The sequence below is a fragment of the Oncorhynchus gorbuscha genome, linkage group LG21, assembly GCF_021184085.1.
Source record: "Oncorhynchus gorbuscha isolate QuinsamMale2020 ecotype Even-year linkage group LG21, OgorEven_v1.0, whole genome shotgun sequence".
NCBI classification, from domain to species: domain Eukaryota; kingdom Metazoa; phylum Chordata; class Actinopteri; order Salmoniformes; family Salmonidae; genus Oncorhynchus; species Oncorhynchus gorbuscha.
In genome coordinates this window covers 27,312,134-27,600,491 of record NC_060193.1, presented here as the reverse complement: position 1 = coordinate 27,600,491, position 288,358 = coordinate 27,312,134, and the positions used below count along the sequence as shown (strand labels likewise).

Here is a 288,358-nt window from a genome sequence, read left to right as displayed (position 1 = left end):
TTATATGTCGAGTAAACTTGTCAAACTAACTTCATAATCAATGTTTAACATGTTATAAAGGTGTACAGCAATCGTGAGGACGAACAGAAACACAGGCACCGTTCAATCGATCTTGGAAAAAAGACAGGACTTGACCAGAGCGCGCATAAAAGTGACCTGTTTTTTCGCGTGACCGAGAGCTTTCGGCACGCTCAAACTCTCGTGAGCACGCGATTCTCACAATGAGAAGCCCCATTGAAAGCAGGGATCGCGCTGAACACGTAGGAACTGTTCCCAGAGCTGTAACTGTTTGGGAAGGGTGTTTGCGATGACGTCAAAGTTGGGCCAACTTTTATCATGACAAGAGATAGTTTGGGAGAATGCATGCCCTGACAGTTCTGCTTTACATAGAGACAAAATGTAAACGGTTTTAGAAGCTTAAGAGTGTTTTCTATTCGATAATATTTTTTATATGCATATATTAGCAACTTTTGACAAAATTTATCCTGTTTAATAAGGGCACCAAATTCCTCCAGTAGGGGCAGTAAACAGCCCTAGCACTGACAGGTTAAATTCCCTGATGTCTCTCTGGAAGGAGATCCTCGCCCTGAGCTCATCTACTTTATTATCCAGAGACTGAACATTTGCGAGTAAGCAGAGCTGCCATATCTATCTGTGCCATCTTACCTGTGTGTTGTATGGTTTGGATGTAACAGCAATGTTGAGACCAGCAGCAGACATCACAGTGTGTCATCTATAGAGGCAGAGGCTTATTCACTTCCATGCAACCACTCCCTGTGGAATTCTAATGACCACCTTACCAATAACAAGCTACATAATTGTAATTGATTAATTCATCATGTTTTAGATGAATCATACATTAATCATATGCTCATTCATGCGCAACAAATTAAGGACACAAAATACTGAATAGGTGCTCATTAAATAGGCCTATATGCCATTGCAATTAGGCCACTGTGGCATTGAAGCAAATATCCAGCTTACTGAGTTATATTCTCTGAATGTAGTTAGATTCTATTCTACTAAGATCTACTTATTATTCCATTCAACTTCATGAAACTAATGAGGATATTGAAGCTGACCAGACAAATCACACACTTTCAGGTGAAAATAATACCAGAAGGCCAAGGGAGGAGGGGAAACCGCATTAACAACAATCCCAATAGGAAGACATTGTGGTGACTGAGCACAATAGGATGGAATGACCCACAAAAGGTAAAGATGAATCACCATATGTGGAACAGTGATGGGGTAGAGGAAAACAGAGGAGTTGAGAAGAAAAGACAAGAAAGAAAGAAAGAAAGAAAGAAAGAAAGAAAGAAAGAAAGAAAGAGATATGAAGGAGAGAAGGGGTCAGGTAATAAAGTCCATGTAGCCAGCAACAGCTCCGATTCATTATATGCTTAAGGACTTTCTGAATTTCAATTGAATAATAGATCAGGCAGAGCACCTGAAACCAATCTTTCATCATTCTGCTGCACTGGAGTCACACAGCAGGGCTATGGAGGACTCTTAAGAACACAGCAGGGCTGTGGAGGCCTCTTAAGAACACAGCCCTGCTATGGATGGCTCTTAAGAACACAGCAGGGCTGTGGAGGCCTCTTAAGAACACAGCCCTGCTATGGATGGCTCTTAAGAACACAGCAGGGCTATGGAGGCCTCTTAAGAACACAGCCCTTCTATGGATTGCTCTTAAGAACACAACAGGGCTATGGAGGCCTCTTAAGAACACAGCCCTGCTATGGATGGCTCTTAAGAACACAGCAGGGCTATGGAGGCCTCTTAAGAACACAGCCCTGCTATGGATGGCTCTTATTAAGAACACAGCAGGGCTATGGAGGCCTCTTAAGAACACAGTCCTGCTATGGATGGCTCTTAAGAACACAGCAGGGCTATGGAGGCCTCTTAAGAACACAGCAGGGCTATGGAGGCCTCTTAAGAACACAGCAGGGCTATGGAGGCCTCTTAAGAACACAGCCCTGCTATGGATGGCTCTTAAGAACACAGCATGCCATTGTAATTAGGCCACTGTGGCATTGAAGCAAATATCCAGCTTACTGAGTTATATTCTCTGAATGTAGTTAGATTCTATTCTACTAAGACCTACTTATTATTCCATTCAACTTCATGAAACTAATGAGGATATTGAAGCTGACCAGACAAATCACACACTTTCAGGTGAAAATAATACCAGAAGGCCAAGGGAGGAGGGGAAACCGCATTAACAACAATCCCAATAGGAAGACATTGTGGTGACCGAGCACAATAGGATGGAATGACCCACAAAAGGTAAAGATGAATCACCATATGTGGAACAGTGATGGGGTAGAGGAAAACAGAGGAGTTGAGAAGAAAAGACAAGAAAGAAAGAAAGAAAGAGATATGAAGGAGAGAAGGGGTCAGGTAATAAAGTCCATGTAGCCAGCAACAGCTCCGATTCATTATATGCTTAAGGACTTTCTGAATTTCATTTGAATAATACATCAGGCAGAGCACCTGAAACCAATCTTTCATCATTCTGCTGCACTGGAGTCACACAGCAGGGCTATGGAGGACTCTTAAGAACACAGCAGGGCTATGGAGGCCTCTTAAGAACACAGCCCTGCTATGGATGGCTCTTAAGAACACAGAAGGGCTATGGAGGCCTCTTAAGAACACAGCAGGGCTATGGAGGCCTCTTAAGAACACAGCCCTGCTATGGATGGCTCTTAAGAACACAGAAGGGCTATGGAGGCCTCTTAAGAACACAGCCCTGCTATGGATGGCTCTTAAGAACACAGCAGGGCTATGGATGGCTCTTAAGAACACAGCCCTGCTATGGATGGCTCTTAAGAACACAGCAGGGCTATGGAGGCCTCTTAAGAACACAGCAGGGCTATGGATGGCTCTTAAGAACACAGCAGGACTATGGATGGCTCTTAAGAACACAGCAGGACTATGGATGGCTCTTAAGAACACAGCAGGACTATGGATGGCTCTTAAGAACACAGCAGGACTATGGATGGCTCTTAAGAACACAACAGGACTATGGATGGCTCTTAAGAACACAGCAGGACTATGGATGGCTCTTAAGAACACAGCAGGGCTATGGATGGCTCTTAAGAACACAGCAGGACTATGGATGGCTCTTAAGAACACAGCAGGACTATGGATGGCTCTTAAGAACACAACAGGACTATGGATGGCTCTTAAGAACACAACAGGACTATGGATGGCTCTTAAGAACACAGCAGGGCTATGGATGGCTCTTAAGAACACAGCAAGACTATGGATGGCTCTTAAGAACACAGCAGAGCTATGGAGGCCTCTTAAGAACACAGCAGAGCTATGGAGGCCTCTTAAGAACACAGCAGGGCTATGGATGGCTCTTAAGAACACAGCAGAGCTATGGAGGCCTCTTAAGAACACAGCAGGGCTATGGATGGCTCTTAAGAACTCAGCAGGACTATGGATGGCTCTTAAGAACACAGCAGGGCTATGGATGGCTCTTAAGAACACAACAGGACTATGGATGGCTCTTAAGAACACAGCAGGACTATGGATGGCTCTTAAGAACACAACAGGACTATGGATGGCTCTTAAGAACACAGCAGGACTATGGATGGCTCTTAAGAACACAGCAGAGCTATTGAGAACTTTTAAGAACACCATGTACAGTGGGGCAAAAAAGTATTTAGTCAGCCACCAATTGTGCAAGTTCTCCCACTTAAAAAGATGAGAAAGGCTTGTAATTTTCATCATAGATACACTTCAACTATGACAGACAAAATGAGAGAGAAAAAATCCAGGAAATCACATTGTAGGATTTTTTATGAATTTATTTACAAATTATGGTGGAAAATAAGTATTTGGTCACCTACAAACAAGCAAGATTTCTGGCTCTCACAGACCTGTAACTTCTTCTTTAAGGGGCTCCTCTGTCCTCCACTCGTTACCTGTATTAATGGCACCTGTTTGAACTTGTTATCAGTATACAAGACACCTGTCCACAACCTCAAACAGTCACACTCCAAAGTCCACTATGGCCAAGACCAAAGAGCTGTCAAAGGACACCAGAAACAAAATTGTAGACCTGCACCAGGCTGGGAAGACTGAATCCGCAATAGGTAAGCAGCATGGTTTGAAGAAATCAACTGTGGGAGCAATTATTAGGAAATGGAAGACATACAAGACCACTGATAATCTCCCTCAATCTGGGGCTCCACGCAAGATCTCACCCCGTGGGGTCAAAATGATCACAAGAAAGGTGAGCAAAAATCCAAGAACCACACGGGGGGACCTAGTGAATGACCTGCAAAGAGCTGGGACCAAAGTAACAAAGCCTACCATCAGTAACTCACTATGCCGCCAGGGACTCAAATCCTGCAGTGCCAGACGTGTCCCCCTGCTTAAGCCAGTACATGTCCAGGCTCGTCTTAAGTTTGCAAGAGAGCATTTGGATGATCCAAAAGAAGATTGGGAGAATGTCATATGGTCAGATGAAACCAAAATATAACTTTTTGGTAAAAACTAAACTCGTCGTGTTTGGAGGACAAAGAATGCTGAGTTGCACCCAAAGAACACCATACCTACTGTGAAGCATGGGGGTGGAAACATCATGCTTTGGGGCTGTTTTTCTGTAAAGGGACCAGGACGACTGATCCGTGTAAAGGAAAGAATGAATGGGGCCATGTATCGTGGCTGGGTATTTCAGCATGACAATGATCCCAAACACACTACCCGGGCAACGAAGGAGTGGCTTCGTAAGAAGAATTTCAAGGTCCTGGAATGGCCGAGCCAGTCTCCAGATCTCAACCCCATAGAAAATCTTTGGAGGGAGTTGAAAGTCCGTGTTGCCCAGCAACAGCCCCAAAACATCACTGCTCTAGAGGATATCTGCATGGAGGAATGGGCCAAAATACCAGCAACAGTGTGTGAAAACCTTGTGAAGACTTACAGAAAATGTTTGACCTCCGTCATTGCCATCAAAGGGTATATAACAAAGTATTGAGATAAACTTTTGTTATTGACCAAATACTTATTTTCCACCATAATTTGCAAATAAATTCATTAAAAATCCTACAATGTGATTTTCTGGATTATTTTTTCTTTATTTGTCTGTCATAGTTGAAGTGTACCTATGATGAAAATTACAGGCCTCTCTCATCTTTTTAAGTGGGAGAACTTGCACAATTGGTGGCTGACTAAATACTTTTTTGCCCCACTGTATTAAGCCTGTTGTATAACAGCTAACACTGTATACCCTGCATACTCATAATATGTTCAATTGCACCACAGGTGGCCTTGAATCAAAATGAAGCTTTAAAGGAAAACTCCACCCATTATTTGGTATTTGTTTCATTAGTCCATTCTTGATATAGTCCCATAATGTTTTGCATGTCAAAAATCAAGTTTTCAAGATATGTATCTTTCAAAACACTGAAATTTGGCGCATATGATGCAACATAAATCATACTGGCCAGATTTCTGTATTTTGAAACTTTTCCTTTAAATCTACAGAGGCAGGAGGAGCAAAAATGGAGTGGGTTTTCATCCTCCGCACTGAGGCTACAGGAGATGATATCTATGTATGCTGTCCCATCTTTGTTTATCTCTATTGTTTTATGGTGAATGTATCCTACAGAGCTTTTTCACGAGTCTGTGAGATTTGTTTCGTTCTGTGTCCTTTTCTCTTTTCTTTATCTCTCTCTTCCTCTTATCATGTGTTTAACTTTTGGGGTCAACGTTTTATACTGAACTCAAATATAAACGCAACATGTAAAGTGTTGGTCCCGTGTTTCACGAGCCGAAATAAAAAGATCCCTGAAATGTTCCATAAGCACAAAAAGCTTCTTCTTTTTTTCTCTCTCTCTCAAATGTTGTGCACACGTTATTTTACATCCCTGTTAGTGAGCATTTCTCCTTTGCCAAGATAATCCGTCCACCTGACAGCTGTTGCACTCTTTAAAAGGTACCACAGGTTTGCCAGAGCAGGTAGAGACAGAGAGGAGAGGTGCTTGCAATCCAGCAATGGACCTCGTCATGACACCTCCAATTCTATCCAGCTTCTTAACTTTGTATTTGAAGTGAAAGCTGTTTTATGAATTTAAATCTGATCTGTTGTCCAGTCTCAGTGCTTTTTTTCCCCCTTGGGTTATCTGTGTGGACGGTGTGTTTTTCGAGTCCAGAGGTAATCTGTTTTCATTGTATTTTCTGGGAGATGTCTATTTCTGCTTTGAAATAATTGACTACATTGTGTAGTTGCTTAAGGGGGTAGTCACTTAAAAGCCTCTACAGGTCGTAGTCCTCTTGTTTGCTGTGAACAACCTAAATGTTCCCATTTGTATCATGTTTTGAGTGAAACTACATCTATTGGAGTAAACTTACAGCATGAATTGAGATACTTCGTATGTACAAGTATTTGTTCCCCTAGATTAAGTTCGATACCTAACATCAAATTGTATTTGTCACTTGCGCCGAGTAACAACAGGTGTAGACCTTACCGTGAAATGCTTCCTTACAAGCCCTTAGCCAACGATGCAGTTCAAGAAATAGAGTTAAGAATATATTTACTAAATAAACAAAAGTACAAAAATGAAATAACAATAACGAGGTTATATACAGGGTGTACCGGTACAGGGTCAATGTGCCGGTGTACAGGTTAGTCGAGGTCATTTGAACATGTAGGTAGGGGTAAAGTGACTATGCATAGATAATAAACAGCGAGTAGCAGGGGTGTAATAACAAATGGAGGGGGGGGGGGGGGTAGCAGAGAGAACAGTCTATGACTTGGGTGACTGGAGTCTTTGACAATTTTTTGGGCCTTCCTCTGACACCGTCTAGTATGTAGGTCCTGGATGTCAAGAAGCTTGGCCCCAGTGTTGTACTGGGCCGTACGCACTACCGCCTGTAGAGCCTTACGGTCGGATGCCGAACAGTTGCCATACCAGGCGGTGATGCAACCGGTCAGGATGATCTCGATGGTGCAGCAGTATAACTTTTTGAGGATCTGGGGACTCATGCCACATTTTTTCAGTCTCCTGAGGGGGAAATGTGTTGTCATGCCCTCTTCACGACTGTCTTGGTGTGTTTGAACCATGATAGTTTTTTGATGATGTGGACACCAAGGAATTTGAAACTCTCGACCCGCTCCTCTACATCTCGACCCGCTCTTCCATCAATGTGAATGGGGGTGTGTTTGGCCCTCCTTTTCCTGTAGTCCACGATCAGCTCCTTTGTCTTGCTCGTGATGAGGGAGAGGTTGTTGTCCTGGCACCACACTGCCAGATCTCTGACCTCCTCCCTATAGGCCGTCTCATCGTTGTCGGTGATCAGGCCTACCACTGTTGTGTCGTCAGCCTGTTTTGCAAACTTTTCCCAAGTTGGAGAGTATATCTGTTGACAGTTTTGATAAGGTAATTGGTGTTTTGCATCGCAAAGCAGTACACAGGTAATAATCAAGTCCAATTGTGAGCTGCTACCACCCCGTCCAAATCAAAACCAAACATGGATGTCAATGTTTACGCACAATAATAATACTCTTTTATTGGGCTGCATCCCAATAGTCTTTGGATGGGGTGCATCTCAATACTCAATTGTTGCGTTGGTACTCTACCCATCTCAGTACTATTTTTGGGTTGCAGCTCAAAACTCTATTGTGATGGTTGCATCTCAAAACTCTATTGGTGTGTCGGTACGCTAACCATCTCAATACTCTATTTTGGGGCTGCATCTCAATGAGTGCTCATCGGGGTGCCTCTAAATATCCTTTAAATTGAATACACTGACACTACTAAAAATCAAGACCGTAGGCTGATAAGTTCAATCGATTTTGCACCTTTATTCAGGTCAGAGGGCGTGCAGTATGAAATTGTTCAAAAATTTGCCATTTAGGACATTGTTACAAAAGATCTGCTTCCAAGGGAATTTTGCATTTGCATGATGTGCAGAACCATAGCAAAGCTAATTAGGACAACCATCCCACTCCTTAATATGCACATATTACAGTGTAGCTTTAAAAGGAGCAGCATGTATTATTTTGTGCCCTGTGACACGTATCCAAAGTAAATGATTCCCAAGTGCCTGACACTTCTCAAAGCAAAGTGAAGGAGAAAAAATAACTGTCGCTGCTGCCATTTTGTCACAACGATGCATGTAATTGTTCTGTACACATTCTGCCAAGGCCAGCTAAAATATTTACCCTCAAACACTCCTTTAAAGTTGTTCATGCTCGCGCAACCATGTATTCAACTTATCTTATCAGCCATGTATTCAGCTTCTCTTATCAACCATGTATTCAACTTCTCTTATCAGTCATGTATTCAGCTTCTCTTGCCTCAAAATGGCATCTTTTGTCAGTTGTGGTGCTGGGTAATTGTTTGTGCGCTGGCATGCACTTCGCAGCCTCATACATAGCCATAGTATTTGTGCAATTAGTTTGGATAACAACCAAGAGGATGTCACACCTATTAGATGCCAATAACCAAAGAACAACTGCAATAACTGATCATTTGGAATCTTGTACTGAGGAAGGTCAAGATATCATGTGACAAATTGGGGGGGGGAGACTTACTCCGCAGTGGAGCTAGAACTATTGCAAAGAAAAATGGTATTGTGTTCTAAGAATAATTTAGCATTTTGTCCAATTATACATTCTGAAATAGATTCAGGCTATGGTCCCTTTGCCATGTGCCATCTTTTCAAGAAAATGTACAATACCCGTCAAAAGTTGACACACCTACTCATTCAAGGATTTTCCTTTATTTGGACTGTATTGTAGAATAATAGTGAACAGATTCAAATGATGAAATAACACAATATGAAATCATGTAGTAACCCAAAAAATGTTAAACAACCATTTGCCTTGATTGACAGCTTTGCACACTCTTGGTATTCTCTCAGCCTGCTTCATGAGGTAATCACCTGGAATGCTATTCCAACACCCCCGAAGGAGTTCACACATAGGCTGAGCACTTGATGGCTGCTTTTCCTTCACTCTGCGGTCAAACTCATCCCAAACCATCTCGATTGGGTTGAGGTCGGGTGATTGTGGAGGCCAGGTCATCTGATGCAGCACTCCATCACTCTCCTTCTTGGACAAAGAGCCCTTACACAGCCTGGATGTGTGTTTTGAAAAACAAATAATATTCCCACTAACGCAAACCAGGTGGGATGGTGTATCGCTGGAAAATGCTGTGGTACCCATGTCATGTTTTGTCATTTATTATCTTGTCTTGTCCCTGTGCTTCCCATTCTATTCGTTTCCCTCTGCTGGTCTTATTAGGTTCTTTCCCTTTTTCTATCCCTCTCTCTCCCCCTCCCTCTCTCACTCTCTCACTCTCTCGCTCTCTCTTCTCTCTATCGTTCCGTTCCTGCTCCCAGCTGTTCCTATTCCCCTAATCAATCATTTAGTCTTCCCACACCTGTTCCCGATCCTTTCCCCTGATTAGAGTCCCTATTTCTTCCTTTGTGTTCCGTTCCTGTCCTGTCGGTTCCTTGTTTAGAATTCACCGTGCTGTGTTTGTGTATCGCCCTGTCGTGTCGTGTTTTCCTCAGATGCTGCGTGGTGAGCAGGTGTCTGAGTCTGTCTGGTTCAAGTGCCTTCCCGAGGCAACCTGCTGTTCACCTGCTGTTCAAGATCGAGTCTCCAGTTTGTCCTCGTCATTTCGAGTGAAAGTTGTGTTTTTTGTTTGTATTTACTTTACTGGATTAAAGACTCTGTTTTCGCCAAGTCGCTTTTGGGTCCTCTTTCACCTGCATGACAGAAGGAACCGACCAAGGAATGGACCCAGCGACTTCAGACGCTCGTTACACTGCCGTCGAGTTCCAAGGAGCCATGCTCGGCAGACACGAGCAGGAATTGTCTGCTGCTCGCCATGCCGTGGAGAACCTGGCCGCTCAGGTTTCCGACCTCTCTGGACAGTTCCAGAGTCTACGTCTCGTGCCACCTGTTACTTCCTGGCCTGCCGAGCCTCCAGAACCTAGGGTTAATAACCCACCTTGCTACTCCGGGCAGCCCACTGAGTGCCGCTCCTTTCTCACGCAGTGTGAGATTGTGTTCTCTCTCCAACCCAACACATACTCTAGAGAGAGAGCTCGGGTTGCTTACGTCATTTCACTCCTTACTGGCCGGGCTCGAGAATGGGGCACAGCTATCTGGGAGGCAAGGGCTGATTGCTCTAACAAGTTCCAGAACTTTAAAGAGGAGATGATTCGGGTTTTTGACCGTTCAGTTTTTGGTAGGGAGGCTTCTAGGGCCCTGGCTTCCTTATGCCAAGGTGAACGGTCCATAACGGATTATTCTATTGAGTTTCGCACTCTTGCTGCCTCTAGTGAGTGGAACGAGCCGGCGCTGCTCGCTCGTTTTCTGGAGGGACTCCACGCAGTGGTTAAGGATGAGATTCTCTCCCGGGAGGTTCCTTCAGATGTGGACTCTTTGATTGCTCTCGCCATCCGCATAGAACGACGGGTAGATCTTCGTCACCGGGCTCGTGGAAGAGAGCTCGCATCAACGGTGTTTCCCTGCTCCGCATCGCAACCATCTCCCTCCTCTGGCTCAGAGTCTGAGCCCATGCAGCTGGGAGGGATTCGCATCTCGACTAAGGAGAGGGAACGGAGGATCACCAACCGCCTGTGCCTCTATTGCGGAGTTGCTGGACATTTTGTTAATTCATGTCCAGTAAAAGCCAGAGCTCATCTGTAAGCGGAGGGCTACAGGTGAGCGCAACTACTCAAGTCTCTCCATCAAGATCCTGTACTACTTTGTCGGTCCATCTACGCTGGACCGGTTCGGGTGCTACATGTAGTGCCTTGATAGACTCTGGGGCTGAGGGTTGTTTCATGGACGAAGCATGGGTTCGGAAACATGACATTCCTTTCAGAGAGTTAGAGAAGCCTACGCCCATGTTCGCCTTAGATGGTAGTCATCTTCCCAGTATCAGATTTGAGACACTACCTTTAACCCTCACAGTATCTGGTAACCACAGTGAGACTATTTCTTTTTTGATTTTTCGTTCACCGTTTACACCTGTTGTTTTGGGTCATCCCTGGCTAGTATGTCATAATCCTTCTATTAATTGGTCTAGTAATTCTATCCTATCCTGGAACGTTTCTTGTCATGTGAAGTGTTTAATGTCTGCCATCCCTCCCGTTTCTTCTGTCCCTACTTCTCAGGAGGAACCTGGCGATTTGACAGGAGTGCCGGAGGAATATCATGATCTGCGCACGGTCTTCAGTCGGTCCCGAGCCAACTCCCTTCCTCCTCACCGGTCGTATGATTGTAGTATTGATCTCCTTCCGGGGACCACTCCTCCTCGGGGTAGACTATACTCTCTGTCGGCTCCCGAACGTAAGGCTCTCGAGGATTATTTGTCTGTGTCTCTTGACGCCGGTACCATAGTGCCTTCTTCCTCTCCGGCCGGGGCGGGGTTCTTTTTGTTAAGAAGAAGGACGGTACTCTGCGCCCCTGCGTGGATTATCGAGGGCTGAATGACATAACGGTTAAGAATCGTTATCCGCTTCCCCTTATGTCATCAGCCTTCGAGATTCTGCAGGGAGCCAGGTGCTTTACTAAGTTGGACCTTCGTAACGCTTACCATCTCGTGCGCATCAGAGAGGGGGACGAGTGGAAAACGGCGTTTAACACTCCGTTAGGGCATTTTGAGTACCGGGTTCTGCCGTTTGGTCTCGCCAATGCGCCAGCTGTTTTTCAGGCATTAGTTAATGATGTTCTGAGAGACATGCTGAACATCTTTGTTTTTGTCTATCTTGACGATATCCTGATTTTTTCTCCGTCACTCGAGATTCATGTTCAGCACGTTCGACGTGTTCTACAGCGCCTTTTAGAGAATTGTCTCTACGTAAAGTCTGAGAAGTGCTCTTTTCATGTCTCCTCCGTTACTTTTCTCGGTTCCGTTATTTCCGCTGAAGGCATTCAGATGGATTCCGCTAAGGTCCAAGCTGTCAGTGATTGGCCCGTTCCAAGGTCACGTGTCGAGTTGCAGCGCTTTTAGGTTTCGCTAATTTCTATCGGCGTTTCATTCGTAATTTCGGTCAAGTTGCTGCCCCTCTCACAGCTCTTACTTCTGTCAAGACGTGTTTTAAGTGGTCCGGTTCCGCCCAGGGAGCTTTTGATCTTCTAAAAGAACGTTTTACGTCCGCTCCTATCCTCGTTACTCCTGACGTCACTAGACAATTCATTGTCGAGGTTGACGCTTCAGAGGTAGGCGTGGGAGCCATTCTATCCCAGCGCTTCCAGTCTGACGATAAGGTTCATCCTTGCGCTTATTTTTCTCATCGCCTGTCGCCATCTGAGCGCAACTATGATGTGGGTAACCGTGAACTGCTCGCCATCCGCTTAGCCCTAGGCGAATGGCGACAGTGGTTGGAGGGGGCGACCGTTCCTTTTGTCGTTTGGACAGACCATAAGAACCTTGAGTACATCCGTTCTGCCAAACGACTTAATGCCCGTCAAGCTCGTTGGGCGTTGTTTTTCGCTCGTTTCGAGTTTGTGATTTCTTACCGTCCGGGTAGCAAGAACACCAAGCCTGATGCCTTATCCCGTCTGTTTAGTTCTTCTGTGGCTTCTACTGATCCCGAGGGGATTCTTCCTTATGGGCGTGTTGTCGGGTTAACAGTCTGGGGAATTGAAAGACAGGTTAAGCAAGCACTCACGCACACTGCGTCGCCGCGCGCTTGTCCTAGTAACCTCCTTTTCGTTCCTGTTTCCACTCGTCTGGCTGTTCTTCAGTGGGCTCACTCTGCCAAGTTAGCTGGTCATCCCGGTGTTCGAGGCACTCTTGCGTCTATTCGCCAGCGCTTTGGTGGCCGACTCAGGAGCGTGACACGCGCCGTTTCGTGGCTGCTTGTTCGGACTGCGCGCAGACTAAGTCGGGTAACTCTCCTCCTGCCGGTCGTCTCAGACCGCTCCCCATTCCTTCTCGACCATGGTCTCACATCGCCCTAGACTTCATTACCGGTCTGCCTTTGTCTGCGGGGAAGACTGTGATTCTTACGGTTGTCGATAGGTTCTCTAAGGCGGCACATTTCATTCCCCTCGCTAAACTTCCTTCCGCTAAGGAGACGGCACAAATCATTATCGAGAATGTATTCAGAATTCATGGCCTCCCGTTAGACGCCGTTTCAGACAGAGGCCCGCAATTCACGTCACAGTTTTGGAGGGAGTTCTGTCGTTTGATTGGTGCGTCCGTCAGTCTCTCTTCCGGGTTTCATCCCCAGTCTAACGGTCAAGCAGAGAGGGCCAATCAGACGATTGGTCGCATACTACGCAGCCTTTCTTTCAGAAACCCTGCGTCTTGGGCAGAACAGCTCCCCTGGGCAGAATACGCTCACAATTCGCTTCCTTCGTCTGCTACCGGGTTATCTCCGTTTCAGAGTAGTCTGGGTTACCAGCCTCCTCTGTTCTCATCCCAGCTTGCCGAGTCCAGCGTTCCCTCCGCTCAAGCGTTTGTCCAACGTTGTGAGCGCACCTGGAGGAGGATGAGGTCTGCACTTTGCCGTTACAGGGCACAGACTGTGAGAGCCGCCAATAGACGCAGGATTAAGAGTCCAAGGTATTGTTGCGGCCAGAGAGTGTGGCTTTCCACTCGCAACCTTCCTCTTACGACAGCTTCTCGTAAGTTGACTCCGCGGTTCATTGGTCCGTTCCGTGTCTCCCAGGTCGTCAATCCTGTCGCTGTGCGACTGCTTCTTCCGCGACATCTTCGTCGCGTCCATCCTGTCTTCCATGTCTCCTGTGTTAAGCCCTTTCTTCGCACCCCCGTTCGTCTTCCCTCCCCCCCTCCCGTCCTTGTCGAGAGCGCACCTATTTACAAGGTACATAAGATCATGGACATGCGTTCTCGGGGACGGGGTCACCAATACTTAGTGGATTGGGAGGGTTACGGTCCTGAGGAGAGGAGTTGGGTTCCGTCTCGGGACGTGCTGGACCGTTCACTCATTGATGATTTCCTCCGTTGCCGCCAGGATTCCTCCTCGAGTGCGCCAGGAGGCGCTCGGTGAGTGGGGGGGGTACTGTCATGTTTTGTCATTTATTATCTTGTCTTGTCCCTGTGCTTCCCATTCTATTCGTTTCCCTCTGCTGGTCTTATTAGGTTCTTTCCCTTTTTCTATCCCTCTCTCTCCCCCTCCCTCTCTCACTCTCTCACTCTCTCGCTCTCTCTTCTCTCTATCGTTCCGTTCCTGCTCCCAGCTGTTCCTATTCCCCTAATCAATCATTTAGTCTTCCCACACCTGTTCCCGATCCTTTCCCCTGATTAGAGTCCCTATTTCTTCCTTTGTGTTCCGTTCCTGTCCTGTCGGTTCCTTGTTTAGAATTCACCGTGCTGTGTTTGTGTATCGCCCTGTCGTGTCGTGTTTTCCTCAGATGCTGCGTGGTGAGCAGGTGTCTGAGTCTGTCTGGTTCAAGTGCCTTCCCAAGGCAACCTGCTGTTCACCTGCTGTTCAAGATCGAGTCTCCAGTTTGTCCTCGTCATTTCGAGTGAAAGTTGTGTTTTTTGTTTGTATTTACTTTACTGGATTAAAGACTCTGTTTTCGCCAAGTCGCTTTTGGGTCCTCTTTCACCTGCATGACAACCCATGCTGGTTAAGTGTGCTTTGAATTCTAAATAAATCACCAACAGTGTCACCAGCAAACCATCCCCAAACCATCGCACCTCCTCCTCCATGCTTCGAGATGGGGACCACATATGCTGAGATCAGCCTTTCTCCTACTCTGCGTCTCACAAAGACACGGCGGTTGTAACCAAAAATCTTAAATTTGGACTCATCAGACCAAAGGACAGATTTCCACTGATCTAATGTGCATTGCTCATGTTTCCTGGCCCAAGCACATCTCTTAGTCTTATTAGTGGTTTATTTGCAGCAATTCGACCATGAAAGCCTGATTCACACAGTCTCCTCTGAACAGTTGATGTTGAGATGTGTCTGTTACTTGAACTCTGTGAAGAATGTATTTGGGCTGCAATCTGAGGTGCAGTTAATTGTCGATTACTGAGGCTGGTAACTTTATTGAACTTATCCTCTGCAGTAGAGGTAACTCTGGTTCTTCCTTTCCTGTGGCGGTCCTCATGAAAGCCAGTTTCGTCATAGCGCTTGATGGTTTTTGCGACTGCACTTGAAAGAAACTTTCAAAGTAATTTAAATTCTCCGATTTACTGACCTTCATGTCTTAAAGTAATGATGGACTGTCATTTCTCTTTGCTAATTTGAGCTGTTCTTGCCATAATATGTACTTTTACCAAATAGGGCTTCTGTATACCACCCCTACCTTGTCACAACATGACTGATTGGCTCACACGCGTTTAGAAGAAAACAAATTACGCACATTAACCTTTAACAAGGCACACCTGTTAATTGAAATGCATTCCAGGTGACTACCTCATGAAGCTGGCTGAGAGAATGCCAAGAGTGTGCACAGCTGTCATCAAGGCAAACGGTGGCTACTTTGAAGAATCTCAAATATTTTTGATTTTTGGTTAATACATAATTACATATTGTGTTATTTAATCGTTTTGATGTCTTACCTAGTATTCTACAATGTAGAAAATAGTCCAAATAAAGAAAAAGCCCTGGAATGAGTAAGTGTATCCACACGTTTGACTGGTACTATATGTGGCAAGTAAGTCATTTCACTTAGTACAATAGAATTCTACAAGGCAGGCTTTACATAACATTCTCTTGCATGTCATTTTGATGTTCTCAAACTCTCAATATGCAGTCTTGGCTTCCTTTACCCACTATGATATAAGCATTAACACCAATTTGACTATTCCACAGTGAAAGCCACATTTAGTTCAATTTGGAGTTGATCAGCAGAAAAATGCAGAGGCTCAATAATGAGTCAAACGACATTGTGTATCTTTTGTCATTGAGCCTTGATGGATTCATCAAAAGGTGCATGTGATCTAAATACATGAACAAAATTGTAAACCATGACAGTTAGAAATTGTGTAGATTAATGCAGAAAGTGCAGGCATCTTGCTGTTGTTCACAGCAGTTGCACACGGAAACACTGCCCTCTGCTGTCCATCTTCAGAACAGGTCATTTTTTACCCTCACAAAGCGCTCTCTATTCAGCCAGAATGCTGAAGGGTTACAGTTGTAAAGGTCATTTCCGACGGGAATGCAGACTACGCCAACTCGGGAACGTTGCCTTTACATTTAAATCGTGCTCCATCCACAATACAGATTAAACAGGTAGCCTAGTGGTTAGAGCGTTGGACAAGTATCCAAAAGGTTACAAGATTGAATCCCCGAGCTGACAAGGTAAAAGATAAATCTGTCCTTCTGCCCCTGAACAAGGCAGTTAACCCACTGTTCCTAGGAGATCATTGAAAACAAACAAAAAAACAGAACCTGTAGAATCTGGTTGTTTGGTGTGTGCTGCTGCACATAGAGAACAGAAGACACTTAAATTGACCTATATGGTTTTCACTTTATCCGTGTCAAAGGATCGTGTGGAATCCATACTGAATATCACTCCGTTTCACCAGGATAGAACACGAGAACAGTCAGTGTTGCTGGAGCAGCAGCTCGTCTTTATTGCCCGAGTCCACACTCATACAGAACATCAATGGACAAGAACAGCTCAAGGCCTGAACTACACACATTTTCAATGAGAACAAATCAAATCCCATGTTATTTGTTACATACACATGGTTAGCAGATGTTAGTGCGAGTGTAGCGGAATGCAATAGAACTAAAAAAGAGTTACAACTGGCGGTTACACGCACGCATACATACCCCAGTACGTGGGCACATGCCTGCGATTTTATTTACACAACAAAAATATAAATGCAACGTGCAACAACTTCAAAGATTTTTTTAGAGAGTTACAGTTCATATAAGGAATTAAGTCAATTGGGATACATTATTTAGGCCTTAATCTATGGATTTCACAGGACTGGGAATACAAATACAGTATTTAACAAACGAAAGGTAGAGGCGTGGATCAGAAACCAGTCAGTATTTGGTGGGACCAACATTTGCCTCATGCAGCACGACACATCTCCTTTGCATAGAGTTGATCAGGCTGTTGATTGTGGCCTTTGGAATGTTGTCCCACTCCTCTTCAATGGCTGTGCGAAGTTGCGGGATATTGGCGGGAACCGGGACACTCTGTCGTACACGTCGATCCAGAGCATCCCAAAAACTCAATGGGTGACATGTCTGGTGAGTATGCAGGCCATGGGAAGAACGGGGACATTTTTTAGCTTCCAGGAATTGTGTACAGATCTTTGCAACATGGGGCTGTGCATTATCATGCTGAGACATGAGGTGATGGCAGCAGATGAATGGCTGTGCATTCAAATTCCCATCAATAACAAGCAATTGTGTTCATTGTTCGTAGCTTATTCCTGCCCACACCATAACCCCACCATGGGACCCTCTGTTCACAATGTTGACATTTGCAAACCGCTGGCCCACATGAAAAAAAAAATATATATATATATATATTTTTTTTTAAATAAAAAATCACAAATGTGATCAGTGGGTCTTTACTAGTATTAGCAGACCTATATAGACTTCTGTAGCGCAGGCAGCAAAAAAATGCAGGAGCTCTGCTTTGGCAAAAAAGTAGGTTCATTTGTAAGAGTTGTTACCCTATCCCTTTCTCTGCGATTGTCATTATAATGCAATCCAGAAAGAACAAAAACCCTGTCCTAAGATATTTACATCAAAAGGTGCAAGGCTATGGACAAAGACACAAAACATCCACATCAAATTCAATATTTTTCTGGATCAAATAACAGTATTCATTTATCATCCTTACAAACCACTATGTAAATGTACATTACTGTATTGTACATAGGCTGGTCAACATGGGTTTGTACCTGTAGACCACAGGAGGTTGGCGGCACCTTAATTGGGGAGGATGAGCTTGTGGTAATCAGTGGCGACCTGCCATTCATGGCAGGTGCCTGTTATGCTGGCATTAATACCTGTCCCATATCATTGAGTTAATAAAGCCGCATACAAACATGGTCTCTTTTTTGCTTCCTTGAGTAAGGCAGCTCCAAAATATTGGTGTTTCAGCCTAGCTCAGTGCTTTCTGTGGTGGTGGGGCAGCCAGTGGAAAATTCAGAGCGTAGGGGTTGCGCCATGTTTGGCTCAGAACTCGAAAATTTAAGCCCCTTGGCTGCTGCCATAGATTTACATTAGAAGTTCCCCTCCAAGAAGACTTGGCCACAGATAAAATTACGTCAAATCACATTATATCTACCATAGCTTTGATTGGACTGATCATGTCAACATCATACTTTCAAAATCTTAGCGAGCAAGCTAGACAAGCCGTCATCCTCATGATTCATCGTGAATCAAGTCGACAATCTACTGGCAAATCCTTTTCAATCCTTGTCATATGAAGAGAAATTATAAAGAAAACGTATCAGTGCTCATCGGCCATTGGACATTGCTAAGCAATCACTAGCCTGCTATTCAGTGGAGTGAGTGTGTGGTCAAGTCTAGGTTTAAGGGTCTCTTTTCCAAGCTTTAAAGGATAAACATTCACATGTAATGGGCGAGAAAAGGTTGAATACATTGGCCATGCTGTCAATCCAGCATGACTTCTGTCACGTTCAAAACAACTGGAAACTCGGAACTAGGAAATCTCAGACTTCAGTGAGTTCAAGACAACTGGGAACTTGGAAAACTACATTTTGAACGGTCATCCAACTCGAAATTCCAAGTCGGGAAGTCGGGCCTCTTTCTAGAGTTCCAACCTGAAGATCACTGACGTCATGATTAGATCTTGGTTTTTTTCTGAGTTGCCAGTTGTCTTGAAAGCATCACAAATCCAGAGAATGCTATTGATGACAAGGTTTGATGACAAAATTTGCCCACAGGAAGGACAGCCGCACCACCTTCCTGTTCAAGTGAGCACAGCACAATAAGGTGAGTCCAAAAACATACTGTATGCTGCTGCATAAACTATTTAATGTGCCAGGAAGATATGTATACTGTAGCTAAGAAAGTAATACTAAGTGTATGTTGTGTAGTAAGATGTTAGTAGCCCATGTGCCTCACCCTAATAATTTGGTCCATTTACCCCTTATAACTTAGCCTACTGTTCTGACTTGGTGGTGCACATGTAGTCTATAGCCTGTTTTAGAGAAATGTAATCATTGAATTTTGTAAGAGCTGTCGTTGTCTGCTTACATGCCCCTTTATTTATCCTATGGTTCTGACTTGGTGTACAGGGAGAAGACTTTAAGAATGGCCCATGTTCTGAATTCTGTCGTTGTACATTTGAAAATGGCTGAACAAATAGTTATATTGACTACGTCAGTCCTAGCTTGCTCATTAATGTCTTGATCTAAATTACAGATTGACCCTTATGCAATAGTTTGTACATCACAATTGTCAGTAGAAAACACATTTTTCGACATCAGCTATGTTTCTTAAAAAGGCAAAAAATGAGGCTGAATGTAGCCTTATGTAGGTCCTAAAGGTTTGTGGGCACCGTTTGTCACTGTTATAGTGCAATTCATGTATTGTTTAATGTTGTATTGTGGCTTTTCTGGCATGCATGTGCACAATGCACAGTACAGTAATTGAGTACATTGAGACATCAAATGGTTTGTGATGATATGGCTCAGTTGGTAGAGCATGGCACTTGCAATGCTAAGGTTGTGGGTTTGATTCCCATGGGGGACCAGTATAAAAATGTATGCACTCACTCCTGTAAATTGCTCTGGAAAGAGCATCTACTAAAATGGAAAAATAATGAATAGACCAGTTTACGCATAAGTTGCATTAGCTACATATTTCAAGAAACTGGAAAACATATATTAATTTAGCAAGTATTTTTATATTTCACAAGTTTTATCAGATTAACTGTTTTGTACAGATAATTATCAGACTCAAGTTACAAATGCTGGTAAACACTAGAATACAATGAACTTACATTTTTTTTACAAAAGTAGTGCACTGGGCCTTTACTAGTCCTGTATTAGCAGACCGATACAGACGTCTACAGGGTAGGCATTTTATTCCCTTCTGCAATTCCCAGGAGTGTAAAGGGATAGAATCATCCCTGGTTCCAAAATGAAAGCCAGGGCCATCATCTGGAAATTGACAAAAATAATTTGTCAAATGTGAACTATCAAATCAGAAGGAAGAAATACTTCAGAAGGGTTTTTATCCTTCAGAAAGCTTGCATGTCCCCATCAAAGAGAAAAATCATCATTCTTAGCATTATGGCTTGATGAACAGGGTGGTGTAAAGTACTTAAGTAAAAAATACTTTAAAGTAGTAATAGTTTTTTGGGGGTATATGTACTTTACTTTACTATTTATATTTTTGACAACTAATTTGACAACTAATTCATTTTCCATGACACCCAAAAGTACTCATTATGTTTTGAGTGCTTAGCAGGACAGGAAAATAGTTGAATTCAAACACTTATCAAGAGAACATTCCTGGTCACCCCTCCTGCCTCTGATCTGGCGGTCTCACTAAACACATGCTTTGTTTGTAAATTATATCTGAGTGTTGGAGTGTGCCCCTGGCTATCCACAAATCATTTTATTTTTTAAAAACTAGAAAATTGTGCTCTTTGGTTTGCTTAAGGAATTTGAAATGATTTATACTTTTACTTTTGATACTTCCGTATATTTTAGCAATTACATTTACTTTTTATACTTAAGTATATTTAAAACCAAGTGATTTTAGACTTTTACTCAAGTGGGATTTTACTGGGTGACTTTCACTTTTACTTCAGTCATTTCCTATTAAGGTATCTTTACTTTTTCTCAAGTATGAGCAATGTAATAAAGTATTGACTTATCAAATAAGTTACGTTACGTTGGCTGACAATTTGTTAGCTACGCTATTCTTATGAACCGCATAGCATAACATTACAGCAGGATGTACCGGTGTGTTAGCTACCTACTGTAACGTTAGTTGACTACTAGTACATCAAACTTGCCAGTATATTTACTTTATGCTGTCTAACTAACTACCCAACATTTATTGACTTGATTATTCACGTCATTCATAGCTTAGCTAAGTGGTATAGTCGTTTGGGTCCGTTCGCTCTGGCTATCTACACCGATTTGATAATTCACCTCTGGTAAGACGAGGGGTGGGGGTACAGCTGGTACGCAATGTCTAATATGAAAGAAGTCTTGAGGTATTGCTCGCCTGAGGTAGAGTAAGCTGTAAGACCACACTATCTACCAAGAGAGTTCTCATCTGTATTATTCGCAACCGTCTTTTTACCACCACAAAGTGAAGCTGGCACTAAGACTGCTCTCAACCAACTCTATAAGGCCATAAGCAAAGAAGAAAATGCTCACCCAGAAGAGGCATTCCTAGTGGCTGGGGACTTTAATGCTGGCAAACTTAAATCAGTTTTACCAAATTTTTACCAGCATGTCACAAGTGCATCCAGGGGGAAATAAATCCTGACCACCTTTACTCCACACACAGAGATGCGTACAAAGCTCTCCCCCGCCCTCCATTCGGTAAATCTGACCATAATTATATCCTCCTGATTCCTGCTTACAAGCAAAAACTAAAGCAGGTAGTACCAGTGACTCGCTCAATAAGGAAGTGGTCAGATGACGTGGATGCTACACCACAGAACGGTTTTGCTAGCACAGACTGGAATATGTTCCAGGATTCATCCAATGGCATTGAGGAATACACTAGCTCAGTTGTCGGCTTCATCAATAAGTGCATCGATGACGTCGTCCCCACAATGACTGTACATACATATCCCAACCATAAGCCATGGATTACAGGCAACATCCGCATCGAGCTAAAGGATAGAGCTGCCGCTTTCAAGGAGCGGGTTACTTATAAGAAATCCCGCTATGCCCTTAGACGAACCATCAAACAAGAAAACTCTCAATACAGGATTAAGATTTAATCCTACTATACCGGCTCTGATGCTCGTCAGATGTGACAGGGCTTGAAAACTATTACGGACTACAAAGGGAAACCCAGATGCGAGCTGCCCAATGACGTGTGCCTACCAGACGAGCTAAATGCCTTTTATGCTCACTTCGATGCAAAAAACACTGAAGCATGCACGAGAGCACCAGCTGTTCTAGATGACTATAGGATAACACTCAGTAGCCGATGTGAACTAAACCTTTAAACGGGTCAACATTCACAAAGCTGCTGGGCCAGATGGATTACCAGGAAGTGTACTCAAAGCATGCGCGGACCAACTGTCAAGTGTCATCACTGATATTTTCAACCTGACCGAGTCTGTAATACCTAAATGTTTCAAGCAGACCACAATAGTCCCTGTGCCCAAGGATGTGTAGGTAACCTGCCTAAATGTTTACCACCCTGTGGCACTCACGTTGGTAGCCATGAAGTGCTTTAAAATGCTGGTCATGGCTCACATCAACAGCATCCTCCCGGACAGCCTAGACACACTCCAATTTGCATACCGCCCCAAAAGATCCACAGATGACACAATCTCAATCGCACTCCACACTGCCCTTTCTCACCTGGACAAAAAGAACACATATGTGAGATTGCTGTTCATTGACTACAGCACAGTGTTCAACACCATAGTGCCATCGAAGCTCATCAGTAAGCTAAGGACTCTGGGACTAAACACCTCCCTCTGCAACTGGATCCTGGGCTTTCTGACGGGCCGCCCCCAGGTGGTAAGAGTAGGAAACAACACGTCTGCCACGCTGATCCTAAAAAATGGGGACCCATAGGGTTGTGTACTTAGTCCCCTCCTGTATTCCCTGTCCACCCATGACTCCAACACCATCATTAAGTTTGCTGACGACACAACAGTAGGCCTGTTCACCGACAACAAGAAGTCGGACTATAGGGAGGAGGTCAGAGAACTGGCAGTGTGGTGCCAGGACAACAACCTCTCCCTCAATGTGAGCAAGACAAAGGAGCTGATCGTGGACTACAGGAAGGCGAACAGGCCCCCATTAACATCGACGGGGCTATAGTGGAACGGGTCGAGAGTTCCTTGGTGTCCCCTTTACCAACAAACTATCATGGTACCAAGACATTCGTGAAGAGGACACGACAAAACCTTTTCCCCCTCTGGAGACTGAAAAGATTTGGCATGGGTCCCCAGATCCTCAAAAGGTTCTACTGCTGCACCATCGAGAGCATCCTGACCAGTTGCATCACCAACTGCTCCACATCTGACTGTAAGGCGCTACAGAGGGTAGTGCGAACTGTCCAGTACACCGGGGCCAAGCTTCCTGCCATCCAGGACCTATACAATAGGTGGTGTCAGAGGAAGGCCCATAAAATTGTCAGAGACTCCAGTCACGCAAGTCATGGACTGTTTTCTCTGCTACCGCACGACAAGCGGTACCAGAGCGCCAAATCGAGGACCCAAAAAATCTCCTCAACAGCTTCTACCCCCAAGCCATTAGACTACTGAACAATTCATAAAAATCGCCACCGGACAACTTACATTGCCCCAAACCAACTTTGGGATGCTCTCTCCTGCCATCCAGGACCTATACAATAGGTGGTGTCAGTTATTGACTAAGAATGTCAATAGCTTCTTTATCTAATTGAGCAGCCAGATTGCAGTGGTAATGAAGCTGCCCCTGCCGCAGTGGCTAATGAATTTTGGTGTATGTTCTGTACCTCAGACTAGAGTGCACGCGATTTGTGTTGTCTTCTTCCTTGCCCAGTGTGTCATACAGCCTCGAAGGACCCGAGTACTGCTGCCCTCAGACAGCAGAGCCCATACTGACTGCCTTCCTCAGCTTGATGTAACAGGCGGCAGGTGTATGTGGCAGGTGTAATAGCGCCACGGGGTTGTGGGAACTCCATCAAGGTGCATGTCTCCATAGCAGGTAAGTATAAAATGTACTGTGTTTTCAGTGAAGTTGAGGCTTCTTTCTGTATTAGTCCCTAAGTAATTCAAACTGCTGAACCTCTTCCCTTCTTCAACAACTGAGGGTCCGCTTTCGCCACACAGTGATTTGCAATGGGAAACATTAAATGTGAAACATTGCAAATCACTGTGTGGAGAAAGCGGACCCTCAATTGTTACATTTTAAAGGGTTTTTTTTGTGTCTCGTGTGAATGGTGTGTAACTCTTTAATAGAAGCCATTGCTTATTACATGTCTATCACATGTTTATTACCAATTTGTTATTCAGATATATTCTATGTTTCCAGACGCTGTGCTGAATACTGAATATAAATAGCAAAGTAAGGAACAGATACCCCAAAGAACTTCTTAAGTAGTACTCAGAGTATTTTTACTTAGTTACTTTATACCACTGAATGTCACATATCTCAGGATATTGAGGCAGGTTCTCAACCTTCGCCTCTTCCGAGTCCGTACGGGCGATGCAGCGACTACCAATTGGAGAGTAAAAAAGGTCAAATTTGTCAGGATATGGTGCATATCCACAAAACACCAAATATGCATTGGAAATGGTCTGTATTCTCTAGAATATCGAAAATGTGCAATGTAAAGATATCCCCTGATATGGACCCTTTTCACCCAGTGCCATCCCCTCTTCCCTTCTCCAGACTGTCTCTGTAGACCTCCCATTCTTCGCTTCCCTCATCAACTGATCCCTGGTCACGTCTGAGTCCCCACTGACTTCAAGATGGCCAGAGTCACTCCCCTCCTCAAGAAACCAACACTCAACCCCTTTGACGTCAAAAACTACAGACCGGGATCGCTTCTTTCCAGCGCACTTGAGCGTGCTGTCTCTGACCAACTCTCTCGCAATCTCAGAACGATATTCTTGACCTTAACCAGTCAGGCTTCAAGACGGGTCACTCAACCGAGACTGCTGTTCTCATTTTCATCTTGAAGCTAAGACAGCCGAGTCCCTGTTGAAAACAATAAACCCTACCTCTTCAAAAAAGTGTCTTAAATAATCCCACAGCTCCCCCTCCTACCTATTTCTGTCATCCTTCAATAACTGTTTTTATAAATCAAATGCAATTTCTTTGGCTCACTAGAAGTAAAAAAGATTAATCTATTCCCGCCAGTGAAATCACGGGACACATTTTTCAACACAACATTAAACTTCTGGAGTCTATAGAAGAGATTAACCACAATGCCTTTCATATTCAAACTACGGAAGGACTTGAAAGAGAAATATAACTCTAGAAATTGCAGTTAATTTTTCGATTGAATTGAACAAAACATTTGACAAACTATGACAAATGACAGAATTCCAGCAACACACTGAGCACATCACAGGAACTGAATGGCAAATTAATGGATTATTGTGGTACCCTCTTAGGAAAATAGCTGCTAAGTAGAAGATTTAGACTACTCTTGCATGTCCCCATAGGGGAACCACATTTGGTGCTAGGTATAAACCTTTGTTCTACCTAGAATGAGAAATATACAACATTAAGATCTATCAATCGCTGTGTGTGTGTGTGTGTGTGTGTGTGTGTGTGTGTGTGTGTGTGTGTGTGTGTGTGTGTGTGTGTGTGTGTGTGTGTGTGTGTGTGTGTGTGTGTGTGTGTGTGTGTGTGTGTGTGTGTGTGTGTGTGTGTGTGTGTGTGTGTGTGTGTGTGTGTAAGGAGAAACAGAGAGCTAAAGGATCAGAGGGATCATACAGAAACAATAGATACCGGGGACTGAGACAAGGGGGATTGGGCATCTCTGTGGACCTGTCCAAAATCACTCCCGGACAGAGTCAGTCAGGCCGGATAAACACCACCCACGTTGCAGAAGCACAGCCCCCACACCCCTCAATGGAAATCAACAGACCAGTAGATTACGACCATGAGACAAGGTCGAGTATAGCCCAGGAAGATCTCCCTCACCGCACTACTCCTATGGGGCGCAAAACCAGACAGGAAGATTAAGTCAGTGACTCAACCCACCCAAGGGAGTCAAGTATAGTGAACAAAGCCTGACATGATGTGATGCAATCTCATGTGGACATCATGGAAGAGTGCGAGCAGGCCAATGATTCAGCCTCTGTAATCGGGTCAGAGGCAGAAAGTCTTGGGAGAGAGTGGAGAGCCGGCCAGGCAGAGACAGCAAGGGTGTTTCCTCTCGCCAGCGCCTTGCTGTTCACCTTCACTGAGCCACAATCATAGGACCTACAGAAGAGATGAGTCTTCAGTAAAGACTTCAAGGTTGAGACCCGAGTCTGCTTCTCTCACGTGGTTTGGCAGACCATTTCATAAAAGAGGATCTCTATAGGACAAAGCCCTGCCTCCAGCTGTTTCCTTTGAAATTATAGGGACAATAAAGAGGCCTGTGTCTCGTGACCGTAGCATACGTGTAGCATACCTACATTATGTACGGATGGACCAAATCAGAGATATAAGTGGGAGCAAGTCTATGCAATGCTTTTGTAGGTTAAGAGTAAAGTCTTGAAATGAGCCCTAGCCTAAACAGGAGTCGGTGGAGAGTGGACGTGATGTTTTCCCAGGTTTGTAGGGAAGTTTTGGATTCCAGTAGTGTGAAATAAAGGATCCGAGGAGGGAGCGAACAACAGTGGCCTTTAAAAGGTTTCATGGCATTCAGACGATGTGCACAATGAGAAGTAGCATACAGCCTGCCTGCAAAGTTCTCCAACCGTCCGCAGTCTTACTTTATACCCTAAAGGAGGGAAAACACTATATTTTGCCCTCCCCCTGCCAGCTCATCAGAATGCCTGCAAACAAATTGAGCCATAACAGTAACACCAAAATGGTGTCCCCCTTCAGAGTGAGCACACAGAACAAAATTCTGAACATATTGAAGAGGGTTGACAGAGGCTAATAGTAATCCAGGTCAGTAGTCCAGGTAAGAGGTGACAATCTGACATACTGTTCAACACAGAACCTTTAAGAATTCCCAAAACCCGGCAGTCCAACTTTGCAGAGCTGAAAGTCTTATGGTTATGTGAAACTGAGCGAGGCAGAGAGCTGGGGCCCTAACGTTGCTTCATGGGAAAGCCACAGGGTGTACAATGTGTGTCCCTCCCCTGTGAACAATACGTAGTTGGTTTAACGTGCCGAGGTCATGTGATGAAGGAGTTATTGAAATTCTAAGTCAAAAATTGAAATAATAAGGTCAGTCACATGGTCAAGGAGCTATTATATTTTAAGTTATTTCAACCAAAAGAATACAATACCAGTCAAAAGTTTGGACACACCTACTCATTCAAGGGATTTTCTTTATTTTTACGATGTTCTACTTTGTAGAAAAATAGGGAAGACATCAAAACCATGAAATAACACATATGGAATCATGTAGTAACCAAAAAAAGTGTTTAACAAATCAAAATATTTTATCTTTGAGATTCTTCACAGTAGCCACCCTTTGCCTTGATGACGGCCTTGCACACTCTTGGCATTCTCTCAACTAGCTTCATGAGGAATTATTTTCCAACAGTCTTGAAGGAGTTCACCCATATGCTGAGCAGTTGGCTGCTTTTCCTTCACTCTGCGGTCCAACTCATCCCAAACAATCTAAATAGGTTTGCGGTCAGGTGATTTTGGAGGCCAGGTCATCTGATGCAGTACTCCATCACTCTCCTTCTTGATCAAATAGCCCTTCCACAGCCTGGAGGTGTGTTTGACCTGTTGAAAAACAAATGATAGTCCCACTAAGCGCAAACCATATGTGATGGCGTATCGCCGCAGAATGCTGTGGTAGCCATGCTGGTAAATTGTGCCTTGAATACTAAATAAATCACCAACAGTGTCACCAAGAAAATATAAAAAACTCAAATCGGCCTATATCGAATCTCCCATTCCTCTCAAAAATGTTAGAAAAAGCTGTTGCACGGCAACTCATTGCCTTCCTGAAGACAAACAATGTATACAAAAGCTTCAGTCTGGTTTTAGACGCCATCATAGCACTGAGACTGAACTTGTGACGGTGGTCAATGACCTTTTAATAGTGTCAGACCGAGGCTCTGCGTCTGTCCTTGTGCTCCTAGACCTTAGTGCTGATTTCGATACCATCGATCACCACATTCTTTTGGAGAGATTGGAAACCCAAATTGGTCTACACGGACAAGTTCTGGAGTGGTTTAGATCTGTCGGAATGATATCAGTTTGTCTCTGTAGATGGTTTGTTCTCTGACAAATCAACTGTACATTTCTGTGTTCCTCAAGGCTCCATTTTAGGACCAGTATTTTTTTCGCTATATATTTTACCTCTTGGTGATGTCATTTGTAAACATAATGTTAACTTTCACTGCTATGCGGACGACACACAGCTGTACATTTCGATGAAACATGGTGAAGCCCCAAAATTGCCATCCATGGAAGCCTGTGTTTCAGACATAAGGAAGTGGATGGCGGCAAAGTTTCTACTTAAAAACACGGACAGAACAGAGATGCTAGTTCTAGGTCCCAAGAAACAAAGAGATCTTCTGTTGAATCTGACAATTAATCATGATTGTGTTGTACATTTGTCTCAAAAACTAAAACTGTGAAGGACCTCGGCGTTACTCTGGACCCTGATCTCTCTTTTGACGAACATGTCAAGACTGTTTCATGCTTTTTCCCCATCTACGTAACATTGCAAAAATCGAAAACTTTCTGTCCAAAAATGATGCAGAAAAATGAATAATTTTTTAGACTACTGCAATGCTCTACCTTCCAGCTACCCAGACAAGTTTCTAAGATTGAATTTCGGATAGAATTTCTAAGCAAACAGCTGGAGGCAGGGCTTTCTCATATAGAGCTCCATTTTCATGAATTGGTCTGTTTATCCATGTGAGAGACGCAGACTCGGTCTCGACCTTTGTCTTTATTGAAGACTCATTACTTCAGTCGGTCCCATGATTGAGTGTAGTCTGGCCCAGAGGTGTGAATGTGAACGGAAAGTCACTGGAGCAACAAACCGCCCTTGCTGTCTCTGCCTGGCCAGTTCCTCTCTCTCTACTGGGATTCTCTGCCCCAAACCCTATTACAGGGGCTGAGTCACTGGTTTACTGGTGCTCTTCCATGCCGTCCCTAGGAGGGGTGTGTCACTTGAGTGGGTTGAGTCACTGATGTGATCTTCCTGTCCGGGTTGCCCCCCTGGGTTCGTGCCATTTGGGGGATCTTTGTGGGCTATACTTGGCCTTGTCTCAGGATAGTAAGTTGGTGGTTGAAGATATCCCTCTAGTGGTGTGGGGGCTGTCCTGTCTCAGCCTCCAGTATTTATTCTGCAATAGTTTATGTGTCGGGGGCTAAGGTCAGTCTGTTATATCTGGAGTATTTCTCCTGTCTTATCTGGTTTCCTGTGTGAATTTAAGTATGTTCTCTCTAATTCTCTCTCTCTTTGTTTCTCTCGGAGGACCTGAGCCTCAGGACTACCTGGCCTGATGACTCCTTGCTGTCCCCAGTCCACCTGGTCGTGCTGCTGCTCCAGTTTCAACTGGAACCCTGACTTGTTCACCGACGTGCTACCTTGTCCCAGGCCTACTGTTTTCAACTCTCTAGAGACAGCAGGAGCGGTGTGATCCTGGACAACACCCTGTCGTTCTCAACCAACATCAAGGCGGTGGCCCGTTCCTGTAGGTTCATGCTCTACAACATCCGCAGAGTACGACCCTGCCTCACACAGGAAGCGGCGCAGGTCCTAATCCAGGCACTTGTCATCTCCCGTCTGGATTACTGCAACTCGCTGTTGGCTGGGCTCCCTGCCTGTGCCATTAAACCCCTTCAACTCATCCAGAACGCCGCAGCCCGTCTGGTGTTCAACCTTCCCAAGTTCTCTCACTCACCCCGCTCCTCCGTTCTCTCCACTGGCTTCCAGTTGAAGCTCGCATCCGCTACAAGACCATGGTGCTTGCCTACGGAGCTGTGAGGGGAACGGCACCTCAGTACCTCCAGGCTCTGATCAGGCCCTACACCCAAACAAGGGCACTGCGTTCATCCACCTCTGGCCTGCTCGCCTCCCTACCACTGAGGAAGTACAGCTCCCGCTCAGCCCAGTCAAAACTGTTCGCTGCTCTGGCCCCCAATGGTGGAACAAACTCCCTCACGACGCCAGGACAGCGGAGTCAATCACCACCTTCCGGAGACACCTGAAACCCCACCTCTTAAGGAATACCTAGGATAGGATAAGTATTCCCTCTCACCCCCCTTTAAGATTTAGATGCACTATTGTAAAGTGACTGTTCCACTGGATGTCATAAGGTGAATGCACCAATTTGTAAGTCGCTCTGGATAAGAGCGTCTGCTAAATGACTTAAATGTAAATGTGAATGTAGAGATACTCTGAATGATCGGCTATGAAAAGCCAACTGACATTTACTCCTGAGGTGCTGACCTGTTACACCCTCTACAACCACTGTGATTATTATTATTTGACCCTGCTGGTCATCTATGAACATTTGAACATCTTGGCCATGTTCTGTTATAATCTCCACCTGGTACAGCCAGAAGAGGACTGGCCACCCCTCATAGCCTGGTTCCTCTCTAGGTTTCATCCTTGATCCGGCCTTTCTAGGGAGTTTTTCCTAGCCACCATGCTTGGATTGCTTACTGTTTGGGGTTTTAGGCTGGGGTTCTGTACAGCACTTTGTGACATCAGCTGATGTAAGGGCTTTATAAAGACATTTTATTTGATCAAAGGACAGATTTCCACTTGTCTAGTGTCCATAGCTCGTGTTTCTTGGCCCAAGCAAGTCTCTTCTTCTTATTGGCATCCTTTAGTAGTGGTTTCTTTGCAGCAATGTGTCTGTTACTTGAACTCCTTGAGCATTTATGTGGGCTGCAATTTCTGTGGTGCATTTAACTCCAATTAACGTATCCTCTACAGCAGAGGTAACTCTGGGTTCTCCAGAGCCAGTTTCATCGTAGCGCTTGATTGTTTTTGTGACTTTACTTGAAGATACTTTCAAATGTCTTGAAATGTTCCAGATTGACTGACCTTCATGTCACACCCTGATCTGTTTCACCTGTCTTTGTACTTGTCTCCAACCCCCTCCATGTGTCACCCATCTTCCCCAGTGCATTTATACCTGTGTTCTCTGTTTGTCTGTTGCCAGTTCATCTTGTCAAGCCTACCAATGTGTGTGTTCCGTGCTACTGTTTTTCTCTGTTTTCAAGCCCTCCCAGTCCAGACCTTTTCTGCCGCCTGCCGCCCTGTACATTTCGGACTCTGACCTGGTTCATGAACTTCTGCCTGTCCTCAACCTGCCTATTGCATGCCCCTTGTATTTTAATAATGATGTCTTCACTATTATTCTACAATGTAGAAAAATATATAAAGGGTGTGCAACATACCTCTATGGGAGGAATAATGGACATTTGAAATGAGGATGCTAGGTTAGGTGGTTGAAGAGCTATTTAAGTTTTATATTTTCAAATATTTATGTAAAATTGTGTATGTGCTTTATGGGAAAACCAAAGGGTGTGCAATGTGTCCCTACCCTCTGAACAATGCAATTTGGTATTGGGACAGTGAACTATTGAAATAGTTCCCCCTTTTACATATATTACTAGTGACCCTAGATGGAACAATTAGGAACACCAACAATTTACACAGTATTACATTAGCTGCACCAGATACTCAATACAGTGTGTATATATACTTCAGTATATGGTGTATAGTTTCACTGCATTGAATATCTGAGCCAGCCATATAGCCCATCTTTGTATATGGTACTATTTTGTTCCAGGGCAACATGTACAGTGAGGTCCAAAAATATTTGGATGGTGACCAATGTTATTTTGTCTCTGTGCTCCAGCATTTTCTATTTGATATTATACAGTGACTGAGGTTAACGTGAAAACTGGCAGCTTTAATTTGAGGGTATTTTCATCCATATTGGATGAACCGTTGAGAAGTTACAGTGCTTTTTGTAAATAGTCCCCCCCATGTATTGGGACAAATTCACTTAAATGTGTATTAAAGTAGTCAAAAGCTTGAGTGAAAGTTAGACACACAAATGTCATGCCCCCAAGATATGATAACCTCTCACCATTACAATAACAGGAGATGTTAACATTTTGTGGGAAGGGGTATAATATTTATGCCTCTAACTTCCTCACTCATTATTCACCATTCATTCAGGATTATCCGTAATCATGGTAGCATCCACATTAATGTAGAAGTGTTGAGAAACATTCTATTATTATTCTACCATAAACAAAGTGACTAAATACATTATTTACTATTCATTTCTAATTGGCACAAAATGATCTGAAACACAAATCAAAACAAACAGCAAATGCATCCAACAAGATTGTAGAGTCACGAGCTTGATGTAATCATTACGTGCTAGGAATATGGGACCAAATATTAAAATGGTTCACCTAATATGGATGAAAGCATCCTATAATTTCAAATCCAAAAGTGGTGGAGTATAGAGCCAAAACAACAAAATTGTCACTGTCCCGATACTTTTGGAGCTCACTGTATTTCCACGAATTGTAACAACTTGTGACTTCTCTGCCTGGCCTGTCTTAGTCACAGCGTAAACAAGGTGAGGTGACGTGAGACAGGGTCCTGACAGTGAAGACAAAAACACACTCTCGGATGTGTGTGTGTGGGGAGTGAATGGGTCTGTGAACTCAGCCCCCTCATACAAGCTGTGCGCATAGGCACACACACACCTCAGTAGACACTCATTGCACACGGCTCCTCACCTCATCACTTGTCGTGAAGCTGAGAAGCATTAGTCTCCACAACTGCACTAACACAGTCACACAGTGCACTGTCACCTGTAGAACACGCTTCACCATGGATGGAACACATAGCATTCAAATAAATACCCATGCTTTCAACTGAGCACGACTTTGTGTAGGCCTAATTGCTGTGGACATTTTCACCACCTTATATGCACTGTACAGATTTATATTATCTTCTACAGATAGGTTGTAGCATTACGTAAATGTATTGTGCACCTTAATTTTCAAGAGATGTTTTGTAGCTATTCACCGTTTTAAAAACAGTCCCCTTACAAGGCAACATGTTGAATACAATTCCTTTTTAATTTGTCTGAGTTGGCTGGTCCTTATGCAGCTGGGAACAATATATCCACAAAGAAGGACTATAGCTCTCTAGAGAATCCAAGCGGGCATACCCAGCCTCGGGGTCTGAGTCAAAACTATACAGCATGTCACAGCGCGGCCAATTGTGTGTTCTACGGTTCGCACACTTAACGTTTATGAACGTCCATTACTCTCGTTTACGATACGGTTTTGTAAACCTTTGGAACTTTCATATCACATAATCATTTCAGGAATACAAAAAGACACACTGTGCCTTTCCTCACCTGACATTCACAACATGACTGGGACACCTGCTCGTCGAACATCTCATTCCAAAATGATGAGCATTTATATGGAGTCGGTCCCAAAGGCGTTCGATGGGGTTGAGATCAGGGCTCTGTGCAGGCCAGTCAAGTTATTCCACACTGATCTCAACAAACCATTTCTGTATGGACCTCACTTTGTGCACATGGGCATTGTCATGCTGAAACAGGAAAGGGCCTTCCCAAACTGTTGCCACAATGTTGGAAGCATAGAATCGTCTGGAATGTCATTGTATGCTGTAGCGTTAAGATTTCCCTTCCCTGGAACTAAGGGGCCTAACCCAAACCATGAAAACAGCCCCAGACCATTATTCCACCTCCAAACTTTACAGTTGGCACTATGCATTCATACAGGTAGCGTTCTCCTGGCATCCGTCAAACCCAAACTTGTCCGTTGGACTGCCAGATGTCGAAGCATGATTCATCACGCCAGAGAATGCATTTCCACTCACTCTGATGGCAGCGAGCTTTAAATGGAAAAGGGGATACCTCCATTGTACAACTGAATGCCTTCAACTGATATGTTTCTTCCGCATTTAACCCAAACCCTCTGAGTCAGAGAGGTGCGGGGGGGCTGCCTTAAATCGACATCCACATCTTTGGCACCCAGCCGAAGTTTGGCATTGCGCATGTTGATTTTAGGCTTGTGCGCAGCGGCTTGGCCACGGAAACCCATTTCATGAAGCTCCCGACGACCAGTTCTTGTGCTGAAGTTGCTTCCTGAGGCACGATCTTTACGCACTACAGCACTCGGCGGTCCTGTTTTGTGAGCTTGTGTTGCCTACCACTTAGAGGTTGAGCCGTTTTTGCTCTTAGACGTTTCCACTTCACAATAACAGCCCTTACAGTTGACCAGGGCAGCTCTAGCAAACTGACTTGTTGGGAAAGGTGGCATCCTATGACAGTGCCACGTTGAAAGTCACTGAATGGCTGTGTGCTCACTTTTATACACCTGTCAGCAACGGGTGTGGCTGATAAGGCCAAATCCACTCATTTAAAGGGGTGTCCACATGCTTTTGTATATATATATATATGTATCACTTCCTCGCTGCTTCACCTCATGTCAAATTAAAAGTTCTGCATGAGCGCCATATGTGGGTTAGCAAGTCATGCGCAACACACCATTGCCGTTTTACCCCTCCTCAGCTTGTGGGGGACTTATTTTGACATGAGTTGAGGCAGAAGAATAACACCTTGACAAAAGTACAAAAATAATGTATTTATTATTGTTGGCTTTTGAATCAAAAACGAAAATAACAAACCCACACACGTCAAGGTTGTTATATTTTATTTGGTCTCGTTTTCTTTGAGTTTTTCCTTGATGTATTTCACAGGTTAAACCCAATTAAAAATAGTCAAGAACAAAAAAGACAAGTACACACATTCTCTCACATACACGCCTCTGACGCACAAACAACAAAAGAGTTTTTGATTAGGCCCAGCCCAGTGCGAAATTTCACAAACACACAACACAATGAACGACAACATCCTCGCAAAGCCTAACGACAAAACAGCCTAGCTCATACGAGCAGAAACCAAATCTGGAAGTTGTATTGCAGTATGAGGCAACGCAACATTTCATCACATAGCCCACTGTTTCCAAATCCAGGGTTAAGAAACACTGACATAACATATGCTTTTGAAACAAACAAAAAATGATTCAGAAAGGAATGTTGAACAGAACACAAAGCAAATAGATAGTCTACAAAGACAGGGAGGAGGTCACAAAATGTCCACCGTTGTCAAACCTTGTTTCAGTGAAACTTGAAGACCTCATCTATGTCTAGGTAGATAGCAGTTCTATGCACAGTATGGGTGCTATCGAAGGGATCTCAGTTTGGGATCTTGTTCAATGTCAGGAGGATATATCTCTCAACTATATTTTTGATGATCTAACTATAGTATAAAAGTAGTCTTTGATTTTCTGTTACAAAGAAATACTGGGATGCCTAGAGAGATGTGTGTGATACAAAACCGTTTTTGGTTCAATTTGGAAGCAGGAATGTTAAGATTCGCCCCTGGTGAAGCACCCATACTGTTTTTATCTTAAATACTCCAGTGAAGACCTAAAGTAAAATACAAAAAAAAAAGACAAATTAAAAACCAGGTCGCCCAAAAATATATGAAGCAATCAAGCATCCTAATGTAGACTCTGTCTCTGGCCCTCTTCAAAATGTTTTCAGTCCAGTGTGTAAAAAAAGGGCCGTTATAAATATATCCTCTCATTTGTCCCCCTATATAAAACTCCATTGTAAGCTGATGGGAGCCGGTCACAGCAGGAAGGAGTGCTAAACAGTACTGTGATTCTCTGAGTGGGAGTCCCACGTGTTCTTCCACAAAGTCCCAGGGAATTGCACCGTTCTATTTTCAAATCGGCCGCTTGTTTTCTGATGAATTTGAATTCAATTCAAAACGTTATTGAAGCAGCACCTGAAATAGACCACCCACTACAAATACCCCCAAATACCTTGAATAGCAAAGTTCTTTTCTTTTCTTTTTTCTTATATAGGTTGTTCTGATAGCAACGTTTAACCTTGTCAGCATGTAATGAGGTCTATTCAAATTCAGCAAAGGGCAAGGAAAAGAGTATTCAGACACTTAATTGATCTGATTCGGTCTAATTAGTGTTGACTGGATAATGTTCCCTTTCCATCAACGTCTTAAAAATGTTGACAGTTCCATAAGAGAGAGATTCAAATTCTGTGCTCCGTATGCTTTGTGTACAGGGAACGTCTCTTTGGCACAGGGTCGATTCAAAAATAAAAGTAGTACTTCAGGTGAAACAATTAGTCGTTTAGACCTTGGAACTAAATAACCACACAGATTGGTCCATGCATCGTTTCCTCACACTTCCATGAACTAAACTGAATTCTGGGTAGCCGCTGTTTCCAAATAAAAAGCAAGGTATGGATTGCGGTCATACCTTGTCCATAGACTGGTTTCCTTACCCTGTAAGCAATGTGTCATTTTGTAATATGGGTGAACCATCCCTTTAAGTGTTATCATTTGAACAAGAGGACAACAGATGGTGACCTCGAGTGTTCAGACCGAAACGGATGAGAAATAATGTTTACGCTTAAGAGCTAGCTTCAGAACTAGGCTACACCTGGTATTGGCTTAGACTCAGACAGACACGTAGTTGGCTCCCTAGAGGCCATTGTCTCGCCACAGTTCGTAAAGGTCATTTTAATCATTTTGTTTGATGACATCATGCAGAACAAAGAGACAGGGGCAGGTGTTGCCTTTTAATGCGGTCCACGAAGAGAAATAATCCCCCCTCTGGTGATAATAGCTGGGTACAAAAGGATGGTAATGGAGTCCTTAATCAGGTTTATTTGAATGAACAGCTGATTCATTCAGTCCAGGTAAGCAGCGAGGACACTGGGTAAATGAGCTGCGCCTGACCCCAAGTCTCCATTAACCATGAAGGAGACAAGAGCCGGAAGAAATTGATGTAGTAGACACGAGGCGATTTGCTATGGGAAAGTAAAATAGCTTCAGTGATTTGGTTTAATGTTAATAACTGACACGCTTCAAAGCTCGACATAAATGGACAAAGTAAGCCTGAATGAAGCCAGTATTTGTAGTCGAGTAGTCGTAACATGGTCTATTGGGTTTACCTTCCTCTCCTCCTCTGCAAAGCTCTGTTTCATTTGGCCTGTCAGCCCGGATGGGGACATTGATTCCTGATGACGGATGAGGCAATGCCTGAAAGGGCAGTGCGTCACAAACAACTCGTCACAAGTATTTTTATTGGAACGCCGCGTGTCATCCGCATCAATCTAGGGACGGGCAGCAGAGCGACCCGACAGCGTTCTAGGAATCTAGTCTCCTGTCCAAAAACCTGTCACCACTGTGACCAGGGTTAGAAGACCATGAAGCGAAACAGAGGGGAACAGGCCAAGGACCTGAGGTTTATTTGATTCTATCCAGAGATGAGTGAATCTGAAGTTTTTGTACAACCACAAAAGGTCATTCGCAAGGTCGTCGTCTTTGAACGTCAGTTCAGCTCCTAACAGCGAGTTACTTCAAGAAAATTGTCGATTTTCAATCTCACTACAGGATCAGTGTAGTAAGAGGATCCAAAACGAAGGGTTGATTCCACTGTATCGGTTTGGCTGATGGCTTGCCAAAATCAAAACACACTCCTCAAATGGATCACTCTGACTTTTGACCTAAGATGATAAAATATAGTCAAACTGATATAATCTACACAAGATCGTCACATAAGTGTATAGTGACTCTGCCCTTAGTAGGGCAAACATACAACCTCACAACAGTTAAGAAGTTAAGTTGAGCACATTTTGGGTTCTCTGTGTACGACACTATAGCCTCTGAGGACTTTGACGCATCCAACTGACTGACAGCGTGGCATCTAAGGGAAATCAAAGTCTAAAGAATAGACCTTGAAGTACTGAGTCGGATATGAGGGCTAGGGCCTAGACTCTTGACGTGACAGACAGGCAGCAATACCGAAAACTCTTGCTACAATTGCGACCATCAGTTTCGGTTTCATCCTGTCGCTATGGGAATTGCAGGGGCCGGCTGTAACTGCGACACAAAACCCCATAATGGCGATGGGAGGATGTAGCGCCTGTCGACTTGTATGACGAGGTTATAGCGCAGGGGTCTTGTGTGGATTAGTATTGTAAGCAATAACACACCTGTCACTGCTTTAGACGACTGGGATGGGACATGGAAAAGCCAGGGGGCCAGAGCCGAGGAGCTCTGTATTCATTTTCTGTTTACTGACAGTTTCTCCGTCCCCAAATGGCACTGTATGCCCTATATAGTGCACTACTTAAGTCCAGAGACCTTATAGGCTGTGGTCCAAAGAAGTGCACTACTTCCTCGATGCACATGCACGACACGTCGGTTTAGACCCTTAAGTCAGGGAAATAAAAAGGTGTATTTTTGTGTTTTAAAGCCTTAAATCAAAGTGTCACAGGGTTACAAATACACAAAGCAACCTGTGAAAGGGACGTTTTGAAATGCCAATATGTAATACTATGATGAGTGTGAATACAATTATTGTTTGCAGATGCTCTTATAATCCAAAATATGTCACATTCTTGCCCATTTCCTTGTCCTTTGGCGATGACTACATCACTACTGAGAGTTGCACTGTCTTTATAGGCTCAGTGTCGGTTTACCTCAATGCCGATATCTGTTAACCTCAGTTGAACCACAAATGAAATGCCATAGTGCATGTCACGGCTCCTGGAGTAAATGCTCACATTCTGTTCATGATCTGATATGTAATAGTGAGGGAGACATGTGGGATGACATGCTGTAGTCTTAAACCAGATAGGCCTCTCAAACAAATCTCAGTAAGAATGACCATCTGGATTAAACGTGATAGGTCTCTAAGTAGTTATGTGCAATAAGGGGAGAGGTAGAGAGGGGAGGCACCTTATAGGTTGAGACACAGTCCAGTCAGTAGTCTGTTAGCCAATGGCACGAGTCAATAACAGACCCAATCTCTTTGGCTAAAGAGAAGAGCAGTTAGCCTGACCTGAGAACAAGTGGGATATGAATGATAGTCAAGAACAACTCCTGGCCTTGACTATGTGACCTGACCCGGAAGTAAGAACTCTGGGCCCCCGGTCAGGTCACATGACCAGGAAATTATCTGCCATCCCATTGAAGGGGCATCCTGCCATGGAATCCACTAAAATGCACAGTGCCACTTAAATCTCATTTCAGATCCTGACTCATTAAATACAAACTTTATGTTGGAGGAAAGTAATTAATTAGGCATATCTCCATATTCATTCAATTAACCCTGTCTTTATCGCAACCCTAATTAAATATTATCACCCGGTTCGTCAGCACAGTTATTAAGACTAATCGCAAATCTTGCCACGCAGGTCGATTCTCTTCCCCTAGAATGGAACAGCCAATGTATTCCAATGACATGGCTTTTGTGTGTGTGTGTGTGGGGGGGGGGGGTCTCAACTAAATTTGTTTGCGAGCTATTATACTGTAGCGTACCTCCTAACATGCCAATTAGTCACTTCCTGGATTTAATCCAATCAGATTTACCGGACAGAACCAATCCTGGTACATAATACTGGAAAAATGTGAGGGGCTAAGGTTATAGGTCATACCACTCTGCTATACTGTAGGGAGGGACATGTATAAAAATGTGGGCCGAGGCACTCGTCTCCTGATGCTTTGTCACCTGCCAACCTGCTAAACAAATCAGTCGCATTCTGGGAATGTCGTCAGAATGTTATCTGCTTCCTAGTGGAATGCCTGGGCCCTGCGTTTCTTTTGCTTTATGCAGAAAAGTTTAAAAGGAATTTATGGCGCCTCTGTAGCTATTCTTGAAGTGCTCTCTCACGTTGACCCACCTACAGTCTATTGCAAAGAGAGTCAAATGTTTGAGAGACAACTCTGCTTATAGAGGGTAAGACTTTCATCATCACGTAGCTCCCAGTCCATTGCACATTTAAGCCAAATCATCGAAAATAGGTCCTGAATTAGGTTCACCACTCAAGACAAGGATGCTTTCAGAGCTAGGGAGGATACAGAAAGATAAAGCGAGCCACTGTTTCCAGACACTTCAAAAGTAGTGAGAGAAATGAGTGGGGGAGATAGGGAGGCGTCTGATTGAGTCTGGAGATGCTCACTGATCTGACTCTCCAGAGAGAACGAGAGAGAGGGAGCAAGAGAAAAGAGAGGAGAGTAGAGAGAGAGAGGAATCCTTTGTTTGGAATAAAAGGCGTTGGTACTTGTGCACAGGGCTCCCACTCCAACAATCCATTGTCACTTGGCTAGATGGCTAGCAGGATTAGCTTCCTGGTTGGTTTCTAAGGCAACATGGAGGACAAGTCAAAACCACTCCAGGAGAAATTTTTGTTTTGAAAAGGACTCATTCCTAACACAGGATATACATAGCCTGTACTCCGTCCATTTAGGGTGCGGGGGGGGATTCCTAAAAAAAGAAGAAGAATGTCTGTAAAAACTCTTATGATAAAGTCAAGCTCCGGCCCTCCCGGGGGGGGGGGGGGGGGGTCGGATTAGGGGTTGGGGGTTTAGTTTAGAAGCGATCGTCTCGGAGTTGCGTAGGAGACTTGAAGGGCTTGAGTCCTAGAGTCTTCCTGGGTCGCGTCTTCTCTTTGGTGACATCCAGGGGCTTGACCCCGACCCCGCACGCAGCAGCCCAGCCCAGGTCAATGAGCGGTGAGTCAGCCGGGTTCAGGGGTGCCACCCGGAATGTGGGCAGGGTCGGGGACCCGTTGGTGGAGCAAGGTGCTGAGCGGGAGGTAGGAAACGGCGCAGAGAAGGGGTCAAAGGGCAACGGTGTGTCGCGCGTGATGCCTGACGATGGGTAGGCCCTCAGGGAGAACGGGTCACAGTCCGGGGAGGGGAAGGGGTCACAGTTCGTGAAGGGGTTAGTTGGCGAAGGCTGGTACCCCAGCAGGTGGCAGTCTGACCGCCGGGGCCCCTGGACAACACCATACCCCCCGCCCCCGGCTGAGATGAAGCTCCACGGGTCAATGCGGGGTCGGATGGGGGAGGGGCGCGGGCGCGGGACGACGTTGACCTCCAGGCGACGTGTTTTAGGGCTCCAGAGGCGAGGGTCAGGGAACAGGGAGAAGGGGACTGCAGAGGGCTTGTCTTCTGACTCCAGACTGTCCTGGCAAAGGGGGAGGTCTAAAACTGAGAGAGAGAGGAGAGAGAGGAGAGAGAGGAGAGAGAGGAGAGAGAGGAGAGAGAGGAGAGAGAGGAGAGAGAGGAGAGAGAGGAGAGAGAGGAGAGAGAGAGGAGAGAGAGAGAGAGAGAGAGAGAGAGAGAGAGAGAGAGAGAGAGAGAGAGAGAGAAAGATGACACAGAGATAATAAATATGTATATATCGTTTCACTAAAATGAATCAAATAAGTGTGCAGACATTTTCTTCTTAGTCTAACATTGCAGACTGACAAAAGCCCCACTTTGTTTTTCTAATTGAACCATTCTTTAACTAGGCAAGTCAGTTAACAACAAATTCTTATTTACAATGACGGCCTACCCCGACCAAACCCTGACGACGCTGGGCCAATTGTGCGCCACTCTATGGGACTCCCAAACACGGCCAGTTGTGATACAGCCTGGAATCGAACCAGGATCTGTAGTGACGCCTCCAGCTCTTGAGATGCAGGGCCTTAAAGACTGCCGAGCCACTCGGGAGCCCCGCGATGGAGAGTAGATCCTAACGGGGCATTGAAGAAGCACTGAAGCGAGACGAGCTCACGTGCAGATGATAGGGTTGAAAAGGTGTGGGTGTGGGTGTGTGTGTGTGTTCGATCTGAGACAGCTCTCTGGAGGTGCTAAGGAGTTCAGCTGACACGGAACCACAATCAAGAACTCCACTATCAGAGAACCGACCAAACATCCCTTTTCAGTCAACAAGAACAAATCCTCTGTCGTTAGCTCTCCAAGGCCGCCTCCGAAATGGCACCCTATTGACTTTGGGCCCTGGTCAAAAGTAGTGCACTATATAGGGAATAGGGTGCCATTTGGAACTTCCCCTAAAAAAAGAAAACACCCAAAAGTATAGAAACACAATCACTCAGGCATATTGAGTGGACCCATGAGATTGCAGTCAATTTGCTGCAGTCTGAGTTTTTTTCCTCCCCAGTTCCAGTAATTTCATTTCTATGCTGCCAACAACTTTACAACAACCTGTGTGTTTTCTAAGTCAATATCAGAACAAACATATTGGGGCACAGGGTAACAGATTTGCTACTAGTTTTATGCACCTTTCGACCGCCGCATGCATGTCAAGAGTTGACGAGTTGTTTGATTCTAGCTCTAAGATGAAAGTTATTAGCAGCATTACAAGCAAACGCAGGCTTGATGATCAGCTCGAGGCAGTTCCAAGACGACATCCTTAGAGAGAACACTGTTGCGACTAGATATGAAGTTAGCATATCAAAATGGCACCGCAGGGCAACGCTTTAAAACACCCCTTAGATTCGCTGTGAGAATCTATTACATTTGCAGTGCTCCTGTTCTCCACCATCGTTAAATGACTGACTGGAAAAGTAACGGTCAGAACTGAGCTGCGCTGCGCTTACGTACATGTAAGCATATGGATAAGATGTTAGCTTTTGCTCAAGTAATGATGAAATTTAAAAAATCCCCTGTCTGGAGGGGGAAGGGAAGTGGGGTGAGGGAGTTTGTGTGTGTGTGTGTGTGTGTGTGTGTGTGTGTGTGTGTGTGTGTGTGTGTGTGTGTGTGTGTGTGTGTGTGTGTGTGTGTGTGTGTGTGTGTGTGTGTGTGTGTGTGTGTGCTTGCGTCAATGTGTTGCTCGCATTGCCTGCATTTGTATTTGTGCGTGTGTGTTTACCCTCACCTAGTTGAGAGGCTGAGAGCAGGCTTTGGCTGGACCTCCTCCGCCTGTCCGCCCCGTGGCCCCAGGCGTCACAGACAGGCACCCCGTTGGTGTGGTGGGGGGAAGGGGCCCACTCCGCTGGGCTAGCCTGACCCAGGACCTGGCTCTGCTGCTGGGGACTCCGGGCATGCCTGTGGCAGACCCACTCTCCTGGGCTGGCCTGTTCCTGGGTCTGGTGATGGAGGCTCCGGGGGGCCTGGGGGCTCTGGAGGGCTTGGGCATGCCTGTGGCAGGCCCTTTCCCGGGGGTTAGGGGGTGGCGGCGTGAGGGGCAGGGGCTTCACCTCAGGGGCGTGCAGGGCGCAGGGGAAGTCAAAGAGGGGCCGGGGTAGGGGCTCCGAGCTGGAGAAGGTTATAAGGTCATCCACCACAGGGGGGTCCGAGGAGGGGACTTTGGGGGCCGTGATGTTGACCTCCTGTGGGGGGTGGTGGTGGGGGTTAGTCCGGGGGGGCACCCTGGGGGGGATGTGTGGCACGTCCAAGTGTCGTCCCAGGGCCACGGAGGCCAGGAGAGAGCCTCCTCCCAATAGGGCCCGGTGGGTGCTCCTCAGCAGGCCTCCCAGGGAGCGGTGCTCGGGCCTTGGGGAACCGGCCGGGGAACTCCCCTCCAGCCCCTCCTCACTGCCCGAGTCCCCATGAGATAGAGAAGGCCTAGGGGGCTCCTTCACTGAGGAGCCTGGGGAGATGGAGAGGGAGAGCAAGAAAAAGGTAGAGAGAGAGAGAGAGAGATGGAGAGAGAGAGGTGGAGGCAGGGAGAGAGCGTGAGAGAGATTGAGAGCGGTAAGGAAAGAGATGGTGGTAGCGAGAGGGAGAAAGCGAGCGAGGTAGGTCGGTCAGCTCATGAATACAGAATACTAATTTAGAATTTTACAATCAGCTGTGACCCACTTAGTTAGGCTAGAGGTGGTGTGTGTGCATGTGAATATGGTAGTGATGAAGAGCATACCGTTTTGGGCAGGCTGTGGCGTGGAGGGTCTGTACTCCTCAAAGTCATCCTTGGAGTCTCCGTTCTCATTGCTGTCCATATCCAGGAGTTTGGCTCTCATTGAAAGACTGGAACACACACAAGGACTTGAAAACACACTCGTTCTGCTTTAACTAATACGGTAAACAAATCCAAATCCATATATGGCCCTGTGTATGGAGGGGTGTGAGGGAGAGGTGAGAGGGTTACACTACCTGCTCTCCTGGGGGCTTAAGCGAAGGACTTTGGGGCTCTTGGGACTCTTTGGGCTCTGGGGCCTCCAGTGAGGGCCCAGCCGGTCCCCATTAGCCTGCTTGTTGTGTGGAGGGCCCTCCAGGGGCCACATAGAGCTCAGACCAAATGCCCTGTTGTTCTCACTGGGGCTCACTGGAGAGGAGAGAGAGAGAGAGAGAGAGAGAGAGAGAGAGAGAGAGAGAGAGCGTTCATAAAATAAAACACTTACATGAACACACACAATACATTTCATTTCAAGACCACCTCTGGTACAAGCGCCATGACATAGGTTGGTGACACACAACAATCAAACAGAGTGGTCTTATACAACACGTTACTTTCTCTAGCTGGGATACGTGTGTGCCACCGTGCACCAGAACAGGTGATGTGCTCCGGGCTCAAGCCAAGATTTCACATGTCACTGGAACAGTGTGGAACAGCGGAAGCAAGTACACGGGGGGAGAAACAGAGAATGGGGGGGAACAAAGAGAGCAAAAACAGAAGTAAGACTCCACCTGGTGCCGACACACTTACAGCAGACTTTCTAACCCCCTTTGGGGCTAGCGACGCTAACTCTGTGGGAGCGTTACGCTAATGTTAAACAAACACTGCATGATTCTCAACAGCTCTCGCAGCGTCGTCACACAACAACCATGCCATCCCAGAGGGGTTTTCCGACTCGGAGACGCAAAGTGCTATCAAGTTCGTGTCAGGCACGACATGTCAGAAACCTCTGCGGAGCGATGCTGTGAGAAGACGCTAAGACGCTAGCAAGATGCTAAAGCGCTAACACACTTCTACCCATACGGCCCCTGGATTCAATGAGCCATCGTCTGCTTTGACATTGCTAGCACAGATGTTCGCTAAATAAGGAAATAGATTTCAAATGACAGCCGCACTCGCAAGCCGTGAAAATTACCATTAGGCAGACACGTTACTACCGAGCCATGAACTCAACCCACTTTTTAATGCATAAATGAATCAAACAGATGGTTTTTGAAACTGCTAAACCAATCAAATAATTCATATAAATTAAATTGTGCTCTTAAACTCAACCGCAGCGGTTAGGCCTATTTTATGAGGAATTTTGGGAAAACCCCTTTCAGTCTGTTGCGACGCAGCACATTCCTGTAGACATGTGTGATCTATGGGGAGAATTCCCCCACTAAGGGGAAAACAGTCATTCGCACGTGTCTTTAGCGCCGACTCCAGAACAGTGCTCTTACTCAAATGCGACACAAGCCTCACTCGGGCCAATTCATTCTGGCTGGTATCCAATTCAGTAAAAAGGCATTGAATGTGGAACAGGACATGCATGTGAAAATGCTGACATTAAAACACATGGAGGAAGGACTCCCCTATCTGGTAGAAAGAAGACATTGCAGACATAGAACTTGAAGGCTAAAGCAAATACTCTGCTGATCCCTTATTAAAACAAAGTCTGATAATATTTGGACTGGGACAGCCATTCGAGAGAGAAGGAGAGGGACAAGGAGATAGAGACAAGGGGAGAGAGAGAGAGAGAGAGAGAGAGAGAGAGAGAGAGAGAGAGAGAGAGAGAGAGAGAGAGAGAGAGAGAGAGAGAGAGAGAGAGAGAGAGAGATAAGGAGAATGAGAGATAAGGAGAGAGAGAGAGATAAGGAGAGAGAGAGAGATAAGGAGAGAGAGAGAGATAAGGAGAGAGAGAGAGATAAGGAGAGAGAGAGAGAGAATGAGAGAGAAGGAGAGAGAGAGAGAGGAGAGAGAGATAATGAGAGAGAGGAGAGATAAGGAGAGAGAGAGAGATAAGGAGAGAGAGAGAGAGAGAGAGAGAATGAGAGAGAGAGAGAAGGAGAGAGAGGAGAGAGAGATAATGAGAGAGAGAGAAGGAGAGAGAGAGAGAAGGAGAGAGATAATGAGAGAGAGAGAGATAATGAGAGAGAGAGAGAGAGAGAGAGAGAGAGAGAGAGAGAGAGAGAGAAGGAGATAGAGAGAGAGAGAGAGAGAGAGAGAGAGAGAAGGAGAGGGACAAGGAGATAGAGACAAGGGGAGAGAGAGAGAGAGAGAGAGAGAGAGAGAGAGAGAGAGAGAGAGAGAGAGAATGAGAGATAAGGAGAGAGAGAGAGAGATAAGGAGAGAGAGAGAGATAAGGAGAGAGAGAGATAAGGAGAGAGAGAGATAAGGAGAGAGAGAGAGATAAGGAGAGAGAGAGAGATAAGGAGAGAGAGAGAGATAAGGAGAGAGAGAGAGAGAATGAGAGAGAGGAGAGAGAGATAAGGAGAGAGAGAGAGGAGAGATAAGGAGAGAGAGAGAGATAAGGAGAGAGAGAGAGAGATAAGGAGAGAGAGAGAGAAGGAGAGAGAGATAATGAGAGAGATAATGAGAGAGAGAGAAGGAGAGAGAGATAATGAGAGGAGAGAGAGATAATGAGAGAGAGAGAGATAGAATGAGAGAGAGAGAGAGATAGAATGAGAGAGAGAGAGAGATAGAATGAGAGAGAGAGAGAGAGAGAGAGAGAGAGAGAGAGAGAGAGAGAGAGAGAGAGAGAGAGAGAGAGAGAGAGAGAGAGAGAGAGAGAGAGAGAGAGAGAGAGAGAGAGAGAGAGAGAGAGAGAGAGAGAGAGAGAGAGAGAGAGAGAGAGAGAGAGAGAAGGGGAGAGAGAGAAGGGGAGAGAGAGAAGGGGAGAGAGAATGTAAAGGGCTGAGTGAAGTGAGCAAGGATGGGGTGTATGTAAACAGACAATGTCTAGTGTGCAAACTGAGAGGGTGTGTGTATGTGTGGTGAGGAGAGAGAGAGAGAGAGAGACCACGCTCACGTTGGATTGCTCGGAAGCGTGGGCCGAAGGAGGGAGAGGTGCCGGAGCCCAGATCGGGAGAGTTGCGTCTCTTCTCCAGCCCTGGAGACGCCTGCACTGTGATCTTATGGATGAAGTCTGGAAGAGAGATACACCAGATGTGAGAACAGGCCACACACACAGAAACAATCAAATCACAATCCTGGGTCCTGTTCAGTAGAGAGAAAACGTTTTGAAAACGGAGTAAACGGGGATGTAGTACCGGATCTTGTGCACAATAAGAACAGAGATGTATTTTACCGCTGTAAAGCCTTTTGCTGTGGTGTGCCCTACTGAACTTGACTCAGAATCGAACAGGCAAGGAACTAACATGTGCTTGTGTTTGGCAAAATTGTTTTTCTAGGTCCTCCTTGAAAATAATTTATGTGGTAGAGTGGGTGTCTGAATTTCTTTTTCATGTAATGCCATGAGAATACGGTCATTTGCGAGGCCAAGCTAAACGAAAACACGAGACGCCTGAAGGATGTCTGTCCTGGGTTTGCGTAGCAGGATAATGTATCTTTGTGGGTGTGGAGGTTGAAATGCAATAGAGCAAGAGAGAGAAGGGCCAGCCAGGGGTGACAGGAAGCCCAGAGGCGTGGTTGAGTTGGCCCCATGTCCCTCTCATCAACCCCCCATCAAATCACTACCCTGCTGCTGGGAAAGACCACAGCCTCCAAAACACACCTCACACAGACATATGCCACACACTCGTATGCATAAACAAGTGTGCGCACACAGACTGAACATGCATGCACAGAGTTTACCCACACACAGACAGTACTCACGCGCGCAGTAAGAGTCTGTGCGCATTTGGAAAGAGAGGGAGCGTATCTGTATGAGAAACGTTGAGTGTGCCCATATGAGGGCAGATAGCCTGTTCCTAGGCCGTCATTGAAAATAAGAATTTGTTCTTATCTGACTTAGTTAAATAAAGCTAAAATAAAATAAAATGACGCATGACGACTGCGCAGCATGAGAGAGAGTGAGTGGGTTTGCTTCTATGGTGAGTTTCTTATCCGTAGACAATGGTAGTAGTCTACAGGAGAAAGGGACCCTATAGTAGATTATGGCCTTACTAAAACGACACACTGTGTACTTCTAGTTCTACCTACTATTTTAGAACGTCCCGTTTAGTGAAAACCTATGCAGTTAGCAACACATATCAACGGGTTTTTGGACAGCTATTGTAAGTAGAGGTCGACCGATTATGATTTTTCAACGCTGATACCGATTATATAGACCAAGAAAAGCCGATACCGATTAATCGACCAATTTTTTAAGATGTCGTTTTCATTATTACAAATACAACAATACTGAATTAACACTTATTTTAACTTAATATAATACATCAATAAAATCAATTTAGCCTCAAATAAATAATGAAACATGTTCAATTTGGTTTAAATAATGCAAAAACAAAAGTGTTGGAGAAGAAAGTAAAAGTGCAACAAAAAAAAAGCTAAATTTTAAGTTCCTTGCTCAGGACATGAGAACATATGAAAGCTGGTGGTTCATTTTAACATGAGTCTTCAATATTCCCAGGTAAAAAGTTTTTGGTTTATAGGAATTATAGGACTATTTCTCTCTATACCATTTGTATTTCATATACCTTTGACTATTGGATGTTCTTATAGGCACTTTAGTATTGCCAGTGTAACAGTATAGCTTCCATCCCTCTTCTCGCTCCTCCCTGGGCTCGAACCAGGAACACATTGACAACAGCCACCCTCGAAGCAGCGTTACCCATGCAGAGCAAGGGGAACAACTACTCCAATTCTCAGAGCGAGTGATGTTTGAAACGCTATTAGCGCGCACCCCGCTAACTAGCTAGCCATTTCACATCATTACACCAGCCTAATCTCGGGAGTTGATGGGCTTGAATTCATAAACAGCAGAGCTGCTGGCAAAACGCACAAAAGTGCTGTTTGAATGAATGCTTATGAGCCTGCTGGTGCCTACCACCGCTCAGACAGACTGCTCTATCAAATCATATCTATCAAATCTATCAATCAATATGGTCCAATCCGGAAACTATCATCTCGGAAACAAAACATTTATTCTTTCAGTGAAATATGGAACCGTTCCAATTCTGGCAAATTAGTTCGCAATGAGCCGGGTGGCCCAAACTGTTGCATATACCCTGACTCTGCCTGCAATGAACGCAAGAGAAGTGACACAATTTCGCCTGGTTAATATTGCCTGCTAACCTGGATTTCTTTTAGCTAAATATGCAGGTTTAAAAATATATACTTCTGTGTGTATTGATTTTAAGAAAGGCATTGGTGTTTATGGTTAGGTACACGTTGGAGCAACGACAGTCCTTTTTTGCGAATGCGCACTGCATCGATTATATGCAACGCAGGACACGCTAGATAAACTAGTAATATCATCAACCATGTGTAGTTATAACTAGTGACTATGATTGATTAAGTTTAATGCTAGCTAGTAACTTACCTTGGCTTCTTACTGCATTCGCGTAACAGGCAGGCTCCTCGTGAGGCAGGTGGTTAGAGCGTTGGACTAGTTAACCGTAAGGTTGCAAGATTGAATCCCCGAGCTGACAAGGTAAAAATCTGTTGTTCTGCCCCTGAACAAGGCAGTTAACCCACCGTTCCTAGGCCGTCATTGAAAATAAGAATGTGTTCTTAACTGACTTGCCGAGTTAAATAAAGATTAAATAAAGGTGTTAAATTTTAAAAAATGTCAAAATCGGCGTCCAAAATTACCGATTGTTATGAAAACTTGAAATCTGCCCTAATTAATCGGTCGACCTCTAATTGTAAGATATGATGGCACAGTACGTGATACTTCCGCACACTCGGTAGTGAAGTGGTGAATTAGTGCGAGGTGAGCTGAGGTGAACGAAGTACAATGATAAGTACCGTAGCTGCTTTCTCGGCCAGGTCTCAATGGATTTCAAAATGGCAACTGATCGACTGATTCCTACTCTGCCAACCTGGCTCACAGACTATCCAACCAACTGACCAATATTTCCTATTTCAAGACACCCCCAGCAAGTTACACCCCCCCCCCCCCCCACCTTGGGGCATGCTGATCTTCTCTCCGTTCTTGCTGCCCTTCAACTTGTGCTTCTTGAAGGTTCCCTTCCTCTTCTTGACGTTGGGCTTCTCCTGGTTGTTCATGTGCAGGATGAGGAGACTGAGCTCCCTCTCGAACACATCCTGCTCCCACTGGGCCAGCTGCTGCTCCCTCTGCCTGAGGAACTCCTCGTGGGACTTCTGCTCCACCGCCGCGCGCTTCAGCTCCTCCTCGCGACAACGCAGCTCCTGGAGACGGGGGGAGATCTCAGTTGTAGTTACTGCTGTTATTGCGTTGTTAGCGTTTATAGCGAACACGTAAAACACACACAAAATACACACAATACAAGTTGTGTTTATTAACACACACGCATACATAGGGCCTTCAGAAAGTTCATACCCCTTGACATTTTGTTGCGTTACAGCCTGAATTCAAAATGGATTAAATATCATTCTCACCCATCTACACACAATAACCCATAATGACGAAGTGAAAACATGTTCTTAGAAATGATTGCAAATTTACTGAAAATTAAATACAGAAGTATCTGTATTCCCACCCGAGTAAATACTTTGTAGAAGCACCTTTGGCGGTGAGTTTGAGGGAAAGTCTCTAAGAGCGTTGCACACCTGGATTGCACAAAATTCTTCAAGCTCTGTGAAGTTGATTGTTAATCATCGCTAGACAGCCGTTTTCAAGTCATGCCGTAGATTTTCAAGCTGATTTAAGTCAAAACTGTATAACTAGGCCACTTAGGAACATTCGATGTTGTCTTGGTAAGCAACTCCAGTGTAGATTTGGCATTCTGTTTAAGGTTGCTGTCCTGTTTAAAAAGGTGAATTCCTCTCCCAGTGTCTGTTGGAAAGCAGACAACCAGGTATTCCTATAAGATTTTGCCTTTACTTATAGCAGTATTTTGTTTATTCTTATCCCCGTAAAACTCCCTCGCTCTTGCCGATGACAAGCATACCCATAACATGATGCAGCCACCCACCATGCTTGAAAATAAGACGAGTTGTACTCAGTGATGTGTTAGATTTGCATAACCCAAACATAACGCTTTGAAATTCAGGACAAAGTGTACATTTCTTTGCCAATTAGTTGGCAAAGAACAAGTGCCTTGTTGGGAACAGGATGCACGTTTTGGAATATTTGTATTCTGTACAGGCTTCTTTTCAATCTGTCATGTAGGTTAGTATTGTGAAGTAACTACATTAATGTTGATCCATCCTCAGTTCTCATATCACAACCTTTAAACTCTAAATGTTATTAAAATCACCATTGGCCTCATGGTGAAATCCTTGAGCAGTTTCCTCCCTCTCCAGCAACTGAGTTAGGAAGGAGAAGGACACCCGTATCTTTGTAGTGACTGGGTGTATTGATACACCATCTAAAGTCTAATTAATAACTTCACCATGCTCAAAAGGGATATTTTTAATTTTTTTACCCATCTACCAAAATCGGTGCCCTTCTTTGTGCGGCATTGAAAAACCTCCCTGGTCTTTGCGGTTGAATCTGTGGTTGTGGTTGAACCTTACAGATAATGTGTAGGCTACAGAGTTAAGGTTGTCATTCAAAAATCACACTAACCATTATTATTGAACACAGAATGAGTCCATGCAACTTTTTGAGATTTCTTAAGCACATATTTACTCCTGAATGTATTTAGCCTTGCAATAACAAAGGGGTTGAATACTTATTGACTCAAGACATTTGAGTTTTACCATGTTTTATTCCACGTTGACATTATGGGGTATTGTGTGTAGATCAATGACACAAAATCTCAATCGAATCCATTTTAAATTCAAGCTGTAACCAAATCTGGAAACAGTAAAGGGGTGCTTCAGTTACGTGCATCAATAACAAGCAGACTCATACTTCTCCATTTCTATTTTAAAAAACGCACACACAATAACCATACAGTCACGGTTTCCCAGCCTCACTCTAAAAGACACCCGTTTCCCCTCACCTTCTCCTTGGCCCGCAGCTCATCAAACATGTCCTGGATCTCCAGTTTCCAGTCCTCCTGTAGGGAATGAAAGGAGTCCTGAGGCATCTCCTCCACCACCTGCCTCTCCAAAGCCGTCAGCTGAACCAAGATGGAGGCAAAGTTGGGCCTGTGGTGTGGGTCCTGATCCCAGCACTCTGAAGGCAGACACATTGAGTTTAGACAAATTATAATAACATGCCAATTACGGGTACTCCACTACCAAAGCTTACATGACACTGTAAGGTCAGGACATGACACAATTCATGCACAAACAAATCTACAACTTAAAGCGCATTATGGCTGTAATTTGGCTAGGCATTGTCAAGTCCGTTTACACGACTGATGATCAAATTATTTCTTAAGTGCCTTTAACAAATCTAACAATCACCTCAAACTAACAACATCCTTGAGCAGCAGCCTCAATGTATTGCACAACCTAACCAGCATCTCGGAATGTTTTTCCTGCGCGTGACCAAATCTGACATTTTACGCAACATTCTTTTTGAAATTCAGCCTCCAGGTTTGAGGAAATGGAGAAGAGAGAATTATGGTTGCACCAAATTTTAAAAAACACACAAACACACACGCAGGCACGCACAAAGGACTCTTACCTGCCATGAGCATGGCAAAGGGTTCTGGGCAGGTGGAGGGGATGGGGAGGGTGAGTTTGTTAACAGCCACTCCGTAGGCCACAGCCAAACCATCTATGCCCCTGTAGGGAACCTCTCCTGTCAGCAACTCCCACAGAAGAACACCATAGCTGGGGAGGAGAGAGGGGGAGAGGAGGCATCAATGGAAGGTTAGGGAAGATTCTCGAACCAGTCCCTGGTCTTTCTGGTATTAAATCACATCGGATTCAATTAGTCAACTAATCATGAAGCCATTGATTGAATCAGGTGTGCCAGTGTTGGAAATAAATATGTGGAATGGAATGAGTTTGATGCTATACATACAGTACATTGATGATGCATACATAGCACACACATACAGTGCATGCAAATGATATCAACAGCTGAAGTGGAGGGATGGCAACTATGCTATACGTTATTAACATCATCATTTATGTATTTATTATATGCAATAATGACGGTCATGGAAGTGCCTTTCGCTTCTCTAAAACATGCATAAAGACAAAAATAGGGAATAAAGCAATACCTATTAGCTTACTCCAATAAAACATGATGAGGCGGGTCACATACATACATTAGAGGTCGACCAATTAAATCGGAATGTCCGATTGAATAGGGCCGATTTCAAGTTCTCATAACAATCGGAAATCGGTCATTTTGGACGCTGATTTTGCCCATTAAAAAAATCAATTTACACCTTTATTTAACTCGGCAAGTCAGTTAAGAACACATTCTTATTTTCAATGATGGCCTAGGAATGGTGGGTTAACTGCCTTGTTCAGGGGCAGAACAACAGATTTTTACCTTGTCAGCTCAGGGATTCAATCTTGCAACCTTACGGTTAACTAGTCCAACGCTCTAACCACCTGCCTCACGAGGAGCCTGCCTGTTACGCGAATGCAGTAAGAAGCCAAGGTAAGTTACTAGCTAGCATTAAACTTAATCAATCATAATCACTAGTTATAACTACACATGGTTGATGATATTACTAGTTTATCTAGCGTGTCCTGCGTTGCATATAATCGATGCAGTGCGCATTCGCAAAAAAAGGACTGTCGTTGCTCCAACGTGTACCTAACCATAAACATCAATGCCTTTCTTAAAATCAATACACAGAAGTATATATTTTTAAACCTGCATATTTATCTAAAAGAAATCCAGGTTAGCAGGCAATATTAACCAGGTGAAATTGTGTCACTTCTCTTGCGTGTGTAATGATGTGAAATGGCTAGCTAGTTAGCGGGGTGCGCGCTAATAGCGTTTCAAACATCACTCTCTTTGAGACTTGGAGTGGTTGTTCCCCTTGCTCTGAATGGATAACGCTGCGTCGAGGGTGGCTGTTGTCGTTGTGTTCCTGGTTCGAGCCCAGGGAGGAGCGAGGAGAGGGACGGAAGCTATACTGTTACACTGGCAATACTAAAGTGCCTATAAGAACATCCAATAGTCAAAGGTATATGAAATACAAATGGTATAGAGAGAAATTGGCATATAACTACAACCTAAAACTACTTGCCTGGGAATATTGAAGACTCATGTTAAAAGAAAATCACCAGCTTTCATATGTTCTCATCTTCTGAGCAAGGAACTTAAAGGTTAGCTTTCTTACATGGCACACTTTTACTTTCTTCTCCAACACTTTGTTTTTGCATTATTTAAACCAAATTGAACATGTTTCATTATTTATTGAGGCTAAATTGATGTATTATATTAAGTTAAAATAAGTGTTCATTCAGTATTGTTGTAATTGTCATTATTACAAATACATGTAAAAAAAATCGGCATCGGCTTTTTTTGGGTCCTCCAATAATCGGTATTGGCGTTGAAAAATCATAATCGGTCGACCTCTCTCTCTCTCACACACACACACACACACAACACAAAAGTGGCAAAGTACTTGAAAGTGTGGAAGATCCAAGGTCAGAGACCTGGCCAGGATACCAGCCTTTCCCTCAATGTGATCAAGACAAAAGGAGATGATCGTGGACTACAGGAAAAGGAGGACCGAGCGTGCCCCCATTCTCATCGACAGGGCTGTAGTAGAGCAGATTGAATAATAATAATAATATATGCCATTTAGCAGACGCTTTTATCCAAAGCGACTTACAGTCATGTGTGCATACATTCTACGTATGGGTGATCCCGGGAATCGAACCCACTACCCTGGCGTTACAAGCGCCATGCTCTACCAACTATTGAGAGCTTTAAGTTTGTTGGTGTCCACATCAACAAACTATCATGGTCCAAACACACCAAGATAGTCGTGAAGAGGGCACGACAACACCTATTCCCCCTCAGGAGACTGAAAATATTTGGCATGGGTCATCAGATCCTCAAAAAGTTCTACAGCTGCACCATCGAGAGCATCTTGACTGGTTGCATCACCGCCTGGTATGGCAACTGCTCGGCCTCCGACCGCAAGACACTACAGAGCGCAGTGCGAACGGCCCAGTACATCACTGGAGCCAAGCTTCCTGCCATCCAGGACCTCTATACCAGCCGGTGTCAGAGGAAGGCCCTAAAAATGGCCAAAGACTTCAGCCACCCTAGTCATAGACTGTTCTCTTTGCTACCGCACGGTAAACGGTACCGGAGCGCCAAGTCTAGGTCAAAAAAGGCTTCTTAACAGCTTCTTAACCTAAGCCATAAGACTCCTGAACAGCTAGTCAAATGGCTACCCAGACCATTTGTATTGTACCCCCCCATTTTTATGCTGCTGATTCTCTGTTTATCATCTATGCATTGTCACTTTACCTCTACCTACATGTACATATTACCTCAATTACCTGGACTAACCAGTGCCCCTGCACATTGACTCTGAACCGGTACCCCTGTATACAACCTCGCTATTATTTTATTGTTGCTCTTTAATTATTTGTTACTTTATTTTCTTCTTTTTTGAACCTTTTTTTTATTTATTTTTTTACTTCAGTTTATTAGTTAAATCTGCATCGTTGGTTAAGGGCTTGTAAGTAAGAACTTCACTGTAAGGTCCATCTTTGATTCGACGCATGTGACATAAATTTGATTTGATTCAATTTCACAGTTCCACACACACGCTCTTCCGAAAGCGCTGTAGGCTGTCTTGTAAGTGGGGAGTGTAGCCTGCAGCGTTTTAATATAGTCCTTTAATTACTCTGCCACTCCGCGGCTCTGTTTTTGCCAGCATCGGAAATCTACAGCTTTTTGAAGAAGGGCTACAGCATGTCCAGATCGCACCCTATTTCCTAAATAGTGCACTATAAAAAGGACATAGGGAGCCATTTTGGGACACAGCCACGGAGATGGATAAAGGAGAATAGAAGAGGTCAATATTGGCCCTCATTTTCATACCAGGTTTTATAACACCCTCTCATTAACATATGCAAAGTTAAACAGAAAAGGCTAGTTTGGGAATAGTGAAGTGTCTCAGGAGAGCATGAGAAAGAGATGTGTGTGTTGTGTGTACAGTGTGCTATTTTGGATACACTTCCTGTGTGTGGCACTGGTACGAAAATGCATGCTCACTAATACACATACACACAGAAAAGAGAATAAAAAATAAAAAAAACACACCCTTCACAGATAAACGGTTGTGGTCAGGTCTGCTGTGTGGCCTACCTCCCTCCCTCTCTAGCTCCATGCAGGGCGACAATAGGACAGTGTGCCTGACACGTCTCACACAAAGCACAGAGCAGGCTTTGAAGTGCTGCTGCTATCACATGGCTGTACCCCTCCTGCAACCCATCCCTATTATATCACTGTCAGAAGGTGGAGAGGGAGACAAGTTCCCACAGTCCTGGCTCATAAATAGTCTCATCATATATCTTTATTTTTAATTCAATTATTTTAGCAGGGAAGTTGGCATCTCTCAACAGGGAAGTTGGCATCTCTTGTCATCATGCACTGCTCTACCCCCCCCACACACGTGCGCACGCAAACACACACACCTACAAGCCCCCTTACCTCCAGACGTCGCTGCCCTTGGAGAAGGTGGAGGACTTGATGACCTCCGGCGCCATCCAGGCGTAAGTGCCCGCCGTGCTCATCTTGGTGGTATTGTGCCACTCCCGCGCCAGGCCAAAGTCTGTGATCTTCAGGGTTATCCCTTCCATACAATCATTCTCCATAGGCTGGGCCAGGAGGACTGGGGGAGAGAGGGAGAGAGGGAGAGCGGGAGAGAGGGAGAGAGGGGGAGAGGGAGAGAGGGGGAGGAAAGAGAGCAAGAGACGCTTTGATTGAGACATCCTCCTTTAAAAACGCTTACATTTTAGAGACGTGGCAGATGATCTGAGCCAGCGTAACATACAGTTAAGCGCGTTCAACTTAAGGTTCCAAGGGACAACAACCACCGGCGGCAGTCATGGTAAAGTAAACACTTTCAGCAATAAAGCAACTGTCAGCAGAATCAGTGCTACGAGGAAAAGACAAGCAAAACCTAAATAATATTTACACTCGTCCCGACCGTATGAAGCAAGGTGGGTGTGAAGGAAAAAAATAAAAGGATTTCTCCAACACTCTTATTAAACTATGAAATAATTATACTGCATCATTGCAAAAGGGGATTTTGAACTTTTCATAACTATGTATTAAGCCACTTCGTGACCCCCCCACACACACACACACACACACACACACACACACGCTTTTCACATCCTCTTCCCTTTATTCTTTTAGATCGGTGAGATCAGACTTAGAAGAAGAAAGGAACACTGATAAGACCTTCTATATCTATACAGTAACATCCCCGCTCTATAACAAGACAATGGGCACATATCATCCTTTCATCATAGATATCTAGAATGATACGCTCTGGAATAGAACTGAGCTAATGGAATACAGAGGCACGTTCATTTTATGTCCTGATACTCATCTTCTCGGCCCCTTGTACCTGCACGTCGTCATGTGATGGTTAGCTATGCTATGCACGGACAATACATGCTAGGCACAATCAGCCTGCATTGAGAGGCCTTGGATTAGCCTATTCCGCCTCGGCATGCAAACCTGAGGTCAGGCATCCTCCCTCCTCTCGCGTGTGAGGTGAAAAGAGGCGAAAGCTCTGGAAATACGCCTTAGAATGACACGCATGTGTTAGGACGGGTCTATGCCCTCCCCTTTGGCAGCCCAAATGGGTAACCTCAGGGTGAGAGACGGGCAGCCAACGTCCAGAGAGAAAGACAGAGTCGGAATTATGGAATCATTTTTTATATTTTTTTATGGGGAAGTAAGCCTTCTGCTATTTCCAGACACTTTCTGTTTTTTTTTCAGTGTATAAGTGCATGTTTTCTTTCTGTCTGTCGTCTCTTGCCTTCTCCCTCTCTGTATCGGGCCTCTCTTTCTCTCGCACACACACACACACACACAAACACAAACGCTATAGTCTCTGGCTCCCTCCCTCTGCACACATCCTGTGCTCTGCCTGGCAGGCCGGCCGCTGCGCCGTGTTTGACGTCACAAAGGAATGCATCACAAGAGTGTGGGGTGGGGGGGGGTATTGTGAAAAGGCTCAGCTCTCACAATGAACCTCTGGCACCATCACTTCACACTGTGCAGGCTCGGCCACACACACACACACACACACACACACACACACACACACACACACACACACACACACATGCATCTCAACAACTAGAAAGACAGAGAGAGAACAGTGGACACATGTTCACACATGGGAACACACCCACAGTGTCAATTAAACATATGTACACAGAGATACCATTGGCGTATCTAAAAGCACAGACACAGGTATGGGAGCTGTGTTCAGTGTGAACAGACGCGCCACAGATCCATGGCATGAGACTGTGGGATGAGAACCAGACAAATGCCCTCCGTCCCTTTGCATCTCTGTATTGTCTTTCTGGAGAATCAACCGTTTCTTTTTTTTTTGTCATTTATGTGCGTCAGAAAAACTTCCATGGACTTCCTGTTCTTCGCAGGATTTCCACGAAAAACCATGGTCTTAGTAGTTATCAGGCGACTAAATTAAAAACCAAACCAAACTGGATCGATCGACTTTTCATTGGCTCGTCCTCCTTGTAGCAGAAATGTAAACAACAATAAAACAAGTCTCCATTCAATCCATCCTCGTTGTCGTTTTCCTTTAGTATACAGCCCCTCGATGGGATAAATACTTACCACACTAATCTATTGTACTCTGTTCAATGAAACCTAACTAGTTTGTCAGTCAACTAGTGTTGAGCACATTTCAAAACAAGCTTACGTCCCAAATAGCAACCTATTTCTTACATAATGTACTACTTTTGACCAGAGCCCAATGGGCCATGGTCATAGGTATAGGCAATAGGGTGGCATTTGGGACACAGCCAAGCTCTGGGCAATAACCTCCATTACCTCTCGGTCTGCTCTTGTGACCTAACCTCCAGGAAGTGACGCCAATTGGACCAAAGGGCTCTGGCCCTTCCTCGAAACAAAGGATCCATTTCACCTCCGTGCTTTACGAGGCAGATTAAGCCGAATCCTATTTTTAGAAACAGGGGTTAACAGGGGTCATTTGGCTTCCGGCAACTGATTGAGACAGCTGGAAAGGAATGTGGGATATATGGGTGAGTGAATCAAAATCGGTCGCGCCGAGGAGAGAGGGTTGGTTGTTATCGACAATAAACTGACCGAGTCGAGTGTCTGCCAGGGTTGTGACCTGTGGCGGCTTGAATAACTTGCAGTAACTAAAAAGAAAAATTATCGAGACATACAGACACAGACAGCGTTTTAGCAGCATCAGAACGCTCAATATTCTTCCTCCATTTCCTGTGTTGAGGCAGAGTACATCCTCAATTAAGACACCCTTTGGCCCCTCCCAACACATGACCACACCATTCTCCCCTCAATATCACTGGCTGCTGGAACCACAAACAGTGAACTGGTATAGTATGTAACCATTGTAAAGCTCCGCCTTATCTCAGCTCACTGGTCACGATAACAACACCCACCCGTAGCACATGCTCCAGTAGGTATATCTCACTGGTCACCCGCAAAGCCAACACCTTATTTGGAAGCCTTTCCTTCCTGTTCTCTGCTGCCAGTGACTGGAACAAATTGCATTTTTAAAATGTATTATTCAAAATAAATTCAAAATAACTCGTCGCTGAAGCTGGAGACTTATGTCTCCCTCACTAACTTTAAACATCAGCTATCTGAGCAGCTAACCAATCGCTGCAGCTGTACATAGTCCATCTGTAAATAGCCCACCCAATCTACCTACCTCATCCCCATATTGTTTTTATTTACTTTTCTGCTCTTTTGCACACCAGTATCTCTACTTCCACATCATCATCTGCTCATTTATCACTCGTGTTAATCTGCTAAATTGTAATTACTTCACTATTATGGCCTATTTATTGCCTTACCTCCTCACGCCATTTGCACACAGTGTATATGGACTTTCTTTTTTCTATTGTGTTATTGACTGTACGCTTGTTTATTCCATGTGTAACTCTGTTATTGTTTGTGTCGTGTCGCACTGCTTTGCTTTATCTTGACCAGGTCGCAGTTGTAAATGAGAACTTGTTCTCAACTAGCCTACCTGGTTAAATAAATAAAAATATGTTTTAAAAAAAGGACATTCACGGCATGACATATCTCGGGTCTCACTAAACCGATGTACCAGACTAGAAGTCTAACATGCTGACCAGACACGTCGCATGCGCGAGCGACGCAAAATACATTTTTTCAGTGCGATCTGCGTCAGAAATCGGAATGACTTCTATTTTAGTCCTTGGCATCGCAATACGCGACTTGTACTGTCTGCAGGCCTATGTAAGGTTATAGTAACCGTTAACTGGTCACTGATTGGGAATAAGGTGAACAAGGACATGTGGCACTAAACCCAGAGTTGGTCCCTGCTAGCCTGCCCAGCCCCAGACAACCTCCTGACACAGACAGGGCAACCAAACAAAGACGCCTGCGACACGGCAGCTACATCCCCATGGCAACGGGACTCTGTTTAGTATTGTTTGTTGTTCAGAGAGAGAGAGAAAGAAAGAGAGTAGGTAGTCACTGAAATGACCCTAGACATGTAAACCAGCCAAGCCCATCTACAACAGAATATCTATATGGAAAGGAAGCTCAACTGTCTATTGCATATTTGTATGTGGGAAGAAAAATATTGTGTTCTCTTATTTAGGGGCACTCGGGCTATTGACATCTCAAGAGAGTGTGGATGAGACTGACACTGACATGCACTTCACGCACCACCAAGGAAGGGCTGTGGCCCCATTTCATTTCCACAGCAGCTTATGAGAGAACACACGTTTGCATTCTTCAGAGGCACGTCGATCCTAGAAGTGTAGCGAGTTGCACACAGATTGTGGGTGTTCAGCGGGCATATCTCGAAAGGGAAAGGGGTAACGGAATAAGGGCCGGGGGTATGATGAAATCCTAAATCTCTGTTGGCAGGACGCACAGATAAGAAGCTCACCTGTGTTGCCAGCTTGACTCAATTCATTAGTAGCATGACATTGACCTGTAATTCATAAGAGGTGTCCAGCTGCACCAAACTACTGTTCATCTCTTTCTCTCTCTTCTTACCACATCACTTCACTACTCTCTTTCTTTGCTTCCATATCTCCCTCGCTCTCATAACTGAATGCGCGAACCACTGCATTTAAGCACGGCAGGGTAAGTGGGAACATGGACGTCTACAGACCTCTGTAAAGTCATTAAAGAGGAAACGCGACAGTACAAGGACAAGGTGGAGTCGCAATTCAGCGGCTCGGACACGAGGCGTACGTGGCAGGGACTCCAGACAATCACGGATTAGAAAGGGAACGGTCGGCCACGTCACGGACACCGACGCCTCGCTCCGGGACAAGTTAACACCTTTGAGGAAAACACCGACTCGGGCCACTGCCGCACCACGAGGACTGTGAGCTCTCGTTCTTTGGCGCTGATGTAATATATTTAAACATGTTAACCCTACCGCAACACAAGGGTGCGTGCTCAGCCCCCTCCTGCGTGGCCACGCAAGTCTCCAATTTAAAACATCAAGTTTCCTGACGACTTAACAATGGTAGGCCTGATTACCAACAACGAGACAGCCTACAGGAGGAGGGGATGACACTGGCAAAGTGGTGCCAGGAAAATAACCTCTCCCTCAACAAAACAAGGAGCTGATCGTGGACTTCAGGAGACAGCAGAGAGCACACCCCCATCAATGGAGAGGATGAGAACCTTAGTTACTGTTACTAGCCGGAACTCTAGGCCAGAGGTTCCCAAACTTTTTCACTCAGGCACCCCCCTCTTCCAGCATTGGGAAACATCTTGTGCCCCTCCCCTGCGTGGGGGCGCGCCACATCTATTTCTATGGGCGCAAGCATGGTTCATGACACATAATGTTCACTGTTCACACTTCTTGGTAGAGAGAATTTTGTAGGTTTTAAAGCTTATTTCCTGCAATTCTACACATTCTGTCATGGGGTGCAAAGAAAATGTTGCAGTTTTAAAGCACATTTTAGAGCAATTCTATGCACGTTGCCATGTCAAATGTGTATTGATTTGATATTTGAATGACAACAAAAATTACAACAATATGGCCTAAAGAAAATGTAAAAATCAAAAACCTTCAACCCTAGTTGATCTGGACATTTCTGACAAGTTATAAAATGCTGTCTATAGAAAAGGGCAGCAGTGACTGGCATGAGAAGAGGAAAAGTGATGATGCACTACCCAATTTATTTTTACAACTTTTAAGAGTAAGTTGAAAGCTGCACAGAGTTCCCTATATGATCATGGCTGTTGGCTGATGTTATGGTCGGTGTGTGTGTGTGTGTGTGTAGGAACCATTGCTCTAACCTACACCTTAGAGACCACTGTCCTATGTACATAGTCATTAAACACGGGTCACTTTTTAATAGCGTTCACATGCTGTTATACCCATGTCATATGTATTCTAGTCAAGCCTCATCCTATAGAACTACTGCTGTACACATTTTTTCTGTCTATTCAAGCCATTATATAGATATATTTATATTCTGGACTCGGACATGGCTCATTCTGATATGTCTTAATGTTTTGGGGATTTGTGTGTATTGTTAGGTATTACTGCACTGTTTGGAAATAGAAACTGCACCTGCAATAACATCTGCAAAAATGTGTGTACGCAACCAATACAATTTTATTAGATTTCATCTCTCTCTGCCCTCCCCTCCTGTGTGTTTGGGCTGGCTCTGCTCTCTGCCCGTAGGCGAGGGAGAATTCCGACAGGGGAGGGGGCTTTCCCCACGAAGAACGGGAGCTTTGTCCCCTGAGGGACAGAGCCATAGGCTGACAGACAGTCTGGCAACCTCGAACACTGACATAGTGATAGAGGGAGATGGAGAGAGAGAGAGAAACCAAAAGAGAGAGAAGAGGGAGACAGAGAGATATGGACAAAAAGCAGCAAAACAGCAACTTGCAAGAGAACACAACTCGTGATTAACCTGAAACATATTAGAGTTGTGGTAGTAACAGAGCATTTAGTTACTTGGCATTATAAAAGACGGAAGTTCTCCTCAGACCCTAGGCCTCCTCTTAAGAAGGGCGCGTTAAGGGATTGCTCTGTCAATGGGTTCTTCATAACATACACCATGTCTAGTCATTGAGTATTTTCCTCTTGGCAGCTAAAGTGCGTAAAAGCTCAATTCACCTATACAAAACAGCAGTGGTACAACATAGCTACAAGTCTCTATCTCTCTGTCTTCACAAGAGGCAGTGAAGCTGACAACACGAACATCAGTCGTTGAAGTTTAACCTCCATTAGCTCAGCCTCCTCAAAGACGATGTAGATTTTGGACAGTCTGCTCTGACAATGGGAATACATGTCAGCAAAGGCGGAAGGCAGGCAGGAGGCAGAACATTCTAGTTCATGAGAGGGCATGTGAACAACAGGCACAACTCCAATATATATATATATATTTTTTTTTTTTTTATTTTTTTTACTCGAAGTTGCCAGGATGCCACGTGCGTCCACTTATATCAGGATATTTGTAACAACCTAAATATTACAAAACCTCTATTTGATCAAATAAGCCTCACTTGAGCAAATGAGCAATACAATGTTAATGTTGACTTAATTTGACTCTCTCGTTGACCTCCATACAGAAAAAGACTAACTTGGGCTGCTTCGTGCTTTATTCTCGCGCTGACAGATTTTGCGGCGGAGTCCGGCCTCTCTGGTATCCTAGGAAACTCAGACCCTGGGAGTCAATCCGCGGTCAACCTCAGGAGGTCGGGTCAGAGGTGGCTGGTGTATAAGTGGGCGGTTACTTCCTACTTTTTTTTTGAAAGACGGTCCCCTTTATGCAACATAGTACAATGTGATGGTCCCGTGTCGTGCATTGATCTAGCTAGTTAAACTAGCTTATCAAGGTTTGATTGACAAGAAATGTTCACTAATGTTTGCACAATCGCGCAGAAGCAGAATGGCGCTGGAACAGATCAAAATCGGTTTCAACTTACTGAGAGAGACGACAAAAATGTAGCGGTATGATAAGCATACCTCGACTCCACCGGTTGGTGCCACCTCAATTGGGGAGGACGGGCTCGTGGTTAATGGCTGGATTGGAATAAGTGGAGTGTTATCAAACGTGTTTTCAATGCGTTTGATGCCACTACGTTTGTGCCGTTCCAGCCATCTTTATGAGCCGTCCTCCCCTCAGCAGCCTCCACTGCTCGACTCTGGTACAACAGCTGCATGCACACATACAAATGCTCAGGTACAGAGAAGCATACAGGATGTACAGAGAAGCATAACAACAGGACAATTAGTCAAATCGTTCTAGCCAAATATCAACCAATGGTAAGAATTCTCCATCGGCTCACTTTAGAAAAGATGCCAAACCAAGCCAGTGAGAGAACTAGCTGGAAGCCTGGAAAAGACCTCTCCCTGATTCCCTGGGTTTTGGAACGCTCTCTCCACATCTTCTGTGGTGTGACCTTAGTGTCTCGTTTGGTCCCTCACTCCTCTCATTCACTGGAGTTGTGTTGTCCAGGCCCTCATCCTCCTGCTCTCTGTTCCACACAGCATATTATTCTGGAACTATTAGTGTGTGTGTGTGTGTGTGTGTGTGTGTGTGTGTGTGTGTGTGTGTGTGTGTGTGTGTGTGTGTGTGTGTGTGTGTGTGTGTGTGTGTGTGTGTGTGTGTGTGTGTGCGCATACTGTCCGTGCATGTGTGTGTATATCCATGCATGCGTGTATCCAAGCCAACAGTGTGTGTATGGGAATCCCGTGCCAGCTCCTACCTGCCCCCCTCCCTCCCTATGCCAATCAAACCCTGGGATCTCAGGATGCAGCTTGCCCGGCCTTTCCAAAATAAAGAGAAGGGAACACAGAGCTAGAGGGGAGGCCAGCTACCCTCACCCCTCCTGGGCCTACTGCACTCTTATCACAGTCCGCCAGACACCGTTCCAATGGGAAAGCAGCTGAGCCCTGCCCTGACAGCCTCCACAGAACCTGGCACTGCCACCCAATCACAGGTGATTCCTGTTAGGCAGCAACACACTGGTATTGAAGCGGTCAGTGAAAAGGATAAAAGGACAGGTTTGTTCCTATTGAGGCCGAGGGAGTATTTCCTTGCCACTGTCTGTCGGCTGCGTTTGCTACTGTAGATTGGGGGTTGGAACGTTGTCGTTTCATCCAACAGCGACAAACAAGAACGGCTATCAACTTTGTGTTCTACTTGATTTTTTATTACGGATTGATTGAAAATAGACGACGGGAATTGACCTACAGCAAGGTTATTTATTCAATCCATTTGTGGCTACATTTAGCATCCAACCTGTTTCTATCTCCAAGACCAGGATCTCATTCCAGTTGGAGGCTATTTCCTTCGCAAAACAGAATATAGTTTGATTTCGGTTTGAATATGCAGATGAGTTATTGATTTTTGAATTTACGAGTACCATCTCCTCTTACTCATCCCATGACCTATTTACCCAGTAAACTACAAAGTAAAGCTACCACTTAACAAAAAGTGACTAATTGGCCATAACGGTCAAGCCCCATTGGTATCTAACCATTTAATATTACAATACCTCTTGGATTTACTTTCAAAATGTCCATATCAGGGCCTGTATTCATACAGCATCTCAGAGGAGGAGTACTGATCTAGAATCAGTTTTGCTTTCCTAGATCATTGTGAATATGATGACAAGGACGGGGGGACCTGATCCTAGATCAGCACACTTTAGCCTAGTATTGCTTGTCTCTGACAATAGACTCGACTGGCAAAGCTACTCTATTGCCGCAGCAGCCCCTGCTACAGATTATGAAAGTCAACATGCCGGAGTTATAGAAATACGGGTTGCAATTCAGGAGTTTATCAAGTTCAAAATGTCTCTACATCCTGGCCTGAATACCTCACATGCCGCCACTACGGGCTAAATGTCCAAACTGCCCTCGTAATTCTCCTCTGTGAATTTGGGAATGTTGATGTGTGTGAGAACGAGTGTGTACGTAGCGAGAGACTGCCAGTGTGTGTCTGGGAGTGCAGAGCAACACAGGGGATGTTTTCAGTGTGCTGCGTTGCGGCGCTAAGAATCCTGAACAAAAACACATCCGTATACCACCAGTATATCAGATACTTATCCACTCTGGGAAGAAAAGAAACAAATACATGTTGTTCCAAGATGTACTTAAACCGTAGTTCTTCTTTAAAAACATTTTTTTTAAAGGGCCATTAAATTTAGTTTTTGACTCCACCAATGCTTAGTGTGGAATTTCCCACGTGATTTCAAACTATAAGTGTATATTTATAGTGGGTGTAAATATAATGTGCGTGAGCCAATGTGTTTATGACTGATTGTGTGTATCTGAGGGCCGTGGTGTCAATGACTGACTGATAAGGGGTCCCAAGGTATGTGTGTGTGTGTGTGCTGGTACTGGGAATGCGAGAGGAAGAGGCTCCTTCCTCTCTGCTGTACCTTCCTCTGTGTGTGCTGGTACTGGGAATGCGAGAGGAAGAGGCTCCTTCCTCTCTGCTGTACCTTCCTCTGTATTTACTGTCAACAGAAGTCCAGTTCTGGCCTCTGGCCTGCATCCAAGGCCTTCCTCTGTATTTACTTTCAACAGAAGTCCAGTTCTGGCCTCTGGCCTGCATCCAAGGCCTTCCTCTGTATTTACTTTCAACAGAAGTCCAGTTCTGGCCTCTGGCCTGCATCCAAGGCCTTCCTCTGTATTTACTTTCAACAGAAGTCCAGTTCTGGCCTCTGGCCTGCATCCAAGGCCTTCCTCTGTATTTACTTTCAACAGAAGTCCAGTTCTGGCCTCTGGCCTGCATCCAAGGCCTTCCTCTGTATTTACTTTCAACAGAAGTCCAGTTCTGGCCTCTGGCCTGCATCCAAGGCCTTCCTCTGTATTTACTTTCAACAGAAGTCCAGTTCTGGCCTCTGGCCTGCATCCAAGGCCTTCCTCTGTATTTACTTTCAACAGAAGTCCAGTTCTGGCCTCTGGCCTGCATCCAAGGCCTTCCTCTGTGTGCACCTTCTTCAATGATCCTGTTCAATCAGCATCTTCCATTCACGCAGTAAGTACAATCAGCATCTTCCATTCACGCAGTAAGTACAATCAGCATCTTCCATTCACGCAGTAAGTACAATCAGCCTCACTGATTTCTAACAAAGCTGCAGGCTTTCATCTTTTAAAATCTCTACACCTATAGAAAGTGTCTTTCACCCTTAAAATGGACACATTTACATTTTCTTTTACAACCAAATCTCTATTTTTTGATGTAAATGGCCTGTTAAAGCATCCAGACACGTTTGTGATTTCACGTTTTTGAGAAACTTACCCCAAAACAGCAAATCCCTTCCAGATCCTTGTAGTATGGGCCCCCCCCAAAAAAAAAATACATAATTTTAGAAACGGCAACGCGATCAGTATAGTGATGCAGGTCTTCAGATGTTCTACACATGAAATTGTGCGAATTCCAAAATGTATCTGCAACGTTAGATTACATTTTGTCAGACCCCCCCAGACTACACAACAGGGATGAGGAAGTGACTTTCTGTTTGGGGTATGTTTCTCAAAAACATGTGAAATCACAAAATGTGTGTGTCAGGACCAGTGGCGTGTATTCGTGGAAGCCAAGGCAAAATTTATCAAAATGTATTTTTCGTCTCTTTGTGTTTTCATCATCTGTCAATTTGCAAGTGGCTGAATCTCAGCGGAGAAATCACCCGAGCGAGGGAAACAGCGACCCTCGTCTCAGGATGTCTGGACCCGTCTGGACCAAAAGAGTATAACATGTTGCCGCCGTAGCGTTTGATTGACTGATGCCAACAAGCATTTGGCCTCCCTTGATAAAAGAACAACTATAAAATAATTAACCAATCAGCGTTGAGCTGAGCGCAACTGTGGGTTGTCCTGGTGGCCAGTTAGGATTTTGTTTCAGACCAATTAAAAATCACTTCCTAGGAAAAACGCCATTTTCAGAAAAAAAACATGTCAGATTCTGGTCTGCTTGTGTTGATGTCCTGTGGTAGCTAACTTTCTGAATCATCCCTTTCCTAAGCCATGGATAGAGATGGGGATTTGGACTTCTGGTTTTGACTTCATTCTCTGTACAGGCCAATGATTTTGATGGCGATTCTGATCCAAACATACATTTATTTGGTGTGCCACTGGCCTGAGACGATGGAAGTTCAATCTGTAGCCAAGTATGCTAAAGTTAACCTAGCTAACTTAGTGGTTCATTGTTGCCCATGCCAGGAAGTCAGGCAAGCAAACATTTTAGCTAGGCAGACAATGACAACAAAAACTAACAATGAGAGAGCCATCAACATTTTGCCAACATGAAAGAGAGGATGGCATTGGCCTTCAAACCAGTCTACAAGTAGGGTGAGTCAACATGTCTTGTCTAACTTGCGCACACACCACAAATCAGTACCATGATATTTAGCAACATTGATTGGACTAAATTGTTTTTGGTATATTTACGTTTGTATATAGTCTTGTTGATTTTATGCTGGAATACTAAATTGAAATGGTGCTGGAATACTGTAGTCTTTGTGCTGACTTGCAGTAACACTAAACTTGATTGACCATTCTAGAGCTGATATACACTATAAATACACCCAAAAGCATGTGGGCACTCCATCAAATTAGTGGATTCGGCTATTTCAGCCACACCAGCTGCTGACGGGTATAAAAATCGAGCACAGCCATGCAATCTCCATAGACAAACAGTGGCAGTAGAATGGCCTTACTGAAGAGCACAGTGACATTCAACGTGGCATCCTTACAACAAGTCAGTTTGTAAAATTTCTGCCTGCTAGAGCCGTCCCCGTCAACTGTAAGTTCTGTTATTGTGAAGTGCAAACGTCTAGGAGCAACAACGGCTTAGCCACAAAGTGGTAGGCCACACAAGCTCTTAGGACAGGATCGCAGAGTGCTGAAACTAGTAAAAATGGTCTATCCCTACTGAGTTCCAAACAGCCTCTGGAAGCAACGTCTGCACAAGAACTGTTCATTGGGAGCATCATGAAATGAGTTTCCATGGCTGAGCAGCTGCACAATGCCAAGCATCGGCTGAAGTGGTGTAAAGCTCGCGACATTGAAGCAGTGGAATTGTGTTCTCTGGAATGATGAATCACGCATCACCATCTGGCAGTCCGATGGCCGAATCTGGGTTTGGAGGATGCTACCTGCCCCAATGCATAGTGCCCACTGTAAAGTTTGGTGGAGGAGGAATAATGGTCTTTGGCTGTTTTTCATGGTTCGGGCTAGGCCCTTTAGTTCTAGTGAAGGGAAATGTTAATGCAACAGCATACTATGACATTCTAGACGATTCTGTGCTTCCAACTTTGTGGATACAGTTCGGGGAAGCCCCTTTCCTGTTTCAGCATGACAATGCCCCGTGCGCAGAGCGAGGTCCATACAGGAATGGTTTGTTGAGATCGGTGTGGAAGAACTTGACTTGCCTGCACAGAGCCCTGACCTCAACCCCATCGAACGTCTTTGGGTTGAATTGGAACAACAACTGCGAGCCAGGCCTAATCGCCCAACATCCGTGCCAAACCTCACGAATGCTCGTGGCTGACTCGAAGCAAGACCCCGCAGCAATGTTCCAGCATCTAGTGGAAAGCCTTCCCAGAAGAGTGGAGGCTGTTATAGCAGCAAAGGGGAGGGACCAACTCCGTGTTAATGCCCATGATTTTGGAATGAGATGTTGGAAGAGCAGTTGTCCACATGCACTACATGACCAAAAGCATCTGTTTGGATGCATCGTTTGCTTTGTGGACTTCACCGGACAAATGTACGTTTTTTCATCACAAAACCGGAGAGCAACGTGTAGTTGAATTTATTTCGCCGCTGTGTGATCGATGTCTTCTGTTGTCACGGCCTGATTGTATATCGCGGTTGTTATATAGCAAAACAATGCAATTATCACAACATAAGTTGTAATGTGGCTTATTTACTGACTTGGCTTCCTCAGTGATTTTACCCAACGGACCACTACTGGTCTGGACCCATCTAGAACATGTCATCTACATGAAATAGAGGTTTGGCTGGAAAAAAATTGCAACAGTCCACTAAACAATGCCTTTAATTCACTTTTAAAATCATCGTTATCATGTGGTGAACGTCTTTCTCTGAACTTGACAACCTTTCTCCTTTCACTTACTGTCTTATTGAATGTAAGGCCTCGCTGTGTGTCAGTGGCTTGTGTCCAATTTTAGAAGCTCGAACCTCATTGCATTTTCAATGGCGCCAACTTGAATAGTGTGCACCTTTCCTTGATACTTTCCTTGGTTCACCCGTACACTTTAAAAAGTGACTGGTGAAACACTGAAGGAAGATCTCTCTCTCTCTCTCTCTCTCTAAAACACAGACATCTCCTTCCCCAAAACAGCAGGATCGAGACAAGTAAAGGCAGGCCTGGGACAAAGCTCCAGAGAATTAAATGTAAAAAACATAAAGGTAGGAGGTAGAGAGGGACTGTGTTGGATTGTGCCGCTCCATATAGCCTAGAAACCCTGCATTTAAAAGGCTTTTCTTTACACAACATGGGTGTTTTCCAGTCCAGTGGGTTTCGTTGATGTCTGCTCAGTCTGAACAGTGGGGGGGCATTTCCCTCTAAAAAAAAGGACACATGAGCACTAACAATTGTTAGTTCATAGGAGCGTATCACATTTGGTGTCAAATGAAAGCTAAGAGAGTCTATATTTTGGGGAAATTAAGGTGTAGATACATTTTCCATCTTCAAAAATGTGCTCAAAGTAAAGGCTTTGATTTCTGGATAAACAGATGGAAAAAGGGTCATACAAGACATCTACCAGAAATAGTCTTAAAAAGCTATCAGAAATACATCAAAACACAATAATGTTGATGTGATGACCCTTGTAAACTAAAATCAACATTTATATTTAGTTTGAGAAATTGTTTACCTTCAGTAAGTTTAAGAAATATTGCCTTAATTCCTTTCCCAAATACCTACATAGCCTTAATATATTTTCAAATTTCTCTCCTTCATGGAGAATAATGAAAGTGTAAATAAGTAACAAGTAATGGTAGACCTACCAATAAGTTAGTGATTTTACTGATATCAAATTTGTATATGAATTGAGAGACTTAAACTCTTAATTCAGTTACAGAAATACCACAAATTAATTGGTAACCATTGGGAAATCACCATAGTCACAAACTACAGTTGGGTCACCTGCTACTGGTCTCTCTTCCACTGGCATACTGTTATGTTCAGCTCATAATGGTTTTATTTAGCTTTCTGTTGTCTGGTGGTCAAACAAAGAGTATTAAACTCCTCCCTCCCGCTCTCTCACTCTCCAGTTTAATGTCACCTCTCCCAACCTCTCACTGACACCTACCAATGAGTCCCCTCTCTTTCCATTGACTGTAACCAGCATCCTCAACCAGTGAGCACGGACCGACGCCAGAGGTCCATGGATGTTGAAAAGTAGATGAAATTTGGTCAGTCCACCCTGGCCTTGATGTTAATAACGTCCACAGACGGACCGGACCAAATCTGGACCCCGTCATAGATACTTCACAAGTTTGGATAGCAAAGCACAGTACAGTGAGTAGAGCACAGTAGGGTACAGTACACTACAGTAGTACAGTACAGAAAAGTAGAGTATCGTACAGTACATACTCTACTGTACTCTGCTGTTCTGCGCTGTGATGTCAAAACTTGTGAAACACGAGGAGAATGGCATTTTTAACCATTTCTGTTTAGTTCAGGCAAAAGACCCATGATGAAATTCTGTTACTGGGCGTAAATCCAACTCACTTACTGGAGTTCAATAATTAGACATTTCTTCAAGCTCAAGGTGCCATTGTCAGTCTCCATTATTTCTGCAGACATCTTTCAATCTTAATTCAGAGTGGATATTTAAGAGTTTTTGGAAAACGTGGTCACATAAAAACCTGAGGAAGAGTTTATTGAAATTCCGTTACCCAAAGTTTAATCTGCACAGTTCTTCTACTAAATGTGTTTTTGGGGGAAATGTTTCAAAGTAGTCCCAGTGCATAGAGTTGTATGGTTGGTTAAACTTTGAAATCAATGGTCTTTGTTTGGCAGACATATTAAAGTGAAAAAGTAATTGTCCTGGGTCATGAAGCAAGTCGGGGGTTGAGAGAGGAAAGGTGCAGTGGAACAAGTGAAAGGATTGTGCATTGTGAGAATAAATGAATATGTACTGAAAACAGTGATACTTTGGCCTAACTAGGGATAGGTGTGACCGAAAACCTTGAAATTGGGTATAAAACTACTAACGCAGACCTACCAAGGCCCATATTCTAAGAAGTGGTGCCGGTTTCTAGTCAAACTAAAAATTAAAAATAACCTTGATATTTTGCGTAAGGTAAAATGGCTGTTCAGAGGGATTATTTGAACAAACGATAAAAGAGGGGACGCTGAACAATTACAAACCCTGAACATTGCCGAGCCTCTGACACGGATTGTTGGACTTGTCAAAAGGTATAATAATGGTTTTGCCTTGGTGTGTAAATTCAGGTGGCCTTGTGTTTTGACTATCAATGTCACTTAGCCTGACAGTTCCAACAACCGTTTGTTATGGATTGAGAGTTGAATTCTCTCTTTATCACCTTCACTACATCTATTTGATGTGGTATAAGGTCCATGGTATAGGTCTACGTGGCCAGAGTCCAAAACACCTATATCACTGTTATTCCCACAAGTCCAAAGGGTGAATTGTGACGGACTTGAAATGCATCCACTAGAATTCTTGACCTTTTGCTCGCGAAGCAGCTGGTCTCGTTATCGAGAAATGCTCACTAGACTTTCACAATCAAGTTGAAACTTTAAATGAGTCACATGTACGGGATAAGTATGGTATAAATCGTCCAACGAAATGCTTACGTTCAGGTTCCTTCTCGACAATGAAACAACAATAAGAAATTATAGTATGAACCTAAAGTAAAATGGCAGTAGAATAGAATAATACATTTGAGCAAGTATAAAACAGGAAGGCACAATATGTAGTCCAATATTTGCACGTGTATTGGGGGACAAGTGTATAAATTGAGCAGTATAATAAGTCTGGTAGCAGAAGTTGTGGTGTGTGTGTGTGTGTGTGTGTGTAGCATTAGTGTGTGGTTGAAAAATTGCATTTGTCTAAAAGGTGGGATGTTTGTACTTGTAAATTGTGAGCTATTAAAGTCAATATTGTAGTGTGGGGGGGGGTTGAGCTTTGTCAAAGGCAAACTGTGTGGTGTATCTTGTGGTGATACAACATATACCCTAGCCTGCAGTGCACATGTCCTGACAATCCCCTGCCTGAGTCCTGTAGGCCAAGATCCCCAGCAAATAGGTAGCATACCAGCATTTCACTCAGAGCCAAGTGTCCAGGTGAAACTGAACTTGATAGTTTGTCATGAAGCTAAGGAAATGCCACTAATTAACCTGGATATGACCTTCTGGGTCTCACTAGGTGTTGTCTATAACAATGTTCTAACCACTGTGCATCGTGTAAAAAAAAAAAAAGGCTCTGGACATAGACGGGCCTAGTGCAGGGACTTACTGTTGTTAGACTTAAGGTCACGGTGGATGACAGGAACAATGGCCTCCGTGTGCAGGTAGAGCATGCCCCTGGCGATCTGCACCGCCCAGTTGACCAGGACGTGGGGCGGGATGCGCCGCCCGGCCAATGCTCGGCTCAGTGCGCCACCGGATGCGTACTCCATGATGAGGCACAAGTTGGGTTCCCGTAAGCAAACCCCTTTGAGGGCGATGATGTTGGGGTGAGTGAGCATGGCAAACAGCCGGGCCTCCTGACGCACGTTCTGGGCCGTCACGCTGATGTCCTCGTCCGGGTCCTGGCGAGCCGCCTTCACGGCCACCAGCCCACCTCTCCACGTACCGCGATACACCTTGCCGAAGCCGCCGACCCCAATGACCTCCTCGAGGCTCAGCTCCCTGAAATCCACAGCCTCGGGTTCGAACTCCCCCACCACGGCTGGCCCAAGCTCCCCGACCCCAGTGCCCTGCAGTTTCCCATATGAAGGTGGCTTGAAGGACACGTAGTTTGAGGGGAAGATGCCCACTTTGTTGTTGACCTTGCCCGCCCACCAGCCCTCGTCACCGGATATCTCAGAGTCCAGCGACAGGACTTCCACCAGGTCACCTTTGCGGAGGGTGAGCTCGTCTTTACCGGACGCCTCATAGTCGAATAAAGCCGTCCACACAGTATTGGTGAAGTTACCTTTTTGCGATTGATCCAAACCTTTCCAGTTCGACAGTGGGCCGCGGGTAAAAATGGTCTTCAGCGGCTCCATGGAGCCGCAATGAGCAAATGCTCAGACACTGGGTTAGATTTTCCAAAATAAAGCACAATAGAGTACTTTATTGCGCCACTCTCCCGTTCCTCTGTGTCTAGTTGGTTCATCAGGGACCCGTGAAATGCGTTCAAAGGCCTGGCCAACAGGAACACAACAGTGGTCACAGATAACAGGATAAAAAGCGCCTCTCATACGACTCGACATGGACTGCTTATGTTTCCATTGGAGCTGGCAACGATCAAACAAAGGCCATGGATGTGACCAGTTCTGCCAAAGTGTTCCAATTTGTCAAATGGCAGAATTGTCTCCATAAAGCAAGTTGATACTTAACTTGTGGTGTTTCAATGTGTGGTTTGAGCACATAGCTCACTTAATTACTCTATTATTATACCACACAGTCACATATTAACCAATGAGTATGTGCTGAGATTGGAATTTGAAATAAAGGGGAACTTATTCCATTATAACAAAACCAAGACTGTGCAGAGAACTGGATGGATCAGTCACTACAATTAGCATCAGGTGGTTGTAAAATATCCAGAACATTGGACAATAATAACCTCAACAAAAGAGCTCAACTCCATTTAGTTGTCCATTTAGAGCGGTCTGTATTTTTAGCCATTAAGTGCCGTGGCCGTCATAAGCAGGAAGCGCTGAAAAGACGAGAAGAATAGCAGGAAAGGAGCGTTCAGTCAGGCGAACCCCGTGCTTTACCGCAAATTTCAAAGCTGACCAACTCGCCCTAATCCCACAGCACGACCAACGGTATCTGGACGAAACTTCTATGCGTTCTGTCAACAAATCTCACATCCGTTTGCCCAACTGTATGCATATTTGCTGTCTCGCCCGGTGGTGATATACAATGTCTCAATTGTACAAGTCGGTATATTCCATAAGAACTTTATATCCACCGAGTTGGCAACAGGAAGAACTGCACGATCCTGCTTCTGAGTGTACTTTTTTTTTTAAGAGAATCGCACACCGGAAACAAATCATGTATTGTCCGTCGTGCGTAACGATACTTTAGTGCCAAGCTCCGACAAGCTCGCTGTTATTACCGATGTCCAAAAAGCGTCATGATAGATGCATTATTGTTATCATGTCCCCCACTTCCTTTAGCCGTCGTTCCGTTCTCGAACCACTCTACGTCTGTGCCTACAGTCAGAGAAGAGGGTGTGGTTTAGTAACTTTTTTCCCAGCAGGAAAAGAAAGCGTCAGGGGTTTAATCATTGGGCGATTTCGTGTTTCATGGTCCTGTGCACCTGGGCGGAGTCAGTAGATTTTTCACCATTCCATTGGTCCTTCAATATTATCTCCACTCACCCGGGGCACGGGGCCATGCAAAACGAACTCTCCATTAGTCCAAACAGTGCTTCCGTTCTGCAACTAAACCCAGAGTTTACTTTGGACAAATTCAGTTAGGTCACTCCCCATTTCTTTTCGTTTGCTTACATTGAAGAAATGTTTTACAACAGAATCGGCGGAATGAATACGCCCCAGGTGACAGAAACAACGCAACTCGCGTTCTGGTGGAGGCAGTAGTAATATGCGGACTAATTCCCGTTTTCTATATTTGAGGTTCACTGGAATATCTGTGTGAGAAATAAATTACACTCGTATTTGGCAAGTTAGTGGTCCAACGTGCAAATGTCGGGGCACTAACTTGGGGCAAGTTAGTGGTCCAACGTGCAAATGTTGAGATATAAATATAAGTTAATAAGGCCTTTAATAGGTTACATAGTCTCCAATACTAATGAGGTTGATTATGCATGGTGTAATATGCAAAAGTGTACATAAAACACTTTAGTGTAGCCGTTTCTCTGAAGAGGTGCATCTATTGAATAAACATAAAACATGTCACGCTATTTGGGTCTGAGACAGGCAAAACCTGAAACTTTGCCACCTAGGGCACCTTTGCCCTGTATTGCTGTGTGGAAACAGTGTGCTTCCTTCTGAGGCCTTTGATGGCTCCCCTGCCCCATGGCAGGCCTTTGTTGCTCCTCCGCCCCGAAAGTAAAGCCCCTCCCATAACCCCGGCCAAACACCCCCACCCCCTGCTATCCAGCGCTGACTCATCACTTGTGCAGGAAGAAGGCAGTTGTTTTTGTGGCCTGGTGGCCGAGCCAGCTCTGCTGTTACATTTACAATATGAAACCAAACTCAGAGAGGGGGGGGTCACAGTGCACACGGAGAACGAAAAATGAACTGCCTTTTCAGAAAGAGTATTTTCTTTGTTCAGTGTTTCTAATCGAATCAAATCTTCCCTCCATGGGAATCTCTCCCACAGAACAGACCTGTGCTGGCTTGCACTTCAATCACCTTGCCGACTCTGTTGGTAACAACTTGGCCTTGACAGGGGAAAACACACATCACATCAGCTGCGGTGACAAACATCCATTGTTAAACGTTTATACACACTTTGTAGGAGTACTAATGCATGGTCGGCCATTTCTATTCTATACCTGGAGTCTGAGACAGGAAGTATTTGGAGGAGACATGAAGGCGGCTTAGAGAAAAATGTACAGATTTTCCATATGGGAATGGGAAGTCCAGAGAATGTAGGATGGGTTTGGGTTGAACTCAAACAATGTGTTACACTCCTGTGTAGTCGTAAGGTGAAGCCTTGTGCAATGTTTCGCGTAGGTGCCAATGGAATGAAGTTCATTGCCAGTTTCAATGGACTCAACAAATAGCTGGTGGCATTGTGGCTTGTAATATCAGAGATACGCTTGGTAAAATATCTCATGATGTTTAATGTAAAAGAAAAAAAAATAGTTGGGCAGTGTTTTATTGAAATCTGAACTTTATTTCACCCATACAAAATAAAATAATGTTAAAATTTTACATACAGCGTCAAGTTCAACGGCCTACCATTAAACATTTCATATCAAGAGACACTGAAACGGGAGCCCTATCCTTCTCTGCATTTCAATGTGTACATAAAAACAATCTAAAAGAGAGAAGAAAAAAATACAATACAAAGGAGAATTTTATTCCAAGTGGGGGGGGACGATATATTTTTGAACACAAATTATAGGCGAAAAGGTGAGCGGTTTAACAACATTAAAAACAAAGTTATGGTCCAGGAGGAGCATCACAGTACATTTCAGATAAGAATAGCCAGCAGAGAAATATCTGTCTTCAAGAAGGAGATAGTTGGGGAGGGGGGGGTACAACACAACATATTTTACCTCAAAAGCAGTGACTCGTCACTCGTATTTCAAATCAACAAAAACAACCAATTGGAGTTGTAATCATTAGCATAATGACATGTGAATATGGTTGACGTAAGCTCATGGCCAAGGTCTTCAGGAGGATCAATTATCGTCATAAAAAGTTGCATTAAAAAAGGGGAAAATCCTCAACTCAAGTCACATTGAGAAGAATTCATAACCTACAGTAAAACACATCTCCTTACCCACACCCTAACAATTGGAATAGCCACGTGCAATAATGGCCAACTCCGAAAGCAAGACCAAGATCTAACCGCTCTGCCAAATTCAGAATCCCCACAGACAATCATCTCACCTCCCTTTGCTATAGGAAAGTGCTGATCCCTTTTCAAAATACGACCGACCGCTGCTCTGACTTCATCTCCAGAAGGTGTACAGTATTCTATGAGGCTACGTAGGCTGCACAGGCATTACAGTTGGATCATCTCAACTGAACCAGAGCAAACGTTGAAGAAGTGGACATGGAGCTGGAGTGATATGTCTGTTGAACACCAATGACGTATGCAGAAAACAGAGATGAGAGAATAACCAAAGTGCAAACTACAATGGGGGACTTAATCAAACCGGTACTTGGGCTGGGGGCCTTTCAGAACATCAACTGACATTTTTACTCCAAATAGAACAACCACCTGTCTTTATAAAACAACCTGGTTCATTTTTTTTTCCCTCCACAATAAAATAACAAATAATTAAACACAATATACAACCGATTACTCGTCTTCAGTGGTGCCAGCTGTCATGTCTACACACCTTACTGCCAGTTGTTGGAGGCTTTTCCTTAACAATGGGCCGCATGTGAGCATCTGCCCAGACTCACCTCTTTCTCAATGCAGCCACAGAAGAGAAGAACTTAAGAGAAAATTAAAGGTAAAAAGAGCAGGGGGGAGCTAAGAGTCATAGTCTTCATCATCATCGTCTTCATCTTTGTGCGGCATGGAGGGGGGAGGCGGGGGTGCGGTGCCCATCAGCGAGGGGTGGGGGGCAAAGGAGCCCAGAGGCATGGCCAGGCCCCCCTTGTGCGGTGCCCATGTGGAGGTACTGGGGTGGCATGGTGTCTGGGCTGTGGCACAGGGCAGAAGAGGGGGACACCTTTAGTAATAGTACCCGCACACAAAAGGGTCATGTTCAGTTAAGAAAATGTTTTGAAACTGTGTGAAATGGAAAGTTAATGCCCGAATACGACCCAGGAAAGCACATTAGCAAAGAGTACAGTTGCGTGGTGGTTAACTGTGTGTGCGCGCCTGTCCATGTCCATTACCTGTGGAATCGGGATTGTGGCTGCAGGTTTGTGCTTGACTGAGACCCGTCTTCCTCATCCTCGTCTGTCTCGCTGTCCTCGGAGTCATCCTGTTCCCATGGCAACGAAAAACTAAATAAACCTCTATCCTCACACACACACCCCCCCCCGAATTACACCTGATAACTTCAATTGGCCAACAAGCCAAACTAACTAACATTGCCCTCTATAAAACCTTACTGTTATCTAAGCTAAGCTTATGCTTTGTGGCTGCTAAATTTAAGGCCAACACCCACCTCTTGCTCTGACTCTGTGCCTGATAGCTTCTTGTCCTTGCCCTTGCAGCCAACTCCTCCGTTCTTGCGGCCTGACCCCGGCTTTCGACCTCTGGAGGAAACCAAGTACAAAGTCAAGATTGCATAATTCACACATTCAACGACACACAAAGCTTTAGTAGACCATCAGTAATATCCTATCCATGTCAACAGTTAGTATCGTTCGGGGTCCGTTACCTGCGTGCAACCTTTTCCCCTCCCTCTGAGTGGTTGTCCTCTCCCTCGCCCTGCATGTCAGGCACTGCCGCTACCAGGTCCTTCAGGAAGTCAAACTGCTGTTCCAGCTCAATGCACTGTTTTCTACCAAGACACACACACAATGTTTAAAAAGACAATACCGTCCCCATCGCTTCAAAAAAGCACCGATAGACAAGAACACTGAACATTACAATCTGTAGCCCTACTGAACTTATGACCAACACCGATAACTGAATACATGACTTACAAGTGTGACGTCGTCATTGTTTTTGCGTTCCGGGACTGGGTGACTTGACAGGCTTTCGTCAGGAGAGACTCCAGGAACAGCTCCAGAGCTCGTGCTGGTGGTTGAGTTAAGGGGAGGTAGACACTAGCCACACAGGACCAAAGTGGTTTATTTGGGCTTCAATAACTGAACAGTTAGACATTTCGCAACGACTCAAGAGTGATTGCTAGACTCTTACCAGGCACACGACCCCTCAAAAGTCAAAACAGTGAGTCATATGACTTTTCATTCAAACTGCACAACAAACAATTAACCCTATAATCTCCATATTGTCATTGGCAATAAAATACACGTTTTGAAATGCAGTTCATGTGAACTTGCAATGAAATACAGATGAAGCGTTCAGGTGAGAAGAACGGATACATATGATGACAGGAACGGCGGCAGCCACTTTGCCTATCTCTTCATCAGTCTGCATAATCTTCTTAATCCTGGCCTGTAATCAAAATGGGAAGAGGTCAGTGAGAGAGCGCATTGAAGATTACTACCATTAGAGTATCTGCATAGTTGTCAAGTTACTAATTGATCAACCAACCACACACGCTCAGCACATTGACCATATTTAGATAACAAATAAACGAGGCTATCAACAGAAATGCCCGAAATAACTTTCAACTAGGTCTATTTCCATCCGTTTGCATCTGAGGATTTAGGTACTGCGCAGAAGTGATGACCTCGATAGGTAGCTAAAGATCACACACCCGCACTGGGAGATAGTTGTTTGTTATGGTGACGATTATATAATCCATAGGCCTGTTTATTTTGATGCTGTTGCTACCTTTTGTCCTACCAAGCTAGAGACACCCATGCACCTTCTTGGCTTCTGCCCCGTCTGTTTTGGCTCATCTCACATGTGAAGTCAGGTAGGTGGTCAACAATAAAGACATCTAGCTACCTCGCTCAGCAAGATTTGACAGTAGCGGCAGCAGGTACATTATATATATATATATATATAAAAGTATGTGGACACCCCTTCTAATTAATGGATTTGGCTATTTCAGCCACCTTTCCAACAAGTCCACGTATCAAATTTCTGGCGTGCTGGAGCTGCTCCAGTCAACTGTAAGTGCGGTTATTGTGAATTGAAAACGTCTAGGAGCAACAACGGCTCAGCCGCAAAGTTTTAGGCCGCACAATCTCACAGAAAGAGCCATTGAGTGCTCTAGCGGGTAAACTTCATCACTACAGAGTTCCAAATGGCCTCTGGAAGCAACGTCAGCACAAGAAGTGTTAGTCAGGAGCTTCATGAAATGAGTTTCCATGGCCAAGCAACTGCACACAAGCCTAAGATCACCATGCGCAATGCCAAGAGTTGGCTGGTGGTGTAAAGCTCGCCGCCATTGGACTCTGAAGCAGTGGAAACACGTTCTCTGGAGTGATGAATCACGCTTCAACAGCTTGCAGTCCGACGGACAAATGTGGGTTTGGAGGACGCCAGGAGAACGTTACCTGCCCCAATGCATAGTGCTAACTGTAAAGTTTAGTAGAGGAGGAATAATGGTCTGGGGCTGTTTTTCATGGTTCGGACTACGCAGCCTTAGTTCCAGTGAAGGGATACCTTAGCGCTACAGCATACAATGACATTCTAGAAGATTCTGTGCTTCCAACTCTGTGGCAACTGTTTCAGCATGACAATGCCACCGTGCACAAAGCGAGGTCCATACAGAAATGGTTTGTTGATCGGTGTGGAAGAACTTGACTGGCCTGCAGAGCCTTGACCTCAACCCCATTGAACATCTTTTGGATGAATTGGAACGCCGACTGCGAGCCAGGCCTAATCGCCCAGCCTCACTAATCCTCGTGTCTGAATGAAAGCAAGTCCCCACAGCAATATTACAACATCTAGTGGAAAGCCTTCCAAGAAGAGCGGAGACTGTTATGGCAGAAAAGGGGGGAAGGAGGGGGGGGCAACTCCATATTAATGACCATGATTTTGGAATTAGATGTTTGACGAGCAGGTGTCCACATACCTTTGGTCATGTAGTGTATCATGACATTCCTAGGCAGACTGGTTTGTTGACAACTTATGCTAGTATCTGGCAAGCATTTACAACGCTAGCCACATCCTCCAATTTTCCCGATCATGTCTCACTTATTCTGAATGATACAACCCCCTAGCAGGCCTAGCTAACAGGCTAACTAATACTTGTTTAGGTCAATAACTAAATCTCGTCTATCAGTTAGTACAGCTGGAAAACTTAATAACAACAATGAACAAACTAAGCTAGCAATGCCTTTTTTAATAGCCACCCTCTCAAGTGGCTGGCTGGCTAGCTTAGGTAGCTAACGTTACCATTAGTTAGATAGCTAGAGTTGTAGATACGTATTGTTAACTGCAAAGTTATCCAGCTAACTAGCTTTATCTTCTTGTCTGCTAACTAGCTAGCAGCATACCTAGAACAAATCATATTAATGGGTGCACTGTTGCACTAAAGTTAGCAAGCTAGCTAGCATTCCACAGATTTAGATCATCAAGTTAGTTAGCTAATTAGCTATCAGCTTAGCAAGCAACGCTTAACTACTTACCGGGGGGAATCTCGCATTGTATTTCTTCTTTTTGCTGGGCATTATTTTATGAACTGTTTAACTTAAAACAATCTTCGATATTTTGTTATTATATGACCCTCCAACCCGCACCCAAATGGGTAGGTAGCTAGCTAGCTAGCCTAGCGCGTAGCCTTCTCGAGATGTTCCGCAGGGTCTCACGTTCCGTCGGATTCTTCTAGCCTGCACTCTGGTCAAATAGACAGCACTCGAGTGTGAAATAACAAACAAACACAGATTGTTGCATTATCAAAGTACTGTCGCGTTGAGATCAAATCCAACATTGCAGGCTCAACGTGACAAACAGTTAAAAGCCCATCACCCAACTTTTACTTTGCTCGTTTCCTACTAGATAACGTTAGCCAAGCTACTATAGCTAATCTAAGCTAAACTATTTTGCATACGGGGTGTTTCAATAAAGTTTTGTGAGCGACATTTAAATCATGATGGAGGCTTGAGCAGAAACATTGCTTGGCGGCCAACTATCCCCTAGACTTGGCATATAAAACATCTCGGCAAAGGAAAACATTTCATTATTATAGCAATTATACGTTGTTCTATGTTCATGCATGTATACTGAACAAAAATATAAACGCAACATGTAAAATGTTGGTCCCATATTTCATGAGCTGAAATAAAGGATCCCAGTCCATACACACAAAACCCTTACGAAAAAAGATTGTAGTATAACTGCATTACACTGTAGGGTAACTCTAGTTAGAATGCAGTATAATTGCAGGATGCTACAAATGCTGTGTTCAAAATAACACCGTCGACTGCAGTTACTGCACACTAGTTACTGTCCTTTTTTGTAAAGGGATAGTTTATTTCTCTCAAATGTTGTGCACAAATTTGTTTACATCACTGTGACACTTTCTCCTTTGTCTAGATAATCCACCCACCTGACAGGTGTGTTATATCAAGAAGCTGATTAAACGGCATAATCATTACACAGGTGAACCTTGTGCTTGGGGCAATAAACGGCCACTCTAAAATGTGCAGTTTTGTCAAAGAACACAATGCCACAGATGTCTCAAGTTGAGGTAGCATGTAGTTGGAATGCTGACTGCAGGAATATCCACCAGAGCTGTTTTCAGATCATTTAATGTTAATGTCGTTTTTAGAGAATTTGGCAGTGTCTAACCGACCTCACAACCGCAGACCAAGTCTAACCACGCCAGCCCAGGACCTACATATCCGGCTTCTTCACCTGCAGGATAGTCTGAGGCGGTGCTGAGGAGTATTTCTGTCTGTAATAAATTCCTTTAGTGGGGAAAAGCTCATTCTGATTGGCTGGGCCTGGCTTAACAGTGGGTCGGCCTGGCTCTCAAGTGGTAGACCTGTACCCTCCCAGGCCCACATATGGGGGCCTAGATTATGGCCTCATTTATTTATTTCAAATGACTGATTTCCTTATATGAACTGTAACTCAGTAAAATCTTTGAAATTGTTGCACGTTGCGTTTATATTTTTGTTCAGTGTACAATATAAATACCACGCAAGTTCTAAACGACATAATTGTCATGCCAATGTCGAGCTAGCTGGCTGGCAAAACAAGCTAGGGCATAACAGCTTCTATCTTTGGTTGCATGAACTCCTTGCATGCATGCTGGGGAATGACTGACTGCAAGGCAGTTCTTGTGAACAGGGTTTTAAAACATTTCCCACTCAAACTAACTGGATATCTGTGTTGGGCCTGGACCCCTGTCCTGCCACTGGGGACATCACTGGACTACAGGAGAGCTGGGAGAGCCTGTTGGACAGCGGGAGACATGTCACCTTCCAGATTGTGAAGGAACTGGCACTGAACCACAGGGTGCTCTCCAGGAAGGGACTGATGCACCTGGACTCAGGCTTCAAGGTGGACCATGCCTGTGTGTGACCAGAGCAGCCGTGGAAGGGAAGATCTCCCTGACCAAGGTGAGCCCGTGTGATCCCAAGTCTGACAGCAAGTACGTCATCTGTTCCTATAAGGACTTCATGGACAAAAAACGAGGTGATGAGGCTGGACGCAGTCATCCGGGCCACGGGGGTCAAGTGCCAGCTGTCTTTCAAGCAGGATGTTTACACTTACCTGGGCATCGTGTCTTGGTTAGCAGCTCCAGTGTTTGTCTGGGCATGTGTTTTAGGTTATTGTCCTGCTGAAAGGTGAATTTGTCTCCCAGTGTCTGTTGGAAAGCAGACTGAACCAGGTTTTCCTCTAGGATTTTGCCTGTGCGTAGCTCGATTCCATTTATTTTAATTTTAAAAAACAATATTAAAAATCAGATGTATTGAATTTTCCATGTGGTCTATATTAACCCATTTTGATCCCAAATTTTTCCCAGACATGAAAATATCCAAATCAAGTGTCATTAGTAACCCTTTGAGGTAATCAATCATTATTTTTAGGTGAAAAGGTGTGTTTTATGGTCGGTCACAATTGTGACCGGTGGGATAATGTTACGTATACTGAATTAACATATTTCTCATATGTAGTTATCAAAGTTCTTATAAATCCCAACCCAGTTAAGACATTTAAAACTCTGTCACTGGCTGTCCCCAGCATTGCCACCAAAATGCCCCGTCACATTCTAGTGTGACTATTTTACACATCAAAAACCCTTATAACACGATATGAATACTGAGAGCAAAGACAAAAACACAACAACCATCAACGTATCTCAACATTGTTACTTTAGTGCAACATGTACTGAAACCTTAATATTGTAACTTTATTGTAACAGTTGAACTTGTACTTTAGTGCAATATTCATTGTGACATTGTCATTGTGACATTTTAGTGCAACATTCACTAACAACTGTATAGCAGTCATGTGATTCATTGCCACTGAACATAAAGGTAACATATAGGATAGAGGTAGCCTGTAGAATATGCATTCAAGTAGAGGCCTACACTGAACAAAATACAATTTTATATATATATATATATATATATCAAAAGCGCCACTGGCCAATGAATGCTTATACGAGACAATGAGTGCTTTTCTTCCTAGAGTCCGTTGTACTGCTTCTCCTCACCCGTTATCGATTTTTCTATTCGGTCTTATATCCTTTTCTACTGTCCATGGTATACCTTGAAGCACTCAATGTGCAGTGGCACTTTGCATTTCTCACATGCATAGGTAGTGTGTTTGTCACAGTGACGACTTCTCTGGAACCGGTGCATCGTGTTGATTGGACAGTGAGAAGCTTTGTCAAATCTTGCCTGAGATTCAACAGTAGCAGCCAGTAAAGATCTCCTTCCGTGGCTCAGTGGTTTCGTGCCAAACTTTTGCATATTTGGGCTGTATACTATGTGTTTTGGAATCACATCAATGGCAGGTCTCTTCGATCGTTTGAACGCTCAATCTTTATTTTTGACCACCTGCAGCTTTTCCCTTGGCTCTTCTGGCTGACCCCTATGGCTTGTAGAGGCCCTTGGCTCTTCTGACTGGACCCTCTGGCGGGTAGAGGCCCTTGGCTCTTCATTACCAACAATGGCGGGGGGGTGGGAAAGATTGTGGATTGGGGGGGAGGGGGGGTCATCATCACTGATAACGTTGTTCCTGTCATGATCTGTTTGCATAGGTTCCACATATGCATTCAACAGCCTGGCTGGCAAATGGCCTGTCCATAGCCCATATCTGACCCATCGCTATCACAATCACTCAGGCCAGCATCGTTCTCATTTTGAGGGATAACTGCAATGTTGCACGCCTTGTCTGGGCAGTCACCTAGATCCAACATATCCAGAACTTGACTCAAAGTGAAACTAAAAAGAAAGAACAGAGTAGAAAGTTAGGTAAAATAATAATTATGTATGTGTATACCTAGATTACCCCGCCAGTCACTATTGTTGCCGTCAACACGTTTACACATTCTATGATCACACTGAACAACTTTGAGTAATGGCAAATGCATATATCAAAACTATTTGTCCTAACTTTATTTTAACTTTACTAACCTTTTGTTTGGGAACTTTGATGCAGCCATTCTCTCTCATGGTGCAACCAGGAAGTAAACAGCTCTGGTCATGTGACAATTTACACTAAACATGTGACACTGCACTTCATTCATCGAGACCCTTTATTATTTCAATATTTGCTGGAAATGCATTGATAGATCATTCAGTAACATTTTTAGAGCCTTATAACTGAAAATGTTTTTTTTTACGGTCACGGATTAAATAGGTTAAAGGGCACTTCGTTTTAAATAACAGGCTTTTAAAATCCATTATTTGCACACAATTTCTACTTAAAATATCAAAGGGACGTAAAAGACACACATTTCGTGGAACAACCCAGTTAGGTTTTAAACGTCTACATTTATTATGGGAAATTAACTGCAGCTGAAGTGAAATAATATCACACTGGTCTAAAAGCACACCACGCTGTGAATGAGCACAACTGAAATAGTGATTTTAGATACACAGAAATGATAGATACTGACTCCAAACTACTTGTCACGCCCCGATCTGTTTCACCTGTCCTTGTGATTGTCTCCACTCCCCTCCAGGTGTCGCCCATCTTCCCAATTATCCCCTGTGTATTTATACCTGTGTTCTGTTTGTTGCCGGTTCATCTTGTTTGTCAAGTTTACCAGCGGTTTTCCTGTCAACTCCTGTTTTTTCCCCAGTCTCTGTTTTTCTTGTTCTTCTGGTTTTTGACCATTGCCTGTCCTGACCCTGTACCTGCCCGTCTGACTTCTCTGCCTGTCCTATTTGCCTGCCCCTGTTTGCTCCAATAAACAGTGTTACTTCGACAGTCTGCATCTGGGTCTTACCTTGATGCCTGACACTTCTAACATGATATAGAATGAGTCTGCTACATTTAGAAACAACAATATCCTTCCTGTTCCAAAGATGTATTGAAAATTTAAATGACAAGTTATACTTGGTAAAACTGTACATAACATTAAGATATCTGTCACCAAGGTAAGTACTGTCTTTATCACGTATATCACCTGAAATGACAATGTATTGTCTTGCTTTACAGTATATGGTAATATTCCACTACTTTAGTATAACCCGCAGTCAGTAATATACAATTCCGATTGTCATTTTGAATGGCCGTAAGCCATACAAAATGCTGGAGTATACAGCTAAATTTAACATTTTCACTTCACTGTCCAAATACATATGGCGTTGAATGTTCACAGTGAAAATGATTAGCTATTATGGTTGAAGCATCAATTACATCATTACTCATTATCATGGAGGTAATTATCATGTCATATAGAATATGTGACTGCACGGTACTGGCACTAGTTCATGTTACATGGTGTATAACTGTAAAAGTGTTAGGGTAAGCACGTGAACCTGACATTAAACATCGTTTGCTTATCAAAGAGTGCTCAAGACAATGTTTATTGCGGTTACATGTATGCTAAATGATTTTTTAAAAACAATAAGCCTTACACCCTAATTCCAAAATAATCAATAAATGCAGACCAAATGTTTTATTGAACACAGACATCATTGGTCATGCTCATTAATGCATCATACTACAATGATGTTTTAGCGGATACCAAGCATTGCGCATAACAAGGGGTCCAGTTCAATCAGATGGGTTTTCATTAGCAAACATGAAGCAGCTCATTTCCTCAGCACCATGGCTATGACTTCCCGGTCCTTCTTTGCTCTCTCGGGAATCACCTTCACTGTCTCTATTTCAAGTTCATTGAGAACTTCCCATTGCAGAAGCCTGTCCAATAAACTGTCGAGCACAGGTCCTGACACCCGATTGACAAATTCTGTCCTCACAGAACGCAGCCTCTCTGTCGAACCCGTCTGACTAGTCTCAGCCTGAGGCCTTCCCACTAACACAGAACCTGTGAGTCGGAGAAAAATGAAGACATGTTCACCTGTGTGTAATACATATTCGCCTGTGTGGGAATGGTGGTTGGATGGATTTACGGACTCCCTTCTCAAATACAAGAGGTCCGTCCTTGAAGTCTGTAACCCTGCTGGGTTTCATCCTTCCCCTCTAAACGAGGTTGGATATAGACCTGGGGCAGAGGGAGTACCTGGCAAACAGTGGCAGATTTGGATACACCTTGTTGACAGACTAACTTCAAGGTTTTACCTGGCAGACACACAATCCCGGTCCACACCTCTCTATCAAGCCCTCTTTTCAGAAGCCTTATTAGCTCCATAACCCTTGTATCTGTATCCAGCAACACCTGAAGAGATTGGATGGTAGTTTGGACCGTAGTGGCAGTCATATAGAACATGATGGGGGGGGGGGGGAAGTGAAATGGTTCGTGGATTCTTCACCAACTTGTATTTTCTGCAGTACATTCTGCAATTGAGATACAAACTATAGAGCAAAATAATGTCAACTAGATCAAATGACATAACGGCAGCAGCTTAGCATCCTATTTTCCCCACCCCACAGAATGCCTTTTCACATTTTGTAAACGTCCATATGTCGTTCTGGGCACGTGCTACACGAAAACCTACAGCATTGGAACGTCTTGAACTTGGACTCAGTCCCCCGCTCGTCTAGATCATAAGACAAATGCTTATTGGTTTAGTTTGTGAGATAATTTAGAAAAACTTGCCATCAATTTAAGAAGCTCTCTTGCTAACATCTAGCCTACTGCATACAATGTCATAATACTAATTTGATGTAATTTTGCTCAGTGACCAGTCTTGGAAATCCCAGGGGGGGGGGGGGGGGGGTGTCTGATTCTCTTAGACATTTTAAAAGGGGAGGGTCCTCTTTAGACAGACAACTCTCCCACCAAAATCACGAGTTTGGGTAGGGGGGGCCAAGCCTGAAAAATCTAACTCTTTCCGTACCCTGAAAGCAGACATGCCCGAACATTGAGATTCAAAACGAAAGTTTGCAGGAAAAACCTTTGCAGTGGTTTTAGTGAAGGTAGATGACGCAAACGTGACACTTGCACCCATTAAAAATAACCTCTGCGTTCTCCATCTCGCTAGCTAGCTAGTACTTTGTGTCTGGCGGGGATGTTTAAAGCTAGGGCAACAAGCAGTTGACAACACCAGATAAGGAGATTACGCACATCCCATTTCCGACCCCTCCTCTCTGTCCCTATTAACGCAGGTACTTGTACAGACGTGGATGTTGGAACATTGGTACGTCGTGTGAGGCAACCCGTCTGTCTATAGAGACTACATAGAGGCGGGTAATAGATGCAGCTGATTTGAACTTGACTATCTTCCATAGCTGCGCATGCATATCTAACGCACCTTACAGAATGAGTGACCATTTAGAAAAGTGCACTTAACATGAGGTAATTATTGTCATGGAATATCCAGTATGTAGCATCAAGCGTACAGCTGTTACTCTGATCAAGATGTGACATTAATAGCATGCAACACCTGTCAGAGTCTACCTTGGCGGTTATCCTCTTCAGTCTTCAGACTGTATGTTTCCCCTCGAGTGAGGATGCAGCCCGAACAGAGCTGTACGCAAGTGTTCCCTGTCTGTTGCCGCTTCAACCTGCAACAGAATAAGAAGTGATTATCAATGAGCGTACTCACACTGAACACTCAATGCACACCTCGCTGCCTGTGGTAGAAAAACAGTTACCCACCAATCATCAGAAGGGATTTTTTTTTTACCTGTTCAAGTGGCACATGATGGCAGGACGATCACATTGATAACTGATTGGAGCGATCGGAAAGGCAACACCTGCCCCTTGATCGAGAGCAGAGCTTCCCGTATGTACTAGCTGACAAGGCCCCATAAGGAGAGGTTGCTGGTGTTTACCACTGTGTGTGTGTCAGTCACCCTCAGCGGCGATAAAACCTCCACACTGTCACCAGTCACGTGGGCCACAGACAGGGAACCAAGACCATCTCCTGCAAAACAGATGTATCAACAAAACACTGGGTGTCATTTAGCCATTGTATTGATTTTTTTTTAATGACAGTTCGAGTGGTGTGTAACTCACCAGAGGGAATGTCACAGTGTGGGCGGTGTAGCTGACGGACAGACCCCTGAGGGTCTGAACAGGGCTCCTGCATGAGTCCGGCCTGTAGAATGCAGGAGATTCTCGTCCCATTGGACAGCCTTGTACAGCACCTCCCCCTCCATGAGAAACACCTGCCCTGTCAGACGGCACTGGAACAGACCTACATCGGAGCACTAGAGCCTGGGGGTCACAGGATAAAAATCACCCTTACAATAATGAAAAAACATCCTCTGAATCAAATGTAGCAATGTTATCAGCAATAAATAGTCACCGGTATGAGGTTTCTGTCAATTCTGTCGTTGTTTCAGGTGTTCATTTTGTTACAATTACTGGGGTCTGGAATGCAGAAAGAAAATACAATGAAACCAGCATTCTTATAGAAAGACCACCTTTAATCTGCACTGCAGTCGTCTTAAAATGATAGTTCACCAGAAAATGTTTGTCCGATGTTTTCAGATCTCAAAGATGGGTAAATAGAGTGACACGTTTCAGTTGGACAACTGACTAGGTATCCCCATTTCCCTTTCATAATACCCATAAAACCTAGCGGTCAAACAGGGAAATGGTTGCAATTGTTTTTCTACCGTTAATTGTCCCATAGGGGATTTTAGAAACACTTCAAACAAAGGCTGTGTTTTGTGTAGGCTTACCCTAGCGAGACGTTTTGATAAATGTGTAAATCTCACTATATTCGCCTATATTTACCCCCAAAAAAAATTCTAATGTGGCTATCATAAACAACTACAAAATGCCAGGGTGATCTGGATGAGACTGCAGAATCGGAGGGCAAAGGTAAGAATCTCTGGATTAACTATCTTGTGCAAGTTTTAAATTGACACAATACCTGTTAGCAAAGGTGTCAGCTAGAGATGATGTGCAGCAGCTTGCAGGGATTTGTAGTTTGCATTCGAAATCTGAGAGTAAATAGAGCCGAATAGGTGCGGAATCGCAGGGGGCTCGTTTCAGCTAGTTGTATTTTGTTCATGATACCACCTTGTTTTGAGGTGTTTTGACTTACTTCATGTCAATGCTAATATGGCAAAACATTTGCCAACCAACAACTGTAACGATGTATTTGAGAGACAAGTGCTCATTGTGCAAATGTATTTATGTTTTCAATAAACATTTGGAGTCTAAATATAGTTTACATGTTGTAAACAATATAAGCCAACCCTGTCTGTTTTGCCCCATAGTTGTGCACGTGTCGGTTTTGTTGCTAAACAACCAACCCTTCTATATGAAAGGAAAAGACAGCCACCGTCTATTTTTTATTATTATTTGGGATTGAGGCATAGAATCGGATCTAACACTCAACTGAGGGATGTGGACTCGACATTACACAACATGTGAGGAGTAAAAACATTGGAGTGAACTATCACTTTAAAGGGATACTTCGCAATGAGGCCCTTAATCTACTACCCCAGAGACAGATGAACTTGTGGGTAGTAATTGTATGTCTCCGTGTGTAACAGTCTAATTTTTTTAAACCGTCCCCTCGCGCGAACCAGGGACCTTCTGCACACATCAACAACAGTCACCCACGAAGCATCGTTACCCATCGCTCCACAAAGGCCGCGGCCCTTGCAGAGCAAGGGGAACTACTACTTCAAGGTCTCAGAGCAAGTGACGTAACCGATTGAAACGCTATTTAGTGCGCACCGCTAACTAAGCTAGCCGTTTCACATCCGTTACACTCACCCCCCTTTTGACCTTCCTCCTTTTTCCGCAGCAACCAGTAATCCGGGTCAACAGCATCAATGTAACATTATAATTTTAAACCGTCCCCTCGCCCATACCCGGGCGCGAACCAGGGACCTTCTGCACACATCAACAACAGTCACCCACGAAGCATCGTTACCCATCGCTCCACAAAAGCAGCGGCCCTTGCAGAGCAAGGGGAACTACTACTTCAAGGTCTCAGAGCAAGTGACATAACCGATTGAAACGCTATTTAGTGCGCACCGCTAACTAAGCTAGCCGTTTCACATCCGTTACACGTGTCCAGTATGAAGGAAGTTAGGGGTAGTTTCGCGGGCCAATGGTAACTACCATTAGCGCAATGGCTGGAAGTCTATGGGTAACTACCAGCATCCCTTTAAGTACTGAAACACTGAAGTAATGATGATGCACTCTATTCACATGTTCATCCGTTGTAGATGTAGAGCCGTGTACAGATTCAGAGTTTAATGTGCTACTCCTGTATTGAGTTTTCAGTCAATAAGAGAACGGGGTTAGGATAGAGTGAGTGAGTGAGTGAGTGAGTGAGTGAGTGGAGTGAGTGAGTGAGTGAGTGAGTGAGTGAGTGAGTGAGTGAGTGAGTGAGTGAGCGAGCGAGTGAGTGAGCGAGCGAGTGAGTGAGTGAGACAACGATGTGATTATTACAGAGAATGTTTTGTGAGGGAGAAGCGGAGCCTCAGACAACAGTGCCTACCCCATGCAATCCAAGTTGGATGTTGCTCTAGTACGCTTTGATCCAGAGCAGAGCTCAAATGGCCCTGATGTGTGGGAGCTGTACTTAGAGCGTAATACTCCAGGGGCAGGAACTATGTCAGATGTGCAGACAAGGTATGATTTGAACTGTGCTCCTCCGGGGAAGGGGAAGATACTATGTCCGAAAGGCATGTTAGGCCTACTCACTCTTCTGCCTCCAGGGAGTATAAAAAGGTCATAGTCATCTAGTAAAGTTACTGCTGATATTTATTTTGCTGCCTGAAAGGAAGAGCCATTGGGATAGGAATAATACACTTTTTGTTGCTACCTTCGAGGAAGCTATGGCAGGAGGAGTGATACAGTTGACTTAACTGCCTCTGCGGACGTAAAGTTGAAGCTAGTAAGCAATGTTGTTGCTTACCCCAAGGGCAGGAACTGTGAGAGATGTGCAGAGCAAGTACGATTATAAAATCTGTTGCCTCTAGAGAAGATACTACGACAGAATGGCGTATACCGTTTATGGCTGCCTCCGGGGAACGTAACATCTCAGATAGAGATATGTTATAGATGTTGCTGCCTCCGGGGAACGTAGCATCTCAGATAGAGATATGTTATAGATGTTGCTGCCTCCGGAAAAGGTACTATGGCAGAATGGCATCTAAGGCATACTTACTCTTCTGCCTCCAGAGAGGATAGTGGTTAAAGTCATTTAGTAAAGTAGGAGGTTATTGAGGTAGAATAGCTACTTTTAAATTACTGCTAGAAGACTAATTGGGAGAGGAGTGATACAATTGTTTTGCTGCCTCGGAGGAAGCTATGGCACGTCATCAGAACGCGTGCTCGGTTTGTTGTTTTGAGCGTTTTTGAAAAAGTCTTCCCTCGACAAATTGCAAGCTTGCTAATTACATGTGCTTATTTGAAAACAAATCTCAACCATTTGATGGCTGCCAAATATTTGATGAAGAAAGAAAAACTATAAAATTGAATTAGTCTAAATAAACAGTAGGATCATAAGCACATCATTTGTGGGGCTCTTAGATATGAATCTTAATATAGCCTATAGCCTCAAACGAAATACATGAGGGCCAAAGCGAAAAATGAAAAACTGTTTTTTAGAAATGTTTTGCAAATGTATAAATAAATAAAAACAGAAATACTTTATTTACGTCAGTATTTAGACCCTTAGCTTTGAATCAAAATTGAGCTCAGGTGCATCCTGTTTCTATTGATCATCCTTGAGATGTTTCTACAACTTGATTGGAGTCCACCTATGGGAAATTCAATTGATTGGACATGATTTGAAAAGGCACACAAGTGTCTATATAAGGTCCCACAGATGACAGTGCATGTCAGAGCAAAACCCAAGCCATGAGTTCGAAGGAACTGTCTGTAGAGCTCCAAGTCAGGATTGTGTAGAGGCATAGATCTGGGGAAGGGTACCAAAACATTTCTGCAGCATTGTAGGTCCCTAAGACTGGCCTCCATCATTCTTAAATATAAGAAGTTTGAAACCACCAAGACTCTTCATAGAGCTGGCCGCCAGCTCAAACTGAGCCATCGGTGGAGAAAGGCCTTTGTCAGGGAGGTGACCAATGGTCACTCTGACAGAGCTCCATAGTTCCTCTGTGGAGATGGGAGAACTTTCCAGAAGGACAACCATCTCTGCAGCACTCCACCAATCAGGCCTTTATGGTAGAGTGGCCAGACGGAAACCACTCCTCAGTAAAAGGCACATGACAGCCCGCTTGAAGTTTGCCAAAAGGCACCTAAAGACTCTCAGACCATGAGAAACAAGATTCTCTGGTCTGATTAAACAAATATTGAACTCTTTGGTCTGAATGTCAAGCGTTACATCTGGAGGAAACCTGGCACCATCGCTACGGTGAAGCATGGTGGTGGCAGCATCTTGCTCTGGGGATGTTTTTCCGAGCAGGGACTGGGAGAGTCAGGATCAAGGCAAAGATGAACGGAGCAAAGTACAGAGAGATCCTTGATGAAAACCTGCTTCAGAGCACTCAGGACCTCAGACTGACGCGAAGGTTCATCTTCCAACAGGACAATGACCCTAAGCACACAGACCAGACAACCCAGGGGTGGCATCGGGACAAGTCTCTGAATGTCCTTGAGTGGCCCAGCCAGAGCCCGGACTTGAACCCAATCGAGACCTGAAAATAGCTATGCAGGAATGCTCCCCATCCAACCTGACAGAGGTTGAGAAGATCTGCAAAGAGGAATGGGAGAAACTCCCAAAAATACAGGTGTGCCAAGCTTGTAGCATCCTACCCAAGAAGACTCGAGGCCGTAATCGCTGCCAAAGGTGCTTCAACAAAGTACTGAGTAAACGGTCTGAATACTTATGTAAAGGTCATATTTCAGTTTTTTCTACAGTTGCAAAATGTGTTTTTTATACTTTCCGAATGCACTGTATGTTTACATTTACATTTAAGTCATTTAGCAGACGCTCTTATCCAGAGCGACTTACAAATTGTATGTGTAGTAACTTTGATTATTACAATAGCAACATTGCTGCTACATAGGACTTCTATAATTTCATAATAATGAAGTTATTACATAAGTGGAATAAGGAAGTCACTATTCAGTGGTTACAAAAGTAGTTACAAAAACTCTGCTCATTGCTAGGCAATTAAAATGAAATTGCCAACGTATTATGTAACAATGTGCTAATAAAATGTTGCTCCAAAAGTAATTGCAGTTTTATTACACAGGCAAAAGAACAGTACTGTTAATGTTACTGAGAATACTAACAATAACAAATATAGCTATTAAGTGTTGAAAGGAAATTAAATATCCCAAAAGTGCCTTCTTGAATCAACGACAGCCAAGGGAAGTGGAAAATCATGTTAGTTTTGTATTCTGAGTAAACTATCCCTTTAAATACGCTATAGTGTTTGTTTGAAACAAGAACACTTACCCTCAGATGGACAAAGAGGTTTGAAGTTGTTTTAAGCATCCGACTTGCTGTTTGCAATGTCTGCAAACGGCTTTGAAATACTCTGCAGTATTTTCAGGTATCGTACAATTAATTGCAGCTTTCAACCTTTTCAGTGGCACGTTGACAGGGTCATTCAGTAGTTGAGCGTCGCAACTTATTAATACTTATCTGTAGAAAATATCATTGGTTAATTGGTTTGACCAGAGTATGTACACATTTACAAAATGTTCAGATAGAAATGCATTGTGCAGTTCAAATATGACTGTCAGATTGATTGGAATAGTATCGGAGATTGTGTGTACTCTATTCATTCAATTGTATTCTTCAATATGCCGTTTCAGATGCAGCCCTGCCGTTACTTGAAGGCAGCCAATCCAATAGTTTCTGAAAAGCAGTTGCTTTCTCAGATCCGTATTTACATTTTATTTTTTTAAAGAATAGTTGTAGTCATCTCGAAAGTAACTATTTGTTCCCTCTGGAAAATAGTTACTTTTTTATTGCATGTTTCTACATTTGTGCACCTATTTAGGATATATCACCATTAAGAGAATGATATTCATATCCATAATTATGCATGTCTGTGTAGTACAGATCAGGGACCCATGATGGAATTCTGTTATCGGGTGTAAATCCACTTCACTTACTGTGGTTCAATAACCAGAATCGTTTTTTTCAAACTCAAGGTGCCATGTCATTCCTTCTGCAGACATCTTTGAATCTTCATTTTCATCTTTGAAGGCCGGCGAGGGAGCACACGTGACAGTGAACGAAGGTTGATTTTACTGAAATGTTGTTACCAAACTTTGCATCTGCACAGTTCTTCCAGTAAATGTGTTTTTGAAAACATTTCTGTGGAAATTGTTAAAAGTAGTCCTTGTGTACAGAGCTGTAATGGTTTGTTCAACATTTAAATCAGTCGTTTTTGTTTGGCATACATTTTAAGTGAAGAATCGCAGTTTCGGAGCAATTCCGTTATTGTGGAATTGCCCCACAGTGAAACAGCATGGTGACAGAGGAAGGAGCCAGTCTGTACTTAGTGAGTGTTTGGGGAGAGTGTTTTTGGTGAGTGTTTGGGGAGAGCGTGTATCAAGATAATGTATTGGGTGTGTGTGTGTGTGCGCATTCACGTGTATGTACGTGCACGCCCGTGTGTACATACATGTGGGCGTGTATCTGTGTGTATGGCGGACTCACTGTTGTCGTAGATGGGCTGGGACACCACGGGCTCCAGAGGTCAGAGTTCCCCGGTAGGCAGAGTGATCCTCCTACACGTTCGCCTCAGGAACTGCAGCCAAAACACAACACAGTCAGACAAAGCCAATGGTGTGGCATCTGAAATTGGCTATATGGCACTGGCTGTATCCTTTAAGTTACGGTCAATTGAGGACAAAACATGATAAGCAAACAGGTAAACAAAGCATGAAAATGAGATTGGAGGAGTCAATTACTTTATGTAACTGGCATAATGTTATGACAGTGGACTGCCACGTACGGAGTGTGTGTGCGCGTTTGCATGTACTCACTGTTGAAGGGGTTGTTTTTGTGTCTGCAGCCTACAGGAAACTACCTCGTCCACATCCTTTTTCTTCACACACTGAATGCCCAGGTTCTGAAAACTGAGAGCAGACAGTAAGACAAGGGGTCAGAGTGAACGTGTGTGAAAGTGAGACACTGTAGATATCGAAACACAAGAGGGTGCTTATTCAACCATCCTCTGCTTCTGGCCTTTACAAATCAAGACTACACACACGTCCTCACACACATCCACACCTTCCCACAGATGTCATCTATGTCCTCTATCAAAATGTTGACAGGTGCACACTGCATCAAACAAACATTTAGTTACTTTGTATGTCATCACACATCCACACACACACACACACACACACACACAGACCTCCCCTCACATGCAGACACACACACGCGCGCCCAACACACAGAGTGATAGAAATCTCCTTACCTTGGTTCAAAGGGGGCTGTTCCCATCCATATATTTCTATGGAGACATAGAAATGTATGCATGAATCGAAAATAGGTCAGTAAAGAGGATCAACTGAAATCTTGAAAGTTTTTGCTCAACCATAAACAAATACACTACATGGCCAAAAGTGTGTGGACATCTGCTCATCATCAAACATCAGGTGGACTCCAATCAAGTAGAAACATTCCAAGGATGATCAATGGAAACAGGATGCACCTGAGCTCAATAACGAGTCTCATAGCAAAGAGTCTAAATACTTATGTAAATAAGGTATTTATGTTAAGTACTTTTAATACATTTGCAAAAATGTCTAAAAACCTGTTTTTGTTATGTCATTATGGGGTATTGTGTGCAGATCGATAAGCAAAAAATATAATTTAATACATTTTAGAATAAGGCGTCACGTAGCAAAATGTGGGAAAACAGAAGGGGTCTGAATACTTTCCGAATGCACTGTAATGTACATGTTGGGGGTGTTGGGTTTGCCACAACTCTGGGCGGAGTGTACCTCCGACTACATCGAGTCGACATTTGTAAAAGTGTACATTCTTAGGCACAATAAGGGTTATATGTTTGTCCCGTGTAGCCGAGGAAACAGTCGGTGGTTGTATTTGACAAAAGTTTAATTAAAATGTATGTATTTCAGCAAACAAAGAAAGGTACACAGCTATACGGGACAAACACAGACACAATAAGGGTTTAAGAACGTACATTTTTACAAATGTCGACTGACAGTGACTCGATGAGGTCGGAGGTTCAGTCAACTCCATTGATGTTTTGTACATCGAGGAGTTTAGAAAAACGTGGCTAATCTACAGTAAAACCATTTGTCCTGGTTCATGGAAAAATATTGGAAAGTTGTTTTGTTTTGATTGTTCATAGTCCCATGCCCCTCTCTTTCAAATTTGGAGTGGATCCCTTTTGTTTTAAATGGCCCATCTCTAAAGGAAAAGGGATGCCTTCCATGTTTAACACACCCAGCTTAGGCCAAACACCAGACCGGAAACTATGCTCCTTCCTTGATAGTCTATGGTCAATTCCGCTTCAACTGCAGATCAGAGCACCTGAAGGACACCGCTGGGTGAAAAAGATTCAATATGTATGGTGTTTGAGCATCGACTTGAATGTTATTACATGACATTAAATACTTTATAAAGCTTTCATGATTGCAGTCACCTTTGATGATTGCAGTCACCTTTGTCAATGATGTTCAACACCTAATAAAAGTGTGTAGTAATTATCTTTTAGACTCCCATTATTTCCTGTGTAAGCCAATTTAAAGAGTGCAGGAACCAATTGGCAATACATTTTAACAATTAGGATATATTGACAAGAGGTTCAAATGTGAAAGTGGGTGCTCATGCCCACTGTTACCAAAAAAGTCTCTTCAAAGCGAAAGCAAGGTAGTTTCAGCAAAATGACAATGCCACGAGCAGCACTGCAGATATTGAGATGAGTGATATGCACACCTTTGATTTGACAGTCACACGTAGTATCTGCGCATGTGCACGGGTTTGCCTCCCTGCTGTTTGAGCCAGGGTCTGGTTTAATGCAGGAACTTACAGGGGCTCAAGCCCATACAGGACCAAAGAGGCAAAAAAACAAAAACAAGACACGAGCCTGCTATATGTTCAAAATACATCAGAGAGGATCATTTAGCCCACATAGGATCAATAGTTTCAACAACAACAAAAAACAGTAGATTGGAAAACAGTCACTGGATGGTTTGTCAATACCATTGAAACTATTTCTTTAAAAAAAATATATACATTTGAATATTTGTAGCTCCTTTTTACGTTAACACCTGCAGTCAACTTGTGCAATACAGCGTTCTTCATTTCCCCTGTCACATAATTTTGCATTATGAAGTTTACCGGTAGTCCCCAGTTACAGGGTGTTTGTTTAGAAGCACACAACCACGAGAGACAGGAACCTGTAGCTCAGTTGGTAGAGCATGGCGCTTGTAACGCCAGGGTAGTGGGTTCGATTCCCGGGACCACCCATACGTAGAATCTATGCACACATGACTGTAAGTCGCTTTGGATAAAAGCGTCTGCTAAATGGCATATATTATTATTATTATTATTTGTACGGGTCCAGGTTTTGCAGCTCTTTCAGAACATCTGCTATCTGGATTTGGGTAAAGGAGAACCTGGAGAGGCTTGGGTGAGGAGCTACGGGGGGGGGGGGGATTGGAACATTGGGATGTTGAAACAGGAAAGGGACTTCCCCAAACGGTTGCCACAAAGTTGGGAGCACAGAATCATCTAGAATGTCATTGTATGCTGTAGCGTAGAGCTGTCCCCGGCTAAATAATCTTGGCCAACAGTTGTCCTACTCTCTCGACCAATTGATTGGGCAAAATGTTTAAACGTATTTTTCTATATATAGACAATCTATGTGTTTGAATTAAATCAACTACATATGCACTAAGCTTGTCTGATGCTATAGCATACTGTTTAATGAAATAATTAAGACACAAAAATGACTCAAGAAAGAGCCCAATAATCACACTGTGTTAAAGAAAATGACAGCGAAACGTTGTTTCGCTCTCCTACCTACTGCAGTGAAAAGCAAGCACAGCACAGTAAGTGTTTATTGTGCTGTTCGTGCTGAAGCTTCAACATCATTTCAGCCATTTTGTTTCTTACTTGTTTGTGACTGAAAAGTTCTGTTACCGAACTCCCTAATTTGTCTTGGGAAAACATTCTCTATTATTCTCTATCATTCTCTATTACCTCCATCTTGGCTCTCTTTACGTGAAACATGTAAGCATCGCATGCATGTGACCAATAGGGCCTGAACTATAATAATCACATAATCACATCAATAAATGTGTTATAACAAACTCTGAATAGAGTAAAACATAACAGCAAAATGTATGTGGAGGACGTGAAAAATAAACTCGAAATGGGCAAATGTTTACTGGTTGCTCAGGAGGAAAAGGGGAAGTCAGATCTGTGGCATTTGACTTAGTTGTGGACTAATTGAGATCAAGAAAACGGAGGGTATAGGAGCAAGCATTATATGTGCCAAACAGTTGCTATTAGATTACATTATTATTATTATCTTCTGACCATTTGGAACAGTGTACATGTAAATAACACAAAATAAATAAGTGTGAAAAAATATATATACACTACCGTTCAAAAGTTTGGGGTCATTTAGAAATGTCCTTGTTTTTGAAAGAAAAGCAATTTTTTTGTCCATTAAAAAAACATAAATTTGATCAGAAATACAGTGTAGACATTGTTAATGTTGTAAATGACTATTGTATCTCAAAACGGCTTATTTCTAATGGAATAATGGCAATGCAAATAGTCTATGTAGCCATTTGATTAGCTGTTCAGGAGTCTTATGACTTGGGAGTAGAAGCTATTTAGGAGTCTCTTGGACCCAGACTTGGCACTCTGGTACCGCTTGCCGTGCGGTAGCAGAGAGAACAGCCTATGGCTAGCGTGGCTGGAATCTTTGGCAATTTTTAGGGCCTTACTCTTATTCCGCCTGGTATAGAGGTCCTGGATGGAAGGAAGCTTGGCTCCAGTGATGTCCTGGGCCGTACGCACTACCCTCTATAGTGCCTTGCGGTCGGAGGCAGAGCAGTTGCCATCCCAGGCAGTGATGCAACCCTTCAGGATGCTCTCGATGGTGCAGCTGTAAACCTTTTGAGGATCTGATGACCCAAGCTAAAATCTTTTGAGTCTCCTGAGGGGGAGGTTTTGTCATACCCTCTTCATGTCTGTCTTGGTGTGCTTGGACCATGTTGGTTTGTTGGTAATGTGAACGCCAAGGAACTTGAAGCTCTCAACCTGCTCCACTTCAGCCTTGTGGATGAGAATGGGGGAGTACTCGGTCCTCCTTTTCCTGTAGTTCACAATCATCTCCTTTGTCTTGATCACGTTGAGGGATGGGTTGCTGTCCTTGCACCACACACCTCCTCCCTATAGTCTCGTCGTTGATAAGGCCTAACACTGTTGTGTCATCAGCAAACTTAATGATGGTGTTGGAGTAGTGCCTGGCTGTGCAGTCATGAGTGAACAGGGAGTATAGGAGGGGGCTGAGCACGCACCCTTGAGGGGCCCCTATGTTGAGGATCAGCGTGGAGGATATGTTGTTACCTACCCTTACCACCTGGTGGTGGCCCATCAGGAAGTCCAGGATCCAATTGCAGAGGGAGGTGATTAGTCCCAGGGTCCTTAGCTTAATGATGAGCTTTGAGGGCACTATGGTGTTGAACACTGAGCTGTAGTCAATGAATATCATTCTTGAATATCATTCTGTGTTCCTTTTGTCCAGGTGTGAAAGGGCAGTGTGGAGTGCAATAGAGATGGCATCATCTGTGGATCTGTTGGTGCGGTATGGAAATTGGAGTGGGTCTAGTGTTTCTGGGATAATGGTGTTGATGTGAGCCATGACCAGCCTTTCAAAGCATTTCATGGCTACAGACATGAGTGCTACAGGCCAGTAGTCATTTAGGCAGGTTAACTTAGTGTTCTTGGGCACAGGGACTATGGTGGATTGCTTAAAACATGTTGGTATTACGGACTGGGAGAGGTTGAAAATGTCAGTGAAGACACTTGCCAGTTGGTCAGCGCATGCTCGCAGTACAGGTCCTGGTATTCTGTCTGGCCCTGTGGCCTTGTGAATGTTGACCTGTTTAAAGGTCTTACATTGGATGCGGAGAGCGTGATCACTGTCTTCCAGAACAGCTGATGCTCTCATGCATGTTTCAGTGTTATTTGCCTCGAAGCAAGCATAGAAGTAGTTTAGCTCGTCTGGTAGGCACGTGTCACTGTGCAGCTCTTGGCTGTGCTTCCCTTTGTAGTCTGTAATGGTTTGCAAGCCCTGCCACATACGACGAGCATCAGAGCCGGTGTAGTACAATTTGATTTCAGTCCTGTATTGACGCCTTGCCTGTTTGATGGTTCGTCAGAATACATAGTGGGATTTCTTATAAGCTTCAGGTTTAGAGTCTAGCTCCTTGAAATCGGCAACACTAGCCTTTAGCTCAGTGCGGATGTTGCCTATAATCCATGGCTTCTGGTTGGGGTATGTATGTATGGTCACTGTGAGGACGACATCATTGATGCACTTATTGGTGAAGCCAATGACTGATGTGGTGTACTCCTCAATGCCATCGGAGGAATCCCGGAACATATTCCAGTCTGTGCTAGCAAAACAGTCTTGTGGTTTAGCATCTGCTTCACCTGACCACTTTTTTATTGATCGAGTCACTGGTGCTTCAAGCTTTAATTTTTCCTAGAATTTTTGATAGAATGATGGTAAGATTTACCAAATGGAGGGCGAGGGAGAGCTTTGTATGCATCTCTGTGTGTGGAGTAAAGGTGGTCCAGAGTTTTTCCCCTCTGGTTGCACATTTAACCTGCTGATAGAAATTTGGTAAAACTGATTTAAGTTTCCCTGCATTAAAGTCCCCAGCCACCAGGAGCGACACCTCTGGGTGTGCGTTTTCCTCTTTGCTTAAGGCGGAACACAGCTCATTGAGTGCGGTCTTAGTGCCAGCATCAGTCTGAGGCGGTATTGTAGACAGCTACGAAAAATACAGATGAAAACTCTCTAGGTAGATAGTGTGGTCTACAGTTTATCATCAGATAATCTATGTCAGGCGAGCAAAACCTTGAGACTTCCTTAGATATCATGCACCAGTTGTTATATACAAAAATACAGTCTGCCGCCCCTCGTCTTATCAGATGCCGCTGTACTCTCTTGCTACGTCATCACTTTGATGATGCTTCTACACCTGCATTGCTTGCTGTTTGGGGTTTGAGTCTGGGTTTCTGTACAGCCCTTTGAAATATCAGCTGATGTAAGAAGGGCTATATAAAATAGATTTGATTACCTTCCCTTTATTTAGCCCTCAGTAGCCTCAGTCATCAGGCAGTATTTGTTTGTTTTGATTCATGTTCTGTATGCTTATGTTTATCTGCATTTATCATTATTAAAGTCACCTTCTGCACCTTCATCCTGACTCCCGGCCTATACGTGAAAATGTCTTTCCTTTTTTAATGTTTGGCGTCAACATATTTTGCACTCAATTACAACAGTTGCCAAATAGCTTAAAATAAGTGTATCATCAAGGCAAACGGTGGCTACTTTGAAATCTCTTTTTTTTTATTCTGATTTGTTTAAACAATATTTTGGTTACTACATGATTCCATATCTGTTATTTCATGCTTTTGATGTCTCCACTCTATTCTACAATGTAGAAAATAGTTTTTTTTAAATAAAGTAAAACCCTGGATTGGGTAGTTGTGTCCAAACTTTTGACTGGTACTTTATACTTGTACAAAATATGACATTTTTCATTAAAGCAGCACTGAATAAGTACAAGGTTATGGTTTAAACGTGCTCATTGACCATGTAAAATAAACTGCCACTGATGTTCATATACCATACAGCAAAATGTAATAATGAAAACTGCACTGAGAATAAGCATAATTGACATAGTGATGGACAGAAATATATTGAGATACTGACTCTCAACTATTAACATGATATGGAAAGAGTCTTATTTTTAACTGATATATTAACAATGCATCTAATACATTCTAACATATTGTACATTTATAAACAGCAATATCCTTCCTGTTCCAAAGATGTATTGAACATTTTAACCTAAAATGACAAGTTACACTTGCAGATGTTGACATGGTAAAGCTGTACATAACGTTAAGATATCCCGTCACCAAGGTGAGTACTATAGGTCACACGTACACAGAGTATACAAAACATTAAGAACACTGGCTCTTTCCATGACATAAGACAAATCAGGTGAAAGCTATGATCCCATATTGATGCCAACTGTTAAATCCACTTCAAAATCAGTGTAGATGAAGGGTAGGAGACAGGGTAAAGAAGGATTTTTAAGCCTTGAGACATGGATTGTGTATGTGTGCCATTCGGAGGGTGAATGGGCAAGACTAAATGTAAGCGCCTTTGAATGTGGTATGGTGCCAGGCACACCGTTTTGTTGTCAAGAAATGCCATGCTGCAGGTTTTTCCACGCTCAACACTTTCCAGTGTGGTGTGTATCAAGAATGGTCCACCACCCAAAGGACATCCAGCCAACTTGACACGACTGTGGGAAGCATTGGAATCAACATGGGCCAGCATCCCTGTGGAACGCTTGACACCTTGTGGGGTCCATGCCCTGACGAATTGAGGCTGTTTCCGAGGGTAAAAGGGGGGGTGCAACTCAATATTAGGAAGGTGTTCCTAATGTTTTGTATACTCCGTGTATATCATCACCTAAGGCTTATGTACATTGAAATTGCAATCTTGCTTTATGGTGATATCCCACTACATTAGTATACCCACTCAAAGGAAAGTGGGGAAAATGCTAAACTCACCCTACTCCCCATAATAGAATAATGGTCACATTTTGTAATCAATTGATTGGTTGGCAGGTTCAACTCCTGGTCTGTTGGCTCAGCAATTTCTCCTTACCTCGAATATTTAGCCAATACCCACAGGGCACAAACTGGTTGAATCAACATTTCAACCACAGGATTATGTCATCAAATTTCAACATATACAACAAACCTTGTAATAAAATGTTGAAGTTAAAACAATGTCAGATCTTTAATTAACGTATAAGTAAAAACAACAGGCTGGGCAGCACTTCCTACTAGAGAATTGATCCATCAAAGCTACCCTTTGGTCTCCCATCCAGGGTTTTAACCAAGCCCAGCCCTGATTAGCTATGTTTGACACTGACCATTACCAATGTGCTATCGTGAGAATGATTGCTGAGAGATCTCCACTTTAAAACTAAATAGATTCACTGTTGCTATACGTCATTCCAAAGAGTAGGTTTAACAGAGCAAATGAAATGTGACCATACTTTATCGCTTTTATCATCAATGATGCTATTTAGGCCTGTATAGCATCTGCAAAGTCATCAACAGCCATGGTTGGAATTCAACACATCATTCAACTAAAAATAGACCATCCAAAAAGGCCTAGGCTTTCAAGCTCTGGTTTGATTTCAAATGTAATGCTATTTAGAGGACGAACAGGACTAAATCAAATGAAACTTTTCACGTTTGAATTGATTTCGTCCTATTCTCTAACTGAATGACTGAAGTGGAGTCATTTAGAAACCCTGACGCTCGTTTGGGACCAGAAGGAAAAGCCACTGCCTTTGGAGATCAGAAACAAGCCTGGGCTTATACACAACCCAGTGGGGGTGTATCTTTAGGGGTGACAAAAAGGGACGATTCAGCTCATCCTCGGGCGTTGCAATTGCTCACATACTGGCAGATACAAAACGGGCTACTTCCCTGTAGCTCTCCCTTCCCTCTGTTAATTGTGTACAGGCAGGGTTCTGCAGCTGTCCTAATAAGCATGTCCACAATCCACATAGGGAAGAGAGCAGAAAGCATCACTTTCAGACTCTTCTAATTGCCAGCCTTCAAATGACTGTCCTTTGAAGCCCTTTAGAATAGCATAAAAGTTACAAAAGGGAAGTTGGGTTGGAAGGGAGCTTGGCCAGTTGCATAAATCTTAAGTGTTTCCCGTAAGGGTTTACCTTTTGGACTAATTTCCACTTACCTAAGGGAATTGTTTAAGGGCGTTGCATAGAGCCGCTCAAATATTTCCTTAGTTAAGGGCATACTTATGGGGTTTTAGGGTAGTTTGAAGGCACGTATAGCGGAAGGAGTATCTGGTTACCATGGAGATTCACTGACTAAACATCTCAAAGAGATCGCTTTCATTTTGTGAGATGGCAAAATAGAACTTCTACAATCAACACAGGATAACCAAATTGCTTCAGATAATAAACCACTTCCTTGTAGTTACTTTTTTTCTCAACTTGTTTATATTATTTTCTCGTGCGTCAAGCTAGCTTACAGAGTACAGTGGGGCAAAAAAGTATTTAGTCAGCCACCAAATTGTGCAAGTTCTCCCACTTAAAGATGAGAGAGGCCTGTAATTTTCATCATGGGTACACTTCATGTCACGCCTTGGTCATTGTATTTTCGTTATATATTTGATCAGGCCAGGGTGTGACATGGGTTTATGTTATATTGTATGTTCGTATTGGGGTTTGTAGTATTTGGGATCGCGGCTGATTAGGGGTGTTGTATAGGCTTGGCTGCCTGAGGCGGTTCTCAATCAGAGTCAGGTGATTCTCGTCGTCTCTGATTGGGAACCGTATTTAGGTAGCCTGGGTTTCGCTGTGTATTTCGTGGGTGATTGTTCCTGTCTTTGTGTCGTTTCACCAGATAGGCTGTATGTAATAGGTTTCACGTTCCGTTTGTTGTTTTTGTATATGTATAAGTTATTTCATTTATCACGATCTTTGTTCATTAAAGACATGAGTAACCACTACGCTGCATTTCGGTCCGACTCTCATTCTACAAACGAAGAACGCCGTTACACTTCAACTATGACAGACAAAATGAGAGAGAAAAAATCCAGGAAATCACATTGTAGGATTTTTTATGAATTTATTTGCAAATTATGGTGGAATATAAGTATTTGGTCACCTACAAACAAGCAAGATTTCTGGCTCTCACAGACCTGTAACTTCTTCTTTAAGAGGCTCCTCTGTCCTCCACTCGTTACCTGTATTAATGGCACCTGTTTGAACTTGTTATCAGTATAAAATACACCTGTCCACAACCTCAAACAGTCACACTCCAAACTCCACTATGGCCAAGACCAAAGAGATGTCAAAGGACACCAGAAACAAAATTGTAGACCTGCACCAGGCTGGGAAGACTGATCTGCAATAGGTAAGCAGCTTGGTTTGAAGAAATCAACTGTGGGAGCAATTATTAGGAAATGGAAGACATACAAGACCACTGATAATCTCCCTCGATCTGGGGCGCCACGTAAGACTCACCCCGTGGGGTCAATATGATCACAAGAAAGGTGAGCAAAAATCCCAGAACCACACAGGGGAAACCTAGTGAAGGACCTGCAGAGAGCTGGGACCAAAGTAACAAAGCCTACCATCAATAACACCCTACGAACCTTGTGAAGACTTACAGAAAACTTTGACCTCTGTCATTGCCAACAAAGGGTATATAACAAAGTATTGAGATAAACTTTTGTTATTGACCAAATACTTATTTTCCACCATAATTTGCAAATAAATTCAGTAAAAATCCTACAATGTGATTTTCTGGATTTTTCTTTCTCATTTTGTCTGTCATAGTTGAAGTGTACCTATGACGAAAATACAGGCCTCTCATCTTTTTAAGTGGGAGAACTTGCACAATTGGTGGCTGACTAAATACTTTTTTGCCCCACTGTAGCTGGAGCTAACTAGCCAGCTAGCTCTGTAGCCATGGATCGTGCACCTTCCATTGTTTAGCTAAGTAGCTAGCTGGTTGACGTTTTCCTTTTGTAACCAGAGCAGATGAAAATCAACATTCACCTCTATACATGTCGTTTCCATTGATAACCATACATAATGAGGCAGTTAAGGGACCTCGTGGACACCCTTAACTTTTGTACTTAATTTAAAACAGGGAAAATTCACACATCTTGTGCAACTGACTTAAAGTTACAGGAAAATACAAGGGGGAAATTAACTTAAGTTGTTTTATGCAACCGGGCCCAGGATCTCAAGGGCACAGATAAAAGTAGTCTACCAGGGGGATTATGTCAGTAAACATGTCAGTCAAATCACACAGTTGTCTCTTAGGTCTGATGTCCAGGCACAAAACTGTATTGGTTGCCACTGTTCAGGATGGACATGAGACGGTCTTCGTCCATGGAGCTTAAGACGTCCAGGTCGTCAAGGGCGGCCGGCTGGCTGGCGTTGCCGGGGGAACTCTCCATCACGCCCTCGTTCTGGAGCAGGCTGACAATGCTGTTAGGGTAGTTCATCCAGGTGCTGCCGCCACAGCCGGTGTGGTGGTTGGCTGGGTCTGCTTGGTTCTGGGCCGCGTTGTTGGCCACAGTGTTGGTGGAGGGTAAGTGGCAGGGTTCCTGAGGGGCTGACGCCTCACTGCTCTTTGGCCCTTCTCCAGCCAGACAACTCTGGCCCAGCATAGCCTGGAATTCTTCAATGTTTATACTATCTAGAGTCCCTGGCGCTTGTGCCTCAGAAAAGCTGGGGAATTCGGGTAGCTCCTCATCCACCTTGAACTGGGAGCCTTGGACCCCGAAGGTAGAGGTGGGCTCTGGTGTAGGGGCTGCACTCACCGGCTCCTGGGGACAAGCAAAGTTGTGGAAAGCGAATCCGTTGAAGTCCAACAGGTTTACGGTGGGAAAGGCCTGGGAGGAGGCGGCTGCGGCTGCAGAGGCCTGGGGGTTGGTGGTGAAGCTGGCCACGGGGGTGGCTTTGGGCTGCGAGTCCAGAGTCAGGCTGTTGAGGAACTTCCAGGTCTCGGCTGCGGTGGAGGAGGCTTCTGCTTTGGGCTGGGTTTGAAACAACTTGCCTGGCTGGGGGCCGTTGTAGTAGGGCTGGGGCTTCACAGAGAAGGCACTAGGGGGCGCCACTGGGTTCATCACTGCAAGAGAAACACAGTCAATGCCACTGTCCCTTACCCAATTCTGTATACTGGCAAATGTACAAATAAACGTAGGGTCCCTTAACAGTAGTATCTATGTTAACTTTTAATAACATATAGAATGTTACATATAGAACAACACCCTTTACCGTATTAACACACCCATTAATAATAAACAGCCAAATAAATAGTATGGTTTACCAGGCTGGCTAGCTGCTGGCTTGGCGGTGACTGTTCTCCTGGCAATGTTGAACGGCCTCGTCTCTGCTGACATGGTCCCTGGAATTCAAACATACACCATCACACACTAAAACCATCAGAGGACACAGCTGTCTAGTTCAGCGACATGGATCATTTTAGACACTTACCCGACATCAGGGACCCCAGCTTCAGATTCTGTAACATTCCCTCTGTCCGTTTTCTCTTCTCCATCAGTCTATATTCATCTGTACAGTGAAAGATTCTAGAGTTAGCCTGGGTAAAATGTTTTGCATGACAACCACACAGGCCACAGGAGTTATGCCATAGAAAACAAAGTGGATCGCCATCGCAACAACGGAAAGGGAAGTGACCTGGGTCAGAGGGCAGGAACTGGAAGTCCATTGGCTCGCTGACCTCACGATCCGAGGGCCTGCGGAGCTGCATCTTCACTCGGATTGGCTCGGTCAGGTTGGTGTCGCAGTAGGGCGGGGTGCAGAACACAATGGCCACCTGCCTGTGTACGTCCGCTTGGGAGAAGGTGCCCTTCCCCTCCCACGAGCCCTGGAAGAACCGCACCTCGATGTCCTCTGTGGAGGGGAGAAAGAATGGGGTGGGAGAGGGGATGGGAAGGAGGGGTGGGAGAGGGGATGGGAAGGAGGAGGGGTGGGAGAGGGGATGGGAAGGAGGAGGGGTGGGAGAGGGGATGGGAAGGAGGAGGGGTGGGACAGTGAGATGTGAGAGACCGGCTTAGAATCAATTCCCCCAGCCGATCTAACTGACTTGGTAACATTCTGTAACAACATTCTTTCATTGGCCCCCTTTTTACATGTCATACAGGAAGGATATAGAACCAATGAACTAGGTTAAGTTTGACCAATTAAACAAGTGGTTACCAGTGGGCTTATATACACACAATACTTTCAAATCTGTGTCTGGCAAAGAGGAACTACAACAACAAAAAGACATACATGAACAAAGCCGCTGGCGTAAGGTTAAAGAAACTAAAAGGCTCAACTCATTAATGCCAACAAAAATAGAAGCGTGTGTGTGTGTGTGTGTGTGTGTGTGTGTGTGTGTGTGTGTGTGTGTGTGTGTGTGTGTGTGTGTGTGTGACAGAAACCTTTTTGCACTTTGTCACAAAGTAAGAAGATCTCATCCCCCCCTATGCAGCTTCCAGAGTTTCTGTTCACTCGACAGATCTTCAGTTCTGCTGTGTTGGGTGCTCCTGCGAGACAGAAACGATAGAGATGGAGTGTGAAGGGGCTTCATGAATGAGTGAAACTGACACGGAGTCAAATGTGAAACATATGTTTTGGCACTGTTTAACTGTTGGAAGTTCTTTGGAAATATGTTGTTGAGTTCTTAGGAAAATGATGTCCCGCTCTCATGCTCTGTGGTTATAACCCAAATGTCCACATTTCTTTTCAAGAAATGCAATTTGAGCAGTTTCAACAGCTGTGAAGAAGGGGGGGGGGACACTCTCAAAAGCTGGTTTGAACCGAACGTTGTACTGTGCAGGCTTGGGGTTTTAATGTACAACAACATTTGTATATTAGTAAGATCACCTGCCAAAATTGTGGGGTGTGTATGATTGTGTGTGTGTGTCAGAGAGGATGTGTGTGAGAGTGGGAGTAAGTGAGAGAGGGTGTGGGAGGAAGGGAAGAGCACGTAGGCCTATGTGTGTAAAGTTACCTGAACACTAGATGGTTAGTGTTTTCATAACATTGTCAGACAATTTTAAAAGCTCTTTGTATCCATAAAGCCAGGTCTTTTTTTTCCCTATAGTCACACCCATTTAGAATGGCTGAAGCTTTAACAGTACTTAAAAAGGTGTGTGTAAGGAAAGAAAAGTGTGTGTGCAAGTGTTAAACAACAAGGGCATTGATGAGAGGAAGCAGGCCGACTTAAAACATTGGGAGCATCAATAGCTGAATGTTCCAGTGACTTCTGTGTTGTTAATGGGGAAAATGTTCAAACGTTCTGATGTAGATCCTTCTGTGTTGTTAATGGGGAAAATGTTCAAACGTTCTGATGTAGATCCTTCTGTGTTGTTAATGGGGAAAATGTTCAAACGTTCTGATGTAGATCCTTCTGTGTTGTTAATGGGGGAAAATGTTCAAACGTTCTGATGTAGATCCTTCTGTGTTGTTAATGGGGGAAAATGTTCAAACGTTCTGATGTAGATCCTTCTGTGTTGTTAATGGGGAAAATGTTCAAACGTTCTGATGTAGATCCTTCTGTGTTGTTAATGGGGAAAATGTTCAAACGTTCTGATGTAGATCCTTCTGTGTTGTTAATGGGGAAAATGTTCAAACGTTCTGATGTAGATCCTTCTGTGTTGTTAATGGGGAAAATGTTCAAACGTTCTGATGTAGATCCTTCTGTGTTGTTAATGGGGAAAATGTTCAAACGTTCTGATGTAGATCCTTCTGTGTTCCTGACACTTACAGTCAACGCATCGTTTGCCTGCTATTTAATGCACTGATGATCAAATAGAAAGACAAAAAAAACGTATTTAGCGCCAAATTTGAGCAAATTCAAAAACTGTGATCCATCGCAATTTACTCATGCCATTAACTCGCTTATTAGAAACGTTTGACAGCCCAAATGTGAATATACATGTACGCAATTTGTTTTGCGTTTACCGTGATTCTTGTATTTATTCTTTCGGTTTTTCCTCCTCTTTTTGTGTGATTTTGCTCCCTCTGGGTTACTGCTTGTATGTACACAATAAAACAGGAACACCCAGGACAGAACAGTGACAGACGAGGGAGTCAGTGTGTACTCGGTGAGCGTTTGGTGTGTGTGTAGCAGACTCACTGTTGTCGTAGATGGGCTGGGACACCACGGGCTCCAGAGGGCAGAGTTCCCCGGTAGGCAGAGTGATCGAGGCCTGGAAACACAGCCTCACTGCATTTAGGTCAAACTCCTCCCACATGTTTGCCTCAGGAACTGCAGGCAAAACAGCACATCAGACACAAAGCAAATTGGTGTGGCATCGGAGATAGGATAGGATACAGTCGGTATCAGATAGCCAGTAAGTCACAGTCAACAGAGGGAAAATAAATTCCGACTCACATGGTATTATTGGAATTAACCAAGGTAAACAAACATGAAAATTAGATTGGAGGAGTGAATTATATAACTGGTATAATGTTATGACAGTGGATTGTCACGTACGGTGTGTGTGTGTTTTTGGTTTACCGATCCTTATGGGGACCAGAAGTACTCACAAGGACAGTAAAATAAGGACAATTCGGACAAGTGGGGACAGTTCGCCAGTCCCCACAAGGAAAAAGGCTATTTTAAGCGTAGGGGTCAGGAGTTAGAGAAAATATCATTTTGAAAGGGAATCAATTGTTCGGTACCCACAAGGATAGTAAAACAAATGTGTGTGTGCTCACTGTTGAAGGGGTTGTTTTGGGTCTGCAGCCTACAGGAAACTGCCTCGGCCACATCCTTTTTCTTCACACACTGAATGCCCAGGTTCTGAAAACTGAGAGCAGACAGTAAGACAAGGGGTCAGAGTGAACGTGTGTGAAAGTGAGACACTGTAGATATCGACACACAAGAGGGTGCTTATTCAACCATCCTCTGCTTCTGGCCTTTACAAACGAAGACTATGTGAAACAACTTATCCTGAATGGTTATATAAATCATTAACTGGTACCCTTTCGTCATCCAAGTATATGTCCTCTATCAAGATGTTGGCAGGTACACTCTGCACAAAACAAACATTATGTTTCTTTGTATTTCATCACACCCCCACCCACTAACAAATCTGCCCACACACACACACAGGTACACACATATCCACACCTGTCTAGTAATTTTCACAGACCTGCCCTCACACCCACCCTCAAGCCCCAAACACACACACAGGGACCCTCCGTCTAACCTGTGCACTCGTCTCTCCTGCAGGTCTGCCTCATAGTAACCATGTTTGCAGTCTTTCCCCACCAGTTCGTGGGGGTGGGGCTTGTGAGGTGGGTTCTTGGTCACCAAGGAGACGCGGACACGCAGGGGGCCATTGTAGTTGTGCACCTGCATGGGACCAGCCAGGTTAGCAGAATGAGTATCATCACTCACCTTAGAATCTCCACCACTTCCTTATCACCTTCAAATCTCTATAAATCAAGTGTCGTAAAGCATAATGCAGTACTGATTAGACTGCTATACCATGGTTATAACTAGACAAAACGTCTCGTTTGTATAACAAATCTTACTTTGATTAATAGTTGAGCCATCGACTATCTCAGAATATATGGTGACTTAGCTACAATTATTAAAGGGATACATCAAGATTTTGGCAATGATGCCCTTCATCTACTTCCCAGAGTCAGATGAACTTGTGGATAGCATTTTTATGTCTCTGCGTACAGTTTGAAGGAAGTTGCTAGCTAGTGCTAGCACAATTGCTACCTAGCGCTAGCGCAATGACTGGAAGTCTATGGGTATCCACTACCGATAGACTTCGTCATTGAACTAGTTAGCATTGGCTCGAGAAATCGACCTCTAACTTCCTTCATACTGGATACAGAGACATACAAATGGTACCCACGAGTTAATCTAAAACTGGTGAAGTAGATAAAGGGGCTCATTGCCAAAATTACGAAGTATCCCTTTAAGGTCTCGGAATGAATTCATTAAGCTACAGAGTAAACAATGGCATGGAATCATTAGAAAATGACAGGTTGATTATCTGTGTGATTAAAGGGCGCCCTCACCTTAATGGCGGGGTGTGTCTTGGTGGTGTCATTGCTCTTCTCTCCCGGGGTGCTTCCCGCAGAGCGCCCCTCACACTTGTACCTGAACCTCATGCCCCTCTGCTTGGGCTGTTCAATGATCTCAATGAAGGGATTACCTGCACACACACAGAGAGAGAGACAGATATGAGATTATATATATATATATGAGATTATATATATATACATATACATACACATATACATATATATATATATACATATACATATACATATATACATATATATATACACATACACATACACATATATATACACATATACATACACATATATATATACATATATACATATATACATATATATATGGAGAGAGATAGATAGATATATATATATATCATAGAGAGAGGGGGGAGCACAATGTAATGAAGGTCCTAGTGCACCTCTAAACTATCACAATGTAATGTACCTAAAGCAGTGTTGAGCTTTCGCAACAGCTGTGATTCATCATGTTTGTATGTGTTTTAAAGCAAAGCTGAAGATCCAAGTCAATACATTCATGAGGGAGAAGCCAAAAAGTTGACTCACTGATTGTCACCCATCAACATGAACAGGAAACAGTTACACAAGAGTGATAGAAATCGCATTACCTTGGTTCAAAGGGGGCTGTTCCCATCCATAAATTCCTAAGGAGATGGGAGGAATTGACAAACATTTAGTATAAGAAAGAAATCCGTAAGAAAGGATGATAAATCAAAATCCACAACCTATAATTTCCCTCTACTCTCTGGTAAGTAAAGGCCCACAGGAACTGGTGCCATTGAAGATCACAACAGTTCAGCACAGATCTGCGATAGAGATTCATCTCCTCCATATGCAGAAGGGTGTTAACTAACAGTAGAAGTCAATAGGTTTGCATTGAAAACACTGGAGGTTGATCTTAAACACAATAGCAGACAAGGCATAATCGCTCATAATGTTTGACCTGCCAGGATTGCCCTGTAAGTGTACGGCGAATGAATAAAGAAACATATTTAGACAGGGACAATAAAAGGTCTCAGATTACATGGCTCCTATTGTGTCTGTGAGCAGAGTTCAATTTAACACATCTTCACTAAATGCACTGCCCTGGTACATGGAAAAAGACTGTCCTGATTCATATTAAAAGACTCTCCTGTTTCATAGAAAAAGACTCTCCTAGTTCATATTAAAATACTGTCCTGGTTCATAGAAAAGAAGACTGTCCTGGTTCATAGAAAAATACTATCCTAGTTCATAGAAAAATACTATCCTAGTTCATAGAAAAATACTATCCTAGTTCATAGAAAAATACTATCCTAGTCCATAGAAAAATACTATCCTAGTTCATAGAAAAATACTATCCTAGTTCATAGAAAAATACTATCCTAGTTCATAGAAAAATACTATCCTAGTTCATAGAAAAATACTATCCTAGTTCATAGAAAAAGACGCTCCTAGTTCATATTAAAAGACTGTCCTGGTTCATAGAAAAAGACTGTCCTGGTTCATAGAAAAATACTCCCCTAGTTCATATTAAAAGACTATCCTGGTTCATAGAAAAAGACTCTCCTAGTTCATATTAAAAGACTGTCCTGGTTCATAGAAAAATACTGGAAACTTGATTTGTGGCGCTTGTTCATAGCCCCTCCCACCACTGTTTCGTGGATGACTTTTCTTTGAAATGGCCACTCTAAGAGAAAGGGATGCCTTCCATGTTTGTTGATTGTCGACCTTCAAGTCTACAACGTAACTTTTCGTAATGTCATATTGTTGCGTGGCTTTATTAACAAGCTATTAACCTATATATACGCACAAAACATTGATGACGTAGGATAATTTCATAACGTTACATTGCAAACGTTTACCCACAGCTAGCATACGTTCATAATTTATTTTACGATGTAATCTCGGGTACAACGGCGTCCCCTGATCAATTAAGTGTCAAAATTGTATATATTTTCATAGGCCTACGAGTTAAATATTACCTTGCGGCGAAAGTAAAACATCTTGGACAATCACATAGGCGCTTGACTGCCGTTCTACTCTAATGTTTGGATAATAAATATTTTTAAATCATCCACAATGAACATAGTTCTACTATATATGATGTGCAATTCTAGAGCTATGGCCTAATAGACGTAGGCCTATCTACTTCCTAGTACAGTGCTGGCAAGTCAGCGCCAATTATCTCCATTATTTTGTATTGACTCTTCCTGACGTAGTACAAGACCAATGGTATGCGGGCTTCACCCTTGTGAGCAAAACAAATTGCTAAGTTTTCCACGACACTCCAACATGCATTTACCTTGCGGATCAGTTTGTAAACAAACTTACCATCCATTTCCAACGTCGGCCACCGTGATTAATCGAATAGCCTTTTCCCTATAGGTTGTTTGTCCCTTAAACACCGTGTCACCTTCTCTTGACAGCTTGTTCTTTCGCCTCCCTCTCGCCACCCCCAACTTCGAGACTCCAATGCAACTTACCACCTCCCCCTCAAATGGTGCGGAAATACCCAAATGACGTCGGGCCTATGTTAAAGGGGCAATCTGTAGTTGCTACATCCATTATTTGATTTCTAATTCATTATTTGCACCCATCGATTCTTGAAAATTAAACTTAGAAATTGCCTCATGAGCTTAGTTCAACTCTCCAAACCCCATCGTAACCCCAAATATAAGCTTGTTTTCCTTGTAAACACAGTCAACTTAAACACTATAGCCACAAAACATGGATAAACAAAATGTTGACATCATGGATGGTCAGTTGCATCCATCGCTCTATGAATTTGAAAATGCTCTAATTTCTCCCCCCCCCCCCCCCCCCACGCTTTCTACGGTAACATGGGAAGGGAAACGCTTTCACTTGTTTTAATGCTTATTGCTGCTTTAAAAACTATATAGTACAATGCCAAACAAGTAGCCTACACAAATAATCATATTCTGTTTTTTTATTAAACATTAAATCTTGAATGAATCCAATTAACCGAAAAGTACCCAATTGTCATACTTGAGGAAAGGTAAAGATACCTTAATATAAAATGTGAAAGTCACTCAGTAAAATACTGCTTGAGTAAAAGTCTAAAAGTATTTGATTTTAAATATACTTAAATATCAAAAGTAAATAGAATTGCTAAAATATACTTAAGTATCGAAAGTAAAAGTACAAATATTTTTAAAAAATCATTATATTAAGCAGACCAGACAGCACAATTTCTTTCTTTTTTAATGTATGGTCAGCCAGAGGCACACTCCAACACTCAGACATAATTTATAAACAAAGCATTTGTGTTTAGTGATTCCTCCAGATCAGATTCAGCAGGGATGACCAGGGATGTTCTAATGATAAGTGTATGTATTGGACCATGTTCTGTCCTGCTAAGAATTTAAAATGTAACGAGTACTTTTGGGTGTCAGGGAAAATGTATGGAGTAAAAATAACATTATTTTCTTTAGTGATGTAGTGAAGTAAAAGTTGTAAAAAATATAAATAGTTAACAGGTGTGCCTTGTTAAAAGTTCATTTGTGGAATTTCTTTCCTTCTTTTAATGTGGTTGAGCCAATCAGTTGTGTTGTGACAAGGTAGGGGTGGTGTACGAAGATAGCCCTATTTGGTAAAAGATCAAGTCCATATTATGGCAAGAACAGCTCAAATAAGCAAAAAGAAACGACAGTCCATCATTACTTTAAGACATGAAGGTCAGTCCATCCCAGAAAATATCAAGAACTTTCAAAGTTTCTTCAAGTGCAGTCTCAAAAACCATGAAGCGCTATGATTATACTGGCTCTCATGAGGACCGCCACAGAAAAGACTGAGTTACCTCTGCTGCAGATGATAAGTTCAATAGAGTTAACTGCACCTCAGAAATTGCAGCCCAAATTAATTCTTCACAGAGTTCAAGTAACAGACACATCTCAACATCAACTGTTCAGAGGAGACTGCGTGAATCAGGCCTTCATGGACATCAATAAGAAGAGAAGAAGAGACTTGCTTGGGCAAACAAACATGAGCGCTGAACATTAGACTGGAGGAAATCTGTCCTTTGGTCTGATGAGTCCAAATGTGAGATTTTTGGTCTTTGTGAGACGCAGAGTAGGTGAACGGATGATCTCCGCATGTGTGGTTCCCACCGGGAAACATGGATGAGGAGGTGTGATGGTGTGGGATGCTTTGCTGGTGACACTGTCTGTGATTTATTTAGAATTCAAGGCACACTTAACCAGCATGTCTTCCACAGCATTCTGTAGCAATACGCCATCCCATCTGATTTGTGCTTAGTGGGAATATCATTTGTTTTTAAACAGGACAATGACCCAACACACCTCCAGTCTGTGTAAGGGCTATTTGACCAAGAAGGAGAGTGATGGAGTGCTGCATCAGATGATCTGGCCTCCACAATCAAACAACCTCAACCCAATTGAGATGGTTTGGGATGAGTTGGACCGGAGAATGAAGGAAAAAGCAGCCATCAACTGCTCAGCATATGTGGGAACTCCTCCAAGACTGTTGGGAAAGCAGTCCAGGCGAAGCTGGTTGAGAGAATGCCAAGAGTGTGCAAAGCTGTCATCAAGGCAAAGGGTGACTACTTTGAAGAATCTCAAATATATTTCGATTTGTTTAACACCTTTTTTGGTTACTCTATGAATCCATATGTGTTATTTCATAGTTTGGATGTCTTCACTATTATTCTACAATATAGAAAGTAGTCAAAATAAAGAAAAATCCTTGAAAGAGTAGGTGTGTCCAAGCTTTGGACTGGTACTGTATATGCTCCGAATCTATTTACAGAAGATATAGGCCTACTGAGAATTTATTTGTACAGCAGTAGATATATAGGAGTAAGCTATGTCATGAATCCAGTGGGCCCTGTATTAATAAATACACAGTGTGTATATACAGTGTAACTAAAAAAAATCCTATTTTGTTGCATTACAAATTGTAATTTAAATGGATATTTATTTGGATTTCATGTAATGGACATACACAAAATAGTCCAAATTGGTGAAGTGAAATGAAAAAAAGTACTTGTTTAAAAAAAATCTAAAAATAAAAAAACAAAAAAGTGGTGTGTGCATATGTATTCACCCCCTTCGCTATGAAGCCCCTAAATAAGATCTGGTTCAACCAATTACCTTCAGAAGTCACACAATTAGTTAAATAAAGTCCAACTGTGCGCAATCTAAGAGTCATATGATCTGTCACATGATCTCAGTATGTATACACCTGTTCTGAAAGGCCCCAGAGTCTGTACTGAGCAGTACAGACTCAGTACTGAGCAAGGGGCGCCACCAAATGTCACCATGAAGACCAAGGAGCTCTCCAAACAGGTCAGGGACAAAGTTGTGGAGAAGTACAGATCAGGGTTGGGTTAAAATAAAATATCAGAAACATTGAACATCCCACGGAGCACCATTAAATCCATAATAGAAAAATGGAAAGAATATGGCACCACAACAAACCTGCCAAGAGAGGGCCGCACACCAAAACCCACTGACCAGGCAAGGAGGGTATTAATCACAGAGGCAACAAAGAGACCAAAGATAACCCTGAAGGAGCTGCAAAGCTCCACAGAGGAGATTGGAGTATCTGTCCATAGGACCACTAAGCCGTACACTCCACAGAGCTGGTCTTTACAGAAGAGTGGCCAGAAATAAGAAAAAAAATAAGCAAACCCGTGTGGTGTTCGCCAAAAGGCATGTGGAACGAATTGCAAAAATTGCTGAAGTTGGAGACATATCTCCCTCACTAACTTTAAGCATCAGCTATCTGAGCAGTTTACCGATCGCTGCAGCTGTACATAGCCCATCTGTAAATAGCCCATCTGTAAATAGCCCATCTGTCAATAGCCCATCCAACTACCTACCTCATCCCCATATTGTTTTTATTTACTTTTTTGCTCTTTTGCACACCAGTATTTCTACTTGCACATCATCGTCTGCACATATATCACTCCAGTGTTAATTTGCTAAATTGTAATTACTTTGCTACTATGGCCTATTTATTGCCTTACCTCATTACTCCATTTGCACACACAGTATTTAGATTTTTCTATAGTCTTATTGACTGTACTTGTGTTTATCCCATGTGTAACTCTGTTGTTTTTTGTCGCACTGCTTTGCTTTATCTTGGCCAGGTCGCAGTTGTAAATGAGAACTTGTTCTCAACTGGCCTACCTGGTTAAATTAATGTGGGGGAAAAAATAAAAATGTTTTTCATCTGCAGGAACTGGGAAACTGGTCAGAATTGAAGGAATGATGGATGGCACTAAAATCAGGGAAATTCTTAAGGGAAACCTGTTTCAGTCTTCCAGAGATTTGAGACTGGGACGGAGGTTTATCTTCCAGCAGGACAATGACACTAAGCATACTGCTAAAGCAACACTCGAGTGGTTTAAGGGGAAACATTTAAATGTTTTGGAATGGCCTAGTCAAAGCCCAGACCTCAATCCAATTGAGAATCTGTGGTATGACTTGAAGATTGCTGTACTGCAGCGGAACCCATCCAACTTGAAGGAGCTGCAGCAGTTTTGCCTTGAAGAATGAGCGAAAATCTCAGTGGCTCGATGTGCCAAGCTTATAGAGACATAACCCAAGGGACTTGCAGCTGTAATTAATGCAAAAGGCGGCTTTGGGGGGGGGGGGGGTGAATAGTTATGCATGCTCAGGTTTTCCGTTTTTTTGTCTTATTTCTTGTTTGTTTCACAAGAAAAAATATTTAGCATCTTCAATGTGGTAAGCATGTTGTGTAAATAATACAACCCCCCCAACAAAAAAATACATTTTAATTCCAGGTTGTAAAACAACAAAATAGGAAAAATGTCAAGGGGGGTGAATACTTTCGCAAGCCACTGTATGTATGTGAATGGTGTGTATAGACAATATGGACAGTAGCATGTGTGAATAGAAAAAGTGTGTACAGCAGTAGTTACATAGGATGAGCCACAACTAAAATGCAGTATATGCATATGGAAACATTATTCAAGTGACCAGTGTTCAATGAGTCTTTATGTACAGTGCATTTGTAAACTATTCAGACCCCTTTCATTTTTCCACATTTTGTTACTTTACAGCCTTGTTCTAAAATGTATGAAATCGTTTTCTTCCCCCCAGAGATGTTCTATCTGGTTCAAGTCCGGGCTCTGGCTCTGAATGTCCTCTGGCAAGGACATTCAGAGACTTGTCCCGAAACCAATCCTGCGTTGTCTTGGCTGTGTGTTTAGGGTCGTTGTCCTGTTGGAAGGTGAACCTTCGCCTCAGTCTGAGGTTCTGAGCGCTTTAGAGCTGTCACATTCTGTCCATCGTTTGTATGTGTTTTCCTTGGTTTAGTGTTGGTCAGGACGTGAGCTGGGTGGGCATTCTATGTTGTGTGTCTGGTTTGTCTATTTCTATGTTTGGCCTGATATGGTTCTCAATCAGAGGCAGGTGTTAGTCATTGTCTCTGATTGGGAACCATATTTAGGTAGCCTGTTTTGTGTTGGGTTTTGTGGGTGATTGTTCCTGTCTCTGTGTTTGCACCAGATAGGACTGTTTAGGTTTTTCACTTTTCTTGTTTTGTATAGTCTGTTCATGTATAGTTATCTTTATTAAAAACATGAATAACCACCACGCTGCATTTTGGTCCGCCTCTCTTTCACCAGAAGAAAACCCTTACAAGAGCAGGTTTTCATCAAGGATCTCTGTACTTTGCTCCGTTTATCTTTCCCTCAATCCTGACTAGTCGTCCAGTCCCTGCCACTGAAAAACATCCCCACAGCATGATGCTGCCACCACAATGTTTCACCGTAGGGATGGTGGCAGGTTTCCTCCAGACGTGACGCTTAGCATTCAGGCTAGAGTTCAATTTTGGTTTCATCAGACTGGATAATCTTGTTTATCATGATCTGAGAGTCCTTTAGGTGCCTTTTGGCAAACTATAAGTGGGCTGTCATGTGCCTTTTACTGAGGAGTGGCTTCTGTTTGGCCATTGTACCATAAAGGGATAATTGGTGGAGGGCTGCAGAGATAGTTGTCCTGAAAGTTTCACCTCCACAGAGGATCTCTGGAGGTCTTTCAGAGTGACCATCGGGTTCTTGGTCACCTCCCTGACCAAGGCCCTTCTCCCCCGATTTGCTCTGACTGGCACTGTCAACTGTAGGACCGTATATAAACAGGTGTGGGTCTTTTCAAATCATGTCCAATCAATTGAATTTTCCACAGGTGGACTCCAATTAAGTTGTAGAAACATCTCAAGGATGATCAATGGAAACAGGATGCGTCTGAACTCAATTTTGAGTCTCATAGCAAAGGGTCTGAATACTTATGTAAATAAGGTATTTCTCTTTTTCATTATGGGGTATGGTGTGTAGATTGATGAGTACAAAGGCTGTAACGTAACAAAATGTGGAAAAAGGTAAGGGGTCTGAATACTTCCCGAATGCAGTCTCAAAGGTGCAGGGTAGAGTATCAAGTGGTAATCGGCTAGTGACAGTGTCTAAAGTTCAGGACAGGCCGGAGGTTAGCTGGTGATGACTGTTTGACAGTCTGATTGCCTGGAGATTGAAGCTGTTTATCAGACTCCAGGTCCCAGCTTTGATGGACCTGTAGTCTCCTCCTTCTGGATGTTAGCGGAGTGAATATGCCGTGGCTCAGGTGGCTGAAGTCCTTATTCAACGAGTTTTAGTGCAATTTACAGCCATATTAGTTGTATGTTACATTGTATTCTATTCATAAACCCATATATTATATTATATTTTATTATTTTTGCCTATATTGAAGGCCTGTTAATATGTTGAAGCTGAGTAGAGAGGTCAGAGACTAGGTCAGCAAGGCAGAATACAGTGGTTTGGTATATACAACTGGGCCAGTAGACCTACAGGCATGTGCTATCACTATACTACACAAAAAAAAGGTAAAGTCCTTATTGTACCTACATGTAGTGTGGGTCGTGCTAAAGTACAAGTACCTGTATATGTTCTTTATAGAACATACATTGGTACTGTCTTCAAGCGAGTCTAAAGGGGAAAGTCACCAGTGTGCTCATGTATCCTCGTGCGCTCTTGGATCATGCGCCAAAAGGCCAAGAGAGAGCGCCAAAAGCCAAGTTAAGAAGCGCGAGCTGACCCATCACACTCTCTCCAGTCTCTACTAGTCTCTACTAGCTCACTCAGAAAGTCAACTCAACTCCAGGAGGAATAAAAACCGGCCAGTCTATAAGATTGACAGTATTTATATCAATGAAATTCACCATTGATTTTGAAGTGATTTTACAAATCTAGGCTACCCTGTGAGATGTATTTCATTGTTAAAGGTTTCTGCTTTAATCAAGAATAACATAAGAGTGCATTTATTATTATTATTTATTATGCCTTGATCAAGGGCATATCGTTACTTTTTCATTTATAGGCTACATGGAGACGCCATTAATTATTGGACATGGAAATGTTAAAAGTCATGGAAAAGTCATGACATTCCATCTGTCAAAATGTGTATGAACCCTTAACAGTGAATAATCAGAGCTATTTATAGCGTAATGTAATTTGTGAATTCCAGTTAACATATGCGAGTCTAATGGACCGGTCTCTTCCATCCGTAATCAAGCACTGACATAAGCAAACCATGAATGAAGAAATCGCTTATTGCAACTTCCTACAGCCTACCTTACTGAATATTGCGCATGGGCTTTGGGCATTTCGGACTTCATTCCATACTATTATTAGGATATGACTGCATTGTTATTGACTTATAAAACATACACTAGACAAGCTATTATGATTAGCCTACGTGTTCATATTGGAACGGTGTTATTATCATGAACCTGTTCTATTATATAAGCTTATACCATACATTTGATTCCCTCCCAGTACAAATAAAATTCGGGCGGAGAGACCCGGGAGCATGCATTCCGCGGCTGTGAGTCGGCGCCGGTGTTCAGGCGGTGCCTGCCAGGGTCTGTGGCAGCAGTTAGCAGTGGAGAGAGCCCTGTCTGTCAGCAGCACCCACTGTAGAAATGGCGGAGGGGGAGTTGGACGTCGACTCGCTGATCGCCCGGCTATTAGAGGGTGAGTTTATCAAAGCCTTTACATTCTTTATTTTACATTTAAAAACAAGGCGCTGGCCATTGCGTTGCGGTCTGAAACCCTGTCCTTGTAGTGGTTAGTTTACAACAGGAGGCCCTGGTTCGAGGGAAGGAGAGCCCGGAGTTGTATAGGACTATCCGGCACTTATCAGAAACACAGGCACACCTATACGTTTAACACCCCCTCTTTCTGCAGTTGTGCAAAGTACTTAAGAAAAAATATTTGAAAGTACTACTTGAGTAGTTTTTGGGGGTATCTGTACTTTACTATTTATATTTTGGACTACTTTTACTTTTCTACATTCCTCATGAAAATATACTTTTTACTCCATACATTTTCCTTGACACCCAAAAGCACTCGTACATTTTTTATGCTTATCGGGACAGATAAATGGTCAAATTCACTCACTTATCAAAATAAAGTCCCTGGCCACCTGTAAATGTAAAACATATATATGTAATAGAAAATGGGGCAGTCTGGTTTGCATAATATAAGGAATTTGAAATTATTTAGTCTTTTACTTTCAATATTTAAGTATATTTAGCAATTACATTTACTTTCAATACTTATGTCTATTTTAAACAAAATACTTTAAAAACTTTTTACTGGATGACTTTTACTTGAGTCATGTTCTATTTCACTCTTGGCATTCTCTCAACCAGCTTCACCTGGAATGCTTTTCCAACCGTCTTGAAGGAGTTCCCACTAATGCTGAGCAGTTGGCTGCTTTTCCTTCACCCTGCGGTCCAACTCATCCCAAACCATCTCAATTGGTTTGAGGTTGTTTGATTGTGGAGGCCAGGTCATCTGTTGCAGCATTCCATCACTCTCCTTCTTGGTCAAATAACCCTTACACAGCCAGGAGGTGTGTTTGGTCATTGTCCTGTTTAAAAACAAATTATACTCCACTAAGCGCAAACCAGATGGGAAGGCGTATTGCTGCAGAATGCTGTGGTAGCCATGCTGGTTAAGTGTGCCTTGAATTCTAAATCACTGACAGTGTCACCAGCAAAGCACCATCACACCTCCTCTTCCATGCTTCACGGTGGGAACCACACATGCGGAGATCATCCGTTCACCTGCTCTGCGTCTCACAAAGACATTTGGACACATCAGACCAAAGGACAGATTTCCACCGGTCTAAAGTCCATTGCTTGTGTTTCTCGGCCCAAGCAAGTCTCTTCTTCTTATTGGTGTCCTTTTGTAGTGGTTTCTTTGCAGCATTTCGACCATGAAAGCCTGATTCACGCAGTCTCCTCTGAACAGTTGATGTTGAGATGTGTCTGTTACTTGAACTCTGTGAAGAATTTATTTGAGGTGCATTTATTTGAGGTGCAGTTAACTCTAATGAACTTATCCTCTGCAGCAGAGGGAACTCTGGATCTCCATATAGATACTTTTGTACCTGTTTCCTCCAGCATCTTCACAAGGTCCTTTGCTGTTGTTCTGGTATTGATTTGCACTTTTCGCACCAAAGTACGTTCATTACAAGGAGACAGAATGCGTCTCCGTCCTCAGCGGTATGACGGCTGCGTGGTTCCATGGTGTTTATACTTGCATACTGTTGTTTGTACAGATGAACGTGGTATCTTCGGTCGTTTGGAAATTGCTCCCAAGGATGAACCAGACTTGTTGGAGGTCTACATTTTTTTCTGAGGTCTTAGCTGATTTCTTTTGATTTTCCCATGATGTCAAGCACTGAGTTTGAAGGTAGGCTTTGAAATATATCTTCAGGTACACCTCCAATTGACTCAAATGATGTCAATTAGCCTATCAGAAGCTTCTAAAGCCATGACATAATTTTCTGAAATTTTCCAAGCTATTTAAAGGCACAGTCAACTTAGTGTATGTACGTTTCTAACCCACTGGATTTGTGATTAAATGAAATAATCTGTCTGTTAACAATTGTTGGAAAAATTACTTGTGTCATGCACAAGGTAGATGTCCTGACCGACTTGCCAAAACTCTAGTTTGTTAACAAGAAATTTGTAGAGCAGTTCAAAACCTAAGTGTATGTAAACTTCCGACTTCCACTGTGCTCTGAGTCCGATGCCTAGTTTTATGTCCCAAATGAAGCTGGGAAATGACCTTATGTATAGTCATCATAAAGAATTTAAGGAAGGCTGTGCTCCCCTTCTTGCATGCCAATTATTTTGTACAAGTCATGGAGCGATGGACAGGCTTCTCTGTTCACGAGTAGGCACTTTTCACACTGTAAGGTACACCGTAACTACACAGACTTTAGGTCTCAGCCATTTGGAAAGTCCCTGCTTGTGCAGAAGGCTACATTTTGGCAGTTCTTTCCTAAAGTTAAGAAGCTGATCTGGTAAACATGGCAAAAGAAAATATGTTGTGTTATTAATGCGACACAGCATTCGAGTTTTAACCTTAAATCTACTGCATCAATAAAAAATACTCTTAAGTGCTCCTGACCCAGTAGGTAACCTTTTTATCTTTCAAAGAAAGCCTTTTGTGCCCATAGCCAGTGTTATGAGCAGAGTTAGTTGGGGATGATGCCTCACTGAAGCAAGGCTAAATAAGATATTTCCAGATAGGTGTGGCTATGTGCTCTTAGGAACGGCCGTCAAAGATACTGCTCTTCCCGTGTGTTTTGTAAACCTGTATATGGACCGAAGTACTGATGTACAAACGTTGAATATACACACACACACACACACACACACAGACCAGCAGACGGACACACACACACACACACACACACACACACACACACACACACACACACACACACACACACACACACACACACACACACACACACACACACACACACACACACACACACACACACACACACACACACACACACACACACACACACACACACACACACACACACTTAGTGGAATGTAGTCTCTGGACAAACCGAGAGAGAGCCAGTAGTGGAGAGGATGGATGTCTTCAGAACAGAGCCAGTTGTGCCCAGAGACTGAGCCAGTGATAGGCTGCATGTTTGGCCAAGCGCTCCGTAGCACTGAGGAAACTCAGATGGGGAAATTTGCCTAATCTGTTCCTAAAGGCTTCTAGGTGTATGTACTTTTTTTAAATAGGTTTTATTTGATTTTTTAATCTGAATTCACAGCAAGTTCGTATAAATGGATATATAAATCTCTGGTCCTACCAGAGACCTAGCAGGAGGAGAATTAGGCGAGCTAGCTCCATGCACTACTGCTAGCCCACTTTCTATCCTGTTGGCAGGAAAAACACTGAACGTCAACCCTTAAAGGTGCAATCGGTTGTTAAAATGTCAAAACCGATCACCCTACCACTGAACAGCTGAAGGATGGGTCTGGAGAAATGTAACCACTCTTAAATTCATAGACAGAGCTATGGATCCAAGGACTGACCATACTGTACATGATGTCAACATGATAGTTTCAACCACGTTTTTTGTTGTTGTTGTTTTTTTGTTAGAATTTGACCCCTTTTCTCCCCAATTTCGTGGTATTCAATTGTTTAGTAGCTACTACCTTGTCTCATCGCTACAACTCCCGTACGGGCTCGGGAGAGACGTATGTTGAAAGTCATGTGTCCTCCGATACACAACCCAACCAAGCCGCACTGCTTCTTAACACAGCGCGCATCCAACCCGGAAGCCAGCCACACCAATGTGTCGGACGAAACACTGTGCACCTGGCAACCTTGGTTACCTTGCACTGCACCCGGCCCGCCACAGGAGTCGCTGGTGCGCGATGAGACAAGGATATCCCTACCGGCCAAACCCTCCCTAACCCAGACGACGCTAGGCCAATTGTGCGTCGCCCCACGGACCTCCCGGGCGCGGCCGGTAACGACAGTTTCAACCACGTTTTGAGGCTATACAGTGTTTGTTTACAGTTACATTGTTTTCAAACCAGTTCATACTTTGGGTTATGATGGAGTATAATATTTTGAACTCCGGTCACGAGGCATTTACAAGTACTATTCTTCAAGAATCAACGGGTATTTATAATTTATTTAAACGTCTTAAAATGTATGTACCAATAGCAGAATACCCCTTTTTAATAGGCGCACAATCAAGAAGTCGGGCCACGGATAGACCCTCATCACGCACGTGTGTGTGCGCGCACACACACACACACACACACACACACACACACACACACACACACACACACACACACACACACACACACACACACACACACACACACACACACACACACACACACACACACACACACACCCATAATGAACACATCCCAGGGTTGGAGGTTCCGGGTTACTCTCTCAAATCGTTGCCTCACCTCTTTAACGGTGAGCCCTAGTGCCATTCAGCTCCCCTCCACCTGACCCCTGTCGGATCCAACATTAAATGTCAACAGACGCAGCTGTCCCCCTTCTGAGGAATTACCCACACACTCCTTCTGGTGACACAAACACACGCCAGCAGCATACTGTACAGTTGTGGAAATGGCCTCTTATGGTTCACATCTGTTGCTCTCTTTCTTCTTTATCTCCATGTCTCTCTCACATATACACACTTCTATCTATCTCTCTCTCACATATACACGCTTCTATCTATCTATCTCTCTCTCACATATACACACTTCTATCTATCTCTCTCTCACATATACACGCTTCTATCTATCTATCTCTCTCTCACATATACACACTTCTATCTATCTCTCTCTCTCTCACATATACACACTTCTATCTATCTATCTCTCTCTCACATATACACACTTCTATCTATCTATCTCTCTCTCACATATACACACTTCTATCTATCTCTCTCTCACATATACACACTTCTATCTATCTCTCTCTCACATATACACACTTCTATCTATCTCTCTCTCACATATACACACTTCTATCTCGCTCTCTCTCACATATACCCACTTCTATCTCGCTCTCTCTCACATATACCCACTTCTATCTATCTCTCTCACATATACTCACTTCTATCTATCTCTCTCACATATACTCACTTCTATCTATCTCTCTCACATATACTCACTTCTATCTATCTCTCTCACATATACTCACTTCTATCTATCTCTCTCACATATACTCACTTCTATCTATCTCTCTCACATATACCCACTTCTATCTCTCTCTCTCACATATACTCACTTCTATCTCTCTCTCTCACATATACTCACTTCTATCTCTCTCTCTCACATATACTCACTTCTATCTCTCTCTCTCACATATACTCACTTCTATCTCTCTCTCTCACATATACTCACTTCTATCTCTCTCTCTCACATATACTCACTTCTATCTCTCTCTCTCACATATACTCACTTCTATCTCTCTCTCTCACATATACTCACTTCTATCTCTCTCTCTCTCACATATACTCACTTCTATCTCTCTCTCTCTCACATATACTCACTTCTATCTCTCTCTCTCTCACATATACTCACTTCTATCTCTCTCTCTCTCTCTCTCTCTCTCTCTCTCTCTCTCTCTCTCTCTCACATATACCCACTTCTCTCTCTCACATACCCACTTCTATCTCTCTCTCTCTCTCACATATACCCACTTCTATCTCTCTCTCTCTCTCACATATACCCACTTCTATCTCTCTCTCTCTCTCACATATACCCACTTCTCTCTCTCTCTCTCTCTCTCTCTCTCTCTCTCTCTCTCTCTCTCACATATACCCACTTCTATCTATCTATCTCTCTCTCTCTCTCTCTCTCTCACATATACCCACTTCTATCTATCTCTCTCACACATATACCCACTTCTATCTCTCTCTTTTTTTCCAATTTATTTCACCTTTATTTAACCAGGTATGCCAGTTGAGAACAAGTTCTCATTTAACCCTGCGACCTGACCAAGATAAAGCAAAGCAGTGCGACACAAACAACAACACAGAGTTACACATGGAATAAAGAAACGTACAGTCAATAACACAATAGAAAAAGTCTAAGTCTATCTCTGTGTCTCTCTCACACCCAGACAGACAGACAGACACCCAGACAGACACCCAGACAGACAGACAGACAGACACCCAGACAGACAGACACCCAGACAGACAGACACCCACCCAGACAGACAGACAGACAGACAGACACCCAGACAGACAGACAGACAGACAGACAGACACCCACCCAGACAGACAGACAGACAGACAGACAGACAGACAGACAGACAGACAGACAGACAGACAGACAGACAGACAGACAGACAGACAGACAGACAGACAGACAGACAGACAGACAGACAGACAGACAGACAGACAGAGAACACGTTGTGGTTTATTGATGGTGATGTGCAATAGGCAGGAACAGGGGGAGCCTGTGTTTCTACTGCATAGCTGGCTAACAGATCTAGTGATAAGAGTATAGTCTGCCCTCCCTCCTGTTGTATGACTAGAGAAAGCCTTCTGGCTGTATCATGTGGAAGGAGTAATGTAACAATACTTTAAAACAAGCTACTTTGCTGTGTGTGTGTGTGTGTGTGTGTGTGTGTGTGTGTGTGTGTGTGTGTGTGTGTGTGTGTGTGTGTGTGTGTGTGTGTGTGTGTGTGTGTGTGTGTGTGTGTGTGTGTGTGTGTGTGTGTGTGTGTGTGTGTGTGTGTGTGTGTGTGTGTGTGTGTGATGAACTGTTTACATCAGTCCCATGCCTGTGGTCTTTGATGTCTCGGCCACACACCCAAGAACCGAGGTTGTTTGACATTTTTCCGTCTGCTTTACTGTCTGTCTGTCCCTAAGCCACTGGCCTCTGGCTATGTAGTACGGTCTCCTGATAGGTGGACTCTCTATCTCTCAGGGGGTCTCTCTCATTCTCCATACCGTACATATACAATATGCTTTCTTGTCACACTCTATCTGTGTTATTTAGTGCCTAGCTTTTGTCATTTTAATTTACAAATCAATTCATTAAAAATCCTACAATGTGATTTTCTGGATTTTTTTTTCTCCATTTTGTCTGTCATAGTTGAAGTGTACCTATGATGAAAATTACAGGCCTTTCTCATCTTTTTTTAAGTGGGAGAACTTGCACAATTGGTGGCTGACTAAATACTTTTTTGCCCCAAGGTACTATCAGTTGTCTATACTATCAGTTGTCTATACTATCAGTTTCCTATACCAGTTGTCTATACTATCAGTTTCCTATACTATCAGTTGTCTATACTATCAGTTGTCTATACTATCAGTTGTCTATACTATCAGTTGTCTATACTATCAGTTGTCTATACTATCAGTTGTCTATACTATCAGTTGTCTATACTATCAGTTGTCTATACTATCAGTTGTCTATACTATCAGTTGTCTATACTATCAGTTTCCTATACCAGTTGTCTATACTATCAGTTTCCTATACCAGTTGTCTATACTATCAGTTTTCTATACTATCAGTTGTCTATACTATCAGTTGTCTATACTATCAGTTTCCTATACCAGTTGTCTATACTATCAGTTGTCTATACTATCAGTTGTCTATACTATCAGTTTCCTATACCAGTTGTCTATACTATCAGTTTCCTATACCAGTTGTCTATACTATCAGTTTCCTATACCAGTTGTCTATACTATCAGTTTCCTATACCAGTTGTCTATACTATCAGTTTCCTATACCAGTTGTCTATACTATCAGTTTTCTATACTATCAGTTGTCTATACTATCAGTTGTCTATACTATCAGTTGTCTATACTATCAGTTTCCTATACCAGTTGTCTATACTATCAGTTTCCTATACCAGTTGTCTATACTATCAGTTTCCTATACCAGTTGTCTATACTATCAGTTTTCTATACTATCAGTTGTCTATACTATCAGTTGTCTATACTATCAGTTGTCTATACTATCAGTTTCCTATACCAGTTGTCTATTCTATCAGTTGTCTATACTATCAGTTGTCTATACTATCAGTTGTCTATACTATCAGTTTCCTATACCAGTTGTCTATACTATCAGTTTCCTATACCAGTTGTCTATTCTATCAGTTGTCTATACTATCAGTTGTCTATACTATCAGTTGTCTATACTATCAGTTGTCTATACTATCAGTTGTCTATACTATCAGTTGTCTATACTATCAGTTGTCTATACTATCAGTTGTCTATACTATCAGTTGTCTATACTATCAGTTGTCTATACTATCAGTTTCCTATACCAGTTGTCTATACTATCAGTTTCCTATATCACCATTCATTTTCATCTTGTGTGTTTTTATGTTTGTTTCATTTTTGCATCCCCCCCTCCCTTCTCCTCGTTAGCTTTATAAGTATGTGTGTAATATGCAAGGGAGGCAGCAATAACTATTCCACTGCATCTCTCTCTCTCTCACTCTCACTCTCACTCTCTGTCTCTCTGTATGCCCACATGCCCTAGCTTACCAACAACATCCCAACAACAGCCTCTCTGTCTCGTTGCCATCACAGGTGGCCCGTGGCCCTTTTATAGGGCACAAACAACACCATTCGGCCGTACGTGAGCATGGCGACCTGCAGTTAGAGCTGGAGTCGTGTTCTGTTATTCTTGTTTACAGGGCATCAGGTGTGCTTTTTCTCTTCCTATTCATAAAGTGAACTGAGTTGAGTTGATAGAGCCTTCACTGTGGGGGCGCAGTGCAGCTATGGGGTTGTGTCCAAAATGACACCCTATTCCCTAGATAGTGCAGTACTTTGGACCGGGGCCCATAGGGTGCCGTTTGAGACGCAAGCCATGCTGTTTGTGTCACTCTGGACCGAAACCTACTTGAGATCTTTGCTTACTTGTAATCTTGAGATGATGTCAACGGAAGATTTACACGAAAATGTACGCGCATAAATGATGCTCATGGACCACATATTGGGATGTGTCCAAATCCATTCCTGAACTGAGCACAGTACAGTGTACGTTGTATAGCTATGATTTCTAAGGTGTTGTTGTTGTTGTTGTTGTTGTTGATGGGTATGATGGTGCTCTCTGTGAAGGGGTAGAGGATGGATGGATGTCGAGCAATGACAGTGAGGGTGGCGCTCCACTGTTGTGGAAACAACAATGGTGGTGCCTGTGTGTGGCCCGGTGGCGGGCAGTGCGGAGCGTCTCCCCCTGGCACCAGCCATGGCACAGCACTGGACTCGTGGAGGCTTTTCAGCTCGAGAGCTTTTCAGATAAACTGTTCTCATTCTCTAATCTCTCTCTCTCTCGTGTGCTTTCTCTCTCTCTCTCTCCATCCATCACTTGATCTATTTCTCTCTCCCTCACTCTCTCTCTCTATTTTCTCTCCCTCTCTTTCTCCATGTCTCCCTCCCCTTCTTACTTTCTCTCGCTCCACAATGACAGCCATTCACCACGACACTTCACAAAGAACAAAAAAAGCACTCTGAAGAAAAACTAAGGAGAAAAACATTTCTGAAATGCCATGGAAAAGCAGTTGGGATTTCTGCTTGACATTCCCTCCTGTTCTCGGACCCAGATTCGAGCCACTGCGTGTCCACTGTGGGGTCACTGGTTTCCATCCCCTGTGTGTGGGAGAGGAGGACGGAGGAGGGATTGGGGGGGGCAGCTGAGCCAGCCTGGCCTGTTGCCCGATGGGAGAAAGCGAGATGCATGGCAACAACAAAGTAGAATGGAGATGGAGACTGGTGAAAGGTCACAGAGTTTATTACCGTAGTTGTTGTTCACTCGTGTGAAGAGACTGCGATGTTTTTGTGGAGACCTTTAAGCCTTGATTGGAGTTTGAATATTTCTAGCTGGATTGGATGTAGAAAAAGCAAATATATTTCATCTGACAATACACTGTTAAAATGTATCTGTTAAAACCACACTAAAAAGCATTCCCATTCAGTGTGGTATGTCAGTGTGACATCAGTCTGAGTCGCCCTTTCTGCCACATAGTGAATGGGCTGACGTTGTGATTGGCCGACTGCAGCTGACAGGGGATGTATTGTTATGGGCCTCAGTCGTCATGGCTGCCAGTGGTGTGACTTGTTGTTGTTCTTGTCAGATTGTTGTCAAGTGAACCAGGCGAGCGAGTGGCTACAGGGCCGTAGTTACAGTACCTATGAGGACACCGAGGTCCGGACCTCGTCCTTTATTTGAAGGAAATCAAATACAATTTGGGAACTCAGTCGGGGTCTCAACTTACTGTTGCGAGGTGGAAGAGTAGAATACACAAGGTGAAATTTAGAAACTTGGTTGTGCGTCAGGAGTTTTCCTCTTATGTCACTCACTGACAGTCACTCAATTAGCCCATGTCAGTAAACATGATTTTTTTTAGATAGCTGGCTAGACTAACTAGACTAATTTAGGAATCTTAACTTGTAGTAATCATGGCCGAATTACCAACCAGGCCCAGGGGCCCTAACTTACCCCATTGATTTTCTTAGTCACTCTCACTTAGATATTATATTACTGCAACTTGGCATCAGTCATGGCAAAATGTGTAGAGTTGCAGGACATGAGTTGTAAGAACTGCAACAACAAAAAGTGATGTAAAAGCAAATGTATTTATTTACCTTTTTGTTTATAAAGTACTTGTTCTGTTAACAGGTCCCTCTGTACGTATTAAACTGTAGCTTTTAATCCCAGAGTTCATGTGTAGCGGCTAACTGTATAGCTAACATGCTATGTGTTTGTAGATCGACGAACGTGATTGAAGCTACAGAAGCTAATGTGATAATGGCTGATGTCATTTGAGCTTCTTTTTGCTGTTCTCCAGACCTCACTAAAACCCTGACCCTGGCTACAGCCCTGTGGCTAGCTAGTGCACTTAGCATCAGTTGGTGGTGGCTGAAGACTTTTGAAGTGCTCTCTCTCTCTCTCTCTCTCTCTCTCTGTCCTCATTTGTCCTGAGAGATTACTTCCTACTTCCTCTCCTACGAAACAGCACCCGTATATGGTAATGCTGGGAGAAGCACGGTCTGAATCTGTTTCTCTCTCCTTCTATGCCAACATTAACGGAGCCCTGCTCTCTTCAATGAATGGAAAACTTCTCAACCCACCTGACTCCTAAATAGAACACAGGCAAGGCAGTGAACAAGATGACGGCTAAGTAGGCTGCAAGTTGCCCTATAACTAGCCACAAGACCATCTTCGTGTTGTCTAGAATACAACCACATACGTACACAAACTGAAATTACCCCCCCCCCCACACACACACACACACAAATGTGTATTAAGTCTCCCATGTTCCAAATGTTGTTGAATTGCATAAAACCACCCTTTTTTAAAGATACATCCCTAATGTTATATTTTACCCAACTAGACAGCCTTTAATTACTTTGCTAAATGTGAAAATGTTGACCGTTGTCCAAACACTAAAAACACAAGCCAACAGGTGAAAAGTAATGAAAAAATGTTTCTCTGACTCCTTCAGCCCTGTCTCTGAATACCAGCGCTCTCAAATGAACGCAGCTCGCCTCTGTCGCTCTCTGCTCTAAGCACTCTGCTTTAGTTTCCCTCTCCACACCTTCCTTTCAGGCTCATCATCTACCAGGGATCGCTTTGTGGCACAACCTTCTCTCTCTGGTTGGGTTTGTTGCATCAGGGTGTAGTGTAGGAACGTGACTGACTCGCCCAGACAAGACAAGCTCGCCCTCGGGAGATGTTCTGCTGTGTGCTGTGTTGTGTGTCTGTGCTTTGAGGAAACTTGTAGGAAACGTTATGCTGAAGTACTGAAATTCCCACAGAAGATTGTTGTTTCTATCCTGCATCATTCCCAGAAAGTTGTGGGAAGATTGTGTACAATATAAGCATAGGGCAACCACGTTCTTACCAAGCTCTAAGAAACATGATTCTCAGAATGTTATGCGCTAGCTGGGGTGTGTGTGTGTGCGTGCGTGCACCGGTCATGGGGAATGTTGTGTATCTCAGGGCAGGGGCAGGGCCAGACTGTCCTGTGAAGTCACACACAGTTCACAGACAGATACATGATAGAAGGGAGGGGGTGGAAGGACCACCCAGCTAGCACATTTGGTTTCTTGGAAGTTGTGGGAATGTACGTGTTTGGTTTCCCATTGGTTCTGGGAACGAAGCCATGAGTTTCCTGACCGGTAAAACAGACTGTTCTGAGAACGGTAGTGAGAATTTTGCCTGTTCTAGAAACGTACATTTTTAGGTTGCAGGGAGATTCTGAGAATGTTTTACAATGGTTCCCTGAGTTTTCCTTGGAGTATTTATTAACGTATTAAATGTAACCATATTTGAACTTTTAGGAAATGTTCGGTTAAAGTAATGAAATACCAAAAAAAGTACATTATTTTGTCAAGTTCCTTAAATGTGCTGAGAACGTTCCAAAACCAAACAACTGTCCTGCACCATCCCCAGAAAGATGTGGGAAGGTTGTATGCAAAATAACCGTAGGACAACCATGCTCTCACCAAGCTCTAAGAAACATATGGTTCTCAGAACGTTATGCGCTAGCTGGGCAGGATTCCACAGCTTTGAGAAGAACCATAAGATGAGAGTGGGAGAAAGGGGGAAAGAAGAGGAGAGGATAGAAGGAGAGGGTCTGGATGAGAGAGCTGCATAGCAGTGATCTGATCTGGCAGAGGGAAGATTGCAGGGCACTGGAAAGGACATTTTGTACTGGCTTACGAAAGGTCAGGTTCTGTACCCCTATTCTCCTCTTACCCCCCTTTGCAGTCTGTACACACACACACACACACACACACACACACACACACACACACACACACACACACACACACACACACACACACACACACACACACACACACACACACACACACACACACACACACACACACACTGTCAGAACATGGCCAAATTAGGAGTGATGAATTGGATGTTGGAGCGAGAGATTTCCTTTTCAAACAAAACCAAAGGAAAACCTAACTTGCAACCCGTACCAACCTCTCATGCAAAGCAATAGCAATCCACGACGCAACTTCAATGTCTTTTCAAGTCGAGCACATTTGTCAAAATTACAGCTTATTCTATCGGGCTCTGGCTCATTTTGACTCGGCACAAGCGAACAAGTGGTGCCGCCTATTCATAAACATCCAGGACCCAGGGTGTGCTGCTCTAGTCTGCTCGCCACGTCAGTCAGTGGCCATGACATGCCACATTAGTATTCACACCATGGGGTAGGTGGAGTGGTGGAGGCTCTGTGTCTGCCAATCGGCTCTGCCTTCAGCTAGCAACCCAACGCTCATCAACAACTTGCCTCGCAGATGACCTCCCTGGTGTGTTGCCATGGTGACTGCCTGCGGTACCGCCCCTCGCCGTCGAAACGCTGCAGTGCAGAGAAAAGGGGCAGAATCAGTGGGTTGATACCTCCCGCGAATCCGCCAGTGGTTGCAGCTGAAGTCAAGGTCACAAGACTGTGGCTGGCAGGCAGCAGTGTACGTGTCAGTGCACACGTCTTTTTCTGTGTGTGTGTGTGTGTGTGTGTGTGTGTGTGTGTGTGTGTGTGTGTGTGTGTGTGTGTGTGTGTGTGTGTGTGTGTGTGTGTGTGTGTGTGTGTGTGTGTGTGTGTGTGTGTGTGTGTGTGTGTGTGTGTGTGTGTGTGTGTGTGTGTACACCTTTATGCGTTTTACAATGATGTGGACATGTGTGTGTGCGCACATCTTTGTGTTTGTGTGTGGCATTTCCATCTAAAATGACCCATGAGCACCAACATGTGAAGTTCATAGGAGCATGTCAAATTAGGTGTCTAATGAAAGCTAAGAGTCTATATTTTGGGGCCAAATGAAGGCATGGATACATTTGTCAACCATTTCCCATTCCAAAATTTGGGAATAAGCAAAAGCTTTAATTTCTGGTCAACCAGATGGAAAAGTGGTCTTAGACAACATCTACTGGTATTAGAAATACATCCAAACACAATCATGTTGACATAAAGACCCTTGCAAACCAATATCAACATTTTTATTTAGTTTTGTATCAATTATTTTCCTTCTGTAAGTTGAAGAAACATTGCCTTGTAATTCCATTGCTTCATTATTAAGTGATTAAAACTCAGTTATGTTACCAAATCAGTAACGAAATTACTGCAATTGAACTGGCAACAATGGGAAATTATAGTAGTCACAAACTACAGTTGTGTCACCTGCAACTGTCCTCCCTTCTACTGGCATACTGTTATGTTCAGCTTTCTGTTGTTAAAGCAAGACTGCGAAAACAGTCAGGACAACTCCTCCTCTCTCTATTTCTCTCTCTCTCTCTCTCTCTCTATTTCTCTCTCTCTCTCTCTCTCTCTCTCTCTCTCTCTCTCTCTCTCTCTCTTCTCTCTCTCTCTCTCTCTCTCCTATTTCTCTCTCTCTCTCTCTATTGCTCTCTCTCTCCCTCTCTCTCTCTCTCTCTCTCTCTCTCTCTCTCTCTCTCTCCTATTTCTCTCTCTCTCTCTCTCTCTCTCTCTCCTATTTCTCTCTCTCTCTCTCTCTCCTATCTCTCTCTCTCTCCTATTTCTCTCTCTCTCTCTCTCCTATCTCTCTCTCTCTCCTATTTCTCTCTCTCTCTCTCTCTCTCTCTCTCCTATTTCTCTATTTCTCTCTCTCTCTCTCTCTCTATTTCTCTCTCTCTCTCTCCTATTTCTCTCTCTCTCTCTATTTCTCTCTCTTCTCTCTCTATTTCTCTCTCTCTATTTCTCTCTCTCCTATTTCTCTCTCTCTCCTATTTCTCTCTCTCTCTCTCTCTCTCTCTCTCTCTCTCTCTCTCTCTCTCTCTCTCTCTCTATTTCTCTCTCTCTCTCCTATTTCTCTATTTATCTCTCTCTCTCTCCTATTTCTCTCTCTCTCTCTCCTATTTCTCTCTCTCTCTCTCCTATTTCTCTCTCTCTCTCTCCTATTTCTCTCTCTCCCTCTCCTATTTCTCCCTCTCCTATTTCTCTCTCTCCTATTTCTCTCTCTCCTATTTCTCTCTCTCTCTCCTATTTCTCTCTCTCTCCTATTTCTCTCTCTCTCCTATTTCTCTCTCTCTCTCTCTCTCTCTCTCCTATTTCTCTCTCTCTCTCCTATTTCTCTCTCTCTCTCTCTCTCTCTCTCTCTCTCTCTCCTATTTCTCTCTCTCTCCTATTTCTCTCTCTCCCTCTCTCTCTCTCCTATCTCTCTCTCTCTCTCTCTCTCTCTCTCTCTCTCTCTCTCTCTCTCTCTCTCTCTCTCTCTCTCTCTCTCTCTCTCTCTCTCTCTCTCTCTCCTATTTCTCTCCAGTTAATGTCACCTCTCCCGGCTCTTGCTGACACCTACCACCCACACTCTTAGAAAAAATGTTTCCAAAAGGATTTCTCGGATGTCCCCATTGGACAGGGGTGTCAGGCCCTCCATGGAATGAGTTTAAGTGTCTGCTGGTTTTTAGTTTTTCCAGACCTGGACAACCAGGTGAGGGGAGTTCCTTACTAATCAGTGACCTTAATTCATCAATCAAGTCCAAGGGAGGAGGGAAAACCCGCAGACACTCGACCCTCCGTGGAATGAGTTTGACACGTGCCGTAGGATTCCTGCTAGAACCATTTTGGGTTCCATGTAGAACCCTCTGTGGAAGGCAGCACCTTTCTAAGAATGTACCCCTCTTTCCATTTACTGTGACGAGCATCCTCACCCACTGACCACTGACCCACAGCGGATGTCCATGGACTCTGAAAAGTAGTCGAAATTCGGTCAGTCTGCCCTGGCCGGGCCAAATCTGAGCCAGTCATAGACATCTGTTTCTGTCGTTCTGCCCTCAACAACAGCTCCCGGATGACCAATGTGGCAGTCCTCCGCACCTCTCTGATTCAGAGGGGTTGGGTATAAACGTGGAAGTCAAATTTTGGTTGGACCTTGTGTCCAATTGACGGTACAAATTAATGTCATCCTTTTGTGGCAGACATTTTTAAAGTGAGAAATCTGAGTCAACGTGTAATTCCGTTATCGTGGAATTGCCCTGTAGCTTCGGCTGCGAGTGTGCATGTCTGTCATGTAGACCTTTCTGTAAGGCGATCCACTCCGGTCCAGTGTTGCAGTGCGGTGGTGGCCCGGCTGTGGATGGTGGTGGTCCGGCTCATATGTTGGGACTCCCAGTCGCTTCTCTGCAAACACCTCACCACTGGTCTGAGGTGGAGGGTCTGAGGACAACACACACAGAGACATGCACACACCCTCTGACCCCATCCTCCTCAGGTTTCATCCTCACTGGAGAGTGTGTGTGTGTGTGTGTGTGTGTGTGTGTGTGTGTGTGTGTGTGTGTGTGTGTGTGTGTGTGTGTGTGTGTGTGTGTGTGTGTGTGTGTGTGTGTGTGTGTGTGTGTGTGTGTGTTGGAAGTCAGACGGTGTTGTTTATATTCCTGAATGTGACTATATTTTCTGATAGAGACCCCCGTCTAAATCCGGTCCACTTAGTTCTGCCTCCTGGCCTCATTGTATAGGACTCTCTTAGGGATACTAGAAATATGATATCTTTTTAGATTACGTTCTCCTGTGGGTTTGGAGGAGAAGAGGGAATGTTTACACAGCTTGATTTTAAGGTCTCAATGCAGAAATAACCGGGTCACACAAAGTACCAGGCGACAGTGGGTCAATCCATTTGAATTTAATTTTCACTTTTTGACAGCATCCCTTTTGATTTAAACAAAACGTTTCATATGTTTGCCCGTGGAAAAAGTGGTCAGAAAATGACTTTTGGACCTGAATGCCAAAACATAAAGTTGACCCATTTTGAAAACCCCAACATACTGAGACGTTTGTGTCCTTTATCACTGGAAAAGATAAGCCATTGAGTTTGATATCATTTAAAAGCTTACAAAACAGGGTTGTCAAACTATTTGATAAATTATGCGTTTAAAAAAAACTACTTTTAACTTCAATTATCTAAATGCGTAAACTCCGTTTTAATGTTGTTGTAGTTTAGACCCTACTTTACCTCAGGTTTCTGTGTTGTGCCTGCTATCGGTTGAGACACAAAATGCTCTTGAATACAGGGTGGGTGTCAATTCAATCATAGAAATATAAATCACAGAATGGTCATATCCCATCAGACCACTGCAATTTCGTTGGTACACCATTTACATTTTAATAGATTTTTAACTTCTAATTGCTACCACAAAGATGGCCACTGGTACTCCCACCCTCAAACGTCAACTTAAATGGTTGTGTCCATTCTAGTATCTATATTTCTATTATTTCAATAGGTTTCCTATGGAGGATTGACAGTGTAATTTAAAACAGATATTCTCCGATGTGCGAACCTCCAACCATCGAAAGTTGAAATTTTAATTTTATTCCCATTTTAGCCCATTTGTCAGCCAAAACATGACACCCACCCTGTATTGAAGAGCATTTGTTGTCTCAACCGTTGGCGGGCACAACACAGAAACCTCAGCTGATGTAAAATAGGGTCTAAGCTACACGTTTTTAGATCATTAGCATTTAAAGGTTTAAAAAATTACATGGTTTTATATTTAATTAAATCAATGATAAAATAGTTTGACAACCCTGTTTGTAAGCTTTTAAGCGATATCAATCTCAGCCATTTTATCGCTTTCTGTGCAGTTCAAATGGGTCGGGTGCTAGGCAGTGGCTCAGTCACTTCTAGGAATCTCTGGTTCTCTGGCTCATGCCGGAACTGTAGTCTGTCATTAAATGGGCAGCAATGGAACTGCTAAATGGTATACATGCTTAGGGATATGGCAACTAATCCATTGTGCATGACTTTGGGAATCTGCCATCTACATCTGCAATGTGCTATTTTTTAAACAGACTAAATATTTTGTGCTTTTTTCCCCCCTCCCAAAATGCATGCTGTGAAAACCCTTTCTCTTAGTTATAACTGAAGAAACCTAGTTTGCTAAAATCTAGGATGAATTGTGCCTAATTGTTTACAATTGACTTTTTCATTTGGAATACTTTAGGGACACCTGTGTCGACATAAATGAATGTGACCCAATTACAGTGCATTCGGGAAGTATTCATTACATTACATTCAGACCCCTTGACCTTTTTTCTAAAAAATGTTTACGTTACAGCCTTATTCTAGAATTGATTAAATAAAATCTAAATCCTAATCAAATCTACACACAATACCCCATAATGACAAAGCAAAAACAGTTTTTTTGAAATGTTTACACATTTATTAAAACAGGAATATCTTATTTACATACAGTACCTGTCAAAGGTTTGGACACACATACTCATTCAAGGGTTTTCTATATTTTTGCTATTTTCTACATTTTAGAATAATAGTGAAGACATTAAAACTATGAATTAACACATGTGGAATCATGTAGTAACCAAAATAGTGTTAAACAAAACAAAACATATTTTATATTTGAGATTCTTCAAAGTAGCCACCCTTTGCCTTGATGAGAGCTTTGCACACTCTTTGCATTCTCTAAACCAGCTTCACCTGGAATGCTTTTCCAACAGTCTTGAAGGAGTTCCCACATATGCTGAGCACTTGTTGGCTGCTTTTCCTTCACTCTGTGGTCCAACTCATCCCAAACCATCTCAATTGGGTTGAGGTCGGGTGATTGTGGAGGCCAGGTTATCTCATGCAGCACTCCAGCACTCTCCTTCTTGGTCAAATAGCCCTTACAGTCTGGAGATGTATTTTAGGTCATTGTCCAGAGAAAAATGGGAGAAACTCCCCAAATACAGGTGTGCCAAGCTTGTAGCGTCATACCCATGAAGACTCGATGCTGTAATCGCTGCCAAATGTGCTTCAACAAAGTACTGAGTAAAGTGTCTGAATACTTATGTAAATGTGATATTTCTGCTTTTTATTTTTTTATAAATTTGAAAACATCTCTTTGTCATTATGGGGTATTGTGTGTAGATTATTGGGGGGTGGGGCGATTTAATCCATTTTAGAATAAGGCTGGAATGTAACAAAATGTGGAAAAAGTCAAGGGGTCTGAATATATTCCAAATGCACTTTATGTCATGTAAAATAACAACAACAACAACAACCACAGCCAGCACTGTTTTACTGTTACAGTAGGAGTAGGTCTACCTGTACGTGCCATAGTGTGAGAAAAGGCACTTACTGTACACAGCCCCAGCCCTGCCCAAGTTATTCTGAATGGCTGGCGTTGTGAGGTCAAATAGACTGTCAGTCTATTTGGACCGCTGTGTTGACACAACCCAGGCCCTCATATTTACCCTTTTTGGCTTTTTCATGAAAACCTCACCCTCGGGACACTGGGCCGGACTGACTCGCCATGTGTTCCTGTTGTGGTTATAAAAACACAGATTTTAAAAACGTGAAAAGTAAGTAAAAAGGAATTCGGGGTGCGTGCTCGGGGGTAGTAGGCGGTACCTGCTTAGTAGAGTGTTGTGCCTGAACTGGATTAGTCCCACCCCCCCCCTCCACTCCACCCCCCTTCAGTCATCACTTCAGGCAGGCCTCGGTAGTAGTGCACTATCACGCTGACTACTGAGAAGACAAAAAAAGAACACCGTCACGTATAGAATGTAGGTCTGTTGCACCTGGCAGAGAGATGGAAGTGTCACTACAGACGACATGCAGTTCTTAAAGGGACATTACACTTTCAAATCAAAGTCTGTCAGACATTTTCAGACCTCTGAAGTATTCTAATGTCAAGATTTAAACCACAACTGATGCCGTGGGATGGGGTTTAATCTTGACCCCACTCTACATTTTCAGGTCTGAAAACATCTGACAGTTTTTTAAATTTAAAAAAGAAAATTGGAGTGAAATGTGTATTTTAATTACCAGTGCCCTTGGCCATCAAATCTAACTGTCTCTGTCGGTCTCTGTGTCAGTGCGGGGATGTCGCCCTGGGAAGATCGTGCAGATGTCAGAGGCTGAGGTGAGGGGCCTCTGCATCAAATCCAGAGAGATCTTCCTCAGCCAGCCCATCCTCCTGGAACTGGAGGCTCCCCTCAAGATCTGTGGTAGGTGATGATGACGATGATGATGCCAAAGATGATGAATCCCCACTACATCTCCCCTCCACTTTTTAACCTCATCACGTTGAGTGTGATTATTATAGCGCCATACAATTACATTATTATCGGGTCTCTGTCGAGAGCATTGAGTAAAAGCCTCTCCGGGGATTTTGAAGATCTGTTGGTCTGCGCAGAATCTGTGCATCTCGAACACACATCGTTTCCCCTCCATGTCCAGTTCTGCACCTGTCATTCATGAATTGCCCTGACTGTGGATAGCTAGGCTAGGGTAGTTACGCTCCTCCTTTCTCTCCCACCTCCTCCCGCTCTCAGGTGACATCCACGGCCAGTACACAGACCTGCTGCGGCTCTTCGAGTACGGGGGCTTCCCGCCCGAGGCCAACTACCTGTTCCTGGGAGACTACGTGGACCGAGGGAAGCAGTCCCTGGAGACCATCTGTCTACTGCTGGCCTACAAGATCAAATACCCCGAGAACTTCTTCCTCCTCAGGGGCAACCACGAGTGTGCCTCCATCAACCGCATCTACGGCTTCTACGACGAGTGTGAGTAGCACGCCTGCTTGCACACACGCTCTGCACACACATACACTTCAATACACTGCCTAGTGCAATTGTTTTGGTTTCATACAAGTAATTGAGCCAAATACCCCCACCGCGACACGCACATTAATGAATGCTTATTTGGAAAAACAAATGCAGCCATTCAACACAGGGCGGCCTCTGTCACAAGAGTAAAATTGCTGGAATTACAAGATCCCTGATGTTACAAAGTCTGTTTTTTTTTCTCGTCTCACTGTTTCTCCAGGTAAGCGCAGATTCAACATAAAGCTGTGGAAGACATTTACTGACTGCTTCAACTGCCTTCCCATCGCTGCCATCGTGGATGAGAAGATCTTCTGTTGCCATGGAGGTACAGCACTGCTGGGGGAGCTGCCACTCAAACTCCCTGTCTGTGACTTGGCTGTTAAAGGGTCATCGTCTTGCTCAGCAAATGAATATGAAAGTTGATGTAGCAAAACCTTTTCTCCTGTGGGTCATATGAACACCCTATAGAACAAATCAGTCACATCATTGTTTTGTGCATTACAATAATTATTACATACTACGCATGTTTTCAACATGTGTACAATGGAATAACAATGCAAGCAGGACATTGGACATGAGTCATGACTATGACGAGGTGCAAAACAAATAGTTAAAGGCTCCGTGTCGAGCGGTATCCTACAACGGGCTGGTTCTGGCAGGAAAAGTGACCTTGAAAGTGTGTGGATTTTAAATGGATGTGTTTTTGATGACTGTGACTGAGTGCTATTGTCTCTGTGCTCCTCTGTCTCCTACCAGGCCTCTCTCCAGACTTGCAGTCTATGGAGCAGATCCGTCGCATCATGAGACCCACAGACGTTCCTGACACGGGTAGGTCCACACACACACACACACATTTATATACACACACCTCTCCAACATTACAAAAACAAGTGCTATTTCCTTTAGCGGACAGTAGTGGTCAGTATATCCTAAGCAAAATTTGATTGAATTGCCCACAGTGTGTTCCCAGATTATTGTACTGTATAATGTAGCTAATTCTTTAAAGATTGTCTGATTCTCAAAACCAATTAACTTTTGACATTACCATATGGGTTATTTAAAAATCATTTAAAAGACTGTTCATGTGTCCAGGATAAACCTATTGTTATGTCAATACAGTAGACCTATGTATAATTATATCTAAATAAGGCTGATACTCACTGTATAAGTCACAGAAAACCTGACTGTCTGGTTCATTTTTAAAGAGAAGTACATTTTGACCAAGTCCAGTATCGGCTCATCACAGAACTTTCTAGAACACATCTCCTTATATGGTCACGATGTGAACCACCAAAGCCATTGTTCACGTCTCAGATCCTGCTGTGTGTGTGTGTGTGTGTGTGTGTGTGTGTGTGTGTGTGTGTGTGTGTGTGTGTGTGTGTGTGTGTGTGTGTGTGTGTGTGTGTGTGTGTGTGTGTGTGTGTGTGTGTGTGTGTGTGTGTGTGTGTGTGTGTGTGTGTGTGTGTGTGTTCCAGGATTGCTGTGTGACCTGCTGTGGTCGGACCCAGACAAAGACGTTCAGGGTTGGGGGGAGAACGACCGCGGCGTCTCGTTCACATTTGGGGCTGATGTGGTCAGCAAGTTCCTCAACCGTCACGATCTGGACCTCATCTGCAGAGCCCACCAGGTACAACCGAAGTGACCTGTCATTCTGATAGGGGGAAAAAGACACTATCCACTGGGCACAACATTGTTTCAACAGAATCAGTCAACGCATTGTGACGCGGAATCTACGTGGAGCATAAATTGTATTTGAAAAAAAGTCGTCCACGTAAACTGTTGTTTTGACGGTAACATTTCAACCACACGATTATGTCACCATGGTAACCAAATGTCAACAGAGACAAACCTTGTATAAAATATGTTGAGTTTGTACCTTTTAAAACAATGTCAGATCTTCAATGTTATATCCACGACTTCAATGTTATATCCACGACTTCAATGTTATATCCAAAAACGAAAAACAATAGGCTGGGTCAGCACCTCCTACTAAAGAATTGATATCTCTACAGTCTCCCATCCAGGTTTTTAACCAAGCCCAGCCTTGATTATATATGATATTTGACACCGATTATTACCAATGTGCTGTTCGTGAGAATGATTGTTGAGAGATCTCCACTTTAAAACGAAATAGATTCACAGGTGCTATCGAAGTCATTTCAAAGGGTATATTTAACAGAGCAAATGAAATGTGACCATACTTTATCGCTTCTATCATCAATGATGCTATTTCGGCCTGTATAGCATCTGCAAAGTCATCAACAGCCATGGTTTCAATTAAACCAAGGATGCAACTAAAAATAGACCATCCAAAAGGCCTAGGCTTTCAAGCTCTGGTTTGATTTCAAATGTAATGATATTTAGAGCCAACGCAAACCGAACATCAACATTTGAAGGCGACGTATCATCTGCTTGGACACTTCCATCCGTGCCACTGAATTAGTCTGCCGTTAATTCCAATCGGTTTTCAAATGAATCACTGTCGTGTTGGATTCACATCTCCATCTCAACCAAAAATGAAAGTTAAAAGAATGGAATTGTCAGATGGAAGTATCCCAGCAGTAGATACATCTCCTTTAAATGTTGATATTGGGTTATATTGTCAACCAAACACAATTCAGTATTACATTGTAGTACCGTAAATAGACTAAAGTTAAGGGTCTTTTACAAACGTTTGTAACGTTCAACCTTAAAACGAGTAAACACATCCATGGCCACATTTTAAGGTGACTGTAACTATAAAGGTCTTCTTCTGTAATCATATAAAGCGTGTGTGTTCAAGGTAGCATGCAAAGGTTGTCGCAGGTCTGTAGAGAACTTCACAATTGCTGTAATAGTCTGCGCAGAATCTTTAACAGCATTGATTACTTGTACCAGGTATAATTTACATTTTTTTGACTTTCTTTGAAACTAATTTGGGGAGTCCCGTATGGACTCAGGAGAGGCAATGGTCGAGAGCCTCCGAAACGCGACTCTGTCAAGCCGTACTGCTCGCTTAACCCGGAAGCCAGCTGCACCAATGTCAAAAGTCAGCGTGCATGTGCCCGGCCCGCCACAAGGAGTCAATGGAGCACGATGGGACAAGGACACCGGCCAAACCCTCCCCTAACGACGCTGGGCTAATTGTGCGTCATGGGTCTCCCGGTCGCGACACAGCCTGGAATCAAACCCGGGTCTGTAGTGACGCCTCAAGCACTGCAGGGCAGTGCCTTAGACCGCTGCGCCACTCGGGAGGCCCTGTACCATGTACTTTTAATGTAATCTCAACTGCAATCCAGGTCATTTGGTTCTTCTATTAGATGAACCACAGTGATAACACATTCATCTGTTATCAAAAATATCTGACATTGTATTCCCATTTGAACTTTGCTGTGCTTTTAAATGGTTGAAAACACAGCATACGTCATTCGGGTGACAACTGAACCAAAAATCTGACCTCATTTTTCCATTGGAATTTGGTTGTGCTTTTAGGTGCAAATTCAACTAATATTTGGCTGTCTTTTTGAGTGGGTGAATATAGGTTATCAACTCATTGTCTCAACCAAATATGACCCAATTATCCACGTATGCCCAGTGGGTAGCCTATAGTCTAGTCTAGGTTCTAGACTAAGCAAGTTCATAATCATAATGTACTACATGGCCAGTGACCCTTGACCTTCCTATTCTACCTTTCCGGTGTCTTTCCAACTCTCTATCTTTCCCATAAAGGAAAGGGGTATACCTAGTCAGTTGTACAACTGAAATGTGTCTTCCGCATTTAACTCAACCCTTCTGAATCAGAGAGGTGTGGGGGGCTGCCTTAATTGACATTCCACGTCTTCTGTGCCCGGGGAACCGTGGGTTAACTTCCTTGCTCAGGGGCAGAACGACAGATTTCTACCTTGTCAGCTCCGCCAGGCTTATAAGCCACTTCTTTAAAAAAAATAAAAAAATTCACTACCTTCACTCTTAGATAAAGCACTCTTGCACTGACATACACACAGACAACAGCACATGAAAAGTATTATACACCTCACTTGCAATACTACAACTTAACTCTGTAAAATACATTGACAAGCTTGACTGTGATACTGCGGGTCCTCTGATGTGCTGACTGTGTCTCCACCAGGTGGTGGAGGATGGATATGAGTTCTTTGCCAAGCGGCAGCTGGTGACTCTGTTCTCAGCTCCTAACTACTGTGGAGAGTTTGACAACGCCGGCGGCATGATGAGCGTTGACGAGACCCTGATGTGCTCCTTCCAGGTAAAAGCAGTGTCATTGGCACCACTGACAACCGCAGCTGGTTTCCGTCTGTATGGAGTACGATTGGTGTGGATGTAAAATCAGAGACACCGACTACGAATATTCTCATAAGTCCCTAAAATGTATCATTCCACGCAGTGAAGTTTGTACACCGTTTAAGCAATACGCCTCTTGTCTATTCTATATTGTGACTATATAATTATACGGTTTAGGCTCGTATTGTGTCTATTAGTATTAATGATTCACCAAACATATTCAAGAATTAAGTACAATTATACAGGTGGTATATGCCGTTGATTGGGATTTAGGTGTATGATCCATGTATCTGTCCTTGTCCACTACAACTGTGCAGATCCTGAAGCCGTCTGAGAAGAAGGCCAAGTATCAGTACGGAGGGATGACCTCCGGCCGACCCGTCACCCCGCCCCGCACAGCCGTCCCGCCAAAGAAACGGTGAACGTGGGCGCGAGGAAGGAGATGAGCGGACGTCGTGGATGAGCGACGGTCCCTCATCCGCTTTCCACGAGAGAAACACTTGTCAGAGAAAGTAGATAAAACCCAAGGCAAAGTTTGATTTTATGCCCCCCCCCCCCCGAACACCCCCACCGGTTTTTCTTTTTAATTCCCCTCTGAACGTTTGTCATGCACCGCTCTCCTGCCAAAGGCTTTTTTTTAGCAACTGTGTAACCAACCACACTTGTTTTTTTGAAGTAGTCATTCTGTTTGCAGAAGTGTTTTTTTTCTTCTTAATTTTTTTCTTCTTGCGTTTTTGGGCTTATGGCAGAATGACCGGCTACTAGCTCCAGTTGAGCATTTAATTCCTATCCAGTAAGAACAGGTGTTAATGACGACTGCTGGGTTTTCAATAAAACATTTTAAAAAATGAGGAATAAACCTGATTACATGGTCTGTTTTTTAAAATATTTTTATTGATAGTGCCTTCCATGCAGAAGCAAATAGAACACCTACTCCATTAATCCTTGTTTGTTTCGATGTCCACTCAAGTACTGAACAAAGACATGAACCAAAATCTAAAAACAATCCATTTAATGTCATCAGAAACTATCCCAACAGCAAGTCAAATTCCTCAACACAGAATAAACTACGCCAATGCATGCATATACACACAGAGCCACGATTCCCTTCGCTGTGGTAGCGCACGTTAAATGTTTGTTGCCCAATCATACAGTACGATCCTGACAGATCAAATCCCTGCTCACAGCCACAGCCTAACAAACTGATTGGCATGATTGTGGCGCCATTAAAACAAAAGTTGAAATTGTATTAAAACACTGTACAGTAACATGTATGTAACAATGGCATTTATATTCCTGAGAAGACTCTCTTCTCATAACCGGGGTCTCAAAAACCACGTTACGGCTTAGTGCCTAAAGTACTTTTACAACAGGTATTATTTTAACTATCTACAACTAATAATTGAATCACTATTCCCTCGATCTGGTCTCGCTTCCTAAAGAGGAGGTTATTTAAAAGTATGTCGGACTCTTGGCCTTTGCTATGTGTCAGTATTTCCTACTCAAAGTAATGTGTTATTACGCAACTCTAGGCTGTCAACGGTGATCCACAGTATACGACCTCATTGTGACGACAATCCCATGTTAAATCATTCAGACAAGGTCATGACCCCGAGTCCTGACTCCTGCCAGAAATAAGTCATAGTAAATGGTTCCGATTCTCCACCATTTTCCTGAAGTGTACACTTGCACACTCCTCGCCATGGATTTAAAAACATTGGTTGGAGGGATTTTCCACTACTGTTAACGCCAATGCAAGAAAGTGCACACTTTGGGAGAAGGGTGGAGAATTGGGGTGTATTCAAACAGGGCCATTGTCTACATCAGCCCTTCGTCCAGCCCTTTTGAAACCAAACGGCTGTTTCACTCAACACTTTATGCACAGGTACCTAATTTATGACTTAGTTCACTCCATTCCGAAAACTCACTCATACACCTTGATCAAATCAGAATGGAGATTCTCCGGTACTTTTGTATACCTTTTAGCTAGTATACCTTTTAGCTAGTAGTTGTGAAAGTAGCGCTCATGAGCCAAAAGCAGTTCCCGAAAATTGCGTACCACGTCACGTGCAGATATGTACCCCACGTCATGGCTCTCCCTCTGCTATGTGTGCATCTTGCTAGCTGTCACTCGAATGGCGAGGGGCTGAAGCTCATTGGCTCTAACTCGAATTGCTAGGGTGGCCCAACGCGGGGGAAAATGTAGGGGAAATGAAACAGCTTCTAGAAAAGGTGGCATTCAAACTACGGATTTAGTTGCAAATTGAGGTAAAACAGTAATTCTGCTCAGACTACGCAATGTATAAACTACACCTTGACACAGCCCAAAGTGGAAGGTTAAAAAAACAACACTTAGAAGTCACACGTTCCAGAGCATTAAACAAAACTATGGACAATAAAATAAGAGTAATGGAGAAAGTCTAGAAACCAAAAAAGAGCAAACACGCAAAAATGGTTCATGCAATAGTTTGTAAATTTCTAATGATTGCGTTCATTTCTAGAAGAAAATTGGAATGGGCAAAAATAAATACATTTATAGTCCTAAAAATCTATAGCTTGAAAGCCCAGTTTTAGAAAATAAAGTAATTTGTTGTCATTTATGTTCATGGCACTCTTTATACTGGCAGTTTAAAAATGTAAAATCTAACTCCAAGTCAGTCATCTTGGCCATGACACATTCAAGAAATGAAAAATCGCCAGAGAATTGTGTCTCGAATTGTGATTTAGTGTTATGGCAATGTCTTCAAATGTAAGGCCCTATAATGGCCTACTGTAATGCAGTTTAGCTCGTACTCCCACTGTCTGTGTGACACTATGAAGTATGAAGCTCACAGATTGGCAGATACAGACACCTTGCCCAGAGCCAACGCCTCAAACAAAGACAGCTAGCAGCCATTCTAGTTTGTAATCCTACTTCAAACACTATAGTTTACTCTAGTAAAATGACCAACAGCGAAACAAAATCGTTACTTTAGATCCAACCAATTCACCTCATCAACACTACAGAATAGCTGCCACTCTTTTCGTGGTCATTGTCAGAAGTTAAACATTTAATTACATAGGGACAAACACACCCTGCTTACGACAAAGCACGAAGCCTGGGTCTTTCCTTTTGAAAAAGCTGGAACAGCACGCCTTTGTACACCACATTAAGGCAAAAATTATATTTAAACAAAGTGACTCGGTAGGTTGGCCAAGCGGAATGGTGTTAAGGTCAGACTCAACGCTACCCTTAGAACAAGAGGACAGGAATGGGTTAGGAATATGGTTAGGCTCCCATAACCCACCTGCCCTCGTAAAAATAAATAAAAACAGAAGCTGCTTGGCTAACAGGGGGCTGGAGTGGTCCTATCAAACATATTTTGTTTCTAAAAAAAAAAGTCCTACTGGGCCATTATCCTCACGTAAACAGGAAGTGAGTCAGACATAGGCCAATCGGATGACTGCGACACCTAGGTCAGGTGGTGGGAAACGATGAGTCACAGATCGAAAGGTAACATAATTGAGCAGACACGATCATCTTGTAACGTGGAATGGTGAATATTTTTTTTTTATCTGTACATGACATCTGTTTCACTCTACTGAGTGCTCCTCTCCACTCCAACGGGCTAAAAGGTTAGGAATGTGCTGATGTCGACAGACTAATGTCCATGTTTTCTGTGTAACGTGGTAACTTTGTTCTGATGTGTAAATAAAACCGAAATATACGTTTTAAATCAAATAAAATGCTCCGTTGAAAAGAATAAGTAAATCAACTTCAGAGCCGGTAGCCGTATGATTTGCTCTGTCGTTTCTCGGCAGGATTATAAATATAATGGAACTACTTAATGTAACAATACATTAGCTCTCCAAACACTCACACAGCTACAGTACTTGGCCTCAAGTTAACGCCTTACATAAAAAGCTCTAAAGCTAAGAAAACAAATAACTTTATACAAAAACACAAAAGAAATCCTTAAAATGGTCCAACTCAAAAATAACGAAAACAACCCATGTTTAGAGCGGTCTGGCACTGACTGTGTCCATTACTCCGAGAGGCAACCAGTGATGCATTCTTATCACTGTAAACCACTTGTTAAGTAGGTAGCTAGCATTCATGTCGCATTATTCCCTTAAAGTCGGCTCCTAACGCCGTTCTCTCAGTTATTTCAGTGAGTATAGTATATGTATGTGGCAGATGGAGAGGTAATACTCAAATCCCTTGTAGAATATCTATTGTGGTCAGTACTATATTCATTTTTTTGATGCAGGCTTTATATGCAGGCAGCTCTCTATTCCCAGCCTAGGTCCTTCTAGGTATTAAAAAAATATGGCATTTGGTGGCAGTGGTCACTCAATTCATGAATGGCCATGGAGGCGACCGTCGTTCGAAACAGGGACTGGCGACGGATGGTGGTGGTCCCTCTGGTGTGCCTGTCTAGACCAGTAGACGCAGCAGGAAAGAAAAGCCAGCCCCGATGGAGAGGCCCAGGCCCAGGAAGAAAGTCATCAGGGCCCCAGCCGTCTCTGCATCTTTGGACGCCACCAGCCTGGGAGGACAGAGAGAAAGATGATGCATACTGACAGATCTGATGATGAGCCAGGCGGCATACACATAGATACAGTATGCAGGTACAGGGAAATGTCCTTCTTGCCCAACAATGCAGTAATCCGTATCAGTAGTACTATTTAATAAAGTGAAGTAGAACAAAAACACAATAGAAATAAGAACACAAGAAAGTAAGTCAGCTATATACAGGGTCAGTTCCAATACCATATTTACAATGGGTAGGGATACTGGAGTGATGGAGGTAGATATGTATACGGGTAAGGTGAAGAGGCATCAGGATATATGATAAACAGAGTAGCAGCAGCGTATATGATGATTGTATGTACAGTACCAGTCCAAAGTTTGGACAACTACTCATTCAAAGGTTTTTCTTTCAAATATAATTTTTCATATTTTCTACATTGTACAATAATAGTGAAGACATCAAACTATGAAATAACACATATGGAATCATGTAGTAACCAAAAAAAGTGTTAAACAAACCAAAATATATTTGATATTTGGGATAAGTAGCCACTCTTTGCCTTTGACAGCTTCGCAAACTCTTGGCATTCTCTTTTCCAACAGTCTTGAAGTAGTTCCCACGTATGCTGAGCACTTGTTGGTTGCTTTTCCTTCGCTCTGAGGTCCAACTCATCCCAAACCATCTCAATTAGGTTGAGGTCAGGTGATTGTGGAGGCCATCGCTCTCCTTCTTGGTCAAATAGCCCTTACACAGCCTGGAGGGGTGTTTGGTCATTGTCCAGTTGAAAAACAAATGATAGTCCCACTAAGCGCAAACCAGATGGGATGGCGTATCGCTGCAGAATGCTGTGGTAGCCATGCAGGTTAAGTGTGCCTTGAATTCTAAATAACTCACTGACAGTGTCACCAGCAAAGCACCTCCACTAGATGTTGGAACATTGCTGTTGGGACTTTCTTCCATTCAGCCACAAGAGCATTAGTGAGGTCGGTCGAGCACTTGAACCAGCGGCCCTAACCGCTAGGCTACCTGCCGGGTAAGCTGCCGCCGTGTGTGTTACTTCTACTCACTGTGGGGCGTAGGACATGGACAGGCAGACGCAGTAGCCGCTGGAGAGGGAGAAGAGTATCATGATGAAGGCGAAGACAGCGTCGTGGGAGAAGAGGACGGGGAGGTAGGAGCGGCTCTGGACGTTACAGAGCATCAGCAGGGGAACAAACACCACCCTGGAGACCACCAGCACCGGGAACAGACGACTCTCCTTGGGAGGCTGCGGAACAAACACAGAGAGAAATGTTACTGGTAAGACAAAGTAATAATAACAACTAAATGTAATACGAGTAATAACTCAAGCTTTCGTGCAGGGGTAGAAAGTGAGAGAATTTCAATTTGTAGAGGATTATAAAAACCCTGGGAAGCTTGGAAAAATGTTACAGAAATCTAATCCATCGTGATCCTATCAAGTGTGTAATAAAATGACAATCCACACAGATCAAATTAATCAGAAACCTACCCATTGGAACACGGTGGTGACGGTTCTACCGATCCAGTCACACACGTTGAAGATGAGGAAGCAACACACAGAGATGAAATAGGACTCTGATGGGGAGAAAGAGGTGGTTAATAGGTGGGTTTAAGTCTCATGACATGCATACAGTATACAAAATGGTGCGAAAAAGAAAGGGTTCTCTTATGGAGACAGCCGAAGAACCCTTTTGAAACATATTTATCAAAGAGAGTATACATACCCCATTTCCCAGGGTATATGGTTTTGACGTCCACAGTGATGGCAGGAAACACAGCGAGAGTGACGGTGAAGACAAAAACCACACAGAACGCCATCACCCATATCTGAAGAGAGACAGGGACAAGGTAAAAAATATGGTGGAAATGTTTAGTCCATGCTTACACTACTTCCAAATGCATGTAGGGGAGTGAACAAGTGTACACTTTGGGAAAAGGGTAGGGAATTGGACTATAGACCAGAGCCATATATAAAAAATATATATAAAATAAAAAATTATATAACGCAGCAAAAAAATAAATGTCCTCTCACTGTCAACTGCGTTTATTTTCAGCAAACTTAACATGTGTTCATTTGTATGAACATAACAAGATTCATCAACTGAGACAAACTGAACAAGTTCCACAGACATGTGACTAACAGAAATGGAATAATGTGTCCCTGAACAAAGGGGGGGGTCAAAATCAAAGTAACAGTCAGAATCTGGTGTGGCCACCAGCTGCATTAAGTACTCCAGTGCATCTCCTCCTCATGGACTGCACCAGATTTGCCAGTTCTTGCTGTGAGATGTTACCCCACTCTTCCACCAAGACACCTGCAAGTTCACAGACATTTCTGGGGGGAATGGCCCTAACCCTCACCCTCCAATCCAAGAGGTCCCAGACGTGCTCAATGGCCATGGCAGAACACTGACATTCCTGTCTTGCAGGAAATCATGCAGAGAATGAGCAGTATGGCTGGTGGCATTGTCATGCTGGAGGGTCATGTCAGGATGAGCCTGCAGGAAGGGTACCACATGAGGGAGGAGGATGTCTTCTTTGTAACACATAGCATTGAGATTGCCTGCAATGACAACAAGCTCAGTCCGATGATGCTGTGACACACCGCCCCAGACCATGACGAACACTCCACCTCCAAATCGATCCCGCTCCAGAGTACAGGCCTCAGTGTAACGCTCATTTCTTCAACAATAAACGTGAATCCGACCATCACCCCTGGTGAGACAAAACCACGACTCGTCAGTGAAGAGCACTTTTTGCCAGTCCTGTCTGGTGCAGCGACGATGGGTTTGTGCCCATAGGCGACGTTTTTTGCCGGTGATGTCTGGTGAGGACCTGCCTTTACAACAGGCCTACAAACCCTCAGTCCAGCCTCTCTCAGCCTATTGCGGACAGTCTGAGCACTGATGGAGGGATTGTGCTTTCCTGATGTAACTCGGGTAGTTGTTGTTGCCATCCTGTACCTGTCCCGCAGGTGTGATGTTCGGATATACCGTTTCTGTGCAGGTGTTGTTATGTGTGGTCTGCCACTGCGAGGACGATCAGCTGTCCGTCCTGTCTTCCTGTAGCGCTGTCTTAGGCGTTTCAAAGTACGGACAATTTATTGCAGTATGCAATTTATTGCCCTGGCCACATCTGCAGTCCTCATGCCTACTTGCAGCATGCCTAAGGCACGTTCACGCAGATGAGCAGGGACTCTGGGCATCTTTCTTTTGGGTGTTTTTCCAGAGTCAGTAGAAAGGCCCCTTTAGTGTCCTAAGTTTTCATAACTGATCTTAATTGCATACCGTCTGTAAGCTGTTAGTGTCTTAACAACCGTTCCACAGGTGCACGTTCATTCATTTTTCATGGTTCATTGAACAAGCATGGGAAACAGTGTTTAAACCCTTTACAATGAAGATCTGTGAAGTTAATTTGATTTTAAGAATTATATTTGAAAGACAGGGTTCTGAAAAGGGGACGTTTCTTTTTTGAGTTATATATATATATCTATATATACACACACACACACACACACACACACACACACACACACACACACACACACACACACACACACACACACACACACACACACACACACACACACACACACACACACACACACACACACACACACACACACACACACACACACACACACAGCTGAGTAATAACAGAGGTCAGCGTTACCTTTTTGAACACCTCCATGACGGTGGACTTCCTGTCCTCAGCCTGCTCCAGGGGAAGGAAGTTATGCTTGGGACTGCCTTCCTCTACCTCCACCTCCTCGCCGCTGGCATCACCATTGGCCAATGAGCCGTTGGCCTTGCCCTTCAGCTTGCCGTTCTGCTCCGTGTCCCTCTCTGCCAGGTGAGGAAGAACATGACACTAGTTTCTGGGGCATGTGCCCACCAGACTACTACAGTTAGTGAGGGCCACAGCCCGCGGGCATTGTTAAGGTGGTGGGTAGGTTTTGGTCATGAGTGATCTGAACTGCCTGCCAGAGGGGAATTGTTGGAGGAGGGGGTGACCGGGGTGGAAGGGGTCAGCAAATATCTTTCCTGCACACTTCCTTGTCCTGGAGTCGTGCAGGATCTCGATGGAGGGCAGGTGGCAGCCAATAACCCTCATGGACATGGGGACCTGATGCTAGATCCAAACTCCTACTCTGAAATGCTTGATACATACAGGCCCCCTGAGTTTAAAGGGGAATACTAGCAGTGACAGGCCGCACTGTACTGGATGGTTATTGAGATGTATAGGAGGATAAAATGAATAGGCCTCTCAGCAGCTTTCAGCAACCTCACCTTTCAGCAGCTCGTCTGTGGTCTCCACCTCATAGCTCCTGCTCTTGTCCAAGTAGAACCGGGCAAACTCCTAGATGAGACCGGAGCAGAGGACAAATGAGACAGACAGAACATTCGCCGAACTTGAACATGGATTCCTTCGATGAAACATAGTAATGCTGTACTGGTCAGCTACAAGCCCAACCTGCGACACAGATTCTTTAGATATGTCACTCCCACTCCCTGATGCTGGATGTCGCCGGTCTACTAACCACATGTCCTGGCAACTGCCATTACGCACACCTGGCAACCGTCATTACGCACACCTGGCAACCGTCATTACGCACACCTGGCAGCCGTCATTACGCACACCTGGCAACCGTCATTACGCACACCTGGCAACCGTCATTACGCACACCTGGCAACCGTCATTACGCACACCTGCGTCTCATTATCAGTCACACCTGGACTTCATTACTCCCTTGATTACTCACCCTTTATATGGCACTCGTTTGTTATCAGTCATCGGATAGTATGTTTGTGTTTCCATGTCAGACGCTGCTCTTGTTTTTTGTTATCGGTCCATTTTTGTTGTCATTTAACTCACTAACTGCACCTGTTTCCTGTCTCCCTGCGTCAACGTTACAAAATAAAACTTGGCTGTAGTCCCGAGGGATACAGGGTCTGTTCTGAGGCCCAACGTGTGATATATATCTATCTATTACATTCCAGTCCTGGGGCTTCGTAGTGCTGAGCCACTCACCAGGCGAGGCAGGAGGAGGTAGCTGAGGAGAGTGAGCAGGGTTCCTACACAAGGAGTGATGAAGTAACCCAACGCAGCCGTCTCAAGGTCGGTGTCACCTGTCACACACACAGGAAAGAAAATGGAGAGGTCAATTCCAAGTGAAGTTGCAAAGGCCACATCATACTCACTTGACTACTTGCCGCATTTGAATGATTTGCTAGTCAGCCACTGAGCATATCTGATGTGAGCGGTGCGTGTTTATTTCCAAGTATTTCTTTGTATATTTGATATATTGGTTTGTGTGTGTGACTCACTGGCTATGGAGACCAGCATGGCGAGAGCAGCGAAGGTGCCGGCCAGCCCCTGGCCACTCATAAACACAGCGCTGTACCTCTGAGGCAGCAAGCCCACCAGGCCAAACAGACTGCCCTGTAACACCGCTCCAAACGCTACAAGGAGAGAGAGAGAGAGAGAGAGAGAGAGAGAGAGAGAGAGAGAGAGAGAGAGACAGGGTTAATAATATAGCACACATCATCAACAAACAGTTAATGATACCATCCCCTCCTGCCCACACACACGCAAACCTTACTCATACACACTATATTAATGCCATCACACACATCTTGTGACAAATGGTTTCTCTTCCACACACACACACACACACACACACACACACACACACACACACACACACACACACACACACACACACACACACACACACACACACACACACACACACACACACACACACACACACACACACACACACACACACACACACACACACACACACACACACCACAATGACCCCCCCCCCCATACAACCACGTCCTACTCACAGTTGATGAACCAGATGGTCGCCATGGTAACAGAGAAGAAGCAGTCCTCCTCCATAGTGACCTTGACCAGGATGGCAGTGAGGATGAAGAGGACGAGGATGAAGACCAGGCTGCCCGCTATCCGCACCATCTCTGATATCCTACGCACAAATTTAAAAAAGGTTCGTTCACAATCTCACTGGATTAGACAGCAACACACCACCTTCATGCAATATTACAAATTTTTACTTTTTACTTTAAACTGAGGCCAACCTAGAAATCCACTCTATCACAAAGCATATTAGCTTTTTTGCACCTATTTGCAGTTGAATAAAATGGCCAACACAAAAAAAGGTTGTTCACACACACATACTAGATTGTCAGCCAAGTATGCAGTAAAAAAAACGTGTTTGTTTAGCATTTGGAGGACATGTAGACCTGAGAGAAGAAGTGCTGTCTCACCGCTGATAGAAGAAGGAGTTGAGCAGAGTGCAGAGCAGCAGGGGGAGCTGGGACAGCAGAGTCATCCAGTTGTTGAAGTAGTACTCTTTCTGGACCACCACCGTGCCGTTGCTCCATTCTGTCTTGTTGAGGCGTCTATTGAAATACTGTTGACAGAAGAGATAAAAATAGTCTTTTTGCAAACACTTTTATCCACATGTTGGTACGTTACAGGGATGCCCGATCAACTGAGCCACACGGGACTCAAGAGATGACCCAGTTTACATCAACAATCGATATGGTTGTTAGTTGCTATCGGCTAAGTACATACAGTAATGGTACATCAGTGGTCACACGTCACTTGTTCCTATACAAATAGGTCTAGTCATTCTACAAACATGTACTGTATACCAAGAATCAAAGCTAACCCTATGAGCTAACCCTACGAGTTGTGGGGTTTGACATTTGAACATACAGCGAGCTTAGCCTTAGAGGCTAGGCCACACACACACAGCTCCAAAGTGGAATACTCATGTGATGTTCTATAGCTTAAGGGGGTCTCCAACCACACCATAAGGGGTTAACTTCAACATACAGATACTTAGTGGACACCAAGACTACATAACAACAGGGGGCCAGTCACATTAAATCCCTCTCGGACAAAATACTTGACTTGAACATACCAACAACTCAGCTAATCCTCTATGTACAATACACATGCAGAACAAATACAAACAACATCTGACTTTCAGAGGCTGCTTTTTAAAAACGACTTTTCCAAGATAATTCCTTAAGAAACCCAATGCTCTACTTGGGCATGACACATACAGTATTGCACTTGAACCCGAGCCAAAGTAGATCTGCACTTCGATCTGTAGCTTTGGGAAAATTTAATACAAACATTTCCCAAAGCTACAGATCTAGGATCAGATCTACCTTGCCCTAATCCTGACTGTAGCCTTTAGGGTGGTGAATAACTATCTGACCCTGAACCTGTTGTTATGAAGACATGTCAGGTTGGGCTTACCATGGAGGCGGTCATGAAGAAATTCCATGGTAGCAGCGTCCCGAGGCCCAGAATGAAGAAGGTGATCCCCACCAACCAGCCCCTGGGAACGGGAGGAAAATATGAAAAGATCAGAAACAAGCATGTCATTCTTAAGTTTTTGTTATGTATTTAGCATGTTATTTGTTTAAAAATAGCAGGTAGTTTATGTACCGTGAAATAAAGTGCAACCAGTCAGGTTGAAATACGACAATAGTGAACTTTATTGAAGTACATCAGAAATCAAATCAAATCGATTAATAACAGTACAAAGTTCCTTTTCAGCACCACTGCTTTGCTTGGAGCGCATTTCACTTAAACTCAAAATGTAAAAATAGGACTCTGGTTGAGAGTGAGAGCAGAAACGAGAAAGAAATAGATACTTATAGTTTGCAAGACTAAGCGGCGCCAGCGACTCACCTATCACGTGGGGCGTCTGTCCGGTCCTTCATCCTGTGCTATGGGGTTCGGTTTAAACTAGGGGCAAAAGGAAGGGGAACATAGTCAACATAAAGACCAAGTGTAGATTTGTCTATCCTCTCTAAGCACTTTATTTACAGAATACAAATACAGTTCATTTTCCACATTCTAGAACATTGCGGCAAGGAGTAGGAGCCATTCCCACTACACGACAGTATGTCCAAGATAGGGTTGGGCAGGATTCAGATTTTCATATCGTGATACCGGCCTTCTCTCATCCCGGGATTTATGGTATTACAGTCTTAGTATATAAAGGGGGCTCTAAAAACGGAAAAAAGCCCATTGGGCATCTATAAACAGAATGCTAACAAACTTGTCACCAACTAATAGAGAATTTCAATTCAGGATGCTAGCTAAATATGCTAACAAGCGCAAAAATCAGGCAATCCAGCTCATAAAGTTATTCGGCAGGGGGTGGCAGGTAGTCTAGTGGTTAGAGTGTTGGGCCAATAACCCGAAAGGTTGCTAGATCGAATCCCCGAGCTGACAAGGTAAAAATATGTCGTTCTGCCCCTGAACAAGGCAGTTAACCCACTGGGCCGTCATTGTAAATAAGACTTGGTTCTTAACTGACTTGCCCAGTTAAATAAAGGTTAAATAAATAAATACAAGTATAGGTAGTAGCTGAGTTTGGACCATTACAAGCGAATGTGAACGAGTGAGATTGTGCAAATGAACAACGTTTTGACGCATGCTTGTCTGAAGGAAGAACGGGGCTGGTTCTGGAGCAGTATGTGTATATGCTGTGTGTGTGGAATCGCTAGGGCAACAGGCCTGCCTGCTCTGCTCTAAGAATAGGGGGGAGGAGCAGACGGGGTGAGAACAGAGGAGAAAAATAAAACACAGGAAATCAAGTTAACAGCTGTACAGATCACTCATCCAAAATGCTTTGACTTCTCAAACAAGGCAAAAAGCTAAACACACACATATATATATATATATTACACACACATACATACATACGATGCCACGTCTCCTTGTATATTCAGCCACTTACTTGCAGTGCATTCTGAAAGTATTCAGACCCCTTAACTTTTTCCACATTTTGTTATGTTACAGCCTTATTCTAAAATTGATTTAAATTAATGTAAATGTGATATTTCAGTTGTATTTTTTTCTTTTCTTCAAATAAACAGTTTTTCCCTTTGTCATTTTTGGGTATTGTGTGTCGATTAATGAGGGGGGGGGGACAATTTAATCCATTTTAGAATAAGGCTGTAACGTAACAAAATGTGAAAAAGTGAAGCAGTCTGAATACTTAACGAAAGCACAATAGCTAACTAGCAATAGCAAGTTAAACCCGCTTTCTCCCGTTGTACTACTTACAAACACGTGACTGGCTCAACAGTTCTGGTGAACTACGGTAAGCTTCATAATGTAAAATAATGTGACACGTGAAATGAAGACCACAATCTGCTTCACCTCCTAGCGTATTACACAAGTTGACTGCAGGTGGTAACTTAAAGTAGCTACAAATATTCAAATTTATTGAAACACTTCAAAGAAACAGTTGACGGTACTGACATTTTTGAAAAAGCTTCCCGTGGCTTTTTCCAAATATCCCGGTATACGGCCCAAGCCTCGTCCAAGAGCCACTTGATAGTAGCCTGTACTGTGAGGCTGTTAGCTGGATAGAGAGAGAACCGACCCCTCTCCCAGTTCAACAACTTCACACTCTATCGATTTCAATAGGAACAGTCAGTTCTACAAAACTGTAGATTAAGCAAGAGTCCACTCCCTGTGTACACACTTGGTTCTGTACACACACAAACGGATAGGCTCCACACTACAACCCAACACAAATAGAAATTGCCCAGGTAGCAATTGAAAGAGGAGTGTGAGGCCCCGGGGCACAACTGAGCAGTGGGTTAACTGCCTTGTTCAGGGACAGAACGACAGATTTTCACCAGCTGCGTAGTTTACAAAAATCTATCCAAAAGTTGTTTGGGTCCTACAGCTTCCGCCGTACGAAGAACGTAACTCTATTTGAAAGATGTACCCCATTGACAATCCCGTCAGTTGAAACGTATCATCTGAGTCTGCCATTGAGCTCTGTTGTGGGAGCAAAACATGGCTACCCAACTTGTTTTGACTAGTCTGTGTGGAACAGTGGCAGGGTGGATGTGAGGGAGTGGGTTGGCAAGTCCCTACCCGTGCTGACTGGGAGAAACCATATCTGTGAGCGTCAAACAGAGATATGCTTTTCAATGCAGAAATCCATAAATTGAAGTGGGGGGGGGGGCTTGTTTTTTTATATATACATATCCCAGTTGTAGAGGTAAGATTGACATTTTAAAAGGGCTGTCATTTGACAGAAAGCTCTTATGTTTTGGGTTTCCTTTGTTTCCCTCTTAGACATAGCTGACCTCAGTCATCAACAACGCCATGTCATCAACAACGCCCTGTCTCCACAAACATACACTGCCTGCACACACACGCACACCAGAGCTGGGAAGATAAACCGACCGTACCGGTCACTTATCTCAAGCATTCTGCTGATATCATTCATTACTTTTTTAAATTGATTTTTTATTTTTATTTCACCTTTATTTAACCAGGTAGGCTAGTTGAGAACAAGTTCTCATTTGCAACTGCGACCTGGCCAAGATAAAGCATAGCAGTGTGAACAGACGACAGAGTTACACATGGAGTAAACAATTAACAAGTCAATAACACAGTAGAAAAAAAGAGAGAGTCTATATACATTGTGTGCAAAAGGCATGAGGAGGTAGGCAAATAATTACAATTTTGCAGATTAACACTGGAGTCATAAATGATGAGATGGTCATGTACATGTAGAGATACTGGTGTGCAAAAGAGCAGAAAAGTAAATAAATATAAACAGTATGGGGATAAGGTAGGTAAATTGGGTGGGCTATTTACCGATAGACTATGTACAGCTGCAGCGATCGGTTAGCTGCTCAGATAGCAGATGTTTGAAGTTGGTGAGGGAGATAAGTCTCCATTTCAGCGATTTTTGCAATTCCTTCCAGTCACAGGCAGCAGAGAACTGGAACGAAAGGTAGCCAAATTAGGTGTTGGCTTTAGGGATAATCAGTGAGATACACCTCCTGGAGCGCGTGCTACGGGTGGGTGTTGCCATCGATACTATACTAGAGAAATGTGATGTAGGAAATTAAATACGTTTGCTAATATGAGTGATTGTTACACCCATTCAACTATAACACTAGTAGTAGTAGTTTAAAATGATAATTTCAAAACAATCTGCAGAGCACTTTAATGTTATAAACTTATCGTTCAATTTATCGTTATTGCATCAATTCAGACAATTTATCCCGATAGGGATTTTTTGGCCATATCGCCCATCTCCAACATAGACACATAGATTAGTTGAGTATCTGGAGCATCAGCATTTGTGGGTTCGATTACAGGCTGAAAATATCCAGAAACAAATAACTTTCTTCTGAAAATCGTCAGTCTATTCTTGTTCTGAGAAATGAAGGCTAATGTGAGAAATTGCCAAGAAACTGAAGATCTCGTACAACGCTGTGTACTACTCCCTTCATAGAACAACAGCGCAAACTGGCTCTAGCCAGAATTGAAAGAGGAGTGTGAGGCCCCGGGGCACAACTGAGCAAGAGGACAAGTACATTTTATTTTACTAGGCAAGTCAGTTAAGAACAAATTCTTATTTTCAATGGCGGCCTAGGAACAGTGGGTTAACTGCCTTGTTCAGGGACAGAACGACAGATTTTCACCTTGTCAGCTCGGGGATTAGATCTTGCAACCTTTCGGTTACTAGTCCAACGCTCTAACCACTAGGCTATGTTGGCACCCATTAGTGTCTAGTTTAAGAAACAGACGCGTCACAAGTCCTCAACTGACAGCTTCATTAAATAGTACCCTCAAAACACCCGTCTCAACGTCAACAGTGAAGATGCGACACCGGGATGCTGGCCTTCGAGGCAGAGTTACCAAGAAAAAGTCATGTCTCATATCTCTAGACTGGCTAATAAAAGATTAAGATAGGCAAAAGAACACAGACACTGGACAGAGGAACTCTGCCTAGAAGGCGAGCATCCCGGAGTCGCCGTTTCACTGTTGATGTTGAGACTGGTGTTTTTCGGGTACTAGGTTGCCAGGTGTACGGTGTTTCCTCCAACACATTGGTGTGGCTGGCTTCCTGGTTGGACGGGCATTGTGTCAAGAAGCAGTGCGGCTTGGTCGGGTTGTGTTTCGGAGGACGCACGGCTCTCGACATTCGCCTCTCCCGAGTCCGTACGGGAGTTGCAGCGATGAGACAAGGCTAACTGCTACGAATTATACCACGAAATTGGGGAGAAAAAAGGGGGAAAACATTTTTTTTCAATGAAAAAAAAAGAAGAGATGTCCAGATCAACTAGCCCATTTCAGCAACTGTTATTTTTTGTATGTAGGTTTTTTAAGCCTATAGATATTGTTGTAATTTATTACTCACTCAAATATCACATGAATACACATTAGACATGGCAAAGTGAATAGAAGTGCATGACCGTTTGCTTAAAAAAAAACTGCAACATTATCGTTGCATAACATAATGTGTCGAACTGCAGGAAATAAGCTTTAAAACCTGCAAAATTCTCTACCAAGAAGAGGGGTGTGAACAGTTTGTGTCATGAAGAATAATTGGGCTCATAGAAATAGATGTGGCGCCCTCGCACGCAGGGGAGGGGCATGGGATGTTCCCCAGTGCTGGAAGAGGGGGGTGCCTGAGTGAAAAGGTCTGGGAACCCCTGGGCTATATAAATTCATTAATATGGGCAGAATATTGTATATAAATTCATTCGTGTGGTTATATAAAAGACAAAGCTAAAAACAGACTATACTATATCTATAGTATACATTGTATTTTCATTTTAAAGATTGTATTTTCATTTTATCTAGTGTTTACACCATCCATTAACACCAACCATTCACTATAAAACATGTATTTATTAACAAATAAGGATTAGCAAAATACTAAAAATGGGGCAAAAATAAGTCAACCTAAAACATTTATTTCAAATAACCAACAACAACAAAAACAGCACCATAAAAACAAGTTGACAAACAAAGACTGTGCTGTGTGTTCTGGTCTAATAAGGCTTTGTGGGAGTCATTGAAAGGGTTGAAATTGATAAGTATCACAAAGAAGTGTCCGACTAGGCTAGGTACTCATTTTCCTCAGATGGATTTTGGAGCATTTGAAAGTGTAGACCACGCTCCTCTCCCAAATGGTGGGGTGGGTAGTGCCAAGATTAGCAGAAAATGGTTATACCTTTGACACACGTGTCCATAGAACACTCTTCCATGAGTCTTGATGATCATCCAGGTGCTTTTTTTGGCAAACTTCGAGTCCACTTTTTGGACGACATGGGTCCCATTATGTCTGGTGAAAACCAAACACTGCATTCCCACAGTAAGAACCTCACACCGACGGTCAAGCATAGTGGAGGCAGTGTGATGGTTTGGGAATGCTTTGCTGCCTCAGGTCCCGGATGACTTGCCTCAATAAAAGGAACTCATAAATTCTGCTCTGTATCAGAGAATTCTACAGGACAATGTCAGGCCATCTGTCTGTGAGCTGAAGCTGAATCGCAGCTGGGTCATGCAGCAAAGACAATGATTTTTAAAAACATACAATCAAAAATCGAAAATTGTTAAAAAAGCAACACATTTTAAGTTTTGGAATGGCCTAGTCAAAATCCAGACCTAATCCCAATTGAGATGTTGTGGCAGGACTTGAAACGAGCAGTTCATGCTTGAAAACCCACAAATGTTGCTGAGTTAAAGCAATTCTGCCTGGATGAGTGGGCCAAAATTCCTCTCCTCCACAGTGACGTGAGAGACTGAGCAACAACAACAGGAAGCGTCTGGCTAGAGGAGGCACAACCAGTTATTGAGTGTAAGGGGGAAATTACTTTTTCACACAGGGGCATTGGGTGTGGCATAGCTTTGTTTATGAAATAAAGGGGGAAAAAGTATGTAATTGTTGTGTTATTTGTTCACTCAAGTTCCCTTTAACTAATATTAGGTTTTGGTTGAAGATCTGATAACATTCAGTATATAAAAATAAAAAAACGCAAAAATAGAGAAAATTAGAAAGGGCGCAAATACTTTTCAACAGCACTGTAAGGTCACTGAGTCGAGCACTCAATTTCATACACAGTTTCAACCACAAAGATCAGGGAGGTTTTCCAACGCCCGCATGAAAGGGCACATATTGGTAGATGGGTAAAATAAAAAAAGCAGACATTGACTATCCCATTGAACATGGTGACGTTATCACACTTTGGATGGTGTATTAATACACCCAATCACTACAAGGATACAGGCATCAATCAATCAAATGTATTTATAAATCCCTTCTTACATCAGCTGATGTCACAAAGTGCTGTACAGAAACCCAGCCCAAAACCCCAAACAGCAAGCAATGCAGATGTAGAAGCAGCGTGGCGAGGAAAAACTCCCTAGAAAGGCCAGAACATATGAAGAAACCTAGAGAGGAACCAGGCTATGAGGGGTGGCCAGTCCTCTTCTGGCTGTGCAGGGTGGAGATTATAACAATACCTGGCCAAGATGTTCAAATGTTAATAGATGATCCTTCCTAACTCAGTTGCCGGAGAGGAAGAAAACCGCTCAGTGATTTCACCATAAGGCCAATGGTGACTTTCAAACAGTTAGAGTTTAATGGCTGGGATAGGAGAAAACTGAGGATGGAACAATATTGTAGTTGCTCCACAATACTAACCTAAATGACAGTGTCACACCCTGACCATAGTTTGCTTTGTATGTTTTGTTTGGTCAGGGTGTGATCTGAGTGGGCATTCTATGTTGGATGTCTAGTTTCTCTGTTTCTGTGTTTGGGCCTGATATGGTTCTCAATCAGAGGCAGGTGTTAGTCATTGTCTCTGATTGGGAACCATATTTGGGTAGCCTGTTTTGTGTTGGGTTTTGTGGGTGGTTGTCTCCTGTGTCAGTGTTTGTACCACACGGGACTGTTTCGGGTTTCCACGTGTCTTGTTTTTGCAGTTTATTCATGTATAGTTTCTTTATTAAAGAACCATGAATTATAACCACGCTGCATTTTGGTCCGCCTCTCCTTCCCAGGAGGAAAGCCATTACAGACAGAGTGAAAAGAAGGAAGCATGCATCCTGTTTGCAAATAAGGCACTAAAGTAATGCAAAAAAAGGTGGCAAAGAAATGTACTTTATGTCCTGAATACAAAGCGTCGTGTTTGGGACAAATCCAACATCACTGGCATCGGCATGGACTATGGAGTTTTTTTTAGGACAAAAATAAACGGAATAGAGCTAAGAATAGGCTAAATCCTGGAGGAAACGCTGGTTCAATCTGCTTTCCAACAGACACTGGGTGGCAAATTCACCTTTCTGCATGACAATAACCTAAAACATGCAAACATGCACTGGAGTTGCTTACCAAGACGACATTGAATGTTCCAGAATGGCCTAGCTACAGTTGACTTAAAACTTCTTGAAAATCTATGTCAATAATTGAAAATGGCTGTCTAGCAATGATCAACAACCAACTTGACAGAGCTTGAAGAATTGTAAAAATAATCATGTGCAAATATTATACAATCCAGGTGTGCAAAGCTCTTAAAGACTTACCCTGAAAGACACAGCTGTCATCACTGCCAAAAGTGATTCAAACACATATTGACTTAGGGGTGTTAATATTTATATAAATTAGATATTTCATTTTCATTAAATTAGCAAAAATTTCTAAGAACATGTTTTCGCTTTGGGGGGTATTGTGTGTAGGAGAAAATGTATGTAATGAGTGAGGAAAAATGCATCCATTTGGAAATCAGGCTGCAACAACAACAAAATGTGGAATAAGTGAAGGGGTATTAATACTTTCCGGAGGCACTGTATGTTGCCGTAAGAGTTGCGCAAAATTGGTAGAATATGATTCACAGCTGTAAAGTCTGCCAAAGGAAATCCACTAACTATTTACTCTGGGGTGTAAAAACATCTGGAATCAAGAATTTTTTTAAATGTATTTTTAATTTAGAAAATGTTCTCTAACTTTCACACACTTTGAATATGTGGAGTACGTTTTATAGATTTTGTGGGGGGGGGGGGATCGAATTTACCCAATCCTTTTTTTAAATTGAATTTAAAGGCAGGAAAATGTGAAGACTGCAAGTATGGAACGTTGTTTGGGTCTTTGCGTGTCAAAAACAATACACTTCAAATAACACTATTTGACGCATCAAATAAGCTTTTAATTTCACACGTCAAATAACATAATTCTATTATGGAATGGTGTGTGTGCTGAATTTGCATGTTCAAGCCAAGCTCCACCACTACTATTCAGTAGCACTGTCTGCAAACAAGCACACACCGGCCACGAACGATGTGTATACAATACCGCGTTGTTTATCATTTGTTCAACCAAATGGGAAAAGGTCTCTGTGAGCCTTTGAAATAAGATATTTTTAAAACATTAAAAAAACATTTGCAAATATCTTCGATACAGATGTTATTAGCAACTTCTGCGGAAGCTAGCTAGCTTTATCTTGGTACCTAGCTAGCACCAATGCAACCAGCCTGAAAACAATGACCAGTAGAAACTGCAGTAATTTTCAATATTCTTAGCAATGATTTAGGAATCCATGTGAGTAAGTATTAGCTAGGTAGCCACTTTTGTTGAACTTCAGTTCATGTAAATAACTAGCTAGCATTTGTTGTCCAAAGCTTATGTTATAAGCAACCAGCTAGCTTCCTCTGACTAGTGAGGCTTGCTTGACCGGACCGGGTTATGTGTTTTGTCTAGCCACAATAAGGATGAGCCACAATAGTGGAATTTGTGGTTGTCCTTCATGCTAAAGGTTCTTCTTTGAAAGTGACACAGAAGGTTACAAATTGGTGGAATCATGCCATATTTAGACTAGATAATGTTAAACAAGGTTGGGGTGTTGTAATGTGGAGCAATGAAATGGAGAATCAGTCTACTCGGTGACACCCACTGAACACAACTGTGAAAAGTTTATGCAAATATCCTCTTATCAGGGTCTTTGAATGAGGGAAATCACCTCCCCAGTCAGCCTATTGCACGTACTGACAATCATATTGCACTGTACAAGCCTTACCTATGGTTGGGGGATCAAGACTCTCAGACTCCAAAACATCCACGCAGTATTGTTTTCCCTCTGGAATAGTGTTCAATACACATAGTAGGTTGACTGGTACAATAAATGTGTCTCAATTCAGTGGTCTCAGAGTCCCGCAATAACAGCTACAACGTTAATGTTCTCTGATATACCAACCTCATTTAGCATGATATATTCAATTATGACATAATTCCCCTATTTGTATTCATTTGTGTCACTGTCAATGACAGACTTTTATTTTGAAGGCAAACCGCAAATTCCACTACTGTGGCTAATCCTTATTGTAGCTACCTTCACATTGGTGGATCTGCCCACCATCAATCAAATAAGAACTGTCTTATAAATTAGGGGTATTTTAGATGTAGCTACTGAACTAGATGGTCGTTTTGCTATGATAAGGTAAGAACATTGCTTTGTATCCATCAGCTAGCTAGCTTTTTTATGACCAGCACTGTCCAGAGCTTGGTGTGTCTGCGTGTGTCTGCACTTCTGCGGCAGCACCAGGTGCACGAGACAAAACTTTACCAGCATCATAGCATACGTATCGGTGAATCGCTGTGCATATGAAATACGACCGATAGTTATTACACATTGATTACACTATGGAAAAAAATGTATGAACGTGTTAAATTATTATGTGACGTCATATTCAGGTCCTGATTGGTCAACGAGTTTATTTAACGCGTCAAATGGTGTTATTTGACACGTAAGGACCAAAGCGGCGTTCCATATGCAAGGGGTGTGTCGACTTCCACTAGGCACTGTAGTAGTTTCAAGTTTTTAATGTCACGTGCACAAGTACAGTGACATAAAAAGTGGCCAGTCACCGGGTTCTAACCTCGGTGACAAGCTAGGAGAGGACAATGCTGTTGAACGCTTAGCTGTAGTCAACGAACAGGACTCTTACATTGGTATTCCTCTTATCTAGGTGGGTGGGTCTAGGGTGTCTGGGATGATAGAGTTGATGTGTGCCATAACCAGTCTTTCAAAGCACTTCATGATTACAGATGTGAGTATAACAGGGAGGTAGTCATTGTGGCATGAAGCCTTAGAGTTCTTAGGAACAGGAATGATGCTAGCCATTTTAAGACATGTGGGGATTAGATGTGAAATTACAGTGAAAGCGCTCTGGAATACCGTCCGGCCCCGCGCCTTGTGAGTGTTGACCGGATTCAAGACTTACTCATGTCAGCCTCGGAGACCGAGATCACTCAGTCCTCTAGTGATAGACCGGAGGTAGGCCTATATCTGTCTGGTCAAAGTCATTTCAACATAACTAACTACACAACAAGCAGTCAAGCAGAACTGTTGAAACTGGGTAAAGCCATGGACAACGCTACCTTGTGAAGGAGTGAGAGAGACCTGCTCAACCTCATCACCCAGAGAGAAGGGGAACTTTAGACGATCAAGAGAATAGCACGTACACAATCACTGCCCCATGACAATTTAATCAGCTGATTAAGCAGAAACTTGGGAGACTGAAGATTCTTGTCTACTTATTTTCGCAGACGAGAGGCTAAGAATTGATGGGTTGGGGAATATGTATAAAAAAAACATCGATTTTTTTATATTTAAAAATAAAACTTTATTACAGAAACATATTACAATTCCTGAAAGACACTAGAAAACACCTATATACCGAGGGCTCTGGAAACAAAAATAAAACAGGGCAACCTGATTCTGTGGCAGGAAAGAGTAATTTCAGTAAAGTTGTCCTTTCAGTGTTTCAGGCGACTTGTCATTTTTTTTCAAGACAAATCAGGGAAGGTCATAGACAGGCAAGGTCACACTTGGTGAAGGTTTCACTGTGGCCAGCAGTCATGCAATAACAGGCCTTGGGAACGTTTAATGGAATTTGTCAAAAGAGAACACAAAAATGTTACTCCCACATTCACATAACTTGGCATTGGCTGCTGTCAAACAGGTTTTGGGAGGGAAATAAAAAAAGGCAGAGTCAGCCAGCTATCTAGCTGATTTATCAGCACACAATCACATGCCAGGTGATGTTAGGGATTATAAATGCATTATGACTTAATGCAAAGAATGTGTAAGTAAGGAGGACTGGTACTTGAAGGTTAGATAACCTTGTGATATGCGTTCTATAAAAAATAAATACTGGACTTTTAGATATATGACGAGGCTTGGACAATGTTCTTCTCGGCAGTTCTCCCCGTCACACTTCCAAGTTCAACACTTGGAACAGTACGATAAAAGATAAGAACATAGCAATAATGGTCTACTAATGTTTTCACACTGTCAAAATAATACGTCTCGCAAAGCAAAGTAGGTTTTTAGCTGATTTTTGTCTTGAATTCCTTGCTTTTCATCTGCTTTTCCACCCCTTCTTCTGTTTCCCTTCCAATTTATAGCACTTTGCCATGAGCAAATGAGTGGTTTCTTTGTTGAAACCCACTATGTCAAATATGACATAAACCTATGTTTTATAAAGGGTGACATAAGCACCGCTTAATAAGGGCTTTATAAATCATATTAAAATTGAGGCTTCACAAAGTATTTACAACCTTGTCATGCATCTTGGTAGAGCATTGCAACGTCAGGATAGTGGGTTCTATTCCCGGGACCACCCATACATACAAATGTATGCGCGCATGACTAAGTCGCTTTGGATCGTGTCAGCTATGTTGTATATATTATATTCCTTTAAAACATTTCTAGGATGGCCCAATCTCTTCCCTCTCGGGTGCATAGCAAATATTGGACCGGTCCTCAACTTTCCCCAAAAGTCTGTGCTGCAGGATGACACACACTCTAAAGTGCAGTCATGTACTGCAAAAAACACTGGAAGGCCTTTTAAAATCCATTTTTAACCTAATTAACCCCCCCCCCCCTCCCCCTCCAAAACTGTAACCTAAAAAAATGTGGGAAAAAGTCAAGGAGTCTGAATAATTTCCGAAGGCACTGGATATACGTCAAACGGTATTGTGGAGATATTTCGTAGTTTTTTCATGGGTATATTACTTTCCGATTTCAATCTTATAGCAAACCTAAGCGTGAATGTTATGGAAAGAGGAGATCCTCCGATATGCCCTTACATACTTCGAAGCAACCTGGAATACATTTTTTAGATGACCAGTGCTTCTATAGTGAAACAAATCTCACATCTTTGCAGTTTGCAAGCGATGTTGGGCTACATTGTATCATTGTTTCTTATTCAGAGCAAACTGGCGAGCAACAACATAATTTCACTTAACTTGAAGAACTCCTGGTTCTCTTGGCTTTGCAGTGTATCCACACATTTTTGAATGGTGGTGAAGGGGGTGATTAAATTGACATTATAAACCGGGTGGTTGGGCTATGAATGCTGATTGGCTGACAGCCGTGGTATATATCCTCTTAAGAATCGTACCCTTTTTTTGCGCCTACAATTTGCGCCTAAAATAACATACCCAAATCTAACTGCCTGTAGCTCAGGACCTGAAGCAAGGATACACATATTCTTGATACCATTTGAAAGGAAACACTTTGAAGTTTGTGGAAATGTGAAATGAAATGTAGGAGAATATAACACATTAGATCAGATAATGCATGTTTTTTGGTTTGTGTTTTCCTTTTTTTTTAAATCATCTTTGAAATGCAAGAGAAAGGCCATAATATAATATTGAAGTTTAGGCACAATTTAGATTTTGGCCACAAGACGGCAGCTGTGTATGTGCAAAGTTTCAGTATGATCCAGTAAAGCATACACAAAATGTTTTATCAAGTCTGTCCAAATGTGCCTAATTGGTCAATTGATACATTTAAAAGTGCATAACTATAGAGAACATACAAAAATTATATGGTAATACAAAATGTAAGTTTAAACACTCACAGGAATGTCAAACATGATGGATCATTAGCTTATACACCAACTTTCACACATCAAGATGGCCGGGCGGGGTGGTGTGGAGCCAGAGATAGCAGGGGTTCAAACTGTAGAACCCAGTTCCCACAGTTGAATAAAACTATGCTACATTTCTATCTCTGGGACCCTCAGTATGACATAGAGCAAGATTACTGAATGTAAGTACATTATCTTCAGATGTGAATGTATCTAACCAGTTGAAGTGATAAGTTTGTTGCAAACAATAGCATGGTATTTTTTCACTGTAATAGCTACTGTAAATTGGACAGTGCCCTTATGTTAACAAGAATGTAATATTTCTGCCCATATAAGACATGTCTATGTCCTGGAAAGTTTAGTCACTCTAGTCACATTAGCATCAACCATCCCGGTATAGGGACACCAATCCCGCAGAGGATATCATACCACGGGTTAGACAAAACTGTTATTTTTATTATTCTAATTACGTTCGTAACTAGCTTAAAATAGCAATAAGGCACCCCGGGGTTTTGTGATAGATCGCCAATATACCACGGCTAAAGGCTGTGGTCCACACTCCGCATTGCGTCTTGCACAAGACCAGCCCTTAGCTGTGGAAAATTGGCCTAATACCACACCTACTCGGGCCTTATTGCTTCAATATACAAGGGGGGTTGGTAACTGGGTTTAGCCTTCAGCCAATTTGTTCCTGAGCTTGTAACTAGTCGGCGGGCCAGAACATAATTAGACTATTAGCAAATCACCTCACTGCCCAATTCATAGCACTACACATTTAACACGTGGTTAGTGAGATAATCAATTCAATGACAATAATAATTAGATCTGATTTCAGTGGTAAAATCACCAATGTCTCTATTAATAGGTCTACCTATATTCATCTTACCAGATTTCTCCAATGCCAAACCAGTGTGTCTTGTTTGCAACAAAACTCTCGCTGTTTGCAAGGAATTCATTCTGAGATGTAATTATATATCTAATCATGGTACTTTCAGAAGTACATTTCCCACCCCAGACATGAGGCCTGAGTCCGACGCAGAAAGGAGGTAGGTGGCCTATTTAAGGAGTGCATGGTGACAGTATTGGAGGACATAGCTATACCGACAAATATATGGATAAACATAATTGCGTCTGTCAAACAGGTAAGCATACCTCTTATTGCTTCAACAAAGCCCTCGTTAGTAAAAATGTGCCTCCTCAACTTTCAGCACTGGCCGCTGTCCATATTGATTTTAGAAACAGATCTGGCTTCACAAGCCACCACTCCTCATGCCATGAAGGAGAAAATAATACTAGCATTAAACTTCGATTCATTGGGCCACTCGAGTGGCGCAGCGGTCTAAGGGGTCACTACAGACCTGGGTTCGATCCCAGTCTGTCTCGCAGCCCGGCAGCGACCGGAAGAGCCCAGAGGAGGCGGGATATCCTTGTCCCATTGCTCTGCCAGCATGATGCATTTTTTGCATCATATGATGCTGCGTTTTGCATAACACCAGCTGTATTTCTGTATTTATGAATCTACACATCTTGAAAACCTGATTGCTAACATGCTAAATATTTTGGGACTATATCAACAATGGACTAATTAAACAAATACCAAAATATAGTGTTTGGGGTAGAGTTTTCCTTTAAGAAGCTTTTGAGAAACAGGGCCCAGAGCCACCAGAGTGGGGTTGTAAATATGCTGCTGCTCTGTGATGAGGGAAGCACAGCACTCAGGATCCTCATGAACAGGACACCCTCTGTCTCCTGAATAAGTAAGTAATGTGTTTGTAGCGGTGACTCTGGGCTGTTTCTGGGAACGCTCGGTCACTGCCCTACACACAGCCACAGACACCAATTCAGCACCTTGCTGTTCCTCTAGACTAGAAGTCACACTAGCAGACTAGTCCACACAGACAGTAGCCTATTAACGGTAGAGTAGGATAAATGACATTCAATTTAGGTTTTTAATTCCATGACTCCGAATGGGCCGTCTTGCATACAGAATAGCTGTCCGTCAGATTAAAGCGCCATTTATTGGGGGACATGGGCTCGCTTGAACAGCAGGACTACAAAGAGATCTTTACCGGTTTTCCCAAGCCATAGATGTGTCATAACACTGTGTAATTGTGAAATTACTTTCATGGGCAACACACATACTCTCTTGCTCTTTCTTCTCTCTCTCTCTCACACACACACACACACACACACACACACACACACACACACACACACACACACACACACACACACACACACACACACACACACACACACACACACACACACACACACACACACACACACACACACACACACACACACACACACACACACACACACACACACGCGTAGACCAGATTGTAAGTGGAGCAGCTCCCTGATTTATCAGTGTCTCTGAGCACCAACTGGTCTAGTTGTTACTGTCATAACCAAAACAGAAAGATTAGGATTTATCTATTCTGTCATTGTTTTCATATCTAACATGATAACAAAAGGTGGAATTTTCTCAAATCCTTTCCATTGTGATTTTTTTATTACTCAAATAAGCTAATTTGATTATTTACTTAGGCTATACAGGGAAACATTTTAAGATCCTAGATGTAGATATAGCCTATCAAATCAAATGTTATTTGTCACACGCGCCAAATACAACAGGTGTAGGTAGACCTTACAGTGAAATGCTTACTTACAAGCCCTTAAGCAACAATGCAGTTAAGAAAAATACCTTAAAAATATATAAGAAATAAAAGTAACAAATAATTAAAGAGCCCTTCTCAGTAGAACTGTTGATTTTCACTTCCAAATCATATGGTAGACACCAGTACAGAAAATAAACCCGTCTGATCGATCACCCAGAATTTCCAGAAGAGGCCGCGCAGTTTATCACTGAATCTCTTATCCGGGATTACGAGTAAATCTCGACTGCGTCAGTCTTGGCCATGTGGTGTCCAAAAAGCCCATGATGAATATTGAATATTCAAAACTGCGTGTCCTTTGGTGACGATTTCCAAGCCCTGAACAAGCGCTCCGTCATGGCGTATGATGTGAAAGAGTCCGTTTGTAAAGGCTGACTGGCTGACTGTTGAGAGCACGCCGCAATGCACCTGTCGCGCCATTCTTCAACAGATATGCAATTTCAATAGAATTAAATACATCTAGTTCAATTGAAAATACGGTTTAGGATTTGACGTAGACTTCGGTGAATTACAGCATGCCTCCGTGGGCATATGCATTACGAGCAAACTTGAGTAACGTTAATTGTACTCAGCCTAAAGATGTCGGGGAATGTGATGTATATTTCCCTTCAGCATATTAAATACCAATAATCTAATTTCACTAAAGAACCCATTTGACAGTTGTAAGCAGGTGACATTATTCTAGCAACACTACAAAAAGGGGCCCCTTTATAAATCCCAGAAGCCCGGTGAACAAGAGCGGCTTTGTCTGTCGCATCACCTAACAGACAATGACGAAAACCAATTCACACGATTATACTCCCAAACAATTGATCGCTACGATTAACTGAAACAATTGTGGTAATTCATTCCCGCTTTCCGTATCAAACCGCGGAAGAGGCCAGACTCACATTGCGCCCACTCACCTTGTAGTGACGAGAAACGTGGTAGTCAGCTCAATGTTTTCACTGTCGCGACTGTAAGCAAAGCTGATGTCGTTGTGAATACCAAAGCGACGACATGAAGGTCATTATTAAAAATTGTTACACCGTAAATGTATCACTCCACGTGGCCCGAGCGCCAAATCGTTACGAACGGCTACGCTGAAGTAAGAGACTCACGTAGAGCGTAACCTTCATTTGCCACGATCCGGGCAGAATCAAACACAGCATCGCATATTGCTGAGATGCTCCTCCCATAAATGTAGATCGTGGACTACAATTTTTTTTCGGCAATAGGAAGTGATAACGGGAGGGCTGCAATGAACTGTTGTGTTCAACTTCTCACACAGGAGGCAAGGGAAAGGAGGATACCTAGTCAGTTGTATGCATTCAACTGAAATGTGTCTTGATGTTGCGGGTCATTTTGACCCATTTCCACTTTTGAGTTGTCTAAAATACTAGTTAACCTGTTTGTTTTCTCCATGAAATGAAATACCTTTTCCTCATTTAGGGTCATGAGCCTAACTTCAAAACGTGGACACTGGTGTGTTGTGGAATGTCTGTGCATATTCTGTATACAAACATGATGTTGTGGGTCATTTTGATCCGGAGGCTTTCATGTGTATCGATATTGGCACGTGTCCAAAATAAACAAGTGTCTCTGTATTTTGCTTTGACTGGTTCTGGTTGCACTTGTATGATTATGTTTGGGTGAAAATGAGTGACCAAAGTTTCTCCTTCTCAGTGCGAGAGCAGCAGATCTCTGACACAGACAGTCAAAAAGGAGCTCCGAAAGATTTTCAGTCAATGAAGCCTTATCACAAATTCTGGACTGTGACAGTCAAATAGGAGAAGAGGTTTCAGAGATGGAGGACAACGCTGTTGATGATCCAGATAGCGCATTTTTCTTTGGTGAAGAGGATTCAGAGGAGGAGTCTGCCATACCATCCCCTCCATCAGACGAGGAGAGAGAGCACACAACAACCATCACCCAGAGAAGAGAGGACATGAAAGTCTAAAGGTGGTGCTATAGAATGGTCACCGTCACCCCAACGAAGTCAAGGTAGACTGTCAAGCACACAGGTACATTGTGTTCAACACGCGGAGAGAAAGACTGTGAAGGGATACTTTTGAACAATAAGGGTCAAATGACACCGAAGTGTTATCGTTACTGGGAAATACAAAACAAATGCCTACTTGGGGAAACAAATGCTTGTTTGTGAGATATGTTTGACAAATAGTTATTAAATATAGAGTTTTTGGTATTGTATTTCTTCTTCCTGAAAGGTCTGAGAAGACAAAATAAAGTTGTCTTGTTTTTACTTGATTCTTTGACTGTCTGAACTGTGCGGGTCAATCTGACCCATCTCACAATGGGCGTAGTATTTTTTCAGCAAAGCACAAGCACAATCGCCCAATCAGAGGTGCGGGGGGCTGCCTTAATCGACATTCCACGTCTTCTGCAGCACGGGAACAGTGGGTTAACTGTCTTGCTCGGGGGTAGAACGACAGATGTTTACCTTGTCCGCTCGGGGTTTTGATCCAGCAAACCTTCGGTTACTTGCGCAATGCTCTAACCACTAGGCTACCTGACGCCTAACTAAAGAAAGGATCATAAACAAATTCCACATCAGCAAAAAATTACATTGGAGACCATTGGTACAAACAAAACAAGTCCCAGTTTTAATACATTGAGTAAACATTTCCACACTAAATTATTGTATATACATTATGATCTAATGAATCAAAAATATATGGTAATTGTGTCCTCAAGAATTAGGCAGTTGAGTCTATTTGATGCAATCTAACTAACGTGATAAAGATACCCCCATCAAAATCCGTCAGATTAAACTATAGATATCTGGGGTGGAAAGCGGCAGAGCTACAGCCCTGATTGTCAGACCAATCGGTGGTGTTCTAAGCGCAACGTTTACTGTGTACAGGTGGGGCCCTACGCGCAGCGCGTACTCTGTGTATAGGCAGAGGCGGCACTGACTACAACCCCAAAATCGCAGACACTGTGTGCCTTTGTGCAAAGATAGAGTCGTAGACATCCCACTTTGGTTTCCTCATAAAGCTCTTCCACAGTGCTTGAATTGTTTACTTGAGAGTACCTCCATCTGATTTCTCGATGATAGTCCTCCAGTTGTGTGTTTTTCCTTGAAAGTCCATTTGGGAAGAACATTTCCTCTGCCATTACTTTGATTTCCTCAACAGATTTCTTTTTGTCAACATAGAGGTGTCTTGTACCGCCACCGTTTACTGTCCTGACTTGCTTGAACTCTTTACCCTTTTCATTGAAGTCCATCCAGCCTAGTTCAATTATTCTCTGTTTCTTCTTGGCATTGGTATTCCCCAACAATCCCGTTTTTAATCGTGTGGTTTGTTTATCCCTAACAGACCCTAATCTGCCTTTCAAGCTCTCTGTCATGGCATCCATGCAATTCGCTTGGCTGCAAAGTGTGGATAGTCCGTCTCCATACTCTGACAAATCACTGTCCGCCATGAATGGGATGACTGAAGCATCAATCTGCAAAAACATGGTAAACAATTTGTTTATTATAAACAATAAACAAGGTTTCAATGGTAAAATAATATTATTTTTGACTGTCAATGTTTTGCTCCTAATTGACCACTTAACATCCATTTCACCAACACTAAATATGGTTACTCGCCAAACACTTACACTTTCATTGGTTTCCACTGGTACGCCCTCCTCTTTAATCCAGTCCTCTTCAATCCAATCATCTGCATAATGGACAATTCTCCTTTTCTGTGAAAAGTCCAAATAATTCATATTTATTTAATTATCAAAATGATCAGTTGTCAAAATAATATACAGTGCCGTCGGAATGTATTCATACCCATAGACTTATTCCACATTTTTGTTGTGTCACAGCCTTATTTCAAAATGGATTAAATAATGTTTTTCTCACCCCTCTACACACAATATCCCATAACGCAGTGAAAGCGTGTTTTTAGAAATTGTCACAAATTTATTGAAAATTAAATACAGAAATATCAAATTTACATAAGTATTCACACACTCAATACTTTATGGAAGCACCTTTGGCAGCATTTACAGCTGTGAGTCATTCTGGGTATGTCTCTAAGAGTTTTCCACACCTGGATTGTGCAACATTTGCCCATTATTCTTTTTAAAAAATGATTCAAGCTTTCCCAAATCGCACAAGCAGTCTAAGGCACTGCATCACAGTGCTAGAGGTGTCACAACAGATTTGGGTTCGATCACGGGCTGTCAAAGCCGGCCGCGACCGGGAGACCCATGAGGCGGCGCACAATTGGCCCAACGTCATCCGGGTTAGGGGAGGGTTTGGCCGGCTGGGATGTCCTTGTCCCATCGCGCTCTAGTGACTCCTTGTGGTGGGCTGGGCGCCTGCAGACTGACTTCGGTCGCCAGCTGTACAGTGTTTTCTCCGACACATTGGCGTGGCTGTCTTCCGGATTAAGCGAACAGTGTGACAAGAAGCAATGCGGCTTGGCAGGGTCGTGTTTTGGAGGGCTCATGGCTCTCGACCTTCGCCTCTCCCGAATCCGTACGGGAGTTGCAGCAATGGGACAAGACTTTTAACTATTAATTGGACATCATGTAATTGTGGAGAAAAATGTGTAAAATGTACACACACACAAATACAAATTCTTCAAGCAGTCAATTTGGTTGTTGATCATTGCTTGACAACCATTTCCAGGTCATGCCATAAATGTTCAAGTAGATTTCAGGCAAAACTGTAACTCGGCCACTCAGGAATATTCACTGTCTTCATAGTAAGCAACTCCAGTGTAGAGATTTGGCCATTTGTTTTAGGTTATTGTCCTGCTGAAAGGTGAATTAATCTCCTAATACTGGTAGAAAGCAGGAAAAAACAAGGTTTTCCTCTAAGATTTTTTGCTCCATTTTGATTATTTTTTATCCTGAAAAACTCACCAGACCTTATAAGCATACCTATAACATGATGCAGCCACCACTATGCTTTACAATATGGAGAGTGGTACTTAGAAATGTGTTGTATTGGATTTGCCCCCAACATAACACTTTGCACTCAGGACAAAAAGTTAATTGCTTTGCGACCTTTTTTCCAGTATTACTTTAGTGCCTTGTTGCAAACAGGATGCATGTTTTGGAATCTTTTTTTACTCTGTATAGGCTCCCTTTCACTGTCAATTAGGTTAGTATTGTGGAGTAACTACAATGTTATTTATCCATCCTCAGTTTTCTCCTATTACAGCCATTAAAACAGTTTAAGTCACCATTGGCCTCATGGTGAAATTCCTGAGTGGTTTCCTTCCGGTTCAGTAACTGAGTTAGGAAAGATGCCTGTATCTTTGCAGTGACTGGGTGTATTGATACACCATCCAAAGTGTAATTAATAACTTCACCAGGCTCAAAGGGATATTCAATGTCTGCTTTATTATTTTATCCCATCTACCAATAGGTGCCCGTCTTTCGAGGCATTGGAAAACCTACCTTGTCTTTGTGCTAGAATCCGTGTCTGAAATTCACTGCTCAACTGAGGGACCTTACAGATAATTGTGTGTGGGGTAAAGAGATGAGGCTAGTAATTCAAAAATCAGGTTAAACACTATTATTGCATACAGAATCCATGCAACTTGTGACTTAAGCAAACGTTAACTACTGATTTTATTTAGGATTGCCATAACAAATGGGTTGAATGACAAGGAATTTTTTTATAATTTGCAAAAATGTTCTAAAAACACAATTCCACTTTGACATTATGGGCTATTGTGTTGGCCAGTGACCAACAAGCTCTATTTAAAGCTGCAATATAACATTTTAGGCGACTCAATCAAATTGAAATGTGAGTTAAAGATCTGTCTCTCATTGAAAGCAAGTCTAAGAAGCTGTAGATATGGGTTGTGTGTTCTATTTCTATGCTTCCCATCTCCTTTTTGAGTCTTTTACTTTTCAGTTTTGTACACCAGCTTCAAACAGCTGAAAATACAATATTTTTGGTTATTTAAAATATCACAGCGGTTTAGATGGTGCAATGATTCTGTACACTATATACAGTGCATTTAGAAAGTATTCAGAACCCTTGACTTTTTCCCCCCACATTTGGTTACGTGACAGCCTTGTTCTAAAATGGAATAAATTACTTGTTTTCCTCATCCATCTACACACAAAACCCCATAATGACAAAGTGAAAACAGGTTTAGACATTTTTGCACATTTATTACAAATAAAAAACAGATACCTTACTTACATAAGTATTCAGACCTTTGCTATGAGACTCGAAATTGAGCTCCGGTGCATCCGGTTTCCATTGATCATCCTTGAGATGTTTCTACAACTTGGAGTCCACCGGTGGTAAATTCAATTAATTGGACCTGATTCAGAAAGGCACACCCCTGTCTACAAAAGGTCCCACAGTTGACGGTGCATGTCAGAGCAAAAACCAAGCCATGAGGTCTAAGAAATTGTCCGTAGAGATCCGAGACAGGATTGTGTCGAGGCACAGATCTGGGGAAAGGTACCAAAAACGTTCTGCAGCATTAAATGTCCCCAAGAACAGTGTTCTCCATCATTCTTAAATGGAAGAAGTTTGGAACCACCAAGACACTTTCTAGAGCTGGCTGCCCAGCCAAACTGAGCAATCGGGGGACAAGGGAGGTGTCCAAGAACCCGATGGTCACTCTGACAGAGCTCCAGAGTTCCTCTGCAGAAATGGGAGAACCTTCCTGAAGGACAACCATCTCTGCAGCACACCACTCAGTAAAAGGCACGACAGCCCACTTGGAGTTTTCCAAAAGGCACCTATAGGACTCTCAGACCATGAGAAACAAGATTCTCTGGTCTGATGAAATGAAGATTGAACTCTTTGGCCTGAATGATAAGCATCACGTCTGGAGGAAGCCTGTCAACATCCCTACAACGAAGGATGATGGTGGCAGCATCATGCTGTGGGGATGTTTTTCAGCAGCAGGGACTGGAAGACTAGTCAGGATCGAGGGAAAGGTGAACAGCGCAGAGTACTGAGAGATTCTTGATGAAAACCTGCTTCATAGTGCTCAGAACAGTAGACTGGAAGGTGAACTTTCGGCCCAACAGGACAATGACCCTAAGCAGACAGCCAAGACAATGCAGGAGTGACTTTGGGACAAGTCTCAATGTCCTTCAGTGGCCCATCCAGAGCCTGGACTTGAATCTGATCGAACATCTCTGGAGACACTTGAAAATAGCGGTGCAGTGACACTCCCCATCCAACCTCACAGATCTTGAGAGGATCTGCATAGATGAATGGGAGAAACTCCCCAAATACAGATGTGCCAAGCTTGTAGTGTCATACCCAATAAGACTCCTGACCTTAATTGCTGCCAAAGGTGCTTCAACAAAGTACTGAGTAATGGGTCGGAATATTTATGTAAAAACCCTTTTTTCTTTGTCATTATGGGGTATTGCTTGATGAGGAAAAAACTATTTAATACATTTTAGAATAAGGCTAACGTAACAAAAATGTGGAAAAAGTCAAGAGGTCTGAAAACACTGTATTGATTGTTTTGTCACAAACTGAAATAAGGCAAACTATTAGAATTTTAGCAACCAGGAAAAGGTGTAGCGATTTTTGCATATTGCATCTTTAATCCAGTTTAAATTCAGTCTGTAACAACAAAATGTGGAAAAAGTCAAGTAGCATATTAAACGTTGGGTGGTGTTTCATGTTTTTTTGTTATTCACCCAATGTTCTTGGGTCTGATGGACCCACAACATTATTGGGTTAAAACAATACAGCCTTAATTTCCATACAAATACTTAAAACGTTGACTTATATTAATTACAAGCAATATAGGAGAGCATACATGGTTAGTATTTGCCATTTACCTCTGCTAGATCACATTTATCAATAAAAGCTCTACTCGTTAAAAAAAACATCTATTAGGAAAATCTATTATAATCAAGATATGGGTGTAATAAATCAAGGTTATATTGTACAAATAAACGAAACAAGGTTTTCATCACTATCGATGTTTAATGCATTGAACTGAACAAATTGGAAGGACAAATTTTACTTACAGTATTTTATGGAAATGATAAATGAGCCTCATTGGTACACAAATTAAGGCCGGTCTACACACCACATGAGGGACAGAGTTTTACTGTGTGTGTGCTGCAAATGTATTTCTTGCACTTGACGCATGTGTACTGTGTCTTCCTGTCCTTCTTGGGTCCACACACGTCGCAGCGCTTCTTCTTGTTGCTACCAGTTGCAATCTAGAATGATGAAAACACTTAGTTCAGGAATTTGACTAAACATCACACTCACTCACATATTATAGCTACAGCAGGCCAAGGTAGGAGAGTCACACACACACCAACATCACTCAAACTTACTTCCGGTATTGGAGTAGTTGATTCCGTGGGTCAGGCGGATGCAGCACCAGCATCATCCTCCTGAATCCTCCTCACGATGGCTGCAGAAGCTGGGGTCCTTGGGATGTTGCCTCCTCTGGATCTGACCAATGTCTTTCCCAGCTCCTCGAGAAAGAGCCGTCTTCTCTGGCGCTTCCCTCTGTTCCAATCTGGGTTCAACGCCATCCACATGACATAAGTGTTGTATGCTGAGATGTCCAAGAATATCACAAGTGGCCAGCATAGGGGGCTTCTTTTTGCAGCGGTAGCCAGTCACCAGTTTGTTTAAATTGTCTACCCCTCCTTTTGTGCCATTGTATAATCCATTATGATTTCTGTTTGATGTTCCTGGGCACAAATTCTCCCATCCCTATGCAGCGTACTCAATGTGTATTCAACAGCTGAGGTGGGAGCTCTGGCTTGTTTTTCCATATCCCGCCTACCATTGTCAGCTTCCTCTTGAGGAGCTCCTGTCCCAGCTTGTGAAGTAAAAAATCAAAAATAAAGTTATCGCAGGTGATGTGGCCACGGAGTCCCTGCGTCACATCCAGGACAACCTGCATCCCTTGGTCCCTCTGGGAAGCCAGGCTGATGAAGCAGCCTCACAGGCAGCCCAGATCTTGATTACATATTTTGCGAGTTTAGACTGTATGTACTGCCTGAAGGGGCAGCGGTCCCTCAATGGCGTAACCTGCTCATCAACAGTAACGTTGAGCACAGGGTTGTAAAACAGTGGAAGGCTGTCCACCCACTTGTCCCCACACGGACCTGATTGCAGCTAGCTGGTCTCTCTGCCGCAGAGCTGGTCTGGTGTCTCGGTTATTGAAGCGGATAATCCTGGAAGTAATGTGGAAGTTTTCCAGAGACATTGTTGCACAGAAAAGTTCTGCCAGTTTCTGCCTCCCATAGGGATTCTGTGGACTCACCATTCGATCTGAAAACACCAGTAAGGATAAGAACCCAAAAGTATGCATGTAAATGAGTTTGGTCCATCTCCTTCCATCCCTCTTCAAAAACACACATTCCATCCAAATTAGCGCAGTCCAGAATGATTATCTGGATGGTGTCTGGGATGAACAATTCATTAGAAGACTATGTCCTGCACATGAGTATCTACATGAGTATCTGCGTAGGCTCTGGTTGCATCCTTACTACATTGGCATGCGGGGTGGCTCATTCCTTGGTCAAGAAGACCATTCAATTTGAATTTTGTCATCTATACTTCTCCTCCTGCAGACCGCTGATGAGCTGGTGACAGGCTGGTCCTAAGGCTGGTTGAGGGTCAATCTCATCCTCCTCTTCCAACTCACTGCCAGACTCCAAATTGACAGAGGCATGATCCTCATATTTGAAAAATTCTTAATCTTCCAAAGTGGAAGACACGCCTTCAAGACTAGCTTCTCTCTGAAAAAAGTATTTCTAAAAGGCCCCCTGAGCAGAGATTATTTTTGCCATACTGAATTATTGTGGTAAGAAGCCACACACAGAAAGCTATTTATTTGTGTCCCTCCCCCAATTTGCACCTGGCTGGGGAAGGGCGTGGGAAAATACGGATTTTTTTTATATATATATATATATATTTTTTTTTACAACGTATTGAAATAATGTATTGTAATAACATTGTGCAGGTTCCAGGCAAGACATTGTGTACTTTCACACACCACAAAGGGTAAAGAGTGTGCGAGAAAAGCAGGAGACAGGAAGGAAGACAAACAGGTTCTTCGTGCTGTTGAAACAGCACCCGCAGAGAGGAGGAAGGCACATCGCAAACTTTTCTTTCCTCACCTACAAACACACTTTTATTACCCTCTGGTCCAGTGAACCCAAACACCACATATTTAATATAGATGTGTAGGGGAGTGCAGTGTGCACTCAATGAAAATATGTTATTTTACAAGTTGTTCACAGAAAATGAGCCAAGGCCAATGAGTCTCAGGTTTTTCATTTGAGTAAACATTGAAAGTGGGTCCCACAGACCCGAACACCACACAAGGTTAAAGCATTCAGTAACGACCAAAGAATACAAGGATAGTTTGGTCCGTTTCATCACTGGTATACAATGCATTAATGGTTGAAATACGCCTGGCATAATGAACTTTTCATGTATTTTCCAGTAAGGTAAAATGTCTCTTTAGGTGACACAATGAAAAGGGCTTTATCAAAGACTTGAATGCATACCACATGCAGGGCTACACTGCAGACCACAGGGGATGTTTTTATTATCCATACAGTAATAACAATAATAAAAAATTAAAAAACAAGTTCATAGTTAGAATACCAGTCCCACAATTACACCAAAAAAACATGTACAGTATAAAAAAAGATATCATTTGAAATAAAGTGGAGGATCTTATACATGGTACTGTATACAAGCATTAGAATAAGAGAGGTGACTTTGCTAAATTGTTTCACGAAACGGTTGGCAGCGACAGTTCCACCACCGCCCATCATTCACTGAGGCCATTCATTTCATTGTAGAGATCTGTTAAGCCAAACACAGCCTTTCTGCTAGTCTCATTCGACACTAGCCACTCCTTCAGAGCATCAGTCACCTCGTTTCTATCCTCAATCTTTACTGGCTCCAGCACGTCCCCGGTCCGGAGGCAGATGTTATGCAGCACAGTGCACATTGCAAGCACTTTCGGGATGAAGAATGGGTGGAGCTTGAGAGGCGGGAGGAAGATGTGCCAGCACTTTCTCATGATGTCGAAGGTCCTCTCGATGGGGGAAGAGAGCCTTGGCGTGGTTCTGGTTAAACTGGTCTTGCTCTGGGTTCTAATCAGACTTTGGATATGGTGTGATGAGGCACACAGGCGTCTGTAGACAGGGGTACACGCCGTTGCCCAGGAGGAAGCATCTGGGGGGAGGGTACAGGGCACTTTTCTACAGGGGACTATGCCTGAGCACCTTCAAGTCGCTCATAGACCTAGGCAGCTCCGCAAAGATATTGATGAAGCGGCATGTGGTCGCAGACCCCTTGGAAGTTGATGGTGGGGAGGGGATGTTCACCTGGACATTGTTGGGGGTTCGGTGCACTGGGGATCTTGACCCTGACGTGGCACACGACTACTGTCCACCCCCCTTGAGACAGTTTTATAGGAGGTCCCGTGGGCCAACCAGTAAATAAAGACAAGGATCTTTAACGTTGCAGTCTATCTGTCATGACCAGTCAGTGACAAGGAGAACAGAATTCAGAAATTCCCTCTTAAGTCATTAGTCGGGATACGTGTCTCGTTCAGGATCACAGAAGACTTTGAAGATAGGAGTGGATGGACTCAGCTTACTGCACTGAAGTGGAACCTCCGTTCTGTAAGAAGACGACGAATTGTATGTAAATAAACACGTAAAGGGACTTGGTAGCCTGCCTGGTAGTCTGAGGCCCATGTTTATACAAAGGGCTATTTCTGTACATTCAATAAGCTTCGGGTTTATATTTTATTGTTCTCCATTGTCTTTTGAGGGGATTTGAGTTTGTTGTTCATTTCCTATTACTGCAGGACCTTGGGAGACGCAAAGCACTTGAAGAGCTGGTACAAGATTCCTTCTTGAAGAACGTTTGCATCGTTTGGTTTGACTGTTGGAATGCGGCGTTTTAGTTCGCTTTCCCATCCTTCGTAATGTCTGATTCGTTTCTATTTTATGACCACAACATGGCTCAATAGAATCAAATCATGGAATGAAGCACTGTGCGAGTTCCATCTTGGTGTGTGTGTGTATAGGTCACAATCAACCGGATAATCGCAACCATGTCAACATCACGTGCGTTTGTATTACATAAGCCTTCATTCAGATAAATAACCTCTGAGGGGGGGAAGGGGACTGACCTGATGCTGGGTCATTGATGGTCCTGGAGTTTCTTTCTCCTCTGTTCCATCACTGCGGTCTCCTATTTCTTTTCCATCTCGCCACAGGCTTTGGCTCCACTCCTTGCCATACACCATGTCCACTTTGGGACACGGCTGCTCACCTGCAATTACAGTTGCCATTACAGTAAAAAAAAACTACTTTCTCTTCAAATGAACTTGTTGTGTGTCTAGGGGAGGAAAAATAATTATCCACTATTCTCAAACAGAGTCGTGATGTATCCATATTTCCAATACCTGATGATTTACTGTCGCACTCACCGGTCATTGGACATGGTGTGTCATGTTCTGTGCCTTCATGTATTTCCTTCTTGATGCGAAGTACTTGTATTCCATCCTTCTCCATGGCAACAACTTTTAGGCCTTCCCCTTTATTGAAAGCTGTAGCCTGCATCAAACACAATGACGTCCCACATGATTTCCACTAGGAAACAACTGCACATAACACATAGCGCATGCATTGAACACCTCATCTGAATATACAGGTTAGTATATAATTATAGGCAATTCCACAATAATTGACTGAGATATTTCACTTTAAAATATGTCAACCTAAAAAGAAATGATTGCAGAATTAAATAAAGCATACAACTCTGATGATAACAGAAGATGGTATTTTACCAAATAAGGCTAAGTCCATATTATGGCAAGAACAGCTCAAACAAACAAAGAGAAATGACAGTCCCGTATTACTTTTAGACATGAAGGTCAGTTAATACAGAGTGCAGAACTTTGAACGTTTCTTAAAGTGCAGTCGCAAAAACCATCAAGCGCTATGATGAAACTGGCTCGCATGATGACCTTGACGATCTTTTTATGTCTGTAAAATTAATTACGTGAGAAAATGGTGGTTGAAATGCCTTTATGCCCAAATATTGATAACAACCATATCGAAGTAAACACTATGTATGACATGTTATTATGTCCTCCCACTACGACTCGGGAAAGCATGCCGTTTATTAGGCTACAGATGACATAAGTTACGATGAACTTCACAGGGTGATGAAAGTGCACAGTGGTGAGCTTGATGCTGCATCCCAATAAATAGTCTTATTCTGGTGACATGACGGTCAATGATTGGCTGCCGCTTGACAAAAAAAAAAACCTGCACTTTTGTCCATAACAATCTCACCCTGAAGTAGGCTATAAATCACATTTAAATTTGTCACATGCGCTGAATACAACAGGTGTAGGTAGACCTTACAGTGAAATGCTTACTTAACTGCATTGTTGTTTAAGGGCTTGTAAGAAAAGTGTTAAGTAAAAGATAGATAAGTAAAAAATAACAAATAATTAAAGAGCAGTCGGAAAATAACAGTAGCAAGGCTATATCAAGGGGGTACCGGTACAGAGTCAATTTGCGGGGATACAGAGTCAATTTGCGGGAGCACAGGTTAGTCGAGGTGATATGTACATGTAGGTAGAGTTAAAGTGACTATGCATAGATAAACAGAGTAGCAGCAGCGTAAAAGAGGAGGGACAATGCAAATAGTCTGGGTTGCCATTTGATTAGCTATTCAGGAGCCTTATGGAGCCTTATGGCTAGGGGGTAGAAGCTGTTAAGAAGCCCTTTGGACCTAGACTTGGCGCCACGGTACCGCTTGCCGTGCGGTAGCAGAGAGAACAGTCTATGACTTGGGTGGCTGGAATCTTTTTTTTTTTTATGTTTAGGGCTTTCCTCTGACACCGCCTTGTATAGAGGTCCTGGATGGCAGGAAGCTTGGCCCCAATGATGTACTAGGCCGTACGCACTACCCTCTGTAGTGCCTTGCGGTTGGAGGCTGAGCAGTTGCCATACCAGACAGTGATGCAACCATTCAGTATGCTCTCGATGGTGTAGCTGTAGAACTTTGAGGATATGAGGACCCATACCAATTTTTTTTGGTTTCCCGAGGGGGAAAAGGCTTTGTCATGTCGTCTTCACGACGGTCTTGGTGTGTTTGGACCATGATAGTTTGTTGGTGTTGTGGACACCAAGGAACTTAAATCTCTCAACCTGCAGTGTATCTGCAAGCTGTTGGCCAGAACGCATATACCAAGACCCTAACCTTACCATTTAAAAATGTGAACTTTAATGGTATAGGGCCTTCCCAAGATTCAGTCCGTTACCATGGAACTGAGTTTATACCAAAGATGTTTTATAACTAACACAAGACGGGCCACAGCCTGTCATATCCAATGGGAACAAATTATTCAGTTGGCAGAACAAAAAAAAGGAGGGTGGGGCAGAGCCAAGTACGATCTAGCCGGATCCTATTGGCGTGTTCTAGCATGTTTTTCCGTTTGGGAACGCCTATTCTGAAGCGCATATGCAGTAACTCCCCTATACCATATTTGGCACTGAATATACATCCGGTGAAATATCTGGTTTATTGTTCCATCTGTGTTTATACAATATACTAACCTGGGATTGGCCTGCTGGCTGCAAAGATTGTAGCCTTGCACGGGTCTTCTCTGCACAAGCCTTAACATCTTCCTTTGTTTGGACAAATTGATCTATATAATTACCATAAACAGAAACCATGACATTTTTATTTGCCCAGAAAGAAATCGTGTAACGTTAACAAAATCAATACAATAAAAAGCTTTCAACTATCCACACACACTACCTTACCGCCACCAGCTTCGGCTACATGACAACCAAGAGAACGCTGCTCCGCAGCTAGTTTTGCTTCCAAATTTTGCATCTTATTTTTATTCGACTCGTTCTCGGCTTTCAGTGCTTCGTTCTCCCGTTTACTCTTGGACAACTCGTCGCGAAGGGCCACAGCGCTGCCCTCTACAAGTCTGACTATTTCCACGACCGCTGCCCTCATTACCGCGTTCATGAGAGAGGTTAGCTGACTTTGGAGGTGGGCAGCATTCTCCATTGTCATTTGCTAGTAAATCTTTAACTTTGTTGAGAGAATGTTTAGACTTGATCTAAATCGACTCGTATCCTCCAGGTTTACCTTTTCCCTGGCAAAACAAATGGTTGAACAATGGTTGTGCACGACTTCCTATTTGGGGCGGAGCTATTGACGAGATTTATCACGAGGTCACGCAATAAGTATCGTGTTGTGCGAATACAAAATTCATTTCGAATTGAATTCGTTTAATTTGAGATTGATTTCAAATGTAATGGCATCAATTCAACTATACAACAAGCAACTGTGATGTCAAAATGAAGTCAAAATATTGTGTTTACTTAATGTACTTAATGTGCTACAAATGTCTCTCAAATTATGTTTTAAATTATATTTCTATCTCAATGTTCCTCGACTGTAACCTCAATATTCATCAACTATTTCTAATACCACTAAATTTCATGACTGAAATTTAGTCGATCTTATATCGTTTGTCTGGGGCCAAATTAAAAAAAAATCCTCCTAATCTCGCAAATCTCCGTTTTGGACAACACCACACATAAACCTAGATATGAGTCAAACATGTATTCTAGTGTCAAAATTGACTACAATGTGTAAATATGATCATTTCGGTCATAAAGTCTTGTCCAAAACGGAGATTTGCGAGATTACGAGAGGAAAAACGTCACAGAATAAAGAATACCATAAATTTCCATTGGCTTGGGTTTATTTCAAACCTGCCCACAGCTGGCAGCATCCAAGTACGCGACCCGATCCCAAATCCTTGTCCAGACCTGAAACGCGATAGTCCGGCATCCCATGTCCCATCTGCTCTGAAACACTGTACGCCACCTCCCCACAATTCCGGTATGCGTCCTCTACTAATTTGAATGTGTTGAAAGTTAGAGAAACTGTTTGAGCTGTGCCGAGAATTAAAAAAGTTTGAAAGTCAACGGTCCATTATTCTACAACACTGCAGTGCGTACACGCATACACGTTTAGGACGATGATAGACGCATAATGCCCATTGTCAATTTGTTGTGGCATTCGATATTCCCCAATGGGGCTAGGTTAAGAACCATCAGAAAATTACACAATTACATGGGACAATATTGTAAAATGTCAGTAGCTCTAAATTTCAATGACAACTTCAAACCAACTATAAATTGTAAAAATGCATATAAATATTGAACGCATTTAAATTAGACAACTAAAAGGTGTGCAACATGAAAATATCGTCCCATTTACATTGTGCAATTTATTGACGGTACCTAACTCTGGTTAAAGCAACAAAAACATCTAATGACTGAAACTTAGTCGATCTTATATCGATTGTCTGTGGCCAAGTTAACCTCCCCTTTCATACTTTAGGGAAAGAGGTTAATTTTGTGTGTTAAACTGCGAGTTTTATCAATTCCAGTCCCCTTGCTTAGATGGTACGGGGTCCTCCCCGGGATCATTTTTGTGTAGATGAACTGGGAAGCTCAGTTCTGATTACTTGTAAAAAAGGACATTCTACTCCATTGCCATTTTTTGGTACCCTTCCCCAGATATGTGCCGAATCCTGTCTCGGAGGCCTATGGATAATTCCTTCGACATCCATTTATGTTGTATTTAACCATTATTTTAACTAGGCAAGTCAGTTGAGGAACAAATTCCTATTAACAATGACAGCCTAGGAACAGCAATGCTTGGTTTTTGCTCTGACATGCACCGTCAACTGTAGAAACAGCTCAAGGATGATCAATGGAAACAGGATGCACCCGAGCTCAATTTCAAGTCTCATAGCAAAGGGTTTGAATACTGATGTAATTGTGAAATTTCAGTTTGTTATAAATTTGCACAATTTTTTTTAAAACTGTTTTGCTTTGTCATTATGGGGGTATTATGTGTTGATGGATTTTTAAAAATTATCCATCAATTGTAGAATAAGGCTAAATGTGGTAAACGTCAAGGGACCCAGATTCACAAAGCATTCATAAGACATTTCTTACATTTACATTTAAGTCATTTAGCAGACGCTCTTATCCAGAGCGACTTACTTTCTTAACTATCATTTTTTTCTTAACTATAGACTTAATAAGAAGAAAAGTTAGCAAAGTTGGTATTCCTCAAAAAAGTTGTTGAAAAATGTATTGCACTAAGCAAAAAGTTAAGAAATTAGATTCTTGAAAATAAAGTTATTGGAAATATTCTTAATTCCAAGATAGCAAAACCCTTGTCTTAAACTTAGGGCAGTGAGAGAATAAACTCATGAAAGCAAATTAACATGTTCTTGCATTTAAAATAATCAATACTGAAACTGTATGTTTGTGTGAATTAAACATGTTTTAGCAACAAAGGCCAAAAGTGTTTTCCTGCGAATGCATATAGAACTTTTGTGCATTGACTTGTCAGAATACTTATTTCAAGTTTTGGTCCTGCCGTACATACTTACATATGCTACGGTCACAAGACGCAGGCCTTCTTATTGTCCTTAGAATTGCTAAGCAAACAGCTGGAGGCAGGGCTTTCTCCTATTGAGATACATTTTTATGGAATGGTCTACCTATCCATGTGAGAGACGCAGACCCGGTCTCGTCCTTTGTCTTTATTGAAGACTCACTCATCTCTTCAGTAGGTCCTATGATTGAGTGTAGTCTGTCCCGTTCCCCTCTCCATTAGGTTCTCTGCTTCTGACCCTATTACGGGGGCTGAGTCACTGGCTTTTTAATTCTCTTCCCTGCCGTCCCTAGGTGGGTTGAGTCACTGACGTGATCTTCCTGTCCGGTTTGTCGTCTCCTCGGGCTCGTGCGGTGGAGATCTTTGTGGGCTATACTCGACCTTGTCTCAGGATGGTAAGTTGGTGGTTGAAACCCTGACCTGTTCAACGGAGTCGCTACCTTGTCCCAGACCTCCTGTTTTCAACTCTCCCTCTCTCTACCGCACCTTCTATTTCGACCTCTGAATGCCCAGCTATGAAAAGTCGTGACATTTACTCTTAATACACTGACCTGTTGCACCCTCTACAACCACTGTGATTATTATCTGACCCTGCTGGTCATCTATGAACGTTTGAACATTTTGGAGAACAATCTGGCCTTAATAATCGCCACCTGGCACAGACAAAAGAGGACTGGCCACCCCTCAGTCTGGTTTCTTCCTAGATTCCTGCCTTTCTAGGGAGTTTTTCCTAGCCACCGTGCTTCTGTATTGCTTGCTATCTGGGATTTTGGGTAGGGCTTCTGTATAGCACTTTGACACCTGCTGATGTATAAAAATTGCTTAATAAATACATTTGATTGATTACGCAGCACTATAGCTTCTAGACCCTAATGGATTGGCTGTTGATGCCTAGCATGCTTGCTAGCACCCAAACGAGGGCGAAGACAGCGTGGTGAGGCAAAAATACAAGTGCTAGTTAATCCCCCCGTCAGGTGTGAGCTGCACATCAATTTTATTAAACATGCTGCTCACTCGTCAAGTGTAGCAACTCTGTAAGTACTGCTTCTTGCCATAATGATGCTCTTGGTTTTTATTTCCCCCCTCATGTCTACAAGGGCATCTTCCCATTTGCCTCCGCACATCTTGCCAAATGAACATACCTTTACAGTAAAGACAAGGTTCAAATCTCTTCGCGCCACTATTCGGTTTGGGTTTCCTTTTTACTTTGAGACACCCGGATCCCTTATTTACGACGTTAGTGTTGTGTTGGAAATTTCCCTTGTTCCTCAGTTTCTCCAGCAACACTTTCCTCTGTCTTGAAGCTATGTCAAGACTTAAGACATAAGCAATTTCAGCATTTTCCTTCTAGTGCTGTTTCAAGTGGCGGGAGATCTTCGATTGGGGCTCTCCACATACAAAACAGTAATTTACATTGCCTTTACAGGGGCCATTTTTTTCTCCCTCTCTTCTTTCTACCGGAGTTGTTCATGTTGTCAAAGTCCATGGACTTGTCTAATTGGGTGTCCATGACCGCTGCTGCACCTGATAGCTTCACACATTTCGGGACCATGATGTTGACTGGTGAAGTCAAGAAGTGGTTTTCTTCAAAGTTCAAACAACTTTCTGGTTCAAAACTTCCAAATGCACAACTTTTCTCCACATCACAGGATTCAGTGGTGTTCTGGTGCTGTGGAGAAAGACCAAGAGGAACGTTTGTCACACTGTCTACACATACATTTCCATATACTGAAGTTGTACCTGATACAAGGCATTTGAGCCCAACACAGCACCTTTCCATTAATTACCTTATACTAGTCTGTATTCTGTTTGTACATTGTTCATTGCTGGCAGCACCTATTCACTAAGTCATATTCCGGGTAATGTAAATGTACTTGATTCTGAATAATCAGCCTCTCAGGGCTTGACCGATCAGAAGCATCATTTTTCTTCTCACATTCTGAGTGCAACAAGCAGCCCCCCCCCCCTATTTTATAACACAAATAATGGAAAGAGGTTCATTTTGATGTACCTGGGTACCAGCATCTGATGAGTCAGCAGGTTCATCTTCTATGACGGACTTCTTTACACAAACACTGCCTTTTCTGAGCCGAAACAGTCTTGACCTGTGTGTTTGACATATTACATGTTACAGCTTTCATTTTACTTTTTCCATGGCACATGCCAATGCTTCTCTGTAATGGGAACACATTCGCTCACACACACGCTAAGGTACTAAAGAAATAAAACATAAGAGGCACTAAGGATTTTGAGGTGTATATATATTTATTTTCATAAACTTGATTTAATTTAACTTTTATTTAAGCAGGGAGTCATGCTGATATCATGGTCTCTTTTGCAGCTGAGCCTTGCATGATAACATCAATTACACTATATACACACACATCAATATACATAAAAAGCAAACGAAAGCGTATGTGGTTACCTCATACAACACATAAGCCAAGTTACATAACATTGTTATAACACTAAACCCATCCATCCCCTTACAAAATTTGAAAAGCATTTATCTGAATAGTTCGCTTCAAAAAGTTTGAATATTCATAAAATGTGAATACTAAAGATATGAACTGCCAACACTAATTTCAGAGAACACAGCACAATGGCATCTGGTTACATACTGCATGCAGATTCTCCTAACCACACTGGACACCAGTCAACACGGAATGTTACACATCTTCCTTAACTTCAACACAAACACGAGGAATTCTCATTAATGTAAAAACACTGTCCTAACAGTAGAGGACTCCTGCAATATCTTCACTACCTCTTTGACGTGATTCTATTTCCTGCCAACCGCCGGAGCCAACAACGGGCCCAATTTGTGCTGATTAGGATATGACCGCCATTCTCTGCCAGCATCTCTGGGTTTCTGCGCATCACAATGTCTCGTGTGGCTACCATCAGCATGGACGGGCTAACCTGACCTCCAGCTCTTTTCCTCACCATTACGAAGCGAGTAATCTCCTCATCAAACATGTCTGTTCTGAATGGCCTCAAATGGGGTAGGTCTTCCACTTTCTGGACGCCCATGCTTTCGACCGTCTGTTCGTAGCTGATCCTCATGGACCTCACAGTGTTGGGGCTGATGCGTCTTCCCAATTCCTCAGACATCATGGCTGCGGCCATCTGTGCACCCACCTCCATGCACATCCGCGCAATCTTGGCCCTTTGCTCGGGGGTGTACCTGAGGTAGGTCCCTCTCCTTTGAGGGTGCGGTTGAGTTCTTACTCTTCGGCGCCGGCGCAGATTTCGTAAGTCCACAGAGCTTGACTGCCCAGGTGTAAGCCACTGTGGAGAGAGAGCTATGTTTTTCAATCAGCGTGTTAGAGATAAATCAAATAAAAAGTGTTTGTGCGCATCAATGGTGTGTGTAGGTACCGGAGCTGAGCCATAGATCCGTGCTATCCGGGATCCGTGGGACATCCCTACCCCATTGATGTGGAACTTTAATAATGGTTAGGGTTATGGTTAATGTCCACTAATCTGGTTTTAGACTTGGGCATAGCACAGTTTCAGATGTGTTAAATTGCTTAGATCATAAAAATCACTGTGCTGCCTTATTTATAGACTGTTCGAAGGCCTTTGACAGTGTTGACCATCGCAATTTAATTCAAAGGTCAACTAAAATAGGCCTGTACCAGGCTTCTTGCAAGTGGTTTTAGAATTGTCAGACAGAACATTGTCATTTCTGATGGTGTTAAGTCTATGTTCCTGGATATTAACGAAGGTGTACTACAGGGTTCGGTACTGGGACATGTTCTCTTTACATAAATAATATTGGTCTGTTAACTTGTAATATTAATCTGTATGCAGACTATAATGTAATGTATGTTATTGCCCCAACTGTAGACCAGGTGTTGTTAGAGCTGCAATCTGACTTTGTTGCCTCACAAAATGCCCTGGTTGGCCAAGATTAAATATGTTGTTCTCTAATTCTCGCAACAACAAAAAAAAATCAGATGGACTACATAGTGTACAAAACATTAGAAACACCTTAATATTGAGTTGCACCCGCCCACCCCTTTTTCCCTAAGAACAGCCTCAATTTGTCAGGGCATGAGCTCTACAAGGTCTCGAAGGTGTTCCACAACGATGCTGGCCCATGTTGACTCCAATACTTCCCACAGTTGTGTCAAGTTGGTTGGATGTCCTTTGGGTGGTGGACCATTCTTGATACACACGGGAAACTGTTGAACATGAAAAACCCAGCAGCGTTGCAATTCTTGACACACAAACGGGTGTGCCTGGCACCTACCATGCCCTGTTCAAAGGCACTTAAATCTTTTGTCTTGCCCATTCACCCTCAATGGCACATATACATAATCCATGTCTCAATTGTCTGAAGGCTTAAAATCGTTCTTGAACCTGTCTCCTCCCCTTCATCTACACTGATTGAAGTGGATTTAACCGGTGACATCAAATGATCATAGCATTCACCTGGATTCACCTGGTCAGTATGTCATGGAACGAGCAGGTGGTCTTAATGTTTTGTACACTCAATTTATTAATTAAATGGTTCTCCTATTGATCGGGTTCCCACCTATGAAAATCTGGGCTTTTGGATTGACTAGGATTTAAAGTTTAAAAAACATACCGATGAGCTAGTTAAAAAGCTAAGAATTAAAGTGAGCTTCTTTAAAAAATAGAAAAAATTGAAATAGGTCTTGCCTTTCCCTAAACAGCAGGAAGCAGATTGTACAGTTAACTTTTTATTAAAGAATAATAAGAAAATTAGGGTAGTGACGTCCCAAGGATCCCGGATGGCACTGCCCCTGAGCCATAGGGCAGACAGAGCATCCTCCATCCCATTATCAGATATGGGGTGTGGGCAATTTATATGCTTTTTGACCCCCCCCCCCACTTTCTAATCTGAAATCACCATCACCCAACTTCTCATTTTTACTGATAAAAAAAAATAGTGAGCTTGTCCTGACACTATTTATCTTTAGAAATTAGCCTGGTATTAGCCAATGAATATAACGAAGCTTTGGATTTTATGGGGTCTCAAAATCAAATGGTTATACCTTTTTGGAATTTTATGCTTTGACCAATGAATGATACCATGCTCAGCTCCAGAAAATAAATGTTGCCGTCTTAAACAATCATTTTTACCGGAACAGGTTAACGAAAAACTACCAATACTATTTCTTATGGCGAACCCGAGATATCTAAATAGAATCTGACTGAAAGCCCCAATCTGCAGTTGGATGTGAGTTTTGTCCACGCCCCTAGGCTACACAACTCCGGTAAAACACAATTTCCTACAGTGCATTTGGTAACAATTAGTTTATTGACAAGCAAATTACATTGCTTGTCACTAAACTAATAGTCTGATTTATGACATTGTGAAAGACATTTTATAAGCATCTGAATGTTAAAGATGCCACCCAGATGTATGAATAGCCTATTGGAACAGGGATAGGCCTACCTCTCGTTGGCTCGAGCAGCTGTCTCCCGAACTGTGCGCACAGTTATCTGACAGTCATACAGTTACAAGCATAAAAGTTCATAGGCTACTGAACCGAAGGAGGGGAAGCATCAACTCAGTCACAACAGATTAGATATTTTCAGAATATAACAATGACTAAAAAAACATTTGTGAACCGGTGATTCAATGTTCAATCGGTTTGGCTCCTCTTAAAATATTTGAACCGGGGGACCTGTACATTTAAGTGCATTATTACATCCCTACTGCTCTTGCCATCATACTCCTTCCTCCAATTTCACTTCTGTCAACTCTGAGTTTGCGTTACATCCTTTCGTTTTCTTTCCCATTCATTGTCAAAGGCGCAGAGTCTGTTGTGATTGGAATGTGAACTCAGTCAAGTGAAGTAGCCAGAGAAGGTATGAGACTGATCTACTTAAAAGGGATATTTTACTCAAAAGAACCATGTAGTATTGTTTCATTAGTCCACTGTTGAAATGGTCCCCAAATGTTTTTGCATGCCAGCAGTAAAGTTCATATCTAAAGGTGTTATCATATGATGCACTTGCGTCATCATCATATTTTGCACTGAAGACATAGAGAAACATTTTATCTAATCTAATTTTGTGGCTGTAGGTCTCAATCGGACACTCCCAACCGTATCAACAGCTTCTGTATGTAAAGCTTACATGTCTTTACCAGATAAGGACCTCTGCCTTAAAGAGAACTGACCTGTCGATGGGTCACCGATGGTCCTGCAGAGTCCTCCTTGACAGCATCTCTGTCTCGCCACAGGCTTTGGCTCCACTCCTTGCCATACACCATGTCCACTTTGGGACATGGCTGCTCACCTGCAAACAGAGACACAAGCTTTGTAAGTGAGGTGTAGGACAGTGTGAAGTACATTATTTCAAATCATCGACAATGGGACCTGATACAATCTGATGTAACAACACTTTCGACATGAGGCAAATGTGAATTGTCACCTTCTGTTGAAATTCCAGCCTGTGGGTCCTTCTTCCTATGTGTACCTTCATGCCCTGCTTCATTCTTAATGACAACGATTTGAATCCCATCCCTCTCCATGGCTGCTGTAGTCTGAATCAAGTACAGTGGAATGAAGTCCCACATGTTTGCATACAGACCATGAAAGAATATGCACATGGGATGCGAATTATGCATCTATGTAGTCCGAGATTATACTCTTATAAACGTGAATTTCTGGCGGCCTTCTTCCGTTACATAGCTCATCATTACGGGCGGTCGCTCGGTCTTTCATAAACACACGCTGTAATATGGCGATAACCCTATAAACAGGTGTGTATCAATTTAACCTTTTGTTTATTGGATATTATTTCTAGCTGGTATGAAAAATAAGGTCCTTATGCTTCTAAAACAGTACAGTACCGCAAGCAATGCGTCTTAATGTTCAGATTGAGTGTCGAGGGCTCTTAAACTCTTAACTCTGCACAGTCCGACTTATGTGTAATAGAACAGAATAATGATCAAGGGCTATCTAACTAGCTAAATATATTAAGTGACAGACTGCTGTTGTGACATTAGCTTGGGAGCAATATTGGTTAGACAGCTAGCTACTTGTACCTCGTCCATGGTATGAGCAGATTGTTGCAGCCATGATGATGCATTGTCCTCCTCTGAAGAATTAGGAGGACCAGCAGCATCTCTATCTCTTTTGGGGCTGACGCATCCACCTGGGCCACAAACAGAAGAAACAACATTAGCAAGCGAACGTCAACTAGCTAGATGCTGTCTCTTGCTTATCCATATGCACTGTCCAGTTTGTAACGCCTCCGTCATTGCAAGCGAATAAACTAACGTTAGCAAATTGCCCTACCTTTACCGCGAGCTGGAGTTCCAACACAACGATAACACATGGAACATGGTCGATTTCCCGCTGTCCACAGTTCTGCTTCCAAACTCTGTAACTTGTTTTTGTTAGACTCGTTCTCAATTTTCAGTGCTTCGTTCTCAAATTTACTCTTGGACACCTCCAGACGAAGTTCAACGGCGCTATCCTCCACAATTCGCAGTAGTTCCACGACCGCAATTTTAACAAGCGAGTTCAAAACAGAGGTTAGCTGAGTTTGTAAATAGTCACAATTCGCCATGGTCGTCTCTTTCTTTATACAATGGCAAGTATGTGAACGTGCTAAGTAGTTTGAAGGTGATAGTGCTAGCTAGCACCTATGTGAAGCTAGCCACAATGGGGGAATTTGCTGTTCGTTTAAAAAAATAAAAGTCCTTCATTGAGGGGCAACTCAATATTACAAAGGTGTTTTGTACACTCGGTGTATGCATCCATATTAAATAGGAATTTAACCTGAACAACAATATAAACGCAACATGTAAAGTGTTGGTTTCATGAGCTGAAATAAAATATCCTAGAAATATTACATATGCCCAAAAGGCTTATTTCTCTAAAATGTTGCACACAAATGTGTTTACATCCCTGTTTTAGTGAGCAAGATAATTGCCTTTTGCCAGGATAATCCACCCCCCTGACAAGTGTGGCATATCAAGAAGCTGATTAAACAAGCATAATTGTTACAGGTGCACCTGGGGACAAAAAAAATGCCACTCTAGAATATGAAGTTTTGTCACACAACATAATGCCACACGTGTCTCAAGTTTTGAGGGATCATGCAATTGGCATGCTGAGTGCAGGAATGTCCAGCAAAGCTGTTGCCAGATAATTTAATGTTCATTTCTCTAGCATAAGCCACCTCCAACATCGTTTTAGAGAATTTGGCAGTGCATCCGACCGGCCTCACAACCGCTGACCATGTGTAACCACGCCAGTTCTGGACCTCCACATCTGGCTTCTTCACCTGCGGGATCATCTGGGACCAGCCACCCAGGCAGCTGATGAAACTGAGGAGTATTTCTGTAGGTAATAAATACTTTTTGTGGGAAAAACTCATTCTGATTGGCTGGGCCTGGCTCTTCAGTTGGTGGGTCTATGCCCTCCCAGGTCCACCCATGGCTGAACCCCTGCCCAGTCATGTGAAATCCATATATTAGGGCCTAATGACATTTATTTAAATTGACTGATTTCCATCTATGAACTTGTTGCATGTTGCTTTTACATTTTTGTTCAGTATATATTAAATTAAATGAATACACCATTCTAATATTATTAATGCCTTTCTCTCCTTGCAGGGGATTAGACAGATGAACTGCAGCCCCCAGTTGCCCAAGCCTCAAAACCAGAACCGTGGGGAGACAATCCTTGTAATTGTAAGAAATATTAACTTATTGGCTTTCCTGTATCTGTGCATGAGTCTTTAGAACACAGTCCATTGTACAAAATAAGTCATCCCCAAGTGGGATACATAACAAGGGGAGGAACCTCAAAAGCTTGTTTAGTACATGAGGGAAGATTTAGTCCTGACAACCACCGGTTGTTGTTGTTTTTACACAGGACAGGAGTTTACAGGTATTTGTTCCAGCCCTTCACTAACACCTCAATCAACTAATTGTGAACTCAATTGTAGACCATGAATAGTTGAACAAGGTGTATATACTGAACAAAAATATTAACGCAACATGCAACAAGTTCAAAGATTTGACTGAGTTCCAGTTTATAGAAGGAAACTAGTGGAAGCAGAGAGAACAGTCTATGACTTGACTTGGTGCTCCGGTACCACTTGCCGTGTGGAAGCAGAGAGAACAGTCTATGACTTGACTTGGTGCTCCGGTACCACTTGCCGTGTGGAAGCAGAGAGAACAGTCTATGACTTGACTTGGTGCTCCGGTACCACTTGCCGTGTGGAAGCAGAGAGGACAGTCTATGACTTGACTTGGTGCTCCGGTACCACTTGCCGTGTGGAAGCAGAGAGAACAGTCTATGACTTGAGTGGCTGGAATCTTTAATGATTTTCCGGAACTTCCTTTCACACCGCCTGAAATAGAAGTCTTGGATGGTAGGGTGCTCAGCCCCAGTGATGTACTGGGCTTTCTGCACCACCCTTTGTAGCGCCATGCGATCGAGAGCGGTGTTGTTGCCATACCAAGTGTACGTGATTTGTACACCGAGAAACCTGAACCGCTCAACCAGCTCATCTGCAGCCCCAACAGTGTGGATGGGGGCGTGCTGGGCCCTCCGTTTCTTGTAGTCCACGATCAGCTCCTTGGTCTTACTGACATTGAGAGGTTGTTGTCCTGGAACCACACTGCCAGGTCACTGACCTCCTCCCTGTAGGCTGTCCCATTGCCGCCGGTGATCAGGCTTACCATGTTGTTTTTAGCAAACTTAATGATGGTGTTGGAGTTGTGAGTGGTCATGCAGTTGTGGGTGAACAGGGGCTATAGGAGGAGACAAAGCACACATCCCATGTTGAGGGTCAGAGTGGCGGAGGTGATGTTGCCTACCCTCACTACCTGGAGTCAGCTGTCAGGAAGTCCAGGACCCAGTTGCAGAGGGAGGTGTTCAGTACCAGGGTCCTAAGCTTGGTTTCGAGCTTGGAGGGGACAATAGTTTTGAACGCTGTGCTGTAGTCAATGAACAGCATTCTCACATAAGAGGATTACCTATCTTAGTGGGTGAGGGCAGTGTGGAGTGCAATTGAGATTGTCCTATGGATCTGTTGGAGCAGTATGCATATTGGAGTCTAGGGTGTCTGGGATGATGGAGTCTATGTGTGCCATATCCAGCCTTTCAAAGCACTTCATGATTACAGAGTGCTACAGGGAGGTTTTTGGGAACAGGAATGGTGCTGGTCAGTTTAACACGTGGAGATTACAGACTGGAACAAGGAAAGTTTGAAAATAACCATGAATATCCCTGCCAGCTGTTCTGTGTGTGCTCCGAGAACGCGCTCTGGAATACCGTCTGTCCTTGCGAGTGTTGACCTGATTAAAGTCCTTACTGTTGTTGGCCTTGCAGAGTGAGATGACCCAGTCCTCTAGGTCGGTGGGGGCCCTCACGCGCATCGGCCCATTTTTAACCTATTGTCGATGAAACCCTCTTGGGCAAACACGTGGGGGTCGTGTGGGGTACACAAACAAAGATTGCATTCCTAAGGACAAATGGATTGAGAAAGTTAGGTCGACGCAATGAAAAATATACTTCATTGAACCATCCTACAGCATGGACAGTCAATCATAGTATGCATGTGTTCAGATGATTTTCCAGAGTTTCATTGATCTCCATATATTTCTGTAAACACAAGTATATACTTACTCTATCAGAAGTTCTATAAGGATACTTGGGAGATCTGGAAAGAAAAGCAGGCATGAACCATATTTTATAGTTTGCTTTGTAGATTCGAGCCAATGTCTGAAATGTAGGGTTCGAACGGATTCAGGGAACAGAACCAAAAACATGAAAATAAAGAAATTATTTGAGGAACAGCACCCAAACCGAAAAACAAAAGTGATCTATACTGTTCTAGAACAGAACCTCTATTTTAAAAGCATGGGAAACAGTTAATGACGTTAATTTACATTCAGGGCATTTTTTTCTGTCCCACAAAAATGAGCAAAAAAAAAAAACACCTATGCAAAAGCCCTCACTCTGTCAAAAACAATGTTATATCAAAGTACTGCCTTTGATTTGACAGCCTACACATGCGCAGTTTACCGTTAGATCCGATAACGTGTTTTTACGCATGAGTTTAGATCGGGGATTTCAATTCATGCTTATCGTCATACTGTTCTGTCTTTGGCTGTATTCTTTTCGAGTCAAAACCCTTCGCCGGAGACCGTATCCCATAACATATTGCGACACAAAAATCTCTGTATCAACGATGGACAGAAGTTCACACTTGGAATAACCTTGTGAAATGTAATTATTACGTGTATGTATTCACCAAAGAATGTTAAAGTTCAACAAATTACAAATTAATTTTGAATTAACATGTTTAATCACTGATGACATTTATCAGCCAAGCTAAGTTGGCTTACTTGCTAGCCAACATCTGACTTGATAGCTAACTAGCTAGCAGGCGATCTTTAAGGTCAGCATTGTGTCAATTGTGAAGACACTAACAGTTGTATAATCCTGAATTCGTGAATTTGCTAGCCAGCTAAAGACAAATCTAGCAAATCGTTTTTTTTCAGGGACAGCTGGCAACGGATGTGTTCATTTCACTCCATAGCATCGGTTTGGCAGGACATAACAGTCATATCCTACTGGTTTGGAGGTACGATGTTTTAACATTTGAGTAAAAACGTAGGAAATGCAGTTGGCGGTGTTTGGTTCAATCTTGCTAGCCAGCCAGGTTATTTATGCATTCTTATGTAATCGGTAAATACATGCATGCAGTGTCTGTTTGCTAACTTTCTTGTTGTCATTTTCCCCTCCCAGCTCGTGTTGCACCATTGCATATGAAGACAATTTTTTTAAATGATCAATTAAAAATAAATCGGTGACAACTTGATCAAGCCTATGAATATGCAAAACTGTTTACAGAACCATTGCACATGAATAAAGGTAGTTGTGGTTCTCACAACTTGAACCAGCACTCGAATCTGAGCAGTGAGTTTAGTCAGGAGATTTTTCAGCAGTGCGCAACATCCCTGTTAGATAGAGAATAAAGTGTGGATCTACTTCTGTCATACAGAATTGTCAGCTCATTCTACAATAAAGATGTGGGCGATTTGTGTCCCAGGGTGTGTGCAAGTTTTTATTCCTGCCCAGCACAAACACCTTGTTCAACTATCCATGGTCTACAACTGAGACAACAATGTTGGAGGTTCATCTCCTTCATTTGTCCCCCACTTGGGGATGACTTATTCTGTACAATGGACTGTGTTCTAAAGGATTCATGCACAGATACAGGAAAACCAATAAGTGGTCATATTTATTTTTAAAAATGACAAGTGTTGATGTCTCGCCATTCTCCTGGTTTTGAAGCTTGGGCATCAGGGGGCTGTAGTTCATCTTTCTAATACCCTTCAAGGAGAGAAAGGCAATAATAGTACAATAGTGTATTCATTTAATGTAATACATTATTGTTTTATATGCATGCAAATAATTCAATTGGACATGTTATCCTTTACAATATGCCAGTGATTGTTTTGTATCCAATGCATTTAGCTTACATTAGGATGAAGTAGCCTAGGCCTTCTAATCGCGTTTATATTGCATCATATCGCCTAGCAATATTAGTTATCAATGCATGAGTTGAATATAAACCAAGCTATCTTGACCATCAGAGTCGTTTAATAATATGAATGAGTGTTATAGTATGATTGTATGCAATGCAAGCCTGATCATTAGAAATTAAACACCAGCAGTCCTAATGCATGCAATATTAGCTTTACAGTAAAACACGACAAGTCTGGCTATTTATCATTCTTCAACAGTAAGAAAAATAGCTTATCTATTTGTTAAATGTTTAGCTTCAGCCTCCGTAACATGCATGCAACTGCAAGCAATACCTGTCATACGTTCACAACCAATATGCGAGTAAAGGACCCCACATAAAATAATTATTCTGGTCTGTGTCAACTTAATACACTAACAGGTACTGAGAAGATCGATTCTGTTACTTGTTATTCATGTTAAATATTTCCATTCCTCCCTTCTATCTTGGGACTGCAAGGCCTGGCACACTTCAGAATCATTTTGGTAGCTCACGTTGACCAGCAGTGTGTGCCACAAAGTATTTGACTCTAACCACAAAATTAAGTAAATTAGGGTACGGTCACTGGTAAAAAAAAATGCCATTTTACAACCTATGTGTTGTTATAATTCTGTTAGTTCATATGCCTTGTCACTGTGATAGGCCAAGCAAATAAGAAGAAAGAGTGACAGAATAAATTCAACCACATCTTTGTTTCACCACAAAACCTGAGCAAAATCTGTCCGGTGAAGAAGTCCACAAAGCATATTGCATGTAACAACAGTTGCATGGCCTACAGCATGGCCAAGCAAGTTAAATGTAATGTCATCTTCAAAATAAATGATTTATCATGAGAGGGCCCTAAACAATAATCATTTCATATGTATTTCCTATTCAACAAAACTGTAGGAATAAGGCTTGAAATTACTTCTATGCTTTCGAAATATAGTATAATCAAATTATAATACGACTAAGATTTCACCTTCCTTATGACTGTAAAATGTCTGCCCCCATCACTGTGAATTTCTCACAGAGATCTAGCTTGGCTTCCTGAACTCATTAGGAACTCATCTTTCGTCTCATATTAATAAACTCAGCAAAAAAAGAAAGTCCTCTCACTGTCAACTGTGTTTATTTTCAGCAAACTTAACATGTGTAAATATTTGTATGAACATAACAAGATTCAACAACTGAGACATAAACTGAACAAGTTACACAGACATGTGACTAACAGAAATGTAATAATATGTCGCTGAACAAAGGGGGGGGGGGTCAAAATCAAAAGTAACCATCAGTATCTGGTGTGGCCACCAGCTGCATTAAGTACCTCAGTGCATCTCCTCATGGACTGCACCAGATTTGGCAGTTCTTACTGTGAGATGTTACCCTACTCTTCCACCAAGGCACCTGCAAGTTCCCGGACATTTCTGGGGGGAATGGCCCTAGCCCTCACCCTCCGATCCAACAGGTCCCAGATGTGCTCAATGGGATTGAGACCCGGGCTCTTTGCTTGCCATGGCAAAACGCTGACATTCCTGTCTTGCAGGAAATCACGTACAGAATGAGCAGTATGGCTGGTGTCATTGTCATGCTGGAGGGTCATGTCAGGATGAGCCTGCAGGAAGGGTACCACATGAGGGAGGAGGATTTCTTCCCTGTAACACACAGCGTTGAGATTGCCTGCAATGACAACAAGCTCAGTCCGATGATGCTGTGACACACCGCCCCAGACCATGACGGACCCTCCACCTCCAAATCGATCCCACTCCAGAGTACAGGCCTCGGTGTAACGCTAATTTTTTCAACGGTAAACGTGAATACGACCATCATCCCTGGGTGAGACAAAACCACGACTCGTCAGTGAAGAGCACTTTTTGCCAGTCCTGTCTAGGTGCAGCGACGGTGGTTTGTGCCCATAGGCAACGTTTTTTGCCGGTGATGTCTGGTGAGGACCTGCCTTTACAACAGGCCTACAAACCCTCAGTCCAGCCTCTCTCAGCCTATTGCGGACAGTCTGAGTACTGATGGAGGGATTGTGCGTTCCTGGTGTAACTCGGGCAGTTGTTGTCATCCTGTACCTGTCCCGCAGGTGTGATGTTCAGATGTACCGATCCTGTGCAGGTGTTGTTACACGTAGTCTGCCACTGCGAGGACGATCAGCTGTCTGTCCTGTATCGCTGTCTTAGGCGTCTCACAGTAAAGACATTGCAATTTATTGCCCTTGCCACATCTGCAGTCCTCATATGCCTCCTTGCAGCATGCTTAAGGCACATTCACGCAGATGAGCAGGGACCCTGGGCATCTTTCTTTTGGTGTTTTTCAGAGTCAGTAGAAAGGCCTCTAGTGTCCTATGTTTTCATAACTGTGACCTTAATTGCCTACCGTCTGTAAGCTGTTAGTGTCTTAATGATTGTTCCACAGGTGCATGTTCATTAATTCTTTATAGTTCATTGAACAAACATGGGAAACAGTATTTAAACCCTTTACAATGAAGATCTGTGAAGTTATTTTGATTTTTACAAATTATCTTTGAAAGACAGTGTCCTGAAAAAGTACATTTCTTTGAGTTTGTCCATGTATGACAAACAAAAGTGTTTTTTGTTTAAAATCTATGAATTATTTTAGATTAATGGCTATAAATTGTTCCTTGACTGTGCTACCATGATGAAACCACTCTTTCCTGATGCGCTACGATTTAACGATTGCAGGCATGTGCTTTGTCAGTGGCTGTGATGTAGGGTTCAGCCAGAAGTTGACGGACAATTGGATGAGCAAATTAAATGGGAAGAGGGACATTCCAGCTTCAAGTGTTTCAGATTTCACATCCTACATCACACTGGCTCAGAAAATATACTCTGTGTGGGAACCAGGGCTCAATACAGTGTCCACAGATCGATTTATAAGCAAAAATGTAAGTCAGAACCGGTACCAGAACCTCACAGGTCCCCTAAACAGGGTACTTTACATCTAAGAGATAATAATTCATGTTTGATTAACTATTGATTTAGAACCACGGAGAGTTACCACAACCAGCAAAGAAAATAGGAGCTCCGTTCACTATTCCAGCTCCATTTCAATTTCAACGTCATCAAATCACCTATGCTTAGTCTAATACAGTGACAACTAAAAGATACTAAAAACGATTTAGTCCAATCAACGTAAGCTAAATGTGATGTGGCTGTCCATGGTACTGATTTATGTGCAAGTAGAAAAAACATGTTGACTCACCCTACTTGTAGAAAAATGCATGCACAAATGCCAATGCCATCCTCCTCTCTTTCATGTTGCAGAAACAGTCTATGACTCTGTCATACAGTATACACTATTAGTTTTTTTTGTCCTAGCCTACCTGGATAAAGCTGGTTGCTCGTTAGCCTAATTTCCTTTCATGGGCAACAATGAGCTAGCTAGTTAACATTAGCTTACTTGCTACATCTAGCTACATATTGAACTTCCATCCTCTCAGGCCAGGGGCACAGTGTATGAAATGGTGGTTGGATCAGAATCACCATTATAAGTCCAAATTCATATCTTCATCCATGGCTGATTTAGGAAAGGGTCAATTTTAGCTAGCTAGGCACCAGAGGACAACAACACAACAAGATGCAACAATTCAAGTTTTTCAATCAATGACGTTTGGCTTTTGATGTTATATGATTGGTGTGAAGCCAAATCCAAACTGTCTTCCCTTGACACTTTTTTGTTGTTGATGCACCAGGACCATTCACAGTTAAGCTCGCTCAGTTTAGCTCAACGCTGGTTGGCTATTATTATTTTATTTGTTTTAATTATCAAGGGAGGCCAAATGCTTACTGGCTTCCCTTGCATTCAATGCTACGGGCGGCAAAAAATGTCATACTCTTTTTGACAAGACAGCATCAGAGAAATGGGCAACACATACTGAGACAGAGGGGCGCTGTTACACTCACTCGGATGCTTTCTCTGGTGAGATGCATTCAGCCTCTTGTGAATTGAAGAAAAATTATGAAACAGAGAGATGAAAGAAATTATTTCATTTTTTTCTTACTACATCTTTGGGGAAGCCAGGCTTCCCTTGGCTTCCATCAATACACGCCACTGGGGTCTTGAACAAGTGATCGACAATGGGACAGGTCAGGAAGCTAGAGCATGAAATGAAGCAATAGACAATGTGATCAATCTGTGCATAATAGCAAACAACATCAACCTGTGCATAATAGCAAATGACATCAACCTGTGCATAATAGCAAACAACATCAACCTGTGCATAATAGCAAATGACATCAACCTGTGCATAATAGCAAACAACATCAACCTGTGCATAATAGCAAATGACATCAACCTGTGCATAATAGCAAACAACATCAACCTGTGCATAATAGCAAACAACATCAACCTGTGCATAATAGCAAACAACATCAACCTGTGCATAATAGCAAATGACATCAACCTGTGCATAATAGCAAACAACATCAATCTGTGCATAATAGCAAACAACATCAACCTGTGCATAATAGCAAATGACATCAACCTGTGCATGGTGAATAGCAAACGACAAAACAATAGACATCAGCAATACCATACAGTATTGGCACATATGGAACCCCATAGAACAACCTAGATTAACCTAATGATAATGAGCCAGCTGTGTATTTTACACATTAAAATCAGCCCAAGATTGGCCAACCATGACAAAAAATAAATCAGGTCAATCTCTTGGCCTGACAAATTAAATATTTGTTACGGCCAGTATCTTAGTAAAATCATGTTGTTATAGGTTTATATTACCCCAAGTATGCATTGTCTTCAAACAATTTTCTTAAACCCACTTTGGTCGCAATCAATCAAAAGGTTTGCTTTTTATACTTGGGTTTTGGACTGATTCATGGCCCATATAGCCCATCTCTCCAAATTGTCATTTGTGAGAAAATACAAGTAATTACTACTTTGTCTTATTAGAAGTCCTACTCGGTGACACCCAGAGAACACAAATCTGAATAATTACAAATTGCAACAGAAATGTTTTAATCAGTATTTATTTAAAGAAACAATTTGTGTAATCTCTACTCATTTGTGTTCTGTGGTTGTCACTGAGTAGACTGATAGCCCATTTCATGTATCCACAATACATTGGTAAGGCTGTAAAGTGCAATGTGAATGTAAATACTCACGATAGTCTGACGGGAGGTTATTTCCCAAAGTCAAAGTCCCGCAATAAGAACTACGATGCTAATATTTGTGTTATCTCTTCATAGTTGTCTACTGTGGATGTTACTTAGTAAACCTATAGCCCATTTCATTGATCCACAATCCATAGGTAAGGCTTTACAGTGCAGTATAAAGGTCAATACGCACAATAGACTGAATGGGGAGGTGATTTGCGCTCATATTTGTGTAATCTCTTCACAGCTGTTTGCTGTGGGTGTCACTGAGTAGACTGATACTCAATTTAATTGATCCACATTCAATAGGCAAGGCTGTACAGTGAAATATAAGTATGACCCCAATTCTGAAGTTTAATACATCCACAGTGCAATTTCAACTGATGTGACTTTTTTTTGTCAAAGTAACTAATTATTGTATTTGTTGAATTTATATAACAACATTCCAATCTTGTTTAGCATTGTCTGGTCCAAATATGTCATGATTCCACTTGTTTGTATCCATTTGCATCACTTTCAGTGACTTTTATTTTGAAGGGGAACCGCAAATTCCATTCTTGTGGCTAGCCTCACATAGGTCTAGCTATCTACTGTCCTTTGGATGTCGATAGTTACCCCAGCCACAAAGTGGCTATATCGTACAAATTCATGACAAAAAAAATGCTTTTGGTTTATTTAAAGTTAGGGTTATGCATAAGGTTAGCAGTGTGTTTAGGGGTAGGTTTACAATCTGATTTTAGGAAGATACATTAGCGGGATTAAACCATAATTACGTCTTTGTGGCTGTGGTAATTAGGGACGACCCTGTCAAACAGTACAGACCAAAACTGCTTCTCCAATAGAAATCCCCGATCACACTTGTAGGCGATATCATGGCGACGTTGGCAAGCAAAGCCCATGCGTAAAAACACGTCATCGGGTCTAATGGTGGTCTGGCGCCGAACTGCCCATGTGCTGGCAGTCAAATCAAAGACACTCCTATATAAAGTTGTTTTGACGAAAGTTATAACGTGCCAGTTTGGCACTTTCACAAGGTTTTAGTAACATGTTCAACTACTTAAGACATTGTCTCGAATCTAGGTTGTGCCTTTAGATTTCGAGAAAATCAGCAATCATTTTAGACTTCTTTCATTGACTTCTCAAACACCAAACCCTGGCCTGGTCCGTTTCAGAAGCGTTCCCGAAAGTCTTGCGATGTAGCGTCTATGGGTTAAGAAACTCTGTGAGCCTGTACAGTCTTGGCCAAAAGTTTAGAGAATGACACAAATATAAATTTTCACAAAGTCTGCTGCCTCAGTTTGTATGATGGCAATTTGTATATACTCCATGATGTTATGAAGAGTGATTAAATTAATTGAAATGTCCCTCTTTGCAATGCAAATGACAATCCCCTAAAAACATTTCCACTGCATTTCAGCCCTGCCACAAAAGGACCAACTGACATCATGTCAGTGATTCTCTCGTTAACACAGGTGTAAGTGTTGACGAGGACAAGGCTGGAAATTACTCTGTCATGCTGATTGAGTTTGAATAACAGACTGGAAGCTTCAAAAGGGTGGTGCTTGGAATCATTGTTCTTCCTCTGTCAACCATGGTTACCTCCAAGGAAACACGTGCCGTCATCATTGCTTTGTACAAAAAGTGCTTCACAGGCAAGGATATTTCTGCCAGTAAGATTGCACCTAAATCAACCATTTATCGGATCATCAAGAACTTCAAGGAGAGTGGTTCAATTGTTGTGAAGAAGGCTTCATGGTGCCCAAGAAAGTCCAGCAAGCGCCAGGACCGTCTCCTAAAGTTGATTCAGCTGCGGGATCAGGGCACCACCAGTACGGAGCTTGTTTAGGAATGGCAGCAGGCAGGTGTGAGTGCATCTACACGCACAGTGAGGCGAAGACTTTTGAAGGATGGCCTGGTGTCAAGAAGGGCAGCAAAGAAACCACTTCTCTCCAGGAAAAACATCAGGGACAGACTGATATTCTGCAAAAGGTACAGGGATTGGACTGCTGAGGACTGGGGTGAAGTCATTTTCTCTGATGAATCCCATTTACCATTGTTTGGGGCATCTGGAAAAAAGCTGGTCAGGAGAAGACAAGGTGAGCGCTACCATCAGTCCTGTGTCATGCCAACAGTAAAGCATCCCGAGACCATTCATGTGTGGGGTTGCTTCTCAGCCAAGGGTGTTGGCTCACTCACAATTTTGCCTAAGAACACAGCCATGAATAAAGAATGGTGCCAACACATTCTCCGAGAGCAACTTCTCCCAACCATCCAGGAACAGTTAGGTGACGAACAATGCCTTTTCCAGCATGATGGAGCACCTTGCCATAAGGCAAAAGTGATAACCAAGTGGCTCGGGGAATAAAACATCAATATTTTGGGTCCATGGCCAGGAAACTCCCCAGACCTTAATCCCATTGAGAACTTGTGGTCACTCCTCAAGAGGCAGGTGGACAACCAAAAACCCACAAATTCTGATACACTGCAAGCATTGATTATGGGCTGCCATCAGTCAGGATGTGGCCCAGAAGTTAATTGACAGCATGCCAGGGTGGATTGCAGAGGTCTTGAAAAAGAAGGGTCAACACTGCAAATATTGACTCTTTGCATCAACTTCATGTAATTGTCAATAAAAGCCTATGATACTTATGAAATACTTGTAATTATACTTCAGTATTCCATAGTAACATCTGACAAAAATATCTAAAAGCAGAAAACTGGAAATTAATATTTGTGTCATTCTCAAAACGTTTGGCCACGACTGTACTCCTCCTCCCTCGTCCTCCTTCTTCTTCGGGTGAGGTTCTACAGCGGACTATATCCTATAATGTTACATTGTCGCCACCTACTGCGTGGGGTGAAGACTGAGAAAGGGAATTTGCTAAATGTTTTTTTTTAAAATGTATTTAACCTTTATTTAACTAGGCAAGTCAGTTAAGAACAAATACTTATTTACAATGACTACACCGGCCAAACCCTAACCCGGACAACGCTGGGGCAATTGTGCGCCGTCCTATGAGGCTCCCAATCACGGCAGGTTGTGACACAGCCAGGGTCTGTAGTGAAGCCTCTAGCACTGAGATGCAGTGCCTTAGACCGCTGCACCATTTGGTAGCCAAATAGGGGGAAGAGTGAAGAACACTCATTTTCACCTGCACAATAAACACGACAAAATATATCCCTCAACTTTTTTATATTTTTTTATTTAAAACATTTAAAAAACCTTTCATGATGAAAACATGTTTTGTTTTTCAGTAGGCACATTGTGAAACTGTCTGGTAATGCCTATGTATGAATCAAATGGGTTCAGCATGGTCACTCCCACAGGTGCGCATTTGCAGTTTATTGCACTTTTACACTTTAGCCGTGTGGGTTGCTATAGAGCATCGTTCTTGCAGATTTTCAGTACAGCACTGACTCTCTCAATTCCAAATGCATATTCTCTCTACTTCATGACTGCTTAAAAGCCCAGTGCAGTTAACATTCTGATTTTGAGTTTCATGTCATTTTTGCACACACACAAAAAAACACTGTAAAAGTGAAAAATGTGATCTGTATGTCACAACACAAAGTAACTACCCACTGGGTACACCATATCATTTCAACGTGGAAATGTGGGTAATATTTGGTTGAGATGTTGATCATTGAAATTTCAACCTTTATTCACCCACTTAAAAAGACAGCCAGAAGTTTGTTGAATTCCCATTGTGTTATCACTATCCTTTCAACCATCTAAAAGTACAGTTAAAACTTCAGATATTTTGTACATATACAACAACTTAATGTGTCAGGGGCGCAACTTTCACTGGGGAGTGGGGGGACATGTCTGAAATTGAATTTTTGTCCCACCCAGTTTTATCATTGTGATGTGATTCAAAATGAGGTAACGGTGTGCTTTAGGACCATGTGAACGCCTTTGAGCAGTTGGGTAGGCTGTCTTTCCAGTGTCTGTGTTCTTTTGCCTGTCTTAATCTTTCCTTTTTATTGGTCAATATTAGATATGGCTTTTTCTTTGCAACTCTGCCTAGAAGATCAGCATCCCGGTGTCACATCTTCACTGTTGATGTTGAGACTGGTGTTTTGCGGGTACTATTTAATGAAGCTGCCCATTGTGGACTTGTGAGGCGTCTATTTCTCAAACTAGACACTCTAATGTACTTGTCCTCTTGCTCAATTGTGCACCAGGGCCTCCCACTCCTCTTTCTATTCTGGTTAGAGCCAGTTTGCGCTGTTCTGTGAAGGGAGTAGTACACAGCGTTGTACGAGATCTTCAGTTTCTTGTCAATTTCTCACATGGAATAGCCTTCATTTCTCAGAACAAGAATGGACTGACGAGTTTCAGAAGGAAGTTCTTTGTTTCTGGCCATTTTGAGCCTGTAATCAAACCCACAATTGCTGATCCTCTAGATACTCAACTAGTCTAAAGAAGGACAGTTTTATTGCTTCTTTAATCAGGACAAACCGTTTTCAGCTGTGCTAACATAATTGAAAAAGGGTTTTCTAATGATCAATTAGCATGCTAAAATGATAAACTTGGATTAACTAACACAACATGCCATTGGAACACAGGAATGTAGGTTCGTTATAATGGGCCTCTGTACGCCTATGTAGATCGTCCATAAAAATGCTGCAGTTTCCGGCTACAATAGCCATTTACAACATTAACAATGTCTATGGTGTATTTCTGATAAATTTGATGTTATTTTAATGGACAATTTTTGAAATTGTCTTTCAAAAACAAGGACATTTCTAGGTGACCCAAAACTTTTGAACGGCAGTGTATATATGGGGGATTGGAAATGATGTAGACAATTACATTGATGGAAGCCACAATATCTCTGCAATATTAAAGCTGATCTACCCCCAATTTTTTTATTTTATTTGATGTACCCCCCCCCACTTCTAAAACCAAAGTTGTGCCCTTGTAATGTGTTATCACTGTGCGTCATCTGATAACACAACAAAAATTACCTGAGGTTTCATTAAAAGTACATGGTGCAAGTGATCAATGCTGTTTGAGATTTTGCACAGATTATTATGTGACCTTTCCATGTTATCTTTGAACATGCACACTTTCTATGATTATATAAGAAGACATATATATAGTTATAGTAACCAATGGTGTAAAGTACTTAAGTAAAAATACTTTTAAGTACTAATTCATTTTTTTTGGGGGGGGGGTATCTGTACTTTACTATTTATAATTTCTACAACTTTTACTTTTACTCCACTACATTCCTAAAGAAACAATGTACTTTTTACTCCTTACATTTTCCCTGACACCCAAATCTTACTACTCGTTACATCTTGAATGCTTATTAGCAGGGCAGGAAAATTGTCTAATTCACTCACTCATTAAGATAACATCCCTGGTCTTCCTACTGCCTCTGATCTGGCAGACTCCCTAAACACAAATGCTTAGTTTGTAAGTTGTGTCTGAGTGTTGAACTGTTGAACCCTGGCTATCCGTAAATTATAGTAACCTCAAAGTTACCATGGATGTTTTAATCATTTTGAGGTTGATTAAATCAGACTAGTCAGACTAGTTTGCAATATAGCCTTAACTTTATAGGCTATTTACTGTATCAGAAAAGTAATGAATGGTATTTGGTTGACAACTCAAACAGATATCAACATTTAAAGAATATAACTAAATCAAATCAGACTTTATTTAAAGTACATTTAAAGTTTGATTTGATTTAGTTCTATTCTTTAACTTAGATATTTGGTTGAGACGGAGGTATGAAGCCAACATATCAATTATTAATTTGTAGACACATCTCCATCTCAACCAAAAATCTAAGTTAACGAATAGAACTAAATACAATAAAATCAAACTACACTTTTAAATACATTTTTATTAGATTTAGTCCTATTCTATATCGCACAATAATGAGACTGATGCGCCAACAGGATCATCTACCACAAACTCAATGTATCTTTATTGACAGAAAATTCAGAAAGCAATGGCCCATGCTCATTTTACACCCCATAACCTGGTCAAAAGCAAACAAAGACTGTCAAACCCATAGAGATCTTATTAAATTACCAGAGGGGCTATGTTATAAACCCTCAAAGTTCCAGAATGGGGCAAAATGGCAGCGATCTTGGTCAGGAATAAATCCAAAACCAGTCTAATTGGAATGAATGGCAGTAGAGTCGAAGGTGATGCATTTCCTGCTTTGGCTTAAGTAGGAACGTAAAAGTAAGGCATGTGATGTGTCAGAAATTGCGTAACAAAATGATAGTCAACCTACAATATTGCCATATAATATAGTCATACAATAACAGTACTTGTTGCATTTACAACTTGTCTAAGTCCTATCATCAACTGACTGCAGCCAGTGTATGACTGTGGATTGACTGTATTGTTTGAATGGAATGTTGCCATATTGGCAGTTAATAAGAGCACTTCATGGAATCATTCCTCTAAAACTGGCTGGCTTGCTAGCTAACACACATACTGTGCAGATAAATTCATCACATTCATTATTATACATATCATCACAGCACTGGTAAACCATGGTTGACCAACTCCCTCACCAACATGGCTGACCTATGGACCATCATAAGAAGGTTATTTTACATTCTAGTATTCTAATTCCTAATTCTATGGTCAAACCTCTCTTAGCCATGGTTAAAATTAGGACTGTGTGTACAGGAATACTGATTGGGCCAGTTAAAATGCAGATGGGGGAGGGGGGGGGATTTGTAATTAGGTTTATGCGACCAGGGAAGGGCGATTGATGGAGATAAATGACATCTATACAGTCATCACAGATCTGATCTGTCAGGATAGCCTTGGTTCAGACTTCTGAGGGGCAACTATGGGAGGAAACGGAGAGGTCCTTGTACAGCGCCCGGTCTAGATCCACATCCTGTCCCTGGACCTGGATCTTCTCCAGACAGCCCTTCAGGTACTGGATGCTACTGTAGGACACTCCATCACCTGAGAGCGGGAGGAACCACAGAAAGGGGGACAGGGGGGATGGAGAGAGGGGAAAAATAAACAACATTTAAAGATTCTACAGCATCCATATGTGTGTAGACGCCTGGTAGCTGTTAGCTGTAACTTAGGACAAATCTGGTACCTGTCAGAGGAGGCTGGTGGGAGGAGCGATAGGAGGATGTGCTCATTGTAATGGCTGGAATGGAACAGAGTCAAACATGTGGTGTCCATGTGTTTGATTTCTTTGATACCATTCCATTTATTCCATTCCAGCCATTACAATGAACCTGTCCTCCTATAGATCCTTCCACCAGCCTCCTCTGGTACACGTGTCTCCTCAAAACACTTCAAGTATCTCCTCACAAATTCACCTGGAAGCCCTCCAAATGCAAGGATCATCCCCTCTTTCCAGCTTCTAGGAAAATCAGGTATACTGTTGATCTCAAATGTTAGGTGCGTGTCATCGATGTCCATGTTCACTTGATTCTTCAACAGGGTTAGGGACAGTCTGCTGAAACTCTGTTCGGTGATGGTGTCACGCTTGAGGATGGTCAGTATGACTTTCTGCCGCACAAAAGTTGGAAAGCATGGATATACATCTGTATCAAATTTGTATTGCACTGGTCAAAGAACCATGATTACGAACTGTGATCGTGACAGTTTACATGCTGAAATCCAACATTCATATTGTCATGAAATTGGAATAGTGGGATTGGTACCTTTGGGTTATTGTTGATTTTCACTGTTACCGTGGGCAATTCCTGCCCAGGGGTGTTCAAGCTTAGAACTGTTCCTTCCATTTTAGTGGAGTCTCCATGGATGTCAATAGTAATCCCACCCTCCTCTGTCTGGTGGCCAGGGAGGTCTACAGGGGGACAGATATGAATAAATCAATCCCAATATTTCAATATACAGATGTAGGATCTTAATTTGAGCCAGTTTGCTACAGCAGGAAAATAATCCTGCAGCAACAGGAAATATGAATTATTATGTGGATTATAATTAATAGACATGTTGTAGGGGTTCATATATTTATATATATATATATTATATATATATATATTTATTTATATATTTTTTTTTTCAAGGGAAAATCAAGTGAAATTTCAAAGCGGAAATTACAAACTTCAGAGGCCTTTTACAACCTCAAATGGACTAGAAGATTAACATTTCCTGCAACAGGGTGATCAAATTAAGATCCTACATCTGTATATACCTATCTCAACCCAACTACCTACCACATCCCCATATTGTTTTTATTTACTTTTTTGCACACCAGTATTTCTACTTGCACATCATCATCTGCTCATCTATCACTCCAGTGTTAATTTGCTAAATTGCAATTACTTCGCTACTATGGCCTATTTATTGCCTTTCCTCCTTACGCCATTTGCACACACTTAATATAGACTTTTTCTATTGTGCAATTGACTGTACGTTTGTTCATTCCATGTGTAACTCTGTTGTTGTTTGTCTCACTGCTTTGCTTTATCTTGGCCAGGTCGCAGTTGTAAATGAGAACTTGTTCTCAACTGGCCTACCTGGTTAAATAAAGGTAAAATAAAAATACGGACATATACAGGTAAATTGGGTAGACCTGGTACTGTTCAGGCTATGTGTGGCTTCACAACCTGTTCACTACACCATCAGACCTTCTTTGGAATGTAGTGCCTGTCTTTACAGAAGATAGAATAGGAATCAGCTGCTTCGCTTCAGTTAAAACTACAAAAGGATGCTGATTGGATCCAAGGCGAGTAGCGTTTTGTTGTTGGCTAATGATTTTGTTTGCTAATTTGTTCTTAGACAGTCAGCAGTCTTTATTGTGTGTGCCCCACATTCGTTTCAATATATATGGACCTGTGGTGTTGAATGCAGCCAGTCCTGCACCGGGGAAATAGCTTCCTGGCTGGATGTTCTGGTAGCAGGGCCAGGGCTCCCCAATCAACTCTGTCTCCCAGGGGGTGCTCAGGTTTAGCCAGTTCCCCTTCTGGATACATCCATCCATCTCTGGCTGGAACTGGAGTCCACCCAGACACACAAGTACAGTATTAGGACCGTTTATACACACACACACTTACACACTTACCCCACCCCCCACACACACGCATGCTCTCACACACACACCAATTTGTAAACGAGACCAGTCCATTTCCAAGTTCAGCTAATCAATCCCCGTCGACAACAAACGACAGACAGATAGCTCCAGCATACCGGGAGGAACAGCTTGTCCAGGCTGACCAGGATCCCCCCGAGGGCGAGGCGGATCTGGCCTGTCAGAACTTCCATGGTCTCTTTGGACTTCAGTCCCACCACCAACGCCTTCTGGCCGTCCACCTCCAGCACCACAAAATCCCCCTGGCTACTGATCTCCACCTACGGTACGCATAAAGAACCACAAACAGCACCCTACATGTGTATCACAGAATAGAAATGTACCATGTCAGCCGTGAATAAAGCCTCAAATAAATTTGATACACTAGTGTGTCACGAATTGAAAGTGCTTTCTTTCACATTGCTATAGGCCTTCATCACAGCTCATTGCTCCTCATAACAGCCTCTATAAATGAATTCATAATGCATTACACACAGGTCTATTAGAAGTGACTGGGTCACACCTGATTTGACACCTAGACTTGCGTGCCAGGCTTCTATAGGTTACCCATAATGCAGAGTGAATGTCACCTTGCTTACCAGATGCCACTTGCCGTCGTTGAGTTTGGGTCCCCCTTGCACACTGACGAGGATGTCTGCTTTCCCGATCTGCATCTCTGGGAGGCCGTTCCTGAGGATCAGGACAAACCAGTCCTCTCCCTCCCTGGTGTCCCCATAGAACACCACCCCCTCGGGGTCAAACGTCCGGAACTGGAACATGGACTTGATGCTGTAGACCAAAGACATGGGAAAGAAGTCTATCACTAGTCATTCATGTGTCTTCCTAGTTGCTACTTTGACTGACCGTTGCTTAGAGTGACTGTTTTGGTCGTTTCTCCTTGCCAAAATGAATGGTTAGCCAAATAGATGGTTAGTAAAATGGATGGTTTGTATGATAAAGCACAGAGATGATGGAAGTATAATTTAAGGAAAGTTGGGCTCTCTTTGAGTAAGTAAAACATTCAGATTTTATGAAACTATGTTATGTATGCATGTAACCTATGCTTACACCTAATCCAATCGTCTTTCAACTTTAAGAAAGGAAGGAAGGGTGCGTGTTAAAAGTATTGGAATGTGGCCTAGTGCTGTTTTTTCCCCCTCTCATGGTCATGTAAAGCAGACTGACCTTTTGACCTCTGTCAGGTTTTCTCTGGTCTGCATCAGGGGCCACCAGGTGCCTCGTTGTTGTTGGCCTAGGTTGATAGGGCCACTGCCCAATATCTCCTTCTGTGTGTCAAAACATGACACATGTTACAGTATGTACAATACAACACATGTTACAGTATGCTCAATGTACTGCTCATTCATTCACACACACACCCCCAAGTTTCAATGTTGTCTTCTTACAGGCAGGGAATATGCACAGCACACCGCCACTCTTATGCTTGTGCATCTATTGAACATGATGCCAAATGTACGGAGAAATAGACATTTGAACATATGGTATTTTCCTTTGTACAATGAGTCATAAATATGTTAGTAAAGTGATACAGCAAAGTGTGGGTGGGATCAAATCAGTGGAATAGATTTAGGGTGACCTGACATATTGGTTTTCTCCGCCCACAGACTACTGAGCAAAGTCCCCTCTCTTCCACTGCGCAATTCAAGTTCTCTGTGTTACTGTCAAGGTACTCTTGGTCAGATGTTTACATAGTCTGTCCTTGAGAGATTAAGGCAATACTACGACCAGTCTTGTATATTTTCCCTTGGGCCAATCCAATGACCATTTCATTATTTTATGTAACCTTTATTTAACTAGGCAAGTCAGTTAAAAACTCATTCTTATTTACAATGACGGCCTACCGGGGGAACAACTGCCTTATTCAGGGGTAGAACGACAGATTTGTACTTCGTCGGCTCGGGGATTTGATCTAGCAACCTTTCGGTTACTGGCCCAACACTCTAACCACTAGGCGAACCGTCGACCCCTAAATGAACCACGAAAATCCATTTAATGAGAAAAACTACCTTGGTTACATATTAAACATGTACAATGTCAGTGGTGAGAGAATTCTGACGTACCTTGGGGTGTCCGTCCGATTGTCCCTCAGCTCCCCATCCCAGCAAGGTGAGGCATAAACCCAGCAGCAGTCCACCTGACAGGGTCTTTAACGAGCCCATTCTTCAGACCCCTGACCCTCAGTAGGCTTACCAGTGTCCAGAACCTCACAGCGGTTTGTCCACTCACTCTGAACTAGCCCTGAGGTACTAGTGGAGGGGCTAATGGTCTACTTCAACACTCTGACGCCTGTTTTGGAGCGAGCCAGAGCTACGTGGGCCCGCCAGAGACCAGAGGGCAAACATGTCGACATCGTCAGCGGCTATTGATTTCCTGGAAAGTTGTTGCTCGTTTGTCAAACTGTTTGGGAGAAATAAGAGGCGAGGCGAAGTGCAATGCAGAAAAGGAGAAATAGAGGTGAGGAGGCAAAAGAAAGCGAGAGGAATAAAAGTGAGGGGAAGAGGGCAATAGTAACAGCAACAGAGCAAGCCAACAGAGTGCAGGACAAAATATTGCTGCGCTCATATGCTACCCAAGACCAACTTGTCAATATGTAGACTAAAGTGATTAACAGTGACTATAAAGAGAATACAGTACAAGAGATCCAGGCATGATTTTTATCAACTGATAATGAGATCGCAACGGATGAGTCCCCTCTGGCCGATGTGCTCCACAACTATCTCTTCTAGCGATGGGGAAACAGACAGCAGTGTATGCTCGGTGAGTGACCTTAGTCGACCGATAGTTGTTTACCAGCTCAACTGAGACTTTGACTATTTGCTGGGAGAGCAGTGACTAAGTGTGTATGCCTTAGCTTTGGCGTGTTGGAATGGCAGCATTCCTGTATGGCCATCTGAGGCTGCACTGTGCTTTTAGGAACGGTACAGAGTGCCCCTCCCTTTACACCCTGCAACAATAGGAAAGCTATCACTGGACAAAGGTGTCAAAATATTTGATCTTATTGGTCTTATGTCACACTATGTCCTGACATCTTGCTCTGACATCACCACCCAAGTTTTCACCAAACCTGAGAGGATTTCTTTAATACTCAAAAAAAATACATTGTTATTAACTGTACATTTATGTGATACCTGCTGTTTCAACTCTCTCTCTGTCCCGGACCTGCCGTTTCAACTCTCTCTCTGTCCCGGACCTGCCGTTTCAACTCTCTCTCTGTCCCGGACCTGCCGTTTCAACTCTCTCTCTGTCCCGGACCTGCCGTTTCAACTCTCTCTCTGTCCCGGACCTGCCGTTTCAACTCTCTCTCTGTCCCGGACCTGCCGTTTCAACTCTCTCTCTGTCCCGGACCTGCCGTTTCAACTCTCTCTCTGTCCCGGACCTGCCGTTTCAACTCTCTCTCTGTCCCGGACCTGCCGTTTCAACTATCCCTCTGTCCCGGACCTGCCGTTTCAACTATCTCTCTGTCACGATCCTGCCGTTTCAACTCTCTCTCTGTCCCGATCCTGCCATTTCAACTCTCTCTTTGTCCCGGACCTGCCGTTTCAACTCTCTCTCTGTCCCGGACCTGCTGTTTCAACTCTCTCTCTCCCGGACCTGCTGTTTCAACTCTCTCTCTCAGACCTGCTGTTTCAACTCTCTCTCTCTCAGACCTGCTGTTTCAACTCTCTCTCTCTCAGACCTGCTGTTTCAACTCTCTCTCTCTCAGACCTGCTGTTTCAACTCCCTCTCTCCCGGACCTGCTGTATCACCCTCTGAATGCTCGGCTATGAAAAGCCAACTGACATTCACTGAGGTGTTGAACTGTTGACTCTTCTGGTCATCTATGAATGTTTGAATGTTTTGAAGAACAATCTGTCCTTATAATCTCCACCCGGCCAAAAGAAGACTAGGCACCCTAGGTTTCTTCCTAGGTCCCTACCTTTCTATGGAGTTTTGGGGGTTTTATACTGCATTTCTATATAGCACTTTGTGACAACTGCTGACATAAAAAGGGCTTTATAAAATACATTTGATTGATTGAAGTTTCTTTAGGGATTAGCGGTTGAGACCACTTCCAGGTCTGCACTGTTTTACTCCTGAAGTGCAAATCAAATGCTCTGATTAACATTTTGCGCCAGTCAGCTTGTGTCCTGTAACCAGACAGACAGACAACCTGGATTCCATAGTTTACTGTAGAAGAGTCCAATGGTTTTACACTACAGGGATATCATTTGTAGCAGTTCCTTCTTGTGCCACCGAGTGTCACTCATCAGAGAGGATTCAAACAAGAAAATGTTATTGGAAATTCACTTCTGACCTCAAGCAAAACCACCACCTAGAAACCCTTTCCTTTTGCAGATTTAACACAATATCTCCCTCTAAAACTATGCATAATTATGATGAGCTTGTAGGGCATGGCTGTCTACCTCGCTTCCTGGAGATCTACTGTCCTGTCGGTTCAGTCCAACTCGCTTCCTGGAGATCTACTGTCCTGTCGGTTCAGTCCAACTCGCTTCCTGGAGATCTACTGTCCTGTAGGTTCAGTCCAACCCTCTTCCTGGAGATCTACTGTCTTGTAGGTTCAGTCCAACCCTCCTCCTGGAGATCTACTGTCTTGTAGGTTTAGTCCAACCCTCCTCCTGGAGATCTACTGTCTTGTAGGTTTAGTCCAACCCTCCTCCTGGAGATCTACTGTCTTGTAGGTTCAGTCTAACCCTCCCCCTGGAGATCTACTGTCTTGTAGGTTCAGTCCAACCCTCCTCCTGGAGATCTACTGTCTTGTAGGTTCAGTCTAACCCTCCTCCTGGAGATCTACTGTCTTGTAGGTTCAGTCTAACCCTCCTCCTGGAGATCTACTGTCTTGTAGGTTCAGTCCAATTCTCCTCCTGGAGATCCACGGTCCTGTAGGTTTTCAGTCCAATCCTGATTTAGCATATCTGATTCTGCTAGTGGTCTTGAGCAGCTAATTAGTAGAATCAGGTGTGTTAGATTAGGGTTGGACTGAAAACCTACAGGACAGTAGATCTCCAGGAAGAGGGTTGGGCTGATGAAAACCCACAGGACAGTAGATCTCCAGGAAGAGGGTTGGGCAGCCCTGTTGTAGGGGGAGAAGTCATGCATATGCAGTGGTGTAAAGTACTTAACAAAAGTTTTTGGGGGTATCGTCACTTTACCAATGAAATATTTTTGACAACATCCCTGGCCCTCCCTACTGCCTCTGATCTGGAGAACTCACGAAACACAAATGCTTCATTTGTAAATGATGTCTGCATGTTGGCGCGTGCCCCTGGCTATCAATAAATAAATAACAAACAAGAAACTTGTGCCGTCTGGTTTGCTTAATATAAGCAATATTCAATGATTTATACTTGTACTTTTGATACTTAAGTATATTTAATACCAAATACTTCATTCGTTTTACTCAAGTAGTTGTTTACTGGGTGACTTTCACTCGAGGCATTTTCTATTAAAGGTATCTTTACTTTTACTCAAGTATGACAATTAGGTACTTTATCCACCACTGTGCATATGTTGATTTATTATGCCTAAATCAACATCCCCCTACAAGTGGAACAGCTGTATTGCTTGGTGGGGTAGAACACCAGCTGTTCTTATGTAATGTACATGCTTCAACAATCACATGTACAACCAACCAAAACTTCACCTTACAGATCTTTCTTTTCATTTCTTGTAGAGGAACAAGTTACACAATTATTGAAACAAATAATAGCGCGTATTGTTTTTTTTTTTTGTTGCCTCGGAGCAGATATTCAAATCAGACATGAGACTTCCTGTTAGGTCATCAGGTTAATACTTTATTTGTTTGATTGTAGCGAGGAGAAAGAGCGGGAAAGAGGTGAACAAGAGGAAAGTGTTAAAGAAACAAACCAGGGACTTCTGGGAGAGCTGTGGCTACAAGCCTTTGTGTCAAATCCAGACAAAGTTTTCAGGCAACATTAAAACATTTCATATATTTGAAGAAGAAACAAAACAATAACGTATTTGTGGACTCTAAAAACTATGGCACAGTATTTACCTAAACATACACAATACCAAACAGTTTAGCCACACCCCTAGAACTATGACCAGCTTCATAGCACATTAAGCCACAACTTTTCTCCCGGTCATTTGCCTTTTTGATAAATTTACCCATGTATCATTTCCATTTCTTAAGCCAGAAAAAAGGCACCTCGTCTGAAATTTGGAAGATCCAAACCATTTGAATACAGCTACGTTTAAATATACTGAAGCGGAGGCACAATTCATTTGAACTTACTCGACATAATGTAAATATGTATATCGTCACCAGAATTCACTCTGTCTATTTGCAGGCGTTTGGGTCAGTGATTAATCACCACGATGGCAAAAATATGTGAGAAGAAATGTTTTTTTTTTTTTTTTTTTACGAAACACAAAAACATGTCTATCTAGTGAAATGGCCTCGAAGGGTACAGTATGGTGAGTCTTTACAGCTGGGTAGGGAAGAGGGTGGGCTCGAAGAAAACCACAGAAAAAAAACACAGGCTGTCCATATACAGTACCTCGAGGGATATGCTGCTAAGAGGCAGATGCTTTTCGGCCCCCCCCCCCCCCCCCCATACAGACACACATACCAGTGGAGGCTGCTGAGGGCAGGACGGCTCATAACAATGGCTGGAAAGGAGCTATTGGCATGGCTTTAGACACATGGAGCCCACGTGCTCAATGTATTTGATACCATTCCATTTCTTACGCACCAGCCGTTTGCACGAGCCTGTCCTCCCCAATTAAGGTGCCACCAACCTCCTGTGCTACATACAGACACACGCTTAGAGACACACACACACACACACACACACACACACACACACACACACACACACACACACACACACACACACACACACACACACACACACACACACACACACACACACACACACACACACACACACACACACACACACACACACACACACACGGCTTGTAACCACAACCAAGTGGAGGCCGTGAGCCCCTGCAGTCGGTGTTTCCGTCCTCCTGCCCGAAAAGAACAGTGCAGCGGTTTCATCGCACACAGACACCATAAAACACTCCAAAAGGACGCTGTGTAAATTGTGCGCGTTTGGGGAGGAACGGGGATAAATTGGACAGCTCCCATACGGATTGTGAGAAATAAACGTGGTAGCTGCTCTGTTTTTAGGGGGTTACACTGCAGAACAAATACAAAACCAAGACAAAACAGAGATGGTGAGCTGAGATAGTTGTGTGGGGGGGGGGGGGGGTGTGAGAGATGTTGGATATCGAGAATAATACAAAACTGTTATGAAGCGAGTGTTGCTCATGCTTTTGTGGATACAGAACCTACGTTTCTTGACATGTTCCTATGACTACTGTAAATATGCATACCAGACTTCATAACGGCTCTCCACGCGTTATTTTTCGAAGTCGGAAAAAACTGAACCCCATCGAACTTTATGCACCTAACCTCTTGACTAAAATGACATTCATATTCATAAGTATACTCAAAAACCCCTTTCATTTGCTGAAGCCACTTCTGTCTAGCAAAAGGTGATATAAAAGTCTAACAAAACAAACACATGTAAATGTAACGTACAAGAGAAAGACACTACAGAATAAAGTCCCACACGACATCTGGGGAAACTCCGAGCCGCACAACGGATGCTGCTAAGCCCGGCCCTACAACACCGGCTCTAAGGGGCGTCACCCTTCTCTTCTCTGCCCCAGAAGAGAGGAGCTATTGGGACACGAAAAGCTGTTTTACACAAGCGGGCCCCACTGTGGCGCCATCCGACTCCATTTCCGTTGTCCTTTTCTATGCCCTTTCAGTAAAGAGGGGTCATTTTGATTTGACCCCGGAAGCTCCGTCGAGGGTACTGACCTAGGTGCGCCTGGCCTCTGTGGTTCTCTTTTAGATCTCCCTCGCTCGCTCTTTCCAGATATTACAGGAATTGCCCTGCCCTGATTCCACCCCTCTGTGTTTTTCCTTCTACACTCCCCCGCTCTTCGAACCGGCCTAGTAAACGGACTGTGTCTTTGTTGGACACCAGGAGGCATCAGGGGGAGGAAAAGGGCCACCGAAGATTAAAAGATCAACCTATTTCTTATGTTGTTGTTTTCTTCAAACCTTGGAAGAGATGAGATGAGTACAAGGAGAACAGGAAGTGCGTGGTCTACACTAACCTGTGTTTCTCACCCAGTGGTCAGCTACAGCTGAAGTACATTTACAGATCAGCTACAAGACTTGTCAAGTCTTCCACCCCCCCACCCCTTTTATAGGAACATTTTGCAGTTGTGTTGCGCAAGGTAAACGCTAACATGAACCCCTAAGCAGACTTATCTGGCCACTATGGTAACGTAAGCCCACAAGATCTGCCATTTGTCTCAAGTACAGACTCTACTCCATCCATACGGTTAGCTAGCATTGCTACTTTGGGAACTGGAAACAGAATAATTCCCTCTACTGAACTATGCACGGACCTATAAAAGGGCTAGTCTAGTGTTGGAATGCTGTTAACACCACAGAACCCCCGTGGAATGATCAGCGCTCAGATGGCAGACTGCAGCCGTACAGCCGCTCGCATTCAGACACACCAGGCGAACAGAAGCCAACCCCAGCATGCCCAACTGAATAACTCCTACATACAGGTCACGCACAGCTCCCACAAACACCCGGAGCACACGTTCACATGAGCGATCACACGCCACACACTCATTTGATGCCATTTCAAGCTGATCCCTTTCCCTCCCTGAAAAGCGTCCCCCTAGAGAGGTGTATTCGTGATCAGCATTATGCAGTCACTGTAAAGGAAAGCAGAGGGAAACATTTTCACACCCTGTTATTATTATTATTATTATTATTATTATTATTATTATAGATATCATAACGAGTCGGAGAAGACAATTATCCAAGCGCTAGTGCAGAACTAGTACGACAGAAAGACATGAGAACAGAAGCCAGAGGAAAGGAGAGGAGGATATCCGCCCGTAATGATGAAGTGTGTCCCTTCTTTCCTCACTCATCCTCCTCCCATTCATCCTCTCTGCAGAGTCAACGCCGAGGCTCTGACTGCTACTTCACAAAAGAGAGGCCGGGGACTGTGCAAGTGGACTCGGTAACCATGAGGAGACGACTCCACCCCTTCTTCCAACCACAGGCCTGGTCATCCACTTTTAAAATACAATAAAAGGGTCACTTCTCTCCACAACCTCTACGGCTTTCCGCCGCCGCCGCCGCCCGCTGCTTTCTACTGCTGCCACCGCTGTTGTAGAGGCTGGGGTTGGCCACTAGGTGGTGTGGCAACATGCCAGCGTAGGGACCAGCTGCGGCAGCGTAGTTGAAGAGGGCAGGGAGGAAGGGCAGCGGCGCCACCTTGTCGTCCCCAGGGGCCATCATGTTCAGAGCCATGGGCAGGGAGGCCAGGTTGTAGGGGTAGGCCAGCAGCTGCGGCCCGTAGAGCAGATGGTACGGGTCGGGGTAGAAGGGCAGTTTGGCTAGGTCCCCGGTAGGCATCATCTTCCCCAACGGCCCGAAGGCAAGAGGCCCGGTTGGGTAAGACATGAGCAGGTTGTCTTCCTGCTTCTTGCCAGAGCAGTAGCCGCTCTGGACGATGAGGGGCAGGGGGTAGTCCTGCATGGGGTATCCCCTGGCAGTGACTTCCCCCCTGTGAGGGTCTCTGGATGGCGCTGGGGAGTGGTCCTGGGGCTCTGCCTCGGACGGTGGGGGGACCCGTGGGAGCAGGAGGGCGTGGGCCGAGGGGCGGTCGATGCCACCGACTGACCCAGTGGGCAACTGAAGCCTCTCGGGGCCCCGTGTGCCACACATGGACTGGGAAACTTGGCGGTTGGCCTGCATCAGCAAGTCCATGGCAGTGGGGGAGAGGCATGGGGACACAGTGGGCCGCCTCTGCAAGGGACGGTTGTTAATAGTGGTTTGAATGGGTGTGTGTATAGGGGACGGTATGGGACTAATTGGCTCCTCTTTGGGTACCAGGAGGATCACCTCCTTGTCTCTGAGCTGCTCCTGTGGAGGTTGAGATGCCCCCCTAGTCTGCTGAACCCTCTCCATCTCCCTTTCTCTCCGCCTCTCCCTTTCTAGCACTCTGTCCATATTCTTCTCCCTCTGCCTCCCCCTTTCCATCTCTCTGTCCATATCCCTTTCCCTTTCTCTCTGCCTCCCCCTTTCCAGCTCTCTGTCCATATCCCTCTCCCATTCTCTCTGCCTTTCCCTCTCCACCTCCCTGGCTAGGATTGAGGACATGGTCAGGTCTTGTGCTTGGTTGGGACTGGGGCTCCGGGACAAGGGCAGGACCCTGACATCTTGGGCCACTGGTGAGTCCTTAAAACCAGCATGATGGAGGAGGCCCATCCCACATCCCTGCCTCAGTCCTTTCTCCACAATATCTCCCTCCCGCTTCACGCCACAGACCCCTCGGAGGGGCACTGTTGTCATAGCAACGGACGGAGGAGCAGCAGTGTGGTTGATTCTCATCTGCGAGGTCAGGTGCATGTTCAGAAAAGCGGTGGGTGGTCCCGTGACAGGTGCAGGGCTGGTCCTCCTGTGACTCTGCCCCTCCAGACTCCTCTTCCTGGGGGTCCGGTAGTCCAGACATTCAGCTCCACTGCTCATGACCAGCACACCCTGGAGGGGCGAGGTGCAGGAGGAGGGAGAGGGTGTGGGCCTGTTAGAATCGGGGATATCGACCATGGGGATCTCTGAAGGGGGCTGAATAATCAGTGGACTGGGCTCTCGGTCAGGAACAGGAGTGGCGAGTTCATTGAGTTCAGGGCTGCTGCACAGTGTTGGTATATGGTGCTCTGCTTTCACTTTGCTAGGCTGGCTCGCGCACTGCTGTGCCTCTATGCCCTCACTGCTATGCTGTGGTTCTGGGACAGGGTAGCTGATAGCTGGGACAGACTGAACAACGGGAACATGGCCACTCATGGTGTCGAGGTCTTTGCTAGCAGTGCTAACTGTAGTCTCTGCTGCTGCTTTTGGCTCTGGCTGGGTCTCCTCCCTTTCCCTCTCCGGGGAGCTGCTTAACTCGTGGCGCCTCACGTGGCGGTTTAGCGCCGAGGATGTCTTGCATACCTTATGGCACTGCAAACAGGTGTGTCTCGCCAACGACCTCCTGCTTAGGCGACTTGGACTTCCCTTCCCTAGTATAACCCTCTCTCTCGCTCGGTCTACCTCTGCCAGCTTAGTCTCCCTCTCCACGCCCTCATCTCTGGACTGAGGTACCGCTCGGGGTGGCACGGACAGGGGGTCGGGGTCTTTGGGGTGCCGAGTTCTCTGGTGATCCTCCAGCTGGTCCCTGGAAGGGAAAGGGGCCCTACAAAGGAGGCACACAAACTCCAGCAGGTGGCTGAGCTCGTGTTTATCCCGCTTCCTGGAGCTGGAGAACCAGCGGCCACACGTATCGCACTCCGACGCGCTCCCATCGGACCAGGGACGGCGTTTTGTGTCCATAGGGGAGACTGAGGTAGCCAGAGGGGGTTGGGGGGAAGCCAGGGGAGGATCAGTGGTCTTAAGGTGGGCCTCCTGGATTTCTTCCTCCCCCTCTTTGTCTTTCGAAGGTATAGGGGAAATACTGAGGGATTCAGGTACCTCTCCCTTCTCTTGCTCTATGTGACCTTCCACCTCCCCCTCCACCTCATCCATCGTTCCATCCTCCTCGTCTTGCTCTCCTGCCTCCTTATTTACATGGTCCCTGATTCCCTCGGCCCGCTTCATAAGCCGGAGGGAGCGTTTGTAGTGCAGTTTGGCCTGCCAGTTCTTTGCTTTGTGGACGTGCGGGGCCTTCCTCTTGGGTTTGTAGGAGTAGTAGGGCCTCCAGAGGTTGTCCTCATCGTCCTCACTCTCCCCCTGCTTGCGCACCTCCTGGCGGAAGTAGTACTCTCTGACCTTGCCCGGGGCTATGGGACTTTTCTTCCTGCGCTCCCCATCTCCTCCTCTCTCCCCCTCGGCTCCGGTGCTCGAGCTGCGATGGGAGCGGTGTTTGTGGTGATGGTGGTGGTGGTGGTGGTGGTGAGAGTGGCGAGGTTCCTTGGTCTCCAGTGGGGAGGAGTATGTCCTTTTGGCTTTGGAAGGAGGGGGGCTCCTGTCCCTCTTGAGGTCCGTCTCGGAGATACTGCGCTTGACCATGGCCTCCTCGCCTATCCGCACCGTGATCTGACACAGCGGCCCGGCTCCTTTGCCCTCTGACGACTGTTTGGCTGAGGAGCCGTCACTCTTGCTGGACTTATGATGGGACCTACCCGTCTCTGATCTCCTCTCCGACTCCTCTGTGGCATCTGAACTGTCCACTAATTTAGCCCTCTTCCTATGGCTCTCCGTACTCTCCCTATGCTTTTTAACAGGCTTTGCACTGCTCTTGGGGAGGAGTGTCTGGCTGTTGCTAGATTCAGGGGAGGGACTCCTCAGGGGGCTTTTCCCACCTCCGGAGGTGACCTGGTTGCTATGGACAATGACGGATGACACTGCTGTGCCGTGCACTATAACTGATGGCTTGGGGTGTCCGTACGTGATCACCGAGGACAAACCCAACTCTGGGCTACCGCTGACCTTGGGAGTTTTAACTCTGTTGCCAACGGATACCTTGGAGCTGCTGCCACGACTACCTACCTTCTCGGATGCTGGCTCTCTGTCTGCTTCTCTCCCTAGGGCCATGCCTGTTAGGGAAGGGAGCCGGATCTCTCCCTGCTCTAGGGCTACTGTGAGTGGGAAGCTGGCAAGGAACTCTTCAGGGTCTGGCTTCACACCCTTGGGTAGAGAGCCACTGATGAGGCTGCGCAGGTCACCAGGGTCCAGGGAGTCAGACAGGCTGCAGTCCAGGGGCAGAGGGACGGCAGAGGGGTCGGAAGGGGGCAGCTGCAGGCCATTGGCCAGGGAGTCACTGTAAGTCTTGTAGGGTCTCTTCTGGGAACGCATGGGGAGCAGGCGGTAGAACTTGAGTGCGTTGACCTTCTGCTTGTAGCCACCGTTAGCCGTCTTCTCGCTGGAGATGAGGCCCGGGCTGATGCCGTGGAAAGCCTTCTGGTGGGTCTTCAGGTTGTAGTACGTGGCGAAGGCCTCCCAGCAGAAGATGCACTGGTAGCGTCGCTCGCCCGTGTGCCACACCTCGTGCTTGGTGCGGTACTCGGCCAGGGCAAACACCTTGTCGCAGAAGTGGCAGGGGTACTTGCGGCGCCATGAGTGCACGTTGGAGTGGCGCTTGAGGCTGGACAGGGTCATGTAGGAGCGCTCGCACACCGAGCAGAAGTAGATGATGTGGCCGTCCACCACCTTGACGAAGTGGTCCTCGTCCCCCACCAGCTCGGACACGTCGCCTTCGTGTCGAACTAGGAGACCTCGCCCTTTCTTCCCTTTTCCAGGCTTCATATCTTCCTCACCTGCTCCCAGAATCTGTCCACCCTCCACCCTAACCTCCCCTTCCTCCAGGGGCTCCTCTTTTGGCTGGATGGGGAGAAGGGGGAGGTTAGAGGGGATAGCCGGGGTCAGAGCGTGCCTGCAGGAGGCCTCGTGGGACTGCAGTCTCTTGTTGTGGATGAAGGCTTTGCCACAGTGCTGGCAGCTGAGGGCCCGGCCGCCACGGTGCAGCCGCATGTGGGCCGTGAGAGACGAGGCGGAGCTGAAGAGGCGGTGGCACACCCCACATATCAGCTCCGCCTTGGGGCCATCTGGGGGGGTGGAGGAGGCGTGGGGAGGAAGAGGGGGTGGGATGAAAGAGGAGGAAGGGTGAGGAAGAGGAGGAAGGTGGAGGTTGGGCGGGTGGAGGTTTGGTCCAACTTGTGGGGTGCCCACCCTCCCTCCTTGTTTTCCTGTTTTCTCCTTTCTCTCTGTGCCTTGCCTCCCCTGGCTCTGATAGGCCACGGCGCTCAGGTTGAACAGGATCTGTGCAGTGTCTGAGGGGGAGGCTGTGCCATTGGTCAGTCTGTGACCCTCCCCTGGGTAACCCACTATAGGCCCATTGGAGGACCTAGGGGTGAACCTGTGGAACTGGGAGTCCAGACCGGCTTTGAAAAGAGGTGGGGGGGATTTGGTGTCCTTTTTGACCAGTGCAGTAAGATCCATGGGAGAGGAAGAAGAGGAATGGGAGGAGGAGGAAGAGCATGGAGAGCTGTCATGTCGGGGCTGTTTAAACGTCCGCCGTTTGTCCGTGGTGGTGGCGGTGGCCAGTTTCCATGACGACCCCTCATTGGACCCCTTGGAGCCTGAGGAGGAGTGTCGGCAGCGAGGGGAGGACATGGCCGAGGAGGGGCGGTGGTTGTGAACGGTGAGGGCGGCGGGCAGGGCGGCACTGAGGGGGAAGCTGAGGGTGATCTTAGCGTTCTCTGGGCCGCATGCCCCGTCCTCAATCATGGCCTCCCCTCCTCGGCCCTGCCTGCTTTTACCCTTCATCTCCCCTGGTTCCTCCTCCTCTTCTTTAACCAGGTGGGTCAAGAAGGGCACCCCGAGGCTGAGGCCCGCCTCTGAGGGAAGCCTTTTCCCCTTGTCGTCCCGGCGGAGGACGTGGGAGGTGTAGATGAAGTCAAGCAGGTTGGACAGCACTCTGGACTGGAGGTGATGCAGCTCCAGGACTCGCTCAGCCCCCCAGAAGAGGGGGTTGATGACGGGTGTCCAATACCGGATCTGAAGGCGGTGGGGAAGACGTCGACAGCAGCAGCTGGCGGAAGTACTGGCTGCAGGCGGTGCTGGCGGCGACGAGGTTGACGTCACAGAAGAGGGTGGGCCCGGTGGCCAGGTGCTGCTTGTTCAGGCGCAGCAGGAAGAGGCTCGCGTGGAGAGGGTCGCACACCTCCGGCTGAGGCACCATGACCAGCCCTCAAAACCTGAGAAACGACAAGAGATGAGTGTTACGGCTAGAATGGATCCCTGCAGGCATTTTTTTTTGTAAAACGCTGTAGATAACTGCTACATTTGAATGTATAACACCAGAAAAACTTGATTCTCCTTCAAATATTCCGGCACGCAAAAAAATATATATACTAGAAGTAGCATGAGAAACGCAATAAAACATCAAAACACAAACGTTGAATGCGCCGAGCTGTCTGAACTACTTAGCAAACAGCTCGGACACCAATGCATATCCCACAAGACATGCCACCAGAGGTCTCTTCACAGGCCCCAGTCCAGAACAGACATTGGGAGGCGCACAGTACTACATAGAGCCATGACTACCTACATGGAACTCTATTCCACATCAAGTAACTGATGCAAGCAGTAAAATTCGATTTTTAAAAACAGATAAAAACACTTTATGGAACTGCGGGGACTGTGAAGCAACACACACAGGCACAGACACATGCGCGCGCACACACACACGGATTCAGTACTGAAGATACGTGGTAGTGGTGGAGTAGGGGCCTGAGGGCACATTGTATAAGCTACACTTAATTTCGCTGGACCCTGGGAAGAGTAGATGCTGCCTTAGCAGCAGCTAATGGGGATCCATAATAAATACAAATACACGTTTAAAAAAGGGAATGGCGAGAGGAGGGAAAGAGAACTAGAGGGAGGACTGTGGCAGTGCTGGTTTACATTTAAGCACGCAGAGACGGGAAAAGCATTCCAAGGATCTATCTCGGCTGTACCACAACATTCCCGTCGCCTAATTGGAAGGCATTCAGATTGAATCAAGAATCCCCGAAATAGAGTGTTGACTTACATCCCATAGCCCTGCTAACTTAAAATAGGTTCCCAATTGGTGGGGGTAAAGGGGGGGGGGGGGGGGGGGGGTGATTCCCATCACAGCCTGCTGGCCCATTCCTGGCAGTGGTCAGGATTTGCTGGCCATGACTCTAACCATTATTTGTGAAGGCAGAGGGAGAGGAGGGGAAAGCGGGAGCCAGGGAGGGTAGGAGTTGTGAAGTTTTTTTTCTTCCGCCCACTGCATCCGGTTCTGTCGCAGTTAAGCTCGAGAAGACGAGCAACGGTCGACGGGGCGCTTCCCATTTCAATTCTAATTTGAACGCCGATTGCGGAGGATCCACTCGCCTGCGATCTATTCATATTCAGCTCGCAGATTCGCAACAGGCAATTATTTTGTTATTACATATTTAGCACGGGCTGTTCTATGGACTCTACAGATTGGGGAAGACGGCTGTTGAGGCCTAATGGTGCGGCAAGAAGAAAAACCCTCAGTCATGCTTTTCTGCCTGCGTTTTCAAGCAGCAGGGCAGGCAGGCCTCTGTAAAATTCCACAGGCAGCCCTGAACAGGCAGGAACTAGGTCAGCACTGTTATTGCAGAGGGAAGAGGAGGGAGAGAGAGAGAGAGAGAGAGAGCGCGAAGGGGAGAGAGAGAGAAAAAGGGCCAGGCTGGAAACAGAAACACAGAAACGCACAGCACATACACAGCAGTACAGACAGGCAGACAAACACAGACACACCCCCATGGACACAAATGCACGCAACCATACATACAGGCACCGGCAAGCACACTCACGGCCACAAAAACAAACGACTGATGGTCGCGGATGGCCTTGCTTAGAAAAACGCATGCAAAACAATGGGGTGAAGCAGAGGAGTAGCCCGCCACAGAGAGTCTGTATAGGTGGAATGAACTGAATTACAGGACAGAATAAGCAGAGTTTTGAAAGTGGATTAAAAGAAAAACACAGAAAAAAATGGAGAAAAACGAATGCAGGAGAGGGTCACACCACGCGCACACTAAACACCGGTTCACATGATACGCAACGAAACACAGACAGGTGAAGTCGCACAGCTACACACCATTGCTCTCTATTTACCCAGCGACACAGACGAGGACGGTGACTACGTGGATTAGCAGGAAGTGTGCACTTAGCTAAACGGAGATAGCTGGATGTTTACTGTGCAGTGTGCTGTGATAAAGCATTGTCATGCAGGAAACCCCTGATATTAGACACCAGCTACTCACAGGCCAACACAGCGTGAAACGACATGAGGACTAAAGACGTCACGGTGTCATCTGGTGCGCCGCGAAGGGAAAATTAATCTGCCGCCCCCCTCGCTCTCGCTCTCTTTCTTCATCTCGCTGTGACGCACACAACTGCATCGCCACAACCAGGGCCTTGAACAACAAACTGGCCATGCGTGACATGGGGGGGGGGGGCTTCGCACACACAGGAGGACACACACCCTCCCCCCACACACACGCAAGCAAGCGTCTGACCCCCAGAGTGCCAAGGACCCAGCCTCGCCCCCTAAAAAAATAACGTGCCCTTTCTGAAGGATGGTGATCCACTCAAACAAACACATTCGCTGAAGGAATGTCTGCCTGCGCTCGCCGTGCTGCGGAAAAAAAAAAACAGAACCACAAAAAAATAAATGAATGAATGTGCAGGTACACTTGTTGTGGGACAAATGACTCACTTACAATAGGTAGAAGAACATTAGCCAGAATCACATCAGCGACAGGAAGTTGGTCAAAGAAAACCTTCAATGCCACACTCCAGGGTCACAATGACCACGTTACTATTAAAGTAACTGGAGTCCTAATCAGTTAGTACGCCATGGCTCCGACCCCATCTCCTTCATGTGTAGAGCCAAGCCATAGATGACTTACTGCAAGAGACTGTTGGGTGGCTTTCAGCTAGCATGCAGAGGGGAAATGTGTGTGTGGGGTGGGGGGCGGGTTCACGCTGGAGTGGGAGTTAGTTTGCCCGTTCCGCACCGTGAGCGAGTGGAGTGGGGTTGTGGAAATAGGAAGGTGTCGGTTGGACTCTCCCTAGTGTGGAACGGCCAGTCAGGGGGGCACCAGTTGGGCTGTGAAAAGGGGGCTGTCGCTGGAGACAGAGACTGGACTCTCCATAAACCCCCCAACCCTGAAAACATGGTGGAGCCAGCCAGATGGGGCAGAGGGAGTAGAAGGAGGCGGAGAAGAGGAGCAGAGGGTGGACGTGTCAACACCCCCCCCCCCCCCATCACTCAGCGTAAACTGTAGTATCTCAACGATTTTGCATGCCACTCCACACACCAGCTAACCTGCCCCAGGTTAAAACACCACCCTCGCCATGGCCTGTTAGCTCCCAACCCAGCACGTAATTCCTGGAATTCTGCCCCATAATTGAATCATGGGAATCATTAAGGAGGAGAAGGGGATGCCCCCCCGCCCCAAAAAAAAAATGTACCTTGAGTCGTAAGAGTGGAAACACTACACCAATTACCCTTTTGAGGTAATTTCCCTCAAATAATTTTTACATTTTGCACACAGTCACTCTTAAGACACCACATACACACACACACACAACGCAGGTCTGTTAGTCACGTACAGCGTAAAAAGGCTCAGGATTGTTGGAGACGTAAGCAACTACCGGACACTAAATGGCCATTGATAGCACAAGGCCACGTGAATGAGGGGACAACTCTTGATAACATGGAACGCTGCTCCAACGTCCCCAGAGGACTGCTGCTGTGGCCGTAGCACCGTTGCTACAACACAGTACAACACCGTCCGACCCGGAGTGCATCACCCGGCAAGAGGCCAAATCATGACTTCGTAGACACTCGCTTTCTGCTTAAAAATCGCTCCTATCAACGAGAGATTTATGCCAAATGTCGCAATCTCAGTTTCAAAAATTGGACAATTGGAACGGCTTAAGCGGGAATTGCACGTAAATACAGCATTGGCAGGTTAATCAAGTCTTCCAGTGGAGACCAGTGGCATAGAGCCTAGACAATATACAAACAAGAAAACCTGTACCTGAAAACCAACAGCTGCAACGAAGCAACAAGGCCCCGATAATTCATGACCCCTAAAGCCTGGTGGTATTGTAAGTCACATTTCCCATACAGTGAAGCCAGAGGCTTGGCATGGCAGACATGGTGACCCACGGGGGAAATATTTGACAGAGGGACCCTTTATTGTTTGTTTAAACAAAAAAGGAGGGTTTGGTTAGTTAAGGAAACAGCAATAGGGCTGCGATGTCAAAATGCCCTCCAAGATTTAGCAAGAACCGCCTCCCGCTTCCAAAATAACCTGGCAATAAGGAGGATATTATGACACACCAAAGACCCAGGGAACAAGAGAGACGAGAACAGCATAATCCCCGGCACTAGATTATATATCAGGGACATGCATGTTCAAGTTGATTCCCCAACTCTCTGTGTCCTTTTGGGAGTTTAGTTCATGGAGGAAGAGCGTCCGACCGGTCACAGTGAGAAAGGGTTCCCCTAAAATACAAAGGACCATGTCATGTCAATGTCCATCGCCTTGATCAGACGAGCGTTAGCTTAGACCCGTTAATCTGGACTGATTCACGCGGATGCAAAAGACGCAGAGAAATGTGAAGTTTCATCACTATCCCTGAACGAGTCATCGCTCCTGAAAAAGAACTGCGTGGTGCGCCAGCAAGACAGGGGAGGATGAGGGAGACGAGGCCTCTTATTGGCGCCACACAGTACACACACACACACACAGTGCACAGGCACACACACTTAATAAAATCTTCCATTTCTCCTGACATACAAAAACAACAACAACAACGCCGGCGATGGAGAGACTGAGAAAAGCAGGCAGAGAGAGAAGAAAAAAAAAGAGAAGAGAGCAACATGTCAGCCTCTCACTGCTAGGCAAGCACACAACGAGACAACGTACCTCGGGAAACCTCCTGCTGCACCTCTGCTGTGATGTGTTCTCCCTCTCCCCTCTCTCTCTTGCTCGCTCTCTCGGGCTCTCTCTCCCTCGGTCTGTGTGAGCGCGCCGCTGTGTGTGTGTGTGTGTGTGTGTGTGTGTGTGCGCGCGTCTGCGAGAGACGGGGCACACACAGGCAGCAGTGTGTAAAGAAAAGAGGGCAGGAGCGACTCTCGCACTCTGGCTCCCGCTCTCCCTCGCCTTCTCTCTCTCCCTCGCCTTCTCTCTCTCCCTCGCCTGCTCCGCTCGCTCGCTCACTTCAGTTTTGCCTCTGACACATGATTCTCAGTGTTTTTGCCTATTTTGTTTTCAGCAAGTGAATTTTTTCACCCCCCCCCCCCATCTCTTCTATTCTCTCTTCACCTCCTCCCCCACCCCCTCTGAATCCAATCCTCTTTTTATTTGGAACTGTTGTTCTCCAGCCACACACACGTGCACACACAAACACGCACACTACTTTATATACACAAAGCCTGGCGAGATAGGGAGAGAGAGGGAGAGCGAGGCAGAGGACGCCATTTAAGCAGTTAGTTACGAGCACTGCCAGTCCCCAAAATGGCTGAAAACAAACAGGACCAATGCCAACAAAAAAACTGGGAACTAGGATAGATAGAGAATGGGGGAAGGGGGGGGTACAGACAACAGTCTGATGGCCGATGGAAGTACTCTTAACTGAAGAAAGGAAGAAGGCAAAGATCAAAGAAAGAGAGATTAGGGCAGGGACACACTGCCCTCTATTTTTATTGCCTCTTAAAAGGTTTCAGGTTTATGGGGAGCGAGCGATGGCGACAAAAAATCAGGTGTGTGTTTCGGGTTCACTGCGAGTGTGTGTGTATGACCTTAAGGCCAACTCTACCCTGCTGTACGACTGATTGATTGACAGCCAACAGAAACCTGCGTGGCCTTGCCGTGTTTGTTTATGTCAAAAAGATCCGTTAACTTACCTGGCAAAATAAATAAATAATTTACTAGGATCCAAATGGAAGAAAACAGACTGAATCGGAGACTTCCTTGACTTCTTCCACATTTTGCTGTGTTTCATCCTGAATTTTAAAATAGTTTCATTTAGATTTTTGGGAGACTGGCCAAAACAATACCTCATAATTCCAAAGGGAATTAATTAAATAATATCGCAGATGCATTTATCCAAAGCGCCATACATTTTTTTTTTTAAAGTAAGGGTAGTCCCGGGGATTGAACCCACAATTATTTTTTTAACCTTTATTTAACTAGGCAAGTCAGTTAAGAACAAATTCTTATTTTCAATGACGGCCTAGGAACAGTGGGTTAACTGCCTGTTCAGGGGGATTCTGCCTTGTCTGTATGGGGATTCGATCTTGCAACCTTTCGGTTACTAGTCCAACGCTCTAACCACTAGGCTACCTGCCGCCCCACTATCTTGGCGTTGCAAGCATAGTGCTCTACCAACTAAGCTACAGAGGCCCAGAGAATTATGATGTCATTATATATATATATAAATATATATTTTTCTTTACAAATGAATCAAAAATGCAAAGCTGAAATGTCTTGAGTCAATAAGTATTCAATCCCTTTCTTATGGAAAGCCTAAATAAGTTCAGGCGTAAATATTTGCTTGACAAGTCACATAAGTTGCATGGACTCACTGTGTGCAATAATAGTTTAACAAGACTACAGCACCCTAGTCATAGACGGTTCTCTCTTCTACCGCACGGCAAGTGGTACCGGAGCACCAAGCCTAGGTCCAAGAGGCTTCTTAACAGCTTCTACCCCCAAGACTCCTGAACAGCTAATCAAAGGGCTACCCAGACCCCTCTTTTACACTGCTGCTACTCTCTGTTTATTATCTATGCTTGTCACTTTAACTCTACCTACATGTACATATTACCTCAACTAACCGGTGCCCCGCACATCGACTCTGCTACTGTTATTTTACTACGGCTGTTTAATTATTTGTTACTTTTATTTTCTACTTAACACTTATTTTATTTACTTTTCTTAAAACATTGTTGGTTAAAAGCTTACAATTATCTGTAAGGTCCCTCAGTTGAGCAGTGAATTTCAAACACAGATTCAACCACAAAGACCAGGGAGGTTTCCAATAGCGAGCAAAGAAGGATACCCATTGGTAGATGGGTAAAAAACATTTTTTTAGAATATTATCCCTTTGAGCATAGTGAAGTTATTAATTGCACTTTGGTTGTAGTATCGATACACCCAGTAACTACAAAGATAAAGGTGTCCTTACAAACTCGGTTTTTTATTATTATTTTTATTTTTTGTACCTTTATTATACCAGGCAAGTCAGTTAAGAACAAATTCTTATTTTCAATGACGGCCTAGGAACAGTGGGTTAACTGCCTGTTCAGGGGCAGAACGATTCGAACTTGCAACCTTTCGGTTACTAGTCAAACGCTCTAACCACTAGGCTACCCTGCCGCCCCAGTTGCCGGAGAGTAAGGAAATCATGAGGCCAATGGTGATTTTAAAATTGCTATAGTTGAATGGCTCTGATAAGGAGAAAACTGAGGATGGATCAACAACATTGTATTTACTACACAGTACTAACCTAATTGATGGAGTGAAAAGAAAGCCTGTACAGAATAAAAAAATATTCCAAAACATGCATCCTGTTTATAACAAGGCACTAAAGTAATACCGCAAAAAAATGTGGCAAAGCAATTAATTATCTGTCCTGAAAAAAGTGTTATATTTGGGTCAAATACACAACACATTACTGAGTACCAACATCCATATTTTCAAGCACAGTGGTGGCTGCATAATGTTATGGGTATGCTTATAATCGTAAAGGACTGGTAAGTTTTTCAGGATAAAAAAGAAAACGGAATGGAGCTAAGCACAGGCAAAATCCTAAAGGAAAACTTGGTTGTCTGCTTTCCACCAGATAATAACCGTCCTTCTGTAGCTCAGTTGGTAGAGCATGGCGCTTGTAACGCCAGGGTAGTGGGTTCGATCCCCAGGACCACCCATACGTAGAATGTATGCACACATGACTGTAAGTCGCTTTGGATAAAAGCGTCTGCTAAATGGCATATATTATTATTATTATTACTAAAACAAGGCCAAATCTACACTGTAGTTGCTTACCAAGAAGACAGTGAATTTTCCTGAGTGGCCGAGTAACAGTTTTGACTTAAATCTGCTTGAAAATATATGGCAAGACGTGAAAATGTTTGTCTAGCAATGATCAACAACCAATTTGACAGAGCCTGCAGAATTTAAGAATAAATGGGCAAATGCTGCACATCCAGGTGTGGAAAGCTCTTTAGAGACTTACCCAGAAAGACTCACAGCTGTAATCGCTGCCAAAGGTGACATGTATTGACGCAGCGGTGTGAATACTTATCTAATCAATATGTATTCTATTTTTCAGAAATTCTAACATTTTGTAAAAAAGTGCCTTCCACTTTGGCATTAGTGGACAAAGATAGTTGACAAAAAAAATGACAATTAAATTAATTTGAATCCCACTTTGGGATACTTTCAAAAGCTAATTGTCCAACAAGAACCTATCATTTCCATTGCAAATGTTTTGCTAGTGTGCATTAGTGAATACAACCCAGGGGTGTATTCATTACGCTGATTCTGCTGCAAAACGTTTTGCAACAGAAACCGCTTACTCCAATCGGGAAAACGTTCTGCAACAAAAACAAGTTCCTATTTGACAAATTCAGAGAGGTCCCTCCCAGTGTCATTACGCTTGTATCCATTTGGTTCTTAAACGGTAAATGGTTTCCTTTGCAAGACATACTGAATACACCCCTGACTTAACAAATGTTCTCTCACAACCAAATGGGAACCAGTCAAAAACAACGGGTGTCTTATGTTCTGGAAACGTTACTTGTTAGACAGGATACCACCGCCATCTTGGCCCTGACTAACTTCTTACAATTCCACACGAGACAAAAATCAATGGCATTCCACATACCCCACATCTCTAACTACCCCAGACTGCTCTGCTTCTCAACAGGGGGAAGGGGGGTCAGTAGAAAGAGAGAGGGGCAGGAGAGAGGAGGTGGGGGGGGGGAGAAGAATGTTCAGGACTTTACAGCCATCACACATATCCTACTTCCCCATCCTCTTACACTGCTGACACATGCACAGCAGCAACCCCCCCCCCCTCCCCCCTTGCCACCACTCCCTCCTGCTCCTCCCCCATTGTATACTAGCACACTTGTCTCCATGGGAACGGAGCTGGGATTGGGTGTTGTTGCTGTGACCTCTCTGGCTCTGCAGGAACTTTGGTGCTTTTTATCCCCCTCCCCCTCCAATGCACTTTTTCACCAATGGCGCGAGAGAAAAAGAGAGCGAGTGTGTGGGGGACAGAGTTTGAGTGTGCTTGTGACAGGGCACATAAAGCATGTGGCACATATAAAGCATGTGGCACATATAAAGCATGTGTGTATGAGAGATGGGGGGTGGGTAAAATATTGGCCGTTGGCGGTCAGAACAGTGAGGGGTGTGTGCGCGCACGCTTACGTAACTGGAGTGTGGCCAACCAGTCCCACACATGTGTGCAGTGTCCCGTGGCAGTGGCGGCTAGAACACCCCCCCCCCCCCCTAACTTTGTATTCAGAGGGGAGTCCCGTTGTCCAGCCGTCCCTATTCATGGGCGTTTGCCCAAACGTGATCATAGCTTTTCATGCTGTGCTACCAAGCGACACACACATCTGAATACGCAACGATGGAAGCACCAAGGGAACCATCTTGCTGGGAAATCAGAGCCATTATGGAGTGCTACATTCAAAACCACTTACCGTTAATAGGGAAAAGCATCGTTTTAGAAACACTTGACAAACTTCACCCACACACAAGTCTTGAAAGTAAATGTATTGAAAACAGCGTGAGAACAAAGAAATGTTGAGTATTTTGGTTTGCAATCGATAAACAACAAAAATATATTTGCTCTGAATTGTTAAATGGTTGTCGAGTTTGACAGCGAGACTGAAAAATAGGGACCTGAAAACTATTGAATACTTTCAACAGTGTAATTGATTTCAACAGTGAGCGGGCCTCATTCATTCACCAGCGCTTGACAATGTATTAAATAGAATTTGGTCTCATCAGAGTCCTGCTTGAAACCACCACAACCACCACTGGTCCAGATACAGATACCTAAGCTGGTGCTGCTGCATATACAATCATTTAACTTTCAGCCTCGAATTCAAGTTTACTGAAGCCTAGAGAAGGACTATAATCAAAACAAAACCTAGAGAGACTGACCTGCTTAAGTGGTAAGTCCAGAGGTGTTGACCTCAGGTTTAAAGGTCAGGGGTCATCTTAAAAGGGGAACAGGAAGTGGAGTCGCTCCACAAAGGGGTCAGGTGGGCAGCCATTCGCTCTGGCCTGCAGACAGGAAAACGTTATCAAAAAAATAAATTGCGACACTTGCACATCCACACACACACACAGAACTGCATACAAGCAAACTTGCAGACACACTCCTGTGTGCCACATGCAGACATATATTGAAACTATTAAACACACAAATACATACTCTTGTACAAATGAACGTGATTAACTGCGTACGCTCGGCAGATGCCCCAAAAGCAGCAGCGTGTCACAGCGGGTGACTGTGGCGGGTGGATACATTAGAATATCAGATGACGGAAATGGGGTTTTAGCACTAAATGGCTACTAAGTGATTCATATCCCCACGGTGAGTGAATATGGCCAGAGCCAGCACGCTTGTGTGATCGCTGAGCAGGCCTGGTGTCTGCGCCAACACAGCCCGTGTTGAGTCACACAACCTGCGCCAGTGAAATCTGGAAAATTAGAGCTGAACAACACTGAATGGAGGTTACTAGAGGATAGTGACTAGCTTTAGTTTAATATGCAACCGAGAGCAGACCTAAAATGCACGCACGCTCGCGTCGAGGGAAAAAGGAAAGGAAATGCTGCCAAAAGAGACTGGATAGGATGGGTGGAAAATCATCTGGGAGGGGTGCCTGATACGGTTTGGGGTGGTGTTTGGGGAGGGGGAGGAGGGAGTTGGTTTTTCCACTGCCAGGGAAAGAACTGCTAAATCAAATTAATTAGCTTCTTCATCTCCAGGCAGCTACTCAGGCATGCTGTAATGGCAAAGAGAGTGGGAGGGAGGGGGAAGTAGGGAGAAAGAGAGTGTACACAAGAGAGAATTTGGTGAAGGGGTGACTAGCCTGTTGTGTAGGTTCAGGATAGCTGGGAGGAGGGTTAGTGGTGAGTGAGGAGGTCATATTTCCCAGAGAGGGTTGTTTTACTGGTGTTCAGTGGTGAGTAGGAAGTGGCTCTATGGTGACTGTGTAGCAGGCGTGCCGGTAGCACTACACTCCGGGCGTATGATACTTCCTGTTCCTAAGATGGCATTGTTTTTGGTGTCAACATCCCTGCTCTTCCACCATGTCTCTTTAAGAGAGCTATGGCAGAGAGAGTGAGAATGGCCGTAAGGGACAGCGGGGGGAAAAAAGGAGGGAGCATGTGAGGGGGACACGGAGGGTGAGGGGGGAGACAAAATCAAATCATTCCCCAGTGACAGAAAACAGGACAAAAAGCACTATGATAATACCGTTGACGTCGGGAGAGAGGGAAAAGAAAGGGAGCGATAAAGGAAAAGTGAGAAAGAAAGAGAGGCAGATGGTCAGAGGCGTCGGCGCCGTGCCAGGGAAAACACTAGAGGCAGAGCAAAGAAACTAAAAGAGAACAAAAAATGAACAGTGGTGGGGCAAGGGGAGAGCCTGCGGCCAGCATGTGGTAGTCTCTACAGCGCAGTATGAGAGAGGGGGGCAGAGAAGAGAGGGGGAGAATAGTGGTGAGTGGAGGTGGTAAGGGGGAGAGCGAGAGGGCAGAGGACATAAGAGAAAGAGGCAACGAGGGAGGGAGAATTAGGCAGAGGGGAGGAGGTAAGGGAGTGAGGAAGCTAAACAAATAAAAGGGAGGTAAAGTGAATTAGGGAAAGGGCGTGAAGGATAGACAGACCCGAGAGAGGGAGAGATGGCCAGAGCCAGTCCCCTGGGGGAGGATAGTAGGACTCGGTGGTGCTGCTGGGGCCAGACCTGGCCGGCGCCGAGCGGAACCCAGATTAACACTAAACCGATTGCGAAGGGAGGTGGGATCAAGTGTAATTAATTTAGCACCTCAGTTCTGGGAGAGGAAGAGGCTCCCAAAGCCTTCACACAAAGTTGGATCATGTGTGTGAATCTCCTCCAAAAGCTATCTGTGCATCCTCTGAAAAGTATCTCAGACTTGGACCCGTAAATATCGAAGCGTCTTAGATTATTAGATTAGTTTGCCAAAGAACGCAAACATCCCTAGAAAAATATGCCCACATGAGACAGAGGTTGGATCTGGAGGGATAGATGGATGATAATAAGGGACGCATAAAAGATGGAGCCACTTGGCAACATCGTCAAAACAAACAGTAAAGGGAACAGGACATTCCCTGCGCTCCCACTGGAATGCCTTTCAAGAAAAGTGCTCACTTTGTTCCGTTGATTTTTTTTAAACAAGCGAGAGCGTGCCTCTAAGCCAACGTCATGATACATTTTATTACGAAACAGCAGGGCCAGTGTGTATACACTTAAATTGTAGGGTATTTTTTAATTGAGTTGGAAGCTAAACATTTATGCTTGACCACTTGGTCTGTTAGGTGCTGATATTATCAGAGTGGGCTGAATTTTTTGGATCATGTAGTCGCAATTGAATCATTGCAGATACTGTTTGGTCGTGAATGGAGGGAATTCACGCTTGATTTAGAAACCGCAGTCCCATGTTGTGACCCAGTCAGTCGGCCGACTAACAGAAAACCTGGCTGAGAGATCAGGCACACGCAACAGGACTGATATTTTATGTGTTTATCCAGATTTTACTCAGTGACCTGATGGAACAACCTCAGCATGGTATACACAAAGCATGTCATATTGTTTTTGTGCGGGATGCTTTATGCGTATCTTTACAGTGTGACAGACAAGGATAAACACACAGCAAACCAGATCCACGAATTATAGGCCTGCACTGCAGGTGCATTTGTAGCTGGGACATCAGTGGCCAAGGCGGTGAGAAAAGACACATAATCTAGCGCATCTCATGTCTCTTACCTTCCGTCGCAGACAGGAAGGATGTTTAAATACGGGTCCAGAATCTCGTGTCAAAGTGGAGTAACGGCTCCCTCTCTTCTCCCTCTCTCATTTAAGGGACTGCGTGGTCACTCTAACGTCTGCATTGGTCGTGCAGCATTTACCGTGATATTGTCTCTGCAGAAGTCTGGGCATTTATAATTCTTGCACTTCGCAGAGCTGTTTTTGTTGAGCTGTTGTGAAAGAAGTTGTCTAGGAAGTGAGTTTGTGTTGATACAGGACCTCCCGCCCCCACTTACCGTTAACCAATCATGTCAATGAGTTGTTGTACAGAGCCCCCCGCTTTGTTACATTTGAGAAGCGTACGGCGAGCACAAGAGCTCATTTTGGCCTCTGCCTGCCTCCAGAGGCTTCGCAATTGCGTCACACCGTCCATAACGTGCCCCCGACCACGTTTCGGATCAAGCATAAATAGGCTCTTACTGTGCTATGGAGGACACGCTAAGCTCCAGGGTTCTCCCTCGAACATTTTTTATTTAACTAGGCAAGTCAGTTAAGAACAAATTATTATTTACACTGACGGTCTACCCCAGTCAAGCCCTCCCCTAACCCGGACGACACTTGGCCAATTGTGTGTCGCCCAATGGATACTCCCGATCGGTTGTGATATACAGCCCGGAATCGATGCAGTGCCTTAGACCGCTGCGCCACTTGGAGGCACCAAATGTAGAGAATGACCCCACTAAAATGTAAACAACGTAAGAGGCGTTACGCCATCTTGTGGACTGGCTATGCCACTGTTTTATTTTTACATTGTCATCATAGAAGGCTATATTTGTTTGCAAGAAATGGAAGTTTAAAAAAAATCGAAAGTGATCCTCCTGGGCTCCCTCGGCCATACTCCGCAGAACCACGTTGGGAAAAAAATCATAGGGAGACCAGCAGCTTCCTCACACAAAACATGCACTGCCAGGCAAACACTGACATCACCAAAATATAGCTCCCTCTGAAAAAGGGCATCTTTCTCCACATAAACCAAACTCACAAGGACAAAACAGGTACCCTCATGTATGTCACCCATCCCACTGAGAACACTATGCCCCACTCAAATGTAAAGTGTTAGACACACAAATAACATGTGACGGGAGAGGCATTAAACATGTTATCACCCATACTCACAGATCAGTCTTCACATGGTAGATTGGTGTGGGCCCTCCTATATGGCTAAACATCAAATTTGAACTAAGATAGGCCTATATCCAATGACAACCAAAGGCATTAAAATCCATTGACACAGAAATGCTTCATGAACTCCATTCATGAGGGATTGTGCTGATTAATCAACATTAATGTACAGTATATTGACCAGGTAAACGGTTTTGAATGTAGGCAAACTACACATCAAATGATACATATGCTAAGCTGCTGACATACAGCCGTTATTGCTGCCATTTCCCACCATTTCACTTGTCTTGTTGCCAGTAGAGGGGGCTGAGAGCAGGTAGGGGATATTTGTGCACTTGAGCTGTTGAGCAAAAAAAAAGCATGCCATTTGCATTGTAGACCACAAGAGGGAGCCAAAACGCTGATGGTGCTTTTGTATGACAGCACCATGTAGAAGCCTTTGTTTAACAAACGTTGACTTGTAAATAAACAGACCACAATGATATGGCCAACAGGAATCTCTAATATGTGGATAACATAAACATAACCCAAGTGCTTGGGAGTAATAAGGATACAGCTGATATACAACAACTTCCCAGTGGGAACTTGAGAACTGTGTTCCTCTGTCACGGCTAGAATCTGCCAAAGAAAAGATGAGGGCAAAGAGGCGTGTTGATAATGGCAAAACCCATTCAGTTCCCCAAATACATAAACAGAGTCAAGAAGTAACTTCAATTTCTTTATTACTTTAAACAAGAAAATTGCTACAACCAGTTAATGTCATCTAAACAATAACTATGAGGGGTACATATTAGCAACCACCATTAACACTTAAGGAGCTGTAGTTAACAGAGAAGAGCTAAGTCACTTAGAAATGTATTTGCGAATTGACATGCAGTTTACAGTTTCCAGGCCTCCCAAGTGGCGCAGCAGTCTAAAGCACTGCATCGCAGTGCAAGAGGCATCACTACAGACCCGTGTTCGATCCCGGGCTGTATCACAACCGGCCATGATCGGGAGTCCCATAGGGCGGTGCACAATTGGCCCAGTGTCGTCCAGGTTAGGCCGTCATTGTAAATAACCATTTGTTCTTAACTGACTTGCCAAGTTAAATAAAAAATAAACAAGTATAGCGCAATGTTATCGTATCTGTAGTACTTCCCTTTTAAACTACTTTCTCTTCTCTAAAAACCCTGCTACATCCAGGCTACACATTTAATCAAGAACACACCAAAAACTGGTTAAAGCAAAGTGAGAAGATTCTAAAATATATTTAGGAGCTTTAGGGTATAAACAGTGTATTTTTTGTTAAAGACCTCTTGGCATTGGGGCAATATACTGTAGCTAGAGTTGTGTGAACAATGTCTACAGTAGCCATCCTTGGTCCAACTCCAGATCTAACAAGATTATTATATTATGTAACAGGCTAAAGTGAAAACACCTTTGGTGCCTAGTGAAGTAGGCTGCTTGTTGACTAGTCTGGAACTTATAGTTGAAATATAGCCTAACATTTACAACATCTAGGACAAACCAAATTGGCATGCAAGCTTGTTGACAAGACAGGATAACAAGAATTTAACTATATGCACTGTGGAAACAGGCAGTTTGTGAAACTGAGAAAAATCAAGCACTTTACTTGATTAAACTCAATGTAGATTAAACTCAATGTATACATTACCTGGCTAGCCAACATGAAGCAATCGAACGTTACACAATCGATTGTCAACTCTTTTCGAGGCATGCTCAATCCATTCTGGTGAAGGCAAACTTTCAAGTTAGCTGGTACCTAACAAGACTCAATTTTTCTTGCCAACAAGAAGCAAAAGCACCAGTCACAACACCGCCATGTTGAGACGAGGTTCCAACGAATGTACAAAGTTACCAATTTGGTAACTATTGTTACTAGCAAGCAATACAGACAGGGAAACAAATATTCGTGTAAATAGTCAAGTATCATATTAAATATTTGTACATATATTGAAGATATTAACAGGAAATGTCATGAGTTGTTATCTGCTCTGACAGTGCCAGACAAAACCATGACCAGTGTTTTGACCATGTCTACAACTCGGTTAACTAGCCAGCCAGCCAGCTAACAGACCACGCAACATGTGGATAAATAGGTAGTTAACTAAATGATAAAAACGAAGATTAAATGCCACCCTGTATTTCCTATGGATTTACACGCAAAGTTATGCCTTTGAACAACATGGCACATAGTGTTTGAGGTTGGCTTGCTAGCTAGCGACCTGGTCTCCCAGGAGTCCCGGTGGCCATTTTTGTTTGCAAACTAAACAACATATTAAAGCCATCAGATGCGTCTATATTGGCATCCGTGACATTGTAACAAATAAATCAGCGCAAAAATAATATCTAAAACAAGTTGGTAATTTACCACCCTTAAGTAATTACAGTATCAAACTGGCGGGTTTCACAGTTTAGCTCGCTTGCTCCCACAAAGGGGTAACGCTGCTAGCTGGCCGCATCTCCAACAAGCCAACGTTACCTACTAAGTATTCTTAAACGATTATCTAACTCGAGGATAATAAAACATTAATACTTGACTTAACACCAACCAAATGTTAGTTTACTAGTTGATGTTACTAGTTCATAACTATACATTTTAAAATTTGCATGGACTTTTGTTAGCTAACAAGACACTTCTTACCGCCAAAGCCAGGCTGTGTCACTGCGTTAAACGTGGCCTTCCAATCTCGTCCCTAATTCAGAAAAATCTTCCATTTACATTACAAATTAAAGCGACGTTTGCTCTGAAAACGTGTATTTCAAGCTTTTCCGTTTGAATTATGGTAAAGTATTTCACGGGTATTGTAATTTAACACCGCAGGCTTTCCCCAGACTTTCCCAGTTGAAGTACTGAAAAGAACACTGATCGCTTGATACTGGAGACCGAGGATTCTTGCATAGTCCCGTAAAAACCAAAATGTTGTCATAAAATAACAGTAATTTCGACATATTCTTAAAAAAGGTCAAAAACGAACTACAATAAACTGGTTTTAAATACAAAACAAATAACAAACTAGTTAAATATGCCTTTGATTTACGAAAGGTCGAGGTAGGCCTCATGCGCAAGCTTCTTTTTCCAGAGTCGTAGCTGATCCAGAGCGAGACGAACGAGACAAGACAGATTTTTTTTAGTTTTGCTTAGAGGGAAAAATTTCGAATCGGTCAAATTCGGCAAAGATCGGGAACAAGGCGGGTTTAACGAAAGTTATCCCAACGCCGTCATATCTCTATAGCCATTGGTCAATCTTTATGTACTAATGTACATTAATATTATAATTGACCAACCACACGGCATCTTATTGAATATTAATAGAACTACAACCAAATGTACATTGTAGCCCCTCCTCTGCACTGATCTGACCAATGGTGAACATGTCAGCCAATTTAGTGCCCGCCTTATGTTTCAATTGGTTAATGAAGAAAACGTAAGCTGCCATTGGTCATGCGTCTTATGAAATGCATTATTCATGTTGTGATCCTGTGTAGCCAATTAACGTTTTACTACACAGATCCATAACCCGCCTCCTGACTGTTCAGCCCCTGCTTCGTTGAGTGTGTCAACCTGTACCAAAGTCTCCTGTCTATATAAACACGCGTTGGCCGTTTTCAAGCTCAGATGCGCTTAGAGCGCGCTGGAGTGTAGATCAGGAAAAGAAAGGGGGACAGCTGGTAGTCATAGCAGATAGGAGTAAAGTGTAAATAAATAGACTCCTAAGGCAGGAAACAACGTGGGTTCTCAGGATATCGCTTTCGGAGACATTCCGGTCACCTTTGGCGGTCTGGCCAGAGTCCTGGTGACAATTTAAAGCTATTCCTTCTTACAAAAGCGGCGTGCCGAGGGAGGACGCGTCTCTTTGAATAGACAGGATGCACGGACCGCCCTCCGGCGACAGCGCATGCCCATTGCGCCTCATCAAGAGAGTGCAATTCGGCATCATCAGCCCAGATGAGCTTGTAGGTTTTGCTTTGGGGTGGGGGGATTCGTTTACTTTCTGAACGTTCTCACATTGATCTTACTTTTACATGACTATACCTAGAATGTATCATTGATGACAATGGATGTGCTACAAAGGAAGTAGCTTACAGCTAGCCTAGCTAACGTTAGCTAGCTAAGCCATGTTGGAGCTTGAGCTAGCTAGCTAGCAACAGCATGTTGTAGGAAGTTCGACAAACTTTCAGCACACACAGTATTTTCCATCTGAGCTAAACCATATATGTCATGAATCAAACTCCCTTTTTATTTTGAAAATACATGTAAACAAATACATTTAGCTACTTTACTGAACTTGGATATTTTGTTCTGTTCCCAGAAAGTTACATTCACAAACATGTTCCCTCTTGTAATCTATATGTGGTATATCACAATAAAAGGTAACGTCATTAAAGTCAAAACTATGCATGTTATGTTTTATTATTAGTTTTTGAATAATGGTGTCTTGGCAATAGAATACATTGTTTACATAATCCTCGTAGTCAATTTGCTCACCTCAATTGATTTTATCCAATTAGTTGGACCTCAATTGATTTGTCCGAGTATCAATGCTGGTTTAGAAATGCAACTTTGATCAAAGTGTACCAATGTTCTTATAGCGGAGTAGGTACGGCTGTCATATCTGGCTTCAATCACTGATTTTGCAGGGGTTATTTGTTTTGAAGGAGTTTCCCCTGACCTTGAGAAATATGTAAGCCATTTTCCAATGTCTGTAAACTTGTGACTGCTTAACTGTTCTATGTGTATTTACTTAGGCTATTTATGTTTTGGTACCGGATTTGATGTTGACCATGGTTCTCCCTCTAGAAACGGATGTCTGTCACAGAGGGGGGAATCAAGTACCCCGAGACCACAGAAGGAGGGCGTCCCAAACTCGGTGGGTTGATGGACCCCAGACAAGGGGTCATCGAACGATCCGGAAGGTGTCAAACATGTGCAGGTACAGGAAGTTACCAGCATGTTGTAATTTTGTGGTTAAGGCCACCGCTACTGTGCTGGAATGTTTAAAAAAATAAAAATAAATTAAACATAGTTGTTTTCGCTGTTCAGGTAACATGACAGAATGCCCGGGCCACTTCGGCCACATAGAGCTGGCAAAGCCGGTGTTCCATGTGGGCTTCGTCAACAAGATCATGAAGGTCCTCCGGTGTGTCTGCTACTCCTGTTCCAAGCTGCTGGTCGACACGGTCCGTAACCCTCCATTCCTTCCTCACACTACCGCTACACAATCTATATGTAACATCTGCTCCCGTATTCAGTACTTGTGATGCTCACAACAACAAAAAACAATACGCCTACTTCTACGCCGCACAGCATACACAGAATATTTAACACGGCATAAACTCCTGATATATCTAATATATTTTTTTTGATGGGTATACGAATTATGGATCGAGGCATACTAATGATTACATGTTAGTCCTTACATGGAATTATATTACACATATTCGATTGACTTGTTGATGCGATGGGGCGTGTTCAGCAGGATGTACCACTTTGAAATGTTCAGATATAAATATGCTATGTTGAACGAACATGCATTTCTGACATGTAGAATGAGGAATCACCTCGGCTCTATTTGAGATATATCTGCAACGTTAAAGAAAGGCCCTGGTGTCTCCTTCCTTCTAGAATAATCCAAAGATCAAAGACATCCTGCAGAAGTCCAAGGGGCAGCCCAGGAAGCGTCTGACCCACGTGTATGACTTGTGTAAAGGCAAGAACATCTGCGAGGGCGGAGAGGAGATGGATAACAAGTTTGGAGTGGAGCACGACAGTGAGGACATCACTAAGGAAAAGGTACTGTCAGCGGGGACGCTTGTCATTTGTGGGCCATCAATACTTAAACGCATATTTTTTATTTTTGTGCTCATCTCACGCAATAATTTTATTTCCTCGTGGTCCTCTTGTAACACGCACTCTCCTTCCCTCTCCCAGGGCCATGGTGGCTGCGGGCGCTACCAGCCACGTATCCGCCGGTCGGGCCTGGAGCTGTATGCCGAGTGGAAGCACGTGAACGAGGACTCGCAGGAGAAGAAGATCCTGCTGAGCCCCGAGCGTGTCTACGAGATCTTCAAACGCATCTCGGACGAGGAGGACGTCATCCTGGGCCTTGATCCCAAGTTCTCCCGGCCCGAGTGGATGATTGTCACGGTACTCCCTGTGCCGCCGCTAGCTGTCCGGCCCGCCGTCGTCATGCAGGGCTCTGCCCGTAACCAGGTGAGGAAGAATGAGTTTGCAGCGAAATGTCAAGAATTGAAGGGGGTTTGGTGACTTTCGGGTCAGTTTGCCTGCAGCTGTTGAGATTGTTCAACTCGTTTGTTTTACCATCGTCGTTTAATCGCGTCGTGTCCATTTCCCTGTCACCCAGGACGACTTGACGCACAAGCTGGCCGACATAGTCAAGATCAACAACCAGCTGCGGCGGAACGAGCAGAGTGGCGCGGCGGCCCACGTCATCGCCGAGGACGTGAAGCTGCTGCAGTTCCACGTGGCCACCATGGTGGACAACGAGCTGCCAGGCCTGCCCAGGGTACGCACAGTAGCAGTGACGCTTCAGGGCACCAATTGACACAACATTACTGTACTACTTACCCATGCCATTGTGGATTGTTACTATAGATATGTACTCTTACTGTCTTTGTTTGAATTGAACACTGTCAACATACATTAAAGTAAGACTAAAGAATACGATTAAAAGTCCTCTTTTGTTAGACCCATAAGACCACCTATTCAACCCATAATAACTGGGTTTATTTCATTTTCAGTGATTGCTGATAGTTGTGAAGGATCGCCAGCTCTGTTCTGAATCTGCTTGTGCTGATATTGAACTTTCTCTAAACGCCCAGGCAATGCAAAAATCGGGCCGCCCGCTCAAATCCTTAAAACAGCGTCTGAAGGGGAAGGAGGGGCGAGTCCGAGGTAACCTGATGGGGAAACGTGTGGACTTCTCCGCCCGAACAGTCATCACCCCTGACCCCAACCTGCAGATCGACCAAGTGGGCGTCCCGCGCTCCATCGCCGCCAACATGACTTTCCCAGAAATCGTCACACCCTTTAACATCGACAGGTACGGCAGAGAGACTAAACCAATTGTTTATTGTTTAAACTGACCGTGTGTTGGTTCTAATGTTCACAGTCCTATATGTCACCAGGTTACAGGAGTTGGTGCGCAGAGGCAACAGCCAGTATCCTGGAGCCAAATATATCATCCGAGACAACGGGGACAGAATCGACTTGCGGTTCCACCCCAAACCAAGTGACCTTCACCTCCAGATCGGCTACAAGGTGACCCTCAAAAGACAAGATGGTCGTCATTTGTGGAATGTTTACAGAGTGACTTGATGTAATGCAATGTCACTTTTATGAACTCATTTTTGTTCCCATCAGGTGGAAAGACATATGTGCGATGGTGACATCATCATCTTCAACAGACAGCCCACTTTACATAAAATGTCTATGATGGGGCACAGAGTCCGAATCCTTCCCTGGTCCACCTTCCGAATGAACCTCAGGTACATCTATCAAGTCTAGAATTATCCCTGTTTCAGACTACACCCAGATACCCGAGTGGGTGTTTGTTGGCGTGAACACTGACAAGAATGTTGGGTAGAGAGTTGATACAGAACAAATATTATTTCAGGAGTGGGACTAGTGCTCATGTAGTATCGGATGATTTTTCTCAGCTCAATTTCCCCCCCAATTTAAAAAAAAAAAAAAAATTTAAGCAAACGCGAACACATTGACCGTATGACATAAAACGGATCCTGGACGGTGACATTAACTACTCTGCTCTGTTCCACAGTGTAACCACTCCGTACAATGCTGACTTTGACGGGGATGAGATGAACCTGCATCTCCCTCAGTCCCTGGAAACAAGAGCTGAGATCCAGGAGCTTGCCATGGTGCCTCGTATGATCGTTACCCCCCAGTCCAACAGGCCCGTCATGGGCATCGTGCAGGACACCCTCACCGCCGTGCGCAAGTTCACCAAAAGGGACGTCTTCCTAGAGAGGGTAAGGAGGGCAATGTTTTTAAAGGGATAGATCAGCCCCAAACACATACGCCTTTCCTCCACTTATTCGCTAATATGATCTGTCCCTCAGGGCGATGTGATGAACCTCCTGATGTTCCTGTCCACGTGGGACGGCAAGGTGCCCCAGCCAGCCATCCTGAAGCCCAGGCCGCTCTGGACGGGCAAGCAGATCTTCAGCCTTATCATCCCGGGCCACATCAACGCCATCCGAACACACAGCACCCACCCAGACGAGGAGGACAGTGGGCCCTACAAGCACATCTCTCCCGGGGACACCAAGGTAGAAACACTAAACTGGCAACACCCTGAGATTCTCGTGACAATGAGAATTTGTAGAACAAATGTTGTAGTGATGGTGTGTGCAGAATACAGGCTTTTATTGTGTACTCTCTTTTTAGTTCCATTGTGGTTTATAAGTTCTCATCTTATAATGCTAGCACTTTACCACAGATGTGTAAAAAGGCAGCCATTTTGTGCCAGAACGCTAGCCACACCTTACATTTAAGACATTTACATTTAAGTCATTTAGCAGACGCTCTTATCCAGAGCGACTTACAAATTGGTGCATTCACCTTATGACATCCAGTGGAACAGTCACTTTACAATAGTGCATCTAAATCTTAAAGGGGGGGGGGGGGGGTGAGAGGGAATACTTATCCTATCCTAGGTATTCCTACACCTAACACAGAACCATGAATGGATCCTAACCCAATGTGTGTAAAATACTATGATCTAATGTCATGTCTGTTTCCCCAGGTGATAGTGGAGAACGGGGAGCTGATCATGGGCATCCTGTGTAAGAAGTCACTGGGTACCTGCTGGCTCCCTGGTCCACATCTGTTTCCTGGAGATGGGCCACGACGTCACCCGCCTCTTCTATTCCAACATCCAGACGGTGGTCAACAACTGGCTGCTCATTGAGGGTAAGGACCTGGGCTGAGTGGGCACTGGGAAGAGGGCATCAGTGGGTAGAAAGGTAACTCCTTTGAAATCCACTTGAAGTCATAAATGAATCTGTTCTATTTTTGGGGTTAGGTGTTAAATTCCTCTAATTGCAGATATTTTAGTCACTGTTACCCCGTTTTTCTTAATATTAATATTTTCTCTGTGTAGGTGCCTCTATCGGTATTGGTGACTCCATTGCTGATGCGAAGACGTACCTGGACATCCAGAACACCATCAAGAAGGCCAAACAGGATGTAATAGAGGTAGGTCCCTTCTCTCACGGTGACTCTGAAATATGCCTTCAAACTTCCAGAATATTCCTTTAAAAATAAATCCTCTTGTATTCACGGTGGGGACATCCTCTGGAAATTCCTTTTGAGATAATATAGAATGGAATAAAAGATGTGAGCCCCTCTGTCTCCAACTCCCTTCACTTTCTTCCTGTATTCCTCTCCAGGTCATTGAGAAGGCCCACAACAACGAGTTGGAGCCCACCCCTGGCAACACGCTGAGGCAGACATTTGAGAACCAGGTGAATCGCATCCTAAACGACGCCCGTGACAAAACGGGTTCCTCCGCCCAGAAGTCCCTGTCTGAGTACAACAACTTCAAGTCTATGGTGGTGGCTGGCTCCAAAGGCTCCAAGATTAACATCTCTCAGGTACGTCCAGGGATCAACATTTTTTTTTTTCAAATGGCACACTGTGTTCCTCTAGGGATGACAATGGGCTTCGATAAACCTCGCACACTTTTTATTTCTCTACCGTCTGTCCCTCATCTCCATCTCTCTGGCCCTCAGGTTATTGCGGTGGTGGGGCAGCAGAACGTGGAGGGTAAGCGCATCCCCTTCGGCTTCAAGCACCGAACTCTCCCCCACTTCATCAAGGACGATTACGGCCCCGAGAGCAGAGGCTTCGTGGAGAACTCATACCTAGCCGGCCTCACGCCCACAGAGTTCTTCTTCCACGCCATGGGTGGCAGGGAGGGGCTTATCGACACGGCTGTGAAGACCGCCGAGACTGGTGAGTGAAGGGGGGGAAAGCAAGAGTTTATTTTTTATTAAGGGTCCCCATTAGCTGTTGCGAAAGCAGCAGCTACTCTTCCTGGGGTCCACACAACATGAAACATGCCTATCAATGTTCTGTATTATGTCAAGAACAGCTCAAGGACTACATACTTTTAAAAATAAGATCCTGTACATGTTGGTGACAGCGACTGGTGATTTGAAGGGGGAGAGGCAAGGGATAGAGGTTAGGGTCGGGCTATAAGCTGATTAGAAGCGCTTGTTAATGAAGGGGTGACTGTTACGATCCCTGCACGATTAGGGAGAGGAGACGCATGTCCGCAATGATAGTTCAGTAGGTAGGTGGATTTTCCCCTCCGGTTTAAATGACTCTTCTAACCTCGGTCCTCATCTGATGTCCTTCAGGTTACATCCAGCGTCGTCTGATCAAGTCCATGGAGTCTGTGATGGTGAAGTACGACGCCACGGTGAGGAACTCCATCAACCAGGTGGTGCAGCTGCGCTACGGAGAGGACGGCCTGGCCGGGGAGGCTGTGGAGTTCCAGAACATGGCCACGCTCAAACCCTCCAACAAGGCCTTCGAGAAGAAGTGAGTGGCGAGAGCGAGAGGGACGGGGAAGTACAATGGTGGATAAGGGTACTAGATTTGTTGGTGCTGTCAGGCCAATTCCCAAAGCTGGTCACTGACGTGCCAACGACCATATGAGTTGGCTATACAGGGAAAACTGATCTGACACCAGGCTTGTGCACTCATTGAGGTCTATGAATGTGTTTAATGCTGTATTCCATCTTTGTCATTCGATGATTGATTGTACTCGTTAAAAAAAAAAACTAGTACAAGCTTTCCTCTCCTATTGGTTGACCGTGTGACATTGGATATCATAGACTTCACCTCTCCACGACCTTAATCACCCATGCCCTAATGCTAAACCCTCTGTCTAATCACTACTATAGGACGGTCTTAAAAACAGCAGCTCACTGTCCACGGTCAACTGCCTGAACTCTCTACTGTCTGTCTTATCTCATCCTTCCCTAATCCACCCTCGGGGCCACTAGGTTCAGATTTGACTGCACCAACGAGCGGGCTCTGAGGCGCACCCTGCAGGAGGACGTGGTGAAGGACGTGATGACCAACGCCCAGGTGCAAAGTGCCCTGGAGAGGGAGTATGAGAAGATGAAGGAGGACAGAGAGATTCTGAGGGCCATCTTCCCCACTGGGGACAGCAAGGTGAGGGGGAGAGAGGCACACTAGCACAGGGGTCTCCAACAGGCAAATCGCAAGCCTTAAAGGCACAGTTCAGCCGTTATTCTTCTCATCAAATAACTATGGTTGATTTCAATCAGCAGACACATTTTTGACTACACCTGCATAACTCATTCACTTCCATGTACTCTCACACACGTCACCACTGCTAGCATATCCCACTGATTCAGACCAACGAAACAGGGCTGTCCAACACTAAAGGCGACATGTCCGTGCTCCCCACTAGGTGGTGCTTCCCTGCAACCTGGCCAGGATGATCTGGAACGCCCAGAAGATCTTCAGGATCAACCCCCGCACCCCCACAGACCTCAACCCCCTACGAGTTGTGCAGGGTAGGTATCTACCACACTCGTACACTTTGCAGCCACCATCATATTTGAAGAAACCCCCTAAAGATGTGCCATATCGTCTTGAGTTTTAAAAGGTTGATTACACTTTTTGGTGTAAACTGTAGCTCTAGCTACGAAAGACAAGAATTTGCAACACTTTTTGTTCAGTAACCAAGTAAATCGCGTTGACATTTCTGCAGTCTTGGTACCAAATCAAAATCTCTCGAAGCAATTTTCTCTGGACCACTAGCCAGGATAAATAAGCTCTAGAATGACCCGTATGACCTTCTTAAACTTATCCCTGCTCTTGTCTGCATGACTCAGGTGTCCAGGAGCTGAGTAAGAAGTTGGTGATTGTGAACGGCGAGGACCACCTGAGTAGACAGGCCCAGCAGAACGCCACGCTGCTCTTCAACATCCACCTGCGCTCCACGTTGAGCTCCCGACGCATGACAGACGAGTTCAGACTGAGCACCGAGGCCTACGACTGGCTGCTGGGGGAAATTGAGTCCAAGTTCAACCAATCCATTGTGAGTTGAATCTCTTTTTTTTTCTCTCTCTCACACACACACACACACACACACACACACACACACACACACACACAGAGTGTGCTGGGAGAGGTTGAAGGGGGAGATCGAGGGTCAACACCTAAACTGATTGCTATGAACTAAAGAGATGGGATTAGATGTATATGGACAGTGTAGAAAACCAAGCCTAGAGTGTGATCTAGGATATTTTTTTACAGCATAATTTAGGAATTAATCCATGCTTGGCTTTTCTGTTTTCTGTCATTTCACTAATCTAATTCTAGCATTTTATTCTGAACACTTCTTCTCCCTCTCTAGGCCCATCCGGGTGAGATGGTGGGGGCGTTAGCTGCCCAGTCGTTGGGAGAGCCCGCCACCCAGATGACCCTGAACACCTTCCACTACGCCGGCGTGTCGGCCAAGAACGTCACCCTGGGCGTGCCGCGTCTTAAGGAGTTGATTAACATCTCCAAGCGGCCCAAGACCCCGTCCCTCACCGTGTTCCTGCTGGGCCAGGCGGCCCGCGATGCCGAGAGGGCCAAGGATATCCTCTGTCGCCTGGAACACACCACCCTCAGAAAGGTGATTTGTCAGACCGACATTTTATTTCTCACGCCTTGTTTTACTTTAAGAGATTATTAAATGTTATTAATACATTTTAAGTTATTACAATATCTGCTTTTACAGGTTGCTTACTGATTTTTACGATAATTAACCAACCATTCTCCCTCCCTCCTGCCAGGTGACAGCCAACACGGCCATCTACTACGACCCTAACCCCCAGAGTACGGTGGTGACGGAGGACCAGGAGTGGGTCAACGTCTACTATGAGATGCCCGACTTCGACGTGACCCGCATCTCCCCCTGGCTGCTCCGCATTGAGCTCGACCGCAAACACATGACTGACCGCAAGCTGACCATGGAGCAGATCGCTGAGAAGATCAATGCAGGTGGGGACACACACACACACACACACACACACACACACACACACACACACTTCCAATACTTTATTTGAGTATATAATGAAGCATTCCGGTTAAAAGGACCCCCACGCTACCTTATTGCTATATGCGACATCTCTCCCCGAAGGTTTCGGCGACGACCTGAACTGTATCTTCAATGACGACAACGCCGAGAAGCTGGTTCTGCGAATCCGCATCATGAACAGCGACGAGAACAAATTCCACGAGGACGAGGAGGTGGTGGACAAGATGGACGACGACGTGTTCCTGAGGTGCATCGAATCCAACATGCTGACGGACATGACGCTGCAGGGCATCGAGCAGATCAGCAAGGTAACGGAGGGGGTCACACAAACACGTACTTTGTTCCTTTTTTTTTTTTTTTTTTACTGCGCCGCGGCAGCGTTTTAACATCTTCGCCCAATAGTCTTCGATATCTCATACGAACTGATTGACCTAAACAACATGGCAGTAACCTACCCAGATCATTAATATTACTATAATTCTATTGATCTATAGTACTTCCCCTGTCTCCTCTCCCCTAGGTGTACATGCACTTGCCCCAGACGGACAACAAGAAGAAGATCATCATTACGGAGGAGGGAGAGTTCAAGGCCCTGCAGGAGTGGATCCTGGAGACGGATGGCGTGGGACTGATGAGGGTCCTCAGCGAGAAGGATGTGGACCCCGTCAGAACCACTTCCAACGACATCGTAGAGATCTTCACGGTACGGTTAGGTACCACAGTTGGATAGCCACGCAAGTTATGATGGTAACCGATCGATTATAATAGTACCGATTTAGACTACGGTCACCGATGATAACAGATAGATACCATCGTTACAAATGGCTGTGATAGTTACAATAGCTAGCTACAGTAGTTTAGGTAACTATTTGTATCGTCTGTCGTAAGGGACCAGTTTAAATGTCCGTTACAATTTTGGCTATACTTTCAAGTTTAAATTCACCAAAGCACTCTTGGAGTTAAACACAAAATTCCAACTTGACATCGTTAAACCTATTCATCGCTACTTTACTGCTAAACCTGAGAAGTACATGAATAACAGCATAGTCAAAAAATAAATAAATGGGATATCATTTTACTCACCCCCCCTCCTTTCTAGGTACTGGGTATCGAGGCTGTGCGCAAGGCTTTGGAGAGGGAGTTGAACCACGTCATCTCCTTTGACGGTTCCTACGTCAACTACCGCCACTTGTCGTTGCTTTGCGACACCATGACCTGCCGCGGTCACCTGATGGCCATCACGCGTCACGGCATCAACAGACAGGACACGGGACCCCTCATGAAGTGCTCCTTTGAGGAGACTGTGAGTGTTTCGGACGGGGGAAAGTGGAGGGAGGGAAGGGGTGGCGATGGGACTTGGTTGTTTTGTGGTCCAGTATTGTGTTAGTAGGCCGTACTTCCCATTTTACGACAGTCGTCAGTTGGCTCTTCCACTAGCTACATTATCCATAAAGCTACTTAATTTGAGAACTTCATAGGAGCGTTCTAGTTACCAACCTCGACTAGACCAACACGTCTCTGATGACCGAGACTTATAAAAAAAAATCTCTCAATGAAAGGAATCGGTATAAACAAAAGGTTAAACGATGAAATTCAAATGATTGTGTCAGCACCCTGTGTACTCCACCACTCACCGTCAACATCCTCCCTGTCCCAGGTGGATGTGCTGATGGAGGCGTCGTCCCACGGGGAGAGTGACCCCATGAAGGGTGTGTCTGAGAACATCATGCTGGGCCAGCTGGCCCCCTGCGGGACGGGCTGCTTCGACCTGCTGCTGGACGCTGAGAAGTGCAAATATGGCATGGAGATCCCCACCAACATCCCCGGGATCAGCGTGGCTGGACGTGAGTGGCCGAGAGTATAATGGAGAAGTTGTTTTCCGCGCAGTGTGACTTTAAACGTAATTGTTCACGTGATGTGGCTGTTCCCATCACCAGATCAACTTCCAAGGTTTGAATTTAGACAGATGTGAGGTCAGAAATGGACTGGTGCAGACCAATTTGTCTAAGATTTGATTAAGTTCTGAGTGTAACTATGTTGTAAAAAAAACAACATTCTAAGCAAAATAGATACACAAAGTATCCAGACTTTTAGATAATGAAATGTCGGTATGTCTCTCCTTCTCTATTTCCTCTTGTTAGCCACCGGAATGTTCTTTGGCTCTGCGCCCAGCCCCATGAGTGGCATGTCTCCAGCCATGACCCCCTGGAACACTGGAGCCACCCCTGCCTACGGTGCCTGGTCCCCCAGCATCGGTAAGCCCCAAACTGGGTTGACTTTGACAATATCCTGGTAGTACAGCATATTCCATACCACCTACTGTACTGTTCCATTAACTCATACTCTGACTCTTTGACCTCCAGGCAGTGGGATGACCCCTGGAGCTGCAGGCTTTTCTCCCAGCGCAGCATCTGATGCCAGTGGCTTCTCTCCGGGCTATTCCCCGGCCTGGTCCCCTACCCCTGGATCTCCTGGGTCCCCGGGGCCGGCCAGCCCCTATATCCCCTCTCCAGGTTAGTCACCATACAAAACACCCAGTTTGGTTTGAAATGTCAACTGACACAGGACCTTTTTGGAATTAATTCCTTGTTTACTTTTCCAGGAGGTGCCATGTCTCCCAACTACTCCCCCACCTCCCCGGCCTACGAGCCCCGCTCTCCTGGGGGATACACCCCGCAGAGCCCGGGCTACTCCCCAACCTCCCCCTCGTACTCCCCAACCTCCCCTTCTTACTCTCCCACCAGCCCCAACTACAGCCCCACTTCACCCTCCTATTCACCCACCTCCCCCAGCTACTCCCCGACCTCACCCTCATACTCCCCTACATCCCCCAGTTACTCCCCCACCTCCCCCTCTTACTCCCCCACCTCCCCCTCTTACTCCCCCACATCTCCCTCCTACTCCCCTACCTCCCCCAGCTACAGCCCCACGTCTCCAAGCTACAGCCCCACGTCGCCTAGCTACTCCCCTACCTCACCCTCTTACTCACCTACCTCCCCCCCTATTCACCCACTTCACCCTCCTACTCACCTACCTCCCCCTCCTATTCCCCTACCTCCCCCTCTTACTCCCCCACCTCTCCAAGCTACAGCCCCTCTTCACCCAACTACACCCCCACCTCGCCCAGTTACTCCCCCACCTCCCCCTCTTATTCCCCCACCTCTCCCTCCTACTCCCCCACCTCCCCCAATTACACCCCCACCAGCCCCAACTACTCCCCTACCTCCCCTCTTATTCTCCCACCTCTCCGTCCTACTCTCCCTCTAGCCCGCGCTTCACCCCCCAGTCGCCCACCTACACCCCCAGCTCTCCCTCCTACAGCCCCAGCTCTCCTTCCTACTCACCCACCTCCCCCAAATACACACCTACGTCCCCCTCTTACTCCCCCAGCTCTCCAGAGTACACGCCCACCTCCCCCAAATACTCCCCCACCTCGCCCAAGTACTCCCGACCTCTCCCAAATACTCACCCACCTCTCCGACTTACTCCCCGACGACCCCCAAGTACAGCCCCACGTCGCCCACCTACTCCCCCACCTCGCCCACCTACACCCCCACCAGCCCCAAGTACTCCCCCACCTCCCCAACCTATTCCCCAACCTCACCCAAATACTCTCCCACCTCCCCCACCTACTCGCCCACTAGCCCCAAAGGGTCCACCTACAGCCCCCTGTCCCCGGGCTACAGCAACCCCTCGCCCAGCTTCACCCTCACCAGCCCGGCCATCAGCCCAGATGACAGTGACGAGGAGAACAACTGAGGGAGCCAGGAGGAAGAGAGGGGGCTGAGGAGCCTCTCACTGCCCTACTCAAAGCCCCTGGACTGGGGCTGTAATACTGAAGGATAGCCCCTCTGCTGGTAGTGCTGGTGGTTTGGCCTTGGAGAGTCATGACAAAAAAAAACCCTGGGGGTCCCACTTGTTAATTTATTTTATTTTGGGGACCCTCCCTCGGACCACTGTACCCCAGCCTCTTCCATCTCGGGGGAGGGCCCCCTAAAATATTTACTACTATGTATTTGATAGACTTGAACTGTTTAACAAGGGGAATAAGGCTGCCTTTTGAACTACATATTTTGGTTTGGTTTTTAATGTTCACGCGGGTGTTGAAGCAAAGTTAAGAACCCAGGAGAAAGCAGAGGGAGAGCGATGTGGTTACCACATTGACAAAAAACGTCCCTCTTTTCAACCCCCCTGTTTACCTGTACCCAGTCTTTCTCTGAACTCTTCAGTGTTGATGTGTAGTTGTACGGGGGAGCTCGAGTATTGCCAAAAGCCTTTGAAAAGCTACCAGTGGATTGTATTTATCTCCTTAAAAAGCTTTTAAGCTTCCCCCCCAAAAAAGAGAAACTAGAGGACTTGAGCTGATTCTTTATTGCATATTTTACTAAAACGTACATAATCTTTAGTTTTTTTTTTCTAAATGTAAAGTAGTTGCTGCCAGTTTTGGTTGGAAGAAAAAAGTTGAGCGGGTTTTTTTTCTCCATTTTTATGTCAGAAGACAGGCCAGAGTTGAAGGAGATGAGTTGACCGGAATTGAATGGAACAGAATTGAAACACTATTACTAATCTGCAGTTCAGAACAGTGGAGTTCAAGTAGTACTGGAACGGGGTTGCTTGAATGCTGCAGGTGAAAAGAGTAGGTGTATTCCTTGCAGCACTAAGTACAGGGCTGCAGATGAAGATCGCCTAGGAAGGGGGGAGGGTCATGCCACAGATGCTGAGAGAGAGACTGGTGTACTGGACAAAATATGCTTTCCGTGGAGATGTTATTGCCATTTTTGTAACCTCTCCATGACGTTCCAAATAAACCCTTTCTCCCCTCAACCCTCCCCCACCTAAAGTCGAACCTGAAAGATGTCAAAACACCTACCAGCATCCCTGTACCCTTCACCGTTAGATGAGCAACAGCAAAAAGCAGTTTCTTTTTTCTTTCTTTTTTTTAGCAAACCACTTTTTAAAACTGGTCAAATTTGGGTTTATGGAAGACTTAGTAATAATATCTGACAATTGTCAATTCTGTTTTTTAAGAGAGAATGGAGGGTTTATGGGTGGACGAGGGATACTAGTTTGTTGGCGTCGCTGCTTTTGTCATTGTTTCTGCATGAGTAGCAACCTGTTAATACATTTTAATCTTCCCGTTTTATATTGAAGATCTCTTATTTGAAATCCCTCCCACCTTGTTCCATAATTCTAATTAGGAAATGTAAATGAGTTCTCTACTTTACGTTGTTTGGACTCGCTCATAAAATGTATTTAAGAGGGAAAAGGACTATTATTAGTCTGTGTGAATAAGAATGGAGAAATTCAAGATTCAATTGTTTTGTTTTTCTATTTCCTGTTTTTTTTTTGCTTCTGATGACTTTGTAAGAGCTGTTTGCAAAGAGGGTCAGTGTTCAGGTACTTTGGATGAAGGGGCAGGGGACGGAGGGGAGTAAGTTAGGTTTCCCCGTTCTCTCTTTTCCATTCTGTTTCCCAATGGCTTTGCTCAGTTTCTGCCACTCTGGCTCGAAGTTGGGCCAAGATGGCCACCGCATTCTCATTTAAAGGGGAAATCAGCAGTTGCTACCTCCATTTTTGGATACATAGATATGTACCCATTTGATTTTTGAAGAATATAACTAATAAATAAATGCTGCGTGAGCTAAGTTCAACTGTCGTACCCCGCCAGAACCCAAAATATGAAACTTAACATTGTAAACAAACACTATAGCCTTAACAGGATTAGAACTAATTTTGATATCATGGATGGTCAGTCCTTGCATCCATTTCTGTCTTTGAATTTGAGTGGTTACATTTCTCCAACCCCAGCTTTTTACCGAAACGGTGGTGGGGAGGACACTTTGTTTCAACTGCTGATTGCTGCTTTAAGATATAACAAGGAAAATGTTGCATGCAGTCCATTTGTGATGCTTCATAGCCTACTGTAAATGTTACAGCTAAGTGGCTATACTATGGTTCAGGCAGAAAATGGGAAGTTTAGGTTGACTAGACAGGTTCATGTTCAGTTTAGTGTTTGTCAGTTATGCTCTTGGACACTGGGGGGTGACATAAGCCCTCGTTTGGGTTAACAAACCCCTCGAAGTTTCAGTTCAGTGATTTTTATGAGACCAGACATTTCAGAGCACTTTTGGCCTCTATAACCCTCTACCCACTACATTAGTGTGACAGTGAATCCTTGAAGATGATGGAAACCACCAAGCATAGACACACTTTGCATTTGCTTCCAGGTGCTCTTACACTTTACTAGGCCTAGTTTGATAAAGGTGATGAGTGTTTGATTCTCGTGCCTATGGAACATGGATACTCCATCCAAGCAATACGACAAGTCCCCCCCCCCCCCCCCCTGACTTTTGATTGGACTAGCTGGGTCTCCTCCCTCCCCTTGTTCATCCACAAGTGATCCTGATTGTTTTTGAAATCGATGTTTGTCCTTTTTCTACTAATGTTCATACCTGGGTTGGGGGGATTCTATGCCTGTAGAATTCCATGATGGGACTGGAACTTGGATGTGTTCTGAATTTGTCACGATTTTTATCCGGTTTGTGGTCGGGAACGTGTTTGCTACAACTTGTCCTGTCTACCAAATGTGTTTTCAACAGAAGTGATTTTGAATTGACTGTACCACCTGCAATGAATAGAAGTGTTGGCAATACACTGTTGAAATTCATGCAGTTGGTCTCTTCCATCATCGCCTCATGACATGGTGACTTTGTCCACTACCACCATATCCCATTGATTTACCTGTGTGGTCCAGTCAATTCAACATACCAGGACTCCCATGTGTGTGTCAAAAGAGAGGGTTTTCTTGAGTTGAAAGACTGGGAAGGGTGTCTTGGGAGTAGGAATGTTTAAATTAAAAATAAATTGCCACTGTATAGATATCAATCCAATATCTCATTCTCTGTATTTTTTTTTTTTTTTGACTTGAGAAAAAAATAAACGTTTTACTATAGGTTGTGTCTTTATTTGTATGAGTTGCTGTCACCTACCAATAAACTGAAGGATATATGATGAAGTATTCCATTCTAATGGGTAAGACAAGGGTGAGGGTAAACAGATTCTTGATATGAGGCTTTACCTTGACGAATTGATCAATCATCCCCATATTACTACACAATAAAACATTTTCCATCCCTGTAAGGGATATCGCTATACTGATTATCATGACTACTGTAATAATATGAATCACATTTGTTAGTAAACAAACATGCATGACAGGAGACTAGGCTTCATTTCCTTACACAGCCCCACTGGTTTAGTTACATAGAGCCAGCTGTCAGCATAGCTGCAGATGTCGTTAGGGCCTTGTTCCATTTCAAACATTACCCGCTAACCCTAGCAACTAAAAGTTGTGTTCACAGATCTGAAAATACTGGATAAGTGAAAGCAACATGGTAGACACCCCATTAAGCCTATGAGAGGGCTTGGTGGGAAAGTTGCAATACTAAAAACGAAGGTTCAAATAACTATCAATTTATTTGAGATCTGTGAACACAAAGTGTAGGTGCTTAGGGAAGAGGTCAAAATGGTTAGGGGTCAAAATGGAAGTGGGCCCTAATACTGATTGAACAAAAAACATTGTTTTATTTGCTAGTCACTTGATCTTCTGAATTAGTCACAAAGTAAGCCTATTTAGACAGTTGACTCTTTTTCCAATGTGGTTGGTGTATTTGTTAGGCCTGATCAAATACACTGCTTCCCTATAGAAACCAGAAGAGGATGTTCCAGTGATGTTTTGAGGATGTAGACAGACCTCAAAATGTGCCAAGCAACGACTATCAATAGGCTACAACAGTCAGCAAAATTGACCAAATGAGTGAAATTACAGATTTACAAGCTGGCCGCCTCCAAATAGCCATTCTAGAGTACTACAGTAGTGGCTCCTGATTGGCTGAGTAGGTGGGGCGGTTAATGCATCTCATTAACCAGCCCGATAATAGATGATTTCCAATTTGATTAATTCCTTTACTCTGAATAGAATAGGAATGGAGTTATAGGCCTGCTCAGGCTGGTTATAGACAGATCACAATCGACCTATACCGTATTAGATGCTATTGCCTAGCCCATCAATCCTATTTTACAAGGACTTAAGACAGAAACAGATCATTTGGTTCCATTTCAACATACATATTTATTATTGAAACCAAAGTGCTGTAATGTGTATAAATTCAATCAAATAGCCCAGTACACACACCAAAACGTTTCAAATGTTCAAATCAAAAGGCTATTGCACAGAAAAATGTGAACGGTCAGGTGCATTGCGAATTCAGAACCGCTGGACAGCAACATAATAAACTAAAGCGGCGATTATTGGGAACGAGATCAGAATGACTGCTAAGGCTTGATCCATAAATTAAAGCTGCAATATGTAACTTTTCAGACGACCCCACCTAATTCACATAGAAATGTGTGTTATACACTGAACAAAAATATAAATGCAACATGTAAATAAAATTAGCTGAAATAAAATAATATAAAAATGTTCCATACACACCAAAAAAATTATTTCTCTCCATTTTTGTGCACAAATGTGTTTACATCACTGTTAGCGAGCATTTCTCCCTTGCCAAGATAATCCATCCACCTGACTCACAGGTGTGGCATATCAAGAAGCTGATTAAACAGCATGATCATTACACAGTTTCACCTTGTGCTGGGGACAACAAAAGGCCACTTTAAAACGTGCAGTTTTGTCACACAACACAATGCCACACATCTAAAGTTTTGAGGGGGCGCGCAATTGGCATGCTGACTGCTGGAATGTCCACAAGAGCTGTTGTCAGAGAATGTAATGTTAATTTCTCTGTAATAAGCCTCTAAAGTCATTTTAGAGAATTTGGCAATACATCCAACCGGCCTCACAACCGCAGACCACGTGTAACAACGCCAGCCCAGGACCTCCACATCCGGCTTCTTCACATGCGGGATGGTCTGAGGTGGGGTGCCCCTGCCCAGTCATGTGAAATCCATAGATTAGGGCCTAATGAATTTATTTAAATTGACTGATTTCTTTATATGAACTGTAACTCAGTAAAATCTTTGAAATTGTTGCATGTTGCATTCATACTTTTGTTCAGTATTGATCTGTCATTCTCATTGAAAGTAAGTCTAAGAAGCGGTAGATCTGTTCTGTAAGATTCACCAGCTTCAAACAGCTGAAAATAAAATATTTTGGGTTACGGGAAAGATATTTCACAGCGGTTTAGATGGGACAATAATTATCTACACTATACTTGCTTGTTTTATCACATAAACTGAAATTAGGCGAACTATCAGAATTTGAGCAACCAGGAAATGGCGGAGTGATTTCGCCATAGTGCATCATTAAATAATTAAATAGTTAGCCTACAAAACTAAAACAATCCAAAACCATTCAAATCAAAAGGCCTGATATGTCATATGACATAAATAACGCAGCTACATCCAAGTACCCAAACGTAACATATCATACCAATTTGAGTGCCCAGGCTTGATGTTTACTATGTTATGTCTAGTCTTTGAGACCAGGCTGGAGACCCCAGTGCGGACACATTCTGAAATCAAAAGATAGTTTAGTATTTGGTTTAAAATCTCAGGTGAAAATCAAGAGAACAATAAAGACTTTTCTGTGAGAATACAGCAATTTGCTTTGGGTAAAAAATTAAGAAAGGCTTTTGTTTTCATAGATGTTGCCTACGATGCAATAGGCCTACTCGTCATAATTTTAAGGATAACAAAAACGACTTAGTATACATTTGAACGTCGCAGAAGCTTCGGATATCTTCCCAATTAAGTAGCCTAATTTTGTTGTTTGGCTACTTGAAAATAACTAAGTCCTATCACTCGCAGCTCACCTCTTCCAATGCATTGTGGGAAAGTGTGCATCATATTCTAGTAGATGAAGAGCCGAAATGAGTAGGCCTATAACATACTGGCATTTAAACCACAATCGATTTTTGAAACGTTGCATACTATTAACATTATATTTTCGTATACTGATAATGCGTGATTGCGTTGTTTCCCACTATTCGTTGATTTCGGTAGCGCATCCCCATATCTAATTCATCAGCTGTTGTCAAAGCCGAAAAGAGTATGACATGCAGGAATTTAAAGTATGCCTATACTCGACTTTCGAAATGTCTCGCACTATTAAACTTAATATTTTCTCATAGTCAAACGGCCAACAATTTAGGATGCAAGTATGGGTATCCTGATAAGGCCATTAAAGACGAGACACCATTGTCCAGACTGACTACAAGCAAACATAATATGGAAAAGAAGGTTTAAATGATGGGGTTGGCTGGACACTGTTCCTGTAAATCAGTTCCCCAAATAAAAAATAGAAACACGAGTTTCAAGAAATATGTGCATTGGTCCAGCCTACCCTATACTTAGGGAATCCACAAGGGTCAAATAGAGATCTAATCATTACCAGGCTCATGTCACTGTGAAGAAGGCCATGTCATTATACAGTGGTGTGGTTGAGCAGTCAGCTTGGAGAGTGTTCCCCATACAAAGTGTGTCTATGTGATAGGCCATAGATGAGTAACACTGGATGGTTTGGTTATGTTGATTTGGGTGCCCTGCTGTGTTTTTGCTGGTTCCCTGGTGCGTTTTGGCTGGTGCCTTCGCTCTGTTTTTGCTGGTTCCCTGGTGCGTTTTGGCTGGTGCCTTCACTCCGTTTTAGCTGATGCCTTCGCTCTGTTTTTGCTGGTGCCTTCGCTACGTTTTTTTTCTGGTGCCTTTGCTGTGCTTTTGCTGGTGCCTTCGCTCTGTTTTTGCTGGTGCCTTCGCTCTGTTTTTGCTGGTGCCTTCGGTCTGTTTTTGCTGGTGCCTTCGCTCTGTTTTTGCTGGTGCCTTCGCTCTGTTTTTGCTGGTGCCTTCGCTCTGTTTTTGCTGGTGCACAACTCTTTCTTAATCTTTTCTGAAAATTTTGTCTCCTTCATGCCACACCCTCGCACTCTCACACAACTTATTCATTCTCCGTTCAGCCCTACTCTCACGGTCTATCTGTTTCCCTAGTTTCTCTCTTTTTACTTAAAGAAAAAGTCGTTTTCTGCAGTTTCATTGTTCTGTAAACCACAGGGCTGGGCTATGATTGCATGAGACAGAGACAGGAAGAGCTTGTGTCTGAGAGTCTCTGTGTGTGTGTGTGTGTGTGTGTGTGTGTGTGTGTGTGTGTGTGTGTGTGTGTGTGTGTGTGTGTGTGTGTGTGTGTGTGTGTGTGTGTGTGTGTGTGTGTGTGTGTGTGTGTGTGTGTGTGTGTGTGTGCGTGCGTGCGTGCGTGCGTGCGTGTATATATGGACGTGTTTTATTTGCATGAGTGCATTTCCTCTCTTTGTCTGCACCGACGTGTCCTGATCCATTTCCTCCTCACCTAAAGTTGCAAGGTAAGTGCTCTACAAAATAACTTCTAACTACTTTTTCCCCATTTCCCTTATTTTCATCGTCTTTATTTTCTCCACAATTTTTCCTTATCTGGGATGCCTAGCAGGGACATATTTTCCTAGGCACTCCATTTTTATATCTCTCCATCTGGATCTTGAATCTGAGACGGAACAATAAAACTAGTCACACTTCGCTTGCCTCCCTCTTTCCATCCCTCCCTCTTACTCTCCTTCTCTCCACCCTCTCTCAATATCGCTATCCATCATAAAATGTTGAGCTATCTCTTTATTCTCCTCCCTATTTCTCTCTGTTTCGAGATTGTTTATGGACTCTGCTCTGTACGTAAGTCCTTTATCACCTATCTCAATGTAATTATTCCCCTTGCATTTCATCCCTCTCTACTTCGCTGCTCCTCCTCTCACCTCATTTTTATCTCCCTCACACGCACGCACGAGCACGCACACACACACAGACACGTGGCAAATTGCTCTCATATCTCCCTCCGACACTCCCTCTGTCTGCCTGTATTTTGTCCCCTCTCATATTTCTCCCTCTGATTAAAAGCGCATGAATGATCTGATTGGCTCAATGACCCCAGTATCCTATCTCTGACCCCCATCTCTCTATCTCTCCCGCCATCCCTATCAATCTCCATCTGACTTGAGGCCATAGGCCGCTCTGCTGCTCAAGGCCAAAGGCCTCGGTTCCCTGTCTCTTGGGCTACGTCCCAGTTCTCTTATATTGCCTCCTTTCCTTGTCCCCTTGTTTTTTTTCCTTGATCACTGATCTGGATGGAAGAGACTGAGTGGGAGATGCAATGAAGACCAATTGTCCCGTCTTGTCCAGTCCATTCTAATCAATGCTCATGAGAGACAAGAGACGAGGAAAGGAGGGTGTTCATTTGTTCATGGTCAGGGGCAATCTACAAATTGCCTGTCACATCAGAATTAGCAATCTGTCAGTGTTAGGAAACATCTCTTCCCTCTCCCTTCGTCCCTCCCTCCCTCCTTCCTCCCCTGGCCCATGGAAAGTGTCTAGGCAGTTGAGAGGGGAGATGGGGGAGGCAGTAGAGGGTGAGAGTGGGGAGGAATGCAACAGTAGGCAGGCCCAGCAGTCATGATTATCACCGTGGTGTTTAGCGTTTGTCAGGAACCCGACTCTTCCCCCACAGAGCGCCCTCGCCATGGCCGCTCAGATCACTCCCCAGGCTCACGTTACCTTCCTCATATAAGCTAACCAGGTGAGGAGCACCAACACACTCCTCCTCACCCAGGCCCCCTCAGTCCACTCACACCCACAGTCACGAGCGGCCATCAGGCAGAATGGAGCTGGAGTCAGGTGCGGTGCCGGAGCTAGCCGAGGGGATCATGCAGTTAAGTGGACCAGGGATTTTTCCTCTTCACGACTCTGTCTAAGCATTGTAACCCTGACGCCTACCGTCGCCCGCCTGCAGTCCTTGTGTGTGGGGGTTGGTGGTGGCTATTTGGCAGTATACCTAGGCTAGCATGTGTGTTATCTCTCTCTCTCTCTCTTTTTTACCCATTACTCATTTTCTGACAGGTTACTTTTAGTAGCTTGTTTTGTTTTGACTTGATTCTCTGGTTTAGTTTTTCATCTACTTTGCTAACTGGATTTAATATGTCAGTTCTGCTTTCACAAGGGCCTAATAGTCTTGCTGCCAGGTAGCATGAGAGTTTAGCTTCTATCCTCCTCACTGGGATCCTGCAATCCCTGCTGGAAAAAAAGCATACACCAGCCTACATTTCAAGCTGGTCCATGCTGGTCAAGCTGGTCTGACCAGCATGGTTTAACTGGTTTGGCTGGTCAACCAGCTCATGCTGGTATGCTAGTAATGCAGGTATGCTGCTGACCAAGCTGGTCCATGCTGGTCTATGCTGGTCCAGAATGGTCAAGCTGGTATGTCAAAACCATGGCCATCATTTCCATATTTCCCAGCATGCTCTATTTCAATATATGTTTTGTTTGTTGTGTTTTTGCATGTACATTGATTGATTCATTAATGAGTCGTATGCTACACAAAGAGACATAACATACATGTTTCTAAACGAATCTAGTTGGACTTTATTGCGCCCGTTACTGAAACGGTTGTTCCAGTTTAGATGGTTTAGGTCGTCTCTCTCATTCCACTTTCTACCCCTGGCAGTCATTCTACATTTAGCTTGTGAGTGAATACAAGTTACAATTGTTGGATATCCCCACTCTGGCTGGATTCCAATAGGAATTAAACATCACTTTGCAAGTCAGCAAGATGTGACTTGCAGGCCTGATGTGGCCACTGTATTGGGGAAAAACTAGGCCCTCAAAGTAAGGCCTTGTGATCTATGTAATGCCTTGAATAATGAAGCACTTGGATGATGGTTTTGCTGGGGCACCAGCAAAAACACAGCAGCGCACCACCCTATGCTGGTCTATGCTGCTGTTTTCAGCAGGGACGTGCATGAACTTCCTCGCCTGCACCTCCTTTATACATGAATCATTGCCTGTGATGTAATAGAAAGTTATTGATTCAGGTTTAGTTTCACATGTATTGCCGTTTTGTGTTTGTGACAGTCTCAACAGTATTAAGTGACTCGGCTCTAGTAGCATCAGGAAAGGGTTTAGCTGATCCTTTAACTGGGTTTAGGCATGTGTTGTGTACCGCTTCTGCTTTGTGGCCCACAAACACTCAAACGCTGTCCAGCCACATGTGAATTCTTTCCATGAGTAAGCAATTATGAACCTGTTGACCTATGTGCTCACACCATGTTATGAAAGAGCGAAAGGCTGCTGTTTCCATATCAGTGGATATGTATTTGATCTAAAGACGAATCAAGGATAGCGACCGGCGAGAACTTAGCGTGTTTGCGTCACTTTCTTTCTCCCCCCCCCCTCTCTCTCTCTCTCTCTCTCTCTCTCTCTCTCTCTCTCTCTCTCTCTCTCTCTCTCTCTCTCTCTCTCTCTCTCTCTCTCTCTCTCTCTCTCTCTCTCTCTCTCTCTCTCTCTCTCTCTCTCTCTCTCTCTCTCTCTCTCTCTCTCTCTCTCTCTCTCTCTCTCTCTCTCTCTCTCTCAGTAAGAACATTCAGCCGATTGTTAACCACGGCTCTGTGCGGTTGTTTGGAGGGAGAGAGTGAGTGAGTCACAGTTGCAGTTTCCATAGATGCTGATCCGAACAGCCGTGCTCTTTGTCTCAGGGGTGGAGCGTTAACTTCGCATAGTTGCAGACTCAAGACGTTTGTGAGCGCTCGAAGCTGCTGACTCTAGCCATGACCTCCCATCGTCATGTAACCTTTTTACGATGGGCAATGGCCGTGCCAAGCCGGTTCAGTCCCACTTTATCAGCACCAAAGTTTTTTCAGTGGCGCCGGTATAACTGAAAAAAACTGTCAACTCAATGCCACGCCAAGAGTTTTTACAGCTTTAGTTAAAGCAACATTGTTTATTTCTATTTTTATGAAAACATGTTTTGTGCATGCGCTGGATTGTGAGAGAGCGTTTTCGTTTCTTTGGGACATGTTTTTCCTAAATGTTTTCATTGGACATTAAAGGACTGGCTTCTTTCAAGGTTACCCAATATCCAGGCCATGACCCTTTATGCTGATATTACAAATATAGAGTGGAAACCAAGCCTTTGCCAGTCTGGCTCCCACGTCACCTGGTAGTTACCTAGAGTGTAATTATAGTGCAGCTACACATGTTCTGTGAGAGTTGGGTGAACTCTTTGGTGAGTAGTGTTACTGTGACGTAGTCTACTTACTACAGCTCTAATACACCATTAAAACCTGCTTATTACTCATATAGCCCTTGGATTGACTTGTTTTTAGGTGTAACGTTGCTGGATTGACAGTGAAGCAGCCACTTTAAGACCAACAACAGGACATCCCATTGAATGAGGATAGACCATACAAAACAATCAACATAGAGCTCTGTTTCAGGGTGAATAGGTTGTAAACGATAAACATCGATACTACCTGTCTCCCATGATATTCCACCCACCTTCCATTTTATACACAAACAAAGGTCTGCCAAAGGACATTGGCCACGTTTAGTGTAGCCGGAACAACTGTCTGAGGCCAGGTGACTTGAGTGTAGCCTGTACACCATCCAACATTCATTTACCCTGGAGTATGACTCTATCACTTACTGAATCGGATTGCTACAGGGAAATAACAATGGCAGAGGTACTATGAATCAATAAAGCTGTGTATATTAAAGCTTTGGAAACTGTGGCTAGAGAGAGACGGAGAAGAGAACGCGAGAGAGAGCAAGAGAGAGGGAGAGATATTTAGTTCAGTGTGTGCATGTGAGACGTGATACGACTCGACCCTGCAGACACACCCTCTTTTGTACAACCACAAGTGTTGTATGGGTCGGTTTGCCTGCTGTGCTGTCGTATTACACAACAATGATGTAACCCATCTACCCCTATGGTCTTCATCAAGCAACTTGACCCCTCCTTTTGCATCCTCTCTTCTACTCATTTCCACCTCTATCTCCCTGTTTCTGTCTTCCGGCAGAAATAGTGATTGTTTTCATGCTGTGGTTATATGAGTTTTCACCCATCCACTCCATTCTCTGTCTGCTTTACAATATGGAAATCGGTGTTCTTGCCAAGTGAAAGCAATTTCCCTTAGTTGACTGTTTCTGCCACCTCCAGCGGCAACAACTCCCCATCTCCATTTGTTTCACTTCATAGCAAAGAAATACACCCCTTCTCACAACCCAGAAAATACAACAGACTCCACTTACACCCTTTCTCTTCCAACTTTCCCTTCCCCAACTCTACCATTAATTTATCCTCCACCCTCACCTCCCCTGACCCACTCCCTCTACCCAGTGCAGAATGCTCCCTTTCCAGGCAGCCGCCCTCCCCATAATCCTACATCCTACCTACCATCCATCCGTCCATCCCCCACCACCATCACACCCACTGACCCACTCTCTCCTCTGCTTCTTCCCAATGCAGAATGTTCCCCTGCCAGGCAGCGCCGGGCCAGTTTGGACCAGAGACACGGGAGCCGGGGCTGAAGTTGTGGCGGGTGGAGAAGATGAAGGCGGTGCTGCTGGAGCCGGCTGAGGTGGGGGCTTTCTTCAACGGAGACTCCTACCTGGTGCTGGAGCACAGGGGGGACCAGGGGGCAGACCTGCACATGTGGATAGGTGAGGTTACGGAAAATGGGTGCGTGTTAACAGTGCATTCGGAAAGTTTTCAGACCCATTGACTTTTTCCACATTTTGTTATGTTACAGCCTTATTCTAAAATGGATAAAAACATTTTAAAAAACATCCTCAGCAATCTACACACAAAATCCCATAATGACAAAGTGAAAACAGGTTTTTAGATTTTTTTGCACATTTATTGAAAATAAAAAACAGAAATACCTTATTTACATAAGTATTCAGACCCTTTGCTATGAAACTTGAAATTGAGCTCAGGTGTATCCTGTTTCCCATTGATCATCCTTGAGATGTTTTTACAACCGTGGTAAATTAAATTGATTGGACATGATTTGGGAAGGCACACACCTGTCTATATAAGGTCCCACATTGAAGGTCCCCAAGAGAACAGTGGCCTCCATCATTCTTCAATGGAAGAAGTTTGGAACCACCAAGACTCTTCCTAGAGCTGGCCGCCAGGCCAAACTGAGCAATTGGAGGAGAAGGACCTTGTTCATGGAGGTGACCAAGAACCCGATGGTCACTCTGACAGAGCTCCAGAGTCCTCTGTAGAGATGGGAGAACCTTCCAGAAGGACAACCATATCTGCAGCACTCCACCAATCAGGTTCATCTTCCAACAGGTCAACGACCCTAAGCACACATCCAAGATAATGTAGGAATGGCTTCAGGACAAGTCTCTGAATGTCCTTGAGTGGCCCAGCCAGAACCCGGACTTGCACCTGATCGAACATCTATGGAGAGGCCTGAAAATAGCTGTGCAGTGACGCTCCCCATCCAACCTGACAGAGATTGAGAGGATCTGCAGAGAAGAATGGGAGAAACTCCCCAAATACAGGTGTGCCAAGCTTCTAGCGTCATTCCCAAGAAGACTCTATGCTGTAATCGCTGCCAAAGGTGCTTCAACAAAGTACTGAGTAAAGGGTCTGAATACTTGTGTAAATCTGAAATTTCAGTTTTTTATTTTTAATAAATTAGCAAAAATGTATTAAAACCTGTTTTTGCTTTGTCATTATAGGGTATTGATGAGGGAGAACAATTATTTAATAAATTATAGAATAAGGCTGCAACATCACAAAATGTGGAAAAAGTCAAGGAGTCTGAATACTTTCCGAATGCACTGTATATGTCAAATAAGTAGTGTCCAGAGTTTCTACTGACCAGGGCCTGTATTCACATAGCGTGTCAGAGTAGGAGTGCTGATCTAGGATCAGGTTCCCCTGTCTTATTCATTATGATCTAAAAGGCTAAACTGATGCAAGATCAACACTCCTACTCTGAGAGGGTCTGGATATTTTGCTGTCACATGTTCATGAGCAACTCATGAGGTCCCACTAATAAGATACTGGCCATAAAAACCTGCAGAACTATGTAGTAAAATACTCCAACACATACCCTTTATTGAAGTACAAGACAATGCTTTGATCTATAAGGATATTTGCCAGAGCTTCAATAGAAACAGGTGTAGGAGCATTTGAGTGTGCGACTCAACTAACTGTGATGGAATGGGTGAGTTGCGGTCATCATAGGGCAGGACGAGGACTATCTGTGTACATTAGAAAGTGGATACATGTAAGAGTGGGATGGAAAAGGATGCCTCAGACTCTTGGCATAAGAGCCCTCTATTATCTTCCACGGATGGGGCCTCGTAAGCTCGTATCCAGTACTGCTCTGTATATCCAAACTACGAGCCAACCCATTGTGTACACGCCTAATTAACCTCCCCGCGGTTGAAAAGCTAATAACCTGCATGCGTTTCGTGATGACACACACGCCGCGACGCTGACCCAACGACTGATTATGTGAGGACGGAGACTAAGACGGATGGATGGAAGGATGATGAGAGAATGGGGATGGGGGAAATAAAAGAGGAGAAGAGCTCCCCAGGGGAAAGGGCTGGGTTCTGTGTGTGTGTTCATAAAAAATGCAGTAGGGCTGTTATAGTACTCAAATGTGGCTGTTGTTTCCAGCATGTATCCGGTGCTTAGGTGACACTAAGCCAATTGTCATTGCATGGAAGAGGGCTCCCCTCAAAAAGCGCCCTCTCCGCTCTCTCCCTGGCCTCTCTGTTGCTCGTGACCCCTCCCTCCACCTCTTACATGAACCCTCCCTATTTTGTCTTTATGTACCTGTCACTCATTTTAGTCTATGCACCCCATTTCACCCAACCTCTCTCTCCCTTTACCGCCTGACTATTCTCTTTTTTGTAACTCTCCCCCTTTTCTCCCTTTCCCTACCTTCACCCCCCCCCCCTTCTCTTCCTCCCAGGTGAGAAGTCATCTCGTGACGAGCAGGTGGCGTGTGCCATGCTGGCTACCCAGCTGGACAACTTCCTGGGTGGTGACCCCATCCAGCATCGCCAGATCCAGGGCTACGAGGCCCCAGAGTTCATGAACCTCTTCCCCAGGGGGGTCAGCTACAAGGTGGGCAGGAGGAGGGAGGATACTCCTAGTTCATTTTTACTGACAAACACAAGGTCCAATCCTATCTTGAGAAATGCACGTGTATGGGATTTCATGTGGAAACTTGCCCATGGACATCAATGTGTGACTTATTGTATCTGGAACCTTGTAATCCATGTGATTCCCACATTAGATTTGGGTCCACTATGAGTAATGCATGTTTATCCTAACTTGTGTTAGGATTGAGTCCTGTATTGCCAGTAAATGTCATGTTTTTCCTGTAGAAGCACTACTTTGCATAATTTCTTACCATGTCATTCCATATCTCTCTCGTTGAAGTGTTAGCCAGTAAAAACCCAAATACTTCCTGGTTAAATACAGATAAGAGGAATCGACCATAAACAACATTTTCAGATTGTTACCGTTCTCTTCTCTTCTTTCTTTTCCTCTCTTCTATTACTTTTACTCACTCTCTGTCAACAACAAAAAACATACGTACGCACACACACTCACGCGTGTAGGACGGTGGTGTGGAGTCGGGTTTCAGGCGACCCCAGGGTGGGTCAGGGCCGGTCCACAGGCTGTACCAGATCAAAGGGAAGCGCAACATCCGTGCCAAGGAGGTGGAGCTGAGCTGGGAGAGCTTCAACAAGGGAGACTGCTTCATCCTGGACCTGGGAGAGGTGAGATAGAGGGAGAGAGAGGGAGAGAGAGAGAGGGGGAGAGGTAAAAGGGCGAGAAGGGGCAGGGGAGAGAGGGGGAGAGGTGGGGGGAGGGGAACATGACATTGTTGCCTTGCCAAATCCAAATGTCCAATTCCCTCTCATTTAGTGATCAATAAAGTAAGCCTTATAAAATGTTTTTAAAAACATGTCTGTCTTTAGACCATATTTTCGTGGATCGGCTCGCAGGCCAACATGTTTGAGAAGCAGAAGTCGCGTGAGATTGCTAGCCTGATCCGCGACACTGAGAGACATGGTAAAGCACGCATCACTGACATCAGTGAGGGAGAGGAGCCTCCGGAGATGCTCAAGGTAAAATGGCCGACATAGTCCTTTCCTCCAAAAGCAAATTAAAACAAAGTCACACACCTAGAGACTTGTCAATCCTCTAATGTCTAGGCATATTTAGAGACTTTGATATTGAGGTATACAAAGGTAATGGGTCTATAGTTAGTCAGACAAGTTACAATTTCTTCCATTCTGTCACAAACTAGTCTACTCACAAGCACTTTTGTTTTGTGGACTGAGTTTGCTGACATGATGTTGAGGATCTAACTGACTTTTTTTTAATTTTATAAACCTCACCACAATCCATGTTCCACTCTGCCATGTGATTGACAGGTGCTGGGACCAATGCTAGAGCTGGCAGAGAGCACTCTAGAAGAGGACAGTCAAGCAGACGTCTCCAACTCCGCCTCCCTCTACAAGGTGGCTGGACATTGCAATTCTATTATTAAACAGTGGTGTGTCTCGTGAAATGTTCTATTGCATTACAACAGTACTATTGTAAATGGATAGCTCACCCCATTTGAGGTATTTTGGAACATAGACTGCACAGCACAGCTAGCTATACTTTGGGTCTCTTTTTCCCCCCAAGAGCAAACAAGGTGAACTAGATCACAAATTAACTAAAAGTCATGGCCGGTGTTGTTGTCCTCCACAGGTGTCCGATGCGACAGGTAAGATGAAGCTGACCAATGTCTCTGAAAAAAGCCCATTTGCCAAGGACCTTCTGGTGCGTGACGACTGCTTTATTCTAGACAACGGGGCCAATGGAAAGATCTTCGTCTGGAAAGGTGAGGAAAACATGTGAACCTCAACTAGCATATTTCTGCTCCATGAAATGTATCCCTGGAATACGTTTTTCGATATCCAACTAGATATCCAGTGTCTCATTAAAAACTCATTTAATCCGTGTTTGTATTGAATAAAGTGAATTGACATTATCATGGTGAGACCTTACTGAGACCTCTATGGGTTAGACTGAGGTGAGACATTATCCCACTTGTTATGATTGACAGGTATGGGAGCCAATGCAGAGGAGAAAAGGGAGGCCTTGAAAATGGCAGATGACTTCATCCAACAGATGAACTACCCCAGGATGAAAACACAGGTGAGTCAAGCATGATCTCACAAATGACAAAAACCCAGACATTATTTTCTTATTGTCCACCCATTAAGTCTACCCAGCAGCATAACGTCAGCAAGTGATAGCGTCATGATTTTATTATACTTGAAAACAGTAGAATTTGCATATTTAAGTCCAGTAAGTCAAATTCCATGTAAGTCTTCCTCCATTATAACATTGCACTGCGCAGTGTGTTGTGTAACCACCAGGTCATGAACCCAGTGTCATAAATGCTTTGTGTGTATATAGTAGGGTGGTTTATGTGTATATGATGCACTAGATAAACAGTTATGACCGGGTAGTCAAATCTCTGCATTCTCTTACAGGTGGAGATTCTACCACAGGGGAGGGAGACGATCATCTTCAAGCAGTTCTTCAAGAACTGGAACTAAACTACTAGGGTTTTCAGAAAGGGGACTCAATTAACTGTTGCACTCCTAAAATATAATGAAATAACAACCTGGAATATAAAAGGTCTCAATCAATGTTTGAAAGTCTTCTCATAAGGAGTGAAAACATCTCAAATTCAAGAACATATTGTTTTTTTTTTATATGTGTTTACTTATATGTATATATTTGTAAGGTACTGTACTCACAGACAACTGTTTAGTCATGCATAGGTTAAATTAACTCAAAATAATGAGAGCATTTATAATGATGTCACACCAAATGGATCCCTAAGTCACTACTACTGGTTCTGACTGGGAAGGAAAACATGTGCTCACTGGTTTTACTGGGCTCTGTTAGTGGTCTTATTTAAAGCCAAGATGATATTCCACAAAGCCTATAAAGTTCATTTGTTTGCTTTTGTCTTTTTTTTTTTTCTGTTATTTTTTACATTAGTTTATGAATTACAGGGGCATATTCAAATAATACCTTTAGTAGGCTACAGTTTATGAAAATAAATGGAAACTGTAAGAACCCGTACAGAGGGTGGCTTCGTCAACTCTCACTATGACATTGTCTGAGTTCCAAATGACACCCTATTCCCTATATGGAGCACTACTTTTGACCAGGGTCCATAAGGTCAAATGTAGTGCACTATGTAGGGAATAGGGTGCCATTTGGGACCCATTCATTAAGTGACTAAGTTTTTATTACCTGAACCTATTCTCCCCTGTTTGTTTTCCTCACTGGAATAATCAATCCATTTTGACCTTTCACCTGCATGGTGAGGAGTTCCTTGGTTGTTTCACTTTTTCCATCACTGGATAAACACTTAACGGGTTAACCCCACCTACACCTGAGGGAATTAACCTTCCATAAACGTTAATAACCTCCAGGGGCTACTGTTGGGGTCGTCAGAGATAGCCTATGTTTATGTTCTTAAAGTGTATATCTAGCTAATGTCTATTGTCTTTGACTGGGGACTGATTGTCTGTCCTGAAGTGGAGGTGACCGTTGGTTTCTGTTGCAACCTGGAGATTATTAGGCTAATATTGACCTTCATTCCTTTGACGTGTGCGATTAACACTTAAAACTGTAAAAGGACCCCCTTCCAATAAATGCACCCACACACTATTACGGTTCTTTAAGGCCCACACAGACTGTACGGTTTTGCACATCTTGGGCAACTTCTTAGGCTGTAAACGATTGTCGGACAGCTTGACTCATTCAGTGTGACAGGGTCTAGGTCTGACAATTAAATACCACTACTTGTGGTTGTGGGCGCCGACAAAATTCTGTCAGTGTCTGAAATGTTGAGCCTTTATCATGTGGGTGTGACTGGTGTTATGAGCCTTTCCCGGTGACTAACAAACAGGAACACCTCCGGCACTGAGTATGCACACAATAATACAATTGTTGTGAATAGTCCGATTATTAAAATAGTTTGATCTAAACATTGACATGCTTTGCAAGAAAACAATTTCCTAATAATCTTGTTTGCTTGACACATCTGAAATCAGGTTACTGTGACAATGTTGCGTTAGGAGGTAGGTGAAGGAGTCGGGCACAGGAGAGCCGAGATGTCTGAGATGCAGTACTTTTAATAGGCAAGTCTACCAAATACAGGTATGGCACAATACAAAAGTCAAACGCCCTCGACAACAGAGACACCCGTTACTCAGGCAAGGAGGAACAAACAAATAACACAGTCTTATTAAATGCGTGAAAATAAAAAATGGGCACAACCTCGCCGACCTACATCACAAATAAAATCATCCCGCACAAACCTAGGCAGGTAACAGGGTAAATATATACACACAGAAATTGAGGCAAATGAAACCAGGTGTGAAAGAACCAAAGACAAAACAAACAGAAAAGGAAAAAAGGATCGGTGATGGCTAGTAGGCCGGCGACTCCGACCACCGAGCACCGCCTGAACAGGGAGAGGAAGGAACAGGGAGAGGAGCACCGCCTGAACAGGGAGAGGAAGGAACAGGGAGAGGAGCACCGCCTGAACAGGGAGAGGAAGGAACAGGGAGAGGAGCACCGCCTGAACAGGGAGAGGAAGGAACAGGGAGAGGAGCACCGCCTGAACAGGGAGAGGAAGGAACAGGGAGAGGAGCACCGCCTGAACAGGGAGAGGAAGGAACAGGGAGAGAAGCACCGCCTGAACAGGGAGAGGAAGGAACAGGGAGAGGAGCACCGCCTGAACAGGGAGAGGAAGGAACAGGGAGAGGAGCACCGCCTGAACAGGGAGAGGAAGGAACAGGGAGAGGAGCACCGCCTGAACAGGGAGAGGAAGGAACAGGGAGAGGAGCACCGCCTGAACAGGGAGAGGAAGGAACAGGGAGAGGAACTACCTTCGGTGGAAGTCGTGACAGTTATCTGATGGGACTTTGATAAATTCACAAAATTGCTAATCCAAATAAATGTTCTACCACAGCAACCATGTTATTTTTGGTAAGCATTTTTGATTCTGACATATAAGGTTAGTAAGATGTATACTTTTAGTTTTTCCAAATTCAATGAACTTGTGCATAAGCATAGAGGAGGCTTGAGCTGCTGGTGCTGGCACATGTGCAGATCAAATGCACCCCTGCAGTTGATGTAGCCACCTAAGTCTGCTGAAGTAGGCTCGCAAGCCAACCGCAGAATGTGACGACCAAACTGAAGCAAATTGCACAATCTGTCCAGGTTGATCATAAGAGTTTAATTTGGGAACATCGCACAGTGTGACATGTAATTATCGTAAAAGACTGAATCCGACGTACAGTTTGTAGCGTTAACGACTGATTCCGATGTACAGTTTGTATCGTAAAAAACTGAATCCGACGTACAGTGTGGGAAGGCCTTAACCCCTTTCTGGGCCATTCACTGCGACATTTCACCTGGCAAACCAACTATTAGACACTACTTCCCAGTTCCAACTATCAGTAAGTAATTCAGATGTGATCATGACTGGTCAAGATGATGCATGATGCAAAGAACCATGCAAACTCTCACCTTTGCATTCATATCTATCAAATTTACGATAGCTATTGCCTTTTGTCTTAGCAACAGCAAGGCAATACTTAGCAGCAACAAAGTTCAGATTGGGTTTGCCAACCAGGAAGATTTATGTTTGTTTATTCAGAAGGAGAGAGATACACAAACTGTTAGGGCCTACATAAAGCTGTCCCAACAGCAGAGCTTTCTTTTCAGCAGCATGGAGAGAATCCTTACCACCACTACACCTGGCTATCAGCGGAGCCTTGTCTGGCAGCGAAACAGTTCATTCAGCCTAAATTACTGCCTTTAAAAAATATATATCTGATATGGCTGACTTGCTTAAACAAATTTGGTTTCTACTGACAACTGAGATGTACAAACTATGGCATAAGGGGACGACAAGCGGATAAGGGAAAATCCGTAATTTCGATTAAGACATTAATGAGCGAGCTAGGACAGATAGACAAAATAAACATTTGTTCAGCACTTTTGAAATGTACAGAGACATAATTCTAAAGATGAGCGGTTCTTACAGTATTCTCCCTGTACAGCAAGTCAGAACCCGAGGATAAACAAAGGAAGCTTATATGCAGACAATGAACGCTCTTACAATATTTGATTATTACATTTCTCTAAAACAAGCTATAGGCTACATGTGCACCACCAAGTCTGAACAGTAGACACATTTATGAGGGGAAAGGGACCAAATTATTAGGGTGAGGCACATGAGCAACTAACAGCTTACTACACAACATTCCCTTAGTATTACTTTTTGAGCTACAGTATACAGTCAGAGGTTTACATACACTTAGGCTGGAGTCATTAAAACTCATTTTTCAACCACTCAAACCACACAAATTTCTTGTGAACAAACTATAGTTTTGGCAAGTCGGTTAGGATATCTACTTTGTGCATGACACAAGTAATTTTTCCAACAATTGTTAACAGACAGATTATTTCACTTATAATTCACTGTATCACAATTCCATTGGGTTAGAAGTCTACATACACTATGCCTTTAAACATCTTGGAAAATTCCAGAAAATGATGTAATGGCTTTAGAAGTTTCTGATTGGCTAATTGACATAATTTTAGTCAATTGGAGGTGTACCTGTATATGTATTTAAAGGCCTACCTTCAAACTCGGTGCCTCTTTGCTAGACATCATGGGAAAATCAAAAGAAATCAGCCAAGACCTCAGAAAAAAAAATCCACAAGTCTGGTTCATCCTTGGGAGAAATTCCCAAACGCCTGAAGGTACCACGTTTATCTGTACAAACAATAGTACGCAAGTATAAACACCATGGGACCACTCAGCCGTCATGCCACTCATGAAGGAGACACATTCTGTCTCGTTGAGATGAACGTACTTTGTTGCGAAAAGTGCAAATCAATCCCAGAACAGCAAAGGACCTTGTGAAGATGCTGGAGGAAACAGGTACAAAAGTATCTATATCCACAGTAAAACGAGTCCTAAATCGACTTAATCTGAAAGGCCGCTCAGCAAGGAAGAAGCCACTGCTCCAAAACCACCATAACAAAGCCAGACTACGGTTTGCAACTGGACATGGGGACAAGGATCGTACTGTTTGGAGAAATGTCCTCTGTTCTGATGAAACAAAAA

General features: G+C 43.8%; 10 protein-coding genes, 3 long non-coding RNA genes and 2 pseudogenes across 18 annotated transcripts; 5 read left to right on the top strand and 10 right to left on the bottom strand.

The window, feature by feature from the left end:
- Positions 1 to 34,455: 34,455 nt before the first annotated feature.
- On the bottom strand, positions 34,456 to 75,119 carry LOC124007706 (mitogen-activated protein kinase kinase kinase 11-like). Its single transcript, XM_046318414.1, has 10 exons — positions 73,207 to 75,119; positions 56,179 to 56,359; positions 52,219 to 52,367; positions 51,587 to 51,762; positions 49,619 to 49,865; positions 46,558 to 46,674; positions 43,745 to 43,916; positions 43,512 to 43,618; positions 42,528 to 43,241; positions 34,456 to 40,852 (listed from the first exon to the last, which is right to left on the bottom strand). Exons 1-10 carry the CDS (start codon positions 73,958 to 73,960, stop codon positions 40,230 to 40,232), a joined length of 3,240 nt encoding a protein of 1,079 aa, XP_046174370.1. The 5' UTR covers positions 73,961 to 75,119; the 3' UTR covers positions 34,456 to 40,229.
- A 1,616-nt stretch (positions 75,120 to 76,735) lies between these two features.
- Positions 76,736 to 82,200, bottom strand: LOC124008719 (annotated as a pseudogene). The gene is made up of 7 exons (XR_006834140.1): positions 81,779 to 82,200; positions 79,616 to 79,688; positions 79,214 to 79,307; positions 78,946 to 79,068; positions 78,730 to 78,820; positions 78,455 to 78,543; positions 76,736 to 78,256 (listed from the first exon to the last, which is right to left on the bottom strand). The product of XR_006834140.1 is annotated as a dr1-associated corepressor-like (transcript).
- Positions 82,201 to 82,815: 615 nt separating this feature from the next.
- Positions 82,816 to 84,129, top strand: LOC124008005 (annotated as a pseudogene).
- Positions 84,130 to 89,169: 5,040 nt separating this feature from the next.
- On the bottom strand, positions 89,170 to 90,091 carry LOC124008178. The gene is made up of 4 exons (XR_006834063.1): positions 89,993 to 90,091; positions 89,701 to 89,901; positions 89,369 to 89,608; positions 89,170 to 89,246 (listed from the first exon to the last, which is right to left on the bottom strand). It is a non-coding gene; the product is annotated as an uncharacterized LOC124008178 (long non-coding RNA).
- A 17,178-nt stretch (positions 90,092 to 107,269) lies between these two features.
- LOC124008159 (transcription factor p65-like) lies at positions 107,270 to 115,972 on the bottom strand. Its single transcript, XM_046319221.1, has 11 exons — positions 115,837 to 115,972; positions 114,132 to 114,167; positions 113,503 to 113,639; positions 112,674 to 112,819; positions 112,180 to 112,271; positions 111,596 to 111,727; positions 109,896 to 110,000; positions 109,147 to 109,362; positions 108,943 to 109,020; positions 108,776 to 108,853; positions 107,270 to 108,574 (listed from the first exon to the last, which is right to left on the bottom strand). Exons 1-11 carry the CDS (start codon positions 115,841 to 115,843, stop codon positions 107,760 to 107,762), a joined length of 1,842 nt encoding a protein of 613 aa, XP_046175177.1. The 5' UTR covers positions 115,844 to 115,972; the 3' UTR covers positions 107,270 to 107,759.
- Positions 115,973 to 123,382: 7,410 nt separating this feature from the next.
- On the top strand, positions 123,383 to 149,054 carry LOC124008535 (serine/threonine-protein phosphatase PP1-beta catalytic subunit). 2 transcript variants are annotated; one of them, XM_046319878.1, is made up of 8 exons: positions 123,383 to 123,538; positions 143,186 to 143,317; positions 143,645 to 143,875; positions 144,138 to 144,242; positions 144,674 to 144,745; positions 145,393 to 145,544; positions 148,026 to 148,160; positions 148,513 to 149,054. In XM_046319878.1, exons 1-8 carry the CDS (start codon positions 123,487 to 123,489, stop codon positions 148,615 to 148,617), a joined length of 984 nt encoding a protein of 327 aa, XP_046175834.1. In that variant the 5' UTR covers positions 123,383 to 123,486; the 3' UTR covers positions 148,618 to 149,054. The 2 variants fall into 2 exon arrangements, with proteins under 2 accessions (XP_046175834.1, XP_046175836.1); XM_046319880.1 differs by lacking the exon at positions 123,383 to 123,538 and adding an exon at positions 142,606 to 142,669.
- A 15-nt stretch (positions 149,055 to 149,069) lies between these two features.
- Positions 149,070 to 177,310, bottom strand: LOC124008534 (equilibrative nucleoside transporter 2-like). 2 transcript variants are annotated; one of them, XM_046319876.1, is made up of 13 exons: positions 177,074 to 177,310; positions 160,471 to 160,527; positions 160,033 to 160,114; positions 159,027 to 159,172; positions 158,586 to 158,725; positions 158,058 to 158,192; positions 157,762 to 157,859; positions 157,020 to 157,089; positions 156,403 to 156,575; positions 154,455 to 154,557; positions 154,220 to 154,305; positions 153,777 to 153,976; positions 149,070 to 152,724 (listed from the first exon to the last, which is right to left on the bottom strand). In XM_046319876.1, exons 2-13 carry the CDS (start codon positions 160,500 to 160,502, stop codon positions 152,613 to 152,615), a joined length of 1,377 nt encoding a protein of 458 aa, XP_046175832.1. In that variant the 5' UTR covers positions 160,503 to 160,527; positions 177,074 to 177,310; the 3' UTR covers positions 149,070 to 152,612. The 2 variants fall into 2 exon arrangements, with proteins under 2 accessions (XP_046175832.1, XP_046175833.1); XM_046319877.1 differs by lacking the exon at positions 177,074 to 177,310 and adding an exon at positions 162,055 to 162,214.
- A 1,438-nt stretch (positions 177,311 to 178,748) lies between these two features.
- Positions 178,749 to 191,480, bottom strand: LOC124008393. Of its 3 annotated transcripts, XM_046319651.1 has the most exons (6): positions 190,953 to 191,480; positions 190,743 to 190,834; positions 188,600 to 188,726; positions 188,300 to 188,442; positions 179,775 to 179,861; positions 178,749 to 179,618 (listed from the first exon to the last, which is right to left on the bottom strand). In XM_046319651.1, exons 1-6 carry the CDS (start codon positions 191,212 to 191,214, stop codon positions 179,040 to 179,042), a joined length of 1,290 nt encoding a protein of 429 aa, XP_046175607.1. In that variant the 5' UTR covers positions 191,215 to 191,480; the 3' UTR covers positions 178,749 to 179,039. The 3 variants fall into 3 exon arrangements, with proteins under 3 accessions (XP_046175607.1, XP_046175608.1, XP_046175609.1); XM_046319652.1 differs by lacking the exons at positions 178,749 to 179,618; positions 179,775 to 179,861 and adding an exon at positions 183,581 to 184,337 and having other exon boundaries at positions 190,953 to 191,464; XM_046319653.1 differs by lacking the exons at positions 178,749 to 179,618; positions 179,775 to 179,861 and adding an exon at positions 186,402 to 187,782 and having other exon boundaries at positions 190,953 to 191,364.
- A 4,279-nt stretch (positions 191,481 to 195,759) lies between these two features.
- Positions 195,760 to 201,468, bottom strand: LOC124008568. The gene is made up of 5 exons (XM_046319942.1): positions 200,910 to 201,468; positions 200,657 to 200,766; positions 200,041 to 200,152; positions 199,787 to 199,905; positions 195,760 to 196,917 (listed from the first exon to the last, which is right to left on the bottom strand). The coding sequence occupies exons 1-5, from the start codon at positions 201,181 to 201,183 to the stop codon at positions 196,390 to 196,392; spliced, it is 1,143 nt and encodes a 380-aa protein (XP_046175898.1). The 5' UTR covers positions 201,184 to 201,468; the 3' UTR covers positions 195,760 to 196,389.
- Positions 201,469 to 204,397: 2,929 nt separating this feature from the next.
- On the top strand, positions 204,398 to 206,246 carry LOC124008937. The gene is made up of 3 exons (XR_006834183.1): positions 204,398 to 204,873; positions 205,136 to 205,218; positions 205,383 to 206,246. It is a non-coding gene; the product is annotated as an uncharacterized LOC124008937 (long non-coding RNA).
- A 10,952-nt stretch (positions 206,247 to 217,198) lies between these two features.
- shbg (sex hormone-binding globulin) lies at positions 217,199 to 222,635 on the bottom strand. The gene is made up of 8 exons (XM_046320497.1): positions 222,406 to 222,635; positions 221,510 to 221,610; positions 220,924 to 221,113; positions 220,444 to 220,605; positions 220,090 to 220,249; positions 218,952 to 219,097; positions 218,604 to 218,796; positions 217,199 to 218,232 (listed from the first exon to the last, which is right to left on the bottom strand). The coding sequence occupies exons 1-8, from the start codon at positions 222,502 to 222,504 to the stop codon at positions 218,090 to 218,092; spliced, it is 1,194 nt and encodes a 397-aa protein (XP_046176453.1). The 5' UTR covers positions 222,505 to 222,635; the 3' UTR covers positions 217,199 to 218,089.
- A 3,481-nt stretch (positions 222,636 to 226,116) lies between these two features.
- LOC124008004 (zinc finger and BTB domain-containing protein 38-like) lies at positions 226,117 to 235,076 on the bottom strand (the record flags this gene model as incomplete). Its single annotated transcript, XM_046318920.1, has 1 exon — positions 226,117 to 235,076. A coding segment is annotated over one exon (5,562 nt), but the record flags the coding sequence as incomplete, so codon positions are not given.
- Positions 235,077 to 237,522: 2,446 nt separating this feature from the next.
- Positions 237,523 to 252,311, bottom strand: LOC124008255. The gene is made up of 3 exons (XR_006834072.1): positions 250,829 to 252,311; positions 245,159 to 245,281; positions 237,523 to 237,594 (listed from the first exon to the last, which is right to left on the bottom strand). It is a non-coding gene; the product is annotated as an uncharacterized LOC124008255 (long non-coding RNA).
- A 495-nt stretch (positions 252,312 to 252,806) lies between these two features.
- On the top strand, positions 252,807 to 269,238 carry LOC124007827 (DNA-directed RNA polymerase II subunit RPB1-like). The gene is given in 32 exon segments (XM_046318608.1): positions 252,807 to 253,131; positions 253,976 to 254,108; positions 254,219 to 254,355; positions 254,801 to 254,968; positions 255,107 to 255,388; positions 255,540 to 255,701; positions 256,018 to 256,238; positions 256,324 to 256,456; positions 256,559 to 256,683; positions 256,974 to 257,184; positions 257,275 to 257,484; positions 257,961 to 258,019; positions 258,021 to 258,127; positions 258,318 to 258,412; positions 258,607 to 258,810; positions 258,949 to 259,171; positions 259,579 to 259,762; positions 260,230 to 260,401; positions 260,664 to 260,769; positions 261,091 to 261,296; positions 261,615 to 261,878; positions 262,039 to 262,246; positions 262,389 to 262,594; positions 262,807 to 262,989; positions 263,386 to 263,589; positions 263,944 to 264,130; positions 264,428 to 264,541; positions 264,650 to 264,799; positions 264,889 to 265,284; positions 265,287 to 265,508; positions 265,511 to 265,729; positions 265,732 to 269,238. Coding segments are annotated over 32 exon segments (5,892 nt in total). The 5' UTR covers positions 252,807 to 253,044; the 3' UTR covers positions 266,046 to 269,238.
- Positions 269,239 to 273,501: 4,263 nt separating this feature from the next.
- On the top strand, positions 273,502 to 284,286 carry LOC124008650 (macrophage-capping protein-like). The gene is made up of 9 exons (XM_046320126.1): positions 273,502 to 273,655; positions 278,617 to 278,810; positions 281,096 to 281,250; positions 281,751 to 281,912; positions 282,114 to 282,263; positions 282,573 to 282,659; positions 282,895 to 283,027; positions 283,253 to 283,344; positions 283,686 to 284,286. The coding sequence occupies exons 2-9, from the start codon at positions 278,618 to 278,620 to the stop codon at positions 283,749 to 283,751; spliced, it is 1,038 nt and encodes a 345-aa protein (XP_046176082.1). The 5' UTR covers positions 273,502 to 273,655; position 278,617; the 3' UTR covers positions 283,752 to 284,286.
- The last annotated feature ends 4,072 nt before the right edge of the window (positions 284,287 to 288,358 follow it).

Coding starts and splice junctions, on each gene's coding strand:
- LOC124007706 (XM_046318414.1), bottom strand. CDS start 73,960: ATGGAGCCGCTGAAGACCATTTTTACCCGCGGCCCACTGTCGAACTGG. Junction 56,360..73,206: donor TGACCTTAAGTCTAACAACA/GTAAGTCCCTGC, acceptor TCTCTCCCCCAG/TCCTCCTGGCCCAGCCTATG. Junction 40,853..42,527: donor GCTCTCAGCCTCTCAACTAG/GTGAGGGTAAAC, acceptor TCTCTCTCTCAG/TTTTAGACCTCCCCCTTTGC.
- LOC124008159 (XM_046319221.1), bottom strand. Junction 113,640..114,131: donor ACAGCCCCCTTTGAACCAAG/GTAATGCGATTT, acceptor GTGTGTGTGCAG/GTAATCCCTTCATTGAGATC. Junction 108,854..108,942: donor GCTGGGGTCCCTGATGTCGG/GTAAGTGTCTAA, acceptor TTTGAATTCCAG/GGACCATGTCAGCAGAGACG.
- LOC124008535 (XM_046319878.1), top strand. CDS start 123,487: ATGGCGGAGGGGGAGTTGGACGTCGACTCGCTGATCGCCCGGCTATTA. Junction 123,539..143,185: donor GATCGCCCGGCTATTAGAGG/GTGAGTTTATCA, acceptor TCTCTGTGTCAG/TGCGGGGATGTCGCCCTGGG. Junction 144,243..144,673: donor GATCTTCTGTTGCCATGGAG/GTACAGCACTGC, acceptor GTCTCCTACCAG/GCCTCTCTCCAGACTTGCAG.
- LOC124008534 (XM_046319876.1), bottom strand. CDS start 160,502: ATGAAGGACCGGACAGACGCCCCACGTGATAG. Junction 157,860..158,057: donor CATGCTGGTCTCCATAGCCA/GTGAGTCACACA, acceptor TGTGTGTGACAG/GTGACACCGACCTTGAGACG. Junction 153,977..154,219: donor TCACCACCGTGTTCCAATGG/GTAGGTTTCTGA, acceptor TTTGTTCCGCAG/CCTCCCAAGGAGAGTCGTCT.
- LOC124008393 (XM_046319651.1), bottom strand. CDS start 191,214: ATGACAATGGAGAATGCTGCCCACCTCCAAAGTCAGCTAACCTCTCTC. Junction 188,443..188,599: donor CACACCATGTCCAATGACCG/GTGAGTGCGACA, acceptor CTGTAATTGCAG/GTGAGCAGCCGTGTCCCAAA. Junction 179,619..179,774: donor CAGTGGAAACCAATGAAAGT/GTAAGTGTTTGG, acceptor ATGTTTTTGCAG/ATTGATGCTTCAGTCATCCC.
- LOC124008568 (XM_046319942.1), bottom strand. CDS start 201,183: ATGGCGAATTGTGACTATTTACAAACTCAGCTAACCTCTGTTTTGAAC. Junction 200,153..200,656: donor CTGCTCATACCATGGACGAG/GTACAAGTAGCT, acceptor TACTTGATTCAG/ACTACAGCAGCCATGGAGAG. Junction 199,906..200,040: donor GGCTGGAATTTCAACAGAAG/GTGACAATTCAC, acceptor CTCTGTTTGCAG/GTGAGCAGCCATGTCCCAAA.
- shbg (XM_046320497.1), bottom strand. CDS start 222,504: ATGGGCTCGTTAAAGACCCTGTCAGGTGGACTGCTGCTGGGTTTATGC. Junction 220,606..220,923: donor ACGACGGCAAGTGGCATCTG/GTAAGCAAGGTG, acceptor TGCGTACCGTAG/GTGGAGATCAGTAGCCAGGG. Junction 218,233..218,603: donor TGCATTTGGAGGGCTTCCAG/GTGAATTTGTGA, acceptor TCCCGCTCTCAG/GTGATGGAGTGTCCTACAGT.
- LOC124008650 (XM_046320126.1), top strand. CDS start 278,618: ATGTTCCCCTGCCAGGCAGCGCCGGGCCAGTTTGGACCAGAGACACGG. Junction 281,251..281,750: donor CCAGGGGGGTCAGCTACAAG/GTGGGCAGGAGG, acceptor TCACGCGTGTAG/GACGGTGGTGTGGAGTCGGG. Junction 282,264..282,572: donor AGCCTCCGGAGATGCTCAAG/GTAAAATGGCCG, acceptor TGTGATTGACAG/GTGCTGGGACCAATGCTAGA.